This window comes from Xiphophorus maculatus, chromosome 12, assembly GCF_002775205.1.
Source record: "Xiphophorus maculatus strain JP 163 A chromosome 12, X_maculatus-5.0-male, whole genome shotgun sequence".
Taxonomy (NCBI): Eukaryota; Metazoa; Chordata; class Actinopteri; order Cyprinodontiformes; family Poeciliidae; genus Xiphophorus; species Xiphophorus maculatus.
In genome coordinates this window covers 17,039,319-17,268,190 of record NC_036454.1, presented here as the reverse complement: position 1 = coordinate 17,268,190, position 228,872 = coordinate 17,039,319, and the positions used below count along the sequence as shown (strand labels likewise).

At 39.5% G+C, this 228,872-nt stretch overlaps 14 protein-coding genes and 1 long non-coding RNA gene across 23 annotated transcripts; 7 read left to right on the top strand and 8 right to left on the bottom strand.

Annotated features, from left to right (window-relative positions):
- Positions 1–447: 447 nt before the first annotated feature.
- LOC102234923 (inositol polyphosphate 5-phosphatase K-like) lies at positions 448–20,205 on the bottom strand. Its single transcript, XM_005794973.2, has 13 exons — positions 19,603–20,205; positions 13,558–14,137; positions 12,346–12,453; positions 11,378–11,486; positions 8,769–8,885; positions 7,446–7,621; positions 6,538–6,649; positions 6,115–6,224; positions 5,720–5,921; positions 3,917–4,054; positions 3,711–3,794; positions 3,525–3,629; positions 448–3,413 (listed from the first exon to the last, which is right to left on the bottom strand). The coding sequence occupies exons 2-13, from the start codon at positions 14,133–14,135 to the stop codon at positions 2,931–2,933; spliced, it is 2,322 nt and encodes a 773-aa protein (XP_005795030.1). The 5' UTR covers positions 14,136–14,137; positions 19,603–20,205; the 3' UTR covers positions 448–2,930.
- A 1,994-nt stretch (positions 20,206–22,199) lies between these two features.
- selenom (selenoprotein M) lies at positions 22,200–28,601 on the top strand. The gene is made up of 5 exons (XM_014468721.2): positions 22,200–22,450; positions 23,197–23,232; positions 23,406–23,440; positions 23,520–23,598; positions 27,941–28,601. Exons 1-5 carry the CDS (start codon positions 22,355–22,357, stop codon positions 28,169–28,171), a joined length of 477 nt encoding a protein of 158 aa, XP_014324207.1. The 5' UTR covers positions 22,200–22,354; the 3' UTR covers positions 28,172–28,601.
- A 383-nt stretch (positions 28,602–28,984) lies between these two features.
- On the bottom strand, positions 28,985–81,842 carry LOC102220920 (smoothelin-like). 5 transcript variants are annotated; one of them, XM_023343675.1, is made up of 21 exons: positions 81,512–81,842; positions 66,070–66,227; positions 64,661–64,739; positions 64,491–64,569; positions 63,384–63,463; positions 58,070–58,157; positions 52,127–52,830; positions 50,769–50,820; positions 49,159–49,752; positions 46,849–46,922; positions 37,747–37,932; positions 37,535–37,610; positions 37,325–37,366; positions 35,858–36,037; positions 35,671–35,733; positions 35,519–35,591; positions 35,267–35,443; positions 35,056–35,182; positions 34,797–34,948; positions 32,248–32,425; positions 30,213–30,301 (listed from the first exon to the last, which is right to left on the bottom strand). In XM_023343675.1, the coding sequence occupies exons 1-20, from the start codon at positions 81,560–81,562 to the stop codon at positions 32,278–32,280; spliced, it is 3,183 nt and encodes a 1,060-aa protein (XP_023199443.1). In that variant the 5' UTR covers positions 81,563–81,842; the 3' UTR covers positions 30,213–30,301; positions 32,248–32,277. The 5 variants fall into 5 exon arrangements, with proteins under 5 accessions (XP_023199442.1, XP_023199444.1, XP_023199445.1 ...); XM_023343674.1 differs by lacking the exon at positions 32,248–32,425 and having other exon boundaries at positions 28,985–30,301; XM_023343676.1 differs by lacking the exon at positions 32,248–32,425 and having other exon boundaries at positions 28,985–30,301; positions 37,334–37,366; positions 81,512–81,841.
- A 1,688-nt stretch (positions 81,843–83,530) lies between these two features.
- trafd1 (TRAF-type zinc finger domain containing 1) lies at positions 83,531–90,643 on the bottom strand. The gene is made up of 12 exons (XM_005795086.3): positions 90,328–90,643; positions 89,829–89,878; positions 89,619–89,754; positions 89,245–89,298; positions 88,544–88,982; positions 88,147–88,422; positions 88,011–88,075; positions 86,778–87,041; positions 86,194–86,320; positions 85,812–85,947; positions 85,651–85,696; positions 83,531–84,369 (listed from the first exon to the last, which is right to left on the bottom strand). Exons 2-12 carry the CDS (start codon positions 89,861–89,863, stop codon positions 84,340–84,342), a joined length of 1,608 nt encoding a protein of 535 aa, XP_005795143.1. The 5' UTR covers positions 89,864–89,878; positions 90,328–90,643; the 3' UTR covers positions 83,531–84,339.
- Positions 90,644–91,142: 499 nt separating this feature from the next.
- On the bottom strand, positions 91,143–100,605 carry LOC102234237 (MOB kinase activator 1A). The gene is made up of 6 exons (XM_005794971.3): positions 100,440–100,605; positions 98,538–98,704; positions 95,359–95,452; positions 94,399–94,532; positions 94,032–94,195; positions 91,143–92,796 (listed from the first exon to the last, which is right to left on the bottom strand). Exons 1-6 carry the CDS (start codon positions 100,451–100,453, stop codon positions 92,719–92,721), a joined length of 651 nt encoding a protein of 216 aa, XP_005795028.1. The 5' UTR covers positions 100,454–100,605; the 3' UTR covers positions 91,143–92,718.
- Positions 100,606–101,945: 1,340 nt separating this feature from the next.
- Positions 101,946–108,026, top strand: LOC102233976 (bifunctional methylenetetrahydrofolate dehydrogenase/cyclohydrolase, mitochondrial). Its single transcript, XM_005794970.3, has 9 exons — positions 101,946–102,046; positions 102,628–102,807; positions 105,202–105,386; positions 106,150–106,272; positions 106,418–106,570; positions 106,668–106,775; positions 107,018–107,110; positions 107,196–107,321; positions 107,408–108,026. Exons 1-9 carry the CDS (start codon positions 102,036–102,038, stop codon positions 107,554–107,556), a joined length of 1,128 nt encoding a protein of 375 aa, XP_005795027.2. The 5' UTR covers positions 101,946–102,035; the 3' UTR covers positions 107,557–108,026.
- A 1,031-nt stretch (positions 108,027–109,057) lies between these two features.
- Positions 109,058–110,863, top strand: arl6ip4 (ADP ribosylation factor like GTPase 6 interacting protein 4). Its single transcript, XM_005794969.3, has 5 exons — positions 109,058–109,314; positions 109,389–109,709; positions 109,935–110,052; positions 110,136–110,205; positions 110,289–110,863. The coding sequence occupies exons 1-5, from the start codon at positions 109,158–109,160 to the stop codon at positions 110,343–110,345; spliced, it is 723 nt and encodes a 240-aa protein (XP_005795026.1). The 5' UTR covers positions 109,058–109,157; the 3' UTR covers positions 110,346–110,863.
- Positions 110,864–111,600: 737 nt separating this feature from the next.
- Positions 111,601–167,327, bottom strand: pitpnm2 (phosphatidylinositol transfer protein membrane associated 2). Of its 4 annotated transcripts, XM_023343003.1 has the most exons (26): positions 166,656–167,327; positions 145,047–145,299; positions 139,247–139,461; positions 138,671–138,792; positions 137,249–137,482; positions 136,825–137,157; positions 134,310–134,405; positions 130,911–131,015; positions 130,767–130,828; positions 129,157–129,401; positions 128,800–128,989; positions 127,444–127,563; positions 127,098–127,312; positions 126,097–126,272; positions 125,759–125,929; positions 124,133–124,285; positions 120,940–121,104; positions 119,365–119,637; positions 118,739–118,887; positions 118,523–118,639; positions 117,959–118,075; positions 117,723–117,871; positions 117,417–117,566; positions 117,133–117,313; positions 116,881–117,009; positions 111,601–116,160 (listed from the first exon to the last, which is right to left on the bottom strand). In XM_023343003.1, the coding sequence occupies exons 2-26, from the start codon at positions 145,122–145,124 to the stop codon at positions 115,777–115,779; spliced, it is 4,329 nt and encodes a 1,442-aa protein (XP_023198771.1). In that variant the 5' UTR covers positions 145,125–145,299; positions 166,656–167,327; the 3' UTR covers positions 111,601–115,776. The 4 variants fall into 4 exon arrangements, with proteins under 4 accessions (XP_023198771.1, XP_014324571.1, XP_023198772.1 ...); XM_014469085.2 differs by lacking the exon at positions 119,365–119,637 and having other exon boundaries at positions 166,656–167,326; XM_023343004.1 differs by lacking the exon at positions 124,133–124,285 and having other exon boundaries at positions 166,656–167,326.
- A 2,264-nt stretch (positions 167,328–169,591) lies between these two features.
- On the top strand, positions 169,592–171,735 carry c12h12orf65 (chromosome 12 C12orf65 homolog). Its single transcript, XM_023343992.1, has 2 exons — positions 169,592–169,984; positions 170,838–171,735. Exons 1-2 carry the CDS (start codon positions 169,706–169,708, stop codon positions 171,066–171,068), a joined length of 510 nt encoding a protein of 169 aa, XP_023199760.1. The 5' UTR covers positions 169,592–169,705; the 3' UTR covers positions 171,069–171,735.
- Positions 171,736–171,823: 88 nt separating this feature from the next.
- Positions 171,824–175,649, top strand: LOC102233201 (N-lysine methyltransferase KMT5A-like). Its single transcript, XM_005794967.3, has 8 exons — positions 171,824–172,160; positions 172,394–172,497; positions 173,450–173,597; positions 173,827–174,025; positions 174,111–174,198; positions 174,302–174,361; positions 174,491–174,681; positions 174,763–175,649. The coding sequence occupies exons 1-8, from the start codon at positions 172,151–172,153 to the stop codon at positions 174,971–174,973; spliced, it is 1,011 nt and encodes a 336-aa protein (XP_005795024.2). The 5' UTR covers positions 171,824–172,150; the 3' UTR covers positions 174,974–175,649.
- A 93-nt stretch (positions 175,650–175,742) lies between these two features.
- rilpl2 (Rab interacting lysosomal protein like 2) lies at positions 175,743–179,997 on the bottom strand. 2 transcript variants are annotated; one of them, XM_023344290.1, is made up of 4 exons: positions 179,368–179,997; positions 179,137–179,291; positions 177,586–177,696; positions 175,743–176,395 (listed from the first exon to the last, which is right to left on the bottom strand). In XM_023344290.1, the coding sequence occupies exons 1-4, from the start codon at positions 179,665–179,667 to the stop codon at positions 176,374–176,376; spliced, it is 588 nt and encodes a 195-aa protein (XP_023200058.1). In that variant the 5' UTR covers positions 179,668–179,997; the 3' UTR covers positions 175,743–176,373. The 2 variants fall into 2 exon arrangements, with proteins under 2 accessions (XP_023200058.1, XP_023200059.1); XM_023344291.1 differs by having other exon boundaries at positions 179,137–179,288; positions 179,368–179,992.
- A 3,592-nt stretch (positions 179,998–183,589) lies between these two features.
- On the bottom strand, positions 183,590–188,961 carry LOC102220135 (Rab interacting lysosomal protein like 1). Its single transcript, XM_023343165.1, has 8 exons — positions 188,493–188,961; positions 187,580–187,730; positions 186,330–186,451; positions 185,973–186,248; positions 184,974–185,159; positions 184,507–184,649; positions 184,326–184,424; positions 183,590–184,143 (listed from the first exon to the last, which is right to left on the bottom strand). The coding sequence occupies exons 1-8, from the start codon at positions 188,766–188,768 to the stop codon at positions 184,050–184,052; spliced, it is 1,347 nt and encodes a 448-aa protein (XP_023198933.1). The 5' UTR covers positions 188,769–188,961; the 3' UTR covers positions 183,590–184,049.
- A 1,037-nt stretch (positions 188,962–189,998) lies between these two features.
- hip1r (huntingtin interacting protein 1 related) lies at positions 189,999–216,705 on the bottom strand. Its single transcript, XM_005794966.3, has 32 exons — positions 216,421–216,705; positions 206,444–206,507; positions 205,211–205,353; positions 204,958–205,014; positions 204,790–204,870; positions 204,580–204,656; positions 204,386–204,447; positions 202,499–202,639; positions 202,365–202,422; positions 201,707–201,782; positions 201,411–201,572; positions 201,271–201,323; positions 201,119–201,191; positions 199,430–199,613; positions 199,256–199,344; positions 199,046–199,162; positions 198,195–198,296; positions 197,816–198,010; positions 196,280–196,427; positions 196,057–196,143; positions 195,857–195,964; positions 195,567–195,703; positions 194,392–194,502; positions 194,234–194,292; positions 194,082–194,112; positions 193,903–193,965; positions 193,678–193,778; positions 193,469–193,574; positions 191,779–191,902; positions 191,637–191,698; positions 191,162–191,401; positions 189,999–191,081 (listed from the first exon to the last, which is right to left on the bottom strand). The coding sequence occupies exons 1-32, from the start codon at positions 216,499–216,501 to the stop codon at positions 191,073–191,075; spliced, it is 3,201 nt and encodes a 1,066-aa protein (XP_005795023.1). The 5' UTR covers positions 216,502–216,705; the 3' UTR covers positions 189,999–191,072.
- On the top strand, positions 208,733–210,427 carry LOC111610324. Its single transcript, XR_002753603.1, has 3 exons — positions 208,733–208,928; positions 209,783–209,879; positions 210,147–210,427. It is a non-coding gene; the product is annotated as an uncharacterized LOC111610324 (long non-coding RNA).
- A 9,081-nt stretch (positions 216,706–225,786) lies between the features above and the next one.
- LOC102219872 (hydroxycarboxylic acid receptor 2-like) lies at positions 225,787–227,337 on the top strand. Its single transcript, XM_005795084.2, has one exon. The coding sequence runs from the start codon at positions 225,792–225,794 to the stop codon at positions 226,743–226,745; it is 954 nt and encodes a 317-aa protein (XP_005795141.1). The 5' UTR covers positions 225,787–225,791; the 3' UTR covers positions 226,746–227,337.
- Positions 227,338–228,872: the final 1,535 nt, after the last annotated feature.

The following is a 228,872-nucleotide window of genomic DNA, read 5'->3' as shown; positions in this document are numbered from 1 at the left end:
GTAACTATAAAACACCACGACTGAGACTACGGTTGTCACCATCTTATTAATAGGATCAAAGGGGGAAAGATCTGCGCAAGAAAGAAAAAAGCTTTAGCTATATACTGTATATATATATTAAAAAAAAGTTTTCATATTTTCAAAAATTAAAACATTCAGCAAGGAAAGTTTATTTACTCTACTGTACTCCCACTGTCATGTTAATCTACAGTTAAGCATTTCATCTTTGCTTGATGGGACTTCAAGGTACATAAGAATCTCTCTAGCAGGTCAATCCAGCAAATTTCCTGCCCACTTTTGTAAAATTAGTCCAGATTGAACTTCAGAGTTTGAGCAAAAACATGATTTAAATATTTCTTATTTTAACATAGACTTAAAATCCAATTAAAACAATGCAATTTTGTTCTCTTAAAAAAGCTTTTAAAACAAATCCTATGAAGTTCAGGGGGGGGAGGGTGTGTGTGTGTGTGTGTGTGTGTGTGTGTGTGTGTGTGTGTGTGTGTGCATAAATGCGTCGCACTGGATCAGCTCAGGTATTGCTGCAGTTATCACCTCTGTAGTTCAGGCCTGGTCAGTCGTTACTCAATCAGTTCTGGTGGGACAGCTGTGCTGTGACACCCAACACCTCTGTCCACACCCGCAGCATCCTGCTATTGACTGTACAGCCATCTATTTAAGGGCGCTCACACTCTTACTCTTTAGACTAGAATGTGTTGTGCATCTGAGAGCTTCCTGGATCACTGCCTCTGATCCACTTTCTCTGATTTAATGCACCCAGGAAGAATGCATCTCTTCTAAAAGAAGTGCTCCCTGCATATTTTATGACTGATGGGTCAAAATATGGACCACAAGGCAAGTGTGATAGAAATTGTGTATGTTTCTCTATGCAAAAATAAGTGGCACCAGTCAATAGTATGACACGCTGACCTTTTAACATGTTGGATAACTAAGTGAATTGTGATTTCATAAGTGCGATAACGTGCTCAGAGAGTGCAAACACAGAGTTGATACACTCTTTAATTTGTGTTGTGAGGCCAGACAGAATTGAGTTTTAATCAAAGGGGTACCGAGTTTCAAAAGTGATTTAATGTGTGTTGAGGATTGTGTGATTTTGTGGGTGTGTGTAGAAAACTGTTAAAAGACTGTGTGAATCTTCAGAGTAGTGCACAGAGTACACAGGGATCTGATGTGCTGTTCTTGCTGCAGAAAGCAATAAAGCTCACTACTCAGAAGAACCATCTCAACCGTCTGTGTTGAACATTTTTCCATTTTATCCAAGTCATGCAGCTTTGGCAGCTTGCAGACACTAGTACTATGGGTGATGTATGCTGGCAATGAGATTAGTGTCTTGCAAAAGTATTAATATCCCTTTAACTATTTCACATTTAGTTTTAAACGCAAATTTAAGGTATTTTATTGGGACATTTCATGATACACAAAGACGAGCTGGGAGGGAGATTATAGCCTCAGAGGCTCACTAGAGAAAGTTGATGGAACATCATGAAAACCCGAACATCATAGACAGGTCAGAGGTAAGGTTATGGTGAAGTTTTGGTCATTTCAAAAAGTACTGTTTAAAACATGTACAACAAAGAATAGCAAAACTGTACTTCAACCAAGTTGAAGCCATCCACCGAGTAACAGGTCTGATATGGAGGACATTAATCAGAGAAGCAGCCAAGAGGCCTATGGTAACTGTGGACGAGATCCACCGTTCAGATGGGCAAATCTGTTGACAGAAAAACTATTAGATGTGGATTCCACAGATCTGGACCAAGTCAAAAAGCAGTAAGAAAATAAATAAAGACATTATTTAAAGTAGCCCAAAGACATAAGTAGTTTGCCAAAATTAATGTCTGGAACACAGAAAACATGTGAAAGATGGTGCTCTGGTCAAATCAGACCAAAAGTTCAAGTTTTTTGTTCCTGAAAAAAACTTGAGACTGGGGCAGAGGCTCACCTTCCAGCATTTCAATCCACGCTGGATTAGGATTAAGGCGTCGCCTAAGCCTCCAAGTTTTGTTAAAAGACAGATGTGATGAGGCAAGTGAGGCAGTCACAGACTTGTATTAACTGACTTGCATAGGGACAAGCCAGGTTCGCAGGTCAATGGAGAGATGCAGCGATGACGTATAGTTTATGCAACCAGCCAGAAGCAGGACTTACAACCAGACTCGGAAATCATTTCATAACTAGGTGTGATATACGATTCATATGTGGATAATTTCCCCAGCTATCAACAGAAACTCTAAACTAAATTTTTTCACCACTACTGTTGCAGGTGTAATTACATGGAAAAGTGGTTTGTGAAAAATAAAGTATTGGGGAATGGTAATAAAAAACAGTATTTGTAAAAAATAACATATCAAATAAATAACATAGCAAACTGCCATAAGTAAATGGCAGTTTGCAGCTGTAATGTGATAAAATGTGTAAAAGTTCAGGAAGTACAGATACTTGTATAATGCACTGCTAACAAGTTAGATTTGCTTCAGGACTTAAGGTCAATAATTAAATTACTTTTTATCTATTTCTGTTGCTGATTTGAACTTTTCTGACCCAACGACTTGGCAGATCAACTATTGTTGTGAAAAGTGATGATGGAGTGTGTGTCACTTTATAACTGAGAATCTGTGAGAAAATCTAAATGCAAGTTGTCAGTTCCCTGTACTGTCCACACCTGAGAACGGACAAAGGTAGAGAAAACACCGGACAGAGTGAAAGATATACAAAAAAAAACAACAATATGCCAAGTGCACAACTCAACAGCAAGTAGAAACATTTTAACCAACCAGATGACTATTTCTGAAAAGGATGGCGTTATAAACTGTATATTTTCCTCACAGAAAACATACAGAGCAGTGACTGTATGAAATAAAGACACAACAGTTGGTTATATAACCTGTAAAAGCAGCCGGGCTTTTGTTGCATCACATTCCTGAACACTCCTTGTTTTTGTCTGTTGCCCCGTGACTGTGGCTGCCGTCTGCTGAGTGTCCCGTAGGCTCGCTCCCTGCAGCGGTGCCATCAGTGAGACCGAGCTCCTTCATCCTGAGCTCTGTAGGGCTGCTAGGGCGGGTGCTGGGGCGGCTGCCAGGGTGGCTGGCAGGCTGGTTGACAGGGTGGCTGGCAGGCTGGTTGCCAGGCTGGTTGCCAGGAAGGCTGCTCAAAAGGTTGCCAGCGAGGTTGCTCAAAAAGTTGCCAGCGATATTCCCGGGACGGCCTCCGCTATGGCTACGGCTACGGCTGCGGCTTTGGCTTTGCCTGCGGCTGAGGCTGCGGCTGCGGCTGTGTTTGCGCTGTACACTTGGACTGCGGGACAACAACTTCATGACAACAGTGCTGTCATTTTCTGAGCTGGCGTCAGAGCTGTCTGAAGAGCTGCCTGAATCGTCCACAGTGGGCAGCCAGATCTGAGGATTGATGGAAAAGTGTTAAAAAAGCTGCAAAATGCCAGTGAACTGTGAAGATGAAGACAACAGCTTTTTATTAGCACCAAGTTAAAAACAATGCGTTATGATTACCTGAAATGGCTCTGTTACACCCACAATGGTGTTCATGTTGTTGCTATAGTAACCCAAGATAAAATCCCCTGAGAATTTGGGTAATTCCTCCTCTGTAAAGTTTATCTGGAGAAAAGATTTTCAAATATTTATCGAATGTGACAGAAATACTCTCTAAGAGGAGAATCCAACGTGTCTATTGATTACCTGATGTTCCTGGGTGTAAACATTTGCGTCCTCATTCTTAGCCCACATGTATCCCACGTAATCTTTGTGGTGCTTGAAACCCACCTGTTGGTGCAACAACAAGATTACAACATGTAATTATTTCACTCCAAATTCTTGAAATTATGTCTGCAGGTGTGTTTGCTGACAATGACTCTTAACGGGGAAGTAGCAGTAGGACAAGTTACCTTATACAATCCAATCCAGTCCCAACTGCTTCGAGAGTAGTTGGGCATCAGTTTGTATATCACCTTTGCATCTTCTACACTCTTCCACTCATCCTCCACTATGAGAGTGACCAGAGGAATATCCACCCTGTATGGAAACTGAAAAGATTGAGCATAAGTCTGTTGATATTTAAGAGCTGTGGCTTTGGACGCCAATGTGGGTCACGAAATACTGTATGGGGCTGTGAGATGGGATCCACAGATTAAAATAGAAGGAAAAAATATCAAAAATTAACTGCTAAAATTATATGTCTTAATTGTTGTGAGAGACAGAAATACTCCAGCAGCTGAGACAAATTAGGACAGTGACACAATTTTTTTTTTTTCCTTAGTAACTTTACAGTTACAGTCTTGCTAAACCTTCTCCTGGGATGTTGTGATGGTACAAAGACATTCAATAATAAACAACTCATAAGCTAAAGGCTTGTATTTAGTAATATGTCCACATATCATATGTGTTGATCTTTCATTTTCAAAATGTCTGTAATTGGCTCTGGTGAACTTGTTATCAGCTTCTAGCGAAACCCTAACTTATGGTGACCCACACCTGCTTTTTCGGGGCTTGAAAGTTGTCAGTTCATTATTATTTTTGTTTTTTTTATTAACTATTTAAATATAAACCACAGTAATTTGATGGGATTAAGATTTTGGGAGGTTTTCTATATGGCCATGGTCCCAGAAATGATTGTCTTGCTCCTTACAGCTGCTTTGTCACCCCTTCCGCATCGCAATGGGAAGAAAGCAAGCAGTTAAGGCATGTAAGACATTCTGTTAAGACATTGTTTAACAGAAGTAAAAATTATGATCAAAGATCCCAGTGCCACCTATGAGAGAATTGGCTTCTATGGTGCCCTTCTTGACACCAGTGTCCAAATGCACACTCACATCTGTCCGCTGCTGTTCCTGAACAAGCTCTGCCTCGGTGGCAACCCAGCTGAACCCTCTACAGCAGACAATCCCTGCACTTGTAAGACTTTCTTGGACATCCTGAGGATTTCTAAGCAACAGATGAACTGCTCTACTCAAATTTCTTGATGAACTTGAGCTGTTTTAATACAAACAGAAGATGATAGCATGCATTTCCTTGGAGGTAACCACAGTTTAGAAAAGAAGAACAATTTTAATTGCATCCCTCTTTTAAAAGAAACATCCCTGCTTTTTAAATTCAGATAGATTAAACAAGTGATTGCTGCCCTGTCCTCTTGACATTTTCTCTGGAGCCAAGGGAAACTAACAGGTCATTGTGCTTAGCTGAAAGCAGATAATGAAAATAAATGCACCTTAGACTCAATGCAAACAACCACAAAAAACAAAGCAGTAAAGTGTGCAAAAAATATATTTCTGTCAATCTAAACTTTTGGCCATGACTCTAATTGTAAATACATAAAAGTAGGACTAAAGTTGCTAAAGCTGTTGGGTTGTCAGTGTTCTCATGCTTAAGTGACCAATTAGCAACATTTGTATACTTTAGCTACCCTTAGGTCACAAGTCCTTGCTGCTATTTTTTTGTATGAAAGGGCTTTTAAATCTTGGTTACCAATTATGCAGGAAGTAATCTGAATATAAACCCTCAATATTCAGATTATAGGTAAAAAAGAGTATGCACATATGCACTGATTTGAGTGAAGACTGTTCATTTACTGGGTAAAAAGTTTGAGTCCAGATAACCTTCTTTGAATGAACTTGTTGTTAGAACTGGTATTTCAACGTTTCAAAGATCCTAATGGTAACACCATCTTTATAATGTCTCCCACGCTGTCTCACCTCCAGGGTAAAGATGGACGACACCGGCTTGTGGTCACTGACTAAGTACTCCATGTGGCTTCGGTAGCAGTGCTGCGTCACTCTGATCCCTCTGGTCAACCCTGACACTGAAACACGCCTCTCCGCTGTCTGAGCAGCTGGTGCCGTGGCCCTCAGGCGCCACAAGATGCGGTCAGTCCAAGCTGGTGTACGCTTCTTCCCACTGGAATGATTTTGAGATGAAGATTGAACAAGACTGAGAAACTGATTTTTAAAACAAAGAATGTGCATTTTCATGACCCCTTCAGGGTAGTGAGGATCTTTCAGACATCAGAGTGTAATAACTGTTTCTTTGCTCGACTCTGATCTCTGATCAGTGGCCTAGAATCTGAAATACTCCCCCTGGCCTCACCAACCTTGTATCGTATGTGTTCGTTCCAACGTCAAACTTATAGGTGGGAGGAAATCTCAGCGGCCCCTCCTCGAATCCCTCCAACACTGTCTCACTGTCTTTGATCATGTTTAGCTGCAGAAAATTACAATAAATAAACCGCACGCCTTCTCACAAATTAATAAGTGCTTACAGAATTGTGAGTGTCTCCATTTCCCTCTAGTGGCAGAATGAAGGAATTGAAAATAAATAAAGCATTATGAGATCATGCTTCATTTTGATTTAAAAGTCATAATGAAAATAATTTTTGGGTTTATATAGAGTTTTTGTTTTCTAAAAATGCAAATGAAAGCAAACAGAAACCACATATTGTATTAAGTACTTTTAATGAGCAGCAGTTGAATAGTTTTACAGTCCTCTAGTAAAACACACAAACCCCTTTTTTTACCTGATCCTTCTCCCACAACATGGCGTATCTGTTGTTCTCGATCGCTGATTTCACAGTTTGGATATCCAGATTTTCAATGCGGAAATTAAGATCCCCAAACCAGAACAGAAGACTGAAAGGAAAGAAAAGATTTGATGAGAATGTATCATTTTAAAAACTGAAGAATTATAAAAGATTTGTGTTAATGGATGTTGACAGCAGACACAGAATTGCATCTCAGTAATTCACAATAAGATTGTTTATTTTGGTCATTTAATTTAAAATGTGAAATACATTTATATATCAATATAAAACAGAGCAACATCTGTCTCTAAGGCATTGATTTCTGTTAATTTTAATAAATCCAAAATGCATCTTCTGAGAAAATTAGAATATTTAATGCAAAAAACAACAACCATAAATTAAACTCTAAAGTGACTCAGTAAATATAGTGTAGAGTCTGGATATATTAGTCAAAGTAAAACACATCTGTTTTGTTTTTCTTTATATAAATGTAGATTTTATCATTTTGATAACACATGAAGGAGTACAGTCTGGAAACTCAGAATACTACTATACTAAATGTCTTTCTTTTCTATATTTTTTCTCATTAAATTAAATAATTAAAAAAAAATTTATTGTTACCACATATCTTCCTACTATTGTTTGAGCTTCAACAGTGAGCCATTGGCTCATTCATCCCTCTGTCGTCTTGTTTGGTAATGAAAAAATATAAATCTTTCACTATGCCACTTTCACCTGTTTCAACAGTAGATACCATTTAATGAACACAAACACAAGTCTGCCGTTATTCACTCTACATTTAAATATTCCAGTGGTTTCATCTGATGTTTGCAAAGCTTACAAAAACCAATATGAATCATAACTAATAGATGTGTGAACCTGTGGTTGTATGTGCAGAGACTTACTCATGATCCAGAACACCAGTGGGCCCCTGGATATCAAACTGCTGCTGCTGCAAGATGCTCTCGAAGTCATCCATACGCTCGTCCTGGTTTTCCATGTGAGCAGGCAGGTGGCAATTGAGGAAGCAGATGCTGTGGCCAAACACGGTCATTCGGGCACTAATGCCGCCTTTATTCCCCTGCAGAATGGGCATAGCGAAAGTTTTTAACTGAGGGTTTCTTAAAAGTCTAAGAGCAACATACAAAAGAAAAAGTATTAGCAGTTATCGGTTTTACATGTTCTTGGATAAAAATTTAATAATTACTGAATGTATGATTGATTGAGTAATTATAATAAACCTCCTCAAACAGTAAGTAGCATGGTGAGTGTCGACTGTACGGGTATGCTTCACAGCGAAACAGGAAGCGCCCTCATTAAAGAGCAGACAGCATCAATATTTGATGCAGAGAGTCAAGTGCACACCGGGGGGAGAAATGATTCAGTGGATTCTCTGCTATCTGTGACTCATTAAAACAATGCTCCAGAAGAAAATCTGCATATCTTGGCAAACACGGCAAAAATTGATCTAAAGGTTCATAATAATGAAATTCAATGGTTCTTTAGTTGTGGTACAAGTACCCCTGCTGATACTGGGGTTGATTTTAGTGGTACACTGAAGATATTCTGTACATTGATCTTTGCTTTAGACAGAAATGAGTCAAAAGCGAGGGACTGTGGAGAATAATTAAAGAACTTCCAGAATGAGCTGAAGCAGATAACAGTTGACCAGAAATAGCTGGAAATCACATCAAACCCATCTTAGCTATATTCCGGTGACAAGATGGAAAATATTGTGCTGTTTGGTAGCAATACAAGACAATAAAAAAGTTTTTTGGGATTTAATTTATTTAAACATTAAAGAAGCAGGTTCACTGACAAATGTTGCAAAGTATTGAGTGTGTGTATGTGTGTGGGTGTGTATGTACGTGCGCATGCCTGTGTGTGTGTGTCTTAATGAAACATACCCAAAAAGGAATTTTATTTTAGGAGCTATAACAATGGTTTTTGTCGTATTAAATTTTGAGATCAGGGCTCAGGACTAATGAGACTCACTGACACTGTTGATTCTAACTGACTTTCCATGCATTGAGAGAGCTTGTTTGTTAGATTATAACATGTATCATTTTAGCATCATAACTAAACGACACAGCATTTGACTAACAAATTATAAGAAGTGATAGGACACACTCTTTCCTGCTTATGTCTATATCAATGCATCAATAACTGGGATGCATGCCTTCAGCCGCAGTGGGTGCGTTTTCTCTAACCCTTTGCAGCCATCTTACCCAATAACCCCCCATTCCTGTGCGGGTGGTCTCTGTCAGGACTCCACGGAGGAAAGGCAGATGGAAGTATTTCGCAAAGACCAGCAGTATCAGGCCCTGCATTCGCTCGGATGTTATCTGAGGGACAGAAATGTAAAGCTGGGTAAGGCTAGGAGCATCAAAAGGCAGGAGAGATATGATGAGCAACTTTGCATGAGTCGCACAAAAGCACACCCATAGAAATGCAAAACATCATGACCCTTCGTCAAAGTGCCTGCGGCCTTGCTGTGCAGCTCCTGAACACAATGCAGTGTACATAGAGGACGGAACAGCATCTAGTTCATCCAAACATAGGAAGAAAGGTGACATTAGCACTCTTTATCCTCCAACCTCCAGTCTTGTGTTGTGTTGCATTATAATATGCATATCATGACATTTGTGTTCCTCTGACATTAAACAACACTGGAGGTATTGTTGCAGCGTTAAACACACCAAACCGTCACGTACGGGAACAGAAATTTGCATGATATGTCAAACCTGTTCCCACATTTGTACACATGTTCCCCCCTCCCTCACCCTCTGTCAAGTCGTTCACAGACCCCAACCCCCAACCACAGTCTGAAGAAGCACAATCACACCCGGGCTGAAATCCCTCACAGGCAAACATCCCCACGTGACCAGCCTCTCTTTTCCTGCATACTAACAGCCTATTTGAACAACTTTGTTGCGTAAGAGGTTCAGCGCAACTATAAAGACCATCCAACATAATGCTGCCTGCCTATGCTGCGACTAAAAAGAATCTCCAATCAATATCTGTCCCACTCGTCCCACTTGTTTTGCTCAGAACAGATAAGTTATTTAGACCCAAAGACAAGTGACCGAGCCAGATGTGTACATTTGACTTTATGCAACAATGTCCATGCCAAAGGAAATGAACTATGAGTAACAAATAGTGACGTCAGCAGGGAAGCTTGTTAATTTGAAGTAACAGTTTCTTCATCCCGGTCTCCAACACAGATGACAACAGAAACATCACAATCCTCCTCCACACTTCCATTATTTAGAGCAATAACCACGCTTCATTAAAATTATGTAAATTATGTTTATTGTTCTTCGTATGAAACAACTTGATTTCCCAAACTTACTGGATTGTGCCATGCTACTGTTAGATAGTGTAAACTCTAGCTTACAAACACAGAAATGATAGAGACAATCAGCAGAAAGTTTGTGGTGAATCACCAGTAAATAAAAATGCCCCGTAAGCTCTGCACTACTGCAGTGAAGGGCTGATTCCTGTGCTTGCAGTAACCTGTAAACAAGACTTAGAGAGCAGAGAGCAAGGCAGATGAGCTCTTTTGTTACTGTGTCTTTTCACCACTGATGCCCCTTTATATTTTTCACACTTCGCCATATTACAGCCACACTTCAATGTATTTCCTCTGGATTTGAAGAAATAAACCAACACAAATTGGTGCATAATTTGACTTGAAAGGAAAAGGATGCACATTGTCTGGTATGTATTTAGCATTTCTTTACTAAGTAATATCCAGTGTTCTTTTGCTCTGGTGTGAGAGAGTTTTGACCGACAGAACGGCCCACCAGGTCATATCTGCACTTTTGCAGTTAACAGTAGTCAATCACTGTTACCAACTAGCAACGTTCTTGGGGCTCTAGACAAAAAAAAAAACCTGTTTGGGTTTGCACAGCATATCCTTTGCATTTTTTAGTAAAAACTTTGAGACCCATATATAATTTCTTCCACTTGATAATTGTACACCACTTTGAGTTGGTGGATAACATAAAATCCCATTGACATACATTAAAGCCTCGGGTGCACAGTAAACAATTAGTGAGGGGTATTATCACTTTCGTAAGGCGTTGTAACTTCCTATTGAGGAACACTTGCTTTAAAAAAATCCTGTGTTTTAAAACTCCTGACCTACTGTTGAAATATTCACTGGAAGCAGACACACAAAGATGAATTTGAAGAGGTTCAAACCAAGTTAGTAAGCCATGAAATAGCTGGGGGACAGCATCAATTTCACTGTCAGAGGCCCATCCACACAGACAACATGATCCAAAAATAAAACTGCACCCTGGGAGACATTTGTCCAACACTTTTTTGCTTGACAGCTCATTCATACGCACTCTGGCTCAACACAGCAACTGTGCCACGCTTTGTTCCAGAAGCAGCCAGTGCAACACCAACCACAGCTGCAATGTGTGCTTTGATATGAAAACTGCAAACACAACAAGAGAATTTACTGCTTTTTTTTTTTGTAAATGTCTTATGTAAATTTTTTGGGAAGCAGGTGTACTAATCTGAGTATCACCACAATTTCTTGGTATATGGTATATGGAACCTTTCAGGCATAAATTATAGAGCTACAAAGTTACAGTGAGGAACACTCAGTGAGAGCTCAGCAGACAGCAGAGGATAATAGATCCAACGACATAGATGCCTGTTTTAAATCATCACCTCATCCGTTGCTGAGGGAACAAAATAAGCCTGAACAGCAAGAAGCTGAGATCTCCTCAGTGATAATGCAACATGCACAAAGATGAGCTGTTTAGCATTTTATTCTGAGAGTGAGCATTATTATTTACAACAAAAACAAACCATTACTGACCAGCACATAACCAAAGGGGCTCAGTCTCTCCATGCAGACGTCGCTCCACTGGTCTGTGAAGAGGACATCTTTCAGCCTTTTGTTAATCATGGAGTTCACCTCCTGCAACCTTGGAAAGAAAATGACACAAAAAATAAATTTCCAGAGAATTTCCAGTTGGACACATTTAAATCTCAACCCGATACTTTATTACCAGCACCGTCGTCACTGGTCACACAGTGCTCTGAAAATATTTTCTCAGAGCATTGTGAGAAGTGCTCTGAGAAAGGGGACTGTAAGCAGTCCCCTTTGCAGACTGCTTATACTCTGCTTTTTTGTCACATTGAAATTTTTCAGAGCAACAAATTTAAATAAATACAATATGCAGTTTTAAGATGATAATTTAATTACTTAAGGGGAAAAGAGCTACTTTAAATACCAGCCTGGTCCCATGCAGCAACATTACCACCACCACTGTTGTTAAATCGAGAAATAACAGTAGTGATTAATCACATTTATTTGGTTTGGTTTGAATGGGCTGTCCATTAGAATCAAGACATCACTGAAACGGAACCTCTTTGACAACAAGAAATAGGCAGAAATGTCTCAAAGAGCAACACATTTTCCATGAACCACTCCTCCACATGATCTAAAAGTGATGCCTGTTATCAAAAGCAGTGTAGCAGCTGTCACTGTCAACCAGTTATTAGGTCTTGAAGGCCACTACTTTACCACACAGAGCCAGGTTTGCTTGGAGAGCTATTTTCTAAATAAAAGGAAACCATCATTTAAAAACTACATATTGTATTTATTCAGGCTATCTTAGTCTCCTATTGAATTTTGTTTGATAATCTAAAACATAAAAAACAGCTGAAGCAGGAGAAATCCACAAGGAGGCAAATACTTTTTCCTCAGCATAATATGCAGGACAAGCCATCATAAAGTGACCAGTGAGGAACCCACTGACGTGTCCCCCACAGGACACTCACCCGATGATGTACATGTCTGTGTTTCCGTCTCCCACGTTCAGTCCAAGCAGAGTGGTGATGTCTTCAGGTGGCGTGGCACAGCCCACATTCCAGGTGATGATGTGCACCCTGTCAGGAAAGGGTGGTACATAAGCTCCCACTGCCACTCATCGCCTACAGATGTGACTCACAGCTCACAGATTGAATGAGACAGCAACCTCTGCACCAACATCTCATTGTGTCTTGCCTTTCCCTTCCTTTACTTTCACGCCATAGCAGGAGACATTTAAATATTCTTGTTAAGTCTAGTGTTTGAATTTTGATCAGTTTTTGTATATTGCATTGCTGGGTGGTCAGTTTGGCCCATCAGGCAACAGGATTCAGTACATCTTATACTGTCTGAAGATCAAGATTTCAGACTCTGACATGACCTTTGTTTGTTTAAGTACATATGTTTCTGTTGAAACCAGAAAGTCTGTGAGCAGATGACAGCACGGCACTGCAAAAGCAGAGATTTCTTCGCCACAGTCAACATTTATCTCCATGAGGAGGAAGAGAAAAGTTGTTGTGCACATGAGCAATCTACAAACCTTGCTGGAAGAATTATCAAACATATTATCAAACATAATACTACTTTTAAGCCTTAATCCTCTCAGCACATTAAATTGTGTGAAAAGATGGACGATGTGCTAAAGCTGAACCATTATAATGTCCCATCAGTGCAGAAGTATTTTTTTTTTAATTAATATCATGTCTAACAACCCTTTTACTTCAGTTAGAGAAACTCAGTGAAGCTGGAGGAATCCCTCAGTAGATGGGGACATTGTGGCCAAAAAGGAATAGATGCAGTCAGCAACAATACTCAACTGGGCTGATTCTCAGGGGTTCAGTGTGTGTCAAGAAAACGCCATGTGATTGGCTGATTTATTATTTGCGTTGACAAAGAATTGAACAGATACAGAGAGCAGTCAGCAAGTTTAGACTGTTTTAATTTGTGAAAAGAATATATTATTTATTTAAAAAGCATATAAATTAGCCTAGAACGTTAAAAAAATTATAGAGTAGGCTATTACTAAATGCTAATACGATACAGCATAGCTAGCTAAGCCTCAGTGCATAAAAATAACTGGTATGTGTACTGAAGCAACTGCCTTAGCTGTCTGTGAATGGGAGGCCAAATAAAACATTCAGGAACACGAATGCCGGGACAAACAAAGAGACAGAGGAACCAACCTGAACTCCTCCTGAACCTGAGGCAGAGTATCAGCGGTGCCCGCCAAGGACATGGCTCTCTGCGCATGCGGGTTCAGGTGAGAGGGCACAGGTCTGCTAGGAGGTGGTTGGGGCACAGATGCAGCTCTGACCGGGTGGTGACCTGGACCTTTAGGACCCGCCTTGACACTCAGCCCAGTTTGCTCTTCGGTCTGGGGAGAGGGTTTGGGCTGGCTTACCACACTGCCGTCAGGAGTGGTCTCATTCTGGTTAGTTTGTGAAGCAGGTTCGGTTTTGGGTTCAGTTTTGGTTTCAACTCTGGATTCAGTTTTGGGTTCAGCTTTGGGTTCAGTTTTGGGTGCAGCTTTGGGCTCAACTCTGGGTTCAGTTGGTTCTGAAATATCTACAGATGCCTCAATCCTAGGACTTCTCTGGGGCCGCGGAGGCCTGGAGGGAACCGGACGCTGACTGGTGCTGGGATTGTTGGGTCTATCTGAGGCTGCAGCTTGAGCTGCAGTTGAAGCTGGGGCTGAAGCCTCTGCTCTGCTTCGTGACTCCTGTTTTTGTCTCTTGCTTTGCCTCACGTTATGTTGGTCCATTTCTGGGAAATAAAAAGATAAATATTAAACTTGCATGATTTCTATTTTGTTTACATTTTAGCAATATACAGTACGTTGTAGAAATATTTTCACACTCAAGAAACCACACTTTCATCTATCTTATTGTGATTTTATGTTAAACTAAAAGTAGTGCCTAACCTAAAACTAAGAGGTAGAGAATATATGTTTTTTCTATTTTTGACAAAAAACATAACCAATCTGGTGTGCATGTGTATTAAGCACCGATATTCTGATAAGACTTGGAAACTGAAGTTCTTCATCAAATTTGATCGAGCCTAGGCTGTTTTACAAAAAATAAATGAATAAAAATGTCGTTCTCTAAATTTGCAAAGGTTTAAGCAGCATGCCTGATAAGACCTGATGTCGTAATTATTCTTAATACCTGATGAATATTGACTGTGAGACAGCTAAATCAAGAGTATTTAATACTAAATTGTATCTAAAAAATATATTGAAAACCATTGATCCCTTTTCCTCTTCACAATTAAAATCCAAATCAAGTTTATTTGCATAGAACATTTCAGCAGCAAGGCGGTTCAAGGTGCTTTACATAATAAAAACAGAAAATTACAACATCATAAAGAAAACACAATACAGTCAACAACTGAACAAACATTACATTTTGATGTTATGTTAAATAAATTACACTTTGCAAGGCAATGTAAAAATGTCTGGCAATCTGACAGTTAAATTTACAGATCATATTTTCAAAGGGTAAAGGAAATAAAGTAAACCTTGTTCAATACACGGGTCAATTAAGTTGATGACTGTAAGACTGTCCTGGTGTCAGATTGACCCAGAATTACAACAGAGTCATTCCTGAGTCAAATTGTTGTCGCTGTTCAATTACCTGCTTCCTCAAGGTATCGGAAACAGCTGAACACAGCTGAGTGTATTGATTTCAAACAAATGAAAGAATAAATGTGAGAACTAACAGGAGAGAAGAAAGACATGAGAAGAGACATCTCATTGTCCTAACCTGAACATAATTTACTATTGTCTCCACTCCTGCAGCAGCAGGCCAATGGTTTTCAAGCAACAGAGCTGTTGAAAATTTGCTTAAAACTAGCAGCGAAAAAACAGCGTGGTCCAAAACCTTGCAAATCACAAGCATGGATTACAATGAAAAAAAGAGAGAGGAAGCTGCACAGACAGACAGAATGAAACGGAAGACAAAGAGGCAGAAATAAAGGAGGAATTTAGGCCAAACGATTTGGGTAACAATCCATTTAGTCGTTAATGACTAAATAAATCCCTTATTTGCTTTTCTGAGCTTCCTCACATGCCAAGCAACGGTACTGAATAAGAAGTGCTTTTACAATTTGCAGTCTAGTGGGTAATATATTGAAGTAATGACAAGGCCCACTTAACCAATATTATCACAAATAATAAAAATTTATAAAAAATAATTTTTTCCCCCCCATTATTCTTGTAAATGAAATATTGAAAGATTTTGTAAAGCCCTGACCCCCCAATACTCATTCAGATTCATCATCAACAGCTATAAAACAACAGCAAAATGCACTCTTTCTGGACAAATTGGCTATTTAACTGTCCACACAGTTAAATGATTTAGGAAGCCTTCATTTATTAAGAACAATTTCTATGGCCAGACATTAATTATTTAGTGAGAGAGAAGTTAAATGTGAATTCAATACTTCAATTTTAAGCAACTCCAGCCTTGAATCCTCCACCCACGGTAACTATTTTGACACCAAAGAGTGTTGTCTGTAGCAAATGGTACCTCTCCAATGTAAGTACCGTACATAAGAACAGGATGTTAAATCCTTTCAGCAATCAAAATATCATGTAGTTAGGAACAATCCCCCGTATGCATGTAAGGATAAAAAAGCTGATGACCCCAATCCTTCAGTTAGTGATGGCTGAGACATTCATCATAAAGACAGGAACAAAAATGCCAGAGTCAGATTTTTGTTGAGACTGAGAACCTTTCAGCAGCAAAGTGATGTTAATGGCTACTACATCCCATTCCCCACATGGCTGGAACTGCATCTTTGCATTGTGTGCACAGTTTGGGTCAGTAGGGAGAGAGAGAGAGAAAAAGAGAGAGAGACAGCTTCCTGCTCAGGGACAAAGAAACAACAGCGCTCTCGTCTGATTATTCACACGACCTTGAGCAGACAGAGGCCCCCCGACTGTCATGCTGTGATGAGAACCACCTCAGTATTTCACATGTACTCAGAAACACGCTGCTTGTCCAGTCCTTGATAACCTGGAAACTGACTGGACATGGTGTACTCCTGAGGTCTATGCACTGCATTGAGTGAGGGGTTGGGTAGAGGGGGTGCGTTGGAGCGAGCAGGGTAAGTGGGCACACGTGGATGTGGGTGGATGCAAAACGAGGTAAGGGAACGGGAGGGAGAGCAAACCAAGACAGCCCCCTTCAGTGGCACCACTGTCTTTCTGCGGAATGTCTCTCAACTGATCCCCTCACACTTCCCTTTGGCGTTGACTGTTTATCCAGCCTCTAATCCTTCTTCTCCGGCTCTCTTATCGCCCCATTTTTCCAATCCTTTCTGTCCCCACTTCTTCGCACAGGCCCATTGTTCCATCTTACCCACCTTCATCATCACCATCCTGTAATTTTTCTTCTCACAAGGAGATGAAAACCTAAAACATTGATCACAATGACTCCCATTCCCTCGCTTACTTATCCCCTCCGGACGAGCATCCATGTTCTGTGACATGCACTGCATTGTTTTCCCTCAGCCAACCGCCCCACCATCAGTGACGTCAACCAGCCACAATCCGAACATCCACTGTCACAACAAACATCATTAAATAATAAAAGAGAACGAGCCAAACATTAGCTTTTCTGGGAACGATTACCACTTCCATGCCCACTCACGTTCACCGAGGCAGGAATGAAATGATTGGATAATAACAATCCTGTCACAGTGTTTACATGCTCCTTCCTTCAGGCTCGAGAGCTGAGAGCCAGGAAGCATGCAGTCAGTGCAACCCAAACAGCAGCCTCCAGCCGGCCTTCTTGGCTCCTCTGGCAGGATTAATTGACAACAAAGATAGCTTTAGATGGATGAGTCAGACAAATAGCGAGGAGCCAATTTGCTTTAGATACTAAGGGTAAAAAACAAATCAGCTGTGTGCTTGCGCTGATTATTCTTATCTAAAATTGCTGGCTTTGCATGGCTGCATCGTGTTTATTCCCGACAGATTCTGATCTCTTTGGTGTTTAGTGTTGAAATTAAAGCCATGCAGCGTGCTGGTGATGAATGCCTCCAGAGTCGTACGCCCCTGTGACAAGGATACTAATGATGACCCAGACAGCGATGAAACCAGCAGCTGCTGCCACAGCTCTAAATGGCTCCTTCCAGGTCCTAACGCCAATGTGCATTACACCCCCATCTTTCTAGGGGGCGCCGTTTCTTTGATCAAGTCAAAATGATTCTCCTTTCAATTTTTAATAAGAGAGATACAGCGATCAATCAGCCATCGATTGGAATCTGACGGTTTTCCCTTGATCGACTCTGATCAGTCATGTGCAGGTCAAACACTGAAAGATCAGAATTTTTCCTCTATTTACATAAATGCATCAAAACTTAGAGCACCTATGTTTGGCCTATAACTGCATCAACCAACAGCATGGAGTTTGTTGCAGTAAGGGATTCGTGACTAGATTAATCTCTACAACCTATAGCTCCTGTCACCGTGTATCCTGTCTTGTCATCTGGATATTGAAAACAATGGGTCATGTGGGTCTAAATATGAGGGAACGAAGGAGAACATTGTGGAACACGGAGTCCTGTTACACCACTCATACATAACCGTACTCAATAGTGTGTATGCTCATCATTTCTGACATCGTAATCAGAAATGATGTGTTACTTTTGCACAAATATCACATTCCCAAGTTCTTCTTGATATTTAAGGGTCAACTGACATTATTGAAATGAAATTTAATTTATTTTGCGAGTTAATCTTAAATCACTGCACACAGCATTACTTAATGCTATGACTGGGACACTGCTGCAGTAACCAAGTCGCAGCTGTGTTGAACTGGTGTAAACATATGTTACATGACAGCAGTGGCTCACACAATTTTCTGACATGCCCAACAAATCTACAGAAGGTGATAAAATCGTTTATGCTGTAGCATTAAGGAGCATTTCCTTACTCCACCACTGAAATGGAAGGCTTATAGGCAAAAGTGTAACAAGGATATTAACAACTAATTTATTCTTTTCACTAAGGGCTTACAATATTACATGAACATATTGCAGCTTCAATGCCAGTTATACTGTTATTCCCCCTATTCTTCTCTTCTCTTTTTTTCAATCAGCTGTAGGCAGGAAGCCCAAGTTATTGTCAACTCTAACTGATAATGTCTGTAAGCCCCCAAAACTGTCGCACTGTGAATTTGAGTCTGATAGCACTGTCGGGATTGATGTTTTTGCTATTTGAATGATTTCTTTCAATTGAAATTCAAACTGTGATCCATCAATTAAAAATGGTGCAAAGCAACCCAATGGAAACGTTATGCTTCAGTTTTCTCTAATTAAAAATATCATACATGTATGATGCAAATCATTTTGAACTGTCAATTAATCTTGTGGTCAAAAAGAAAATTCAAAGACAAACTAATGAAACACAATCCCCCTGCATGCAAATGTCTAGCTCTCTTACTGAGAGGTCGGTTCATTGGCCACAGACCCTTCCTGGAACAGCAGCTTCACGGCTCACTGACTGTTCTTCCAGCAAATACCAAAACTTGAGCAAGGCTGGCTGCATTAGAATTGCATGCACTGATTTAAACTCTAGCATTGCCACAGGTGATTCTGCTTGCAACTACAATTTTCATTTAATCTACAAACTACATGCATGGCTTAGTGCTTATATCTGTCTCGCCCTCTCACTGAATATTAAACTACATGTAATGATTTTTTGTGACAGTTCAGCATGCAGAGCATGCAGCAGTACATTGAAAACATGGAAAACACTGGAACACATACAATAATAGTGTATGCAGTACATTTATGCTCAGAAACAGTGTTCAGATACTGGGACAGAAAGGAGCGCTGTCTCATCTGGAATGGAGCATGAGGTAATTTGGCCTAATAAACACTCAGACATCAAGGACAGCTTTTGTAGCCAGAAAAGAGCATGAAGGTCATTTTAACGGTGTCAGTGTTTTGCATTAAAACATGATCTCAGGCATGTGGGTGCCAGAATGTGTAACTGTGCGCATGCATTTAAGATAAGGGATGAAAATATAAAAGTGATTCATCAGCAGGTGGGAGAAAGGTGAGCAGTTTTTCTCTCCTTCAACATGACTTATAAACAAGAACATTCTGACACAAGCAACCAAAAATAACAATACACAGACTGAAGTAATGGCTGCTGGAAACACCAAGACTCTCTACAGAAATATTTTTAAGCTCATGAGTCTATTACTGAACACCTTTACCTGTTCGGGTTTTTCTGTGCGAAGGTCCGTGGCAGTTCTGCTGGGTACACCCTGTGTGCAGGTACGGGTCGTTCAGTCCGAGGTCTGGGTGGAAAATGTACAAGACTCACTCCCTGTTACAGAGAAACACAGTGAACTTTCCTGTGCTGCCACCTCCGAGTCACCATCGGCATCTCTTCTCACTCCTCCTTTTCTTCCTTCTTTCCTTCCTCAGTCGGTGGATTGGTGGAGAGGAGGCGCAGGCAGGTAGGTGGGCTTAAAGCGATGCTGACCACAGGTTTATCACCAGGCAGGCTACATCTCCCAGAGCCGTGCGTCTAACCGAGGACATACATAGGCTGAAGCTGCAGCCTGCTGACATGCCCTTCAAACTACAAAAAGACGCCCCGGACGACGTGCGCCTGCAGTTTCCGTAAACGAGCAGCCGCTGAGTGAAGGAGCTGCGTGGGGTTGATAATTGCACAGTGCATCCGACAGGAAGGCACACACAGAGCTACAGCACCTAGAACAGATTTGTAGGAGCAAACTGTAGCCTCAACGAGAGGGCCCGGTTGGCAACCAGCAACACATCCGTTCCCCGATTCCCCTCTGGTTTCTATGGAAATAAACGAACTGTTGTCGGTTTAAACCGCAACCTGCGTCGATTCCAACGGTAGGTGCTATTCTACGTAACACCACTCTATATTGGCACCAGAGTGCCACCTAGTGGTCTGTATTATGAAGTCCAGGTTATAAAGATACAAGATAATGTTCTTTAATCTATAAAAAAGGGTAATGTTCTATAATGTCTGCGTCCCCAGAACCAGAACCAAACGAGGAGAAGCAGCTTTCAGCATCTGTGCACCACAAATTTGGAACAAACTCCCAGAAAACTGTAAAACAGCTGAAACACTGACTTCTTATAAATCTAAACTAAAAACCCACCTGTTTAGAATTGTATTTGAAATGTAATCAATTACAAATTTATTGATGTTACTTGACTTAATGATTGATTCTATATTGCATTGTGTTTCTGTGTTTGTAATGATGTAAAGCACTTTGAAATGCCTTGCTGCTGAAATGTGCTATACAAATAAAATTTGATTGATTGATTTGATTGAATGTTCCAAATCTGTTATCATTTACAAAAAATATTTAAAAAATTACTTTATGTAAACTACAGCTGTAGATAAAAAAGAGGATTTGATGATTTCCAGCGCCCACAGCAGGTCAACTAATATAGATCTCCTTCATGTCATCCATGTTTAGAGATTTGTTTTGCATTGTACGTAATGTATTTATGGCTAACAACATAGGGCACAATGTATTACATTAATTTACCATGCGCAGAACATCTGTTTCCTGTCACAGTCAATGTATTTTTTTTCTCATTGTCTGACATTAAATTAGACTAAGCGAAATTACATGTTTTAACTAAATACCAGAATAGTGAGATAAGGGGTAGGATTATGCAACCATTCATTTCTTCCTACTTCTTTTCAAACAGGATAGTAGTGGCAGGTTAATTATTTAACATTAATAGCAATTTACTGGATGATGCTACAGATGTAGGGTATAAAAATAAGTTCTAACCACTCCTTTGAACTTGTAAATATACTTTGCTACTGTTTCTTCTTTTGTTTTGTTAGCCTTTCTTTTAAATTTATTTTGTGTGTATAACTTTGTTTATTCTTTTATTACACCATGTCCAAACCAAATAAATAAAGCCAAACCAAAACAATTTCATTCTTGCTTGTATGCACGTTTTCTGTTGTCCCACTGATTACTTGTTTTTTATTTATTTATTTATTTATTTAAAAAAACAGTTTGAAATAAATGAATAACATAAATAAACGAGCAGCATCTTTTTTTTTACTTTCTTCAGATTTATATACAATAAGACTACAATAGCTTTAAGCGTTTTCAGAAAGTTCAGATGCCGATGAAATGAGGTTGTAATTCTAATGGGTTCATTCACAACAATTGAGTTGTTGATTAAGTTATTGATTACAGTTAAAGTGAAACGCCATGTGGTGGCCTGCACGCGTCTTTTCTATTATAACGTCTTTCTTTAAAACAGATAAATCGGGGCGTGTTAGCGCGACCCGTATTTGGAGGCCTTCAGTCCTCGACGCGGCCGTCGCGGGTTCGATTCCCTGACCCGACGACATTTGCCGCATGTCTTCCCCCCTCTCCTTCCCCGTTTCCTGTCAGCCCACTATCATATAAGGGACACTAGAGCCCACAAAAAAGACCCCCTGAAGGGGTACAAAAAACAAACAAACAAACAGATAAATCAAGAGTCAAAGCATGTTATGAAAAGAAAAACCTATACTAATAAAATGTGTGGATTTTGTTTGTTTGTTACGTTATACTTGCTTGTGTATATTAACGCGTAATCACCATGCTATAAAAACTTAAAGATTTGTAATAATATAATATTTCATTGCATATTCTGCCATATTAAATCTCCATCTTGTTTTTTTATGTTTTTGGGGGGTTTTTTTAGATTACTGATATCCTGCATTAGTAAAGAATTGGACTGATATATTCTGGCTTAGACGCCTCATGTAGCCAATGAGAGTCCTCTCCACGCCTCCCTCTCTGTTCTGGGAGAAATATTTGACGTGGCAAGAAGTCCGGTAGTGACACAGCTGCTCGTCATCGCTTCTCCTCCTCCTGGGCTCAGTGGTATTCAAACCTCCGCAGGTAGCCACCGGTCAGACAGAGGAACCCGCTGCTGCTCACGGCGGCCTGTCCCGGGAGAAGAAGAATGTGGCTGATCGTGCTGGCCTCCTTCCTTCACTGTGCCTCGGGCTATGATGTGGATCTACAGAAGCTGGACGGGCTGGCCAAAGCCAGGGTGGAGGTACAGCAAGCCTTCTGCACAGAGGGGGGAAGCAGCATAAAGCAGTTGTTTAATAGCGACTGGAAACATAGAGCGGGTATCATGAATCGGTTTTGTTACGTGGAGATGGATGATCTCTTCTTTGTGTTTTTCAAAGCGCATGCGTCAAGAGTGTTGTTTAGATGAGTACTTGCAGGAAATCGGATAATTATCTGTTCATATTGTGGTGAAATTAGGAACAGAGGCAGTGTTTCATATTTAATCGCTGCAAATGAATGTAAAATGTGAAACAGTTTGACTTTCCAGTTGCTGCTGGAGTGTGAGAGGGTTCTCAGGCTACATAATGGCATCTGATGAACAAAAGCTTATGAAAGTAAAGTATTTTCACCCCAGGATGTTACTTTATCACCAGCCTGCCAGCTTCAGAGACAAAAGACATGATCTGATGCTGTTGTTGTCTTGGTCACATTTGACCTCATACCTTTGGCTCAGATATCCAACAAAAATAGGCCAGACAACCTCCCCAGGGCCTCACTGAGTCTGAGTGCTGAACAAAAGGTAAATCTGCACCGATTCCAAACCCTGCTGGCAGAGAAGGTCTATCAAGGTGTTTTTTTTCTCCTTCCAGATTTTGGAAAAAAAGAAAAATATGCAGTGTCACATATTTGAGCTACAAGTTTTCATTGTTAAGGAACAACATGTCTCACTTGCTTAACACAAGTGCTGTTTGTGAGTTTTTCCTCCAATCTAATTTTGTCTCTTTGCAGACATGTGGTGGATGACAACTGAATAGACTCAGAGAGGTAAGTTTTGTTGTTGCAATACTATACAGCTAGAGGCAGTAGAAAATAGATTACTACTTAAAAATCTTCTGTGAGAAATGATTCACATTTTATGACCTGAGTTTCAGATAATCCCAATAAATCTATTTTAGAATAATACACACACACACATTAATTCTCCCCTCTGTCTGCAGGTCAAAGCCTTTGTGATGCAGGATATTCCTCTTTAGTATCCTTTCACTCAGCTTGAACACTGAAAGCATACTCATTGTTTTAAGTCTAAAAAGCCTTGACTGATCCCACCACAGCCATAACCTGGTGATGAAGCACATTCCTGGGGCTGATCCTGAGCTTGTCCTCCTGAACCACTACTATGAAGAACTAGATGTAAGTGTCATACTTTTTTTTTTCTTTTTTGAAAAATCTGTTTATTGTCTTTTATATTTCAAAAGAGACACACAGACAAGTAACTCGCAAATGCACAAAACATCAAACAAAACCAAAAGAAAACACTTGAACAACTTAAACATTCAAGGTGACAAACATAAGTTGATTGCAGTGAGACAGAGTCCTTTAAGTTTGTTATCTCAGGGGTGTAAGTTGAGACTTAGTCCAAGAGATTTAATCACAGTCCACAAGGTATGAGGTGATGGCATCGTCCTCCCTGGTTCTAGGCATCCAGACATCAGTGGTTCAGTTTTGTACATTTTTTCTAGCAAGTGAGAACATTTGGAATTAACATGAAGATAACAGACTTACAGCCACTATAAGAATAAAAACATAAGCAAAATTAGCTAGAGTACATTCAGTCAATCATCATTATGGGTATTTATATTTTCCAATAATAGCAAAAACTTTTTCCATATCTTTTTGAACACACAATATTTACCCTTAATCGTAAAGGTGAGTTTCTCCAAGGCGAGAGAGCTTGATAATGTAGACATCCAGGTTTTTAATTGGGGTCTGGTTATAGATTTCCGGGACCTGGCTATACTATATTTAGCCTGCACCAAACAGTAAATTATGGACTTTTGGTCACCCTTGCTTATATGAGTTTGAGTGGGAAAAATTTCTAAGATACACAACCAGGACAGGGATTGAGTTTAGTACCGACGATAAGTGAAATTTTATCCAAAACCTCCTTCCAAAAATTCTGAATCTCAGGACATTCCCAAAGGCAGTGAATCAAATTGCCTTTATCTCCACATTTAGCACATATATCTGGAATGTTGGAATTAAATTTATTTAGTAATGTTGGAGTAACACATGTTCTCATCAACCATTTGTATTGGATTAACTTAAATTGAGTATTAATAGATTGTGTCTGTGCCTTCAGACAGGCCCTCTGCCATTCCTCTACTGTTATATTACATTTCAAGTCTTCACACCAGGCCAGTCTTTTGTGTTGTGAGGATGTCTGGGATTCTGTCTTTGGTGATGCTATAAAAGCGGGATATTTTTAGACCCTTCCTCAAATGGTAATTTGTTGCCAGTTCTTCTGTAGAAGTAAGAGTAGGTAATGTTAGAGACTTTTCAGTACCCAAAACAAAACTTCTGATTTGCATAAACGTTAAAAAAAATGTTTAGTTGGAATGTCAAATTTCTGTTTCAAATCATCAAAACTCATCATAATCCCTTTATCAAATAAATCTGAAATTTTGCATAAACCTTTAGCATACCATGTTTTAAAACCCATGTATTTCCTACTGGTTCAAATGTTATATTGCCCCAGATCGGGGAGAACTGGGATAGTGTTGGTATTACATTTTTTAATTTATGGACATGATACCATACTCAGATTGTGTTTTTAAAAAATGGGTTTGAAGTATTATTTAATAAAGTGTCATACATTTTTAATAATTACTAATGATAGAAAATTGTGTATTCAAGCAGTTACAGTGGTTCTAACTATAAACTTCTAAAATGGCAGGTTTTTGCAATGTAAAAAATAGATACTATATAATTGTTTTTAGGGCTTGAAGGCAGAATATGGCTCAGTTATAGACCAGTGAAAAAGATTTGACACAAATCATCAGATGGAATAAAATTATACAGCATAAAATAACAGATTGCATAACTATTCACTTTCTTTTAAAGTGGCTGACCTAATTCGATAGAGGTCCAGCCAATTGGTGCAATAATGAGTGGAATGGAGAGCACCTGAGGATAGTGAGTGTGTCTCAAGTGATTGCAGTATAAATACACCTGTGTGGTGATTAATTACTATTCCTGGCTACAATTATAGCATGCTTGAAGCAAATCAGAGAAAATGTTGACAGATTCTGCAGAAAACAACAGTAGCTCAGTCAAAGCTTTATGTGAGAGTGGCATTGAGAAAGCCAGTGGAGAAGAAAACCCATGTCAAGGTTCAATAAGAGTTTGCCAAAACTCTATGGTGAAGTGGAAGAAAGTTCTTTGTTCAAAATGGAGCCTTTCACATCAGACAAGACACCAAACACTGAACATCACCACAAGCACACCATCCCCACCGTGAAGCACCGTGGTGGCAGCATTATGCTGACCTGTTGCTAATGTGCAACAGGTTAGGGAAGGCTTGTAATGGTAGAAGGTAAAATGAATTAAAGGGAAATCCCAGAGGACAATTTGTTTTCATCTGCAAGAGAACTACGGCTTCAGAGAACATTTGTTTCCGGAAAGATGGCGACTCCAAGCATCCAGGTGAATCCACACAGAAATGGTTTGAAGACAAGAAGGTGGATGTTCTGGATTGGCCTAGTCAGAGACCAGATCTCAATCCCATATAATTTGTGATTGTTCATAGCTGAGCATATCTGTCAGAGCTGGAATAGTGCCCAGATGTGCAGCCTGACATCTAATGGAAATTTCATGTGGTTCTTATTTAGCATGCATTATCCAGGGGGTTGCCATTTATCTATGAGAGCAGTTAAGCTAGAGAAAATATTAACACAGGGATTATCAGGCATAGTCACAATAAAGGCACCGGGCAAGGACAGAGATCTGGATTAAACCAAAAACAAAGAGTCTTATCTGAAAAGATTGGGTTGAAATATCCTGGACTCTACTGATTAGTGAGTGTGGCAAAACATCTTATTTTCCATTATCACCCACATTCTGAAGATCTGAAATGTGACAAAATTAGATTTCTAAAGGTCTTTTCTTTACAGTATTTAGTTTAGAATTGTTTTTTGTGTGCAGTATTATAATAAATTGAAATTTTGCTTAGCATCAGCTATAAATCATAATTGTATAAATCAAATAAAAAAAAGAAAGACATCAGTGTTATTTCTGTTCTTTTTTTGTGATGCACCTGTGCATCTCAGTGTAGCTCCTGTTCGAGAGAAGACCAGATGTGAGTTTGATATGTCGGAAAAGGATATAACCTTATTGAAATCTATTCACTCTCTTCCTCACATTAGTGAAAGTTTAAGGTCTGAATGAGGTTGTAAGTTGCGCTCAGCCTCAGCTGAATGTTGCAGCCAATATTCTCATTAAGCAGAAATTGGAGCAAATGAAGCATTAATCTGGAGTCAGGATAATAGTTCTATTTTGGTCTGAACCAGCTCCTCCGGGTAAAACGTGGCTCTTCAGATCGAGCTACAGTTCCCACTTGCTTGTTGAACACTTCCTCAGGATGTTTACAGGAGCTTCCTCACTGTGTCACATTTGGTTAAAACTGAACTGAATGCTTCAAATGCCGGCTGCAGATTTAAAGAGATTAGACAACGTGATGAAAAATGTGTTACTGTGTTAGGAGTAAGAGACTGCCCCTGTTGAGGCTGAATAATATAATGTTTAATAAAATATCAAATGTACTGCCCTAATATACAGTTGTGGAAAAAAATAGGACACTTAAATATTCAGTTTTCTAACCAATAAGTGTTCACATATCTGTCTAATCTGTTTTTGTACTGGAAAAATCAACTATTTGCACAGAAAAGAAAGACTAACTTTGTTTTACTTAAAAAAAACAAATGTATTTTCTAGCTGAGGGCAAAAGTTAGGACACGCTTCTTTCTGCTACTGCTTGGTTGAAATAACTTCAGTGTTCTGGTAGTAATCCACCAATCAATCCCTGATGCTGGTCTGGATGGATGTTTGTATTTCTTGCATGAGCAGCCAGTTTTAAGTCGCCTGGCAGCATCTGAATGAGTTATCGTCAAACATGTCCTCTTTTTCTTGCATCCAGATAATTCAGGTAAATGAGAATTCCTGTTTTTTCCTCTCTGGTTTTTTTTCTGAGAATCTATAATCCGGGCCTACATGTGTTTCTCAGAGAGAAAACAATTACTTTTCGAACACCTTCCATGAAGGTTAAACTTGCGCAGCGTCTTTTTGATTGTACAAAAATGTTCCTTCATATCAGCCGTACCAGCTGCCTGCTGCAGGTCCTGTAATTTGTGGAGGATTTGCATCTTGTGGTCTGCTTTCAGAATGAACTTGTTTGGCCGGCCACATTTGCATGTTGGCAGTTTAATAATCAGACTCACGAGCTGCAAAAAAAACACCCCAAAAAAAACAAAAAGAAAAGAAATCAGAAGATGCTTTGATCTTCACTGACATCGATCAGGAAACAGGGCAAACCTCTACTAAAAAGCTGAATATTGGTATTCTTTTCTTCAGTTTTTGTCTATTTATATTGTTTGATTCGGTGTCCTAATTTGTTTTTCATAAGATAACATGTTGGTGCTTGACAGAGTATTATGTCTGGATGTCAAATAATCATTTAACCAATGTGTTCTCGTCACAGCGGATAGCTCTGTCTGACATGACCCGCTCTGAGATTAACGAGCTGCTGGAGAAACTGGGTTTCTACAAGAAAGCTCAACCAGAAGACGAGGTGCCGGAGGAGTTACGTTTCGCTCCCGCCAAAGACAGCCCGTTCAAAGACGACCGCCCGCTCAAATCATCTATGTCCACTGTAGACACAGAGAACGCCTCCTCAGAGTCTAATCCAGAGGTCAAGCACACAGACCTATAACCGTCAAGAATTGGCAAAAGTAGAAACGGTCCCTCCGGACCGCTCCACAACCAGCAGATTATCGTAGTTCACTCTTGGGGAAAGAACAAGGGAAACAACCACACAAGCTCTTTATAGTTGAGACATTTTTTTTTCTATCCCTCGTTTCTTTCTTTTTTGTTGTTTTAGAACATAACTATAAATGTAGTTTTGTACTGGAAGTGTTTCATGTTCAATCATCTCTTCACTATCCCCTGAATTTCCATCTCATTTGAGTAATTTCGTGCTTCCTCCTCCCTGCTGTGAACCTGAATGAAGCCTCAGGTGAAAAGTCGTCTGACGGGCCTGAGGCTGATGCTGCTTGTTCTTGGTGGGCTTGGTGGACGCACGTAAAGACTCAAGTGGAAAAGTTGTGAATGAAATAAAATAAAATAAAAATTGCCTTTAATGATTTGTGTAAAAGTTTCAACCCATTCTTCAGGTCAAATTCAGTCCTTCTGAGTTTAAGTCAGTCCACATTTCTGACAGGCTTGATAGTACCGTCACATCACAAGCTTGGATGCATTTTGTTGGGATTTTATTTATTAGACTGCCAAAAAACAGCACATACCTGCAATGGTTTAAATTACTTTTAATATAGAATCTAGAAGAAAAAAAAAATCTATGGAAAAGAACTGATGATGGAAGTTTGGGACTATAAGACAAAGAATTAGGACTAAAAATACTTTTCCATATTTCTCCAGGTACATATAGAGCTGAGATATCAACCGGGAATTTCAGTGAAGTTGGCTGAAACAGTGAAAAAGATAAAGCAATTACCACCTTCATACAGACTTCATTTCTCAAATTGGTTTAATTGGTTATTTACATTTTACTGCAGTGCACAGAAAACATGAAATTATACAATGTGTGTAAGCATTCACTTATATACACAAACCCACTCAATGCTCACTGTTTTGTGGAGGTTTTTTTTTTTTTTCACCAAAAAACAAGCTTGGAAACAAGTTTTCATAATTTTCTTTTAAAAGAACCTTAGAATAAAAATCCTCAATACAAATCTTCTCTTACCTTTATGTAAAGTTTTCAGCATTAGTGTCCATGCTGGGCAGAGAAGCAAGCCCAGGTCATTACAGAAGAAAATAAGAACTTCAGCTTATTAAAATACTTAAGATAACGGCCTAATGGCTTCAAGCACAAACTAAAACACTGGCATTAAAACCAGTTTGAGCATAAATAAACTAATTGACAGACTTGAGCAGGACGTCGTCATCGACAGTGTGGTCGTTTTTCTTTAAATACGCCATCAGCGAGCCGTCAGAATTTATTTCAGTCAGCTGCAAGATATCAGGCTCCAACTTCCCCATTTTAATGATTTCAGAACGACAACTTTATCAGCAGCTCTGTGCAGGAAAGTTTTTTTTTCTTTTTTAGCACAGGATTCCTCTGACAATGATGAATTCATTTAAATAAGCAAAAATTAACACTTCTGTACTTGTTAATTAAAACTCATTATGCTTATCAACTAAAAAATAATAATTTAAAAAATAATTAAAGCAACCAGAGTTTGGTTAGAAATGGGGGGTGGGGGGGAAGTATCAGGAAAGAAAGAAAACGATATTGCTGTTTCAATGGATTTACCAGCAGAACGGCAGAAAAAATTACAGCGGAAAAAAATATGGGTATAGTTATATTAAAAGAGGAGATATCATATAAACAATTCTTTTTTGTGGGGGTGTGAGAGTGTTAACGCCAGCGAAATGACAGCTGAAATCTGCAGTGAGCTCAGTCTGAACACAGAAAATAAAATTAAAAACCTTGAAAGATTTTTAACATGTAGGCATCCTCTCTCTGTTAAAGAGGTAGACTTTGTGTCAGCAAAGATTGTTTTAAGAAGGAACAATGAAGCATCGCCAACACATGTTAGAAGCAAAACGGCACTAACACACAGAAAATCCCCGACGTGTTCGTCAGGGATGTGAAGGACCGCTGGCCACAGGTCAGAGGTCACAGGGGCGGCCCATGGACATCTCGTATCTGCGAAGGTGGTTCACCAGAGACTGCACGTAGGTGAAGACGCATTTGGAGTCCGGTTTGTTACCCATGATCATCATGTCCTCCACTTCTAGCAAAGGCATGCAGTTGGCACAGGTCCTGAAAGAGACAGACGGGTCAGGACAAGGCTGGACGTCAGACGACAAAGTCGAGGACGGGCGACCCGTTTCCTAAACTACATGCTACGTCATGATTATTGCATAACGGTTCCTACACAGGCTTGAAGAAGATCCTGAAAAGTTTGGGATTTTATTATTTTCCAAGTTTGGATATGAACAGGTACATCTAAATAAATTAAGATTTAATGTATTTCAGTCATTCTCAGTTCAAAAAGTGAAACTGATCTACAGAATCTTACTGATTTAATCAGGGAAGCTAAGCAATCTTTATTCTCGTACTGCCTCCAGTTTGCAACTAATATAAAGCAGAAAAATGGCTAAAGAATCTGTATTTGGTGTAGGAAAAATCTAGTACAGATTTTATAAATCTAAGGTGATATATTCTAAAAACAAAACTGATATAAGTTGATACAGATGCTACTGTACTGAAACAAAAGCAAAGTTCAGGGGCTGAGATGCTCTAACCAAACTGGGTCATTGTTTCGTACTAAAATGTCCAAAATGTTATAAAAACAGCTGGAAACATCTAGAAATTCAACCCCAGACATTTTTTTTAAATGAAAAAAGTATAAAAACCCTGTTTATTATTAAGTATTTCTTATAACCACCTAAACTATTTGTTATTAAGTGCAACACTTTAAAAGTTCTCAATAAGTAATATTTAGTAAGGCCTTTCATGATGAGTGTTTGCAGAAAATGGCCACAAGGTGGCGTTTGACTCCGCAAACCTTTAGACATGTCACAGCAGAAAGTAAAGAATATTGGAAACATAAACAACAAATGTCTCTCAAGAGAGAAGAAACGTCACCGCGAGTAAAGTTTTCTTATTTAAGGATCTACAGACACATTGCTGTGTGTTTCAAGTTAAAGTATCTTTAAAAGGCTTTATAAGCGAATAGCATAAACACTTGTAATCTTAAACTCGATCAGATGAGGAGCGGGACAACAAAGCGGTTCTCTTCTCTGCTTTGTTTCTCAACTTGGACAGCAATACAGCAACTCCTTTTAAAGTGCTGCAGTCGGCCCTGGCTCTCTGCCGGCCGAAGACACAGAGCGCAGAGATGCACACATTCACATATACCATGTTTGGTGCCGTAGACCACAGAAGCTTTATATTAGCATGACAGATCAAATGTAAAAAGCAGACATTAATGTTTATCTATTCATAGTTTTTGCCCTACACTGGTCATTTTTTTGCATCCCTTGAAGTTTTCCACATTATGTTACAACCACAAACTACAATTCACTGTGTTGGGATTTACCGGTATACACAGAGAAAATGTAGAATCGTTGTTAAATGGAGGAAAACTGATTAAATGTAATTTGATTTCACTGAAATTACAGCCACAAGTCTTTTAATGTTGGCAGTATGATGGTCTTAGTGACCACTCAATCTTGTAGACTGAGTAAGTTCAAAACAAAAATCTAACTGCAAAATAATTGTATTTTTCTACAGATCATTTTTAAATGTAAAAGAAGAATCCCTGTTTTTAGATTCTCTATAGTTGTCCCTACTAAATACAGTTAATCTCACAGAACGATGCTAACAGCACAATGTCTCCTGTGTTTCTATCAAAATATCACCTATAAAAAAACAGTTCTTTCTATAATGTGTTGATTTAAATTCTTCTAGTTGAAATCATCACAGGTGGCCTCTTGCGGACTTTGATAACTGCGTCCATTTTGTTAACGCTGGATTTCATTTAGGGGTATCAGAGTAAAAAGGACTGAAAACAAATGCAAACACAAATGGAGAGTTTTGTAAAGATCTCGCAGTTATACGCTCTTGTGTTGGTTATCATATGTTGAAGTTTGTCGTCGTTATGTGGCAAAACGTGAAAAAATTCAAGGGATATGAATAATTTGCAAACCACTAAAAGTCAGAACCAAAGCCAGGCCCCCTTAGAAGCTCGTCCCCCGTCTCACCATAGGTTTAGTTTTAGTTGAGGAGCAACTCTAGGAGGAATTTTTGGTTTTAACCAGGCCCTTCGTCACCAGGCCCCTGTAGAACTCCTGCAGGTACGTGTACACACACTTCCAATCCGGCTCGCGCATCTTCACCATGTCGTCCACATCCAACAGCTGGGGGCAGTCCACTAGTTTCCTGCGCCCGCGCCCGAAGGTGAGGGTTGTCAGAGGAGAGGACGAACACAGGGGAAGCGGAGGACAGGAAATGCAGAGGATGAAGGACAGATGCAGAGAGAAAACAGGGGAAGGGAGGAAAAAACAAACAGAGCAGTGAGCAGCCAAAAAATAAAGGATTCAGTGAGAGAACGAAGAGACAAAAAAAAAGAACACAAAAATAAACATTACATTCAGTGTCGATAAATACATCCATGAGTCAACATGCTTCATGAACTTTGCAACGTCCAACATGTGGCGTACACACACAGGACAAAACACAGTGTCAAATGAGCATCAGCTGATGCCCATTCAGCCCTTAATAGGGTTGTTTTTTTCTGTGGTTAACTTTTAATGAGGCATGGGCTGAGAACGGCTAAGGAGGCACACAGAGTTACCTTTTCAAAGCTTAAAAACGTTTATATCATATTGTTCTGAACAGTTTAGGGGCATTAATGACAATAGAGACAATGTTGGCGTGACCAGCTGCTCCTTGGCAGCAGTAGAAATCATTCTCACTATTTTGTTTTTAATAAACGTATAATTTCATACAATAATTACTTGAAAAATAAACAAAATTCTTTTAAATAAAAATATACTATATTTCTAATCAAACCATGTTAAAAAAGCTTTAATTTAATTAAAAATGATTGTATTAAATGTTTAAATAAGTTATCAGTAAATGAACAATAAAATGATTTAGTCATTTTATAGATTTTGTTTATCAGTTGGATAAATAGTGGGATAGCATGACACTGTATTTTTGGTCGATGTCATCACTCTGTGAGAATCTCATAAAGGCCCATGCCTACTTTAGACTTGAATATTACAACAAAACACAGGAAAAAACAATGATTTAACAAAATAATAGAATAAAAACATTCAGCTATGGAGTGACTATAAACACACTTGTGCACAGATGTACATTCGGGGAGTGTGTTGCGTGGATCTTCTGTGACTGGAGATACGAGTGAGGATGCAACACAAAGTGTAAAAGATGAGCCACTGAGGCTGATGACAATACGGACATTATTCTACCTGCGACTTGTGAGAGCATACACACACACACACAGAACAGGTGGGTGGGTCAAAAAAAAGTCATACTGAGATGCAAAACAGATGAGGGGAGAAAAAGACGAGAGAAATATGAAGGACAAGGCTCAGATGGGAGGTGGAGGATTTTTTTCAAACCATAGTCAGAGCCGCTGTTCCCTTGAAGGGACGTTTGGAGGCAGAGTTAATGCAGAACAAGAGGTTTACTCAGCCTCGATAGACGCTTTATATACCTGGGAGAGACGGTTAACATATTTAGACTGTAGTAGATGGTGGCATGTGACTTGAAGAGTTAAGTTCACAGAAAGAGTGGGATGGAAGAATCTGCTAAATGAAAAGAAAGGAAATATATCTGAGGGAGCCCTGCTGCTTGTGCTGGACTGGGTTCCTGAGCAATAACTCCTTCAGCTGACTCCTTATGTTAATTTTACACTTTCACTATCGGAAAAAAACAAATTCTGCATAAACAGCTGCATAAAAGGTTTCTCTATTAGTGATGTGTAGCTGTTATGGAAAAGGTATTCCCTAGGGTTCAGTCCTTGTTATAAATTAATTATTTATTAAGCAACACTTCATCACTCAATCTAAAAAAATTCAAGAAAAAGTGAGAAAAAGTTATTGACATCTGTCAGTCTATGCGAGGTTGCCAAGCCATTTCCAAGACTTGGGACTCCAGTAAAGCACAGAAAGAGCCGTTATCCACAAAACGAGAAAAAAAAAAAAAAAACATGGAGCAGTGGGGAACCTTTCCAGAAGTGGACAACTGACTAAAATTTCTCCAAAGGTGGGTCAACGACTCATTAATGAGGTCACTAACGAGCCCAGAACAGCATTTAAAAAAACTTCAGGCATCATCTTCCTCAGTTAAGGTCTCTGTTCTTGATTTCCACGGTGAAAACCACTGCTAACCAAAAGAGCACCGATATCCGTCTAACGTCAGCACAAAAAAGTGTCGCTTGTGTAGAGTATGTGTCTCATTACATTTACTGCAAAATAAAAAAAACAACATATTTCTGACAGATATGGTGGAGGTTACACAATAGTCAGAAGATCCTAAAGAAGAAAGCCCAGACATCGATTTGTGACCTTAATCACAAACGTGTTGTGCAGCAGGACAGGTAGTTTGGAAAGCTTTGTATAGAATTGAAATTAGTTTGATGATCTGAAACATTTAAGTGTGACAAAAAAAAAAAAAAAACGTGTCAAGAGGCAAATTATTTTTTACTGCACTGTATAATAACACTCCAAATCTAAATGGATCTTTTTTTGGTTAGAAATACAACAATGTTCCGATTACTCACTCTGCGGCGCTGAAGGCCACCTCGAAGTTTTGCCTCCGGTTGCTGGGGCTCAGGGAGTCGTAGTCAAAGGCGTCAGGGAAGAAATTGTGCACCAGGGCACAAAACGCCATACCGTTACTCCAGCTGGAAGAAAAGTTCTGGATGTCCACATGCTGAGGGAGAGGACAAACTGATTATCAGTGAGAGATAAGACAACTTTTATGAAGAAGAAGAAAAAAAAACTTAATCTCAGGCCCGGTTTAGCTCCTGCCCCGCTCACCTCATAGGAGCGCGTCTTGGCACGACACCAGTCGAGCAGCATCTGCTTGATGGTGTTTGCGTTTGGTACACCAAAGCTGGTGGAGCGCTGCACCTTGTTTATCTTGGCTACTGCCTGGTTTCCAGGGCTGAAAGAAAAGCCATAGTTGCTTTAGTAAATACACACGCTCCGACCTCAATCTTTCTCATTCCACCTCTCAGTTTCTGCTCACCCTCCGCCCTCCTTCTCCAGCTTCTCTATCATGGCTTTCCGAGTCTGCATGGCGGACGTCTTGGGCATTGTCTGGGCCCTCATCAGCTCCTTGCGCCTCTCTGCCTGCCGTCGATCGATGGCAGACAAACCGCCGCTGCCGCCTCGAGGAGACGTGTCGTCCTCGCGATCAAAAACACTGAAGCAGAGATTTGGAAAAGTGTTAGAAAGTGGAAAGGTTGAATCATTTCTGCACCACCGCCTCCAGACCCACCTGCCAACTTTTTTGCTTGTGTTTGAGGATGAGGATGAGGTGAAGCTGTATGATTTTGACTGGACTGTCCCCCCTGAAAGCACAAACAAATTTAATATAAAAAGGAAAAAAACAAAAAAGGTACATAACACTGTGTAAAACTAGCATCTTACTGTCTGTTTTCTGCACAAAACTGGTCTCTACAACCGTGCTGCGTGTTGATTTGCTCCCATCGTCTAAAAGAAAGTGAATCATTTATATGCTTGGTGTGTTTTTCAATACATTTTATCTTTTTATGCTCTACAACTTTGGAACAAAAAGAGGCTTGATGGAAGTTTCAAGAAAAATAAAGAAAATTACCAGACTGAGCAAAACGGTTTGTCTTAGTCACTTGGCTGAGGGTTGAACCATCGGCTGACTTTTCCATCTTTCTCATCACCACCTCCCCAGCTCCGGGTCCAGCACGACCTTTCTGTCCCCTCTCGTCTCTCTGCAGTCGCAGCTCCTGCAGACGAGTGTCACGCTCCTTCTCTCTTTGGTCTGGTGAGGGAGGAGGCGAGGGACAAATGATGTCAGTGGAAAAAAAAAAGAAAGAGAGAGGTAAGTGAAGGAGGATAAGAAATCCTAAACAAGCTGACAGCACCTCATTTGACAGCTGAGGAGATGGATGAAAACAAGGCTTCCTGATTTGAGAGCTAGATTTTTCACAAGTCTTTCCACAGCGCTTTAAAATGTCTCCGACACACAAACACCCACGGATGGGAGGTTCAGCAGTTGTCAAATAACATGTCCTGCACAAACAGCCCAGAACAAAGAGAAAAAAAGCACGGCACAGGACTGCTCTAAATTTAGCAGCATCCACAGCACTGATACCTTCCCTGGGACTATCAGCTTATACCTAAATTGGTGTTTATGAGAACCGTTAAGTGTTGCTCAGATTTCAATCATGCTTCTTCCATTTTTTCACATTTAGTCACTTTGCAAACAGGTTTCTTATACATTTTAATGTGATTGATCAATTCATAGTATCTCCGAAGTGATACCAGGAGGACACTTTTCTTCACAATTACAATCAAATAAGTGCGGCATGCTTACGTTTGCAGCAACGCAATTATTGCTGCGCTGCTGCAAGTCTTTTGCATTATTCTTCAATTTTTTTAGTCTTTATTAGTCTTCAACATCTAGAAATGGGAACTTTCGCCTAATCCTTCCTCGCAAAATTGCTCTCCCTCTGGCAGACTGTCTGTGAACACAGATTTTTAAGTCTTGACAAAGATTCTCGATTTAATTGTTATTTGGCCTCTCAGGAGGGGCTTGAGTCTTGGTCTTCATGTTATGATGCCGTTTATTTCTCTAACAAATACCTTCGCAGAACAGCTGGATTTATATTAACATCAAGTTACACACAGGTGGACTCTACTTAGTAACCATGCGACTTCTGAAGTCAGCTGGAATTTACTTAAGGGCATCAGAGTAAAAGGGGTGAAACGTAAAAACAATCATTGAACCAGAGATCATTTTCTTTCCACTTCACAATCATGCATTCCTTTGTGTTGATCAGATACATAAAATCCCAGTAAAGCTCTAAAGCTCCATGTCGCTGAGTGAAAATGTCATTCACAGACCAGAGAACTCAACAGCAAAACCACAAGCCTGATGCAACCAAAAAAAACAAACTAAAAAGTAAAGTGCTCATTGAAAACACAAGTGGAGAGATTCACTTCCATGCATTTTATCAACCACTACTTCTGAGTTAAAAACTGTAGCGGCTGATAACAAAAAGCAAACCCAGGCAGAACTCATTTATTAATGGGCACTGCAGACCACCTGTCATACCCATTTCCTCCTGGCTACATCCCAGCATGGCCTCTAGGGGCAGAAAAGTCATTTTTTAACATGTTAGGAATTGAAAAATGCTACAAGCACATGAACATTTTATTACAGTAAAGGCAGCCCCTGATTTTGTTTATTCAGAAAAGACACAAAGAAAATGAACCAGTTGATTTTACTAGTAAAGACACCTCCACATGCAGCTACCTCTCTTTCTCTTGCGAAGATCTCTCATGGCGGCACGGATCATCTTCCTCTCCTCGAAATCTTTGGACTCATCGAGCTGAGAGAGACAAAAAAACGAGAACAACAAAGAAGTTCATGAAATAAACAAAAAATGGGGCAGATTGATTTTTTAAACATGCAACATTTACTTAAAAAAAAAACAACTTGAGTTTTATTTCAAACTTGTGATGTACCATCTTGTCCAGGAGCTCCTCATCCTCGATGGCGGCGAGCTTTTCGGCCGTCAGTTTTCCAGAGCTCTCTACAAGTTTCGTCTGAGTGCTGGAGCCATTGGGGATGGCGGGGACTTGACGCGCAACTATCAGGGACGGTCCGGCCGAAAACATCGGCTCCGAGGCAACGACAGGTTCAGTCTCCATCTGAGTAAAACAGAGAGAAAGGACGAGTTAAATATTGAGAAATAAATATCCATGAGTCAATTCAGGTTGAAGGGTGGGAATCAGTTAAAATTGGGGCAATGAAGGAAAGATGAGTACTCAATAGTTTAACAAAATATGAATGAAAACAAATGTTGGTAAAAACACGCATGGTCACAGTATTTCTCTGCATCATGAAGCGTTATGAGACGACTGAAAAGACGCCAAGTAATAAAGGACTGAGCTTTTAAAAAGCCAGACTGATCTTCTAAAATAGGTTTTAAAACATTTCTGGACATTTACTACTGAACTGATAAAGCTCATCTTCCATGAATCACTTGTTTCACAAAAGACTGGCCTTTCACCATCTCCCCTCCGTCTTCATGCCCTTCCACAGAGACTGACATTAAGCACATGAGCGGGAGGGAAAGCCTGCCAAGTCACTGTTGGCTCGGATCAGCGTGTGACCGAGTGTCTTTATAATAACCGAGCTCCTGCCAGCCTGCAGCTTGTGACCGTATCACCATTGTCAGGACGATGTACCAACACGTATTATTTCTAAGCAAATGGAAAAAACTCTTTGTTATGTACACTAGAGGAGAAACAGAGCTCCATAAGAACAAACATCAGATATTTGTTACATAAACCTGACAATGTACCTGTCATATTCTAAGTGACCATCATATTTTAAAACATACATCTTGAATTTATACATAGCATTAAATAGCTGAAGCAGAGTGTAGTTCTCTAGCTTTAATGCTTTTTAAAACAACAGAGTCCAGGTTCAGATATAGCTCAGTCCACAGCTGCTCTCAGGGTCCCAGAGGGACCATGTCTCACTAGGGGGGGACAGCTACAGAGCTGTGCAAACAAGGGTGGCCCCTTGTTTGTCAGACTTTTCTGGACACAGAGTTTTGAACCCCTGGGACAGGCTGCACTGAGAGGCTCTTGACCGATAAAGAATGCTTTGGGACGCGACCCAGCCAAACATGGACTCTGAGGCTTACAACCACGCAAAACGACTCAAAGGAACCATGTTCGAACTTCAGTTTCCACCCCAATCAGCACAAAATATACATTTAGTTTTTCCTACAGCAACCTTTGCTAACCCTTCTCTCTTCCAGGCAAAGACACCAACAGAGCTACCATAGAGAGCTCCTGTGCTTTATTTGTTCCTCAGTGTGCTCTCCATCCTCTTCATCCCCAGTTGGTTTCAATAGACAAACTAGTGATGGTCTCATACAAAGCCTGGTTCTGCTGGAGGATTCCTCCTGCTAAAAGGGAGTTATTCTCTTCCACTGTTACCACACACTAGCTAAGAATGCAGAATGCTGTCTAATAAGATAACCCTTAATCATTGACTTTGTTCTTTAGATCAACCAACTTTATAACCATTCATCCATTCATCCTCCACTCCAGGCAGGAAGATATCAGGTGCAACTTTGAGCTGCACTCTGGCTGCCCTGGTGTCTCTTGTGTCTGTTTTTATTCAGTGTCCATTGATTGGGTTTATCACAGTTCCACACAAGACAAGTTGACTACAAGACAAAGTTTGAGTACACAGAGGGAACCGACATATGTTTTGGGAGAACATGCTAATCCTACGGAGAAAAGTCCTTTGCCTGGAACCTCTTGCTCCAAAGCAACAATGCTAACAACCGAACCACTGTGTCTTTTCACCAAATGGCCTTTAATGATGAACTAAATGTACATTAATACAGTTAGTATTAAATTGGACTGCATGCACTTTAGACTGACATATGCTGGAAAAAAATTCATTTGATTAAATTTCATATAATTAAATATGAACTGAAGTCATTTATCCTGTAAAGAGAATTAAGATGACATTTGTTGCAATCTGGTGGTATTTTAAGAAAGTGAGTTTTACTAAATTTGGAAAACATAATGAGGTCGGTGTCCATTATTACATCAGAGAGAAACGGTGAAACAACTTTCACTGCAGGAGCTGATAAGCAGACTGAGATGTCAAGCGCGATCTTAGAAATGTTGCGAATGTTAAATGTCAAGAGTAAAAGGAATATTTTTAAAATGAAACAATGTACATAGAGAATGTGTTGCTCTCTGTGTACATCTACAAAAGAAGCTTTGAGATAAAGAGCCAGATTGTTATTGGAGGCAGATAAACTGAGGTTTAATTAGCGACAGACAAACCCAGTTTATTGAAAGACTGATAAACAAACGGTGTTGGTTTTGTCGTCATCATTTCTTTGCACCTTTCTGTGTACATTATGACATTGCAACAACTATCAAAACAAAAAAAAAAAACAACCATCGCAACTGAAATTAAAGAGTGTTGATGACTGGACGGTTTTCATCTCAATCTGACCCTTTTCTGATCAGCATTGCCAACCGGTTCACTCTGATAACCACTGTTTTCAATAAGTTGAATTCATAAACTTTTCTCAGTTTCAGTAATGTTTTTAAAATCAAGTGAGAGGAAACACTGAGATTTAGGAAGCTCTGATAGGTTAAACATGTTTCCGGGTTTTTTCAGACAATAAGAACGAAAGAAAAGCACAAAATCCAGCAAGTAACGGGAAGGCTAAATAAAAAACAGCAAAGTTGTCATTTTATCCTTTTAAACAGAGGTGCCCATAGTGAGGCTCACCTGCTGTTTGTGGCCTTTGAGATGACCAAACCCCAAGCCTCTGGCAAATTAAGAACTCATGTTCTGGAAAACACAAAGTACTCATCTTTCAATAACTGTGTTATTTACTTCTATATAACCGTCATAGTAAACAGAACAAAAATGCAGCAATAACCCTAAAATTAAAATCCCACCTCCGTTAGGTTGTGTTAGTTTCACAATATTAAGAATGCAGCTCCAATTTCTTTTTATGTTATGCCTGTGAAAGAGAAATCAGAATAGAAAACAAAGACAGCTTCAGATTGGTGTACTTCAAACTAAAATATATTTTTGCTTCCCACCAAACAGCAAACAGAAAGCCGTGCCCACACAGACACACACACTAAGGAACTATCTGCCCAAACTGACTGACAGCTGAGATGTTTTTCAGTTGAAGTGAGGACATGATGAGGGATTAAGTGACCAGAGGGGAAGTGTAGGTCAACAAGAACACGTACAGAACAAAAGGCAGCAACACTTGGATGCCACCAACGAGTCGAGGAAAGCTGATCCACGGCTAGATTGTGGATCAACTGGAACAAAAGCATACCCATTGTTCACATGGCTTATTTAAATTAAAAGGTGTCATGACCAGAAGGATTTACAAAGAGTAGTACCGTGTTGCTGTCAGGAGACATCGTTGATATCACAGATGGTGCAGAGAGCGAACGGCGGGTCACAGAAGTTGATGAGGGCTCTGACGAGTCCAGTGGGCTTGAAACAAAATCCTGGGCGACAGTTTGATCTGACAGTCCCAAGATATCAGATGCTTCCTGGAGCACGCCGGATGGAGAATCTCTGGACATGCAGGTCGAATCACTGCATGAAAATTCAACTGTGCTCTTGTTGAGTGTGCATGGAGGGCCATCGTCGTTGGATGAAGTTTTGGTTTCATGTGGGATAGAGCAGACTTCCTGCAGGATTCGATCAGGCAGTCCAGTTACTTGACAGAGGGCCTCCACATGCCTCACCATCCGTTCCTGCTCAGCTTTAAGCTGGAGGTTCTCCTCCTGCAGTCTGGAAATGGCTTCCAGTAAACCAGTCATATGGACCGCTGCCTCCTCCAACTGGACATCCACTTTCTTCCCAAAAGCCTGCAGGTCACTGTGGATCTCCTTCACAGCACATCGCAGCATTAACTCAAGCTTCTTCTCGCTAAACTGCACCTCCTCTTTGTTGTCCTCTTCCTTGGTTTCCTCCGGGGCAAGCAGATCACCGATCACCTCCTCCAGGCCAGACTCGGCACAAGCACTTTCTGGAGAGCCCAAAGACTCTGCAGGCTGCGAAGCTGGAAGGAAGTCCAGGTTCACCCCAGGCATAGTGACGGAAAATGCGTTCTCTCACAAATCTCCTCAAAACTGCAGCTTTCTTGGCGAATTACCCGAGAACAAAGTGGTTATTACCTCTCACAGAGCAGCAGAAGCGCTTCTCTCAAACTACGCCTGTTCTTTATACCCTCAACCAGCAGACCCTCTTCACAGGGAGCCAAATAAAAGCCAATGAGCGCGCAGCGACTCTCGTTTCCCAGGCAGCACCCACCCACTTATTTCTTGGGTGCAACGGACAGTATATTTATCTTCTGCCCTGCGGTTATTCCACTAAGCCGGTCACTCTTTGAGGGTGGGGTGGGGGAGAAAAGAGAAAACAATTTGAAACACTCACCCCTCCCACATCAACCTTCCTTTTATTTTGGGCACGTCCTTCACACCTCGACTGGAAGGCAAACAGTGGTTTAGACATTGCCACAGGCCATGGCTCTGTTTCACTCCTCCTAAAACTGCTTTCTAATAAAATATGACTGAGTTCCAGACTGATCAGCTCTTTTGAACAAGAACGACTGAAAGCAGAGCCCCACAATTAATACCAAAGCATGAAGGGCTGATCTCTTCCACAGTTTTGGTTTAGACCCCTTAGTAATTAAGAAAGACTCCAGCTGCTGCTCACATGGAAACTTTAAGTGCTGTTAAAGTCAGAGTGCTGACAGACTTGTGTGTGTGTGTGTCATCTTGTTTGATGTTCAAACTTTCCTATTAAATGTAGACTGTGGATATACTGCCACGTTGAACTCCTTGTATTGGAGGCATCTGTAACGTGCAAAGAATGCAGAAAGTGAAACTCTTGATTCCTAACTACAAGCACTTCCCAAACATCAATGCAAAAAAAAAAAAAAATTGTCAAGTACTTATTCCTTTTTTAAGTATTCACACCCGTTTTTCTACATTTTATTATGCTAGGATACGAGTAATAATCTGCAGTGTTTTGTGTACACCTATAAACCTTCCTGATAATCATTTGCAGATCCTCTTTTTGCTGCAGGTCTTTCAGAATATTTCTCTACCAGCTGCACATCTAGATTTCAGCTCATTCTTTGTGCAAGAGCTCAAGCTCAGTCAGACTGGATGGAGAGGATCTGTGAACTTCAGTTTTCAAGTCTTGCAATAGATTCTCAGCTGGATTCAAGTCTGTACTTTGACTATGCCATTCTAACTCAGAAATGCGCTTTATTCTGAACAATGTGGCTGTTTGGTTTGGATTAAAACTATGCAAATATCACCATGTTTTGTAGTGCGAGTAGCATCAAGAACTGTTCTGCATATCGCCTACATGTCTTCTGGCAAACCTGACTTCTTTCTGGATTTCTTTGAACACTTATTTTCTTCTTCTTCTTCTGAACAATTATTTCTGGGTGCTACTCTTCCACCCAGGCCAGATCCTTGGAGAGCATAACTAAGTTCCCCATCTGAGCTGAGGATCTCTGAACTCCTCTAGAGTTACTGTGAGCCTTAAAGGTGCTTTCTCTCTTAACCCTGTAACTAAACTATTACTGAAACTCAGAGGGGAAGTCAAAGTCAAAGGGCAGCAGTTGTCTCTGACCTTTGCACGTTAGCAAAACACTTCACTGGAAGTATTTAGCTCCAAGGGAAATGAATAGAGAAATGCTGAGCAGCAGTAATGAAAAACAGCTTTTACCCACTGAGGACATTTCATCTAGTTGTTTATCTGCAACAAGATAACTCAAAATATCAAAACCAGAAGGAGGAACATGCAAACCTTAAAACTGGATTTCTGATTAAAGTGAAACTGGCGGTAATTTGATAAACTCATTATGTCTAAATATAAAGAAAAAAAACTATTTGAACTCAAGATGCTTTAAAACAATGCAGCGATTGTAGACAAAAAGAGCAGCTAGACATTACATTTTCTCTGTGACACATGTGAGTCTGTGGTATAATTCATAACCATGTGTTGCAGATCACCAGGTTCTTGTCCTCTGGTGGCAAAGTGAGACAATCAGCCACCAGGTTGCTGGTTAGGGGTGTCTGCGTCCCAGATAACGCTGCAGGTCTAAACCAGACTCAGCAAAGCTGGAGTGGTCCGTCACCATACTGAGAATTTATAACATTTCTCTCTCAGAGTCTGATTTACACTTCGTTCCTCTGAAAAACCAGAGCAATCAGCATCAACAAGTTTTATTGGGATTAAAATGATTGGAGCAAGTAAATAACAGAGGAGGGGAGCTGTGAGGTTAGACCACCAAGGAGAAGTCCGGACCACCCAAACGGATCAGGGCTTCCAACAGGAACCATGATGGTCAATAAACACCAGCAAACAGGAAGAACTTGCTCAACTCACATTACCCTAAAGTCTTCATATCACTCCCCTTTCTAACTGTAATGGCCATTTTTCCCACCAGACCGCCACCTTTCTAACAGCCATGAACTTTGACAAGGCAAGGTCTGAAACAGAAGAGCTCTGAAAGCATCTACCTCTGGCTAGCACTGCTGCGCCCCATGTTGATGTCAACCATCAGTGTTGGCTGCTGTTTTTACAATCTCATTAGCCAAGTCAGCCTAAGTCTGTCTGGTAAAACTTGAGAAAATCCAGGCACATGGAGCTGATACATCGGCTTATCCAACCGATGACAGGAGAGAAAGACTTACTGCGGCTTATCGCCGGAGGATTTCATGTTAGGCTGCTTATACGACGGCACGACGTTACGTGAAGCAGCTTAATGTTACAATCTCTTCTTCTAATTTACATAAAATAAAATGCACATTTATGGCAATCCTTGCATGATGAGTGGGTCTGGCTGAAGAACAAAATTGCTTTCTTCCTGGAGATGTTCACTTTAAGGTGATAAAGCAAGACATCAGAAGTCGGTGTGCTGTAAACTTCTCCAAATGTTTATTCCTGACGTGCCAGGTGTGCTCACTGTTCTCCAACAAACCACTCAGGCCTTCACAGGACAACTGTATTTACATTAAACAAAGTAAATCTTACTTTTTTTCTCAGTAAGTTTTTATTCTAATGATATTTCATAAATGAAACAACCCAGGTAATCACAGAAATCAAAACAAATAAATTCTTAAATTAAGTTAGATGTAGAAGTGGAATAAGTTGAATAAGCATTAAACACATAAATAAAGGAAGCAGAAAAAATACATAAAAATCAACTACAGCGAACCCTCGCTGTATCGCGGTTCACCTTTCACGGTCTCGCTGCTTCACGGATTTGCATCGTGAATTGTGTTCTGCATTCTGATTGGCTAAACAGTCTCTCCGCTTCTTCTCTACCTGTGTGTCAACAACGTTGCGGTTTAATAAGTGCACGTACGTAAAACAGATTGCCAATTTCAAGAATGTTTTTGCCCAGAAGAAAAAAGAGCGACAACAGCTACCGATAACTATGTTCTATGATAAAACACACCTGCACCGCGGGCTTTAGAGGAAAAAAATCGCTACAGAGCGGAGTCAGGGTGCAGCGGCTCAGTCAGAAGAGCAGTGAAATACACGTGAGTCACTATTTGTCCTACTGTACTTTGTATTTTTTTTCATAATCATTTTTCATTTTCTCCCGTTCTAATCCAATGACTCGGGTCGCGGTGGGGCGGTGCTGATCTCCGCAATTTGAAGCCTTCAGTTCGTATTGATGATTAAAATTATTATTTTACAGTACAGTAGTTATTTGTAAAAAAAAAAAAACAACAAAAAAAACGTTTATACAGTACTTTTATTTGTTAAACAAATGTTTGGGCCTGTAAAAAGGTTTTGTTCTTTGGTTTCAATGTATTATGGAATATTTCATTGTATAATTGTAAAAAAAATAAAGGTTACTACTTCACAGATTTCGCCTATCACAGGTTCTTTTTGGAACGTAACCCCCGCGAAAAACGAGGGTATATCTAAAATTAGTACTCAGGAAGTAATCCTGTCTCTGTCAGAGCCAATTAATATCAGCTGGTGTAGTTTCTCAAGAAGGTATTGCACAAGAATTACATCATGGTGGGTAAAAGCAAAGAGCTCTAAAGACCTTTATAACGCTATTGTTGGAAAACATACTGATGAAATCGAAATAAATTTCTGAATGAGTTAAAATATAGAGTATTTAACATTTTAACATTTTGTGCTAAAATGTCCAGGAATAGTTGGGGTCTGTTTCCCAACCAGTGTTGGCGTCTCATCAAGAGCCTAACTCAGGAAAACCGTTTTAACCAGACACCTTCGACCCTCGCTGCAGCCATGCAGAGGCTTTCCTTCACAGGCCTCCAGGGCAGAGCCCTAATTAACCAGCTTTTTGATTCCATAACCAGATTACGGCCGCGCTCCAAATGCAGTCGTTAAATTAAAAACGTAAACAGGACATAACTCCGCTCAATCCCTCACTCTCAATTCACAAAGAAGCTTCCTTTCAGGGAGTGAGAAGTTTTAAAGAATGATGCAAATGGGAATGTTAAGAATCGGCCTTAACCTCCCAGGTCACGTGAGGTAGGAGGGGATTTGTTTGTGCTTTCTGCTAATTCTCACACCAGACGTCTTCCAGCTAATAGGAACATGTGCAAGAGATGCTTCTCTGAGAGACAAAGCAAGTGATGAACTCGCTGCAGCGTAAACTCCACAGACGGATACAGACAGGTGTGATTTAGGGAAATGGTTGCCAGATAAAACCCTGCAGAGAGAAAAGCAAGAACACCTCCCTTCTCCCCTCTGTCTTCTTCACATACCATACAAGGACAGATATGACTGGTGGCCCTTCTCTGTGTTTGATAAACACCGTTCCTTTCTGCTCTACCTCCTTTCTCCTCACTCTGTTCTGTTCTCCTGCTTCTGCTGGAGGACCTTCCCAGACCTTTAGAGGTGATTTCTAAGCGTGAGTTGTGGCTGAAACGCCAGAGGACTCACACAGAGTTCAAATTTAGAACATCATCTGGGAACTTTTGTTTCCAAGTATTTTTGGCAAAGCTTTTACGAAACACGTCCTAAAAATATCCTACCTTGATGGAGGATCCGCTGGAGAAGGTAGACGAGGAGATCTTGAATGGCGCTGCTCTTAGGCCAAGGGTCAGCTCTGAAAGGCATGCACAAAGCAGGAACTTAAACATGTATAACTTTGGAGTTGTTTAAAGACTGGAGATGTGTGCAGGATTTTCCACTCTGCTGGTGTGACTCAGTCAGCTGCTGAAGCTTTCAGAATAAACATTCATCCAATTTAAAAAAAAAAAAAAAGAGGAGAAAATACAGATTTTTTAGCCTGAACAGTTTTCCTCATTAGGCTCCCGGAGCACGCGTTTGAGTTTCCTTGGGATTCATTGCTTCCCTCATCCAAACACACACACACACACACACACACACGGAACAGCTGGATCACAAACCACAGGAGTGATGCACCTCAGCATGACGCACAGCACATTTACAAGCTTTTACGGTGCCTTTGAGGGAAACCTGAAACGCAGTTGCAAACTACCTTCACTCAAACCCGGACAGGCGGATTCCAAAAAAGGAGTTTTAAAACTATTAAAGCAAATTGGGCTGAAAAACAGCTCATAAGGAAGCCCCCGCAGGGCCCAGAGTGCATCATCAGGGAGGGGAGGGAGACGAGGAGAAGGAAGAGACAAAGAGCTTTCGGGTTGCACAGGTTCTGCTTTCATTTTAAACAAACTGTTTAGGTTGAGGATTACGGTTGCTGACAATCTGAGAAACACCAGATGCTTTAAATGGGCTCAGAGATAACAAATAAACTGTCTTTAAGTCACTTTTTTAGTAAGAGATCTTGATGGTTGATAAAATTTAATAAAACATATTTGAAGCTAAATTAGTTTTTTTTTTTTTTTTTTTTACACCTTTTAACCAAAGTAGATCAATTTCACAAACACACACAGACAAGTTGGGCTCAATACACTGCAATTGAAGATACATTCCTAAACATAATAATTTCCATTTCAGCACTAATATTATAAAATTGTACCAGTTTTTCCTCTTGCCATGTTACCATTTTTATAAAATAAAAAAAATATAAAAAACAAGCTGAACGAAATCACAAAAACTCACATTTGGGATTTTATATTTGATTATATTTTGACAGATATGCAACAGCCCTACATTTTCTTTAATCTTCTCCCTCATATCTCCAGCACCCTCTGTTAGCTTATGGATCTGAGTCTCCAAAGTCTTCATTAATTATGTGCCTCCATACATCCAACTAGTCAAATATACAGTACTATCAGCATCAGGTGTATGTTAAAATTAACTAGGCAACCCTCTGCTGGTAGATCATATTTATCTGAGTCGTTTTATAACATTTTCATAGAGTAAGCCATGAGACGTGAAATTCAAATCATTTTAATTTAGCAGGATATGAAACAATCCCCTCCCTGGTGTGAACTAAAGCACCGTTTCTAGAAAACGTCTTGCGGCAGACGGGTTCTTTGTAAAACAACCAAACCTGCAACAAGAGAAAATAAGGCGGGAAAATATCCAGCATCCTCTTACATTTCCCTGCTTATAACGAATTTAAAATCGTAATAATATTTGAAATATTAAAATAAATCAGCTGGGAAATCAGAAGGGTTTAGGTGAAAAAGTGGGACAGAAAAAGTAGGTGCTTAAAATTGCAATTACTTTCTCCTTTTAGCAGTACACAACGTCGCAACTGTGATTGTTAGACTTTTACTCTAAACAATTTACATTAGATCTGAGCATTGAGGTCAAATACATAATCAATATTCAGGGAATAAACACATGAAACTTGAAATTTCCCATCCAATCAAATGAAGCATCCATGCAGTTCTTTATGATTCCAAAATAACACAGACTCAGAGTGATGACAACTTTGATATACTGTGCAACTTTCACCTCTTGCTAGGCAAATTCACAAAGAAAGAAGATGTAACAGGAACATTTTTCTCATTATAGTTAAAATTCAGATGAATTACAGACAGCCTGTCTAGTTTTAGATAAATATGTACTGAACAACACAAAGTAGCGCTCTGTGTGGGAAGACAAGACTGTTCATTCTCCCTGTAACAATAAAACCATTGAGTTTGAGCTCAGACAGCTTGTTGTTTCTGCATTTGTTTGAAATCTGCTCTCTGTTGTTGACCGGTGACCTCACCGCCCCCCATCAGGGCTGAGAAACGTGCCCACTCTGTAACAAATGCTCTGCTTATTATTCAGCCCTTATATCTCTCTGGATCACCTCGCATGTTTTGCTTGCTTAGTCTCACAAAAATCCCACTTTGAGTCAACTGACCAGGATTCCAGCTACTCTACTAGAAATTGAAAGTGTGTTTCCACAAAGCTGTTACCTGGCCTCTGTCCCAGAGTGGTGATGCGCGGCGTCATGTTGGTGATGGGCATCATGTTGCCTCTCTGCGTTGACGAGGATGATGATGATGATGTGGATGTGGTGGTGCGGCCATCCTTGATCTCAATCGTGAGGAAAGTCTTCATGTCGGGGTCTTCCTCTCCCTCAGGGACCTGCGTCTCAGCTGCTCTCCCTGGGGTCCGCTCTTCCTCTGGCTCAGCCGAGGTAGGCATATCTTTCTCAAGCCTCGTCCCGCCCAGGGAGCCCTGCGATTGGCCGGTTGAAGACAGAGGTCTATCAGCCACTCCTTTGAGGGGCTGAGGTGCAGCTGGGCTCTGGGACGCAGCGGTGTTGGACACTGAGCCTACACGTGGCCTGGCTGGCGTGTCTCCAGACATGCCGGGGGATGCTGATGTTTGTGCAAACAGCTCTGCAGCTCTGGAGAGATTCGTCAGGCCAGAGATGGTCCCGTTTCTCAGAGGGGTCTTCTTCAGCGCGGGGGGATTTTGGCTGGCTTCTGTGAACTTGCGCATTCTGTCTCGAACAGAGTTGGTGCGGCTGAGCTGCTCCAATGTAAAGTCTTTCTTTTCAGGTGCTGCAGAAAAAGAAACTGATCTTAGAGAGTAATGAAATGCAGAGAAGGAAGGACTAAATTAGTCCTAATTATTTCTTATACCTTTTACAATAACTGTATTGTAGTTTATTTTGTGTGTGTAGTTAAGTCATTTTAATTTCGTTTTGTATAATTTTTTGTTTTTAAGCAAAACAAATGACTCATTGTCCAGGGACAACAAATGAAATTAGCCTTTTGGCTATTTCTGGGGCATTTTCTGAGGCAATATTAATTAATGTGCATTGTCCTAACATTTCATATTTTGCATCGTAAAAGGCACTTTCACTACATCCAGGTTCAAAGTTTGGACAGTTAATTTATTTTGATCACTTTATCATAAAACCTGAAAGCCCCAACAGATCCCATCATTCCTTTGCTTCTTCTTGGGTTGTTTTTCCAACTTTTTTGACTTTATTTTTGTCATAGCTGCAAAGAAATATATCATCTTAAGTAGACAAAAAGGGAGCACCCACTGTTAAGTTCAGACTTTTACAAATGTAAAATTTACTAAAATAACTTCAGACTTTCAGGTCACGCTTATCGGTTTAATTTTCTGAATCACGTTTATTATGCCTGTGCTTAAAACAGGAAGAACCCAAACTGCACATAAAAACCCAGTCAGATATGGTTCAACTACTCATAAAGCCAGCAGAGTTGAATGACGAGTTTTTATGTGCCTTTGAGTCAGAAACTCCAAAATAAAAATATTGATGGCTGAAATGCCAACGTTTGGTCTGGAAAATTGTTTTAAAACCAGAGAAATCCACAAGAAATCTTCTGCATTTAGACAATTTTCATCTGGACTGGAAATGACTACTACTATCATTAACGTTATTTATTTTGCTTTCTGAAGATGATCTCAAAGCCCTTCACTTTCAGATTTGTGAACCCGGACATCGTGGCATAAAAGAAACTGATTTAAATTCCTAACATGATGCGTTTCCAGAAAAAATATGATCCTGCTGGATGTTGAGTGTTGAGCTCAACTGGAGTCTTACCAGTTTCCTTGGTCTTTCCATGACTAAATGTCAGATTTCCATTAGCTGTTATCTAAAAAGGAAGAAAGACAAACAAAGATACATGACAATCAGACAGAGGAAGCACCAGAGATTAAAGGTCAACATGCTCTGCTGGCAACCACAGAGCGCCAACATTGAGCTGCAGTGCAGATTCACGAGGAACTGGAATCTGCATATTGGGACATACGCACGCACGCACACACAGATGATGCTAAATTCAGCACCAGCTGCTTTGGTTTCATTGTGTAACATACTTGGTGTCGATATGGGCCTCTGTTCTTTTCCTGGCACGGCAGCCACAGCTGGAGCCTGCGGTGTTTACATTACTCTCAGGAGACCGGCTCCACATCGGCCCATTTTAGAGCGAACAATAAAAGAAATCCGGGGCCAGCTTTGGGTGGACGTGTTTAGAGAAATGACACGATGCCTCCAACACGATGGGAAATGTTCTTCAACAGCAACCAGTCGGCACAGAAACAGAAACTCAGACTGTTTTTGTTTTCCAAGAGCTCCAGGACGAAGAACGAGAGGAAAATATCCCTCCCTGACAGCAGGTGAGACTGACATGCCGCTGAGCTGAAGCAGAGACAGTCAGGTGCACCGTTTGTTTGTGTAACCAAGTAACAAAAACCAAACAGCATCCACCAGAAGCTCGGCTTGTTGGGTTTTTGGATGACGACTGGATGCTGAAGAATGGGGCCATGGAGTTCATCAGGTATGATTAAATGGAAACCCTGGAAGGTCAACGATCCTGGAGGTTAATGTGCAGCTTAGCGCCACCTTCTGGTGGTACGACTGTAATAAATGCTAGTTATTTACCTTATTATTGATTGTTTATTACAAGAATAAATGAACTTTTAGATGATATTGTGTTTTTTTTAGATGCACCCATGGAGCATGCATGCTACCGGGAAGATAATGGTATGCAATAGTAAATGTTTATGCCCAAGATCTGTGAAGATGTACTAGGGCATCGAGAAAGTTCATATGAGAGCATGAAGTTCCTGACTTCCTGTCTGTAATGCGTTTCCTGTCAGTTCTGGGTGATTTTATTTCATTTCTTTGTCATCTTGCACAATGGATTCCCTCGACTAATGATTTGACTAAACAAATAAAGAACAATAATTCCTCTAGTGCAGGATTTTAAGATTTCCGTCCTTCTGCTTAGGCCACAACTTGGTCTCTCCTTTAGTTTTAAGTCAGCTTGTTTGCTTAGCTGCAGTACTCTGACACCTAGTGGTTTTCTGAGGGCCCACATTGGATATTTTACCTTTAATATGCCTGAATAATTTTCAGATATTTAAGAACCATGTTAATAAGTTGATGTATTCACTAACCTTTTGAATCTTGAAGTTCAACTTTCCCTGAGAGTGCCCATTAAGGAGCCCGTTTGCAGGATCTCTTCGAGATAAAACGGCCCCATCCGGTTGGTCCTGGTCATGACTGCGGTCCTGGTCGCTCTGAGTCTGGATGTTGGTTGGACTTGTTTCAGATTCTGAGTCAGTGCTGCTAACAGAACCACTCACTGGTCTCTCTACATCCTCCGTTGGAGCTTTGACCTCAGAAGACAAACTCATGCTGAGGTTGGAGGTCACAGAGTCCATCCGTTGTCTAGATAACGCGCCCGTGCCGTCTTTGTTCCCGGACCCCAGACGGGGTCTGACACATGAATCCGAGACATCCGATCCCAGCCTCTGCCTGGCAGACGACAGGGAGCTGATGCTGCGCTCCGAGGCAGCGGAGTCGAGGCGACCGCGCTGCGATGAACTCTGGCTCCTGTCTGAGGCTCCAGAGTCCAGCCGGGATCGCTGGTTGGAGCCCAGACTCCTCTCCGAGGCAACAGAATCCTGATTGGACATGGAGTGCACAGAAGTCCCGCTACGGTCCGAAGCCGTGGAGTTCGACCTTGTCCGGTCGGACAGTAACGAGTCAGACTCTGGAGTCATAGCTTCTCTCTGAGGCTGGATCAACATAGGCCCAGAAGTGTCATCTTTTCCCAAATGATCAAGAACCAAAACCATGCCTGAGTCTGAGTCTTTGCCTGAAATAGATAAGACAAAAAGATTAAAATTAGACAAATCTGCAAATTTTCTCTTACAGGTCAAAGGCTGGAAAATATTAAGTCGTCCCACATTTTTTAAAGTTCTTTATTGCACCATATACCAACATATTTTTGTATGTAGTGCTTAGAAAACTGAAGTTTTATGGCAATACACATTTTGCTTTAATGAGTGCGTTTTCCCCTTAACTATTCACCCTTTATAATGACTGAAAGTGTTTTGGCTGCAGCTCAGTGTCTGCCTTTATTGGGTGACCTGGTCTGTGCTCAGATGTCAAGCCCCATTTATTTATACACAGCATGTGCTATGTTTTATGTTATATAACATCATCATCAAAATCCTTAAGAATGATCTCCACAGACAGTCGAGCACAGAGTAGCTGCAACACTAGTTAATATTTTCAGTCTTCAAAACAACGCCTTGGTTTTATGAAGAAGGAGAAAAACCTTTTCTGCAAATTTTGTCCAGAAACAATTCAAACCAGATGACGGATTATCAAATGGTAATATATACAAAAGGAAATGAACATGCTAATTATGGTCTAGCATTAAAATGCAGCCAGCATGTTGTCCACATCGGTAGAGCCGTGATGTTGATGTTACTGTAGGTGAGTCACTTTTGAACTAAAGCTCCTGTTCCCTGAGAGACATCAGTTTAGTAAATGAAGGAGACACATGGAGTCTTAAGGGGATGTAGAGGTTTCCTGTCCCTCAGTTACTGACTGACGTCTGGGGAGAAAAACAAAACATCTTGCGACCATAGTCTGAGAGAAACAAGAAACTGGAGAAAAAGTGGAAGCAAAAATGAGAGTAGAGATAAGCATTTCCCTTCTCTGTCTCCTTCTCTGATCAGGAAACCGCACTCCAAACAACAGAGGTGCCCACATCCTCCCCTTGTGATGGTTTCTACCTCCAAAACTCTGTGGTATGCTACATCCTGGGATACTTGAAGGTGTTCATCTGCCACAGATGGAGAAACCATGTTGTTTCCTTCTTATGTGTAAAAAAACACTTCTCAATGACCTTCGTTTGGCCCAGCTTTGCAACAAACTGGGTTTCTCTGCCTGTGTATGCCTTTAATTCAGAAAAGCCGAATCAAAGAAGGACTCTGACAGGAGGCAGCCAGCTCTCTTTCTGAACTTTCTGACCAAACTCCAGGTCTGAGTTTAGCTTTTTTCTTTCTGTATGGAATGTAAAGTATTCCAGCAAAGCCGTTTACCTACCTCTTGCTGCACATTGCTGGTCAGCTGACTGAAAAATAAAACTGCAACACTTCCCCCTGACATTTTTCCAGTCACATGAAGCATTACTCATCAAAATGATCAAATATCCCAGGTACTCCTACTACATTTTTGCCTATGTTATAAAAATAATTAAAAAAAATACCATAGATTAATCTCACTGTGATGACTGATAAAAAAAAAAATACAGCAATTAGATTCTGATTTTTATTAGAATTTTTTATGAAGCTAAGTTACACAAAAGGAATCGCTTTCTAACTAATTGAAATAATCTGATTGGTATTTATTAATTTCACTGCATCCCCGAAAACCAAAGTTGCCATGTAGGATATATTTCTCATCTTCTGACAGATAAGAAATAAAACTATCAAACTACTGTTGTATAATTAAAATGAGATTATTATGTAATAGGATCTGGATAGGAAATGTGATTATGGTACACAATTAGTACAACATTTGCTGCCATGAGTCTAAATCTAATGATGTTCTCGTCTAAAACCCAATTATGATTAAAGCAAGAGCCGAAGCACGTTGCCTCTTCAACACACTCTCACGTTATTGTTCATGAGTTAAACTCTGGGAAGCTGTCATTTCAGTTCTTCTACATTTTCTGGGAAAAACCCCAATGGCTGCATAATGAAAGGCTTTTTATGTATGAAAATAGCAACAAAGGCTGCAGTTGGGTTTTTTTTGCCAGCAAACAAGAATATAGCAGAAACAAAGAACAACCAGGAGTTATTTCTGGTGCCTTCAGGGTGAACATCTGACCAGAGAATCCATGTTATGGAGAGGTCAACACGAGTGCTTTGTGTTTTTATTCTTCGCTCAACAGCTCAGGACAACCGCCAATAATATTCAAACTTAACTTGATAAACCATTTTATTTATGAAACAAGATTCTCGTCAAGTCTTCAAATCCAGAAATGTTGAGGCAAAGAAATTTTAACATTTATCGAGGGGACATAATCACGTTTTTAAGCAGTTATTTTAAAACCTTAGAGGTCAGATGTTATACAAAATGATGATTTCTTACAGTTCAGTACCAGTTATTGGGTTGGGCACCTAACCATGGTAATCTTACATCACAGGTCCTGGCTCAACTCAACTCTAGATGCCTGCTGCTCGTCTGTTGTCTGTGATTTAGTCAGCTGCAAATCGTGCATCCAACTAAAAATAAACTTTTTTGTTGATTTGTAAGACCTGGGTCCATTTCTGAAAATCTGTGTTAATTTTCACAGTGATGACAGGCCGTGTTGGCTGCTGCGTGTATCTGGTCTGTGAACCTCAAACTATCAACAAATCCTATCAAAACAAAGAATAAAAATGAGTCATTTTAGCAAATCATCTATAAAAACAAGGTCAGATGAAGCAACTTTCCCTGAGCGTCCCTGAGGAAAGTTTGAGGATTGTAGCCGTCTACGACAAATAATTTATTTAGCTTAAACAAATGTTTTAACACTGCGATGGACTGGCGACCTGTAGCCAGTCCATCGCAGTAGGTTTGAGCATGTTGGCTAATGGATGAATGGAAATGTTTTAACAGACATTTTCTTCTGCATTTTGGTTAATTTATGGTTTCCAGTCGTATTTGTTGGGTCCAATGAGGATGTTGTTCAAAGTGTGGCATTACAAAGCAAACTGTGGTGTGGTGCAATCTGAACAGATGGAGGAAAACCAGTTCACCAGCTACACAAGTCACTCAACTTCTTAGTACAAAGAAAAAGCACCATGATTTATTTGGACACCTGGACAAAACTCCTGCATTTTTTGTGGCATTTCAATAAAAGAACCTTAAATCAAAAGAACTGTTAGACTGAAACAGATGAGACTACAGCTTGTTAATGAATTTGGCATCACTTGATGCTGCTAACCAGTCCATGGCTGTTCCACAGTGATTTATTTAAAGCAGAACAAAAGCTTCTAAAAATGTGTGCATTGTGGCCCAACCTCTGTTCCCTCGCTGCGTTTCTATGTGAAACTGTAATAAGTGTGTTTCAGTCTCTTTTGGGATCTTAAAATGCAAGGTCAAGTCCACTGAGAGTCTCTGAAAACATTTCATTTCCTAAATCATAGACTTACACGGAGCAGTTTCTGCTGCAGTCCAGTGCAGCTGGACATTTGCTGCTTTAAGGCAAGAGTCTAAATAAATGCTTTTTTTTAGGTCAGGAAGGAAGCTATGTATTTCAAAAAGAAATAGATTGTCTTTTTGCCACTTTCACTCAGACAGTTCAACAGTTTCAGTCCCACCCTGACCACAGTCCACTGATTTTGTTGACATGTCCCTTTAAAGTATACCTTCTCCCTTTGCTTTTCTATGGTGGTCATCTCCGGCTGATCCTAGTTTCACCCCGACTTAAATTGTACGGTACGGATAAATCGAGAACTAGGGAGTTTTTCTGCCACGTTGGGACAGCCCACGTTTTGTTTTGGTATTGGATTTATTTAGCAGAGGTGTGGCTGTTGGGTTTTCGCCATGTTCCTCCCCACAACCCCACACTACCAAGCCCTGGTCACTGTGAAGGACAGAGAGCCCCGCCCAGGCCAGACCACACAGAAAGACATTTATTACGACCTTCGCCCTGAGCAGAAGCTTAGATAAACAACAGAAATACACTTAGAGGATGAAAAGCATCTCCTCTGGCCAATAAAGAGAAATGTCTAAACATTTTAAACTGTTTTATTGCTTGTAAAAACAGATCATTGTTTCTTTACATTAATATCTATGTAGATTCAACGATTCGGGTGAACGAAATGCATTCATTCCTCTCTGAAAGTACGCATTCATTTCACTTCATGTCAATTGATGGGAGGATTAACAGCTTAATAAATTTACTACAAACCCACGCTTCAAAAATCAGACTGTGACGAACTCTAAACACTTAATAAAGTCGGATGAATAAGCTTAATGTTCCTAAACTAATATGACCTCCTGACCGGCAGAAGAACGGCTCCTTCAGCAAAGAGGAAAAAGCTCCTATAGGTACGCGGAACAAAGGCGGTCAGTGTGGATTTAGTGATTCAACGGATTTTTACCCACAGTTGACCTTCAGGTGGATGTTTACAGTTTATACACTTCGCTTCTTGTATTTCACCGATGTCCAGAGTGTGATATGTAAATATGATGAAAGCGTGGAGGTAAGGGCGACAGTCAACACGCAGAGAAAAAGCTGCTTTCTCCAACACTAAAGGACATTTTAAGCTGAGCAGCAGCGCTTTGGGGAAACGCTTATAATAGTGAAAAGATTGATCTAGCAAATAAAATAAAGAATAAAATCAAAGGACATTTAAAATGCTTGGTGTTTATCCAATTTTCAGCAACATTACAATTAAATATTCTGCTTATATGGTGCAGCGGTATTTAAATGCCACTTGCAGCTCAAAATCCGTAGATCAGAGCTCTCAAAAACAAAGGATGTGAGAATTGGCGGTAAAATCTCCAACTGGTGGGTCTTTAATCCTTTCAGATCGAACATGTCGTCAACAATCCAGCCAAATTTGCAGTTCCGTAATTCCGTCACACTTTGCACTATGGGAAAAACTCCAACTGTTTCTAAAAGGAGAGACGTTGCGCTTTCCAGCCAATTTCGGGTTATTATGGTAATTTCACCCCCGCAGTAGCAGAGGGTAAAATTAATCACTCTTTTAGTAGACGGTAAATTGCAAAAATAACTCGCTACATATTTGAAAGTTCCAGTTATTATGGATAAATGGGCAAATATATTTACTCACAGGACATTTAAAGAACTGCGTACGACTAAAATAAGCAAACGTATCCAGGCCCAGATTTCAAACTTAAGTCTTAAAGGTTTAAATAAAACTACTTGTTTCAAAAATATGATTCAGACAACAAAAACCCACAGACAATACAATCCTTTGATAAAATCTTACTTTCATATGTTTTCTTTTTTAAATAAACAGAAGATTTTTTTTAAATGGGTTTTAGTATTTTTGAGCATATTAAATTAAAATTTGCACCCCTACCTTTCCTCTGCAGCTCTCTGTTGTGTTGCGCCCGCTGGCTGTGTAACTCCTGGATCGGGGCACAGAGATCACTGCGACTCTCTGACTCCTGTGGAAAAAACAAAAGAAAATCTTCACTACAGCTGTGAAAGCATTATTCTTCTTCGCTCTTCTTTTTTTTTTCAGAAACTTAATGCATGCACCACTTTCACAAAGCAAACCCACATAAGTTTAAAGATTTTCCAATATATATATTTTTTGCTGCAATTAATGGTCAAAAACTTTAGAATTAGAGGGCAGGACTGCATCCAGCGTGACTGCAACAAAATGCTGCAGCTTTCTGACTTTCCACTGGGGAGAGGCAGAAGTGATTTAGCATATGGAAAAGAGATGGGTAAGGTGTGGAAGAGGAAATCTACTGACAGGACTGTCTGACCTCGATGACCTCGAGCTCCTCCTCAGGAGAATCAGCTGCACAAACAAGAAATACATGCATACACACTTGTATCTACACTCTTAAATCACAACTACACACTTTGGCGTGCAGACACTAAGTAATTTACAAAATTAATGAATAAAAAGTTTAAAAAGGTTTGGGTGCATCCTGATCTCAAAATGTACTTTTTACTCCATATCTGAGGTGTAAGAATAAATTATTTTAAAATTTTTTGTAATGTGGATGACATAAACTCTTATTTAGGGGCATCTAAGTAAAAGGCATGCAGTGCATAGTTATGCCAACCACTTCGGATTACTATTTGTTCAAAGCAAAAAATGAAAAACCTTCTAATTTACAATTATACTCTACTTTGCGTTAAAAGGAATGCAAATACGTTTGTAAGGCAAGTTACTTGTGCAACATTTTGCTTGAGTTTTCAAGTGGAAATCAGAGTTTAGTCGTCCGAAAATTGAAAACCAAAGAGTGCATAAAAGATGATCTAAAGTAGTTTCTCTATAAAAACCCAGACTTCATTCTGGTGAGCCAAATTATGTCGTTGACCTCCTAAGACTCTAGTAAGGTCAGAGACACCACAGTGGGAAGCAGTAATCTAGCTGAACGCTCCCTTAATGAGCCCTTAACGTGTTTGATGAGTTTAGAGGACAAACACCATTCAATAATTCACCATAATTCAAGATGACTAACAAAGGCCACTGTTCTCCACAATAAAGCATTCAATCAAAACTCACGGGAGGTGAGGGAGATAACTGTCCCTGAGCCACCAACTCAATTAAAGAGTGCGAGTCCCCCCTCCCTCCAACTCTGCCCTGCTCCAACCAGCGGTCAGACAGACATCTTTTCAAAGCTCCCAGTAAAACCACAGGGAACGGGTTTCTCACAGACGGTGAGGCAGGGTGAAAAAAGATAGAGTGGAAATAAAAACAAAGTGCAGACCTGTTGCCAGCCACCATGCTGTCATTAGCGGCTTCCCTCCGGCACCAAAGGCCAGGACCCGACTGAGCTGCACCGACGCAGACCCACAATGCAACAAACCGCCCTGGCCCCGTCTCAGCCGGCCCCGGGTCGGTTTGTGTCAAACTCATAAACGAAAAACAACCGTCCCTTCTGGTCACCGCAGGAAGGCGTGGGACAAGAGAGTCCTCTGAGGTCAGCAAAAAATTTTTAAATAAATAGTAAAAACGACAGAGAGAGAAACACACCTCCTTCAGCAGCCGGTGCAAGAAGCTGCAATTTTCCATTAGACCCAAGTGAGCTCATGGCAGTGGAGGGCTCCTCTGTGTCTTCACGTGGAGGAGAAATATAGAAACCTGGCAGCTCACTTTCCATTACTGCAGCCGGACGAACCGCACACTTGGCTTGGCTCCAGTGACTTCACTACAGTGGCAATCATCTGAGGAAACCACCACAAGTCCTCGGCTCAGAGTCTCTGCATACCAGCATGATCTACCTTTGAGATTTTTTTCCCCCTTTTATCAAATTTCTTTTCTCTTCTCATCTCCAAACACAACTAAATCCCTCGCTATTGCAAGCGCCGGATTTGGTTTCAAAGAATTAAGCTCCTGTTTCTTCAGGTCTCTTCTTGCAAAAATGCTTACAGGACAGACAAGAACAAGCAAGACCGTCTGGAACCAAACAGCTGCCTACCTGGACTCACCTAAACAGCCGGCGGACCGCATCCAGTTTCAGATGAAATACAGTAAATATAAAAAAATATAAAAATAAATAACGATTTTCCCCCTGCAACGTCTACTCAATATTATTTGATTCTATAATGACTTTCAAGCCATAAATAATTGATGTAGTGATGAGATCAACCTGTTGCCAAACAGATCTGTATGTACCGACCTGAAATGTAAACACAGAGCCAGGCACGTCCCACTGTCCAATCAGATAGCAACAGCCTCGGACTGATTAAGGAAACCCTTCTTGATTAGGCTTTAGAGGAGAAACCAGAAAGGTTCAGAAAGTCAGACGAGCGTTTGATCTGGAGAGCCGGTCCAGCTGGAAGAAAATCTGAGTCACGTTTACCTCCTTTTCCTCAGACCTACTGCCCCAGTTCCAGTCTCTTCCAGTCTCTCTCAGCAGTAACCTGTTTGGAGTCAGGATGTCCGCTACTCTGCCGCTCTGCTCCCTCCGCCACATCACACACACACCCACACCCCCCCTCACGCCACCACAAACACACACAATACCAACAAGCCACTCCCTTGACTTCCCCTCCCTCCCAAGCTGTCTCCTTAGGGAAGTGACCCCCACCACACACACGCACACATTACGTCTTTCTGTCTTCACAAGGACTTTGTATTCACTTTTATTCATTCATTTCTTGAGCTTAACCCTAAACCTAAACATTACCAGTACATCCCTAACCCTGGAGCAACACTTCAATACTGTCCTCACAACGGGGTTTTTTTGAGAAAAAAAAGGGCCTTGCAAGGTGAGAACTGCTAAAACACACACACACACGCACACACACACACACCCCTCCCATACAGGTTAGAGCTGCCTGGTTGACACATTAACGTCTGACACTCTGCCTTTGCTTTGACCTCCTCCTTTCTATAATCCTTCATTTTTTATAGAAATCAACTTCACCTCGATAACTTCATGTTTGTGGCATTTCACAACATAATAAACTTTATAGTCTTAAACCAAATTATCTTTGCCATACAAACAACTTTTTAAAAAGCTAATGAAATAAAAAGAAGCTTTGACTTTATCTTATTTATCCTTGCATGTCATCAATAACCAACTAAGTAACAAATGAATGGTGGTAAACTAGAGATTTAAAAGCAACTTTCCTCTGGTAGTAAAGTGAGAGCCCAGATCAGAGGCAGCCATCACGCTGCCTCTGATTGCGTGCGACCGTCTACCGCTGGGGCGTATCTTGGACCACCATCTTCCACGACACAATTGCGAAGAGCTCAAAGAGATTGGCGGCTGTGATGTGAGTGGAGGAGCCCAGCTGCTGCTGGCTGGAGTTGTTTTTGGCCACATCCTCACTCTGGTGAAGACTAAACTGCTAGGTCACAGCTGGAGGCCTCGTCTTCTCCCAGACCAAAGTAAAAAAACAAAACAAAACAAAAAAAAACACATTCCACTTATTCATCTCTACAACCGACTCAACTTGTCACCGGCGCCTCCGTTCAGCTGTCCGACAGGAAGTAAGGTACAAGAATTAGACGTTAGCGCATCCTGTTAGCTCTGACATCCTGCTATCTGAGAGGGGGACCCACAGACACGGACTGGCTGCAGAAAACAATGCAGTGAAGCATTTTAGTGCATCACTGTGGTGCCCATTTTAAAACGAACTAACAGAACTTTGCTAACGCGTCGATGCAGAACATATTTTTACCTCAAGTCCTGAAAATTGCAGCAATCAAAGCTGTTAATGAGGACTAGGGCAGAACACGACATCAGGTAATCATACAACTATAATATTATTCTTAAATATTCCACTAATTATATACCTTTACATACATAGTCCCAAAGGGACGAGCCCCGACATCAGCAATCAGAGAGCAATGAGGCCTGAGCATTTAAGAAAAATAGGTGCATCTAGAATTAATTTCTTATCATAAACGTTTATAATTAAATCAGCCAACTACTCTCTTAAATGTAGCATCAGAACAAATGGCTTCCAGTCAATACATGACAAACTGGTTCTTCTGTTCATTTCCAGTTAGACATTTGTAATGGGGTCCTTCTGGAAGCTGCCGGACATCCAAAAATACTTCTGCAAAAGTCCTGACCAATACCAGAAAAATGGGTCCCATCATTCCTTAAAATTACTCAGCTGTCTCTATGATAAATACATGAGTTTAAAGTCGTGATATTGACTACAAGGCAATACGTTGTAGATCAAGTATGAACCTGGTTTTCAGTTTTAAGTTTCTAATCTTTTTGCTCTGGAAAAAATAAAACTCCCTGAGATCTACAGAAACCATCAGGACTGAAAACATTCCTGTTAACCACAACTCTCCTACAAAAAAGGTCAAAGATTATTTTATCAGTTACTTTTTTCTCATGTTTCAGCAAATTACTCATCTTACATCGACATCTGTTTGTTTATTTTCATTTTAATTCATTTATGAGATTTTCTTTTACTCCAGTTCATTTTGTTTTCCACAAAGGGCTTAGAATGGCCTTTTGAATGAAGGGTTCTGTGCAAGCAGTCACTTTGCCTCATTGAAAGCCTTAGTTCTGCCTGAAATGTGTGTATATGATAAAATGCAACTTTCCTCCACAGAGCTTTTATCAGGATCAGCAGTCAAGATAAAATCTAGACCCTTGTAAGAGCCTCAGGTCTTCACGTTTCAAAGCTTTGTCATTACAGTGAGAGAAATCTGAAGAAATCCTCTAAAGGAGAATTCAAACAGGTGCAAGATTTTACTTTGAGGTTATGAATGGCTGCACAGTTAAAAACAAGGAAGCTGCTGACTGCTAGAGAAAAATGTATGGCCTGGAGTAAACAGCAAAGTCAAGGCGAACTGCATCCTCCTCTTCAACCTCAGCCAGATCTTGCTAGGAGGATTTTTTGAAAACAAAACACATTCCTGAGTCCGTGGCGGCTGAGCCATGTGTTTTCTGAGTGTTTGTGCACGCGCCTGCTGTGGCCGCAGCCGTAACTCAAGTGACAATGCCCCTTCTTGTTGTTCATTGCTGCATTCTTCACTGGGTCCGCAGAAAAGAAAAAGAAAAACCCTCAGTGGTCACGGTTGTCATGCAAAACAAACTCTGCCTCCGCACACTGGTCCACGCTCAGATCATTTCAGTCACTGGAGGCTGACAATGGATCCTCCATATCTTACCCAACAGATGCGCCGGGATGTCTTTCTCAATTAAACCCTGATTGCTTCATTAGCATGTACTCACCGCAGCTCCCACAATGCTCTGGGGCGCAGCGCTTTCCGGCTCCAGGCGGCAGACGGAAACTTTGCTTTTCTCCACAGACTCTGGAAACACACAACGGTAGAACTCAGACAATTCAAAAGAAACACGTGAGAATGCGTGTAATCTGACTTCGACACTGATGAGATAAGTCATTCTGACATGACCTGACAAGGTGGGAGCTGCTTTGTTTTCATTGTTCTTAAAGTTTGCTCAAGGGTTAAGGCAGAGCGAGGCCCGACAGCTCTAAGCAATGAGAGGAATTGTTCTACCAGGAATCATACAGCAGACGGATCTGAATCATTTACATGTTTATGTAGAACAATGATATCTTTTCCTTGTGTTTAATCTAGCAGGGGGGTGAGAAGAGTTTTACCTTTAGGTTAACGCCCTCATCAGGCCAAACTCTGTCATCGCTCAACTCCTTGTTAGGCAACAAAAATGATGATGCACAGACTAGTTCATTTATATTTTCCAATGGGATTTAACATTTCAACTTTGATTTTTTTTTTAAAACTAAGAAAAAAGTTTAATTGTTCATGTAGGTTTTGTACACCGTTCAATGTCAAAATTCCAGGCTTCTCCAGGACCTTTTGTCCAGGATAAAAAGGTTTCCCAGAACCTTTTTAACCAATTTCTGAAGTACAAATACAAAATGTTTACAATTAATCTATTGTTGATATTACTACAACAATCCCACTTTAAATATTGAAGCTGCAAACGGTTCTATCCATCTTTCATCAGTTCAGAAGACTGCTGGAGAGATGGATGAAAGGAGGATGGATGGACAGAGAAATGGATTTAGATGGATAGACAAAACTAAACAATGGACGGACGGGGAACAAAAGTTAAAAAATGGAATCAGGAATGAAGTTTTAAAAAAAAAAAAATAATATATATATATATATATATATATATATACACACACACATACTCGTTTCCATGCTCTAATCTCTTCCTATACTTATCGAGCTGTGGAAAATACTTTCATTCCAGGTCTTTCCAGTCCATCGCTGCTTTTAATCCATAAACGGGTCCCAAGAATTAACCTTCATTGGAAAATGTTTCCCAGACGATCATATCTCGGCTCACCTTGCAGTTGCTCATCCCTGACCCGTCGGATCGCTGCTCGGATCATCTTCCTCTCCTCGTACTCGGCTGCAGCACGAAGCTGCAGGACAATAAATGCTTAGTGGATCCATGACACCAAAATATAGCAACAACATCAGAATCAACAAGACAGACTGATTTGTAAATGTCACCATTTTTGTGAGCTCGTCAACGTCCTGGATCGACTGAAGCTTTTGTGAAAGAACGTCCAAGTCGTTGCTGGATTCTGATCTGAGAAAAAAAATAATAAAGCAGTTAATTTATTATTAAAGGACAGCACACAGTTTTTACAGCCTGAAGAAATAAACTCAGAAATGCAAAGCGTGGACATAACGAGCAACAACCCAAACTGTGTGCAGTCGTCTGCTGGCCTCAGACTACTCCACTTCTTTCTGACTCAGTTCTCTCTTCCCTCATTATCCTCATTTTCCCCCCACCATTCCCAGCTATTGAATAATGTGCTGCTTGCTGGAGTTTAAATATTTCACATTCCACATACGAGAGGTGCGAGAATAGCTGTTATTTTTTTATTTTATTTTTTTGTGAGCCCACGTGAAGGGGTGTGCGACAGCAGGTAGGATTTCTCCAGCAGCCTCTGCGAGGCACCTCTGTTATTTTTGCAACTCGAATCCTCTGAGTGCCGACGTGAATGGGAATGATTACCTCTGTTAAGAGGATTTAGTGACGGAAAAGGGGGATAAAAAAACCCGACACTGTAGAGTGCTCAGTCTACGCCTGACATCAAATAGTGTTAAAGTGTTTCTTGGTCCAAACCACATGCTGCGACAATAATGCAGCCTTGACCTTAAACTCACTCAGGATTCAACGATTTCAACCAGCCAAACTAGACATGCACAATTAATTAATCTGCAACTGACTTTCAATGTTTTGTGTTGTTAAAAGATAAAGAGCAAAGAAGAACATGGAATAAAAGCATTTCAAAGTTTTGCTTGACAAATACATTTATTTCACTTTTTTTTTTTTGCATTGCCATCAACACACAAACGGACACGATCAAAGTAAAATAAAAAATAAAAAAGCACACCACATTTAAGTATTAAGAGACTTAAAAAGATGTTATCACTGCAAATAAATTTACAGCAGCAGTGTTATTTTTTTATTTAAAATTAGTATACATTTTAAGAAAACAAATAACCACAGTCATGCAGAAATGTGATGGAAAACCTCTGGCCTGTTTGTTGTTGGATTTGACGGGCAGAAACATGTTTACAGAGAAGATGAAGAGGTAGAGAAGTGTTACTGCTGACTTATCGGTTCATCTACATTCCTCTGCAGCGTGACAGCTGCTGGGATCAGTTCACTTATGCTCTGGAAAAACACTGAGTTGGTCAAAAAAGGGAAATTAATGGAACTGTAAGCAGGGACCTCATATGTGAGCACTAAAAAGTGGAAAAAGGAAAAATTTACTACAGCTGCAGTTTTCCGTCTCTTGTGAGTTTTTTCCCTAATGGTCGAGGAGTTCCACATCTGGTTTTATAATCTTCGGTTTCACCTGGTTTGAGGTATTTCTCATTTGGGATGAGTGGGAGTGGGAACTCACCTGTGCTGGTTCTCCTTGTCCTCCTGCTGATTCAGGTGCGTTGGTCTGAATCTCTTGCTCGCCAGAGCGGCCTCCATGTCCTCGATCTCCCTCCTCCTCAGCTCCCGGATGGCTGAACGGATGAGGCGTCTCTCGTCCAGATCCAGGGTTCTGTCCAGCTGCAAGAAGACGACGAGCATGACAACGGATCCCAGAGCAAAACGGTGCCGACAGAGATGGCAAATATTTGACTTGCAAAAAGAGATGACTTTTCACTTGTGCTGCATATTTGCATGACTTAATTACGAGTTTTTGCTAGACATGAAGACGTGACTGAGCACAATTTCAGTGCCTTGCAAAAAGTGTCAGTCATCGATTTCTGATATAACTTTAAATGGAATGTAATTTTAAGTATTAAAAAAATTTCTTGCAAATATTTCTGAAGTAGCACAACAAAATCTGCGCTTTTGATTGCAAAAAAGAAAAAGTCAAAATCCTGGAGTTTTGCTGGGCAGTGACTGTAGTTACAGGGTGGTAAATGTGATACCAGCAGAGCTAGCAGCTATGTGCAATTTCAGCCTTAACTTGCAGGACTTTACTGCGAGTCTCTCTGTATGTAATTATTTTTTAGCTTTCAAACTATGAGCACCTTTCAGACTTTTAACCAGATCAGATTCTAGGCTGGAGGCGTGACGCCCTGAATGAACCCAGACTTATATCTGATGTGTGGGGGTAAAGTTAAAGGGCCAGAGTCGAGTTCTGACTCCACTAATGAGACGAGACAGGTCGACGTGGGGAGGGAGCCGAGGATGAGAAACAGAACCATCGACAGCTGTGCCTCAGCTTTACAAACACAAGAGCGTTCGGCTCCGCAGGTCAACCTGTCATCCAGGTGTTTCCCTCTCCAATGCCGTCGGCAGACCCCACAGATTCAGCTGTGTGACACTCTGCGAGTCATTTCATCACTGTGAGTGCGTATTAGTGAAAATGTCTCCTTTTCAAACAGAAGAGGGGTAATTAAGGAGTTTATAAAAGCACACCCGAGGACAGCTGCACCGCCCCTCGACAAGCTGGATGCTTTCATCTTATCAAGAAAGAAGCAAAGAGTTTGGTGTGGAGGGGGCTCCCTCTGTGGGTCTGCAGCAGGAACCTGTCTGCACATGCAGAGCTGAGGAGCTCCTTGGCATGTTTTTTTTTTTTTTATAAAACCTGCGATCACTTTAAAAAAAAAAAAAAAAAAAAAAAAAAAGCACCCAATGGACCAAGTTAGGACAGAAACCTTTGTTTGCCCAGAGTTACTAAAGGCTGCGGTTGTTGAGCTCAGCTCAACATGCTGATCCGCTGAAACGAGAGCCGGCATGCCCCCGGCCAGGCCCAAAGACAGAAGAAGAAGAAGAAGAAGAGGAGGAGGAAGAGGGTCGTCTCAGTGATGAAGATGGCCGGCAGTTTTGAGGTCTCGCTGCGGTTTGACAAAATATGCACTGGCTCAGAGAAGCCTTCTTTATATACTGTAATTTGTGGAAATTTAAAGTGCTGAGCGGACGAAAAAGACGGCTGGAGAGTAGAAGAAAGAAGGAAACAGAGGAATAAGAGCTTTGAGGATGACAATGTGGGGGGAAAGAACGGAAAAAAGGGGAGGAAGCACTTGGGCATGCCTAAAAATGGGCAAATGAAAGCTGGGTGGGAAACGTGCAGGTCATTCCTCACATTCCTGCTGACTCACAAGAAAAAAAAAAAAGGCGGTAATGAGAAGTACTGTAGCAGTCAGAAACTGGTTTTTTTGGTTCCAGTCCAGCAGCGAGATGATATGAGAAACTAGAAATAACAATGCTTGATAAGGAAGAAGGGAAAATAATCAGACAGAACAAAAAGACGCAGGGAGCGTCTGTTTCACATGCCCACACAGGCAGACACTCACACACTAACCAAACACTGAGGGAGCCGTCTGTTACCACGCTGTCCAGATCGCTGCTGAGTAAATGTCATGATGGGATTAAATAGTTTGTGCAATGGCTGCCAAGTTTTAGAGCAGACCAATTCATTTTTCATCACTAGGATATAAAAACTGCCTCAACTTCAGGCTTCTACACCAAACCTCACGATAACAGGCAGCAATTCTGTCCTGGGTAGATCAGGACTGGACGTAAATCTGAGTGTAACAAAGCGTACATCTTGGATGTTAACTTTAATTATGCTGTTGGATTTTCATTTAGTGTGACAGCATCCTTCTGCTGCACATCTGTGGACTGTACACTGATTACAACAGGAGATCTTTTCTCATATTGTTGGAACATCCTGATATGTGAACAGAACTGTGAAATAATTGACACACGTGTCTTAAATATTGCAGCAATGACGACAAAAAATATTTATATTCAGAGAAGTGGGGAAAAACTCCTCATCCCGACTCCGATACACATGCACTATTCACACTTCCTTCAAAGAGTGGGAGGACTTGATGTTTCACAAAAATCTCCTTTGTTTCCCCTGTGTGCCACACGTGTCGAACGTAAGGTCCGGGGGCCAGATCCAGCCCGCCATGAGTTTTTATAAGGCCCTCTAGACTCTAGTGAACTTTCAAGATAACTGTGTGCTTAAATATTATTTTATCAATCAAATCAAAGCAGTTCTTTCTGAATTCTGCCAAATTATATCAATGTTCAACATTTAATTTCAAGACTCGTCAAATGCAGAGAGCTATTTATTAATATTTTAGTAGTTTGTTCATTCTGATATGGCCGAGAATGAGTTTGACACCCCTGGTGTACCACTTACACACACACACTACAATACATCACTACACATGTCAACATGGGAAACACTGGCCTTCACAAAATATTTTCATCATAAATCCAAAAGACAAGCCGCCTCCGATTTCCCTGCAGTTACTCCTAAATCACAGTCTGTTCACTGGAGCTGCTGTCAGCTGCTGGGAAAGTTGACAGATCAGAAATGTGGCCTCGAAACAAAGCTCGTCATGGTAAGCAATAAATCAATTAACTGCATGACAAATTAAAACGAGCTCAATAATTCTGCATGATTGTTTTCCTCTCACTCTCTCTGTCATCCAGTCCAGACACTGGATGACAAATATCATTCAGACTGCTTGTTTGGTTTCAATTAGCCTCTTTATTGAAGGAGTTAATTTTATTTGTTGTTTCAATTGTTCTGTTTATTTATTTTGGATATTTTAAATATCGTCCAGTTCTAGTGTTAAAAATTAAAATTAATTATTCTCCAATAGGGTGTACTTGCAAATGACATCACCATTACTTTAAAATGGTTTCAAAACAACAATATTATTGTTTATCATAATGACTTTTAGGGCAATTTGTCATCCAGCAAAATCTGTTGACGGGTCAACTCAAAACTTTAGCCTAATATTGTCTACATCTTAGGTTATTGTTTTATTGTTACAATGCAGAAAAAGGTCATAAAATACAAATTTCGTTTTGGAAACCAAAAAGCTCCTTTAGCCAGTTTTAGTGACTGAAGCTTTGAGTATTTGTTCTTTGTCCGTTTTGTATTTTTTAGTTAAAGAACTTGATTGTTAACTTTATTGATTACCATCTCTCAATCCTTTATCTTGATAATCTCATTCTTGTCATTTTATTTTCAAATCACGTATGAAATTTCATTCTTTTAATTAAATTCAGAATCACAAATTACGTTCAGAGATGATCTTATGCTACTTTTACTGTTTAAAAGTCTAACTGGAAAGGAAAAGAATCTTCTCCTCAGACTGATTTTGATAGATTATGAAAGTGATTTATTACAATCAACATAATTTGACGCAGATTAATCCTCACTACAGTCACAACAAAGAAAATGAACCAGCGCTCCTGAACTGGGAGCACAAACCATCTGTTAATGTTTTCAAAGCTAAGCACAAGAGTCAAGATGTGATAAGAGGTAAAAAACGATTACCGGTCACGTCAGCACTTCAACTTGACCCGCTCTTTATCTCAAACGTCAGCCTATGACCTTTCCCTCAAAGGTTTAAATGAACCAACCAGAGAGACGCGGAGATGTTTTTCTGTTCGGATTGGTCGAAACACATAAATGCTGAATTCAAACTGGTGCAGAGTCAGAAAGAAAAGAGGAAAATAAAAGTCAACCAATAACACTGCTCAGGAAACTAATATGGAGCAACCCAGACAAACAGAACACACCTTGAAGCTGGACGCCGGCCAACTTAAACAGAATAACCGTTAAAGAGGGAGCGAGACGGAAACATGTGCTGCTGCAGACACAGAGTCCATTTGACAAAAATCGCCAGATGACCATGACCTCAGGGAAAGCTGAAAAGGAAAGAAAGGGAACATTACAAACACCACCTTTAACCAGCGGCTGTCCCAAACGGCAACTTTCAAACGGAAACTTAGAAACTGTCATCGTATGTCGAAATAACATCATGACCCAGATAGAAAACTTTCCAGAAACCCCCTGCTGTTTGCAAAATAAGAGTCAAAAATCTAATTCAGTAAATTCCTAGAGACTAATAGTTTGCATTCAATTTGATGTAGAGGTTTCAGATTGAAAGGGTCTAGATAGAAGAAAGAACTGTGCAACACAATTCTTAGATTTTTGTTTTCAAAGATTTATGAAAAACTTGTTGGAATCAAACAAGTAAAAGAGTACGTTTTGAAGTCGCTGTCCCCGATGTTGGTTTGTGGTGCTCAGTCGAAGAATCACAGAGCTTTCAGACAGCACACCTGCTCGCAGATGAGTGAGTCAAACAAAAATCAAACATCAATACGTCTTTTCAAGAGGGAGGAGCAGTCGTTGAGACGTCGCCGAGCTGTCAGCAACTTTAACAATGTCCGGAGGACAGTCATCATACCGTCTGGAGCGCAACACTCATCTCCTCACACCTGAAGTCACACCTGTTAGACGCGGCGGGGATCTCCACCTGGTACATTGTGTTCAAAGAAACAGAACGGATCAGGTGGCGACTAAAGACCGAAACGAAAACGAATCTGTCAGCTTCTCTGACTCAAACAGACACATGACTGTAAATACAGTCATACCTCTTATACCGAAAGTCAGGGAGAAAGTTTTGAAAATTAAGCAGGGTTACACAATAAAACTATGAGAAGCTTTAATTGTCTCACTGAGCTCTTTTCGTTTAAAGGCGATGCAGGGGACACAGCAAACATCATGTGGAAGGAGGAGCTCTGGTCAGATGAGACCAGTGTTAAAGTTTTGCCTCAGATGCAAATTTCTATATGGGATGGAAAATGAACACTACAGATCATCCTGAACTCACCAACCCAAATCAGAAAATGCTCAGAACTAATAAATCATGGACGGAGATAAATAAAGGCCGATATTCGAAGAAAGTGTGTTATGAAGCTACAAAGGGCTTGAACATAGAGTGGAAAATGAGCCTCCAACATGCAGCCAGATGCACAATGGAAGGCTTTAGATCAGAGCATATCCAGGCATTAGGATGGTCCAAGTCCTATTGAGAGTCTGAGGCCATGACTGATACTCTCAGAAGCTCTTGATCCAATCTGACTGACAAAATTAACAACAATTTCAGTTTCTACATCTGGAAAGCTGGAAAAGACAAACCCCAAAAGGATGCAGCTGCAGGGAAAGGTGCTTCTACAAACCAAGTATCGATGATTACTAATATGCTCAACAATTTTCAGATTTTTATTTGTAAAACATTTAAGTAGCACCATTTATTCTTTTCCTTCTGCTTAACAATCAGACACTGATTTTTGTTGATCTCTCATAAACTCAGGTTTGTGGCTGTAACGTGACCAAATGTGTTAAGTGGTATGAATACGTTCACAAAGCACTTCACACACACACACAAAATTATTAATGAGGTGTAACACTGACGCAAAAGTGAGAGACAAACAATATTTCACAAGCAGGCTCTTGCATGCTTTAAGACACTTCCTGCTGAAGGGCAGCCTAGTGGGAAGTGAAACCTCAAGACCTCCAGAGGTATTCATGTGACGCAACTCGAATCAATCAATCAGAGCCAATTAGAGAGCACTCTGGGTTACCAGTAATCCCAGCCAGCTGGAGGCGTGCTCCCAGTGACAGCGGCAGCCTGGTGTAGCTTTACATGCGACTCTGAGCTGAAGAGGTTGGTTTATTTCATCAGAAGCAGCAGGGAGGGGGAGCGTGAAGAAGAGTCTTCAGGTGGTCAAAACACGCCGAGGTTAAACCGTGCAAACAGAGCGCTGAGCCGCATCGCCGTGAAAGCAGATGGCAAAGAGTGAACAAGTTCAGATGAGTTTTAATTACAGGGCTCTGGCTAACTCTTGTCATTAGAGCATCTATTCATAGGTACAGAGAGAGCAGCTTCAGCCTCTCAACGCCTGAGACTGATTAATCGAAAGAAAACACTCCTCGTACAACAACTCTGTCAAACTGTAAGCAACGTCTGTCAGTGCACTCAGCTACACCTGCAGCGCCCTGGAAAACTACTTTTGTATGTGATAAAACAGCACAAAGCACTGGATCATTATTGTGAAGTGGACATAAAGTCATACATGGTTTTGCAGTTGCAAGTGTCTGGTTACATCTGGTGTTAAAACCAAAACAGCATTAAGGAAGAAACAAAAAAAAGTCAAACATGGTGGTGGTAGTGTGATTGTGTGGGGTTGCTCTGAGGTCTCAGTTTGTGACCTTTAGCTCAAACAAACGTGGGCTGAGCAGCAGCAAGCGAATTCATCTGTGCATGGCTAAATAAAAATAAAAAAACAGAAGTTTTGAAGTGGCCTATTCAAAGTGTGAACATAAATGTAGTTGCTGCAACGTGGCCTTAAAAGAAATTTCATGCTTGGACGCACTCCATTGTTGCTGAATTAAAACAACTGCAAACCAAAAGTCAAGTCAAAATTCCTCCACTTCCATGGTAAATACTTCTCGCAAAGTATCTGCTGCTGCTAAGAACCATTTAGTTTTCCACAAAGGGCCGGGTTGTTTTAGTTAACTTCTTTCACTAAATAAATGAAATGGCCTCCTGCAAAGCTGAAACAGAAGTATCAGAGCTACTCAACGTATGGTCAACAAAAACTGAAACCCACAGACCAGAGTATTTGTCTCCCTCCTGCTGTGCAGTCTGCAGGTCACAGAGGTCGGGTCAAACGTCACAGCTTGATGTGTGGAGGACTTCACCTTCCCACACACGCCCGCCTGGCATTCTCTGGGAGCATCATGACCTCCTCAGGCCGAACTCCGACCCTCTGACTCCTAGAGGACCTCTTTTTTATTTTTACTTGAAGATTTCAGCTGAGATGCAAAGATGTTTCTGCTTTCAAGTAATGCAAATATTTCTTTTGTTTTTTTAAATGTGTAACAGTAGGAGTTGCACAAGTTTTTTGAGGATGAACTAATCATCTCCACAGTGGTTTAAGGCTAAAGCAGATCGGATCAGTGTTCTCATGACTGTCCATATAAGGAGAGTCAGCACACTCCTCAGAGCAGAGCTGAAATAGATTAGCAGCTGTCTATGGAGACGCTGCAGTGCTACACACACAAAGATAAATAATCAGCCCTAAATCAAATCACTGCTTGTTAATTAGGAAGAAAGTCCAGGTTGCATCAGGTGCACGTGTATAATCATTTCTCAGTAGCTCATCATACCGCATCTGGCTGACGCACGCCTGTTGAAAAATGGAAACATAATCTGGATCCGTGAGAGGCCTGCAAGGCACGGAGCACCTGACTCCTCAGGAGGGAGTTTCGGATAAAAAATTAACAACAATATCTAATCACAGCCGAGGCTGAAACACGCTCCACCGCAGCAGACACTGAGAATCCTATGTCTGACCTGGAGAACCTGTGAAAGTGAGAAAGATCATCAGCTACAAATTTGGGCTGCACACCCGGTTTAATCACCTCTAATAAAGCGGGACGGAGCCACAGAGCAGACCTGGGAAAACCGTGTCCCCCTTTACAGTTGAGCTAGCACACATAAAAGAGCTGCTACATGGAGGAATGCTTACGGGTCAAAGGACAGGGGGGCTAATCATCATCGGTGTCCTATAGGGCCGTAATGATGCGCTGAAGACAGATCTGAGCTCAGACTGCAGAGTCCACATGCTGACAGGTTAACCAGCCGACTCTGCATATGCCGACCAAAAACAGGCTTCTGATGTTTGGAGCATTTTTACTGTAAAGGAACCGTTTGTCCTCTTATAGCTTCCTGCAGAGAAACAGCTGAACCACACAAGGAAGCTGGAATCATGACAGGTTTTAAATCAGCCAGAAGAACAAGGAAGCTGCCTCTGTGTTGATTTTATAAATAACCAGAGACTCACTGATAGTAGAAAAGCAATACATTTCACTTGGAGCGCAGCCAGCTACAGTGTCTGGCAATGTTCTCTCATTTTATCACATTGCAGCAACAAATTTGAATGCGTTTTACTTGGATTTTGTGTGTCAGGACAACACGTTGAAAAAAGTGCATGGTTAAAATGTTTACACATAAACATCCCTTCCTCTTTGCAAAAAACATCAAAATCAGTCAGATTGGATGAAAAGATCAAATTTCAGGCCTTGCCACTATTTCTCCGTTCTCTTTGGGTTTTGGTCTCTGATTGATGCTCTTCTTTCCCAGCCTGTCAGTTTGGGCGGACGCCATGTTTTGGCGGTCTTACAGCAGTGTCTTAGTCTTTCCATGTCCACATGATGGATTGATCAGCTCTCAATGGGATGTTTAAAGGCCGGGCTATTGCTTTACAACCCAACCCTAAAATTAATCCACAGCTTTATCGTGGTTGTTTCTGTGTCTTCATGAAGCCGTTTTCTCACTTTATTTTATGACAAAACGCTGAATTTATTCTGGGATTAAATTACACACGGACTCAGACTCCATGTTATATTTCGGCGACTACTGCAGGATGAAGAATTTTGTTTAGAGGTGCCTGAGCAAAGGAGACAAGCAAAATTTGGGGGAGGTGGGGATGAAACCATGCATCATTTTCCACCCATCAATAACCTGCCGCTGGGAGTTGAACTTTTTCCAAAGCGACATGTTTGATCCTGAAAAAGCAGAGCCCTTCCCCTCCACTGCGTCTTTGTCTTTATGTCTCTAAATAACTGTAAATCATCACAGCACGACAGCCATCTGCAGCTTTATCTCCCCTGGTTTTATGAGCAGAAAAATCTGTTACAGTATGACAGATTTCAGCAGGAGGGAGCCATGACAAATAAAAACGCTCTGAAAGACATGAAAGCTGCGATTCTGTTGGCCTGTCAGCAGACGCAGCAGGTGCTGGAGAAGGACGACTCCCCTCTACCCTTCTCAGGGGTCCTTCTGAAGCTCTGAGTGAAAACCTCCATGGACGGACAGAGGGACATGTCCAACAGGAAGTAAAAGGAGGGACTGTGGGAAACATGCAAAGTGTTTGATCTCCGCTTGGATCTGCAACCGCATGCGCTCCAACGCCAACAATCGGAGCCGCAGGCCCGACTGATGGAGCCAAACACAATTAAACAGATCTGCTGTGCAAATCTCCAGAACGTCACGAGATTAACAGGAGCAATCTGGAAAGCTAAACATCAACATCCGCCTGGTGATGTTAGGAGGACCTCAGGAAACGACTCCTTCCTGAGGGACACACAGAAAAAGCTCCAAGCACCAACTTTTTGACTTTTTTTTTTGACAGCATCCTGTCTGTTGTGTTCCTCTTTTAGCTTTTTTTAGTTTAACAGAGAATATTTTCTAACATGATATATTTACGGTTTAAATTCCACCTAGAACATTTCTGAATAACAAAACCAAATGCTGGAGTCGGTTATTTTCCTTCACAAACTAGGACAAAAATAAAGTTTTTTGCAAATAAATAATCAAACTGATGTTTGTATCCATTTTATCTCAAAGCAAATTAGGGTTAATTGTTTCCACCCCAGAGAGAAAACTCTATCTTGTAAAATCTTAGAGATTTTCCAGGCCTCAACTATCCTTTTCACTGGTGAACACTGACAGGAGAGCAATAAAGCTCCTCTTATTTAATTAGCACCTCATCTGAATTCAAAACAGGTTTTTAAAGTTAGAAACCAAAGTAAAAAGATTAAAGAAATAAACTCGGGGGGAAAGTGTTTATCTAAGAGACGCCTGGTGGCGTTCAGGGACACAAGAGGACGGAAGAGACACCTTCAATCCTTTATCCAGACCTTTTCCACTTGGCAGAATGACGAAGACAGACAGATCAGTTTCTGCTGGATCATTTAACTGCTCAGACGTGAAGAGCAGAGCAGCTGAGGGTCAGCCAGTCTGACTGCTTTTACAAAGACCGTTTGACCCTCAGCAGGCAGCGCCAGAATATACAGCTTTCATTTATTCAGACTTCACAAGCAGCCGCTTCCATCCGCTTTTCAGCTGGTTGTAACCGTTATACTTCCCCAAATATGACACAGGTTGGTTATTAAACTAAAAAAATAAACACATACTCTGCTCAATCTTTCACATAAACACACATTGTCCAGCTGATTATCAGCCTCTCGTAGACATTTCAAAGAAACAGAAATCCTCCAACAACAGCCAAAAATTAAGATTCTGCTTGTGTGTTTTATAATATCTAATTTTTTAAGATTTTCTCAACTCATACTTATTATTTTTGCCAAAGGAAAGAAAAATATCTAATGCATTTACTTTTACATAAAACTTTACAACAGTAAAGTTGTAAAGTTTACAGCAAAAACTATCAGGCATAAAGAGGCCGGAGTGAAACCCTCAGCAGACGCAGCGTTTAGCTTTCAGGTTCATTTGCTGGTCAAAGTCGATTTGCTGCCGATTCATTTAATGGCCAAGAATCTTTAGATGAAAAAACATTGATTAATAAAGCTGCGGTTTCAGAGATATAGCATTTATTTACACACAAAAAAATTTTAAATGCAAAAATAAAATCTAAATTATTTCATAAAACTGAAAAGCAAAATGTTTTGCTATTGCTGCTAAAAAAAATAATAAAAAGAAACTTAAAGTGCAGCTTAAAGTGTTCATTGCCCAGAAAATTGTAACACAACAAGCAGATATTAGCAGGTTAATGAGTTGAACTCTGTTAAGGTAACAGACCTTCAGCCTGAAGCCTAACAGGAGCTTAGGAAAGAACCTTGCAGGTTTAAAAAGGTGATTTACATCATGACTCTTCAGCAACCAGAAATATTTAAAAAGAGCAACGACTGTCTTTACTGTAAACTCTGGGAAATGTCGGTGTCGCTCCTGCAGCCAGATGACCAGCAGAGCACAGCAACAGGTAGGAGAGGGGAACCATAAAACACAGGAAAATATTAAAACACTCTCCTGCACTCTTATCAACAGAACATTAAATCATAGGGGGAAAAAATGATGGAACATGAAAACTTAACATTTTACATTTTGGCATTTTTTTGCACAGTTACAATATTTAAAGCTGATGATGTGATGATTCTCTAATGGATGATTAAGGCAAGGTAATAAAAAAAGGTTAAGACTCCAAAATATGCATTGTTCATGACTTTGTATGAGAGGAAAATCTTGAGATTTTCTATATATATAAAAGGTTTGATGACACCAAACTTCAAAAAGACAATGCAACAGAAAAACAATTGCAATAATCGTTTTAAATGAGCTCATACTGTTAGCAGTAGTGCAGCAGTAACCTCTCACGGTGCCACTTCTCTTATTGTTACTGTACTATTTTACAGTATTGTTAAATGAAAAAAAAAAAAACACTATTCATGTTTTCAACAAGCAGCCTTATTTTACAGTAAAAACATTATTTCACTTCCTTTCAGAGGCAAAATATGAGCAGATATTTATGGCAGAATCCAGAAACTAAAGCTCTCCGTTTGTCCAAAACACGGATGCAGCTTCTTATCTCTGTGGTCTTTTGTTTGGAAATTCACTGACAAGAAGCTGAAGTGTGCAGGCTGCAGCGCTGTAGATAACCCCTGGTGCGTCTGCGTCGGCTCAGGCAGGATGACTTTGCCAGAGGCTTCAGTTAAATTAATCATGAGGGGAAACAGAAAAGTGCAACTGGAATAAAAACCAGAAAGAAAAATATTTTCTCTTCTTCTTCTATAGGAAAAAGGCCTAGAGAGAAAACAATCAAGGCAATCATATTCATAAACAGCAACCACAGATTGCTATCAGAGCATTAATTATCAAGGCTTTGTGGAAGAAAGTTTGCTTCAATGGAAATCTGCTGCATGAAACAACATGTGCCTGATGTTCCATGGAAAATTTACGTCTAATTTACTTTAAGAAGGAAGAAGGAGTATTTATATTTTTTTTAAAAAAGGTTCCAGGTGACGGTTAAGCAATCATCTTTCCAACTTATTCCTTACAGATGATGAGTCCCGTCTCAACAGGGATTAAAGGTGAAGCTGGAGAGAACGCAAAGATCCTACAAAAATAAGAAAGCTCTTCCTTGCAGACTGTAACCATTGAGCTGTTGTCGATGCACAAAATGTTTTTAAAAAAATCATAAATTAAAGGCCCAAGGGTCTCGTTTATCAACCAGACTGGACCACCGAGTGAATCTGGCCTATTTTAAACATGTGTGAATGCCTCTGGCTCACCAGGGAGAAAGGACAGTCAAGACCTTGAAGGACTAGTCATAAATCATCATACGTGGGACCCATCCAGCATGCAAAATCAGCCGAACACGGAAACCAATCAGCGTTTATGTCAATCCACCTCAATACCGAGCGCTCAGGCTGATGATTATGTCACATTTGGACCTTTTTCTGCCTCCACCTGTGCAGCTCTGTGACATAATTAGAGGGAAGATCACAGAGCGGCTGACAAGATGCCAACGTCTGCGCTAAGTAGGGCTGTGCACCTGTGCTGCAGCCAGCAGACACCTGTGGACGCAACAGGTCCTGCAGGTTTAACACACTGACACGCAACAAACTAATGCCTAGCAGCAAAAATCAGGGCTGTGGCAGCTGATAACCATCACTCTGCAAAAAAACACTCCATCAAACTCTACACTACATCAAACTCCAGCAAAGGGACGTCGGTTTAAGTCGTTAGATTCAAGATAGCTTTATCCTCCGACTGACCTCGGCAGCGGCTTCTGTTCATCAGAAGATGAACCTTGACAAATACCTTCTCAGCTCGAGAACTGATTATTTTCATGAATGCATAAATAATCGCTCCTGCCAAGTGAAATGAGGAGGGGGAGAAAAAAAAAGAAGCTCCTTCTGGTTGCGTTAGCGAGGGATTAGATGAGCAACATAAAACGGCAGGTCGGGCTTTGAATAGAGGTGTAGCAATGGGATTAGCAGCGCTAAAAGAGACCGCCATATGACCTTCTGACTGCTAAGTTCGTTAAGAGCAACACAGGCCTGGAGTTTGTATCGTTATCCAACTGCAGTTTAATAGCAGAGGCTTTACAACCAGCTCAGACCAGCTTTAGTCCCAAAATGTCCATTATCTTTTACCAGGGTCCTAAAAACATAAGACAATAGATTCTGACCAATAAAACTATATAATAGGGTGTTAGATTTCCTAAAAAGCTCCAAAAATGAACTATATTTCATCCCAGCTGCTTGTGAACTTTCTGTTGCGGGTTTGTTTTGTTTTAAAAGTTCACTGCGGATGGAAAAGTCTGACACTGCGAACATCATTAGTGAAATTGTGGGATCGGAGTGACCTTAAAGCTGAGGGAAAGATGCTGCAGCAGAGGGGAAAGAGAGATGGGACATTTTCAATCCAGCTCCACACTGGGAAGCTGAAAAGACAAATGAAGAAGCTGCATGATGTGCATTTTATTCCGAGGCAGGTCCCAGGACAATGGCAGCGTTTACTGCAAGATCCTGCAGGATGCATTGTCCAAGCAAGACGAGCTCATTACATTTTCTCTGTCAGCTGACGTCAAATGTGAGGACAACATTAACAAAAGAAAACTCTAAAGGTTGGAAAAAAGACAATTACCGGTAAATAAAACATTTGAGGTTTTTAAAGCAATACTTTTTTTTTAGTACACCTCCTCATACTGCCCAGAGATTTCTTAAGAAAAAACTAATCAGATACACTGTGGCCATTCCACCAAGTAGATCTGGTCAATTGGTTGTCAACACAAATGCCAAACCAGCTGACTGTATGGGTAAAATGTAACAGACTTGTGGTAAAATGCGAGACACTGACTCCAGATTACAGTCGGATCATCCCAGACTTTAGCAGATCAGTGGATGCACTTTAAATAGGTCAACCAAACATGACATTTCTGCCCAGCTTGGCTCCAAAGCAAACATGTCGGTTTTATTGTGCTTCCAGCCCAGCTTTCTAAACATTCATTAATAGACCCTTATACTGGTAATAGATTCCTTAGAAGAAAGGCAGAAAAATCTATGCCGTCAAGTTAAATCGTTAAACTGGTAAAGCGCAAATATAATAATTAGCACATAAATAGGAGACATTAAACAAATTCCTAATGACTCTTTCTCTTTTTACAGTGTAAACCGATAATAAATAGCAGTAGTTTCCCCGTTTGTGTGTAATTCAAACCAACTCGCTGTAACAACGTCTGAACAGGATGACACACGTCTCCTTGTAAATGTGTCAGGTGCCATGATACACCGAACACACTACACCTTCCTCCGCCTTGGGAAGTAATCAGGACATGACGAAGCAGTGATAGTTACTACTTCCAGACATTCAATGCATGTGATACATTCTTCTTATCATAGCTGCACATGTGACATGATCTCTAATAGTTTCACAATAGTAAACACCTTCATCAGGTTCATTTATGTTGATATAATGGGCTGTTTGCCTTTTCTTTTCTTTTACATGAGTTAAATCTCTGTCTACTTTTTTATTTGCCATCTAGTGAATATTTATGTAACTAGATCTGAATTCTCAATTGTAATGAATTGAACTGTTTAAATGTCTTTATTTAGACTGATCCAGTTTCAAGGTGATCTGTTTTAAGAGGACACTCCTGTCATTTGGCACTACATAAATAAAGATAAGCTGATTATGAAGAAGTGCAACAATATTCCTTTGTAAATTTGAGATATTTTCCTTCCTCGCATCAGCAGTGCATATTTTTTAAATCAAATAAATGTTGTAAATTCTTTCATTTAAAAACTACAAATGTCTGAAGTGCTTTGGTAGCTTTGTTTATTACAAACAAATGTGATAAAGTTTTTTCCCTCGGTTTATAAGAGGAAAACTTGTAAAAGTACTTTTTCTTTGTTGAGAATTTGCTGTGAAGACAGAGGAAGTCTGCAGGAGGATTAGCAGCAACACTGAGTAGCCTACCTGCCTCTCAGGTGTGTTAATTAAAGGAGAAGCTCCCTGATAATTCAAGTCAAAAGTATTATTGCGCTACTTGGAAATTATTTTTGCAGTGTGCACACACCTTAAATCACAAAGCAGAGTAATTCAGCCTAGAGAAAGCACCCAGTGGAAATCTAAAAACTCAATGCTGCTTGTGCTAAATCCTTTTTTTTAATTTTTTTTAACAGACTTTTAGAGCATCTCCGGACTTTTACTCACCAAAGCTCGGAGAGAAGACTCGTCCAGCGCTGAATATGTCTCCAGTGACATCTCGATGAGTCCAGGTGAGACTGAAAGGTAAGAAATTAATGGATGGAGTCTCGCTGTGAAGATGATCCCCGGTCCACAACGTGACCACCTGCACGATTCGCGTTTTATTTCTTGACGCTCCTTTTCCTTCTGTTGACTTCTTCGGTGAAGGTTGTTGTTGGCTCAGCTAACAATAGAAAACTCTGGAGCCGCTCGCTAAAATCATATTTAAGCAGGAGTTTCTTGATCCCAATGAAAGCAGAAGCAACCAGACTCTCAGACGACAGGACAGCAGCAGCTTTTTGAACTGAGAATTCCCACTGAAAAGTTGTAACCCCGCCCCCGTCCGGACTCCGGCTCCTCCCGGCGTTCATTCGAAGCGCACCACCATGCGGGGAAAATGTGAAACAGCGTTTGTGTATGAGGGGCAATGAGTGCCACTCTTAGCTTCTTCAGTTCAAGATTCTGGAAGTGAGGTTCCAAGAACTGTGCTCTACTTAATTTGTGTAAAACCAGATTAACTGGTCCTGGAGATTAAAAGCGGCACTAAGACAAATGTATATTTTTACCATCGTAAAACAGTTCCTGTCTCAAAACACCATAGCACTTTATACAAACGTCATTTTATGAGACTTTTTTAGTATTGGATGGTTATTTACATTGAGGCCAATGGTTATATAGGAAATAAATGAAGGCTGGAGGCAGTGTGCCACCAAAATTGTTCCTATGTGAAACAAGCACTATGAAATAAATGTGTGTTTCTGGTCAGAATAGCCAGCTGATATATAAGTAAAGAGGTGCAAAACACAAAACTATTATTGCAATTTAACTTATGCTTATTTTGTTGAGTTTTACACTCCCTGACTATTCCAGATTTTTTTTTTTTTACTAAAATCTGTTCAAACAAAATCCCTATCCAACAAACTGTGGTGAGCATTGTTACTAGGAACTATTGTTACTAGGAACTATTCAGATATTATACACAATCACACATTGTGGCAATCACACATTTCAACAAAACTTTAAATCATAAAACTTGTCTGGTTTTCACTCTACAATTATGTTATATAATCTTATTTGTAAAATTTCAAAATAAAGACTATTTCACAAAGCAGAAACTAATGAACCATCATTGACTGTTTGGATACAGAGTAGGCTGTGCAAACATGATAGCATGCAGTGGCAAGCAGCCAGCTATGGCTCTCTCCCCAGGGTGGCATCTCTGACAGGGGTAAAAGGGAGGGTGCATTTGGGAGTTGCCAAACATGTTTTCTGTTTATTTTCCTCTTACAAAATGGCTATACAATGCAAATGCAGCTGGATAATTACACTAGAATCTTCTAATATCCAATTTTCAAACTCAATACTAAAATAAAGAACTATTTCACATTTTTTAGGACCAAAGATTATATTTGGTCATATAACATATAGCCTTTTCCACTAACATAAAACAGAAAGTAATTTGGTTACAGTAATTATCAAGTAATTTCTTTCAAATAGATGAAGAAATATTACTTATTTTGTTCCTCTAAAATATTTTTTAAACAATAAAAAATTCAATATATGGAAGTTATCTAATGTGTGTGCATATGTTCACTTTGTGCAGAAAGACTGAGGATCTCGGCCCAGTTTGCTGTATGTAAGCATTGTGTTATTCTTAAAGACGTCAATTTAAACAAATAAATTGACGTCTATAAATTTGTTTAAACAAATTTAAACAAAAAGTTTTATTCTCTCTTAAAGAGAGAATAAAACTTGAAATTGATGTGCTCCTAATTTACCTTAATTGTAAATGAAGGTAAATTATTTTACCTGCAGAAGGTGATTCTAACCTGCAGAATCACCTTCACACAAACTGTATTAAAAAAATCTGAATCAAAAAGGTATTGTGTTGCCCATCGCTCACGAAACTTCATATATGACAACAACAAGGTTCTGAAATGTATGAAATCAAATCACCAAGATGTTGAGAAAGTGATAAAACCATCATTATCCCTATTGAAATATTTAATCACAGCACAAGACAAAGAGTATTACATCATTTTTAACAGGAATATTCAGCTGTGTGCATTAAATCCGCAATGAAAGGTGTTGTCATGGATTGCAGCAGCTCTACTAACTAAACCTTTCTGGCTTCCTAATACATATTTCTATTGTGTTAAAGTCACAAAAACATCATAGCTTTTGAAGCTATCTCAGTATAATAAAACACGACTGTAAGTTAGAATTAAAAAAAAAAAATCATTGCTTAGTTACAGAAAACTACAAAAGACGCGTGTTAAACAGTATAAAGTGAGAATAATGCTTAGAAATGTCTACTTTCTTGGTCAGAGAAACATATTCTAACAAATTTAATCTGTTCCCAACATTGTCTTTTTAAAAAGTCCATCCTTTTTTTTTTTTGTTAAATAGATGAATACAGAAACAAAAAGCAGATGACACACAAGGATAAAAACAAAGATGTCTCCGGCAGCAGAAACAAGGTGCAGATTAACTTCAACTGGGTCTGTTTTAAATGAACCAGGCAATAAAAGCACTAATACAATGTTAATAAAATGCATTTCTCAATTCATCAGGCTTGACCACAAAACACAAAATTAAGCAGAAAATGCGAGAATTAAATCAACTCAGACGTTTGTAAAAATGAATAGAGTATAAACTGTAAGATACTTAGGTTTTCAAAGGCACTTGGGTTGTTATACCTTTATTGTTTAAATGTGTGCAAAAACGGGTGAAGCAGAGGAGGAGGTGCAGTCCTTTTTTTTTTTTTTATCCAGACGCTCCATCTCACATCCTTCCTACTGCTCCTCATTCTGCTTCTTGGGTGGCTAGAAAGAGACAGCAGTACAGCTAAAAATACTTTTACAGACCAAAACAAACAACAAAAACAAAACACACACGCCAGGAAATACTGAAGCATGAGAAATCTGATTCCTGCAGATTTATTTATTGCTTCTAACAGAATATTTGTTTTTAAAGGCTTCTAGTCCGATCACATAAAACTTCTTAGGAATATTACAGTTGTGAAAAACATGAACAGTCACGGCGTCGGAATGAAAGAACCGTCATCATGTCGTTTTCAAACGGAGGTGAAAAGGTCAAATATTCTGCACAATAAGCACGTCTGACACCCACAACTAAAGACTTTATATTTTTCATAGTATTATTGTACCTTTAATAGTCAACATGTTAGTTATGTTTGCAGTAGTACGAACAACTGTTGCTTTTCTGTTTTATGAAAGAAGGGATTAGAGGATTTTTACATTATATTTTGGAGAAAACATTGTGATATCATCGAACAGTCATGCAGTGAATATTTCATACTGGACGAGAAAATGTCTGGGATGTACTATACTGAGTAATTACTCAGAGTCTAAACTTGCTTCAGAACAATGTAACGCCCAGCGGATGTTGATACATGTTTCATCATGTGACTCATTGATGACTGGAGACATTTACGTTTGCAGCCTTATGGATGTGGAGGAAAAGAAGCTTCCTGACTCAAATCATTGCCACAGAAATAAAATAAGGAGAAAATCTGCAGTAGAGAGTTTTGAAGGAAAGGAAACAGTTTGGGAGAAGCTCCACTTCCTGGAATAGATCACATAAGACTTTGTCTTTCTCACTGTTGTGAGGTGAAATTTGGAAGAGTTTAGCTCAGACTGACGGACTCTCGGTGAAGACGTTTAAGGAGCTAATTTACTCTGAGGAGGTTTGTAATCAAATGCCTCCAAATATGGAGCTCCACCTCGCTGGTCTCTTCCTGTCGCATTTCCTCACCTTTATGAAATGCTGTTGAGTTTTAAAGCATAAATAACTATAAACACTAATCACTTGTTGAGACTTGAAACTGAAAGGTTTCAGCTGTTTTTACTAACAACTTATTGCCTTCATTCAAAGGCAATAACTCTTTGTGTGTCAAGAGTTTATTTAAATGTACGGTGACAGAAAAAAACATTTAGAAATAAGAACCTCTTTGGTTTAAACTTTTAACCAAATATTTTATATGGATATTGTCAATACTCCAACATTTGAAGTCATTTAACAGTAGGATTAAACAAAGGCAGAATAAACACCACAGAGTTTGAGAAAATAAAAGTAAAACATACCTTAGCTCTGTTGTCCGTCCCTTCTTTGTTTTCTGGCATATAAAATCTGATGGATACATTTACCAAAAAGAAGTACAAATTATTATGCATTTAACTCTTGCTTAAATATTTCTAAATTAAATGAAAAACATATTTCACTTATATTGTATTATTGTTTTTACCCCTGTATTGAAGCAGAACCGGGCGTGTCAGAGCCACAGTGAAAGAAATGAGCATCCTCTGGTTCCCTGACGTCACGGCTGGACGTCCTCATTTCCCATCCTCCAGACGTTTGTCCAGGTTTTGTGTCCCAAAAGTCTTCATCCGAAAAGTCAGATGTATACAGGAGCAAAGGTCATGAGTGTGTAAAAACAAAAGACAGCATCCAGAAATGCATCTACAGGACCATCCACATTTATTCTCACAATTGGTAGAAGTGTGTTTAAAACTGTGAAATAATAAAATATATATAACACTGAAGTATCTGTGAGAGCACCAACATTTTTTTTAAGTAGATTATAGTCTTAATCTTTATTAGTAACCGGAAGAAATATCCAACTTTACCTTGGTGCTTTATTCTTTGAAAATCTGCAGACGTCTGTCCAAAGGCATCTCCAGCAGGACCCAGAGGCTTCTGGATTGCTGTGTTATTCAGTTGGTGGCCAGCCTCGGTCCGCATGTCACATTTGTCCTTGGTTTCAGAAGAGAAACAACACAAAATTCAGATTATGCTAATGAAGTTTCTTCAAGATAAAACAAGTCCTGAAGGTGTTTGATTCTTACGTTTAGCTGAAAATAACGATGCAGTTTTATAACAATAAACCTGAAATAAATTAAAGTTTACTGCCTACTTTGCTCAGTGTTATAGACTAGGTATAATCCGAGAAGCAAATTGGATTAGCTCACAAAATCTTTATTAATTCCCTTAATGGATTTTTTTTTTTTAACAATCACACCATGTAAAGTCTGGGAAGAGACACTCAAGACAAAAACACTGTATACATACCATAATAAAAAAATAGAAGAATAGAGCCAGCAGCGGCTAAATACCAAGTTTTATGCATTATGCTGTACAAAACACACATTTAATTAAAACAGGAGAAGTAGCAATTTTTAAAAAAAAAAAAAGGAGGAAAGTGGAAAAATACCTGATGGTGAAAGAGAACAGCTTCCTCCAGAGCCACGCCACAGAATTCACATGGAATAACCACGTCGCCCTCTAGTGGACTGGCAGGAGGACTGTAAGAGGCTGGGGAGACTGACCGAGGGAAGGTGGGAATGTTGGAAGCAAGAGTGTTTGGAAAGCTCTGCATCAGCCCTGATGAAGCCTTCCTGCCCATCCTGTCATCTTTAGGAGGTGAAGACGGTTTCTTGCTAAAAGATGCAAACGCAGAGGCGGGACTGCATCCGGTCTGACACAAAGAAAAAAAAACAAAGATTAAAATCTTTGTTAAACGTGTTTTAGACGTCACATTACTTAAAGATGCAGATAAAATCTGCATCGTAAAGGGCTGGGCTAACTGGAACTGAACTGAAACAAAGAAAAGTACAGAGGTGTCTTTGAGGTCTAAATAAAATATATTTAGCATTGATTTACTAATTAAAAGGAATTAATTAATTACCTGACAACAGTCAAAACTCACCATGGAAAGCCAGTTTGTGTCATTGAAGGGAACTGAATGAATTCATTTCTGAACTATTATGTAATTATGTCATTTCATTAGAAATCATAGATCCAAATAGACAAGCTTTTTATTCAGCTTTCTGTGCGAAACATGCAGCCATTGTAAAAGGAAAGCACACCCTCTTCCAGCTCTACAATTTTACATATCAGGACATAAAGGGAGTGATCGGGTCTAAGATCATTTAACTCTAATCTCAAGCATACACACAACATGTTCCATGCTGCTAAACATGGAAGAATTAAGTACGCCTCATGATCATTTACTAGTAGTAAAAGTTGTTTTCTGTATGACTTTTAGGAGTCTGTGAGGAAAAAAATAAGCCCAGCCCACGTAAAATATTGCTTGTTACTTTCATGTTTCTGTTTGGACCGAGCTGTTCCTGTCAGACAGATGGTCTCACATCTGACTCTAGAATACTTTGGCTTGCCGAGGTTATAAAGCTGCAAAGCAAGTCAACCCATGAACCCTCCACCTTCCTGCTTGACAGCTGGAGTTTCCTCTGATATGAACTTTCTGAAATGTTTCCCATGTGGGAATAATCACATGGACTTCAATTTACCTGAAAATGGCCTCATAACTCATGTTTTTATAGATACAGTCACACTGATGATCACCTGACCATGAGCCTTAACTGCATCCGTGCTGCTTTGCTACTTCCTCACTTAGACCACAATGGATTCAAAAACATTCCCAAACCTCATGCAGAATAAGGTCCTCTTCTGGAAACAACTCCTCGCAAAACTCACAAGGCAGCATGGTATCTGTGAAAACAAAGTTAAACCATAAACCGAGTGCACACTCAGATGAATCAATGCAATCCTCCTAATTTTACCTGCGGACCCGGAGCCCTGAACTGCACTCGTCCCTTCAGGCGAGTTAGTGATTTTATTGTGGGCCAAAGGAAATGAGTTCACTGATGAGTTTGTCTTCTTGTCCTCGTGGTCCCAGATATTCCTCCACACGCTGTCCTCTGCTCCTCCACCTGCTGCCTCTCCATCACTCTGGAGGCTGAGGGCCAACATATAGTCGTAGTCGAGGCCTGACGACTCCTCATCAGGAGGGCGCACGCTGCTGCTGCCGCCATGAAGAAAATCACCTTGTCCAAGAACTTAAAACACAAACAATCACACAATTATTACAGAAAATATCAACCATAATACTCAATTACATGAAACCACATCACCTTTCTTGGGGTTCTGTATCTATAAGACAATTCAGAATCAACTCACAGAGGTTAGATGTTGTACTGTGAGATGTTGAACTCTTCCAGCTTCCCGCCTCCCGATCTCCACTTGAGCCGCTGTAAACTGAAGGCTCAAACGGCAGAAGAAAGTGAGGACGTTCCGCTGCGCTGATGTTATTGTTCTTAGGGGCTCCCTCCTGCGCTCTTAGGGGGTTTCTGATTGAGTGCGCCTCAAACCAGTCATCAGAAGACCGATTCTCTGTCTGACCGCAGCCCATCCTGTTGTTGTTCCTCTCTTGGGGTGGTGTTAGGCTTCCGCATAGGACTGGATGCACAGCTTTTTCACGCAGCATTACGTTGCACTTGCAGTTGGGGCAAGGTTCGGTGCGTGCACCACAATAATCCTCATGCTCCTTGGACTGGCTGAACACAAGCTCCAGCTCACAGTACGGGCATGGGACCAGCCGCTGAGAGCACTCAGAGCTCTGCAAGACACAACCATAAGGAACATTTAGTGGCCTTCATCCAGATTGTTAAATATTATAAGTCAAGAAATTTAAAGTCTACATACTATTTTGTACCAGTTGTACTGCTTCTCTAACTCTACATCAAATTAAATAAATTTACCCCTAAATAGGTGTCAGAATTTCCTACAGCGCAAAATCCTCTGACACTGATTCGAAAAGTATTTTTTTAGAGAAAGGATTCTGTTGGCAACATGCAATGTAAAGAAAAGTAAGGCAATACCTGATGAACTTCACTTTGATTCTTCTCAATCTTCAGTCCACACTTGCATGTAATCTGGAGAAACCAAAATAAAAGTAACAAAATATTTTTGGGACTGTAATTTGCTTTCTTGTTGACAGGCGACAAGTGGGATAAGTCTCACTTGAAAGATCATAATAAAGTTCAGTCAAAATGGAAATAGTGTCCATACTTAAAAATCAGAATTTTTTACATTTTTTTATTCTCCAAGATCAGTGGTTTTCTGGAGGTGCTCAAGATTTTAACCTGTAATATTCCACTTCAGTAAAAATACCCAACACGCTGAAAGGTACCTCTTTACGTTTTTTTCACAATATGGTTTATAAACATAAGTAATATTAAGCTGGGTATAATACCTGTGTGTGCTCTTGAATCTTGTGCTCCTGAAGCTCTGAGTGGGGCACTGGCTCCTGGCACACGTCACAGAGTCCAATGTTTCTTCTACAGTGGATCTCATGAGTGGTAAAATTGGCCTCTGGAATGTCGTGCTTGCTGAAAGCCAAAAATATTTAAGTTCAGACAATCGATCAAAAACATGAGTCGTGACGTAACTAGTTTATACGCACCAATTACCACAGAACTGTGTGTTTTCATCTGCCATGATGCCACTTGTGACCTAAAAGAAACATTACAGAAATTACACCAATCTGTCTGTGTTAAGGTGGCTGAAGTTCACTCAGTCAACTGTAGTGAGGAATTTGCTTAGTCGATTAAGTCAACAAATGAAACTAAACTTAGTTTAGCTCCATGAATCATCAGAACAACGGAGCTAACTTTACATCTTGAAATGAAACTAATCGGCAGCACTTTCGCTTTATTCGCTGTTTTTACGTAGCTTAATAATGTTAAGTACAAAAATAGCCCATATTTCAATATCAATACTCTTAGTCAACATTAGTAAACAAGTGACTTCACAGAGTTCTATTCTAAATATCAGTTGTACTTAGCAAACTACTTAGCTTAACCCCAAGTATCATTTTCTTCCCTTTATAAGGCATTTATAGCGTCACAAAGCCAACCTAGCCACAGATTTATTTTTTTGTTAAAGCTTTAATTCGAGTTTACCTTTGGTCCTTCGACGGTATTTAACCAAATAGCCAGATGACAAACTACTTCACGATGTTAGCTTAGAGAAACAGTTTGTTAATTCTCCGTCCCGATAGGTGGGAAATTCCTGCCCTGGGTAAAGTCTTTCAGGCGTGCTTACTTTGCGGCCATAAAACTAACTATTCACAACAATGGTGAACAGTTGAGTATATCTTACCAAGACAAAGATCCCATTTATCTTTACTGAAAAAAAGTACACTTGGTTTTGCTTACCAAAACTAATTAAGGTTTAAACAATTTTCCTACGAGTCTAAACGCAGAGCATAATGCGAAACAGTCTCAGCTCCGTTCTGATTGGTTCAGTAAAAAAAAAAAAACCCGAAAACGTGCACCGCAAGATGTGTCGGGTGATACAGATTGTTTCTAAATACGCGTTCCTACTTAGTTTAACTATGTACAATATAAATATTTCAGAAAAAACCCTGTAAAAAAATACTCTTACACATAGCTGTGGTAAAATAAAGAAAGACAACCAAATAACACCCCTTTCCACTCTTCTGGTTTAATGTTCATCAAGATTAATCTTACCCCTCATTACTATAATTTGATTAAGTTGCAGCCATTACACATCAGAGCCAACAAACAGACAAATGATACACAAGCTATAAATGTTGCATTCCTCAAGAAGACCTTAACAGTTCATGAAACGAATATCACACATATTTAATACTCTCCTTGGCATCACCATGTTGTGGCTTTTTAATATCACACTATTTTACTTAACATTAATCACAAAACAAATACTACTCCACAAGACAAAATAACTCACAGAATTGTCTTTAAGATGTTTATTGAATGTTTGATCCATCAATACTGTATTGAGACATTTTTATTGTAAGGCACAATTTTGTTGAGAAAAACACTGATTTGTTACAGTACATTTTTGAATGTGGTACATTTATCCCCAGAACTCCCACTTTATCCTAACAACCACCCAATAATTGGACCAAAACTGTGAAATATAAAAACCTTCAACTCCAACACCTGACATAGTAACTGTAACCAGGAGTTTAGAAATAAAATTATGAGCTGAAGCAAAAACATATAGTGGCAGAGTATACACTGAAAAATAATGAGTGGACACACCATTTCTGCACCTGTAAGAGGAAAATCTAGATTTGAAGGGATTTTAACAGGCTTTCATAAGCTTCATCATAGTGAGTTACAAGACTGATGCAAGTTTGGGTGAAATGTGAAGCCACGTAATAAATTCAATTTCATGATTAACATTTTGAAGACCAGACATCAGGATGAAAATTAGCTTCATCGGCTATATGGACAGAACCTGCTGCTGTAGCCAGAGTAAAGCCTAACAAATAACTCTGGTAATATCACAAGAAACAAAGACTAATGGAGTAAAAAACAGCAAAACTACAACCATCTCTGACATACAGATGAAAAAAGAATTACATAGCTTTCCGATCCAAGGAAAAATATACAAAATAAAAAAATTAAGTGGTTAGGGATTCAGCAAATACAAGTCAAACTAAAAGGTCACACAATGATCTTCTGTTATCATTTCTACAATAAGGCTCCTATTAATAGATTGACCCAAGGATTTATAGGCTCTTGACAAGAAAAATGTTCAAAATTACCTGTGAAAATTTCAGCACATTCACCGTATTCAGAAAGTGTGGAAAACACTGTATTGCTTAGGCAACATAAAATAGCTGCATGAAGATGGGCTTAATAAGGCATTATTGCAATAATCCATCTCTTTACATTAAACTGTGACTTAAAGATGCTCTGTACAGGAGCAATGTTACTAAAAATAACTGTGAGCTTTACACAAACACCTGTGCAAGTATGTGTCTACCTTCATTTGCTGTGTTGTAACAAGTGTAAAAGCCCACTAAAGACCTGGTTTATTACTCTATATTGTGCCTTCTGTTACTCTCCTCTGTTGACAAAGGAAAGACATAAAACAAACTTTTATATTTGGTCGATCATTGCAATTCTAATAAACCAGAGTTAAAAATTAATCAAGTGTTTAGACAAACCAAACACTCTGCAGCAACTCCTGAAAACGAGCAGCTGTTTTCACCTTGGTCCAATGGAAAAAATTTTTAAAAATATTCAGTAGATTGCTCCTACAGTCGGTAACCACAGTCCTGTGAAAAATATCTTTGCTTTACTACACCATTGTATACAAGCCCCAGAGGCTAAAAAGGCTCAAAATCTGTGTAGAACAGAAGGGGATAAAAGAAAATGTCCAATACAAATATTAAGTGTAAAGGCACAGATGTTCTTTACAAGTTGAGGCTAGAAATCAGAGGTAGAAGAAGAGGAAGGGCAAAGGAGGAAAAAAAAAACAGCTTTTAAAAAGGGAGGAAATGTGTGATGAAATTTCTATCTGTCCTTGGATCCAAGTTTCTCAATCAAGTCCTGCAGAGGAGCAAGCTCCCGCCTGTCAATAAGGTTGAACTCCTGCAAGAGGAAGGAGAATAAAAAAACATCAGACTAGGCCTGGCACGATAAACTTTGCTGGACAAAAATTGTCCCAGAGCTTATTGCGATAAAGTTGTTTTGAGACCATTTTCAAGTAATGCAATTGTAATTATGGCTTTAAAATGCAAGAAATCATTCTCAAAATCAATAGACTTTAATCCTAATGAACATTTAAACACTGGAACTGGAAGACATTTTGAATATCCAATATACAGAAACAATAAAATGAATTATGAAGTCTCTGTAAACAAAATTATCTTTCAAAAAAGGGATAGTTGAGACCAAAACACCAGACTGAAGAAATATCCTTCAGTTTTTGGTAAAGAGAAAGAAAAGGGAAAAACTACAAATCAAGCAAATAAAAATTCTGAGTTTATTTTATCATACAATTTATTGTTTTCTGTGACAGGCCTACATCAAACAAGAAATTCAAAATCAGCACTAAAATATTTTAGCCCCCAATAAAAACATTTATGCATTGTGGTTAAACATAGTACAACTGCATGAGCAATTTATGTTCCTAATCTTTCAGTTCTACTTTTTTTTAAGAAACTGTTGGGTTTTTTTAATTAATAACCATCATACGATACATTTAATGCTACTGATGGTAGAAAAATAACCCAAAAGAAACAATACTCATTTATTAATTTACTGGATTGATTTGGGCCAAGACAAATTTATTAGAAACATTATTAAGGTAATTTATAAAATTCTCCATATTTGGGGCAGTTCCAATATAAATAATTGTTTAGAGATTTCACTCCTATTTATTCACAGCTTTGTTGATCTTACCTACAAAATTTGCATCAAGGAAAAAAAAAAAAAAAAAAAGACCTTTCTATTAGCCTTTTAAATGGCAACATCACAACAGATGACTAATGTCATAATCAAAGACATTAAAAAACCTACAATATTTTGACAGCATGGTCTCTAAACAGTCATATTTTTGAAGTACTGGATGGGGTCATTACAGAGGTCAGAGCCATATCAGGTCATCACTTTACAGAGCTCCACATTAAACCTAATTATTCAGTGTAATATTGTGCAAAATGATTATCACTTTCTCAGTGATAATCAGGGTTTCTGCTCCTGATCCCAATGAGGCCCATAAAATACTTAAATCAAATTTCTGACCTTTTCCAGTCTGCATAAGAACTATGCTTAGATATTTCAGTCTTGCACAAAAATCCCCCATTCTAGTGTGATGACCTCACCTGGACGAAGAAAATGAAATGCTTGAAGGAGGTGTTGAGGTGAGCCTCCTCCTGCAGCTGTATCACAGAGTCAAAATGTTGATGGTAGATGTGAGCATAAACCCTGAACAGGCGCTTCAGGATGGTTTTGGCCACAGACATGAAATTCTTGGGGAAAGGAACTCCTGCAACACAAAAGATTATAGAAAAAAAAGGAGAAGTGGAGATGAAAATAAAATGTAATTTTTTAAGCATTTGTGACCTTTACACGTTCACTTTGAGCTCCGTCTACTTTTAAGGCTGAAGAAGTTTAAAAAGGTTTACAAAGAGGAAGTGCAAAACGACTAGAATCATTTAATTCTGTGTAAAACTAGAAATAAAAGCTCACCGATCTTGGAGGGAAAGAGCGTCTCATCATCCAGCTGGTCCTGCACCCAGGTCATCAGGTAGTCTATGTACTTGGGTGCAGAACACTTGATTGGCTTCTTAATGTTGGTCCCATCAGCCCAATGATACTCATACCTAAACAAAATAAAATGCAATCAGCAGGCACAGAAAAACGAATTTATTGATTCAAGTGCAGGTGAGATTAAATAAAATGACCAAAAGGAAATAAAAAAGGTAATTTGCATGATGTTCTTGGCAGAGGCTGTGTCAACAGGAAGCAAAACCACGTCTCTTCCTCCTGATTAGAAGCGGCGCACAGTCTTGGATGGACCGAGGATAGAGGAAGTGCCAAATCTAGATACTAAGCTCATTTCCTGTTTTCCTCATGTGACAGTCAAACCAATTGCCTCTGTCATTTTAGCTGAAAATAAAGTTTCACATTGTCCATTTTCTCAACATGAAATAATGACCCAGAAAAAAGGGATAAATTAGAGAGGGAGTTTCTGAGAGTGAAATTCACATGGTTTAAATTTGGTGGTCTCAACAGTTCTTTATTTAGGAGCTCAAATATTGAAAGTCATTTGTGATTCTTGTTTCCGTCTGAGTGCATCATGGCTGCCTTTGACCAAATTCAACATGGAGTCTGTTGTGACAGCCTCTTATTTACACACTGTGGCCACAGAATTAATAATGGCTGCCTTTAATTTTCCAAGTACTGAAGGTGATTTAAGGCTTTAATTAAATTGTCTTTTCACCATTATTAGAAAGGGAGGAATGCAAAGGGAGAACTAAAAATCTACAAAAAACGATGTTTCAAAAAACGATGGAATAACACTTTCTACCACCACATGTGAGGTTCTTCCTACGTATTGAAGGATTAGTAATATTTCCGAGTGCAACTTTGTTCAATTTGTCAAAAAAAAAAAAAAAAAAGGTTACATGTATTGAAAATGTTTGTTACCTTGGTCCTGCAGACATCACAGGGCAGCTGGTCTCAGTGCAGAACTCTGTGATGGTGCCGTACAGCATGTTGATCTGGTTGAAGAAGTCCACGGCTGAAGAAAACAGTAAAACATTAAGCACCAAGTAACACCTCTTAACAGAGGTGGACCTGTTATTACTTTAACAATGATTAGTATTAGTCTCAGTTTGAGTTTAATAGCATCTCGGCAACAATGGCCATGTCATAACAAGGTGTAATAAACAGATCTCTGTGAGCGAATATTTTTTTATTTTAAAGACTTTTTCTTAAATGACTACATCATAATTTTTTTTTAAAAAACTGATGTGACGATTCATAAACACTTTCGAGACTAACAAAAAAATCAGAATATTTATCAAACAGATTTATTTCAACCAAGCAAATGCACACATAAAATCTGATTTCTTTAATAAACATGCAAGAATAAATCTTAGAAAGGTATGTGTTGGTAAGTTTGGAGCCTACAATAAGTCTGAAATGACCGATGCGTCACCTCGAGTTTACTACCAAGTGATCCTTTTCATTATATCGCGCGTAAACAAACACAACTGGAGTATTGATATGCAAGCCAAAGTCAATCAAACTTGTGGTGCAACATCTTGACTAAGTGAGGCAAATGACAAATCTTATTGCCTATGACTAATAACAGGAAATGGTTGCCTCATCAACTGTGATGAAATGCATTAGCATTTTTCTTGGGATGAATGAGGTACTTGCATGCTCAGAAAAATAAAGATTCTAAAGTGAATCAGGAACATTTAATTGTGAAACAAAGCACAGGCCAACAGGTCATTTATTCATACAAACAGGAGTTAGGTTCCTCCCAGTTCTGTAGGCCCATCCACTCCTCATCTGTGTGAATTCCCGCTCACTTACTGACCACTACACAGTCCGTTTCTTTCCTTAGAAACGGCTGAGAGGAAGAATCAGTACAACCAGAAGACTTAATTTTACACCACTGACCAGCAAAACGTTGTTACATAATGCTGCTTACAGAGCAATGAGACAAAGTCACAGTTTGGCCAGGAATTGTTCAAGCCTTTGTCAGATTTAACTTTAAAGTAATTCTTTAATTCTACCAACACATTTCTTCTGACTGGACGTACATTCAGGTGACCAAACCAGAGTCCTGACCGAATCTGTGTGGGGAGCAGCAGATTAGAGCGAAGAGAAGCCGGGCTTCCAACCTCAAAGAATTCAAGATCAAAGATAAAATCAAGTGGACAGATTCAGAAAGATAAATAAAAGGGTTTGATCATTTTGATGCCAGATGTGTTATCTAGACTCTCAAACCAGATATGTTTTGTGATTTTATTTTTGGAGAAGTGATTCTTAACACTTTACTGTAAAGAACTGGATAAGTGAACTAATGAAGTATTGGCCAATAGAAGCCTTTACGCAATGGCTTCTGTGCAAGATTTTTCTTTTCTCAGCAGTTAATTTGCCTCACGGCTGGTGGCACAAACGCTTAGCTCAGAGCAGCCACAGTCTGAGGCTTGACGTTGGCCACTGAAGATCATCAAGTTCAGATCCCACCAGAGTTTTCAAAATAAGAGTGGCATTACCCTTGAAAACAAACCCTAAAGTTATTTCTACTTACACAAAGTTAAAAAAAACTATTCAAGTTAGAAAACGCCACCATAGCAATTACAAAGATATGAATCTACTCAGACCTCAGTGAGCTGAAGGCTAGATGAGCAATCTAACACTTTCTGTACATAGACGGATCTTCATACTGGATTTACTGAGCCTGGACATGGTAAATGTTTGAAAATCTAATCTACTTCATCATTAAACAGATGGCGCTGCAGGGGCGATGGTGGGTCTTACCAGAAAGTAAAAAAAAAAAAGAAATTGGATTTACCTCAACACTATAGTAACAACCAGGATTACATTTATGCATAAAGATGAATTAAGAAATTAGCTGATTTTCATCATGACAAGAGACAATAAATGTTTTTCTGATCAGTAGAAGCTCCACCTTTGTGCTACATCAGGTTGCACCAAGCTTCACAATTTGATGTAAAAGTTTTACTGCAGGAAGAAGAGAGCCATTTTGAATATTTGTGATTTGATCAAAATTTACTAAGAAGAAATAAGGGGAGCCCAATACATAGCAAATATATTGTCATTGCAATTTCAATATATCCAATGCAGTATTAATTTTGTATAGTCTGTTTGGATTGCATCACATGCTGGCAATTATATTCTAAGGACCAAGATTTGACCATTTTCATGGCTATAATGTGTTGTCACACAGCTGACAGCCACAGGGAAAGTTGGAAGCGTTGTAATGATTAATGGGAACCAGCTGAGTGAGGAAAAATTAGATTTTTCACGGCTGATGTCACAATGTTTTTCAATAACACCATCGCCTGATGTTGTGCAGCCTGGAACAAACAGACCTGACAAGCTTCTAGAATGGAAACTCCATTTCTACAGGAATGATGATGTTTCATTCAGGCAGCAGCAGCAGAGAGATGGACTTCAGCCATTTTCGTTGTTTTGCTGGATTTCTGTCCTTATTATAAATAATAATGGCAGCTAGAAAATAAAATTTATATTTTTGATGCTACTGAATAAGAAAATCTAAATTTGAATGTCAAAGTACTACAAAACCCAAGATTGGACATAAACCATAATCACCAGTCTTCTGCTCTCATGTCATAACAGCTTAGCAGTTTTATTTACCAGCCATGCAAGTGGAAGCTGCCTGTTCTCCACCTGGGATGACTAAAGCTATTCATTATCTCCAGAGCACATTTGCAATTTTACATCTGACTGGTCCTATTTTATTAAAGCTAACTTGGTGCCATTTGCCCATTTAGTGCAATGCACTTAAGCTGATCTGAGATCTGTTAATCTGCCTCCTAGTAAATATTTTTCTGTATAAGAAAAAAGAAAATCTGAATGCATTTTTTAACCCAATTACAAACTTTTGATTACATAAAACAATATTTTCTACTTTTGTAAATTATTGGCTGCAACATTAAGATTAAGTTTCTTAGTTGTGTGTTTGTATACATCCACTATTTACACACAAACCACTATTTTAAACCTGTGGTCATCAAAGATTCATCCCAACATTGGCCCGTAGTAGAAATTTAAATAGTTCCCTGTACACTAGGTGTGTTGATTCATTGTATTTGTTCACTCACTATTCACAGCGATCCATTCATTGAGATCCTCTCCCTCTGGTAGCATGACAGCCTGTCTCAGGTTCCCGCTGCCCAGCGTCGCCTCGGCGTGTTTGAGCAGCTCATACTGGTGAGAGCCTTCTGGGATGTTTTTCTTCGGCTTGAAGGTCTTAGATGAGCGACTGCCACTGCAAACAAGAGAACATAGAACTAAGCAACCGTGTGTAAACGTGTCATGGTTGTACAAGTGCCCCCAGGGAGTTGAGACATCACTTCGTATCCTCTTCAATATTTCATTAAGCAGTCTTCTTCTAACCAGCTCTGTTGCTCTGCAGTTCACACCACGTCTCATATTTGTTCTTGGAGAAAATCTGCCTGGGAATCTTTGAGCTGTAGCTGGAAAAACCCTCAAAGAAATGAGCCAGGATGCATTTTGATGGGCTCCATATCAGTTCTCCGTTTCATACTCCTAGTTTGCCATTCGGTCTCATCCCATTTTGCACAAACTCATACTTAAATCCTTATATTTCTCCAAGTAGTCAGGCATTTTCAAATAATTGTGGAGATGTGATACAAATGCTTGAATCTTAAATATTTTAAATTGTATATTGTTTTCTGAATACTTTGACAAGTTGTTTCTATTAATCTAGTTGTGAACGTTGTGTGAATTTAGTGATTTTTATTAAGTACACAAGATTAAGGCAAACTAAGACAACTGGGTAATTTCCTGCTGATATCTATTGCCACATCTCCTTTAACTTACCTATAAGGTAGATAGATTAGAGAAAAATACTTCTAGTCATCAGTTGTCAGATCTGGCACAAAATGTCTCTAAAGCAGACACAGCAGATTAACACATTTGGAACAGAAAATCCCATGCAAAGTGGCTCAATTTTGTTCCAGAAAGATTTGCATATAAAATGAGAAAAAAACAGCAAACACACCAACTCTTAACAGACGTAAAAGCTCAAAGTCGTCCTTATCAGATCCACCAATCATCTCAAAAGCTTCTTAAAGCAAAAGAGGTGCAGGACTTCTGAGCTCTTTGCATTTCATCCATTTCAGTTAAGCCATTTAAAAAAAAAAAAAGTGTAAAACTATTTTTACAACACTTTTCAGTTTTTTAAAATATCAATGTTTTTGATTAGATTTGAAGATGGCATGTTCAAAGGGTGCCCTCTACAAGGTCTTAAAGTTCAAGATTTAGCACGTCTGAATTAAGCAATTCATCGAAACTAGAAGTCTTTACAGTGAACACCTAGTCACTGTCACATTAGTTTCTAACTTTAAAAAAAAAACTGGGGTGGCTTGTTTTCAGTGAAACATTTAACCCAGCTGGTGCAACAGACAGGAAATGTACTTGTATGCCACTGTGACTGTAAACAGGGAAATTAATTAACATGATGGATGCTTGGAGGCCCCAAAATAGAAATTAAAGTTAAACAAAAGTCTGATTCAGAACTGTGAGCACCTTTAGTCTTGCTTAGAAATAAATAAAAATGAAATTAGGGGTTAGGCTTATTTACTCCCTCAGTTCTAAAGCTGAGCAGTTGTGAATAAAAGCAGTCTGCACATAATTAAATCCAGATTATTAACAACCTTACAGATTAGAAACGCGATTTTAAGCGAATCTGACCATATTTGGTCTTAAGAGTAATTTAGCTAATTACTTTTTTGTCTCATAACTCTGGTATTTCCCTTGATACGCAATTAGTCCAACCGTACATGTTTTAAAATGTACCTTTGGGTCATTTCAACGACGCTAACTTCACCTCAACATGTAACCTACCCGTGGTTGTTTTGAGATGCAGCTCACTAGTTTTCGGTCTCGGCTAACTTCCCTTGTGAACTTCGCAGAAGCGCAGCTAACCCTGACCGCAAAGCTCCGCTCTGACTCAGGAAGCAAACTGCAACTTTACTTACAACAGGAAGCTCATCTTGACGAAGACGTTGTTGAAGTGTCTTTGTGAAAACTACAAGTTGAGGTTTAGTACGTAGAAATGCGCTTTTAAATCTCTTTCTTAGCATGAAGAACTATCATCGACTTGGCGTCACGCGAAGATGAACTGCACCCACAGCGGCTCTTCCTCTGTTGGCCGTCTGTCAGCAGGCAGACTATCGCCACCTAAAGGCCACAGGTGGGTATGACCGCTTTCTGTTATAACTCAGTTAAAATTATATGATTGTTTCTGGATGGTCTTTGCTGAACTTCTGTGATATATTCTCTCTATTCTTTTTGGGGGGGGTTTAATGAAAAACAAAAAAGATGTTGTATTTACTGTTGAAAGCTACACCCCTGGCATACTTTATAATATATTGTGTTCTCTTTCTTTGTACTTGTAAACAAAGATGCTCATTAATTTAAAAAATTAATTGTGTCAAAATTGTTTAAGAAAATTTGAAAAATTTTCACATATTTAGTGATAAAATTATTACTCTAATTTTACAGACATGTTCATGCATATAGAATATTCAGTTCAAATCAGAGGTATGCAGACAGTGTGTCACAGACTCAATCCAGTTGGAAGTGACAGGTTTATAAATTGTAGACTGAATGTGTAATTAATGTTCAGAGCCAAACAAACCTTTGAGATGAGATGTGAAGCATCTTTTAGAAAAAAAGAGGGAAAGTCCTTACTGATGACTTGATAAGTCCTTGATCACTGAAACATCTACAACAGTGGTATCCAACCCTGGTCCTCAGGGCCCACTGCCCTGCATGTTTTAGGTGTTTCCCTGCTGCTGTTGCACACCTGGGTAAAATGAATAGGTGATTAACTGACTTCTATAGCAATTGCAGGAATCCAAAGGAGGTAATGCAATCATATGAATCAGCTGTGCTGGAGTCCGGACTCATCAAAAACCCTGGTCCCTGAGAACCAGGGTTGGGGACCACTGATCTACAGGATATATAACTCCACCAGATACCCGGCATTAAATCAGACAAAACTTTTTTTAGGTCAGTCATTATCACTAAAAGTATTTCTTTTATTTCAATGTATGTAACCTTCTGACTTTGAAAAAAGAATAAAAACATTGTCAAAAAAATTACCTCTCTCTGTGTTTTGGTTTTTAACAAATGAAATATTTTATGTCATCCTCAATGACATAAAACAGTAAAGGTTTTAAGGTTTCTTTGTCAGACAAAATGATCTGACTTTAAACAACAGAACAGTACTGTTCTTCTGATGTTGTAAATTTGCCAACTATACAGTCTCTTATTCTTATTTTTTCCCTGTGTTTATCTTAGTTGAAAATGCATGTCTCCATGTACCTTAATCCTGGAAAAGTTCATCACTGCATGTGGTGAAGTCCTCGACTTCCGGTTTGAGGTGTATGCTTTTATTTTAGAGCTTTCACTTCCTGTTTAGTGCTGTTGTGTAGCAGTTAGCTTGTTATGCTAAAAGCACGGCAGTTAAAGCAGTTTGTAAGACGAAGCTTCGCGTTATTACGGTAGTTTGCTTTTTTACTTTTACAGGATAAGCTTATTGTTTCACAGCGGCAGCCCCTCCGATCCGAATGGTCAAAAGGTAATTGTAAAAATGATTTACTACTAACGTGTACTTTGTCTGTTAGTAATATGTTTATTTGGCTTAAACTTAAAATAGCAATGGAAATGTAAAATGATTAATAGCACACATCTTGTATGTGTTTCAGCTCTTACGGTGGTGATATGTGGATTTTAATGCTAAAAATAATCCGCATATCAGTTAAGGTACTATATCAATTAATACCTTAATTCTAGAGGTATAACGATATTAATACCTTTATGAGGTTTTTAAATCTCATAAAACCATCAGTAAAACCTAATGCTGCAATTATAATTTATGTGTTCTCCAATGCAGAACTTATTTATTTATTTATGTATTTTTTTTAAATGGTCAGTCACATAAAATCGTAATAAATTAACATTTGTGGTTGTGACGCAATGTGAGAAAGAAAGTGCAGAGCAGAGAGGGTGTGAAAGCCTGAGCTTTGAACGGCTGAGGGGGCAGATAGCCTTGTGGGAAACCTATCGAGGGTGTGGGAGTGGGAGATAGAGGTGACGCGGGGACCGTGAGGGGAGGAGGCAGGGCTTTAAAGCCTCTCTGCTCCTCTTCCTCCCTCCCAGACGGTTCTCTGCCAGGCTCGGTGGGGGAGGAGGAGCTCTGAGTGAGTGTTTCGTAACCAGCCGGTGGTGGTGTGTCTCCTTCCTTCTCAGAAGATCAGAAATGGCAACGATCAGGACTCTCAGGAAACTGTGCCAGCACGTCCAGCATCAAGTCTGTAGCCTGCACACGTCCGCCTCCAGGTGAGCCGACATTTCCGCCGGGAAAAAAACCGAGGGAAAGTAGTAGCACATTCATTCAGGGCACACGAAACGCTGCGGTCGAGCACATTTTAAAAGCCGGACTCGATGTGCGTCCTAAGTTCTCCTCAGCACATCGCCTCTCTGTTACATTTAGTGCACACTGAGGATGAGCAGGTTGATTTTTACAAAGCGGTTTTCTGGGTTTCGCTGTACTAAATGTCCTCAGTTGTATTGGTTCTTCCCATACCGGTATACCGCCCCCAGCGGTATGCCGGTAACATTGCAGTTGGCTTGGCTGATGAAATCTGGAAGAGCGTTTGCAGGCTGGCGGTCTGAAGGAGACAAGTTTCAGCTGGGGACCGAGGTGTTGGGTTGCATTCGAGGAAAATCCATGCAGATGTTCGAGCACTTGAGTTGAATAAATATATTTAATAATAAATCCCAACAATAAAGAATGTATTATCTTTAATAATTTATTTAGTAAGTACATTTATTTTATATACATTTAGAAATGCATAAAGACTTGTAAACATGACTGTTTTCCATAATACTTAAAGTTAACAGAAGGAGCAACCATATATGTAATTAATATCACACGTGCATGAGAAACGTATCTGCACTGCAGTTTATCAAATGGATCCTAAAGTTTTCTTGGTCAAGTTCAGATCAGTTATGTTGCGTTCAGTTTGTGTGAGAAACAGTAGCTCAGCTCTGAGAATAACATAAATGTTCAAAGCCAAAACTTAATTTTAGTTCACAATGTTAAGTTTATACTAGAACAGTTTTGCTTATAGTAATCCATCCATTATTTTCTGCTTAATCTGGGTTGGTGTGTTGAAGCAGCAGCCTCGGTAGAGACCCAGACGTCCCTCTGTCGAGCCACTTGGGCCAGCTCCTCCAGGAGAATCCCAATTACAACCAGAACACACCCTTAAGCCATTAAACAGTAAACCTGAATAGTAACTATGTATACTTTTTGTACACAACTTTTTTTTTTTTTTTTTTATTGTTTGTGGACGCGTATAAAAAATTAATGAATGAATGGATGAGTATGTATTTTTCTGGTTTAACCAAAATAAATGATTTCCTTAGTAAGCTGTGGTACCTTTTTCTTGCTTTAGCATGACAATATTCAGTCTTGCATGGTAAAATGGGTCATGCTGTCTGTCATCGGTTTCATCACACAGATGGTAAAGTCACATTCTGTGAAGGAATTTAGTGGGAGTGTGCTGTGTGCAGCCTAACCCCATGTTAAGAAACCAAATCTTGTGAGTGCTGCACATGATCTGGATGATCACAAGATGGATAATGTCAAACCAATGGTGTGTTGGACACATGTTGCTCCTTAACATCCAAACGTTTCCAAATTTGTCAGCCTTGCATAAAAGCAATCACGTTAATATGCACGATAAGACGAGAGTTGAGGTGCACAGTATATTTGAATCACGACCGTCTCTACAACATCAGTGTGTGCAGGAAGAACTGCATGGAAGCAATGTTTGTTTGGGTGTAATATTTCAGGTGTCCTACATAAAGATGGTCCTTTCCCATAATATATTTGGCCAGCTGGATAGACTTTCACTGCCTCACATCTACTGTAACTTAGACCCTACATGCATACCAAGATCAAAAAGCTCATGGGAAATAATGGGAAAACAACCAGAGGGAGAAAATTGTGGATTAATCCTAATCAGTATCATCACTGCAGTAATTTTCTTTAATATGGCTACTAAAAAAAAAGGCTATTAAAACTTGAACAAATCCTGAACAAACTAAAAGTGTAGCTGGTGGATAAATGTCTCCCAAGTCTGACTCAGGATAGTTTATGAATGCATCTGAAAGAGGAGTAAAGTTTTAAATCTGGAGTGAGAATCCTCTTTGACATTTCGCTGCCCTGCAGTCTCTACTCATTTGCTCCTGGTTGTGCTATTTTTTTCCCCCAGTTTTAATTGGTTTTGGCAGAGCAACAGAGGTGGTTACATCACCGGTGATGGCTCATTACTCTCTAGTTATTAGCTATTTGGTTATGTTTGTTGTTATGTAATGTAGCTGAACCTTGCAGAATTGGGACAAAGTAGTGGGGCAGCAGTGCATAGACCTATAAATACTGCATGTTAACTTAAGTCAGTTGAAGAGTTGTAGTTGGTAAATTTGGGAGCTGGTGCATCTCCAGCTGAGTGGCGCTCAGGTGTTAAATGTCCTGGTAAATCAAGACCACTTACACTTCCAGAAAGTAAGGTTTAAACTGGCACTGAACAGATCAACAGTTGAGATGAAGTCACGCTCCCAGCTTATTTTCCATGACTTCATTACTAATAATAGAAAATAAATGGTGTACATTTCTCCCTCCTCTTTTTTTCCTGTGTAACACTTAACTGTGTTTCCCATTGTTAGGGCAGAGGCGGTGGTCATCTCAGGGAGGAAGCTGGCTCGTCAGATCCGGGAAGAAACCCGGGCCGATGTGGATCAGTGGGTCTTAGCCGGCAACAGGAGACCCCACCTGAGTGTCATTCTGGTTGGAGACAACCCAGCCAGTCACTCCTACGTTCTCAACAAGACTCGGGCTGCAGCCGACGTCGGTAAGCAGGGAGAACCATCTCCAAGTGTAAAAACAATTGGCACAATTTCAACTTTGACTCCTGGTGTAAAACCTCTTCAGTCACCAGGAGTTTATTTTTTAGCCTAATGGCCACAATTTGTTGCACTGTTAATAATTTAAATAAATAAATGTAAATAATATGTATATTATTCATCATTTTCTTATTTAAGTTGATAAGAGTGAGGAACTATCGTTTAGCAGTTTGTCACCTGCTGTTTCCCTGGGACATGCATGTCATGTAATACAGATGCCCTGTTTTTCTCAAAACAGGAAGGACAAAAGAACACTGTATTCATGTAGCACAGACGTGTATTCATCTTTATAAATCAAGAGATTTCTAGAAAGAAAGTAGATGTTTGCCTGATATTAATATCTGCAGCCTGAGCAATAAATAAAAAGTTTAATACAATTGGAACTGTGATTGACAGGAGGATGACGCCATAACTAGAGGGCCTCATAAAACTCTCCAAAGCTAATGTTTCTTTAGCAGGTTGAGAACAATATATGTGTGCATATGTTAAAGGAAAAAATATAAGTTAACTGCTATAATGGGAGTGGGTGAAACGCAACTGTCCTGAAGTTCATCTGAATCTGATATGAGGAATAAAATGCCACTGAGGCCTGTAGTATGACTCCTCGTTTCAGAACAAGTGCACCTAATCGGAATATTATTAAAAATGAATTTTTTAATACTCCGTTTTAGTTCACACGCTGCTCTGTCTTCTCATCTGTTACTCCCACAGGAATCTCAAGTGAGACAATTCTCAAACACTCAGAGATCAGCGAGGAGGAGTTACTGGATCTAATCTATAAACTCAACACAGACCCTGGTGTGGACGGCCTGCTGGTCCAGCTGCCTCTGCCAGGTATGCTAAGAACAGATCAGACCTGTGGCTATAAGGAGCCTCCTGAGTCAGATTATCTACTTTCCTATTAGCCAACATGAAGATGTTTGACATCGTAAGTGTCTTATATTTGTCCAAACTCTAACTTGTCACTATTTTCGCTCAGAGCACATTGACGAGCGCACGATCTGCAATGCAGTGGCTCCTAACAAGGATGTGGACGGCTTCCACGTAGTCAACGTTGGCCGAATGTGCCTGGATCAGTCCACCATGCTCCCTGCCACTCCCTGGGGAGTCTGGGAAATTATCAAACGCACAGGTAGCAGGACTGGCCCCTAGCTGTATGTGCTACAGTAATAATGGTGTTTTTTTAAGAAATGAAATAAAATGTACCTATCTATATTTACGTCTTCCAGGTATTCCTACCTTTGGGAAGAATGTTGTAGTTGCCGGACGCTCCAAGAATGTGGGCATGCCCATTGCCATGTTACTGCACACAGACGGGCAACATGAGAGGCCTGGAGGTCAGTTGTACATCATCTGTTTGGATTTTTAAATGTTTACAATTTGTAACATGTAAAAGTCTTCACAACCCTTAACTTTTTCCACATTAGAATAAGAGATTCCAATGTATTTGACTGGGATTTTATGTGATTAACAAGCAGTGAACAAAGTGTGATCGATGTTTTTCAGCGTTATGATCAAACTTTAGGCTCTGTATGATGCACAGATTTTAACACCCAGTCTCTCTTCTGAACTGCTGCAGGCGATGCCACAGTCACTATTTCTCACCGTTACACTCCAAAGGAACAGCTTTGCCAGCACACTAAAATAGCTGACATTGTTGTGGCTGCTGCAGGTTTGTCTCTGTTTACTTGCATCCCAAATCTTCCAGTTATTTTGATTTGCATGTCTCATCTAATGGCTCTCAACACGGTTTTTAGGAATTCCCAACCTGATCACAGCGGACATGATCAAAGAGGGAGCTGCTGTGATCGACGTTGGAATAAACAGAGTGCAGGACCCTGTCACTGGAAAGAGCAGGCTGGTTGGAGATGTGGATTTTGAAGGTATGGGAGATGAACTTCCATTGGATTTCTGCATGAACTCACTCCTCCTGTGCCTTTGTAATTAATTTTTTTCTGCCCACTTTCAGCTGTGAAGAAGAAGGCTGGGTTCGTCACCCCTGTTCCAGGAGGCGTCGGACCCATGACCGTGGCCATGCTCATGAAGAACACCGTCAAAGCTGCTAAAAGTGTCCTGCTGTTTCCCCCAGAGAGGATCCGTGTGGCTGCCGCATCCTAATGGAGCCACACGGTAAACCTGAGCAACATGGACACATTCCTCCCAGCACCACCCTCTTGATTTCTTACTTGGAGCGGCGCAGTGAGCTCTACGTTGCACACAGACTGGAAAGATGATCGCTCAGAGGCTTTTCTTTCTACGTGTCAAGTCCAACCATTTGCAGCCTGTTACACTAACTCATGCAGCTGCATGTGCTTTGTAACAGTATTTATAATTTTTAAATGTACGTCTTTGATGGTTTTAAAGAGATGTTTCTATTTATTGCTACAGAGACAATATTTTACACATGAATGCAGACTCGTGGCAGTGTGTGACTCTAAGCAGGTGAGCAGTGAAGCAGAGTTTTAGTTTAGCCTCACGCAAGTGTGTCAAGGGCTATCAGGAACAAGATTGTTAAAATACGAGCTTTAAAGATTCACTATTGCCTTGCAAAAAAAAACTATGGAATAAATGTTGCATTTTTCTTCTCACATCGCTTCTTCTTGTTGAAAAATATTTTAAGGGGGGGGGGACTGTATTAAATGGTAAATGGGACCTGAAATGCTGGACTCACCTGAGACAGAATATCAAACTATGCATCTGGAAATGAGTGAAGTATTCACACCATTTGAACTTTTCACAATTTATTTATTTTTTTTATGTTTAAAGACAAAATTGACTGGGTTTGAAATGCTCAACCAGCACAAAATGTTGAAAATAAATGTGCAACTTTTACATGAAAACATCGGCACAGGTCATAGAGAAAGTTGCAGAGAAGTTTAAAGTGGTGAAAAGATAACAAGTTTAGGAAATCTCAGTGCAATTTTTTTTAATCAATCCTTTGAAAATAAATACTAGCAACACATTGCTAACACATGGATCAGAGAAGCCAAAAGGCACATGGTATCTCTGGAAGAACTGCAAAGATCCCCAGCTCAGGTGGGAGAATCTGTTGACAGGACAACAGTTAGTCCAGTGTTACACAAATCTGGCCTTTATGTAAAAGTGACGAGAAGAAAGCTCCAAGAATTCTCATTTACCACAGGAAACGAGAAGACCAGAGTGATCAGATGACACAAACGTTCTTCTGCGGTGCCAACAGCTTCTCCAGCCGAAAGTAAAAATACAAGCAGTGGTAATAAATTAAATGAAAAGGCATGACTGGCACAAATATGTATACAACAACCGATTTTCAGGAATATATTATACCACAAAATACTCTTAAGAATTATGTCTTTAATAATTAAATATGCTTTCTTAGTTAATTATTTGAAGCGTATTGTCACACTAAAATAAACGTAATTTTAGACTATTAGCGCCTTCAGGCTTGATAATTTAAATAGTTACGCCAGATTACATGCGAAAAAAACATTAGGGTTACACCGTCAGTACTTTCTTGTCGTATTGCATTGCAAATATACTTTTAACAATTATATCTATTATTATCAAGTATTCTTAATTTAATTCCTTTAGGCAAGTTTTTGAGCTTTGTTGAAGGTTTTTGGACATTTAAGTAGGAACTAGGAACGTTTCTTGTGTCACGACGCTGAAATTACAGACGAACAAACTTCCGGACAACGTTTCCTGTAACTCAGCCTTTGTAAACAACTTGTGTTTCCGAAATGAATCGCACCAGATCATCTGACCGAGATACTAGGGAGAAGAAAACAGAGAAAAAGAAACGCGGGCGGTCTTCTTCTTCGTCGTCTTCCTCCTCCTCCTCTTCCAGCAGGAGCAGGTCGGCTAAGAAAATTTCTTCCACGAAGAAGAAGATGACAGGTTGGGACTGCTTTGTTCATTAAAAACCCACCAGAGAGGCTTATGAAGCATCCTGAACATGTGTTTCTCCTCAGATGGGAAAGAGCAACGAAAGAGGCGGAGGACGCGATCCTCATCTTCATCATCCACTTCCTCCTCTTCCTCTCCCTCTTCCTCCTCCTCAAGTGATGAGAAGAGAAAGAGGAAGAAGAGCAAAGCCAAGAAGAAGAAACTGAAGAAGCAGAAGGCCAAGCTGAAGAAACAGAGGAAAAAGGAGAAAAAGAAGTTGAAGAAGAAGGAGAAAAAGCTGAAAAAGGAGGTGGAGGCGATGCAGAGACCTCCAGAGAAACCTCCATCCTACCTGGAGGTGATGCAGAATGAAGAAGAGGAGGAGGATGAGGTGGAGCTGGGGCCAGGTGAGACCTCACACTATGGAGGGTAGAGAAATATCTGTAACATGTTCCACAAATCTAAAGCACATATTTGGGGAGATCAGTATGAACGTTTCTGAGTAAATAACATAATTTAAGAAGGTGTTCTTAATCTATTCGCTGTTTTCTGCCTGGCTCCACACTTTTCTCAAACCTGAGCTCCATGGAGTTGAACCGTTTAAACGTTTCTTGGTTTTTTGCGTTCCTCAGTCATGACTGACGAGCAGAAGGCCCGGCTCGCCACTAAGAGGCCTCTCACCAAGGAGGAGTACGAGGCCAGGCAGAGCGTGATCCGCAGAGTGGTGGACCCAGAAACAGGAAGAACCAGGTTTGACAAAGGATTAACTCTTATTCAACATTCGTAGGATAAAACTTTCCCGATTTTCAGATGTTTGATCTTCATCTGCTTAGGTTGGTGAGAGGAGAAGGAGAGATCATTGAGGAGATAGTGACCCGAGAGAAACACAAAGAGATCAACAAGGTAAACAGAGTGTCATCAGTTTTAGGTGAAGGACACGTAGCCGCTGTTAGCTGGATGACAAAAATCTCTGCTTTGTCTCTTAGCAAACTACAATGGGAGATGGGAATGCCTTCCAGAGAAAACTGGGAATGAACAGGTAGAAGAAGAACCTCCAGAAGAAAACACAAACTGTCTACTTCCTGCTTGTTTCTGAGTCATTCTGATTCTTTTGAATATGTTGTAGAGATTTTCACTGTTTGGGTTTAGGTTTATGCTTAGGTTGCAGACGGAGGTTTCTTTATTTTACAAAAACCCGAAAGCATAATATTATAAGTTATAACCAATATGAAACACAATAAATCACATTCAAATATTCCATGTACGTTTGTTACTGTACATCCATTTTACATACATATTTCTGTTTGATATGTGTTTTGTTTTTTAGATTTGGACCATTCTCTCAATTTTTCTAATTAGTTTTTGTTTTGTTTTATCAAAGGATCCTGAAACTTATATTTTTGAAGTGTTCTGAGTCTCATGTATTCAAGTTTTCTGCCTTGGACATATTTCAGGCTAATCACTCAACCTTTATCAAAATGTCTCTTTTAAGGCCACTAAACTCTGGCCTGGGAATTATTCAGGGTCTACTTTGGAAAATAAAGTTTGATTTTTCCAGGCATCATTCTTTTAGGCATAATATTGAAACTTGCACACTGGCAGGCTCTGTAAAAAAGCGTGAACGATGCTTTTTATAGAGCATCTTAAATTTAAAAATAATTATTTTATGGTCTATTGTGATTATATCAACACATAAACTTTTGCCTGGGTTGAGGTCAGGGTTATCCCAAAAGATTATTGTTATCCCACCTTATCTATATCCTTATTACTAGCTGGAAGATACTGGGACACCAGTGTGACTCTTTAAAGGGAGCCCAGTTTAACATCAACATGGATGGATTGTGAACGTGCAGCCATTAACCTGACAAGATGGACACCTTCTAGAACACAGGTGTCAAACTCCAGTCCTCGAGGGCCGCAGTCCTGCAGTTTTTAGATGTGCCACAGCTACAAAACACTGAAATGAAATGTCTTAATTACCTCCTCCTTGTGTAGATCAGTTCTCCCAGCCTTGCTAATGACCTAATTATTCTATTCAGGTGTGGTGCAGCAGAGGCACATCTAAAAGTTGCAGGACACTGGCCCTCGAGGACTGGAGTTTGACACCCCTGTTCTAGAATAACATTTTAAAATTGTACTAAGAGTTGAAGATGGTGGTGGTAGTATCATGCTGAGGGTCTGCTTCACTGCCTCTGGTCCTGGTGTGTCTTATAAAGTTTAAGGAGCCATTAGGAAGGACGACTACCTCAAAATAATCGTACCATTCGGAAAAAGAAGAGCTGAAGGATGAGGCATCTATCAGGCTCTAAGGATGTGACCTTTATTGAAACTCCCTAAAGCAGAAATATTTTATATAGTCCAGCACAATACGTGGAGTGGATGAAAATGAGTTAAAACAGCCCAGCATGGATAAAATAATAAATAAAATCTTGAAGGAATAAAATAACCACTGGTCAAAAAGCATTGCTCCTTCATAGCTTAAAGCTCAAAACAGTTCCAGACTTTTTCCACATTACATGTTGCTCCAATTCAGCCAGAGAGATGAAACTAGTTTGTTGCAAAAGTCACAAGTTAGAACAAGAAATTAGTCTTCACCGAACGTCCTTCATTTGACACATTTCTGTCTGATATTTTAAATAGAAAAAAAGGCCACCATTTGTCAGTGCTTTATATTTTCTTTATACACTCTTCATAAAATCACAAGGGAATGAATAGCATCAAATATAATCCTACAAGATATGTGATCTGTACAATTCTTACATTTGCCAGTTTATAAATAAGTATATACAGTTTAACTGTTGGTGAAACATAGTTAGTTTTGGACTGAGCCACGTCAAAGGTAGAGACAGATTTCCTAAAAATGAATAAATATGTCACATTAGGTAGTTTTAAGTAGTTCATCTTTAAGGATTGGTGTCCTGCATGTTTTACATGTTGCGCTGATTCAACCAGAGAGGATTTTTAATGTACAGTTGCCCGTGGCGGAATAAGAAAAAGTGGCTCAAGTACCAGAGTAAACTCCAGAACAGCATTTTATCCTGTTCCTGAAGCAGCCATCTATGAAGCTAGCAAACATTATTTCATTCATCTCAAATCAACTGTGTTGAACCAGGAGCACTTCTAAGAAATGCAGAACACTCATACAGCTGGACACCCTGAATTATCGTCCTCATGCTTTGGAAAAATAACATCTTTATCAGTTTCAGCATGAACAGCCTCCTTTATGGGGCTAAAACCGTCAGATAAAGGCAAAAAAAAAAAAAGACAAGCCAGGGTTCAGGTAGTCAGTCTGCCCACAGGTATAAAAACATCCATGATCTCTGCAGCACTTTCCCTGTACATTGTCTTCATAATGGGATTTCATCAAAGAAAATAACATGGCTGATCTTACTTGGGGCTGTTCATCTCTAGGGATGTTTGTCAGCTCTGTGTTGGATTATGTGTTACAAAAAGACCCAAATATGAGGATTAACTGGACACACGTTTTACTTTTCAGTATAATTTCAATCTAGATGAACCTGGGTCTAATCACAGACGTTTCATTAAACTACACCGCGCTCTGCTGTGCTGAGTGCAAATAGATGCCTCTGTGCTTGAATGACAAAAATCACAACAAAAACCACCCAACTGTGTCCGCAGAAAGAATCCAACCGTAATATTTGACACATTTATCAGGCCAGAGCCACTTTATTGTGAGAAGTCTCCACACTGTAAAATGTGCAACCTGTGCATTTCTGGCAGCGTGTTCACCTGGTGGGGGAAACCTTCTGCAGGTTGACGTCTGTAAAATATGTGCCGGGTGGAGGTCAGGGGGGTGACCGATTGTCAGTGCACTGTGGTGTCTGTTTGATCCAGTGGTGCTTCAGAGCAGCATTGCAAACTTTCCCTTACATTTGAGTCAACATTGGTCCACTGCACTCAGCTCTGAACACTGAGCCCCACACTTACTGCAGCCCCTGGTAGAGAGGTGTAAGGCTTTAATGTTATCACACCAATCTAACCTTTAATTTGAACACATTCGTTCATCGAAGGGGAAAATAAATCCGGTGTTGAGAAATATTGATGTTATACACTCATTGGTACTCAGCAAGTGAAGCAAAAGGAAGTTGTATTTTACCAACAGAACAGAACCGCTCATACCTTTTTAGAAGATTACTGCACACTAGTTTGGATGAGGTTTTTTGCTGGCACAGATATAGGCAATATTCAGATCTTTTGATGAATGGCACGTTCTCTTGTTTTTCCCATTCAGTAAAGCAGCTAAAAGAATTGGGCCTCAGTGTGAGATCTCCAACAAAACTGATCATCTTACAAAAGTGAACAATGAACTCTCATTAGGAATTGTTAAAGGTACAAATAATTGTAGGGGCAATAAATCGATTTTATTGATTAATAAAATCAATAAAATTTAGATTTTATTGATCAAAATAAAATCATAAAATGGTTATGATTTTATGATTTATAAAATGGGATCAATTCTATTGGGTCAAAACCCAATAGAATTTTTGGGTTTTGACAATTTAATTTGAGGAAAATCCGGATTTTTTTGTTTTCCACCAATACACTCCTTGGGTTTTGATAGTTGGAATGATATCAGCCGACCCAAAGCTGCCATCTTGTTTGACTGGCACGTTTTGCAGGTTCTAATTATTGGGCCTTTTTTACTCAGGTTAACTCACAGAAATAAAAGCCTTTTTTTTTGTCATTTGTAAAAAAAAAAGTGAGAAAAAAATTTCAAAATTGGAAATTGAAATTGGCATGAAAAAAATCTGACATTTTATTTTTAAATAAACATTTCTAAACATGAGATCTTCCCCAGCCCTCCCTAAACACTGAATAAATGCACTGAAAATACAAGTTGGAGTTTTCTCATTTTTCCAGGGTCAAATTATACTTCTGCAAGAAACAAGTTTGTTTTAAGTTTTGTTTCCTCCTTACACGTCTTTTCCAAAGGTGCCAATAAGTGTGGAGATAACTCAAGGACAAGAAATTATATTTCAAATAAAAAAAGGGCATGAAAATGTACTAAACTTTAGAAATAAATATTAAACATCATACAGCAGGTCTCGGCTCTGCATTTCTAGTTTCCACAACGTATCGTACAGAATTTACATCTGGAGCTCTGTCTTCCTCTACAGATGCAGCAGAGAACAGAGAGGGAGAGACGGCAACGCAGGGAGGGATATTTAAGAGCACATTCAATGCTTCATTTACAGCTCAGTAAAAACCAGGGAGGGAGAAATACAGCAGAAATTCCAAAATGGCCAAACATGGCTAATACCAAACATCCCATATATGACACAAGATATCAGTTCTGATGCAACCTTGGTGATCTGCAAGGTGAAATGATAAAAATACAATACTGTGCCAGGAAAGGATTTCTGCGTTTTTGGCAGCTGAAACTCAATTTTGAAGAAATAAAATACATAACATAGCAAAAACTTAACCTCAAAACACCTTTTTGTTCACAAAAATCATTTAATTTTAACATGGCTATATTATTAAATAGCACTGATTATCAATCATGTCACCCTCATAGTAAAGAAGACACTTTAAACTGGTCTTCAGTGGACCAGATGCCAGATCTGCACTGTGATGTAACAACTATGTGCAGGCCTCATTCAGGCGCTTAGCAATATACTTACACAATTTATTTCATGTTTTTATACACAGAAGACCTTTATGTGATCCTCTCTGCTCAGATAAAGCATATTGTTCTACACTGCTTATTTTGGCACCTTTGCTGTACAGTAGAGGTTTTTCCTAAAGTTGAGTCAAACATCAGGTGCAGTGGAGATCCGGCTTAAATCATATTTAAAGGGTCAGTTCAGAGTTTGCTCTGCGGGATTCTTTGAGTTGTGGTGTGAGGAAAACTGGAGTGTAAAACTTTTAGTCTTGGCCGTTTCAGGTGTCTGCTTAAATAATTTCTGTTTGGCTTAGATTCATTTTCATTAATTCTTGGTAAATAAGTAACACTTATTTATAAAAACGCCCAGTCCAGTGTTAATCAAGTCTCAGCTCTGCTTTCACAGATTTACAGAATAAAAGGGCTAATGCTTAAAATCTGCAGCACAGAAAGTGAGTCTCTGTTGCCGTTTCTGTGCTTGCTTTAGCCAAATCTGTCAGCTGCAGAGCAGAATCAGAGTAATTCCCTTATGTCGTGGAGGTGCTTCATTGTGTGTAGTCAAGTATAACAGCCTACCGGAGGAGTTCTGACCTTATATTCATGACCGAAAAATATTCACTGAACAGAAGAAACCATTTAAATTCATTTATGTTTGTGTAACATGTCGCTTCAGGAGGATTTGCCTGGTTTAAAACATCAACAACAAAACTGCCACAGTCTCCACTAAAATCATTTAATTTCTGATAAGTGGTCTGTAACACCAGATCCCCCCTCGGTGGTGTTTCACCCACTTGGTTCAAACCCACAGCGTTTCTGTCTCCGCGCTCGTTCTCCCAGAGCCTGTATTCTCATTTGGGGTTGAACGGGAACGGCTCCAGCTTGGTGCTGCCGCTGCGGCCCCAGCAGCTCGCCGTGATGCTCATGCTGCGCTGCGACGCCCCCGGGCCGTGGCTGTGGGTCCGCTCCAGCCGCTCCCGCTCCAGCCGCTCGCTGTCCGACTGGCTCTGCGTGCGCTCGGGCCTGTTGTGGAAGTTGCCCGTCGGGGAGCTGGGGGCCGGCTGGGAGGAGATGGTGCGCAGCAGGTGGTTCCTTTTCCTCAGGAAGTCGCTGTTGGCGCCCAGGCCAAAGCTTCCCTTACGCAGGACCATCCGCGCGCTGCTGGACTTGGCGGGCCGAGAGCGGTGGTTGTACTCCAGCTGGGACAAATGGGCCGCGTACCCCTCCGTGATGAACTGCGGAGGAGAGGAAAATTTGAGCTGAAGGGAAAGTTAACTGAATAAAAATGGCTTTAGGCATAAAATATTCTTTTATTGCAGGGCTGCGACCAACAACATTTTTGTAATCGATTCTTCAGATGATTAATCGGATTTTTAAAAATTGCCAAATTCTGCAGATTTTCAATTTAAACTTTTACAACTTTTTATGCAATGTTAGAGATACAGCAAAAAATGTAAAAGAACAAATAATTCAACAGCTATTTTAAAATAAGAAAATGAACATTTTATTGTCTAAAATGCAATAATAAAGTATTTCTTTAGTGGATTAACTGATTAATGACTGGATGGCAAAAGGTGCTTAAAGGGAGATTATTATTTTTATATTATTATAATTATTATAGAAATTGAAGCAGGTGATGGTAAAACTACACCACTTGAGGAGATTTGGGTAGAGCGTACTTGCAGACAAAGGTTTTATTTTTACCCTAAATGTAAATGTTTATATATTCTTTGTTCAGTTTTGGCTTAATTACTGCTTTTAGTGTGATGTTCTTTTAGCAAATGGCTTTTTTTCAGTCTGTATACTGTAGTTAACGATGAATCAGTTTCTAAATTAGTTGACACTTATTTCAACAACTGATTAATCACATTTAATCCAATTAATCACTTCAGCCCTAATTGGTAGCAGAAGGTGCCGTGTTGAATCAGTCTGTTTTAAGAGCCTCTGAGCGGCACCTGGCACTGGTTCTGCATCTTCTTCGAGGGTCTGCCGACGATGTAGATCTGAGAAGGAGGAATGCCGATGGAGGTGTAGACAGAGATGTCTTTGGTTGATCCATATCCAGCAAAGATCTTCATATTAGACTGAAATCAGCCAACAGGCAGGAGAGAAATTATTTTCTTTCTAAATTAAAAAAAAAAAATTGTCTGAAGATCCCCAACATATTTGTCTGCACCTGTTGATAACCTGAAGTACGTACAACTTACCTCTGTCAGTGTTTTGAGGAAGTTGGCCTTGTGCCTGAGCGGGTCGTGGACTAATCCGTCGCAGAAGGAGACGATGCCGTGTGGGAAGTTGTGCTGAGACAGCCAGGCCACCACCCGCTGCTTCTGCATGTCTGGACGCCCCGTCACATAGATGATCAAATAACCTAAATCCTGCCAGTGTCTGTGACGAGGTGAAGCAGCAGAGGACACAAAGTGATGTTTTTTTTATATTATTTAAGTGATATCTTGGAGCTACAGAAAGTTTTATGGGATGACTCGGATACCTGACGACGTCCACAGCTCCTGCCCTGACCTTCGGATCGCTACCCATGATTGAGACGCTGGCGGCGAATGACCCGTCGATGCTGAACACCACAAACTCTGTGCCACGTGGAACAACAGTCAGGTAGCTGTCTGCAAACGTGTGGTCGCCTCTGGGGAGGAAAAGCCAGAAGAGAATGAAAACTAAACCAAAGGACAGGATTATATCTAAAGATTCACATCAACAAGATGCACAGAAGGCAGGAATATTTCAATAAATCATGACACAGAGTCAGTTTGATGTTTAAAGGCTGAGAAGATGAAGTTACCTGACAACCATTTTTACAGGGTAGACTCCGATGCCCAGACGCTTCTCCTCTGGGATGTTAAACGACACGCGGCCGCTGCTTTGGGTCACTTGTGTGCTGAAGAACACCCACTCTCCTGACGGAGGCTGGGTCATGATGTGAAGGTCGACCTGTGCAAGAATTCAAGACTCAAACATGATGTTTGAAAACTAAAAGTTTTCAGACAGCCAGTTCTGCTGCCATGCGTGCATGATTACCTTCTCCCCAGCTAGAGTCACCATGTCCAGAGGGCCGTACATGAAGCGACCCGTGATGACCTGCTGGCTGTCTTCAGGGAACACGGCGTCATTCACTCGATGGTTGGCAGTCACGTTCTGCCATTGGAGTAAAAATAAACCAAGTTAGAAAGGGTGTTTTTTTAAAAACAAGGACAAAAAAAACATGTTTTCTCCTTAGAAATTTACATAGAAAAGTCAAAGTCAAGTGACCTACAGCTGCATGCAAAATGTACACTTTCAGTGCCAAATTCAATGTATTTTCTTTGGATTTTAAGAAAATCCCAAACAATAAGTATACTGCAGTGAAATGGTAATATGTCGGCACATTCTTCCATCTGCTTCATATTCAATCACTATTCTGCGTTTGCCAATTAATCTTAATAACATACTGTGAATTTTTCTGGTGTAAAGTTTGAGGGATGTGAATACTTTTCCCTACATTTGAATCCAAGATCTTGATAGCAAACTGAAAGCATTCCTCTGCAGCAGATTAATGTTCCTAAGTCGTCTCAAACTGGCCTGTTTTCTTGATTTCACACCCACCCGGATCTTGACGTGAGTCCTCTTCCGGAGCCACTTCTCCCGAGGCTTAGAGGGGGTAAACTCCGACACTTCCTTCCCATCCAGCTCCAGAATGCTGGAGTTTTCATGCCTCATGACCTAAGAGCAGAGATTTAACCGGTTCATCCGATGAATCCCTGAAAAAGTAGCTTTCCGTTAAACAACAGGATACAAAAAAAAATGGTTGGGGCAACTCACCTGCCTCAGGAGGAAAGATACAACATCTGTGGATTCCCAGTAGGAAGCGTGGAAGAGGTGCGGCAAAGCCACTGTGGGAAAGGCAGTCAGAGCATCGGGGCAGTACAGAGCAAAGTCCAGGCGCTTTGTGCCCCACCAGCGTGCTGCAACTGCAAATGGGAACGAGTTGAATAGAGTGCAGGTCCACAAGATGAAACTCTAGCAGAAAGTGCTGGCATAGAAAGGTGCATCACCCTTAAAACCCACAAAACAAATTTCCAAAAAATAAATTAATTAATTAATTAAAAAATCAGCTTCACTTCTTCAGCTGCAGGTGAGAAAGAAAGGTGTTTTTGATTATTGTAGTAAGAAATCATGCGCTGCATCAAAACGGAAAGAGACAGTTAGAACTGATGAGTAATTTCATGACCAGCTCCAAGAGTTTAATCATGTTAGTGAGGGCTATTATACCAAAGTGCAAAATTAAGATCTGAACATTGTTCCCGCTGAGTGAAAGTGCTTGTGGCTGTGTCCTTCAGAAGCCCATTTGGAAAGAATCCCAGGAAAAAGAAAAAAAAAGCTTTCTGCAGGAGCAGAATGAAGCTTTTGGATAATTGCTGTGATTTTTCCAACTTGAGAAAAAATACCTTCATCAGCTTCAGCTTGGGAGTCCAGCGACACCAGGTCACTTATAGCACAGTCCAGCCTGCATGATTCAATGCTGTCGTACTGGTAGATGGAACTTAGACTTTCGCCTGAATCTGTCTCTGTGTGAAAACTCAGATCTTCGTCAGTCAGGTCACCCTCGGCTTTTTTATAGGACTTCAGAGGATTTTTTATGGAGAACAAGTTTTGGGATGTTAGGGCAAGTTGGGAGAACAGACTGATCTTATTGGATTGGCTAATCTGCTCTGATTTGGCTACACAGGGAAAAAAAACAAACAGAAAACCATGTGATAAAATGGATGCATATATAACAGAAAAGACAGTTTAAAGTGTGACAAAGAGATGCATTCATTAGAGAGAGGCTCATTTACACAGAGTTGTGAATTTCTAAGCAGCTGTTAGTAAAGGTTAAAGCATCGTGGCAAGGTGATGCTGTTGAACACCTGATGTTGTAGTGGCAAAATGTATTTTTTTAAATTGTTCAAAATGTGCACCAAACCCATCTTAGGTTATAATGTGAGACAAAAAAAGAAAAGAAAGTAAAAATAGGGGTGAACTTTGGTTAACAGTAATACAAAGAGAAAACAGAATGCTGATTATCTCAGCGCACACCGCAGCAGGAGGTGGAAATGGCTTAGGGAGGGAGATTGGTGTCCACATGCACTGAAACATTAGATAAATGCAGTACTTGGTCATTGCATTTACATTTAGACAGTGGATAAAACTAAGACAGACAGTGAAAAGTGGCACTAAGCTTGCTCTTCTGGAGGACTCTGATCTTACTGGGTCTTTGTCAGAGAATATAGGGGGAAACGGTTCAATGACTGTCTGACAGTCAGAAAGAAGTGCAGGATTTGTGTTTACAGTTCCTTGCAAAATGTAAAAATTTACCCTTTAAACCTTTGCACATTTTGTCCCGTTACAACACAAACATTGTGTCTTATTGGGATTATATGTGATAGACCAAAAAAAGTAGTGCATAGATGCAAAGAAGAGTTGGTTGGTTTGGATGGAGGACACCAGGGAACAATAGCTGTTCAGTCTGGCTGCTCATTCTTAATTATTTGTTTAACAAATGGTGCAGAAAATAATGAAAATATTCCTGACAGTATGGAGAATTTTGTTATTTTAAAACATCATTAATTGAAATTCATTGTGACAACGGCGATGCAATAAATCCGCACCTCTACTTTATGTTATTTAAAATTATGGACTTCTTTGTTTCTATTGCATAAAATCCCAGTAAGACACAGCAAAGTTTGTGCTTGGAAGGAGAACAAGATGTGAGAAAATTCAAGAGGTATAAATACTTTTGCAAGAAGCTGCATCTGACCAACTAGTTAGCTCCAGATGGAGTGTAGGGTGTGTGTAGAGTCAGAGTACCAGGGTTGAGAGGAGGAGGATGTAGGAGAGCTAGAAGGAGAAACTAGTTGCGCAGAAATAGAGAAAAGTTGGCCTGAGAGCGAGAGAGAAGGAGTGGAACTAACTGGAGTCGTGTTTGTGTGAGTGGAAGAAAGAGAGAGAAAGAGAGACTGGTGGATGTTCAGAACACTTACTGTTGGCTATGTTGGTGGCAGTGAAACTGTCTGCCATTCCTGAGACCTGGCTGGCAATGCTGATCTCACTGGCCCTCCGTTGGCCCCTGGAGAAGGGGCCCATTATGGGGGATGAGGGGTACGAACTGTCCATGAAGACACCACCATGAGACTGAACAACATCCGCTATTGAGCCCAAACAAGGAGATCCCATTAGACAGAGACACAGGTAACACAGGTACCTCACAGTGATGGGGAGGGAGGCGAAACATGTGACTGCAGGGGGAAATGTGAAACCACAAGGAACCCACATGCTGGCCGGGGTTCTCCAGCCGACTGACATGTGAATACACAGACAGTAAAATGCTACAAATATTAAAATTAATGTCAGGGTGTAAGATTGTCCGCTAGGAAAGATTTAGATTAAACATCTAGTGAATTATTTGATAAATTATGCTGAGATTTTATAAAACTAAGACAACCCGTATCACCAATAGAAAACATAAGGCAGCATATTAAAAATGTAGATCATCAGAGCTTCATGTTGAGCAAACAAAGCACCACAAGCAGCACAGCGAGCATGATCGACTCTCCTGAAAGTCGACAGACGAATTAACCTCTAAACACAAAAAAACATCAAGAAACCTCAAATCACAGAGCTTGGCTTTAACAGCACAACACAAACACAAATGCGTACACCCTCCAAACACACCACAGCAGACGCTCTGTAGACAAACGTGAATGAGTGTTTCCATGGCTTGATGCATCCACTTGTAGGGATTTTTGTTTAAATTAAAGAGAACCTCAGTTCAAGCTACATGACCCGAACACAGTTACCATATTATTTCAGAGCTTTTAAAGATTCACTTTATGTAGTGCACAGGTTTGAATATATTGTGCGTTTCCTTGAGTCATATGTACACAAACAGGCTCAAAAATATCCATGTCCTCCTCATTAATATTTAGAGAAATGTTTCCTTAGCAAAATAAATAAGCCTCTGGTTGCATATTTTACACACTTGTCACAAAAGGAAGAAATGATTCGGATGTTCTCACAGACCACCTTTAAAGCATTTTCAAAGGGAAGAACGTCTGGCTGTTCTGGAAGAGTAAAAATCAGCCTGCTCCGTTTATTCTGAGACCAGGCTGGATGTGTTTTCAGATCGTTGCCCTTGTGTCCAGGTTTTAAGAAAATGGAGGAAGTCCACCTTCGTTAAGTGTTTTGGTTGCATTGAAACAGACCCTCACAGTGAGTGAGGAAATGAGTGATCCTACTCATTTTGAGTATGGTATGTTTTACTACCAGTGGTGGTAGTACTACCCTCAACATGATTCTCCCACCACCATGCTTGACAGTTATGCAATGTGTCTAATCCCAGCATGCTTCTCGTCAGTGTGGTCGTGTTGTGTTACTCGAGACAACTGCTGGTCTTAAGTTTTGTACTTTTTACATTTCAATGTTGCCACCAGGGCAGCTAAGAGCTGAAGATAAAACCAAAGGGAGAAACATTTTCCAGGGCAAACATGTTGATGCTTTTGTCTGTAAAACATGGGGAAAGAATGAATGAATCAGGTTCTCCAGTGCCACCTGCTGCCTGAAGTCACTCTGTCTGCAGTCAATGACGGCCCAGAAATATTTGCCTGGATTTATCACACCAGAGTTGTCATAAACTCTCAAGAGTTGTGTGATAAACACTGACTTGTCTGTTTAATTTGCTTAACTTATTGTTTTTGTATGTTTGACTGTTTTGATTTGGTTCACCTAAATGCTGTGGCAAGGCGGCGGCCTGAGTGAGTTAGGCAAACCAGTCCAACCAGTTAGTCCAGGGCCCTGTTAACAGTTAGATTATTAATGTTTCATTAACCATGTGATGCAACACATGCTATGGTTATGGCATAAGTGGTGACGATAGTCTCTCAATGGTTGGATGTTGGTCCTGGACTTGTTTGGGCTTGACTCGGTCTCAGGTTCGGTGTTTTTGACTGCAGCACTAATACGTGGCTTAATGTTTACTTCTTCTGACCTCCTTCTAACTTTCCCCAAAAGCATTTGGCTTCTCCATGGGACCAGCAGAAAAAAATTCAGTCAAGTTTGAAGGAGTCCATTTTGAAGCAGGGGAGTCTTTTTCAGTCAGCAGCCTCTAAATCCACATTAATGTTTAACTTAATTCACTGTGGATGAGGACACTGGTTTTTGAGCATCTTCCAGCTTAGGACAGGCTAGCACCTTGATGGATCCTGATGCTTCAAACCATCAATTTCTTTTAACCTGAGGGCCACAATAAAAACAATAATCCCAAACACACAGCAATACTGACTTTGCTCACTTTAAAGGGGAGGGTTATGTAAAAACGACTTTTTTGAGACAGAAACCCAATTTCAAGTCACCAAAATTGTGAAGTCATGTTTGGTATTTTTATAACAACCCAAGGTAATGTTGTTACCTTGGGTTGTTATTATTACAACAACCAAATGGTTATAAAATAGCACTTTATAGCCATTTGATTGTGCTGTAAAATGGCACTATAAATCCCACGCCTTTTACCATCTGGCATGGCTTTGGCAAAAGAAAAAAGTGTTAGTATTAGACTGTTAAGAAGAATATGTTAAATGTTAAACTATGCTAGGATGTAAACAACAGTTGTTCAGTTGCTGGGAGAAAGATCCAGTGTCCTTTCTCTTCTGTGTACACTTATGATGCAGAAGCCTGCCACAATAGGAGCTCCCCATTTCTTCAACACTGAAACCAATCAGTCAAAATGACCTCTACCCTTTTAGGTAAATGTCCAGCCAGGCAGATATCCAGGAAATTTCTCATTTAAACAAATAGTGTGCCATTTCTCTGAAACCTGGTAAGGGAAACTTAACTAAATTTTTGTTTCGGTGTATGTATATATTCAGAATTTTAAAATCCATATTAAATTTAAACTTGTGTACCCAATGAATGTTTTAAAACTCACTGAAAACGTTGCATGTTCATTCCAGTTTGGAAAAACAATTGATAAAGTGTGAGCAGTTACACGAGTCATATCTCATAACTCTTGCAACAACAGCAATGGAAACATTCAGACAATATCTAAAGCAAACGCATAATCAATCTGGATTTCAAAGCACATGACAGAAAGACGAGGATGTGAAGAGAACAAAGCACAAATGCAGGGAGTGAATGACTGAGGGTGGAGAAAGATGGAGGTGAACAGGAGAGGCTACACACACTCCAAGGTGGCGGGTGTGGCTTTCAGGGAGTTCTCCTGCCAGTTTAGCACAGGAACAGGAATGCAGGTCTCACTGATGGTCTCCTGACAGCGAAAGGACAGGGGGGGCCCGCTATCGAGTAGTAGCTGAGCGTTGCTCTGGACTGTCTCCACTACAGAGGGAGGTGGAGGAGCAGGAGGAAGGGCAGAGGTCGGGGGTGGTTTTTGAAGGGCCGGGTGTGCAGATATGGGAACAGGAGACCGAGAGAGGAGGAAGGAAAGGAGACAGGGAAGACACAAAAACATATGAAGCAAGAACAACTGGACATAAAACGAAAGGCAAGCCCTTAGTGGACCTCACTTCTAGACTACAACTGTTTTACAGTTTGAATGGTCATAATAACCAGTTTTACAACCACACATAAAAGACAAGAAGCTAGATAATGCTGATAATCACTGATAGATAAATACTGATAAAAGTATTACTGCAGCTCATTTCCGCCCAGACATTTGTTTTTACAGCCTCATTCCAAAAGTGATTAAATATCAATTTCTAAACATATTCTAAACACAAGATCTCATAATTACAAAGTAAAAATTTTTTTTTTTTTTTCATTTTTCAGCAAATTTATAAAAATGAAAATTAAAAATTATACGCACAAGGTTTTACTGCATTCTTCATGACATTCATGGCAACTTGCCTTCACTGATTATGCTTTCATTGAGGTTAAGATGACAGCAGCCAAAACTAAAAGAAACATCTCCAGAGTGCTGATGATCTCATCTTACAATACTCAGATAATAAAGGGGTGGCTTCAGGGGATCTCTGTGAATATCCTCCGGTGGCTCAGCCAGGACCTGGAGTTACAGTAAATTTAATTTAATATGTCTGGAAAAAATTTAAATGGCCATCTACCGACGCTGCCCATCCATCCTGACCGAGATTGAGAAGATCTGCAGAGAAAAATGGGCAAATATACACAAAACTATATATGTCAAGCTCATCAGCACTTAAAGAAGAACTGCTGCTAAAAATGCTGAGCAAAAGAAGTGAAATCTGATATACAGATGATTTTTGAGGAGTTGTTATTTCATAAATTAGCAAAAATTGCCATTTTTAAAAAATATATTTTGGAGTAAGGCTGTAAGATAAGAAATGTGGACAGCAGTGAATATTTTCTGATCACTAAGCCCTGGATCTTAGAAAATTTGAAACTTAAATCTGAGGATAAAACTTGTTTTAGTAACTAGTTGGTTCATTTAAACTAAACATCGACAGCCAAATAGGACTATTGGAGGTTCTAAAGGTTACTCTATTAAAATGAGCGTCCAAAACAGAAATCAAAATCAGGACTGTGACCACATTTAGATGAATAACCTGCTTCACAGAAGACAAACAGTAGAAAAATGTAGCATTTTTCTCTGAGACAGTGTCCTATGTGAGTGGACTCATGGTGTGCTACTAAGACATGTGCTGTGTGCGACGAACAGGACAGCTGCTTACAATGAAAATGTCTCCTTCAAAGGGAGAAATTAAAATAAATCTACTGTATGAAATTCTGCATTTGTGCTTGTGATGAACCCGGCAGGTCTCAATTGTTTCACTCAGTTTTTGCCTCCATTCATCGCTCCTGCAAGGAACTCACCCAGCAAGGCCGAGTTTCCGTCTCCAAGGGGGAAGCGTTGGTAACGGGGAACGCTAAAAGGAGGGAGGAGGTGAAATTTCCGCTCCAGCAGAGGCTCCAGGCGGGAGGCAGAGGGATCAGCCGGGTGGAACAAGTTATAGACCTGCTGACAGGCCGGCCTCAGCTGGGCCACTAGAGGGGGAAATCCAACCAAAGACATGGGAGGGAAGAGCAGACAAAATCAGATGAAAAAAAAAAAATTAAAGGCTGTCCAGCAGAGGCATCTTTAATATAAATTTTTATGCCCAAACACATTATTCACTTAAAACTACTGCATTCCTCTTAACGAAGAAGCTCACCATCCAGCATAGGGATCACAGTCTTCCTCAGGGCCAGCACCAAGCCCAGCGGAGAACCAAACAGGAAAAAGTCTGACACCTCAAAGTCAAACTTCCCCAGGGAGCTTCCGTCCAGCATGGTGCTGCTGCTCGACCTGCGGGACGCTGCGTCGCTCTTAAGGACGCTAGAGTGCAAGCTGGAAAAAAAAAATGTAATCACACAGCTGTTAGTCATTCAGGCACTTGCTGCCACATTCAAATGCCTTGAGTTACTTTCACTTTTTGTCATGTCACTACCATAAATCTTAGATCAACACAAAATAAATGCACAATGTGAAGTGGAAGGAAATGATACTTTCTTTTTAACATATAAAAACATCTAGAAGTGTGGAGTAAATTTGTATCAGACTCTAAATAAACTCCAGTGTATTTCTTTTGTCTCCTGAGCAGCAAAAAGTGTCCACCTGCACTTGGATCTAAAAGCCTCTGAGGTTTGATTTAAAAAACATTAGCTAACATCATGAAGACAATGAAACAAAGTATCCTGTATCCAATTCAGGGCAAGCCAAGAAGAAAACCATTTGGAGGCAGATCAATGCTTGAGATCAACATTCCAGCAGGCAACAATAAACTTCCAGTCAGAGCTATAATGGTTACGCTTTGACTAGAATGACTTAGTCAAAGTCCAGAGCCAAGTCCAATTGAAAATCTGTGGGAAGACTTAACAACTGACACTCAAAGATGATCTATGTTGTGTCCAAGTTATTCAGATGTGGAAAGTTGTTAAAAAGGACAAAATCCAAATGGGTGGCAGCTAGTACTTTATATAGGTTGGTCACCTAAAATCCTGGTAAAACAGGCAAAAGGTTGTGTTTGTAAGGTGGAAAAAATACTAAAATGTTCTAGGTTGTAAATACAGTTGAAAAAGCACGCTACTATCACAGCATATTCAGCAAACCTGGCATTAAGTAAGAACTGAAACGTGTCAGAAGGAAATAGTTCCTCAGGTAAGTGTCGCTCACCTGGACAGAAAAGCTTGGTGTTGTTTAATTGTGTCCAGTTCGTAGGTGGACGAGTCGCTTCTCTTACGGGGCAGCTGCCTCTTGGTGTCATCGCTTGAAGTGACACGAGGAATATCAATGTTACTGCGACTCAGGTGGCGGCTGCTCTCCAGTGTTGGGGATGATGACCCATGTCCGCTGTTGATGATGATGCCGGGAGAGAGAAGGTCCTGGTCCTACATGAGGAGGACGAATCACAATGACAGAAAGAAAACCTCAACAACTTACAGATGATAAATATGTCCATAAATTGATCAGTTAATAAAAAATGTGTTTGATGTGCCTTTAGGATGTGAACGTCTCCTACCTGCACGCTGATGACGCTGCCTCTGCGGCTGCTGTTCTGGCTTTCATTTACCGTGGGGGTGCTGTTACAGAGAGCATCAAACCCCAGGATTCCTCCCACACAGTCCCCAATGAGGCAAACCTGCACAGGTCAAACATCAGAAAGAAGGTTCACAAAATATCAAAAAGTAGAAATAGTATATTGTGCTGTCTAAAAGTCTTAAGTCATTACATTTTTTAAAAGATTTTCATCTAAGTAATCTATTAAAGTGGCCTTGATCAATAGACATTAAATGTTTCTGAAGGTTAATCAAAGAATATCTTTGGTCTTTGGCTGCTTTGTGAGTATTTTCTGGTTCAATATCTGATTACTGATTAACTGAAGGATGAGCCAGATTTGTATCTTGTTTTTTGAAGACAACTTTCAGATGTCCTTCATCTGCAAAAGTTTTTTGGATGCTAGATGCTTCTTCTTTTATTCTTCTCTTGCATTTATCTTTAAAGCACACCCGGCCCAAAAGGATCTGCTGTTCAGGTACACTGACTGGAAGAAAGGATTCAACTAGAGAACTCTAAAAAGTCTGCAGAACTACAAAGCAAGACCAAAAAGCAGAAGCTGCTATGTAACAGATCAAAACAAAGTCTTACATAATAGAAGTAGAACTAAAAGTAACGCATCGTTTTAAATTCCTTTAAAAATAAATATCTGCAAAAGGTTGTGTGCATTTGTATTTTGTCCCCTTTACTCTGATACCTCTAAACTTAATGACATGCTCTCAGATCTCACCTAATTTGCAAATAAAGTGCAACTGTGCACAATTTAATCTCAGTATAAAACCAGCTGCTCTGTGAAGACCTCAGAGGTTCATTAGACAACAAACAGCATCATGAAGACTAACACAGCAGATAGTTCAGGGATAAAGTGGCTCCAAAAGACTTGGACTGTGTAAAAAGTTTCCAATTGAGAAACTGTAGAAGTTTGAATTATTGTTCATATGCTTTCAATCAGATCTGACTAAGATTGTTCCATTTAGCAAAGAAAAATTGGCAAAGATTTCACTTTCTAGACGTGCAGAGCTGGTAGAGAGAGATACTCTGAAGCACTTGCAGCTGTAATTATAGCACAAGGTTGAATAAGGGGAACTGAATACAAATTCACATGTTAGGTTCAGATCTGTTTATCTTTACTTGTACAATTTTTAATCCACTCAACAATAATGTACCACTTTGTATTTGTCTACCACTTCCCACTAAAACATGCTAATGTATGTGGTTGTAAAATGTGAAGAGTCTATGAATAACTTTACCAGCAAAACTATCAATAAGAACCTAATCTGAGAAATGAACAGCCATGTCCCGGTTCTGAACACCATCTGACCTGGCCAGAGAAGGTCGCTCCATCCTGAGACTTAATAAACTCAGAATACACCTGGTTGGCGCGAACAATGACAGTGGCCAAGGCGTCCTGGTACTGTGGAGACGAGGTGGCCAGCAGAGGCAGAGCTGCGAGCGGGATGTGGTCCTGGCTGCTGGACAGATATCCCTCATCATAGCTGTAAGGGCTCAGGCTGCAAAAGAGGAAGGAGGAGCTTAAGTAAATAAACCAAGGAAGAGGAGATGACCTGAGTCATAAGCTGGACTTTTATGTAAGAGAAACAGCCAATGACAACAAACCCTCAGTCAAAACACTGCCTGGAGCCTGCAGATATAAATGTGTGCAAGTGTTTTCTCTTACTTAGAGACCAGAGAGAAGGCCTCGGCACAGATGGCGGGGCAGGGCACCAAGCGGATGGCGATGCGGCCGAGCGCAGCGGGGTAGTGAACACGCATGACTGTGTCAAACGCTGTGCTGATGGTGTTGACGTCGGCCTGCTTGCTGTTCTGGTCCCCTCCGCCCGTGTCCAGGATGTTCCCTCCGTGCAGAACCAGTATCAAGACATGGATCTTGGAAGCCTGCAGACTCTGCTGAGGCGAACTCTCCTAAGGGACGGCAGAATTGCGGTGAAGGTGATGCACGGAGAATGTTTTGATACTTTGCTTGGTTTATCATCATGACCAAAGACAGAGGGTTTTCCCCTTGCTAACAAAAACGTCCCTCAGTTATTGTAGATGACATTCTGCGTCAGGCTTTCCAAATGTACCACAGAGCAGACTTTTGTTCACAACCATAGAGGGGCAGAGGGCCATGAGAGGGGGAGACAGAGCAGAGCCACCCTCCACCTGTATGACAACAATCATGCTTCTGGAGGATGTCACAATAAACTGCATGGAGTAATGTGTAGTTTTGTCTTGTGTGTCCGATCCAAAACTTCACATTGTCAAAGAACCACCATAAACGCACAATCAATGCCACAACTGCAAGTACAAGCGAGTTGAACAGAGGGTGGTGGTGTCGAGGGGTACACATGGATCGGGGTTTGGGCAATGGTGACGGAAAAGGGAGGGGCAGTCAGTACTGGGTGGGGGTGGGGCTTCCTGTGGGACTTACTCTGCCCCAAAGTGCTATGGGGCCAAAATGTTTACTTACTGACTGGTGCCTCGTTACCGTGATGGTGGGGATAGGAGAGCTATCGGCGTGGCCGCTAAGAGAGTCACGCATCTGAACACAAGAGGACAGAAAGGCTCAGGGACAAACGGCCTTTCTCTTATCCTCCAAAGCGTAAAGTCTCATAAACCCAGCTGAGCTAAAGGTCATCGTTTCTATTTAATTTAGTTCTTAGGCTAAAAATGGACATTAGCAAGTTTGGGTTATGGGAACTTATTTTTTGGGGGTATTGTTATTCAGGAATAGAGCTGGGCCATATGACTGAAAAAAACATATTTTACATCAGTCAATATTGATTAGTTTCTTGTTTTAAATATCTTAACTACTGCCAAACTGGTGATGTGACATTTCCTGTTTTATTTGCAGTTTCCTCTCAAGCTGTTGTATTCATTTTATCCTTTCACTTCACTCTGTTTTTTTTTATTTTTAAGTGGTGAAACCTTAAACTGCTGCTGAGCAAGTTACTCAACAGGTTGTTGTTAGGTAACCACAAGTTGTTGCTCGGTAACAAAAGAGTGAGTGAGTTAGTTGATGCCACAAACGATGCTTAGCTGGCTGTGAGAGGTTGAGCAGCTAAACTGTTTCCACTGCCTACATCCCCCAGAATGCTGTGCGGTTCTGGATGGATGTTCCATGAAATTATTGGAAATTCTATTAGAACTTTTCTATTGATATTAATATCCATCACAATATATATTGTCATTAATTTATTGCCCAGCCCTATTCAGGAATGCTTAATATTTGACAGGGCAGCATCAGAAGAAGCTGCATTAGTTTCTTAAACATTTTCACACACGTACCTCATCCAGTCTGTCCTCACTCGAAGCTCTGTCATAATCGACGCTCATTTCCTTAAAGTTCTCTGAAAACACAGTTTTATACACACAGTTTTAGAGAAGAGTTCCTGTTGGGTATGAAGCTTCGGTCAGTGCTGCTCTTCGTACCAGGACTTTCCTCCGTGTCCACAGTTTCAATCTTGTCCATGAAGTCGTTGGAGTTCCACTTGGCAATTTCTTTTGGGAAAACCTCCTCACCATCCGAGAGATCCTCTGAAGACACAAAAACAGAAAATAGCGTGGGATTAAACAATAATTAGTTGCGACTCCATGAGGAGCTGGTTATTTTTTTTAATATAAATTTCCATTTCTCATTCAGTCACTGCTGTAGCTTTGGTCATTTAGTGCCTGGCTTTTTTTAGACTCAAAATAGAGTCATCTTGTATGGGACCTTTGTCTGATTTTTAAATTCCTAACATTTTTTAAAAGCTTGGCAACCAACAATTCAAAGAGATTTCTCATATTGCACTGCCAGTATACTAAAAAGACATAGCAACTCATATCTACCTTAGGATGTTCCTTTTGGGTTATACTGGTTTGATTAGAGTCATCTAACTCAAACAAGAATCAGAAATTGATTAGTAGAAATAAAGTGAAATCAGGACTTTAAAGAGATTAAACAAATAAATTCAATTATTTGACAGATTAAGGCATTTTATGACTTTTATTATTTACTTCATTTTTTTCCAGCTGCTATGCATTAAAACGCTGCTTTCCAATAATATAGTTCAGCACTTGCATGCTGAACAGCATAAAACAAAACGCTCAGAGAGGTGATGAAAGATGAACAAAGTTAAGAAGGAAAAAGTGGGTTGATTGTAATTTATATACAATCACAATATTTAGCAATAACATAACGTCCATGAACCGGTTTATTTATGGGTTAAAAAATTAAAATATGGTTATGCATTACCCTCTGCCAGTGTTTATAAATTTATTATTACCCCTGAAGTGCATGCCATTTCTTCAAGAAGTTTGACAAGTTTGTTAGCTTTTTCTTATTATTTGTACTTAGTATGCAGTACAGTAAAAAGAACAAGATAGAATAAACATCACTTTTAGCCACTTTATTTGAAGCACCACTCACTGTGAGGGCCATGAAGCGTATATAAGGACAAGCATTGTCAAGTGTGAAGTCGTAAATTTGTAGTCGCTCTGATGTCAAGTATAAACATTTCTTTTAAAGAGGATATATACTCGTTTTCCCCCCAATAAACTGCTGTTCTTACAGCACATTATTAAGGAAGCTGGAAGGTTTCAAATGGCCAAAAGTGTTATTAAATTACATTTATAATTTACTCTATGGGAACATTTCAGTAATGTGCTCCTTTTGTAACATATTAAGTTAATTTTGCTGCACCATAGCAAACTGAAATACAGTGCAAGGAATCAATTCACATTCCAGAAAACCCACAAGAAACACAAGAAAATTCATAAGAAATCCCTACAATCACAAACCTGCAGTTTTACAAGGTTCCCCAGAGAGTAAACACAAGCAGACAGGCAACACCCAGTAAAACAGTCTGGGACAAAAAGTGATTTCAAAGATGTTTGTGGTGTCATCCTGTCCAGGATCAAACAATGCTTTTATTCACTATGTGTTGTTTTTTTTTTTTGCAAGACTATAACATTGTGTTTAAGCAGAACACAGTACCTATTGTCATTTTTTACTGATATTTAACAAATATTAAGGCCAAGAATGCATATTAAACGTGATTAACATCAGATGTTCTTGAGCTGAAATTTCTTTCATCATTCTGCACAATAAATAAGGTTCCTTTCTCAAGTACGCCGACCTAGACTCACCTTTTAAAGTCTTATTTCTAGTAGCTTCTCTGACATTCTTGACATTTAAATAGCAAATGTTAATTAAAATTGCCTCTGCAAAACAACTGAAATTGGCTACTGATTTTGAAACAGAAATATTTTACAGTTTTTAGATCATCTGGACTAAAACATTAGCTCTATAACACACACATAATACAATAAATGCAGATTCTTTAAAGCAGCTTGTAATCTTTGATATTTTTACTTTGCCTGTATCAATTCCAACAGCAGCAGTTTTAATGCTTTGGGTCTTTATTCTAAATAGAGCCATTTAAAATAGTCAAGAGACCAGAGAATGAGTAAAAGATCCAGTCTCAGCTTTAAATGACAGCATTTCTGTATGAATGTAGGGAAAAATGATTGGGGCAGAACTGTGATCCATTACACAAAGCAAGGTCCACAAAGAAACAGATGACACTGGGTCATGTCCTCAACCTGACAGAAAAAACTTTGGGATGAACTGAACATGAGCCATAACTTTCTGTTTCAATTTGGGACAAATATATGAGATACAGCCTTAATTTTTCAAAATGGGGGAAGACAAAACGGCATGCCATCCCTGCAAGACAAATGTGTGTTTCACAAGTGAGGAAATATTCACTCACCTAAACGTGCAAATACACTATATTCAGAGCTGTGGTCAAAATAATATTCTTAAAAAAGTGGAACTTTGCCAAACAAAGCTGGTGGAGCAACTATGTAGCACCAAGCACAAAGAACAGGATGATAAGGGAAGTAAAATATCTCCAAAGCTTGTTACTGGAGATCTGCAGCAGAAAGTTGCACCTTGGGGGTCACCGAGTCTCCATAGCAACCATTTATTTTAAGACTTTAACACATTTTTCCAAGAAGAAATAACTGTACATGCTGCTGCAAATGAGCAAAACAGTCCCAATTATACTATAACTGCTAGCATCACAGTTACCACTAACACTAATTGTTGTGAATTTATAACTGTAATGAATACATTGTTTTGATAAAAAAAAAAAAAGCTAAAGTATTTGATATTAAAGATATTTGCTGCATCACTTAATCAGTTACTGTATGCCAGCAAAAAGTCAACATAGTTGCTGTTTTCCAGTCACAAGCATAAACAGGTTGAAGTTAGAGTTAGTGCTGCAACTAATGATTATTTTAGTAATCGATAAATCTAACAATTAGTCTGACAATCAATTAATCATATTTAAAAATTCTGTAGACTTTCAATTAACCACTATTAAAACAATACTAAAACAGTTTATTATTATTTCATTAACTGATGAAAATGATTAATCTTTTCTGCCCTACTTGGAATGAATGGAGATTATTGAGTTAGAAGAGTCAGAGTGAAAATAATAAAGATGTTTCCCATGACATCATCACACAAACGATGGCTTCCAGAGGGACGCGTATTGCTTGGATGTCTGTGTGCATTTAAAAGAGCCGAGTGTTTTGGTGAACTGATATCCGAGTTGGACATCAGGAGGAAAGACGTGGCCCCAAGTATCCAGCCACCTCTTCCTTCTTGGTAGCGCGTTTGCAGCACCACACCCTTCTATTGCAGCTGCAGACCCAAAGTATGCTGGGTATCTGGGAAGCTTAAAAACTGAGCTGCAGCTTTTAAGCTTGAGCAGTTGAAGAAGCTAGAAAGCAGGGGGGGAAAAGCAGTTTAAAGAATGTTTAGCTGAAAATATAATTTACCATGGGCATCAAAGAATTCCTCGTCCGAGCTGTCGTCTGAATCGCGCGCTATGCTCTGCATCCTCCACTCTGAGATGCTGTGACGTGACGGACTCACTGTAAAACCACAAGAGGCAAAATGATGCTGTTAATTGGGGACATGTGTTTTTTCAGCCTCTCTCTTTTCTTTCTTAACACATACAGAAATACACTTCAACAAGGCAATGTCGCACAAGCCCACGCCCTCCAAGCTCAGGCACAAACACAGTGTTACATAAACACGCTGAGAGTCTCTGTGGTGTGCTGCTGTCCTGCAGATGAGATGGGCTGCATGGTGGTCAGGGGTGATGTGAGAAAAGTGAGGCCCAGTGCAGGCGAAACACCCAAAACCGAGGGCGGTGAACACTTAGAGTCGGCCCTGTCTGTCACAAGCCTATAACCGACACCTCATGTATCATTAGAGCAGTGGAGGAGAGGGGGGCACAGCTGTGGCTGTCAGGACAGACAAAGCAGCAGCAGCGGAGGGGAGAGGGGGGCTCGCGTCTGCCTCCTCAGATCTGTGATGTCAGCACTGCTGCTAAAAATAGCTCCATGGAGAACCACGGGTGGCGATGGTGGTGATGGGGCTCATAGGGGGGTGAAACGCGGCATGCAGGAGTCACAAGAAAGACACAGCGAGTGCAACCTTAAAGAACGGACGGCACATGGGTGTGTTAGTTCACGTGATCTGTGATGTCAGAGGCGATGCTAAAAATAACACGGCTCTGAAGGAGAGAAACTGCTGAAGCTGGACAGTCAGTCAAAGGTGAGGGCACGAGGAAACACAGGCTGCTCTTCATCCGACTGTAACACCGCCTATAAAAGCCCGAGCAGCTGCACCTGCAATCCAGTTATTCAGTTACATTAAAGTTTGTTTTTTATATGTCGTTTTATTAAACTGTTCACATGGTGAGCCGGTCCAAGGGTTACAGATGCCACAACATGATAAAACAGTTTCCCTCCATATTTAAGGGAATCCCTGCTATGGATGTGAAAATGACCTGAAAATAAAATAATCACCAAAAGATCTTACTAAAGAAGATGATAAAAAAAAACTCTTTTGGTAAATGATACCATAATTTTGAGGGTGCATATAATTAAAGTAAAAATGTTTGGCATTGAAATTGAACGTACTGTTTTATAACTTCAATCTGAATCTACCTACATGACTTAATATTATAGGATCAATTTGACTATATATTTACAAAATATATAAAATCGATCTATTTATCTTTTATAGTGAAGATGACATTGGTTCATTTGTTCTATATAATTGAATTAAACAAAATTTATTTCAGTCAAAAACGTTTAATCTGAATTGAATTGTCAAAAATAAGACGGGCTAATAGTCCAATTTCGTCTACCCACCACAGGCAGTGAGAAAAATAGTAAAAGAAAATGTAGAGGGTAGGTAGAGGGTTTACTGTGTGAGACTATGCTGCTGTTATAAAAAAATATATTTTATGACTTTCTCCACATTCTTGCCCTTGTCAATAATTATAGGAGTTGGAGTACAAGTCAAGCTTAAGAGTGTAAATGTAAGAGCTGGTCCTGATGTAATTTGTGGGTTTTGTATTATTTCATATTAAATTATTAATTCTATATTTTTTAATGCCATCATGTAAAGCTTTGTTGGTTAATATCTAGGGTGGTTAATATCTCACACACTTCCAGTTTATCTCCAGAAAGACGTCAGATCTGTAAAGCATGTTTTAGGGAGAATTTATCACCAGAGCTGCCAGCAGGTTCACATTTCTGGGCTCCTACTTGATTCAGTCAGAGTTGGAGAAGAGGAGGTAGCTGCAGCAGCCGTGAAGTAGTTTTTCCACCTGAACGGTGCAGCTGCTTTGCAAATGCAACTCCAAACAGCTCCCATGGGATGGTCATGTGAAAAGTAACTAACACATAGGTGCAGAGCTCCAGAACGTCTCTGGTGTAGTAAGTATTTTTATTTTGCCTATTTCTTTGTTATTTGCAACCTTTATTTATATAAATATGGGAAATCCCATTCAGGGAAATCTGTTCCTTTTTCTTATAATAAAGGTCAGATATTTTTGTTTTGCTCTATAACCCAATTGTCATCAGATCACAGTTCTTAAAGTGTGTTGGTGTATAGCCAGGGTTTCTGCAGGTTTCACCAACTCAAATTTAAGACTTTTTAATATCATTATGAATGGAATTTAAGATCTATGTCTCCACAACTTTGTCTAGACATCTGAATTTTCACGTATCCATAGTAGATACAAAAAACTGGCTAGCTAGCAAGGGCATGTTAGCAGTGAGTTAGTGGTAGCCAACATTTTAAGGCCTGAATTTTAGATACATGAATTTGAGACTTTTAAAAACATTTTTAAGGATGTGTGTGCACCTTGACCATTTTATATAACTTTTTGAAGCACCATGTAGATTCTGTAGTTCTAGATCAGTTTTATTGATGAATGTACACAATGACCGATGTGTCAAAGATGGGGGCCACCACAGGTGAAGAGCCGTTCACCTCCTCTCTTAGATGAGCGGGAGGATCTGGATGAGGTGGACCACTGCTTGGTGAGGACGCCTCGTGGCTGCAGAGTCTCTACTGATCTGGTGGCCGTTTCCTCTGCCTCGATAGAGCTGATTGCCTCTTTGGCCTCCTGCTCTTTGTCTGGAGACACTGTGGTTCCGTAGGATTCGGTGAGCTCCTCGCCATGGAGGAACTTGGCCATCTTCCTGGCCAGGGCCAATTGGGTTTCCAGCTCCAACTGCCTGATGTCGTCCATGGTTAGGCCATACCACTCATCCTGCCAGCACCAGGCCTGCCGGTGGGCATGCACCATAACCTTTCTGAGCCCTAAAGGGAAACAACAGGCAGACCAACGTTTAAACAGGCTTGCAGACTCTGAAAACAGAAAACAGTGATAGAAATCCAAAGCTCTGCTCACCAACATCATGAATGAAGCGTTCAATCTTGGACTGCATGCCCCAGTAGCGAAACTCCACTTTGCAAAGTTTATAGGCACACATGATGGGAGTCTTCCCTGGGTTGTTGTTGTACTCCTCTATCCAGTCATCCTGCAGGGGCCCCCTCTGGGTCTTGGCTGACTTGTAAAGCTTCGGGTCCTCCTCTGAAATGTACTCATGTGGAGGGATGGGATCTGTCACTATGTCGATTACGTCTGCCAAAGAAAATCGGGTTTCAGGCACCAATAACTGATGGAGTCAGCTGTTTGGAATTACGACGGCTTTAGTGTGGTTTTGTAATCATGTCATAATGTGCACAGGAGGGCAGGAGCAGAACATCCAAAAGCCAGACTTAAAAACTAGCTTGCATTCTTTTCATAACCAACTTCCAGTCTGACTAATGGCATCAGTTACATAAGAAGCAGTGACTGACTAAAATCATTACAAATAACATCAGAACTAGGTCACCGTGTGCTCTACAAGCACTTATGTTTTTATTGTAGTGTGATGGGAAGGTTTTTCCAAACACAAAAATTATGCTGTGTCACTAAAGTGCCACAAGTGGGCTTCATCCACTGCTTATACAGAAAAACCTTCAGACAGGAAAAAACGACCAAACTAAAATTAATAATGTTGCACAAACCAGCATATGCCCGTCTCAAAAAACATAAATGTTTTTAAATATAGATTCCTTTCTATAAATTTGTTGAAAAAGTGAAAATAATCTGCTTCTAGCAATACATTTCAAGCAGTTATAACTGTTAAGTTTGATTATTGGGGTTAACCAAAGCTCAGTTTCTGTGAATATTACATAAGGGTTTTTTAATAGAAAACTGTTAAATCAGGACCTAGAAAAGGGGTGTAAAAAGTGAGGGCTCTACTTTGCTATATTAAAATAATGTATTTTTAACATATTGCTGAAGCAGATAAAAACTAAATGTTTCACACTAAAATTATTTAGCATCATTAAATAAAAGAAAGAAGAAATGGACCACAGTGCAAAATGTTCGGAGACCACTGGCCTAGAAAATCACGGCAAAGAATGCTGACATGACAGTCAGGATTTACTGTATCATTACCAATACATCCTGACTGTTCTATATTCAAGCATAATTCATTCAAAGTTAGGTGGAAGGAAAATTTTTGAATAGGTTTGACTTTACATCCTCTCAAAGTTGTGGTTATCCAAATGAATTGAATTTTGGATTTTCTTGAACTGTAAGCTATAATCACATAAATTAACAGCAGAAATATTCTCATATGTAATGAAGCTACATGACTCTCTTTTTTGGAATAAAATATTGAAATAACATTAACTAAGTTTCAGCTGTACAGGACAGCATTGTGTTATTGAAAATATAGCATATAAATCTTAAGCTTCTCCATCATAACAAGGTTCTCACCAATAGTTGTTTGCCTCTTGTCTGCTGCCGATAAGTTAAAGACATCAGCTTGGTTGCCTGTGTCAGGCTTATAGTAAGTCTCAATGTCGATGGAGAACTTCTCAACAAACGGACAGGTGTATCTGCAAGACATTATGTGACAAAATGCATCATAAAGGACATGAACCCATTCATGTAGTGCTGAATGGCTCAGGATTAGTCAAAGAGTGAGAACACATCCTCAGTGTGAACGAGGCTGTTCTGATGTTCTGTTGTGTCTGAGACCACTGCAGTAAAACTGTCGCTGGTTAAACAGATATGTCAGAAAGGACCACAGCACAGTCTTGGGTCAACCTCTGTCAGCACCTTCACATATCGGTTTATCAAATAGATAAATGGAGCAACGACCCCCAGAGAATGAGGGGTCATCATCAGCTTGCAGGACACTGAATCTGATGCTCTTACAATGTGATCGATAATATTCTGACAGCTTAATATGAGGTTTATATTCTCCCTTCAGAAAGACAGATTTTATAACATATATTTATATTACTTGGGGCATCACTCTCATGAATGTATGGTTGAAAGCGCACATACCTTGTTCGGGTGTAAGGGTAGGCATTCCAGGACTCCTCTTCAACCCTCAGAGCAGCTTTGGGCAGGATGGAGCGGAACCAGCCAGGAATGTGCATGCCTATGTGGTAGACCTTATGGGTGTACTGACCCACCCCACCTGGTCCATCTGTGTAGGGCTTATTCTCAAGGATCTCCACCCCACTTCCTTCACCACAGCTCTCTTCTCTGCTCTTTTTCTGCAAGTATAGCAAAAAAAAGGGAACTGTAATGACTTGGAACAGTGTTTACATTTACACTTTTTATATGGACCTGAAAAAGGTGATTAGGTGGGTAGCCCCGCGGCTTTCTTGAATGTAAACTTAAGTCGACTTCAACTTCCTTTTCTCCAGACCACATAAAAAAAAAAAGCTTAGATGGGCCTAGTCAAAGGACCTATGCAGGTGATGTACTGAGATCTTAAAAACATATGACCATGTCCATCACGTTTAGTTCGAGTATTGTCAGAACATGGTAAAGTTGTTCTTAAATGAATCATCTTATTTAACTCCAGAAAAAGTTGAGCAGCATTTAGCACCACATGTTAACCATGTTAGTAATTTATTCATCTAAACACTTTAGATTTTAAAGCCGAGATAAAAAAAGACATGATGTGCAATATTTGCTACTCGATAACGTCTGCACCAATAAACAACACAACAAATCTGATTTATGAGCAACTAACACAGAGTGACTGCAATTAATACATTATAGCTAAATATAAATATATCCACAGGATATCTTGTTATCTTAGTGCAGTAAAACATTAAAATGGTTGTACTCATTAGTTCCAACAATTCCAAATTTACTTTGCAATCTTGATTTTAATTTTTTTTTCAATTTTGAAAATTTATTCAGGTTTATTTCCTGTTAACATTTTGTTTTCAGAAAATCATAAAGAGTTGTTAGCTGTTTGTTTAATGACCGTCATTTGTTTATACAATATCCTGCGATTTAGAAAATACTTTCAATTAATTTAAAGCAAGACTCAACAAGAAGGTATCAGGGACAGTGTACTGTTTAGGGCCATTCACTGCTATATACTGTACAATACATTTCATTTATAAATCTTTGCATCAATTCTAAATAAATCTCATATCTTGAGAAATGTATAGAAACTTCATTTATTTTTACAATATGCACAAGAGATCCCTTGCTGGAAAGAAAGTTTTCACTTTTTCAGAAACGTTTTAAAGGAGTAATGAGTGTTTGATTTGTACACATTAAAACAGATAGTGTAGTTTCACTCTGCTACAAGTAGAAACACATAAAAATATCTGGAACAACAACCTACATGCTGTATTATTTCATCACAGATGGGCTGAGTCAGTTATTACAGTGACTAGTCTGACAACGCACTCCACAATTAATAGCTTCCTGAGCGCTATGCATCCTCTGAATTGCAAATGAGGAAGCCTAAAAGCAGGTGTATAAAACCACACCTTTCCCATATTTACATTCCAGGTGCAGAGCGGTGGAGCTGGGTGGAGACATGAGGTGCAGTTGCTCAGAGTTGCAGCTAGGCGAGACAAAGTTTCACAATCAAAGCGGTTCGGAGAAGAATGTGAGGCACGGGCAGAGCAAGGATCGTTGGGAAATCAGTGAAACGGGAAATCTGAACAGCTGAGCAGAGTCCAAATTCTGACGACAGTAGAGGAGGAAAAAAAGCGACTCAGGGATCATAAATGTCAAAGATCCAAAGTCTGCCTCTTTTCTCCAAATCTCCTTGCAAAAGTGGTTCTATTTTTCAGTCCATTTGCTTGATAACAGTGAGGAAGCTCTCTCCGGTTTGCCGGAGCAGTTGCGAGGAGGAAGGCATCCAGCACTCTGGACCTCATTACCTCTGACAGGTCATTCATTAGCCACTCGCTCTGCTCTCAACAGCTCAGATGCAGTTAGAAAGACAAAACACAGACGCCCCGGTACCGTTGAACCAGCCATACACAAAGCCACTGCCTGAATCCAAGCCTACTTTATCTGAGCTCAATACCGTAATTACAGACTAACATATGCACATAAAGATTATAAATATGGATGGGGCTTTAAGCCATAACAAAATCTGTGTTTAATAAAAATTAAAATGGGTCTGATCAGTAGAGAGATCCAAATGAATTAAATAAAACATGATCATTATGATCAAACAATGCATTATCGTATTCACATTTACTTTTCTCATATTTATTCATCCATATTTATATTCTTATTTCAAATCAGATGAGTCCTGACATGTGACTGTAATGTGTTAAACCAAGCGTTAATTTTGGTTTTCTCAATTAAGCAAGTTCAAAAGCAAAACATAAAAAAAAAGCGATGGTCAATGCTGATCTGCCTCACTCACTAGGCCACTAACACCTTTTGACAGATGCATAACTATAGTACAACAAACGAGTACAGTACAAAATGTTTATGTTCAGAAAATTGAGACTTTCTGCTGCTTCCACTCACTATCGCTTTGTTTTACACAACCACTCCATGGCTCACATGTATAAAGCAATCAGATAGCAGAGTTGCAGGGAGAAATGGCCCAGGTCCATACACATCAGAGTAGCAAAGCATGTCAGAACAGGAGCAGACTGTATCAGTGCTTTCAACAAAGTGTTACAGACTGATGATCAGGGTTGGTGGTCCGTACAACACACTGCAACGCTTCAGTAACTTTCAGCTGAGTTTTCAACTGCCTGGTGCTTGCCTGTATCAGAGTTTTGTATTTTTAGACATTTCTCAATTTTGGACATGAAAGTGAATATAACTCTGGTGCGTTGCAAGCCTGAACAGAGAAGACTAGGAAAACCTTCTTATTTCATCGGGCCAGGGAACACAATTAAAGTTTCTGTGTCAAAAGATACATTTTGTCAGACACAACTATATGTCTTGGTATTTGTGTTTCAAAAAGTGACTGAATATACACAATTGCCACCAAAAAAAACAACTATGTGTTTAGATACCTCTGCAGTGACAGGATGGGAGTCACATCCTGGTTCATTCTCACTGCTGTCGACTTACTGAGCCATGTTTCCTGTTAGAGATGCACTGAGCTCCAAAGACAAACAGAAGCTGCAAAGTCAAAACCTGAACATCCAGCGCAAACAGATGAGCCACAGTAGAATGGTCTAATATTTAATCCTGTCTTGATGCATTTTCTTTGCTCATTACTACAAATCCCTGCAGAGCAATGAAGAAATGATCGGCTGGCTATCAAATTAGAAAGTGGCAGAAGGGCAACGGAAATAAGTGGAGATGGAGTGGGCGTGCTGAGCGAGGTGCAGACATGGCTAAGATGTCCTAAGGCCCTGTCTTCATCCATGAGGTCTACAGTGGATTGGCGTCAGGCGGGCCTACGTGTGGCTGCTGCCCTGGTAACCTACGGCAGCGCAAGACAGGCAAGCGTTCTTCGTTTCTTCCCATTCTTTCCTCGCAGCCCTGTCTTTTTTACCCACCATTTCCTCTTTTCATTCACTCTCTCATGAGCAAAACCTGACCACCGGCATGCTGCTGATGTCACGGTTGCCATGGTGACAGAAGCCTTACAGCAGCGAAGCTGTGTAGAGATGGTGAGGTCAGTGAAAAAGGTAACCATGGGTCATCAATGTAACACGGTAAAACTGCCAGCCGACGCAGTCTGAGTCGCTTTTCCAAAGAGAAATTCAGCGTAAATCTGTTCACACGTTGTTTGTGTCGGGTTGCCCGTAGAGAGCCCGTCTGGGGACAAAGTGGATCAGAACTAAAATGTTTCACAGGATTAATACCCCACAACTACATTCACGCTTTTACAAAAATACTAAAGAAACAAGGGTTTAGTGTTTGAGCTCATATAAAATGTTCCCTCTCGTGTTTGTCGGAGTGGAAAGACACTTAAGTAAACTCATGCGAGAGTCTAAATGTTGCTTTGTGTTGACTAAAGGAGGAAGTTAATGTTGATTCACTTGATGCTGCTGTACATTTTCCTTCATTAAACATTTCGCTGGTTGTTGAGTTTTCTGACCGTCAACGCCTGATCAAACATGACTGTATCTGTCATGCATCATACGATATACATATTACCTAACCAGGTCAAGACTGCTGTGCCTCTTGTAAAAAACTCAACTACATGTAGGCATTCAGTGTTTCTAAACAAGATAAAATCCTTTTTTAATCACAATCTGAGTTACAAGCAGGGTCAAATAGCATATTGTAAAATAACCCAAGGTTAAATAAGTACAGCTTTATTTGCACAAGTAACAGGAATAATAATAAGTAAAATAACAATAATAATAAAATAAGGTTTTGAGCAGAATAACTAAAGCTTTACACAGTAATTTTTCTTTTCCCTTTTCACATTTTGCGATTTTACAACCCCAGAGAGGAATTTTACAACCTCTCTGTGTCTTTTATTGGGACTTTATTTAATACACCAACAAAAAGGAGTCCATATTGTGAAATAGATCTTTATTCTGCACTTCTACTCAATAGTTTATACAGATCCATTTTCCCTGCAATTACTACTTTGAGTTTTATGCAACATAAAATTTAGGTCTGGTCTTTGATTAGGCCATCCTAACACCTGATCTAAATCGTACCATTGTAGCTCTGGCCGTAAGTTCAGGGTCATCATCGGTAAACCTTCAATACAGTCTCAAATCTTTTAAAGTCACTCGCCGGTTTTCTTTTAGGACTTATCTGTATTTAGCTCCATCCACCGTACCGTCAGCTCTCACCAACTTTTCTGCATCTTCAAAGCATGATGCTCACGCCACCATGAGCCACCATACAGCATTTTGCATATAGGCCAAAAGGTTCAAGTTTGTTCTCATTTGATCTTCTTCCACATATTTGCTGTGAGCCATCAAACATGGCTGCTCCTCTGGTTTTAACAATGACTTTCTTCTTGCTACATCATTGTCTCATCAACAGATTTTTCCCAACTGAGCTTTGGATCTCTGCAGCTCCTCCAAATGAGCCTCTTGACTCCTTCTTTATTTCTTTCATGCTCCAGTTATTTACATTCTTGGATGATGGGTGGATCAGGCATCTGTGATACTTTAGCAGCTTGGAATATTGTTTTCTAACCTAACTACATAACTTTACTCCTGACCTGTCCACTCTGATCTTTATGATGCTGTTTGTTTTCTAACAAAACTCTGAGGTCTTTATGGAAAAGCTGTGTTTGTAGTGAAACTAAGTTACAAACCCATTTACTGAGGTAAATGACTACTGAAGACAAATGGGCTGTGATGGATTTTACTTAGGGGTATCAGAGTAAAGTGGGGTAAATAGAAACGCATATGCATGAAAAATATCTTCAAGCTTTCTTCCAGAAAACAGATGCACACTACTTAGTGCTCATTTAGCAGATAAAATCTCAATGATTTCTGTGGTTGACAAAATTTTAATTTTAGAATTTAGGGGGTGTGAATACTTTAGCAAAGCGCTGCAACTTTACACTGAAAATCTGGTCATCCATGTCAGTCTGAATCACAGCCATGTCTGGTAGGTAACAGCCACCCCCATGCACAAACATGCAGTCTATGTCAATTAAAACCAGCCAGTTTAGGAGGTTCAATTGGATAATCTATCAGCCTAAAAGCACTCTTTGTTCTTCTACTCTTTCTGCATCACACAACTTGTGACCAATCATTCTGTAATCGTGTGAGCTGTTGAAAAATTTCCCCTGCTGGCTTATCTTGTCCTCATTTGCTTCACTTGGCTCACCATTTTCTTTTTTTCCTACTTTCTCACGTCTGGTGGTTGGTTGGTGTGAGTGTGTAGGTGAAAATTAGGTGGGCCATGTGTTGTGCTGTTACCTCACCTGGATCATGTAGAGCTGGGCAATGCGGTACTCCTCCACACTCAGGGGCATGGGGATGCGATACTCCTTAATGAGCATGGTGAATCTTGGAGCGGGGGGGGGTAAGAGGGGAATCAGGAAGAAGAGTGACGAGGAAACGGGGAAAGGGGGAGGGAGGGGTGAGGGAAGGGATGGGGAGAGGGAAGAGGAGAGGCTCCGGTTACTCTTATATGTGACTCGTCAGATCACCGGCTGAAGTCTGCATGGATAGCTCCTGTAGATAGAAGGAAAACACAAACATTTCTTAAAGCTAAATTGAAAAAAAAACCCATTACTTTTCAAAATCAATCGTGTCAATCTGCATCTTAACACGCCTCTTGATACTTGAAATAAATTAAAGAAGAAAGCTGCAAACAAGAAAAAAAACATTTCAAAAGCACAAATGGTGAAGAAGAGGAGAGAGGAACAGGTATAGTTACTGCCTGTTTGGTCCAAGCCTTGGCATTGGCGGGAAGCTCTAGCATCTGAGGCATCGCATCTCTAAACACTGCCGTTACCTGGATAAAATCAGCGGCCACTGCCCAGTCCACCCCATCGCTCCGGCATCGTCACATGGAGTACCTCACTCGGCAACCGAGGGATTAGTTTAGTGAGGAACTTTACATAACTTTGCACAACCAAGGTTTCACAAATAGCTCCATCCGAGTTACACAAAGCTTTGCTTTCCAACCACTGGGGAGATAGAGGTAGGTGTGGGCTATACATGTGCAGCATGTGGGTGGCGTGAGTTGCAGAAGTCTGTTTTAACCAGTGCAGAAATACCAACTCTCCTAAGCTAAGTTAGTACAAATAAAGGCCGTATCTGTGCAGAGTCGTAGTGTACATAAGTTTATCTCAGTGAAGCCTCCTAAATGTCAGCCAAGGCAACAGATCAACTGAAGAGGAGTTGATGCAAAAAGAGCGATACCCATCAGAGGAAGGAACGGTGGCGACCAAATGAATAATGCTCGTACAAGGACACACTTTTTTAGCTCATAAAGGTGAAGCTACTGGCAGGAAAAACAGGCCAGGCCACAGTCACCTTTTATATTCTCCAACTTAGAAATAGAAGTTTGGATTTCATCACAAAGTTATTTCAGCAATTTCTTCAGAAAATGAGACTCGTACGTAGATTCATTATGCAGATTGAAATATTGGAAGCAGGTATTTCTGCTATTTTTGATTAATACAACTAATGAAATCCAAAATTTTGCTCATGAAAAACCAGAATGTAGCATAAACGTAATTAAAATGGGCTTTTTAACACTGACATGTTATAGTATAATCAAGAGGAGGACTGCTGAGTCAACATGTGTCAAGACGACACACCAACACTCTTCAAAAGGAGGGGAAGCCTGAAAAAGTCACTTTTATAGAAGCTGGTTGAGTGAGGAGTGTAGCTGAAGTCGAGAGCCACACAGCAGAGTATAGGGCATGGCACTCTGTGGCATTCCTCAGTCCAAACAAGTCCTGAACCTGAAACATCAGGAACATCTGGGCTAAAGAGAAAGTGGACTTGGATTTTTCTCAGCTCTCTTTTGGACTTTTTTTATGGCGAGAACTGCCCAAGAGTCGGATTGAAAAGTGGAGACAGACAGAATCCAAGCTGCTCAAGGTTCCTATTTTTTCATATTATTGCATTAGAAAATATTTTTTATTGGTCTTATGTAAATATCACATTTTCTGAGAAACTGAATTTGTGGTTTTTCATTATAAATTATCAAAAGTATGTGAAAAATGCTTTAAATATATCACTTTGTTCACATCCTTTAATATGCAAGTATGTGTTTTTTAAAGCAGGGGGTGTTATGTCAAATTGTCTTTTTTGAGCTGCAGTATCCAGGCTCAGCTCCACCAGACTAGTGGCAGCAGCAATTAGCAAACATCTGGTGGAACAGCACATCTCCAGACCTCATATTACAAAATATTTCTCAGTCCAACACTCTTAAGAACAGTTGTAAATGGCGCAATGGAGGAGCATCGTTGTGATGATGTGCTGAAGGTGGAATGTTTGGAAAAATAGGAGCTTCTTAAAACAGACAGAAGCCCATTTCGAAACATCAAATTGCATTGCATGTGCATGGAAAATACATAATGCCTTTTCTATAAACTAATTACTAAAATAAATTAGATTCTAATTTATTAAGATGTACATAATGCATTAAACAGAAGAGCTCCAGGAGTCACTCAAAAGAGCAAAAACTATGACTATGGTCAAGCTGAAAATAAACGAAAATTAACCAGAACTTCCATACAATGAAAGTTGAAGTAAATATCATGTCACAGCTTACATTTCAGTGGGAAAATTTGACAACACAGGCTTGAATGACCACAATCTTAACTAATATCTGACCTTTGGCAGCAGCTGGACAAAGCTCTGGAGCTTAGCCATTCGGTGTAATCACTCTAATTACACTAATATTCCCAGTGCGTCACTTACCCAGCAAGCAAAGAGCAGCTCCTGGTGTAACCAATATTCCTGTTCCTCCTCCTATTGACTGATAGCTCCTGCAACACCTCACTGAAAACAACATGAGCGAGCTAACAAGCTCATGTACCACAGCAATAAAAGCATGACAATTTCTCCACAGCGATCTGGTGAAAGGAGCATTAACATTTTGTTCTACTGTATGCATTTTTCATGTGGAGACCTCTTTGGTTTACATGCAGGAACAATGCAGCAGGAAAATCGGAGCAGAATGCCATGCTTTGCTGAAAATAACTGCACTCTTGGGAAACACTTGGAGAAAACTAGGCTAGCTGTGGAGGCCCTGAAGAAAAGCCTAACAGTCAGAAAGGTCTTCAGAAATGGGAACCAAGCTTAGGAGAGGAAGGTCAACACTTCAATCTTCACATGAAACTTAAAAATGTGTCAACAAATCCTGTGCATATTTGTATTCAGAGGCAAGATGAACACATTTGCACATCACTCAATGGAAAATGTCAAACGAAATGCTGCTACTGACGTCTAGTGTGCCAGAGCCTGGCCACAGGAAGCCCCAGTTCTAGTCAATGACAGGCAGCCGCCTAAAAGGAAGTGACACTAGGAATTTAGAAGAATAAAAATAGGAATAAAAGCAAATCTGGTCTCGATCTGTCCACCAGAAAACATCTGGGGTTCTAGTAAAGTCCACTGATTTGTAGAGATGCTGAAGCAGTTCAGTTAAAGTGAGCCTTTAATTATTCATTGAAGGCTCACTTTTGGTTAGACCTGAACAGAAACAATAAATCCAAAAAACCAACTTAAAACCACGACATGATCTTTCTAATAAAACATTTATTTGTTTATTATTGGGTGGAGGAAAGCTGAGACAGATGACCAGTCCATCACAGACAAGGAGACACACCGGGACAAACAACCAGACGAACACAGACACACCTGGGAGTGACTTAGAACCATAAAGAAGTGCACGGTGACTGTTGGAGTAAACAGAAGTGCCTGGAAAAAACCCTCACATGTGACATGAGAACATGCAAACCACACACAGAAAGGCTCCAACCCACAGCTGAATGATTAAGACATTTGCTGTGAGACAAGAGTGCAACAAGAATCCCTAAAAATAAGAAAAAAAACCCAGATTAAAGTGCAAGTGCAAATGCAGACTCAAAACAGGATGGCGCTCTGGGTAGAGAGCCATAATATGAACAGTTTTTAGTTAGACTAAACAAGATTCAATTTGATGTACTTATAAATATATGAAGTATTTTCTTACTGGATCAATAAAATACGTTTTTATTATTATATAATCCAAGTCTGGGCTCAGTTTTGTAAACTAATGGAAGCAACAAAACAGAACGGACAAAAAAAAAAACTACCTTTTACCTTTAGCTTTTTAAATAGCTGTATTTAAACACTTACAGTTTTTTAAGTTTCTTTTACTGATGTTGTTCAGATTAAAACCATCTCAGGATATAGTTAATTCTCCTCTTTGCACTAAGTTGTCTTTAAACAGCCTTTGCTCTTTCGGATGTGAACCTATTTACTTTCCCACTCTTACTTTGGAGTTCAACACCGATGCTGTGCACAGCACTGGATGTGCGCTGGTCTATCCACCAGCATCCTCCGGAGAGGACTGGCACCATGCTTGACCCAGAAAAAAAAGGCACTCACACACACAGCTTAAAAATAGCTCAGTCACAATAATCCAAGCATACGTAAGCAGAGTGCCTGACGTTCGTTCAGAGAATATGTTCATTCCCATCTAAAAATACAGTCTCTGCCCCCCTCTAGTCAGTGACGCAACAACGGCAAACGCCAATGCACAGGGCTCATCACAAAGCAGGCTGTAATGTTTCTGCTCCGATTTCAACAAACTGAAGCTAACCATAACTACCGCATACTTTGTAATAGTGTTTTATTCTTCTTCCCATCCTTGTTCCTGCAGGTCATTAAAAAGTGCAACCTGAGGCAGGACCAAGCACCAGAAGGTGCAGAAAACTACTGAAAATTGGGCACTAAAGATCACAAATAACTTTTTTTGAAGGAATTTGTCACAAATCGGAGGACATCTGCGGACAGGACTGGATTAAATATGTGGCAGCAAGAAATTTAAGTGACATAGAAGAGAAGCAGCTTTTTCAGAAAATGAAAAAGCCACATTTTCCATTACACAGAACTCTTTGCCCTTTCGGTCTGTCCTTTACCACAATGATGTCAAGTTGCATTAAAATATCTGTCTGCGAAGGCAGCATATGACATAAGACAGGGGGACTATATGCACAGCAGAGAGGGTGCATGCCCCAGGATAAAGAGCAACAGCTGGGCTTTGTCGTCAAAGGAAGAGCCTAAGACCTCTGTAGTACAGAGGGAGGTGGAGGAGCGAAGAGCTTGGTGAATCCTTCAGGAGTTAGAAGAGCAGGGGCTGCATGTAGGCTAAATTTCTTTAAAAGTGGAAACCGTAAGCAAATAGTCAGCCACTGCGTTGGCCTTAAAGTAAAGTACATTTCAGGCATTTCCAGCCCAAAGCAGCAGCTCTGACCTGCTGATTGAAATTATTAGGAGTTTCATATCCTATAAAACAGGAAGGAATTTCTTCTGCTTTTTGAGATTTTTGAGCATGACCGATCTGATTAAGGGAGACGTCACTGCATCTCCATCAGACTAAAATCTGACTTTGACTAGCCCACTCCAAAATCTTAATTTCATCAGCAAAGCAGCCCCAAACCATCATAGTATCAACACCATGTGTTAATATCAGTAAGAGTTTTTTTTTTTTTTTTTTTAATAACTTTGTGTTAGTTTTAAACCAGACATAAGGAGCTTTGGACAAACATCTTCCAAAAAATGGTAACTTTTGTCTCCTGATTCCTCAAACATTAGATCTGTTTCTATTTATTAATACATCGTGACCACAAACTTTTAATTCAGGGAAATAGAATAAATATATGAAATATTTTCTCACCTGTTCATAAATGTTTTTAGAAAAGGGCTTAATGTGTCGATTTTTCAGCCTACTTTATGTTGTCAGATATTTTTTATTCTACAGGTCAGGCAGTAATCAGGCCTTTCTTTGATATAAGCTCTAAATAACTTGAAGACCAATAATACCTAGAAAAAATGTTTGATTATATAAAACATGCAAATGTTCTAAAAAGCAAAAGAAGAAGAAGTGCGTAAGGAAACAAACTGTTTTTCAAAGCTTGTCCTGATCCATCACATAAATTTTATTAAATAAAACATTTATTCATAATAGTAAATACTGTTGCTATAAACCAAGACAAGTTTGAGTTCTAAGTTTTGATGGATTCAATATATAAGATTTTTTATTATTATTTAATTCACCAATTATCAACTGGAGATATTCAAGGGATAATTGGCCAGTTCCGATCTCTGTCTTATAAAATGGTGCATCTCAAGCCAAAAGAAAAGGTAAAAAGGGCAGTTTATATTTAATAAAATGTCTAACACATAAAAAAACTTTTGTTTGACATAGGACAGAACTGATTTACTTGAACTCTTTTCAGACACACTGGCTACTTTAATCTTTAAATATAAATCTATTAAAAACTTCATGTCATCAACATTTAAGTGGATCCTTTGATAAATCCAGAGAAAATAGGATTCTCTGGATTCCTAAATGAAGTAAATGATTTTACTTCATTTCAGAGTAAAATGAAGTCCACTCCAAGAGGAGTGGAAAAGAGTTAGGGTGGACAAAGACCAAATGTTCCTTTGTTTCACTTCAATAAAGCACAGAATAAGTGAGCAAACATTTCCCTTTTTATTCTGTTTAAGAGGCAGCCAGGATTCTTTGCTTGCAGCTGAAATCATAATCTATACAAACTGAGGTTTTAATACTCCTGAATGTCCTTTATATGCAATAAAGTGAGGCCTGAATGAAAAGCTTCAGTGACATGCAGCGGGAAACTATTAGTAAACTCTCATCTTGAGGAATTTACAGTAAACCTGTGAAGCTCCTCTAAACACCCTGTAAGTTGGTCACTGTCCCTCTTGTTCCCACGCCCTTCAGCAAGAATTGGATGCGCAATGTGCCCTTGTTCTTTACTTATCCTGGAAGTGCAAAGGGAAAGCTAAAAATACTTGATACCCTGTGTGCATCTCCTCCACCGTGTTCCTTCTCCTCATCCTCTCTTCCTCCCACAGTAACTCAGTGAGAGCTGCTTCTAGAAACGATCCAAAGATGGGGAGGAAATGAACGAAGAAACCACAGAAGAGAGAGAATCTAAACCTCAAGTACTAAAAGCAAACCAGTCTAACATATCAAATCAATCTCAACTTCTTATAACTTCTTTCTTTATGAAGATGACTTTTGAATATATGTCATTAATTTACATATAACTTGGGGAATATAAATGCAAGTCACAACTTGTCCCTTAGTATGGAGATGTCACATGATTACACAGGCAGATCTCAAAAACAGCAAATATCTGATGAATATAATCAACAGATATTGAATTAGAATCTTACATGACATAACATAATAGAGCCATATTATGTTATGGCCACACTGTGGTCTATATAACCACCATGAAGTCAGCTGATATTTGTCAGCTAATGGCATTACACATGGAAGGAAAACCAAAAAGCTCTTTGTTAAATTGTTTCAGAGAACTTTCAATTAAAAGCTTAGTGGAAGAAAGAAGTATGTTATAAAAGGTGCTTAAGCAACAGGGATAAGAATAGCTTTGAATGTATTGTGATGTTAAGCCCAAGGGGAAGATGAGACATCTCAACAGAGTAAAATGAAGTCCATGTCACTCCACATTGATGCAGTAACTCATGTCTAACACATTGACCAAGTGCATATAATTTATAGTACATTTCTGTATTGAAAATATATATATATATATATATATATATTTTTTTTTTTTTTTTTGCTGTAAACATGACATTTTCTTCAAATATTACATTTTGGATTTTATTAGTTGCAATCCATAAACCCCCTAAAATTACCAGAAACTACAGGGGTGAAATGTTTCAAGAATTAATCTCTCTTAAGGTTTTACTGTTCTTGAAAATCAGTATTACATGAGACTATGAGGAAAAGAATAATACAGAAATATTATCAAATGGCCTACACATCACTAGAAAGACTGCTGACTTGACAGTTGTCCAGCAGACAGTCACTGCCAGACTGCATAAGGAGAGTACAACACGACAGGACATTTGTGTCTTAAGACACTGGCTGTTCACAGATTGCTCCATCCAAACACAGGCTTCAAAAAAAAAGTGTTGTAGAAAAAGAAATTTGAGCAACAGACATGACCACAATACTGAGAGGATGTTATGGTTATAAAGACGTGCTGAAGGCGACTATTAACCTGGGATTTCCTGAAACCTGATTGCCTCTATCCCATGTTGAATTGATTCAGAAATTCATGCAAGAAAAGAGGAAAAAATACTGGGAATGTGTACTTTGAAGTAGACTCACATTTATTTATTTTTTTACATGTCCATGTGCAATTTTCAAATTTCCTACAAAGAAAACTGCACATTAAGCTTTTATTAAGTCTTAATCATTAAAATTATGTAAGTACACAGCATAAAAATTAATTTAAAAATGCTTAAAATGTCCCTCTGTGTGTGTGACGTATCTATGAGTTGAATAAAATTTGTAAAACAAATGAACTTTTCAATGATATTCTACTTCAATGAGATGCCCCTGTAAAAGCTGCAAATAAAACATACCTGTTGCAATGTCAGAAATAGTTTTAGAAAGTACCTGACAAAAAATAATAAGTGGGTATTTATTTCCTCAACGAACTGCAGAAGATATTTATGGTAAAGATGAGGCGACACAGGCCAGATGAGTGAATCTCAATGAGTCACACCGAAGCTCTGAGGGAGTGGAGAATATAACAAGTTTTAGATTGGATAACCCAGCAACCGTCTAATTAAATTCAGCACAAATAAAATCTGGTGCTTTCAAGTGACTACTGAAAACTTCAATCTGCTTAGAAAATTGGAGTAATTGTTTATTATCTGTCTCAGCGGCGCTCATCAGCCCAGCATTTCGCACCAACGCTGCCTCCAATAAACACAGTGCTTCGCTCTGACATCCAAAATTAGACAACCTGAGATGCAAATTATGCTTAGATTAATCAGTAATGTGCCCAGGTTAAACGAGGACTCCCTCCCCTCACTCTCGTTCTGAACAAGCACTCAGTCAGCCTAAATGAACTGCGCAGAGAGCGCTCTTACGTAACTGCAGCAGATACAGGAAAGGAAAGCATTTTGCCCATTCCATTAACTAATTCGTGCAGCCCACAGGCCCACGGGGCTGGAAACGCTTTTGTACTTTTAGGAAATATCTCTCAGACATCTCCATCAGATAAACTGGTAGCAACAGGATGCTGCTGACTCAAACTGAGGCTTTTCTTGCTAATGTGGAGATAATGGTGACTACATTCTCACCACTGACAACACAAAAAAAAGCATAGCATAATGACTTTGAAGTATAAAAGCAAACAGATCCCATGTCACTGGTGATCTCTTACAAGGACGTTAAGGAGCTCCGACTATAAGACACGTTGTACTGATGAAAGGCTTTTATTTGCATAGCACATTTTTCAGCAACAAATTCAAACAACTTGCTATCTCTGATGTGGCAGAGATACCAACTCAATATCATCACAGCAGTTAAACAAGCTGGAATTAAACAAAGAATAATTAACTTCTAATAAAAGCAGAACCGCTAAATGTTGGATGTTTATGAGTTCTGAGAGAATCCCATTTCCAACATAACCCTAAAAGGTAATAGGTTTGTGTAACAATACAGACACAAAAAGTAACAAGCAGTAGCCTTTAATGGATTTTCTTTAACAAACTCCCAATGGCACAAAAATCAGACCCTCTGCTGTCAGCAAGGCACTCATAAAGGCTCATCCCCACTAGGGCCAGCCCAACGTTAGAGAGGGACTTGAGCAGAATTAGATTTGAGGCCCCTCTTCCTTTTAGCATCACCACCATTCATAGCGCCTCAGCACTGATGTGGTACAGAAAAAAGCCTGCATCTTTCAAGAAGACCAAGAGGAACCAAAGCCAAATTCCTTGCTTGTGTGTACAAACAAGCAAGGTGAATAAAGCTGATCCTGATTATTTTTCTGCAGGAGTTTTTTTGCTGATGTATCAAAGTACCCCACTGCTAGCCACGCAGTGCAGGACTTTCAAGATGAAAGAATAAAGGCAGCTCAGTTTCTCACATTAACTAACCCTATTGAGAACTTGTGGGTCTGTCTTAAATGGGAGATTTTCCGTAAAGGAAAACAATCCACCCTTCAGAGCAGTGTCTGAGAGGCTGTGCTTGCTGCTGCACATAAAGTTGATCATCAGCAGATCAAGAAACTGACTGATTCCATAAATGGAAACCTTTTAAACCTTTGTAACTATTATACAAAGAGTCATTGCTGATGTTGATGGCTGGAGGCCACAAGGATCTCCTGTAGCAGTCTAAGTTACAGGAATCAAGAAGCCTCTGACTGATTATACTATTTGGTTGTAAGACAGTCTGTTGAAGAGGAAGCTCAGGAGTCAGGATTGTCCATTTATTTTATGAAGCATCCAGAGGCTCCGGGAAAGATCCAGTGTCCTTTATCAGCTTGTTGAGCTTTCTAAGTCACTGACTCTGAGGCTGCTACCCCCAACAGATGATGGCATGAGGAGACTGCACTCTCCAAAACAGACTTAGAGAAGATCTGAACCATCTGGTGCAGAACCACACAAAGCTGCTCAACGCAGGCCTTCAGGACTCTGGGCTTGACACCATCTTGTCTTGCCGTCTTGTTCTGGCTCAGTCTCTCCAGCTGTCTCTTCTCGTGACTTCTAGAAACTGACGGGTAGAAGGGGAAGTCGAAAGGAGCACCAGCATATCCTGATTTGGCTAAAAACAATGATGATGAAGCAGCAGGACACATGCCAGAGATGGAAGACAACAGATTTGAGGTGTGACAGGAAAGTTGTGGGTCAAGTGTGTGTGAGAAGTCTGCTTGGCTAAGGCCGAAGAAGAGAGTGCCGAGTTTCTTCCTGAAATGAACCTGTTGAAGAATGTCACATCATTGGCTCTATCCAGACTTCAGTTTCTCTGATCCTTATTTAGCTAGAAGCCTGTGGTGTCTTCATTATCACTGACCACACACATCTTAAATTGCTCTGCTGATGTTTGAACTTCAGCTACTGCCTGTAAGCCTTTTTTCTTATTCGGCCGGTCTTTCAGGTTACTGGTGACCCAGAGTTGGTCACTGATGAAGCATGTCACTGCTCTGTTGGGGATGGTGTTACCCACATAACGCGTTTGGCAGAGGGCATCCCAGTCTAGAGCCTCAAAACAACCCTGCAAAGCTTCTTTAACTTCCTGTGATCGTTTTCTCACAATTATTTTCATTACAACTTGCCTCTGAATGAGGAGTTTATACTATGAGCATGGAAAATAAAATCTAATTAGCCACGAGGAGGTCTTGCAACACAAGTGTATGTATTCCTGACATTTGCATAAAACAAATCCAACATTGTTTTCGCTGGTAGAGCAGTGTAGCAGAGACTGAGGCTTGGTTAAAATCTTCACATAATCCCACAAATGCATTAGGGTCTTGTGTCTGTAGCTAAGCAACAACTGACCTGGTGACAACACAAGTAGAGTTGGCAACAGCTAATTGTGCTAGTATAACACTGGTGAACTCCCTTTTTTAATAATACGGACAAAAAAACTTCCAATTGAATGTCCAGACTACATGAACAGCATAGCATGCCCTGGATTACACATCCAGTGTTGAAAAGTTGATCTGATGGAGGCAAAGATAGAGAAATGTTGGGATCAGGGATGCCATCCCTCAGCCAAGTCCTAGTAAAACATGTAAAACTTCATTCCTGATTCTCTGGTTGGATCCTTGTCATTGCATTTATTTTGTTTGCCAGATTTCACACAAATCTCATTTGAATAGAAGAGATGGTTTGATTCCCTATTTAACTCATTCAGGATTTTCAGTCGTTCAGGTATTATTTCAGTTTTTTGAAATGTTGAAAAGCTGCTCCTGGCTGTAAAAAGCTGTCTATTTGCTATCGCTGTGCATCAAAACAACTGTCCAAAAGTAAAAGAGCAACAGCAGTCTAGTCAAAGGAGGCCCTCATGTAACATGTAACCAAAATATGTTACATGTTTTTTTTGTTTACATTTATTTCAAAGGAATAGTTAAAAATCAATCATCAATAGGGGTACCAATAATTGTGCTCTTGGTCATTTTGTTAAAAACAATTATTTTTTAACTTATTTCTCAAATCAAAGAATGCGTTTTTCTAAAATAATGGGAAAAAAAGTAATACTGCAACAAAAAAGTAATTACACTACTACTACACTACTGATTTAAAGACATGTTACACAATTTTACCAGTGGTGCCAATAAATGTGTCTGACAACATATATATATAGTCATGAATCACCGAGCTCACTCTTAAATCAAAATTTAGTTTTTCAACTGACGGTTACACCCAGTAAAACTTGTAAAGAAATAATTTTGCCCATGGCCATATTGTATTCTGTTTCCTGTTGTTTTGTCCTCTCCATCATTGCTTCAATTGGGTTGGGGTTACCATGGAGACACAGTAGGCTCTTTATTGGCTGTCAGGACAAGAAAGTCCGAGTGACAGAGAAAGTAGAGACGAGAAGCTGCCAGGGCCCATACTTCTTTCTCCTGTTTCTCCTGTCTCCACTTTCACTTTTGTTGGTTTTCTGTTCCTCTCCCTCACAGCTCACTGCACCGCACTTTGCTTTCTGCCAAGTGAAACAATACAGTCCACTGAATTATTAATACACACATTTAAAACAGATATAATTAGGCAAACAAAAGAACCGACTATACAACTGACCTGGTGACAACACAAGCAGAGTTGGCAACAGCTAATTGTGCTAGTTAGCTGTTGCCAACTAGCACAATTAGTTGTGCTAGTTGGCATGTCAAAACATGTTGAGTTTTGCAAACTCAACATGTTAATTTCAAAGTACTGCTTTTACTTCTATAAGAATAATTTAGTTAATAGCAATGTCTAGCAAATGCCTTGTACATTTGTGAACCAGGTCCACTTCATGTTGTTTTGCATTAACTTCGTTTCTTACCAACTAAGCACAAGGGTGGTTACAAGCATCAAAGGTAGATATTGGTTTTTAAAACTTAGTTTCAAAACTGCAAAATATTTATGTTCATAAAGATTCTTTCATACCTATACTATCGAGAAATCATTTGTAGATAAATTTCACCTGAGCGGTGAGCGGCTGAGATTAAAGTGGACCGGAAGACTTTACTGAAAAGTGTGGGCAGATGATCTGAAAAACAAAACAAACAGGCCAAAACAACACAACAGTGTGTTTAAAAAAACTCATATGGTGGGTATTTATTAGACTCATAATTGGAAAAAAAAAAATTATTCCTTACAAGCACAGCGGTTTAGAACTAATCTGCTGGTCAACCAGCTGCAAAACGCTTTGATTTATAAAAAGGAGGTTTGTCTTTGAACTAAACACAAAAAAGCTGCAGCTGGTTCACCTTCTACTTTTCCATTATGCAACATCAGTCTCTAAAGCAAACCAAATCACTGAATCATCAACTCATTGAGCAGAGCTGATCATTCAGAGGACACGTTGAAACTCGGATAAAAGACAATCCATGATAGCAAAGCTTGTTCTGAAAAGCTGTCTGTTGCCCTTTGCTGGAATACCTTAAACCCATTTTGTACAGCCTTTCCAAAAAGCAAGCTGCCCACTGCCCAAAGAGTAGAGCTGTCCCTTAAGCTGACCATAAAAGGCCAATTTCAAATACGGGCCTGGCTAAATGGCTGTAGTTAACATTTCAGTGGGTTCTGAGGTCAGGTTTCAAGTATCGTGGTAATACTTTGGGATTTTCTCCTCAGTTCTGTATACATTAAAACCCAGAAACATTTAGACCTAGAAAAAATGTTTGCTGACGTCTTCCTCCCATAGAAATTCACAGAATAAATAAATTCTCGCCCGGTGGAACACAGAACTACATTTGGATGAAAAGAACATGCAGCATTTTACATGCTTAAATACATACAACCCCACTAACATTTGAATAAACACCCCCCAGCAAGTTCCACACATTTTGTTGCAGTCAAAAAGTTTCTGGCTTGGACATTTGACCTTTCTTCCCGACAGAAATAGCAGAGCTCATTAAAATTAGTTTGTTTCCTGACACAGGCATGGCTTTTAAGCATAAATTTTAATCAAGATGAGGTTGAGGCCATTACAGGCGGTTAATATTAGCCTGCTTTACCTCTTCCAAAACCAGTTTTGATGCATGTTCGGGACCACTGTCTTGCTGGAAAACCCAGCTGTGTAGCTGTGAGTTGAAAGGAGGTCAAAAAATGTGGCGGTGACCCTCTTAAATTAATATTCACACCAAAGCAACACTAGAACCTTTAGCAAAACATACATCCCCACAGCATGTTGCTCCAACCACGGTGCTTTATAGTTGGTTAAGTGTTCTCAATCTTCTAGTCATTAATATCAAATAGTTCAATGTGGAAATTAGTTTTATGGTCAGATAAGACAAACAGAGGGACATATTAACAAATTAATGAATTTGTTAATATAAAAAAATTAAATTTGATTCCTTAAATCAATATGGTGGCTACAAAAAATTGTGATGTCAGGTTGCAACTCTCCAGCGGTCATTTAACCTAAATTAGTCAGCTGTGTATATTTGTAGGATTGTGTGTATAATTATACACCAGTAAGTCAGTATAGAAAATCCTGCAGATATTTATTGCTAGACCAAAAAAAGGGAAAGAAATGATGGGAAGAGAGGAGGGGGAGTCAGCATCTACTCTATTTTTAGACTTAGAGAAATCAGGTGTCTGTGGCCTGTAAAAAAATAAAAAAGGATAGCGTGGGTAAAACGACATGAAGCTGTGTTGTCATTTTTATTTTACATGATCCATGACTCAGAGTGCTGCGAGAGCTTAAAGAGAAACACAGGGAGAGCAAAACACGAAAGAACAGCATGAAGCATGTTCCATACTGCAGACAACAGTGGAAATGAGAACGCAACCACAGAGGAAAAAACAGGCCTCTGATGGTCAGTGACTTTCCACAGCAAATGAGTTGAACAAACAGCATTTCTCACAGAAGACAATGCTCCTTGCAGATTAGATTAGCTTCTATTACATCGACTTTGCCTCACAGAAGCAGACCTTCCTGCTTAAGAGCAAAGAAGTTTTCTTGTGGAGTGTGTGTGTGTGTGTGTCAGACTTCCTCCATTTCGCTTCATCCACAAGCCTGGTGAACATCACCAGCGCATAAATGTCCTCCTTCCCTGACAGCACAAATTCAATTGACTTGATTGCTCTTTTATAAAATGAAACTCTGGTAAGGACACAGTGAGGGTGGACGGCTGCTATAAAAAGACCCCAGCTCTTCTTAGAGTCCACCCACCCACACCGCCAGAAACGGTGGTGTCCACGAAGAAGGGGGGGGCGTGGAAGAGAGCAGCACAAAGCATTTGTTTTATTTCCCAGACAACGCTTCGGTAGGACCATTAGCAATGACGTGCTATTCATCAGCAGGCTCATCAGGGATGCGCGGGGACAGGCTGTACCCCTTTCGTCCCTGTCAACAGCTCAGCCCAACCTAGCATCACCTGTTCGAGGGAGTCGAGGTGGGAGGGCGGGCGGTGGGGGGAGAAAGATGAGGTTTTTTGGGACTGAAGGCGCAGAGAAAACACAACGTTCTGTTTGGCGCCTGGCTGACGCCCAGGTACAAGATGGAGGCACAACTCGGGTTCTGTCAAGATGCCCGACAATCACAAATAATTACAGAAGATCAGACGCTGAGATACAGCAAAAATATACCATCATGAACAGTGACAGAGTTCTCTCTGTGCAAAGCTTAAAATCACAGCAACTCTGTAAACTGCTGAAATGGCCTGTGTGTGTGGGGGTGTGTAAGTGTGTGTGGGGGTGTGGGGGTGTGTGGGCGTGTAAGACGGTAATCGAATAAACAGGATGTGATGTTCTTCATCTATCAATCATCATTATCCAATTCAGAAGGGGATGTTAGGCTGATCGTCACAAGGTTTCAGCGCAGAGCTGAAGATCCAAACAGCATGGTGGGAAATTTATATGTAAACAATAATTTTAATATCAATACTCGTGACTTTTTAGTTTTTAAACCTGCAGAAGAAGACGTAGAAAAACAGTGCTTTGCAAAGTACTCGTGCTGCCTGAACATTTTCAAACAAACAATGTATTTTACTGGGATTTAACGAAACAATAAGTAGTGCACAATTGTGAAGTAAAAGGAAAGGCATAGATGTTAACCTTTTTTGTTTGTTTTTACAAATAAAAATCTGACTTTCACTTTTATTGAATATTTTAAAGAGCAACTTTTCACTTCAGTTACAGCTGCTAGTCATTTAGGCTATTTCTAAGCTATGCACATCTAGAGACTCAAGTTTTTTGCTCCAGTCCTCCTTGCAAAGCTGGTCAAACCAAAACATATAAAGTCAAGTTGTTGTATTTTTTTTTACCATAAAACAAGTTTTCATGAGTGCATATTTCTAAAACTTAAAAAACTATTTTTAATTTTAGCATTTTGCAGCTTTACAGGCTCTGGACAGTTTATTAAAAGCAAAATGTACTATAAAGGTTGCTGACCATGGCTCTCTATTTAGTCAGTACGAGTGCTTTGCTGTTACCAAATTAACAAGATACCACCTGAAACCCCTGAAAACCAATGAATAAAAGCCCATTGAGTATTTCAGAACACTTGCTTATAAGTAGATGTCTGCACAGATCAGCACTTCCCAAAAAGGGGAAAAAAATACCAGGTAAATTTCCCAAATAGGGTTTTATTTGTCAAACACAACTAATGCAATGAGAATATTTAATGTGAGAAAACAAATGTAACCCTATGATAGCTTAAATGAATACTCTTTGAATACTCTCAGCATCTTTTCATAGTTCAAACAATTTTAAGCAATTTTTAAAATTTCAAGTAAAGCAGTCACGCTAATCCAGCTAATATAAAGCATATGGATACTTCACCGCACAGAGATATGAGATTATAGTCTGTCTGCTTCGTCTGTTGACTCTAGCAGACCAGAATATCAAAGTAAGCAGTCATTTTAACAGTCGAGCAGCTGCTTCATCTCTGCCTCTATCTGCTGCATCTCGTCTGCTAGTCTTCAAGATTACAGCTTCTCCTGGGTCGGAGGGGAAGTAATTGTGTAACCTGGTGAGTGGGATGCTTGAAGCAATTCATAGTCTTTTAAAACATACCGAAGTTAAAGCCATGTAGGGAGTAAAGACTTCAATGCTGCAACAAACAGCACATTAAACATTTTCCGTAACAGACTAAAAAGAGATTTACAGTTTCCACCTGGTGCTCCTTTGCTCTTCCTGTGCAGCAGATCTGAGCTGATAAACAGTGCAGAAAGCCCCTGTTCTGAGCTCAAATATGTCAGCAGCTGCATACGTCACCCAAACTTTTACCGGCAGGAAGTGAGTCTCGACTCTCTTCTCTGACGAGCCATCACTCAAAGGCTTCACACTCACTTGTGTTCTGTGTTCTTCTTGGTTACAGAATTACATATTTGTGCTATTGGGGTGGGTCTGATAAGTTAAAGTGAGGGTTCCTGCAGGAAAACAGATCCGTCACTTGCGTGCTGCTATGAATACTCAAACGAGGCCGGGAGACATGCTCTAGAGCTGCGGGCTCCTCTGTCAGGAATTTTCCACTCCGCCGTCACAACACGCAGACGTACAGCATTTATTTACAGTGTTTTCCTCATGACCAGCAGCAGCTTGTCAGGCACTCCTGTAACTGTATATACCATTGCTGGAGTGGAGAGCAATTTTAGCCTCTGGAAGGAGATCAGTGCGACTCAGAAGAGCAAACATTAGCAGAGGATTTGCACAATTAGAAATTATAGCTCCCCATTCACCAGGAAGCACACTGTGGAGCATCACAACATCCAGTAACCAGGTTCACAGCAACCTGCGCTCCATCTTTTACTGGCACAGTTCATTTGTCTGATGTTAAAATTAAACATTTATCTCACGGATGCATGAAAAGCATACTTAATTTTTTTTTTCTTCTCTCATCTGTTATGAAAAATACAAAATACAAAAGTAAAGCCAGAAATATACATTCAAATCCGTGTTCAGAAATCCTTAAAAGACCAAAGGAATAAAAAAACACAATTCAACTCCCACATTAATTTTAAGTAAACCAAACCTAAATCTAGAAATCTTTTACAGCCAGAAAAACAATATGTGCTGAATTAATGTTTAATATGTGATAAATGAGAATCTGCTTTTCTGGATTAATTATTTCAAATTGAACTCTTCAACATTTAATTTGCTTATAAAAACAGCAGAATATAAAACAGTGTGCTGTCAGTCCCGTTTCTTACTTAACATTACAATATCATAAAAGCATCTTGTTTGAAAAAAAACAAACTTCTTTTGACGGGAGCTGAAAACTAAGATGAGAACATCGCGCACAGTCCTAATGTGTGTTTATAAAAGCCGCGAGGGCTAATGTGAAATCAGTGACCCCTGCATGAGGCTGTCTTTTATTCCCATCTGCACTTATTTTTTGAGTCAGCAATGCAGCAAGACTTCATAATATTCTGGTGGAATTATAAAAACATTTAGTTTAGAGCGCTTTGCAAAAGTGTTCATGCCCCTTGAACTTTGCTGCCTTGTTTCACCCACAAATTTTTATGTATTTTTATTGGTAAGGGGAACTGGAAGAAAATGAGAGACGATTTTCTAAATTTAAAAAAAGAGTTAAAAGTGTGGCAGTTAATTGTATAACTCGAGCCAATAGTTTGTAGAACCTCATTTTTGCTACAATCACCCAAAGTATTCTAGTGTATGTCTCAACCAGTTTTCATGTCTGTACTTTGACTAGGTCATTCTAACAAATGAATATTCTTTGATCTAAACAAAGTTTCTCAATTCTGGTGTGGAATGCCCATCATGTTTTGGGTGTTTCTCTTCTGCCGTACATCCAGCTTAAATGGATGTTAAACAGGCTTTATAAGCCTGGTTAACAGCCTTTTAAAGCATTTGAGACCAACTGGAGCAGAGACACATTTAAAACATGGAGGAATGTGGGCCCTGAGGACCAGGGTTTAGAAACACTGATCTAAACCAGCTCTATTGTCACTCTGGCTGTTTGCTTAATATTTCGTCCTCCTGGAAGATGAATCTTCATGCTACTCTCAAATCTTCTGCAGCCTCTGAAAGGTTTGAATCCAGAAATTAAGCTGGTTTCACCTCGGAGCAACTTTGCTGTCCTTCTTGCAGAACAAGAAGGACAGCATACCATGCTGCCCATACCATGATGCTACCACTACCATGTTTTACTGTGAGGATACTTAGTTCATAGTGAGGTGAATGTTAGTATTTCACCACACATGGTGTTCTGAATCTAGGTCATGTAGCTCACTAACTATATGACTGCTGAAGGGTAATGATTGTGCTGGGTTTTTAGAGTGTCTGAATGCAAAAACGCACAGCAAACCTTTTCAGGTTCCCTTATATAAAATTCTGCAAACCAATTAAATATTTCTACACAACAAAAATATTAAGTTAGTAATTGATTGGAAAATAGTGGCCAAACAAGGCAGAAACATTTCCCTAAAGATTTAAAACCACCCTGTAGGTGTTTAAATTTGCATTTGTAACAAAGCCTTTTCCCATTTAGGACATAGCGTACATTGTGCAAGTTTCTGCCGGGGGGAGGGAAGAATGTCCAAACCTCAAAAACTGGTTAGGTGTATGAAACAGGAATTGTTGCGTATGCAGCAGAGAAACCTCAGCATTATCTTAAACGGTCAAAACGACAGATTTAAGCTCATGTGCACACAAACAAATTTAAGAATCCGAAAATTCTTTGCTTCTTCTTGAAACAAGCAGCATGATCACAAACTTTTTCCTGAATCTTAAGTTATATTTTTTTTAAATGCATCTCATTGCAAGAGTACAAAAGTGCTGAAATGATATGGAGCTCAGAAAAGAGCTTGGTTTTTTTTTTTTGCTGATTGCTGTTGTATAATAATCAAAAGGAACAAAACCCAAAATATATGTAAAAAGCTAACAGCAGGACTTATGCTGTATATACACGTCTTAAAAACATCAAGCAGCCAGGACTCATGTTTTAACACGTCAAAGCAGAACTTACTTCAGCCGCAGCATTGCTGGCCCACAAAACTGCTTGTTTTTGTGTGTGTGCCCTGAATTTCTGCCTTCAACACATTTTATCTGCATGTTTCATCATGTTCTATTAGGTTCAAGCAACGGTTTCAGTTTCGTAACGTAGCTTTTACATTAAAACCCCACAAACTCACAATTTCCAATCTTAGTTGGAAGATCTGCTGAGGTGTTAAGCGGAAAGCAGAAGGTGAGAGCGGAGCGACAAAAGGTGCAGCCGCTCCTGCCCTCGTGGAACAGCGATCATCTGGACAACAGGCACCACAGCCTGCGAGTCAGCGATGCCTCAGTGACTCACACTGGCCCTGCTGAGTCAAGTGGAGGGACTCTTGATGCAGAGAATTACGGACTCACACTGGAACAAAAACAGGCCTCAGGTATGCAAGAAATTGCTGGCATGCAGGTTCTTGGTATACATAAACACGATTGACTGCTATTCCTCTGTTCCTCGAGAGGCTGCAGAGATAGAGACTCGTCAAGCATGCTGTTATTTAAAGCAGAGCAGGGTCTTACATAAAGTCTCACGCCTATGTGTCACTGTGTAGGCTCTCTGAGAAATGGACACACACAAAAAGGACAGGTCATGGCATGAAGTTGAGGAATACAATTAGTCTGGCACCATGTGCATCCGCACACTGTTCAAACAGCCGCCATGAAAAGACACAGAGTCGGTTCAAGGCTGTTTGTGGCCTTTCCACCACCATCAATATTCACAGATCTAATAATAGACCCTCTGTATCATCCATCTCAATGTTTATTATACACATAACCATTTTTACTGCAGTTTAGAAAGTAGTACCCTGTGGAAAGGTGCATCACATGTACCGGGAAGCTACTTTTATGACATTAAACTGTTCAGGAACAAAATATTAGAAATGCATGGGAAGGGGCTGAACATCACAACAACATGCCACTTGCTATATTGTTCTTGAATGTTGCAATGACGATATGATTTGGAATAAAAAAACAAATACTTAAATCTAGAGTGTTAATGTCTGTTTTCTCTGGTTGAACTGAAAACACAGGCAGAGAGTCGCAATGCCTTTATAAAATTAGATAATATCTATTGGACTGTATGAGGCCGAATGTGAAACTGTTTATATGATTGGTTTATTTCAAGCAAAACATTAAATTTTGATGGCCTACTATAGTCCTCCCACTCTCCTTCAGCTTGAACATTTTGATAGAGGCTTGACACACAGTGACAGTCCATCAAACTGGATGAATATATTATTTGCAAGCAGTTTGAAATATCCCCACCTGAAATTTTACAGCCAACCAAATATTGCATCAGAGTCAGTACAACTGCAACCATTGAAAAGGGATCACAATATTGATTTGATGTATTGTGCAGCTTTTAGTTTGATTCCATACTTTAACCATTTCTATACGTGAACTCGCCCAGTTTGTCTTGCAAAGTGCTCCACGACGATAGTTTTAAGTTGGTGCTATATAAAAAGCAGAATTGAAAACATGTGGTTTTCTTGAGTCTATTCAATGGCCATTTCTGCAGGGGAGGAGGGTAAGGCATCTGCTCCCAGGGGGCAGTTTTTCTGAAAAGCCCATATAAAAATCATATGCATGATAAGATCTGCCAATGTCACAGTCGGGGTATCAAAACACCTCCTCATCTGTTAATGCATTCCTCCCTGTGAGCTGCAACAGGGTTATGGATCACAGGAGTGCAGGACAATGCTCTGCATGCAAAGTTGGTCTAAACACGTCTGCTGGAGAGCGAGCACAGCACATGTTGAATGCACGGCTTGTAAGGAAAATAAGATTTATCGAAGGTGGCGTTACATCCCCGAGAAGATGAACTGAAGTAAACCCACCGTCTCTTAGTTACCTAGCAACATGGCAGCAGGGTAAAGGCAAACTGATGGCTGGCAATGCTGAAAACATACCTGAACCCGATGCACATCTGCCTTCAACACACTCCTCCTCCAGCAGCAGCAGCAGTCTGGGATTCAAAGTTCATCAGTCTCTCCTCTGGGTTTTATGGCCACCACCTTCTTCCAGTAACACAGATATCCCTTCAGCATGAGGCAGCCTCCGAGCTCAGCGATGCCATGGCCGAACGGAGCGCAACAAAAGTCAATGGCTGATTTCCGTTCACTGGCTCGTCCGTCTGTTTGTTTGTCTGTCTGTCCCCTCGGCAGAGGAAGGGATGCGGGTACGGCGTTTAAAAATGACACCCTTAGACACATCATCAGCCCCGGGGGTGGGCTACATGAAACCAACCGCAGGTTCTCCCCATGTTTACAAAATCTGGCAACATCATTGCGCGGGACAGCAACACGCTGGATTTCCTCAATCGACAGAAAAGGCCAAAAGCTGTGGAAACGTTAAAATGTCCTTGGAGTATCCGCACTACGATCCTGTGAGTTGGTGAGTGGGCTCGTCCTGCGGTGAGGAAAGCGCAGACAGGGCTGTGCTCAGGCCATTGGCTGCTCCTTCCGTCCACAGAACCGGGAAGGGCGACGAGAAGACGAACAGGGAGCTCTCACCATCATAACTTGCCAGTCCTCTCAAGACTGAACCGCTGTTTAGACTTCAGCCTTCCCAAGCGCGACGTGAATACAACGCGGGTAAGGAGAGCATCATACTTCCGGGAGTCCTTTCAAATTAACAGTCCAGAGTGACGTTGCATTCGTTTAAGACCCAAAGCGCCCTTCAGTTTTCACTAAAGTTTCCTTTTTGAATGTGCTACTTCAAATGCTAACGGACCACATCAATAGAACACAAGGAAAAATGACAAAAGAAAATTATTTTATTTTTATTTTGAAAGGATTACCAACGTAATTTTCGGCATTTGCCCTTCTACAACGCACACTTAACAATCTGCAAAGCGTTGAGCGTAGCGCTCCCCCTGGTGGCAATAAAATATTTTGGTCGAAACCAGACCACAAAGTTGACAGATGCACCACTAGACACACCTTGGGCACACCTTAAAATTCTACACGATTGAGATAATTGCATTTATCTCAATGTAATTATTTATTTATTTTACTTATTGTATATTTTTGACTTTTTGCACGGGAGTTGCAATAGAAATTTCGTTGAATCCTATTCAATGACAATAAATGCTATCTATCTATCTTATAAAGCTCAATCTCTACTGGTAGTCCACAAGAAAATTTTCACACTAAAAACTAAATGTATTCATTTCATAAAGATTCAATGAGCACCACTGTGAACATGAGTGCATCTGTTGGGGCAGCATCATCAGAGCCAGGGATCTAAAAAGGCTCAACAGACTGATAGAGAAGGCTGGTTCAGTTCTGGTTTTGTTCTAGGGCGAATGTGGAACCTCTGAAGATGATGATTCAAAGAAGGATTCTTCATAAAAATCAAGAAAATTATGGATAACCCAGGCCATCCTCTTCATGAGTCTGTCATGGGAAAACAGAGTATCTTCAGTCAGAAGCTTTTTCAGATTCACTGTAGTGCAGACCACTACAGGAAATCTTTCCTGCCAACAGCCATCACTATCTACAATAACTCTTTGAAAACTTTGAATTAATGAGTTACAACAACATTTAATTTTCCTGTGGGAATAATAAAGTACTTTTTGAATTGAAAGATTAGATGAAAATGTAAGTTTCCTTTCCACATGTTAGACAGATGTCGTCACAGGTCATCAGTAACAGATTGTCTTTTCCTGATGACCTGTTTCCTGATTTACTAATTTTAGTTACTGTCAGTGAGGAACAGGAAGCATTACATCACAGTCCATTAATGTGTATGTGGAAAAAAAATGAGAGCTATTTTTATCCAGGATGTATTTTCTGAATAGCAGTGTAAGTTTATTAGATTTTTTTTATCCTTTACATGTCTCATCATAAAATTACATGATACTACATAAACAACATAGTTTTAAATAACATATAACTACAGTCATTGTATAGATGTTTATATGTTTAAATTTGTTGTAAAAGACACTGTAGATGTCCTCCACCACAGGCTTGGTGTACCTTTGAGGTTCCAAGGACTGCTTTCCTCGGGACGTAGATGTCAGAGATTGTTACTTGAATCTGCAGAAACCACTCTCCCAGTATAGAGGTCACAGGTCAAAGTCCTCCAATGACCATTGCCACCACTGAGGCTTTGCCTTTCTTTCAATACCCTGGTTTATTCTTCTTTCAGCCCTTGGTTTTTCTCAAGCTTCTTATTCTCTCTTTTGTTGAGGTCTGTATTCCATAGAATCACAATACCTATCATTAATCCCCTCTTTTACCGTTTTTCTATCACCACAATGTCCAGTTGGACAGTAATCTCTGGTTTATAATCTGGATCCCAAAGTCTAGCAGGATCTTATCTCTGTCACCACTCTTGATGGAGTCTCCCATTTTGACTGTGGGACTTCAGGACCTTATTTGGTACATGAGTTCCTCTGCACTATTCCAGGCACTTGGTTTTGGCCTTCCATGATGTTCCAGGGGTGTCCAATTTGTCCTCAAAGGCCAGTGTCTTTCATCTGGGTTTTCCTAGGACAGTTTCTAAACTCTTCCCATGCGGACCAAAATGGCCAAAGTCAAAGTACTGCATTGTTTTAGAAATAGAAATGTATTGGTATGTGGACTTGACTTTGACTATTTTTAAATATAGTTCTACATAAACTACATTAAAAATTCATTGAAGAGAGATTTGCTATATATATATTATATATATTTGTGCCATATAAATAAACTGAACAAAATGTTTTGTTGTTTAATTGATTTTTTTTGTGTTGCAATTTTGATTTGTTCCACTGTTCAGCATACGGTGGTGCTATTGAGTCAGCAAAACCTTCATTGTCGCCTCGAAGAAAAAAAGCAAGCCTGCTGATTGGACCCCTATTAAAATAAACAAAGCGGAAGGTCGAGCTTCACAGTGAGGTTTTTAGGCTGCCCCCTCTTCGGTCTGGAAACTGGAAAGTTTTAGTTTTGCTGCTGATTGTGTAAATTGCAATGTGATGTCATCCCTTCTCCCGTTCACCAGCAGCTTACTGGGAGCATCCAGGCGGCTCATGTGGAAAAATACTCCTGGTCTCTCTGCGCTGCTCAGACTGACCCCGCCTGCACCCTCATGGGTTGCGGCTTTTGGTAAGAAGGACCTGCCGGATCTCCCAGTCCTGTTGGAGGAAGAGCTGGAAGAGCAGTTTGTGAGGGGATCCGGGCCAGGAGGACAAGCTACTAACAAAACCAGCAACTGTGTAGTGCTCAAACACATCCCCACCGGGATTGTAGTGAAGGTAGCTCTCCTATTTGTCCCATTTTTAAGGCTTAGCTGTTGTGCTTTCTGGTTGACAGAAAGCATACTTTCTCTGTCAATTAAATCCGCACTACTATTTTTGCCTGTGATAAACAGTGGATAATAGATTTCTGATTTTCACCGATATTTTAATATACGAGAGTACACATAAAACGTCTCTCTAAAAACTAGCATTTATTATAATTCCCATTTATAGTAAGTAAATGTACCCTTGCCTCGGATTATAATGCCTAAGAAGCTTAGGCTCATATTTATTCAGCACAGTTATTACATACAATCTCTTATTAATCCACTTGGATTAGGTTACATTAATTAATAATTTATAGAATCAATATATTTTATCTAAGCATTCAAACAGGTCCTACACCTTAAAATGCTAGACTTGTATTGTGAGGAAGCTCCTTAATATTACTTCAAAAACGCAGAAAGGTAAGTGTGAGCAGTGATGTATGTTTTTATGTTTTAGAGCTGAAGTTTCTAGTGCTGATTGGTCAGATTATATTACAACAGCCATGAATCCAAGTGGATCATTAAAAAAAAGAGGGTAGAGGGAGTCAGGAAAAGGACTGATTGTTTTGGGTTCCTAAAATTTAGAAAAATCCACAAATTCTCTCACTGTCATACAAAAAAAAATTTAGAAAGTTTTAAAGCAATCGGTTATTTTTGTCGGTCCTCTCCACTTTTTAATAACAAAAAGTACAACATTATATGTGAAATATTTAGAATATATTGCTGTGAAACATACGTACTTTAATACTTTAATTTGCTGGGAGCTAGAATTGGGAATTGTGTTTTATAACTTCTGTTTCTCTCTTATTCATCCCTTCCTGCAGTGTCATCAGACCAGATCTGTGGATATAAACCGAAAGCGTGCCCGGGATATAATGAGGGAGAAACTTGATGTGGCGTATAAGGGTGAACTCAGTGAGTTGGTGGTGAAGAAGAAAGAATCTGTGTTGAGGAAACAAGAAAAACGGAAGAGAGTGAATGAGAATTTGGAGAGGAAAAGACTTTTTAATGAAGCCTTGGCTGTAGACAATAAACCTGGAGATGACAACGCGTAAAATGTTTGTGGGGATAGTCCATTGTAGGGGTGCACCGATTTATTGGCAGCCGATTTATCGACCCCAAGCTTCTTAATTTTAGGAGATCTGTGATCGGCTGATATTGTATGTGAAGTCTGCCTTATCCACTGATCTTATTGGCCTCAGCAAATGTCCGAAAAGCAACTACTGTCATCTGTTGCTCTGATGTGAGAGAGGGTTGACTGATAGATCAGCCCACCAGGTCATTTCTGCATGTTTGCAGTTAAAAATAGTCAACCCACTGTTCCCACGTGAGTGACATTCTTCCTATATTTCCTATATCGGCCAGATCAGGCTTTTTAGAGATCAATAAACTGTGATCAGCCAGAAAACTCCAATCGGTGCACCCCTAGTCCATTGTAATCTTGAAATAAACAGTTTATTCTTTCTGAAAAATTTATTATAAATCCTGTGTTATTTTTATTCTCTTAGTTACTCAGGGTTATTGATCTAATGATTAGATTTTTTTTATCTATCACTAGTACTACTACTCCCATCTACTTCCACTAGGTGCCAGTAAAAGCCTATTCCCCAAAAATCTCATTAAAAATGTTAAGATTTCAGATGATCAACATTCTGTCATCACAGAATATAAATATTGGTTTATATTGTGTGATTTTTTTTTTCTTTTGTGGGAATTGTTTTAATTGTTTACATTTGTGGGCAAGAAAAAAGATTATTATTTTTAGTATTTTTATGTATTTTTCTCTTTGTATGTATTTATTTGACTTTTCATTCCTTCTTTTTGAAACGATATTTTTTATATCAGTAACATGCAATATAGCTTTGTGTATTGTAAAAATAATACAGATGTTTATATGTTGTAAAATAGACGTAGTAGAAGTTGCAACCAATGGGGAAGCTGCTCTGAAGCACGCGCTCCGCCTCTCTGATTAAATTACCCAATGGGAATCGCAAAAGGATTTTTAAATCCTCCATACCGACTGTGTAACGCGCTGTGGTTTGACATTTCTTCGACATTTAAGTTAAGTTAAACTCTCACAAGAACTCGGCGACACGGAGGACAACATTGTTTTTGGACGATATTCTAGGAACTGAGGATGGCAAAAGGTTAAGTTTATCATTACTTGTTTGTACAATGCAGCTGTGAAATTTTCTAGAAAGCGGATAAGAGGGGCTGTAAATATTGCCTTGTGTAGGTCATAGCAAATTATTTACTAAAACGAGAAACCCAATTTAACGCAGTTGTGTAAGAATTTACGGTCAAATTTACGACTGTTGTATATAGTTTTTCGAGAATTAAACTTGAATAGCTATTTTTGGATATCCTTGTGTTTATAAAGGGAAGAAAAAAGGACTAAAAACGGACAAAAAAACACGCGAGACTGCTGAACAAACAACTACCTCACAAGCGGAGACAAAGGAAAACAAGCCACAAATTAACAAGGTATGTTTCCTGCATGTTATGCTTTATACACCCCCCGTTTGTCAACTCGTATAGCAAGCAAATTAAACTTCAAAACGCATTCAAAATACTCGTATGCCACGTACTGGCATGGACAATATAAAGTTTACAAAATAAAGTGTGCATGTAGTCAGCAGGGTTCATGCTTAAGTTACTATGGCAACTTATCCTGTGCAACTAGCTTGCTCCAGACCAGGCTAACACAAGTTCACTTTGGTTTTCAGTCAAGATCTGTCATTATTTTAACATTATGTTTCTGAAGACTGCTGTTCTAAGTTGACAGAAAGGCCTTTAATAGATTTAGCATGTTTTGAGAGGATTCGAGAAATGGCATAAAAAGAAGCAAAGGTGTTCTAATCAAGCAGCATAGGGTATGGAAACCCAATTGCATTTCCAGACCTTGTTTCAAAACAGAAAGTTGTTTTTCCAAACCTGAACAACCAGTTTATTTTCTAATCTGTGGATTAATGTAAGTTGAATGCAAATTTTAATCTATCACACCGAGCGCCCTTTCCCCCCAATTGAGTTTAGAAATGTGTTTTTGATGTACTGAGAAAGGGTGGTCATAATTAAGATGAAGGGTTGAGTTTCATGGGGACTATTAATTTGTAATGTCTGTTTGCACATACATATAAGGCAGAAATGATGTACAGAGATCTAATAAAATTACTTGTAACAAATGGTGTAACATGGATGTTCAAATGGGACTCTGTGTCCTTTTTCTATCCATTCAATGGGGATTATATAAAATACACCCATTATGTAAATCAGATTGTTTAATTCGGTTGCAGAGGTGTGCTGTGGGGTTTCTGTTTAACCCAGCCAGCTACAAAGTTTTTTTTAACTGCCTTTCAAAGTACAATATTAAATTTCTTTTGCCCTACTGGGTCTTTATGGGTTTTTTTTCTGATGTCAAGAAAATTCACTTTTACAGGAATATGTTGGTAAAGCGCAGTCAGTTCTCCAGAGTCTGCGCAGTCCAGGAAAACCCAGGTCCCCGCTGAGCGACAGCTCCAGCATGCTCATCCTGGAGGGGAATGATTCTGACGCCACTGATCCTGGTCTGTCAAAGCTGAAGCAAGGCGAGTTTCCCAGAGGCAAATCAGAAATATTACCACTTTCAAAAAGACAAACTTATTTATAACTCTTGACCTTTTTTGCATTCTTTTTCTTTTTACAACAAAAGTATTTTTACACCAAAATTGTTCATTCATGTTTTTTCTCCCTTTTTTGTCTGTTTATTCTACAAATGAAAATTTTACAATGTTCTCTAAAGAAGCTTCTCTGAGCTTTCTTTCCTTCTCACATCAGACACAACCGACAAAGCAAAATCTAAGAGCTGTAGCTCCAAAGAGCAGAAACCGGACGGGCCGTGTCAAAGTGAGACAAAAAAGCAAATCTCTGGCAAACTAAAGCAAAAACAGCCCAGCGCAGAATCAGATGGTAGCCACGCAGTTCCATCAGCCACGCCTCAGAGTAAAGCCCACCGCCGCAAGCTCGGAGCAAAAAAGTGAGTTCATCATGTCCGCATTACTCGCCAAGATGCCGATGCACTTTCACAGCTGGCTGAACAATCACAATGTCTTTCTCTCAAGGATGGAGAACAAAGCTCTTCAAAACAGAAAAGTCACAGATTATTTTCCCATCAGGAGAAGTAACAGGAAAACTAAAATGGAGATAAAGGTTTGTATGTGGGAAAAAAAAAAGATTGCTTTTATTAAGTGATGGTGAGAAACTGTCACTTTGAAGTTTGTAGTTTTGAGTAAAACTTTGATCTGATTGTCAGAGTGAAGAACACAGACGCATTGATGACCTGTTAAAGAACAGGATTGAAGAAGGACTGGAGGTAACGTGACCCTTTTATTTCACAAAATACTATATTCAGATGTGTGTTTGGCAGAAACATTATTACATTCATACAGCGGTTTACCATTTCGCCAGACCAAATAAATGCCAGAGATTTGAATGTCATCAGGTCAAACACATAGAAGGAAAAGGAAGAGGAGTCTTTGCCGTGAAGAGTTTCAAAAAGGGAGATTTTGTTGTCGAGTACCATGGCGACCTGCTGGATCTGGCTGAGGCCAAAAAGAAAGAGGCCCAGTATTCTGAGGACCCTAAAACAGGCTGTTACATGTATTACTTCCGGTATCAAGCTAAAACCTACTGGTAGGTTGAAATAACACCAATATAACTAGAAGACTTACAGCCTATTGAAGCTTAAAACCTTTTGCTTTCTTTGCTTTACAGCATAGATGCTACCCAAGAAACTGACCGTCTTGGACGGCTGTTGAACCACAGTAAAAGTGGGAACTGCCAGACGAGGCTCCACCCCATCGATGGGACACCTCATCTGATCTTTGTGGCCTCCAGGGACATCAAGGCAGAGGAGGAGCTGCTCTACGACTACGGGGATCGGAGCAAAGAGTCCATCTCTGCGCACCCCTGGCTTAAATACTGAAAGGTTTAATATGCTGAACACCAGTTGTTCTCAGTCTTTATAAAAGTGAGCTGTACATAAAATGACACTCTTTGAAAATATGCCTGGAGTGAAGCTGTGAGCTTCAATACTTCAAGTGTTTTAGTTTTTTTTTATTTTTTATGTGCTTTTATTCTTTTAGTTTCTTTTTAGAAATGAATTGAATGCTATTTTGGCTACAGTAAAATACAGCGTGAGCTTGATATGAAGAATAAAATAGTTTTCATTCCAGCTGTAGCCTAATGAATGCTGGTTATAGAGTGAATGACATAAAGATCATTTATGATGCTCTGCAGGGTGTCATGCATGTTCTCTGCTGTCTTTATTTTCTTCATTACTATGTGGTTTCTCACGATGTTTGCTGTTTAGATATTCAGGTTCTGTACAGCTAAGATAAAAATTATTTATAGCTTCAATGTAATCTTTTGGTTTTAACCAACATGTTGGTGCATTAGGGTGATGGCAAAGAGGCCTTCCAGCCTCAAAGATTTTAAATAAAATACCAGTGGAAACATGAAATAAGCTACTCCAACAACTGGAAGTTTGATTGCTGATAAACTATTTACACTGATTATTGGTAAAGTTATACATTTTTTTACATTACACCCTTTCAAATGAAATTGTGAATAACCTTTTTTAGAATAAACTTTTGACAGCTGCATGTCTATTTTTTTTTTCCAGAAACAAACTTGTTGGTTGGATGAAAAAAAAATTACTTCTGTCAGATATATGAATATCATTATCCTGGATTATATGAACAACAAACCTCTGAGGCCTTCTTTAAACAATTGCATTTATATTGAGATTGACTGAATTGTACACAGGTGAATATTTAGTATTTTAACAGTACTATGGAGTATCAGAGTTAATAGATCATGGTACAAAAGCATGACCCATTCTGCAGATTTTATTTGTAAAAACAGAAAATCATATCACACATTATGCCTGAGTGGTATTTTTTTCCTAATTTCTTCATAACCTGCAACATTTACAACACTTCAATAGCAAATAGCCCCAAAATTCCAGGAATAAAAATAAAATCTGCATTGTTTTGTTAAGATTGACTGGATGGGACCATATTTGATCTATTTGTTTACTTCATGATTTAAGACCAAACTTAAATGAGCAAAAATACATTTTTAAAAAATGCGTGAACAGGGAATGACTCTAACTTAATACTTTCCAGTTACCTAAACATATTTATAGTTCAGCTTCTCCAGTATTGTAATACTAAAAATCATATTAGATTAAAAATGATACAAAATATTGTTAGACTTACTTGTGCAAACAACAATAATTAATTACAAAAGTGGTTAGAAATTGTGCAGATAAAGCTCATCCCATTTGCCTCTGAAACAGAGAGTTCGTCTTAAGGATTCCTTTCATTTTCTCCTGAATGAAAACCTAAAAACAGAAAGAGTCCAGAATCAGTTTAGTTTATCATGTGTCACCAGTCATGGTTCCTGTACAGTCAGGGAAAGTATCTAAGTTTTTTCTTCTGGTCTGAAAAAGCATAAACAACATTTTCATTTCCAGAATTTTTTCTCCATACTATTGTTTAAAAAATATAAATCCTTACATCAATCCATCATCCTTCCATCCATTCATCAATAAACAATCTGTGACATGTTTGATATATGATTATATCCTTTTCCCCCCCATCTGTAGCCATCACTTTTTGGCCTCTAGTATTTTGGATAAAGCTATTTGTGTCCGCTGCTGAGACTCTGACTAGCTGGCAAAATGTTACGTTGGCATGAAAAATGTAAGTTCATAACATTTGAAATATATTAGCCAACAGCGACTTTCCTCCAATCAGTCCTTTGCAATATAAACATTAAACACACTGATATTATGATGACAAAACATTTGTGACATGTTGTGCACCCCTATAAGTTGTATTTGAAAAGTGTTAAGGGCTCTATTTGCCCTTAATACTCACACAGGATCTACAATTTTAGAGATGCTAAAGCTCATACAGAGTGGTGAATGGTAAAGAAAGAATGTATTTAAGCTATGTGGGTCAGTCATATGATATTATTGCAGTTTTTGTCAGTAGTATCACAATTTAATATTTCCTGATATTGTCCTGTAGAAAAGCCTACAGTAAGGTCAGATAAGGACATACATTTATATTAAAGGCCCTTAAAGTCGATCCTAGAAACTGAGAGATCCAGGATTTTCATTTGGGAAAACTATGGAACGTTGATAGGAGAAATGTATAGTAGTCCCGTCACTGGAACGGTGGGTCAATGGCTGACAGGCGCTCTAATCCAAGTCAGAGTAGCTTGTAATTACTGACAACAGTTTAGAAGATGGACACATTTTCCAGCCTCACTCACTCCTCACACAAACATTCTCTGCATCAGCATGACTTCACCGGGTCACAAGTACAGCATTAGCGCACAGGAGAAGGGCTGTAAGGATAATCTGCCTGTTATCTTCACCTCAGCATCATGTGACTGAAGAAAAAAGCAACTTTGAATTCCTTGCATTTTACCTGTGATAGTAAAACTTGTTTTTGACAGTAAAAATATTTTTATTTTAGTTATTTTTTTATTACTATTATTTAGATCTAAATATTTGTAACTTACAGTTTTCCTATAGTTGTCTTCTCATTTATTGTGGATGAACTATCCTCTGTGGCTGCTGGCGTGCCCAGATCCACGTCAACCATGGCGGGTTCAGATTGAGGTAGAATCCCACTGCAGAAGAATTGGCAGGTTTATGGTCACTTGGAAAGATGGTGCCGCAATTTAGAATTAAAAATTGTTTTCAAAGTTGAGGAGCTTGAAACATTTCACACTATTCAGCAGAATTCAGTCTTTTTCTCTCATTTAAATAAAAAGGTTACAGCAGATATTTGCATTATGGTCAGACTTTAATTGCAAGACCTGCAAAAATGACAACATTTAGACAAACCCTAACCCTTTCTTTCCCTAAATTGCTATTTACCTTTTGCATACTTGTCCAGAATCACTAAATCAAGTTCAAAACTTTTCTGGAAAAATTATAGGAACCCTGTATATAGTAAAAGTGTTGGAAATTACAACTACAAGCGTGGCAGTTTTCCATCTAAAAGTTAAGAATGATTCTTAGTCATAAGTTTTAAAAAGTGTTCATTTTAGAAATGTGTGAGAATTAATATTAGAAAGTAAAGTTGGAAAGCTAAGATGCATGTCTGCTAAGTTGCTGACTGTTAGCTCTTCCTGTGCAGATAGTCTGACTGACTATTATATAAGATTATATACGTTTTTTAAATAGAAAAAAAGGACATTGCTCCTCTGTACAGCAAGTACTTTGAAACAAGCACCTGCGAAATTTGGACCCATGGTAACACTTTATTGGGACAACAATATCTGTAAAGAACATGCAAAAGTGATAATATGATATATATCTTTCAGACAAGTTTCTCTTTAAATCGTCATCTCCAGGATGTCCCAGCCTCTCTTCATGAGCTGTAGTCTTTATGTTCGTAAAGCTGCTGCCATAGAGGACAGAAAGAGTTGATGCAAATGGTCAAATGTATGTACATGCATATCTATATACATATACACACACATATACAGTATATATATATATATATATATATATATATATATATATATATATATATATATATATATATATATATATATATATATATATATATATATATATATATATATATATATATGCATGAGATGTTTTGTATATATATTTTTTATATATATGCATGAGATGTTTTGCAACATTCTACAAATTACACTGTTTCAGTATAACGAGCAGCTCTTTCATTACAGTGTAATAGCTGTAATAATACATCATTTATAAATGTTAGCAATTTTGAGCATAATTTGTAGCTTTTTTTTGCTCGAATTAAAGCATTTTTCTCGTTTAGGGTAGATTTTAGGGTAGATACACTTTAAAAGAGTTACTTCTTTTCAAGGTAATCATACAATGAGAATCTCATAGCAGTTCTTGCAGAGGGGTTGTTTTACAGAACTGTTGACAGTTGTGTCTCAGTTGATGCTCTGCGTGGGGTTACACCACATTAAAACTCTTTCTGGTGCTTCTAATGCAAATAATAAAAAAAAACTGATTAACATTTTTTGTGCATTAGTGGTGAAACGGTGCCAGCAGCTAGACGGATACATCAGGTTGACCTCTTGTACAGCTGAAGCTCCTCTTGGGCCACCATGAGCTGAGCCTTCAGCTGGTTCCTCTCCTGCAGAACCTCCTTCAGCTCCTGCATGGTGAAGCGCGGTCTGTTGGGGTCATTCAGGTCCACCACCAGTTGATTAGCTCCCACAGTTTGCTGCTGGGACAAGAAAGACATTGTTAAACGTCTCTACATTTCCCCCTGGCAAGAGCATGAGCCGGAGGATGAAGCTCACCCCGCTCTGTCCGGAGGAGGAAGAGCCCTCCCTGATGATCCTGTCCAGCTCTGCCTTCAGGTTGTCCCGCTCCATTTTCAGCTCCTCCACTGACAGATTGTACTTGTTCACCAGAGTTTCAAACATTTCCAGGACTCGGACTATCCTGAACTGTAAGTCCGACACTTCTTCACCGGTGCTGCTTATTTTTAACAAATCTCGGCCGATCACGTAGGAGATGTCATACACATCTTCGACAGTGAGCTCAAAAGCGTCCTTCTCGAAGGCCAGAGCAGGCGACGATTCTTCACCAAACTCCATCGCGACGCGGCTGGACTCCTTAAGATCACGGAATAAAGTCACTTTTGACACAACAGAGCACCTAAAAAGTTCCAAACACAGCGACTGCTCTCTGTTTTAGACTTGGATTTTCTAAACGAAGGTAACGAACTTCCAGCGGAGCAATACTTCCCCCATCACTCATCCTCCAATGGCGTGGCAGCAGAGGAGGGCAAAGTATCCTAGCGACAGGTGAGCTCAAAGATCGTCTACGGTTAGGACAGTTCACTCGGAGACCATCAAAGCGTAAACGGAGGTCGTCGATTTAAAGGAAAACCATAAAGCTCGTCCTGATCATCTGTTCCTCCGAATACCCAGGACTGTCAGGGTCAAGTGATAAATCACGTGATTAAATGTTTACGGCTTTTATTGCCTTCTCAGAGTGAAAAGATCCAGTCAGGAATTTCAAAAACAGATAATTATTTCTCCACGCTAAACACTGCTAGTCTGTGTAATACACAAACCATCAAGAGCGCCATGATCCTGTAGTGCTTTTCAGAATCAATATTCAATAGACACGCACATGCAAAATAGAAAAAATAAACTTTTATTACTTTAATCACAAGTAACATAATTTTACATATACTCCTCAGCAGACACAGGATGCTATCCACAGCAAATTTGTTACATACTCATTAATAATTATGGCTGTGGCTTCTCAGAGCAAAAACATCTTTCACATAGATTCATTTACACATTTTGACTTTGAAAACATAAATCTCCCTTAATGTCCAAGTAACTTGTTAAGGCACAGTTTGTTGCATAATTCAGATGATGCTGCAAAGCTAAAAAAGAAAAAACAACAACAACAACAAAAAAAACCCTATTCATTAATTCCCATTATTTTCAAAGAACTTCTCAGTTGTCCTGTATTTGGACTATTTGGATTCATTTAAAGCTCTTGCCAGACTGGCCATAAGTAAAACATATAAAAACAGACCCGTTAATTCACACTGATGTAAATGCATGAACTAGGCAGGGGCTGGTTATCAACATCAAGGCATCCAGAGATTTTAAAAACTCATAGTTTCAAATGTAGGAATATTTTTTGTCATTCCTCTTTGGGGCCTGCCCATAGCAAAGCATAAGGAGAGCAGTGATAATGCAGATAACTGATAACTATCTTCTAACTGCTTCTGATAATGCAGAATAATAGTATTCTGTATTATCTTTTTTTCTCAAAGCATTAGCCTTTTAGCTTCAATAAGCCATTAGCTATTTTTCTGACTTATTAGCCATGTTCAGTATTATGAATGGAGTAAGTCAAGTATAGACAACATGCTAGTGATGCCCCACATGCTACTGACAGCATTCAGGCTAACATGAGCATTTTGGCTAATCTTAGCTGATACACTTACTTCATCATACTGAATGGTGTAAGTGCATGTTAGTCAACATTCTTGTGATTCTCCTCATGGTATTGATTACATTGCAGCTTTCTTTAGCATTGATGCTAATTTTTAGCCTCAGAACGCTGGGTCCAAAGCGACGGGCACACTTTGGCAGGCCCCGGTTAAATTTCTTCAGGAATTTTCTATTTTAATTTTTGTTATTGTTGTTTTCTTAATGTGTTTATTGTTTATACTTATAGGAAAATAGTATTATTATTGAATATCTCCCTAAGTATATGCAAAAATATAAGTTTGAATACAATAACTTAAACTTACTACCTGTCTCTTGGTGTTTTATTCACACTCGGGCTCCTCAGCCGAACCTTTCTGACTGCCTATTACCATATTTGTAGTCAGGCACCTGGCCTTAGTTAGCGATACATGTGACTTTATCCACAACAACATAGAAGCACAATTTATGCTGTTATGAGAAGATTCTTACTTAATGAGCAGCTTCAGCTACTCACTGTACAATAAAAGCTAAATCATTGTTCTGCACAAATCAGTCCAATTTTGCACAACTGCACTGTGGTACACTTGCTGTACATATATTTACATATACATACTGTTTCTGCATTTTTGAATCTTTGCAAGGACTGCTCTAAGCTGCTTTTTATATTGACAGCATGTTATATTTTATTTTTATTTGATCTTGTCTACAATTGCAACTCAGTGGGGTTGTTGTGTGTCTTGTCTCTATGCTGCTGTAACTGCGAAATAATTTTCCTGCTGGGATGAATAAAGTAATTCTATTCTATTCTATTCAGAAGACAGTGGAGAGTCTGAAGGGGTACTGGAGCGACTGAACAGCACAGATGACGACCCAACAAATTGGCAGGTAGAAAATAACATACTCATAAATTCAAATGAGTGCTATAAAAAGCAAATTACTAAAATTAATTTGGAATTGGAGGAAGCGAGGACAACAATTTAAAAAATGCAATGTGATTACTGTAACATGCTACGATTAAATTTCATACTAGAACGGACGCAGGCTGTTTTGGCCACGGAAAAAAGATGTGGAAGAATCTTTAAAAGAAAAGTTCAAAAAACTGCTGTGGCTTGAAAGGGAGAACGAGGAACTGAATAAGGAAATTGTGACTCTTAAAATCAAGATGGACAGAATAAAATCCAGGGTGGAAAAAACCAAGGATAAGCCACAAATAGATGAAACCCAGGAGGAAGAAACGCCAAAACCAAACATATTCCAGAGAGTTGGGCGTGTTTTTATTCACATGTATGAACCGGGAACGCTGAGGTATTGGGTGCCACCCTGGATTTTTTAATTACTGAAAAGGAAACTTGGGGGTTTGCTGGTACCAGGATGTTTGGGGATAGCGGCAGCAGAGATTGTTTCCTCAAGCAATGCTTTACAAATGTCACAGTTAAGACTTTTAAGACATGCATATTAAATGTGCAGCTATTCACATAAAGTATTTAAAATAAGTTATGCTTTATGATATTTTCTTTGCAGACAAAGACAATAGAACAGTAGTTAATTGAGAACTTTCTAAGCTCTTCTGGATGCAGATCAGAGCATGTTTACTTAGGGAATATTAGAGCAGTTTACCATATATTTATTTCTCTGTTTTCTTAATTAACTAAGTGGGAGGAGACATTAGAGAATGAAAAGTGGAAAAGACAGAATTATTAAAGTAGAAGTTTAAAGTATACAGTTGTTTTCCCATTCACCCAGATTCCTTAGATCAGGGGTCACCAACCTTTTAGAGACTGGGGCTACTTCACGGGTCCAGAGTAACACGAAGGGCTACTTGTTTGATACAGACATACATTTTCTTGGCTCAGCCTTTATAACAAGAGTACGTACGTACATACACACACAATAGATACACACACACATATACAGTATATATACAGTATATATATATATGTGTGTGCACGTACGTACGTACGTACGTACGTACTCTTGTTATATATATATACACAGTACATATACATATATACTGTATGTGTATGTATACATACATATATATGCAAGACAGTCACTGCTCTCTTTATGCATTGCTATGGGCAGGCCCCAATTATTTCTCCACCTCTCTGTCTCACACACACGACAGTTAGCAGAGGATTGATAACCATAGCAACAGAACACAAGAGGAGATTGGCTGCTGGTTAGGACTACAAATACGCATCACTGTAGTTCTAATTAACACTCAGTTAAAACAGAGGGCTGAGCTGCCATTTAGAGCTACTGGCTGTTTTGGCCAGTAAATAACAGATTTAACCCAAACACTGTTAGACATTGGATTAGTGTGGCCATTTAATATGAAGCTTATGAGTTTGTTTTTTTTTTTCAAAATAAAAGCCTCAATATCAGGCTAGAACTACTAGTCAGAACTACAACATGGCAGAACTGTCAGTTACTACAGAGGAGGACTGAGCTGGCCTTTAGAACTACTTGTGTTTTGGGCATTATTGAACTGATTTAACCCAATCACTGTTACACATGAGATTAGTTTCGCCTTTTGAAATGAAGCCTACTGAACATTTCAAAATAAAAGCCTTGACAATTTCTACATCATGTAAATGCTCTTTTTGGCTTTATGTGACTGGTTTATCCAAAGCACTGGTACACATTGGATTGGTGTGGCCATTTGATATGAAGCTTACTGAAAATTTCAAAATTAAAGCTTCAATACTCCCACAAGTTAGTGCACCGTCATAGGCGGTGCAATAATATTAGCTTGCATTATCTTTTTCTCTCAGGTTAGGGAACTGCCTACCTGGCTATATTGCTTAAACAACAGTAGTAATACTTATTACTTTTCTGTTTAAAATCAAAGCAATCACAATATCGTTGACATTTCTGATTGTGCTTGATTATTACTATAATACAACAAGATTCTCTAACCGGTCCATGTCTAGTATGAACACAACAGGATTAGTTTAGAATCATTTCTGCTGTTAAATCAGTTTTTTGTGTCAAGATGAGCATTTCCTTTAAATGACAAGTCATACAAAGGAAACAAGTCTTCTTATTGGCAACAACGTGGGATCGTCTGTGATTAAACCGGCAGCCACCATTGGCATTATGGCAGTGAAGAGCCTGTCCAGATAGAAAATGGACAAAAGGTTGAGGAGTGTTGGAAAGAAAACACAATAATACATTGAAAGAGTTTCAGTGAGTTTTTATGGCTGCGTTACTATTTATTGCAAATGCCTTTGTTGATATTAGAAGCAAAAATGGGCATTAAAAACCTTGGATCAGGTACTGATCTCTTTACTTACAGCCGTCTTATTCCTGATTCAGGCTGATCGGCTGAAGTTAGCTGTGATGGGGTATTTGTGGCAGAGACACTAGGATTGGTGTCATCTTCCAAGTCCTCACTGAAGCAAAATGGAAGTTTCATTACATTTCAGTGCCAATGCCTTTTTAAGCCAGAGTGGGAGAATTCAAATCAAATCCTACCTTTTGTAATATGCCAACTCTTCCTGGAGCATGAACACCTGGGCTTTGAGTTCATTCTTCTCCTGCAGGACATCCTGCAGCTCCTGCAAGGTGAAACGAGGTTTGTCTGCCTCATCCTCAGACTCTGCAGCAGCTGACTGTGTCTGCAGTAAAAACACATATTCAGCGGTTCTCTTGCGTCAACAGCAGTAACAAAGCTGGTGGCTGAGTGGGTCTCTGGGCAGCCAAGCAGGAAAAATGATAACCTGGTTGTCACAGTGATGGCAAATGATTTGCTATGCTTAAAAGAAGGCCTATGTTGCTGAAAGCTAGTGATGGAAAAGGTAACTTGAGACAGCTCATTAGCAATAAATGAGTAAAACTGTTGCAAAATAAGCATTTTAAAATGATAATATGCTATATTCAATGACAGAGATGTAGAAATTATTTCTATCAACAACATGCAGTTTATTGAAACAAGCTCTTACCAGAACATGTGCTGCAGTGTTTTCTTCTTTAGTAAGGTCTCCCTCATTCTTTCCATTTGCTGTTATTAACAGAAGTGAGAGGCTCTTGTCACACTCGAGGCACTTTGCCATGAAGCCAGGATCCCCTCCACACTCCACCCACACAGAACGTGGTTTGACAGAGTCAGAAAGAATGGTTTCTGCAGCCTGGATGTGGGACAAAGAACAGCCAATTACAGCACTTTGCAAAATACAGTGGATGTTTTCACATTTGGTCTCATTTCAACCACAAACCTTCATGTATTTTGATCGTATTTTATGTGACAGGCTAACACAAAGTAGCGGAGTGGTAGGAAGATGGTACATGATTTTAAATAAAAACAGTGTTTTGTAGAACCACCTGTTGCTGCAAACTGCATGTCTGATGGTGTTTTACTTCAGCCAGTCTTGCTCATCGAGTGACTGAAATTTTGTTCATTCTTCTTTGTGCCAAAGCTCAAGCTGAATGTAGAGTGTAGACGTCTGAACTGCAGTTTTCAAAAGTTGCTACAGATTCTCAATTGCATTTAGATCTAGACTTTGACTGGGCCACTCAGCACACATTCAGCTTTGATTTGTTTTCTTTTCCCTGCTGAAGAAATGCTTCCCCACAGTGTAATGCTGCCACCACCATGTTTCACTGTGGTGATGTGTCCAGGGTAATGTGCTGTACAAGTTTTCCTCCGCATGGTGTTTTGCATGTAGGTCAGTAAGTGCAATTTTGGTCTCATTTGACTAAAGAATCTTTTCCCACTCTGTTCTGTACTTTTTATGTTGTGAGTAGCAGATCTGTGCAGTTCCTCCTGAGTTGCTATGGACCTATTGGATGCTTCTCCATTTTTTGCCTGGTCTGTTAGTTTAAGTGGACCTTAAGTGATTAGGAAATAATTTAGAAAATTGGTTAAATTTTTCCTCCCTCTTTACAGTTACTAGATGTTATTTTATCTTAGTGTATCACAAACAGTCCGACACGCTTCTTACCGTCACTGGTGCCGATGTTGGTGAAGAGTTCTCAGATCTTGTTCCCAGAGGGGATTCTATCTCTAGAAGTTCTCTTTCTAGTTCCTTCTCCTGGAGCTCCTTTGTCAGTCTCCTGATCTCCATCTGCAGCGCTGCGTACTCCTGCTGCTGTGCCTGGGCAGAGGCCTCCAGCTCAGCTCTCTGCTGGATCAGCGTCTTGCCCTGAGCCTCCATCAGTCCGGTCCTATGAAGAAGGTCCTGGTTGACTCTGATGAGCCGATGCTGCTGCAGCTGGAGCTATTTTTGAGAGAGTTAAAGCCACTTTAATTCATATCAAAGATGGCGTTGACATGTTTTGATTGCAGATCAAATCCTCACCGCTTCAACATCTTCGTTTCTTAGCGTTAGCTCGTGGTCTTTTGCACGGATTTCGTCTCTCTGTTTATCCACCAAGTCTTTTAGCTTCTGTATCACTTGGCTTTCTTTCTCAGACGTTTGTGCTAATAAGGAAAACATCATCAGTGATATGAGAGCCACAACAATAAATCCCCACAGAAAAATCTCTTATTTTTTACAATTGTGTTATCAGATAGACAGCATGTAATGTTCAAGTAGAGACAAACTTCCAAACGCTTATTTTCATGCAAGCAAGAAAGAACAGCAAACATTATAAGATGCTAAAATGCTTATTTACAATTTTAATATCCGATCTATTTAAGGCTTGCTTAGATTTTCTCGTACAATGATATCATTTCATACACCATTAAGAAAACTAATGCATCAGCGGGTACAGTAATCTAGTCATGCAGAACTAATTTACTGAAGTGCACAAATCCATTAGTGAGTGTGTGAGTTTGTGAGAAGGCTGCAGCTCAGACTGTAAGTACAGCTGCACTCACTAAGAGTCTCACACAAGAGATATATTTTGGTCTGCTTCAAAAATAGTCTCCTTCCCAAGCTCCCGACTGACCTACTTTGAGGTCAACTTATGAACGTGTATTTTTATGTAGTTTTCCGAAGACTTTTTAAAAGTCTTTTTCTAACTTTTTGCTTCTTCGCTAATTTTCAGTGTACTTTTTTAACCTTACCGTAACACTAAATTGTGTAGTGTTGTGACAGAAAAGTGGACAAATTGAGGGCAAATAAAAGGCTGAGTCAAAAAAAAAAACTACCTTAAACACACAAACTGTGTGTAAAAATTATGTTTTCAAGATAAAGGAAATAAAAATGTCCCAAGAGATGCATCACATTTTTGTTGTATACCAAGGCTTAGTTAAATTTGTTCCCCCTGTTGGTGTTAAATCCTATTTTCCGTCAGTCAAGCTGTGCAATGGTATTTTTCATATATTCAACAAAAAAATAGTAAGAAGCCATTTTTTGTAGCGGGATGTTTGTAATAAAGTTCCTAAGGATCCAGTATAACAGGTTCTATGCTGAGTTGTCTTTAAAGCGTAGATCCGACATTGGTTCATCCTTTGAGTTTGTTGGGCTTTTACGCCTGAGTGATTAACAGCAGGGAATTTGAGCTGATATCTAATATTATTTTTGTATTTGCATGAACATAATGAACTGCGTTTTCTCTGCACTGATTACAACATTGTAATAATCAATCAGGAAGACGCACCCACCTTCGTGTTTCTGTAGGTCCTCCTCCGTGACGGGGGACTCTTTCAGCGAGAGACTCACCAACAGCCTCTTGTTCTCTACCTGAAGCTGAGTAATTTGAGACAGCAGATCCTGGACTTCTCCCCTCCATACATCTTCCACCTGCTCTAATTCCTGAGCACAGACGATATGACAGCTGATTGAATTTGTTTAGCATGGCTTTGGTTTGCTGCCTTTCTTCAGAGCAGGATCTGAATCCAAGTCAGAAGTAAAAGAAACGTCCCATCTTTGTTTAAATGAAAATGTGAACATTTATCAAACAGCAGATTATATGTGTAAAAGTTTCATCATGAGGTGGGGGGGCTTTTCTTCACCAGAGGCAAAAGTACCCATCAGAGTTATTGTGAATATGAAAGAAGCTAAATACAGGCCATTGAGGTTCTTACACTGAACTGTGGCCAGAGTTGAATGGTTTAGTTTCAACTTGTATTCAATCAAAGTCCAAAATTAAATTTATGTTCAAAAACGCTCTTTGTTAAATTTAACAGAGCAATAGCTACTTGCAGTAATTATGAACAAAGATCAGTACCCAGATGTTCAAGCTGGACATGCCTGAAAAACACTTACAGCATTAAGGAGAGCAAGAGTGAGTTGATTCCTGGGGGCTGTATATTAATAGATGTCGAGCTTATCAGGTTTTCATTTGGTAAAAAAAATAAAATAAAAAAAATCAACAAACAAAAAACATTAAATTGATGATATTGTTTCCTTTTCACTTCACAATTATAAGTTATTTTAAGTGATTAAAATAACTTATAATTGTGAAGTGAAAAGTAATTAAAATAGAGATATAGAGATTTAGGTTGCTCTATTTCTGCAGAAAATGCACACGTCAAGTCGGGCTCCAGTCGATGCGGAGTCCCTGCACTGACCGACCTTCTGGTGCTTCTTCTCCTGCTCGTATCTGTCGCTCCGCTCCCGCTGCAGCCTGTCCAGCTCCCGGCGCAGCTCCTCTGCCTCCTGTCCAGCTGCTCCGCGGCCCACAAGTGCCTCCAGAAACTCCAGAACCCGCACCACTCGGGGAACCACCCCAACCAGGCACTCGCACCCGAACTTGTCTATGACCCGCTCAAACTCCTGGCCGAGCGCCGCGGCTATGTCGTACACATCCATGACGGTGAGCTCCGCCGCGGGTCTGTCCAGCGCTGACATAACGTGGGTCTCTGTCTGTCGCTGATTCTTTAATTACCAGCATATCTCTGCTAACTTTAAAAGCATTCAACAGGCTCACAGTAAGTTTACGGAAGCACGCTGAAGCGTGTTTGAACGCCGAGGGAACTTGTTGGAGTTTGTTGACGGTTTAAACCCGACCAACGTCTGCGGCGCTGCTCTGCCGCTGATGCTGCCTTCGGGTCAAACCGAAAACTCGGAAATTTAAGATTCCACCTATCAAAGTTCAGTGGTACAAACTTAAACGCCTTCTCAATTCAAAATAAGTCAATGGATAAAGGGAATTTGCATATATTTTATGACTCTTCTTATTCAATCAAGCTAAACGGCGAAGTTCTGTTTGTGCAAGTAATAATTTAATTTAAAAAACACCCACTTCACAAGGAAACAGTGGATTAGTATTACTATAAACAACATAATAAAACATCAAACTACAATATATTAAAGGTAATAACAGTGTGTGCATTCTCGATCACAAGCGCTGTGTACTTCATAGAAGTTATCGTTTTTCCAACCGCTTTTGAAGACACCATTCCCCCTTCAAAATTATATACGAAGCACTACTGCGCATGTCAAGACGTGGATATGTAACCTTCCATGCCCATCCATCACATGCGGATGATTTCGTGTGCAGTACGCAAAAATTACCATTTATAAAAAGTATTAAATCATCCAGTCAGTCAAATATAATGATTAAAGGATTTGTTTATAGCAGATTAAAAACAAAATAAAGAAATAAAGAGCACATATCCCAAAGAAAAAAAAAAGTTTAATAGATACTTTATGGAAGCCCAACAAATACGTCCTCCAGACGCAAAAGTTTATTTCAGTAATCCAACTCACTAAGTGAAGTACATTATTTAGGTTAATTCCACATGGGCTATTTTCAAGGTATTTTGGTTATTTATGATTTTCAACTTAAGCTAATGAAAACACAAAAATTAGAACATCAGACCAATAAAAAAAACAAACCGTTTTAATACAGAAATATAGACTTCTACTTTTTTCTTATTTTTACTTTTAATCTGACAAACAAACCTCAACGAAGCATATTCGAATTTATGGAATGCAGTTTATATTTTTTTGTTTATAAAGTTTATATTGATTTTTTAAAGCATATTTCCACTAAAACTTTTTACTAAATTATACCCCCCAAAAGCTTCCCAAGTTTGTAAAATGTATTTTTTTTTAATGAAGCAACACAAGACCAAATTAAATCAAACATTTATTGTTTATCTGAGTGACATTTACACTTCTTACAAGGAAAAAAAACACCAGTATCTTTACTAAAATATATATTAATAGATCTGAGTAAAAAGACATTCTTAAAGAGGAGAGGGCAGAACATAGAGGATGCATTTCAAGACCCTGCAGGAAACACTCAGAGACGCCTTAAAGTTGCTCATCAACTAACCCTAAATTTCTATATTCAGCCTACAAGAAGCGTTTGATAATTAAGGACATCTACAGCTGATACATAGTGTGCAAGCTTTAGGTCTATCAATGCTTTAACATAGTATCTCTGTTCTCCTCTTGTAAAGGGACATTCGTGAGATAAATGTAGTGTAAGTAGCAGTCTCTTGTACAGACTGCAAATCTTTACAGGCAACATTTAATGCATCTATGAAGTGTTATTCAAGGCCTCTGATACAATCTTGTTCAGTTCAGGAGGAGAAAAAACTGCAAATTTGCACATAAAGGCAAAGCTAGAGGTATATCATACTTCTGCAGCAACATGAACACACACCAAGTCATTCCCCAGTCTCCTTTCACCACTATCACAACATAAATAATACAGAACAGAGTATAGCAAAAAAAGAGAAAGATGTGATCTAAAAGTGTGCAATAAGGCTGCCATAAACATGATTACATTTGACTGTTCATCTACAGGATATGTGGCCAATTTGTGTTCTAGATAAAAGTTTACATTCCACAAAAAAGGGAGCAGTAGTTTTAATTTTTAAATTGTTAGCAATACAGAAATGTTTTGTAAAAAAAAAATGCCTAAAATAAAGTGTTCTTAATATCAAACATGGAAAATATAAAGGAAAAACAGGGCAGTCCCTATAAGCATTAAAGAGTAAAAAACAAGAAAATAGGCTGGAGGGCCATTTTGGCAAACAAGGAATGAAAGGTAAAATAAAAATAAAAAGGAAAAAGTTGAGAAGAAGGTTGACACTGGCTTGTCAGCATGCAACTAAAAAGAGCTGAATATTCACAAAAAAGGCCAAATATTTCTTCTCTAAATCCGGTTATCCTGCAGTGAAGCATTGCCATCCTCTGCATTTACTTGAACTGCAACATGAAAAAGAGGAAACGTTTAATTTCAAATCATGTTCTATTTTCTTATTTTGACAGATTTTAGTTTTTATTACCCCTGGTTTTGATGGTATGTTGGGTTTTTGAGAGAGCGTGGGTTTCCTCCCCAGGGGAGGCTTGCTGGGTTTGGGGGACATGTTGAGAGGACGGGGCTGCTGGACAGGTGACGGCGAGTCACCGTTTCGCTCAGAAACCTGCTCCATAGGAACTCCGGCTAAGTCGTAGTGTTTCTTCCTGAGCTCACCCAGACGTAAACGCTCGTTCTCCAGCTGAGTTTCCAGTTCCAGCACTTTCACCTAGAGAATCGAGACACACGCTGTTGTTCATAACTAAAGTTCGACACATTCAGTTTTTCTCTAAAAATTAAATCTGTATCTCAGCTTTTCATGTCTAATTTTATCAACAAATTATTGTGTTGGTTCATGGCTGAAATTTGGCACTGAAGTATTCAGTCAGAGTTTTCAATCATATATTCAATCACCTTCAATACAGTGTGTGGAGCAGTATGTCATGATGAGCAACACTGCTTACCTGTGACTCCATTTCTTCTTTTTTCAACTTGATAAGAGACATCCCGGAGAAGTCCATGGGATCTGTTCGATTGAAGCATAGTAAAGGTTAGAAATCAACCAATATGCTTGCTGGTCTTCTACACAAATAAATGTGCACCCACCTTTGTCTTCCAGGTTTTCCTGTCCCGTCTTTGTTGAGGCCACGACTTTAGCAGCCATCTCATTGACATGACGAGAGGCCTGCTGGAGAACGCCCAGCCTCTTACTGCTGCGGTCGGCCTTGACCTGAGAGAAAACAAGGAGATCAGCATGAACAGAGCAGGTTTAGAGAAATCTTTTGGGTTTTTTGATTTTAACAAAAATCATGTTTGATTATCTGGAAGCCGACCATGTTGTAAGGTTATTTTTTTTCCATGAACTCTATCGTAGAAAGGCAGCTTGTTGGGTTGAAAGCAGAAAATCCAATCTTACATTAAAACAGTGTGTAGACCTTACTTCTCTCTCACTACTTCTTAGATATGAGTTCACTACCCAAATTATTTTTATCAGGACATTTGATCAGATTGTCTGCTGACGCAGCCTTCAGCTAAGAATAAACATGAGTTTTCCTTTTCAGCACAAGTCCTGCACAATGAGCCAGCTGGCAGGCGGATTAGATTTTCCACTTAAAACTGTGACTTTGACAATAATCTGTCGAAAGTCAACAATCAGATTTCTATTTTTAAAAAAGTTTAATAGTTTTTTATTACAGATGTTGTAGAAGAAAATCATATCAGATTGAAGCTAAATTGTTTTTAAAACCAAAAGTTTTTTTTGCCGTACTAACATTTAGCAAATTTCGAATCAAATTACTATAAATTAAGTAGGCAAGAAAAAAATAAATGACCATTTATTTACCATTAAATACATTTATTTAAACTGTCATTGTTATGACTCTTAGCTGTAGCCACATATTTTTTTCTGTCTGAGCAAATTGGTGGAGAAAATTAACTGTAAATGAACTTAAACAGTTTGACAATGTGCATGAAATAACATTTGGTTGCTACATTACTGGAGTGGAGTTAAACAGTCATGAGTGAAACTTACTGGAGAAATGTTTGACCTGAACAGCCACATTGTCCTCTAATATAAAGCATTTTTTGCAACACGGTTGTTCAGAGGATTTGGAGTAATATTCACGCCATAAACTTAACAATGCTAGTCAAAACTCGAGCAGAAATTATAAGCTCAATCTGAATGTTGTCATTCCTGGATATCTTGGTGTTTTGAATCACGTTCTGGTCACAATTTGTTGCTCACTGCTGTTGTGAATTACAGAAAGACAAGACTCACCCTAAAGATCTGATAGGTCTGCCTGATACTGCTCTCCAACAACATTTCTCCTGACTTTCTCCTCATTGAATAAATCATCATATAGACCTCCAGCTTAAATTTGAGTTCATAAAGTGAAGACATTTGCATTACAACATTTTTCTTAGGCTGCAACTTATTAATGCTCCGACAGCCGAGTTCAGCAAACGTAACACCAATAGAAACTTTCAGCTACGATCTCAGCTGCCTTTTGCTCTCCTGTTTCTTTCCTCCTCTTTTAAATATTTACCCATGTCATGGGAATAAAACTATAATTTGTGAGCTACAAGTCTGGACATAACTGAGAAGGAAAAGTTGTAAAAATTGCCCTTTAATGAACAAGATAGAAGACTAATGTGACATACTGTATTTCCCAAACCTTCTGACCCATTTATAGATTTTTAAAAGTTATGAAGATTGGCTTTACATGGCGATGTTATTGTGGAGTAGTAACCTCCTGCCACTTTAAAACATGATACTTTTAAGACGTTAAATGATCACCTTTGAGGCAGCGACCAGCTGTGCTGTACTCGCAGCGATCTCATGCGAGCAGACTATCAGCTCCTCATATTTACCAGTGTGCAGCACCACCTTGTCAGCAGAATCTCTACAATTAGAAATACATGGAAATTACATCACCCCTTCAGCCACTTTTTTTGCTCACACAATTTAAAATAAGCAGCGAGACAAGACGGTAAACAGGAACTCACACCAACTCCGTGGCTCCCCATCCCACAGCCTTGGCAGCAGAAATGAGTCCCTCGGTCCAGCGAGAGTTTCTGGCATAGAATTCCCTTATGCTTGCTCCACCCTTACAGAGAATCGCATCAATACATTTAGAAGAGATTTCTGAATGAAACACCATAACTTGAATCTTAATCAGCGATGAATAAGCTGTCTACTTTGAGTAGGAAATTTAGAAAACAGTGACTCACCCTCCCACCCTCAACAATCTCCTTCTGCAAGTCTGTGGACGCTATGACCAGCATGCGGATGGCCTGGAGGAGGATAGGTGTGAAACACATATGTTCACATGAATCATGAACAAGAACATACACTAAGCTTGTTGGACTATGACATCTTTGAACATTGTTTAAAAGAAAAAAATCCTCACCTTCATCAGGTCAGTGCAGTTGTTGAGGATTCTGGAAAAAGACGTCAAAGTAGGATTTAACAAAAATGTACACAAGATTAAAAAAAACTATTAGAAACCAACGTCTGAGTGGTACAGATGAATTTAGATATGTGGAAGAAAAAAGAACAAACCTTTCATTGACCTCCAGTTTTACCCCTGATGTGTCTTTTCGTGCCTGATTCATCATTTCCTAAATTGAAATTCACACAGCACAATTATTATCTAAAGTCAAGACACAATTTAAAATAAATCTTTTGATCAGTGTGCACTACAGTACGTCATTGCTTACATCAATCCTGCGTACAGCCTCCTCAATAGCTGCTGATGTTGCTGCCATTTCCTTATCCACCAGATCGCCCAGCTCGTCCTGACGGATGTCCATTCCTTTCGGCCGTAGCTCCTAAATAGAAAATGCAGTCAAAACTATTTCAGTCTGGATTTAGGTGGAAAAAGAAAAAACTAAAAGCATGTTACAACAAAAACAAATGGAAAAAAAGCAAAGCAGAAGCATTAATCTCAAGCTGCATCTCTCAGAGCTCAGTCAGTTTCTCTGCGAGACGGTGCCAAACAGGTCTGTTGGCTACTGATGAAAATATAACTGAAAGATACAGTTTGCCCCCTGAACTGTTTCTTTACAAGACTGTGCAGTAGGGAAATCATTTCATCACAATGTATTTTCAACAGTAAAAATCAAAATTTTAAATCACAACTTTTCACTCTAACAAAAAAACATAACAGCATTTGGCCCAAATAACCGTTTGATCACAGCAATTTGCATTCAATTTGTGCCAAAAACAATTGAAACTGAACACTTAAAGTTAATTTAGAGTTCAGCCAGACTAAGCATCAGACACCACCACTTATCTAAAGTGCTAAAAAAACCGATTTGCAGAACTAAAGAAAGAGAAAGCTACTAAAAGAGTTCCATCTGCACAAGAGCATCCCAAAAATGTAAAATCTACCCAACAGGGAGATCATCAACATGTTCTCATCCTTCATTATGAACACAGTTACATTGCTGAAGCTGTTTTAACCCATCCTAAGACCACAGAACCGCTGTAACAATACTGAAAATGCACACAGGTGGAGTCCAATTACCAGGTATAGTGATTTCTCAAGGCCATTGGTTACCAGATTTATTTGAATATATATACATGCCACACCTTTCAGATTTTTATTTGTAAGAAAATAATTTTTGTCCACTATCACATAAAATCCCAATAAAAACACATGGAAGTTTATGTTTATAACTTTAAAAGAGAAATGTTTGAGCCAATGAAAAGTTGCACATTAGAGCAGGACATTTTTTATTTTCAGTAAATCAGCTCCATTGGTCATAATTAGCAAAACAATCTACAACTGTATTATTCTAAGCACTTTCATCTTGAAAATGTTTTGCAAAACAGCAAGGACAAAAAGTGTGATGCACAACATCTCTGCAGAAATCCTACTGTTTCCCCTCACCTGACCCAGGTGCAGGATCTTCTGCACAATCAGTCGAACAGAAGCTGGATCGGCCCTCTGCAGGGTGTTCTTGGATTTCAGCTCCTTTAGGTACTGCAGACTCTGAGTGGCACAGCCTCTGCAGTTCTCTGTCAGACCTGCAGGACATCAGAGTGCAAAGACGCACCGTCAGCAATATTTCTGCAAGGCTTGTTCTCCAAGAATAAACTCACTTTAAAATGAATGCTTCTGCAGACATATGCATGTAAGAAGGAAGTGTGACGTGTATCCAGTAGTTCAATGTTTCTTACGATCTGCTTGGTCAGTGGGTGCCATGTGTGCCGTAGCGCTGCCGTTAACAATCGTGTCCGCAGCCAAGTGGGAGAACTGGGTCAGAGACCTCAGCAGCCCACCAGCGTCTGGTTACAAGAACATAAAGTAGGGGAGCAGATGGTTACATCAGATAACCTTTGGAGCCGACCGCACTGCGTCATGAGGAGAAGGAACTCACCCTCCATGTTGCGCAGATAATCTCCATGTCCCTTTTTCATTTTGTCGATGGAGCTCAACGTGGCCTCCGCTCGATTTATGAGGTAATCTGTGTGTAGGAGAAACAGACACTGAATCAAAAATCTTTATACATGCAGTGCTGTATGTTAATATCAGGTTTGTACTAATAATGACAGATTTAGCTGCTCTTAATGTTAGGCATGTGGGTTTTGCAGCAGTCGGACCTGGAGAGCTGGTGCAGCGTATGTGCAGAGGATCATCCAGCTTGGCCACTGCATCTTGGATGATATTCTCAGCTTCTGCGATGGTGCCTTGGAGCAGAGCGAACTGCTCCTCCGAAAGCTTCTTCTTCATCTGTTCCTCCACACTGGTCTACAAATAAGCACACAAGAAAAGCACAAATGTAAGAACAATGATTAACGTGTACAGTGTGCATGCATCAGTACAAGTTATCCAACCCATCAGCAATGCATCAGTCTTTTTAAAGAGTTTAAAACATGAGACTATAAATCTATTTGCAGGTGTGATCAGTCACTGTAGCAGTTTATCATAATACAATGACTAATCTGCAGTGTTGCAATCACTCATCTTGGGCCTCCTTCTGGATCTCAGCTGAGCAAAGCTTCTGAATAGATCAGCAGACATAAGAAGCTGATGCTTTTGATAACATTGTTTTGAAAATATCACACCAGCCAGATCAGGGTGATGAGCAGGCTTCGAGTTCATCACTAGATAAATGTGCATAAAGCTGGTCAGCAGTTCTTAGAAGGGCTTGATTTTATTGTTGCCAATAAATATTTTTATGTCAATTTTTGAGCAGTGTACAGATAATTTTTTAAGAAGCCATTCTTTAAAAAGGTAATCAAAAAAAATCTACATGACACTCCTATGGTTTTTTGTCTTTTGATTGATATCTGGCTCCATTCTGATCACAAACAAACTTCTTAGTCAAAAGAAAATCATTTTAATCAAAATTTGACAGAGCTATAAATACATTTTGGCCTTACCGCTTTTAGGTAAAAACTGCTGAATAATTGGGATCTTACTTATGATGAAATTTAAAAGAAAGTAAAAACCATGATTATTAAAAGATGAACGCTGTCTTGTTCCTAACATTTTTTATTTTAACATTTCAATAATAATTAAAGAATGAATAGTTTCCACTCGCATCAATGGGCTGTGCTGCTTGAAGTTAAAATCTATCCAGAGTGATGAAGTCACAGTTCCTAGCAGCTAGTGAGGCAACACAGCAGGTTTTAATGGCTGCTGTTGAACGTTTTGTCTGAAGAGCGGCGCGTTTTACTGTCATGATAACGGAGAGACACAAAAACCCCCGACCTAAACAAAAAACTGTAAATTCAGCAATATCTTACTCAATGATGCTTGATATTAATTTGAATTCAGTTTTTCTTTTTCAGTCAATATCCACTGGTGTCTATATGAACCCTGGCTAAACTTCAGCTATTGATTGTCTTCTTTTCATAAGGTGCTTATAAACTGGACTTGAAGACATTCATCACTTGTTTAAAAGCAAAATATTAAGTTGTCACCGATTTGAGAATATTAGAAAAAGTAACCTTACACACACAATTTAGGTAACAGGACAACAGTTTTGACATCAAGAGCATATTTCTAGCTCCCATTCACATTCTGTGACAGGTCATTAATGGTCTATTTCACATTTACGATGATCATGCGTGCTTTTTATTATCTTTTTATTCTAAAATGTATCGCACTGGGTTTCCTGCGTCCTGACTGACCTTCTCCCTCAGCTTGCCCTGCAGCTCTCCCAGCTCCCTGCTGCTCCTCTCCCGCTCCTGCTGGAGCGACGACTGCTGCAGCTGCGCCTCCTGCCGCAGAGATGACAACTCTGCCTCCTTCTCCCTCACAGATCGCATCAGGCGCTCCTTCTCCGCCTGCAGAGCCGTCATGCTGCTGTTCATTTCCAACGATGTCTGGCGAGAAAAAAAAAGAAAAGACAGGGTGACGAGGAAAGCCAAAAGAGGCAGATGGCCGTGAGTGAAAAAGGAAAAAATTCCATGCGGAAAAGTCTTGCGCCTCGCCAGCAGAACTGGTGATAACTCTGAATGGAGCTGACTTAGCAGGACATCAGTGAAGTAAATGCAGACGCTCTCTCACCATCTCGCTGCTCTGCAGAGTCGCCTTCACCCGTGTCACCTCTGCCATTTTCTCTTCCAGCTCCCTCTTCAGTCGCTCCAGGTCAAATTTCTGCTCCTCCATCTGCAGAGACACCACCTCATGAGCACCACTGGGTTTTCTGAAGTATGTTTAAAATAACATAGTTAAAACTAATTTAGTTTTTAATCAGCAATTACAAACTCTATTTTAATAATCTTGGTATCAAAGTAAAGCTAACAGGAGGCTCCATCAGAACTAGAAGTGTCACAGCAGCTGCAACAGGGAAAATGAAATCAGGATTTTCTGTCCCTCACCAGAATTTTTTGGCCTTATGCAATACAGGAACCTTTTAGAAATATCATAATTAAGGCTACAAACTTTTGAAAACCATAGCTCCATGTGTGGACAAAGACTGATGCAGCTGAGATAAACTAAAGCAAATTTACAGAGGTTTGGCACAGGTAAGCCCCAGCTACAAAACTGGAAATTTCTTGTGTTTTTACTTGCTGAAATTATTTATACACGTTTACAGTTGCTTGTTTTTTATTTGTTTAAATATCCACATAAAATCTTTATCCATTTATAATAAAATAACAAGGAACTGCTATATTTGACTCTAATCAGAGTATAGTTTTTGGAAATTCATTGTAAAATAAAAAAAAGTAAGAATAACCAATTCAGGCCATTTAGACCACTCAAATGCTATTTTGGGATGCCACTGTGCTTCAATAAACAAACAATCTATCCTGCAAAATACAATAAATATCACATGCACAACCAGTTAGCAAAAGAAAGATTAATGTAATCACACACACATTTCTTGTGATCCAAGTTAAAGAACAAGCACCAACCTTCATATCTGCCTCCTGTTTGACTCGTTCCACCTCGAAGCTCAGCTGCTGCTTAGTCCTCTCCACTTCCTCCTGAGTCTGCTGGGTGGCCGACAGCATCTTCACAGTGTCTGCACTCTGTTTGCACATTAGCACACTCAGCGTTACAACACAAGGCCGGGTGGTGACAGTCTAGCTGAAAGCAAACATCTCTAAGTCTCTAGTCTGTACCTTGCGGAGCAGTTCAGCATGGCTGGCCACCAGCTCTGTGTGTTTCTCTTTCAGTTTATTGTATCGCTGCTCGGTCGATTGCGCCCTTCCTTCACAGACAGAGATGACCAGGTTGAATTATCTTGCTCATGCTTGCAGGAGATCCCAAACAAGTGATTCATTAACACATCTTACTCTCGGCCTCCAGGAAGGTGCCTTGTAAACTCTCGTGCTCTGCGTTCCGGCGCCGGGTTGCCTCCAGCTCCATGCGCAGCTGCTCGTTTTCCACCAGTGCCCGCTGTTTGTGCATGCGCTGCTCCTCCAGCTCTGCCTCCAAGCTGTTGATTTGGGACTTGAGTTGCGTGACATAGCGTTGAGCCTTCAGGAACAAAAAGTAGAAAAAGAGTTGAGAAAACCAGTTTTAGGTCAAACTCCAAAGGCTTGCAAAAGTTTTAACACCTCCCTGCAGCATTTTGTCAGATTTAAGTGACAGACCAACACAAACCAACATTTTTTTTTAAGATACAAGTCTTTTGGGGTATGCCTCTACCAGTTTTACAAATCTAAAGACAGAAAATGTTCCCTGTTCTTTGCAAAACAGCTTGAGGTCAGTCAGATTAAAGCCTGAACATCAGTGTTCAAGGATCACCACATCTGGATTTGGTCTGGACTTTGACTGGACCATCATGTCACATGAATACGCTTTGATCAAACTCTTCCAATTTAGCTCTGGCTGGATGTTTAGGTTTGTTGACCTGCTTGAAGGTGAATCTCCACTTAAGTCTCGACTCTCTTGCAGCCTTCAACAGTTTTTCATCCCAGGTTGTCTTATATTTAGCTTTATCCAATTTCCCCATCAACTCTTGATCAGTTTCCCTGTCCCTGCTGGAAAAAACATTCCCACAGCATGATGCAGGCACCACCATAATTCACAGAGGGGGTGGATGTTCATGAAGATGTGCAGTGTAGTTTCCATCACGCCTAGCATTTTGTATTTACCATAGGCCAAAAAAATAGCAAACACATGTTTGCTGCGTGTTCAACATGATTTTCTTTGTTATTACCCTTAATGTCTGTCCAATCCATCAACATGGTTGATCGTGCCTTGGTACCGTTGCAGCATTCTCTTTCCATTTTCAGATGATGGTTTGAATAGTGTTTTCTAAGATGCTTAAAGCTCAGGATATTGTTTTATACACAACTCTCCTTTAAACTTCTCCACAACATGTATATATATTCCTTTATTTAACCAGGCAAACCCCATTGAGATCTAGATCTCATTTTTAAGAGGGACCTGGGCAAAAAAAATTTGCAATGCATAGCAACCTGGTTACAATGTATGGTAAGTTCTATGCTTTTTATGATGTTCTTTCTTCTCAAATGTTCTCTTAAAAAACCCTCTGAGGCCTACATATTACATGCTAAACCTTAACATGTTTATTTGTAAAAAAAAAACAACACACACAAAAACAAAACAATTCATGTTTCATTTTCTTTCCTTTTTCTTACTTTTTACTGCTTTATGTAGCCTATTTTGCCTTTCATATACCCTCCTCCCCCAAGAAACAGCTCATTTCAGTTTGTGGTTGCAAAGCAACAAACTGTGGAGATGCTCAAGGGGTGTGAATACTTTTGCAAGGTATTCTAATATAAACGGAATCAATCTTTACACATCAACAATTCATCACAAGGTGACTTCGGTCAGCTGACATTCAGAGTCTGCTCGCCACATTCTTCACGTCAGGAGTGGCATTTGGCATTTGCATCCAAGAAATCACATGATCCGGATTCCTTTGCACATAGATAATTGTGCCTTTTTGCAGTCACACACAGAGAAAAAATGTATTCTTACATTGAAGCATTATGGTATTTAAGAATCCTCACCTCTGTTTTGACTTTCTCCAACTCTGCTCTTAGCAGCTCAAGTTCTGACTTCAGGCTTTCGATCTGGAGATCCCTGCCAGACAGAAACCACCACCAGTCACAATCTGTTGGTATTAAAATCATACTAATCAGTTCAAAAATTAAAAGCTCACCTCTCATCAAAGCCTCCATTTGGAGGTCCAAATGCCTGATCAAAAATGTCCACCTGTTGAATAAAACACAAACACCAAAGTGTTTAAACAACAGGTAGCAAACTGCATACATCTGTACACCTGTGACTAATGAAACACACCTGAGGCTGAGACTGCAGGCTGGGGGTCGGGGTATTGCTGACCTCGATGAGTGGCTCCGGGTCATCGTCATCGTCGTCTTGCTGATCATCGTCCTCAGGGATGACAACCACCGGCTTCACGTGTTTGGCCAGCGCTGCTGCATGCAGGAAGTTGGGTGGAGACTGGAAGAAAACACATTAATTTAAATGACGACAGCATGGGCAGCACAGAACCAGCATGTGACTTGCAGTGAAGTCTGTAACACCCAAAATGTGGCTGTGACTCAGCAGAAGTGCAGTCATTTTTCCTCTCTTACATCAGGCAGCCGGGGAATCTGGATCAGCCTCTTGAAATACACCATCTCTCTGGCTCTGTTAAAGAAGGTCTTTAGGCTGTGCAAACAAAAACAAACAATGCACAAATACATTACACACAGTATTATCCATCAGCAATTTAATTTCTAGTTGGCTTTCTATTATTGCATGGGGTAAACCATATCACAAAGTCAAATATGAACAAATCTGTGCAATCTGGCAAAGAGTAATGCCATAGAAAACCCATCTAGTCTGATACAAACACACAATGTGTGGGATATGGTCCATTGCAAAACTATTCTTTCATTTTCATATAGATTTAGCCACATTACAGCCTCACAATGGATTTTACTGGAGTTTCACAAACATTCTAAAACTAGACAATGGATTTTATTTGGGAGCATCAGACTACAGGGGGCTGAATACAAATGCACACCAAACTTTCCAAGTATTTTTGTATGCGAGCAAATTTTTAAAATCATGTTTCATTCTCCCTCAACTTCACAATTACGCACACAAAATCACAATAAAAAGATGAATGTTTTATTTACCGACAGTAGAGTTCAGTGTGTCTAATGATTTAAAGTAGTTTTAACTGGGTGGAGCTACAGATGGCCATTGAATAACAAAAAAAACAACAACTTTGATGTGTTCAATGACCTGTTGAATTGCTCACGGAAACGGTCACGGTGTCCTTGTAGGGTATCAGCAGGCAGACCTGGAATCATGATGCAGGTTTAGGCGCACATACAGATCAACTGCGTGTATTTTTCCAGAGCAGTCGGCGTTCTTACAGGCATGCAGCTTGAAAAGCAGCTTGACGTTGAAGTGGTAGAGCTGGCTGCAGTCCTGGACGACCTGGATGAGCGGAGCCAGGCGACACTGACCCGACGTGAGGCTGCTGACGGCGATGGAAGAGTTCAGCTGGCGCAACACTGCAGGAGAAAACAAAGACATTTAAGAATTAGTACTTTCCCAAACCCTTTTCTGTTTCACTACTTTAGGTCAGAATCTGAAGCATTGTTTGAAAAGTGAGCTAAATTAAAATAGAGTACCAAGAAGGTAACAATGTCAAAAGATTTAAATTGTATTTAACTGAAGTTATAAATACTATAAATGATTAAGAACTTAAATAATTGAATAGCAAAATAATGGTATGCATTATAAATCAATGTGCTCACAATTTTTGATTTGTACCTGATAATTATTACTAAATTATAATTATTACTAAATATACATAATTACAAAATTTCACATGTAATGATTTAGTTAAAATGTATGACACTTTAGTGGTTAAATATTAACCTTTGATATTCCAGTTTTAATTTTCAATGCAGGATTTGATTAATTCTATGAGAGCATAATTTACATACAGAGGAACAAAAGTGCCAAAAATGCAATAAATATTTATGTAATCAATTAATCAATATGAATAATTTAACTGTAACACTAATTACTAAAAACATAACTAAATGTAAATCTTTAACGATTTAAGTTTTTATATTTAAACATGATATTCTAGTAATCTAGTATTTATGTAATAATTTCATGGCTCCTGTGTCGGATTGCACCATTAAATAACACCATTATGTATGGCTGTTCATGCACAATGCCAGCATCAAACTCGTTAAGTCGCAGAGCAACTCCTCTTCAGACCAACAACAACAACCAGAGCAGTAACGGCTGCCATAGCAACCAACTCTTAAGGGTGAAGCTGGCAATTAATATTAATTATGTAATAATTAACACAACTGTTGTAAATGTTGTTTTTGCATTTTTAAGTAAAATAAATATTATAGATTTTTATTTATTTATCACCGTCACATTGAAAATGAGCTAATGACATATTTAAAAGAAGCCATTTAATCATTTATTTATTAAACTGGCACTTTTAGGCCTCCATATGCATAACCTTGATGGTGGCTGCTTGAGTTGCTTTTAACAGCACACAAAAAAATATACACACACATTTTTAAGAAATGATCCCACTCAGTTGCACATTCCTTTGGATTGAAATACATTATTTTTGAAACTATTCAGTATTTTATGGTGTCATTTTGACCTTACTCTACAGAACAGTATTCTTAATTTTGTTTTTTTAATATATTAGTAATACTTCTATCACTGTGTGAACCTACATATCTCAATCTTCTGTCACTGTTGCACCTAAAGTTCCCACTGAGGAACAATACATTTAAATCCTAGCTCCAGAAAACACGTGGCTATGCTCATACAGCCGACATGAAAACTTTATGAAGCTTGGAAACACTTTTAAATCCACACGATATCCCAAGCAGAGTTGCTAAATTTGTTCCTGGTGTTGTGATTCTGGGCCTCCGCCCTGCAAGCCTGGGAAGAACATGTCATTACTGCTAAACAGGAGGAAATCACTTTAATGAGCTCTGAGTGCAGGCACTTCCTCAGTGGTGAAACAACAAACAAGTACAGAGGAATTCTAGCTAAACTGAGTCGACTCAGTCACGTTTTGCATGGAGTTGTTCCCAGTCCATGTGAAGAGATGCAGCCCATCAGCTTCTTACTGTAACCTTTCTTGATAGAGGCCATTATTTGTGCATAAATAGATCATGTCTGCAGGCAGCAGTCCTCGGCTGCAGCTCAGGTTTCTCCTGCCTGAGAAAGCAGTTCAGAAAAAAAAAGGTAGGAGGAGTTTTAGCGATCACCTGTCTCGGCCAGCTTCAGCTCAGCGTCCATGTAATCGAACACCTCCACAGTGAGCTGGAACCTGCAGGACAGAAGGCGATATCTTTGTCACTCAGGATGGAGGCCCCACGATGGTACAATGGAGCTCTGACTCTGCAAGATATATGAAAGGGCTTACTTTCATCAGAGGTTAACCTTTTTTTTTGAAACTCACACATTATTAATGTCTGTCCCCGCAGCGCGCTCCAGCACTTCATCCTTCACCTCCAGGTTTGGAGGGATTTCCGTATGCTGCAAAGATGCAAAGTTTGAGGTTTAGCACTCTACAACCAAAACAACTTGTGCTTTTTATGAGTTATTCCGCGTAAGCGGAGCAGAACAATAAAGTTTCTGCCTTATGCAAGCGTGACAATGATGCATGTACCTTCACATGAAACTCCATCTTTGTGCAGAGGAGCTTGATATACAAAGCCACTAGCTGTCCATATTTGTCATGGAGGTGGCTCTGGAAACAAAACGAGTGGGAAACAATTATAGAACAAGAAAAAAACTTTAAAAACAAAGAGTTTTTAAAAAAGATACTAGAACTCACCCATAGTTTCCCATATTCAGCTAGAGAACCATGATGCCGCATGCAGTCCTGAAGAACCTGTGGAGGTAAAATACACAGCTTAACTAACGCCAGTCACATTCACCGAGACAGAGGACTGCTCCGGTTTTATTTTTCACAAAGCTTTGCATTTAAAAGAATTAAATCCATCAAAGAAGAAAGATGAGAATAAACAATGGCTTTGGCTTTACTACAAATAGTTTCCAATCAGGTAAAGCGGTGCGGGTCGCCTTACATTGTGGTGGCCATCTCGCAGGATTTTGTGCAGCACATGGCAGAACTTCCAGCACAGGATGGAGCTGGTGCCCAGAGGAAAGCCCTGAGAGTAGGACCAGAAGGTGTAGGCTCCTTTCTCCCTGTGAGTCCCCAAGATGATTCCTATTCACGCTGTTAAGGAAAATACAAACTACCACACTACTGCATTACAATTCTCAAAAATAACACATTTAATATGAAATTTAATTTTTTTGGGGGGGGGCATATTTGCGTTATATTTATCAACCCCATTGATCTTAGATGCATCCCTTTTCCAAAACACCTGAATCGAATGAACGGCTCCTTCAGAGATGAATGCTGTGCTGATGAGGGAGTTCATGTGTGTTACAGAAGAATAGTAGCTCAAGGACAAGACTTGGTTAATCCTGCTTACTAAAAACAAATAGTTTTTCAATCTGCACACTGTTTAACAAAACTGAAATCTGCTGCTTCGTTAAAATGTGTTTCATTGGTGATGACTGTGCTGGTATCGCCAAAACAATAAATGACCTGTGAGGCTCAGAAGAGAAAACACTGCTGTTGTATAAATATTGGACAACATTCATTGTCCAATATTTCTTCACAGATGACTACAGTGAGCTAATTCACACTTCAAGCTAGAGTTGGATGATGCAGACAAAACGATGTCATCCTATTACTCTGTGTTGTCCTATAATGAAAAATATTCTAAATATACAGCGCCTTTGGCAAAGACTGTATGTACTACCACAAGTATTCACTCTCTCATTCCAGTTCAGGTGCTCCAATCACATCCAGATGCATAAAATGCAGCAGTTAGACATGAAGAGTGTTGGATCCTACTGGATTTATAACTTCTAATTGAGAGCATCATCCACTTGGATGTGGTTTTACATTTAGATCCCAGTTCTAATTGAAGGCAGCATTACTCTGAAAAGGGTTAAAATGGATGCTGCAAAAATTTAAGAGACGTTCCAAGTTTAAGAGTCATGGTCTAAAAGAAACTAATAACATAGCAAATTGCAAACTTTGAGATTTCATTGACTGTACTGAACGGGTGCAAAACATGAGCATTACTGCTGGTACTGCTAAGAGACATCAGAACGAAAAATCAATTTCAAGACAAAAGGCAAAGATTAAACATGACCAAAGCCAAAAGACTGAGGTTTTTCTGAAGCTAACTATGTTTTGTTATCATGCAACCTTGATAAAAATGAAACCGTTTTAAGGATACGTCGTGCATGTTTCTCCTTCACAGGCGTCTCTGTGTTGTTGATGGCTTTGCTGATACTGCTGAGCTGAAAGGAGAGGAGTTAAATTAGATTAAATCTTGAACATCTTTATTCTTCACAAACATGCCACATAGTACGTTACACGTACTTTATTTTGCATCGGCTGCACTTTTTTTTTTTTGGTGAGTTTTTAAGGGCGTTTAAAAAAAAACCAGCGCCACTTAATACACACTGACAAGCACTATGCGTTTAGCCTTATTGTGTCTAATTAATATAAAATGCTTTTCATAAAACCAAACAAACAAGTTCTGACAAGTAAAAAAAAACCTGTTCAGACAAATATCTAAAAATAACTCAAGGAAGAAGTAAAATGTTATTCTTGCTGATTTTAATCAGCTAATCTTATGCTGACATTAATCTTACGCTGACCACAGCCAGAGGCAGCATATTCAGACCGCCTGTGTGAAACTCAACAGCTGTTGTGTTAAATATTCAAAGGAAACTCCTAATAAAAGAGACAAACCCTGAATCAACGGGTGGCGTCTGTAACTACAATGCTATTAATAAACTTGAGTGACTCGCTGTCACCAAAAGACAGAAGACGGGCGGCTCTGCAACCTGACCAGCAGGTAAAACTAGAACTGCTGAGACACGAGCAGGAAGGCAGGAACAGGAACACATCAGCGGGATCTGTGTGTCTTCTGGATTTAAATACAACCTGAGGTTCAGAAACTGGTTGTACTTTGTTCCTCTTGTTAAAGCCAAGAACGTTTCAATCAGAGTTTAGGAAGAACTCAAGCTGTTTATTCTATCATATTACCAATAAGTTTGATGATCCAATGTCCCCAAACAATCATTTAAAAATGCATCTTTGTTAGTAAAACTCTTGAAATGATTTAATTACAGTTTTGTTAATTAGAATGAATACTTGGCTAACAACAAAAAATACTCAGCTCTATGCAAAATATGCTGTGTACTTTTACACAAATTGTTTCAGAAGTCTAAAACACATAATTGTTCTCAAATGCTGCGTCATGGTGTGCTGTCACTTTAATATCATCATTAATAACATCATATTACTGAAAATAATGCAATTGGGAAAAGAAAATATAGACAAAATGTGCTGCAACAGATAAAGCTAAATACTAGAAAGTAGTTAAATAGAATAGTTTTTGGAATAAAGCTCAATAAATTAAGTTACTGTTTTTAATAAATGTATTAAAAACTGCTCTGGTGTTCTGAACCGTCTTATCTAAAAATCTGTGAAACAGACTGGATAGCAAAAAAAAAAGGCAGAACAACCATCCTGGACAAAAAGAAAAAGAAATACTGGGGTCCAAAATGTTCTCTTTAAGTGTCATACAAGATGTTTAAATCATAAATAACCACCTCCATCATGATGATAGTTGGCTGTCTCAAAGCTAATTCTTTACAGTCCTGCTTTAGTTCATATTTAACCTATGTTTTATGTCATCTTTATATCAGAGATTAGCAGTAATTCCCAGGAACATCCTGACCTCAAGCATGATCTCCAGACCTGTACTTCCTGACTAAATGACAGATACTTTTTGTTTGATGTGAATATACAATTTGAGCAGCTAGTTTATAGAAAAGTCGTTGACCGTCACATTCAGCAGAGAAGAGAGCAGATGAAACTCTAGTCAATAATCGCTTTAAAAACTCCTTTAATTTTTGTCTAAACAGTTATCTGAAACTTAAAACATGTTGAAATTAGAAATTAAGTCATCAGTATGGAGAAGAAATATGCTAATGTTAGCCTAACATCAAGCTGCTCATAATAAAAACAGTCAGCGGGGTCAGGAAGTCATGAAAGACTCTGCAAAGGCAGAGTCAGATATTCCTTGAGAAAGTAAGGCTAATTCTCTGTCTGTTGACAGAAAATTATGTTGGGACATTTTATGAGTTATAATAGGATGTCAAACATTTAATAACAATGATCTGACTGCGTTTCTCCTCTATTGGTCTAGCGCTTACATATTGGAAATCCTTATCTTTGCTAAACCTCATATCAGTGGTAGTAGCTGTAATTCAACATGTCTATAAAAGCCTTTTTAATGCATTAGAGACCTGGGAGTCCAACCCATGTAAACACAACCATTAACGGTCAGACAAGAGATAAGAGAGGAGGTACACTTTGGGCAAAACAAGACGCATCTGTTTATAAAGGACTCCATCCCAGCCCCCCGGCCTCTTTCTGACTCAAATGAACTGCGTGCCCCTTCATTTACACTGGGCAGGCGAAGGGTGCAAGCGTGGAAGTTTGTGTGACAATGAGGGGTCTGTTGGGGGAGGAAGGCCGACAGCCGGGGTAGAAGATTGGGTTGGATAGGGGGATGCGATCTGGCACACAGAGCCTGGCACAGAAACCTCAACAGATGGCTGCTGAGCAGCAAGGCTGCAGGGAAGCTCTCAGACTACTTTCGACAAAGAAAAGTGAGAACGGACAGAGGGAAAAGGACATCAAGTGTGAGTGAAAAGCTGAAAAGTGACTGAGTATACTGTACAATTAGGGGAACATTAGTATTTCTTTAATGGTTTGAACTCAACATTAGTTCTGTAATAATTAGGACAAAACGTTGCCAGAAACACGATGGTTTCTGAGAGGGCCGACATTTTCTCAAATCTGTTTTTTATTCTTCAGTGCACATGCAAATTATATACATTTTTAGAAAAGTGACTCAACTCGAGTCCAATATGCTTATTTCTAATAACTGTACAGTATTTTCTGTTATAGTCTTGTATGGGATATTATTAATCTTGTTTAGACCTTCTGATATCTGACATATAAAAGTGAAAAAGTAGATAAGTAAAGTTTTTTTTAAGCTAGTAGTTAAGAAATCAACTGAAAATAAATCGATATTAATATTTATGAATCAAAGCATACGTCTACAACCTTTACTTTTTATTGAATAAGTCAGAATAAGACCAGAAATGATGGGATGTCTTAGTATGTAATTAATTAATAGCAAAAAAATTAAATCAGATCTTTCAGTATTTGATCCACCAATCAGAACCGATCAAGTCAAATTTGGATGCTTTAAGAGATCAGGAGCTGCAGATGCTGGTACTGTAGACTGTGTAATGCTCACACACTTAATGCTGCATCTGGTTGAAGCGATGGTAAATCCCTCTTTAACCAGCAGAGACGAGACGTGACAGAGAGGGACAGCCTGGATAAATCCCAGGCCCGCCATAAGGTCCAATCCCAGCTAGCATTAGTGCAGGAACACAAACATGCACACACACGCTTCTGCACTCAAATATCGTAAGCTTCTTTAATGCAAGGCGTCTCTGCTTACCGAGTCATCTCTGCTTTTCAGCAGCGTCGCCATAAGTTGTGATGTGAAACACTGAGAGATGAAGTCAAAGCATCAGCGCTACACCTCCACTGCTTCTCTGCGAACATAATTCCCCGAGGTGAGGGCACTTACTGCAGGACTTTATCTGCTTAATTCAACAGTCAGCTGCAGAGGATCTGCCTGACAAGGTCGCAGACTTCAACAGCTATTAGCTCGGGTTAGAAAGAGCAACCTTTTAACTGGGTGGTGCAAAAAACAAATGGAAGGCTAGTCAATAAAGGAGCGGTACTGAAAAATTATATCTCCCTGAAGGTATTTCCTGTCAACCTAGAAACCCAATTTTCTTCATTAACTTTTAATAGTTTTGTCTCTCTCTCTCTTTCAGAGTTATGTCTACCTTCTCTGACTGAAGTGGTTCAACTTCTCCATCAACAGACAATGAGCCCAACCAAAGCCCAACAAAGCGAGTCTTGTTCTCCTCATGAGGTTTTACTCTACATTGTAGTGGAAACTGCCTGAACACCGGGCAGTGTGTTCAGGCAGTGTTTAGCCTGAACACCGGGCAGTGTTCAGGCTAAATGACCATTAAAGGTCATTTAGCGCACATTATTATTTCTGATAAGCCCTCGTTGAACTTCTGATGGCAATAAGTATGCAATAAATACAACTCAGGGACGTTGTAACCTTACATTTGTTCACACTAACTGTATTTAGACATTTAAGATGGGGTTTTCCATAAATCATAACTCTGATACTCTACACAGACAGGATGATATCTTATCTGGATAGAGTTTCCCTTTATATCTGAATAAATTAAGCATATTGCATTAAACTAGGGGTGACAGGATCCAATGGATGAACTGATTAATTTCAGATCAGCAATTGATTATCATTTCTCTTAAATAATTGTGATAATAGAGGCAAGTACAATGGGAGCATTAATTATTTACATTAGGGATAGATGCATAGTCTTCTCCTGTGAATGAACAATCACCAGAAAAACAAGGTTTCACTAATATTTCAAAACAAAAGACAAAATGATTAAGGAAGTGAGATTTTAAACTGCACAGTCTTTAGAGTCTTACCTGAACTTACATTTTCAAAAGGCTCCCTACATTTCCAAATCTAGCATTTAACTTAACAGAGTTTGAAAATTTGATTGGATAATACAAAGCTACTTTCTTGCACTTCCATCTGCTGAAAGTCTTGCTCTCTCTCGCTCTATTACAGCCTGAATGAACCACAGAGACGTTTCAAGCCATAGAAAACACTTCCCTACATCTTTGTGCGTTTTCTGACTTTATTTTCAAACAATTCACTGAGACCAAAACCAGCTAAATTTGGACTTTCTTCCATCATAACAACTCCAACACAGAAGAGTGTTATTGTCAGTGCTACCTGGTGCTTATACTGCATTTTAGGGACAACAAAGTCCATTTTCTTTCTGAAGCTCAACACTGAGCCACAGAAAAACTGTCCCCAACACAGGCTGGGCAGCTTCCAGACCACTGTATTGCTTTAGTAAATTAGCTAACGATGACGACCATGTGAAACTAATATAATAAATTCAATTACAGATTGCAGGGACAAAAGTAAGATCACACTGTATTTAGGATATGAACGTTGCTCTATTGTGAGTGAAAATAAAAAGACCAGTTGTGTCAATAGTGTGTTGTAATTGAAGACGAATTTAGTAGCAATGGTAAAACTATTTGACTATGACTTAGCTTCCTGTGGGTGTTTGGTTTTAGTTTTATGCACACAAAAAAAAACCTATGCTGCAGATTCCTTACATCGATAGAAAGCTAAAACAGGAGGATGACGAATGCTGACGAGACGTCTTAGAACAATCTATCCCTCCCATTAACCATTGTGCATTTCATTCAGCGTTGGCTCCCACTCAGTGGCTAAGTTTACCCTTCAGGACTCCCATCCCCCTCCTCCTGCTTTCCCACATGGGTGCTTGCTCAGGCAACAGCAGTGAGGGAAGGCAAACACTACAGTACAGATACACAAACAAGCAGGACTTTGTGAGAGACAGCTCACCTTGGTACTGAGGTCAAAATCAAAAGGAGACACGACAGGAGCGAGAGTAATGAGTGCGTAGGAGTTTCTGTGACTTCATTTTAATTTACATATGAGCTACAGGGTAAAATCAGAACAGTCTGGGGGTTTTAAACATTTGCTTGCTTCAAAGGTGAGTAATCTGATAAGTAATCAAGTCAGGGTATTATATAAGTGCTTCATTTTCCTGTTGCCCAGGAAATATATCCAAATGAAGTGACAATTAAACTTTAGTATTAGCTCAAAGCAATTCATTTCTCCTCTTTCTGCAACTGAAGACATTTCAAACAACATATTTACACACACAACATACCTTATGCAACATGTTACCACCATGGAAAACTACTTACTTATTTCTAGTCTACAACAGCTGTTTAAACTCAAGTTAAATGGATAATTTCAACAATCAAGTTCAATAATTACCAATTCAATGTTTAGATTTAAAGAAAATGGTGGACACGTCTTAGAACAAATATCATCTCTTCTCTACTGGAATAGGTCTAGTAATAATTTCCATTTTACTAACAGCTAAACTAAACTTTTCTGGCATTATCTCTAAATCATCTTCTCCATGTCAAATGGAAACAATTATTCAAGCATCATGTTTCCTTCTCTTCTTTACACTCAAAACTACTCTGTTTCTCCTCTAGGTGTCAACTTAGATGAGTAATTAAATCAACAGATTACCACAGAAGCTAATGACTCTCATTAGTTTCGTTTTGACGACCTCGCACGGTGCTGCAAGTTTCATCTGTTCCACCTCTGTGTCTCACAAGCTGGACCACCATTTGCAATAAGAACCAATCGGTTGTTGTGTGATCCATTGATACGCAGGAAGCACAAAGCAAAAATATCCTCCCATGTTTGCACAGAGAAGTTCAAAAGACCAAACATCCTGATAAAGAAGGCTGGTTCTGTTCTGGAGATTTCTCTGGAGATTACTGTGCAAAGCAGGATACCTTATCAAATCAAGAAAATTACAAACAACCCTGGGCAATCCCAGGGATTGCCCAGGAGACTGGGATCAGACGGTCAGAGGCTTCTTCAGTGCCAATGTAACACAGACCACTACAGGAGATCCTTCCTTCCCACAGCATCCACAACAACTCCTTAAGGAAATCTGTAAAATATAATGTAACATTTAATTCCCCTCTGGGATTAGAAAAGTGTTTTTGAATTGAACCTGAGGTTCTGATATGCTTCAAATATGAACTAAAGCGGTGAAGTCCAGTAATTGTCCTCAAAAGCTATTACTAAGCGACTTCTAGATGCATTCTTCTCCAACACATTTGATCATTCGAGTTAATTGACTACCTGCATGTAGACACTGGACCTGAAACATACAGCAGCTTTTAAAAAATATTCAAACCTCCATAAACTTTTTGCAAATAAAAAGGCTGTCAGCTTAAAGCATTTTTGCAGTGCTGTCACAGATTATCAATTGCAGCTCTGACTGTATATCAAGGATTGTTATCTTGCTGGAAAGCAAAAATCCACTTCTGTCTAAAGTTTAGAGCTCCAACCATCTAACGATCAACTCCAACCAGCTCCCCTGTTTCTCACAGCATGATGCAGTCACTACCATGTTTCACTGAGGGAGTGGCGTGTTCAAAGTGATTACAGGTAGGTCAAAGGGTTCACACGTCTACTGTGTCCCTTATGTGGCTTTCAGCCTTCATGAACTTGTTTGTTCATGGACATTGTCAAGGAGTCTTCTGATGCTGTACAACGGCAGCAGGATTTACAAGACACAAGTGGAACCTTTTAATGATTTTGGTGTTTTGATGTATTGAAATTTGTTGTTGTTTGTGATGAAATGTGGAAAAGAGGAGAAGCTTCAGAGGTACAAACAGATCCAATGCAAAGAAATCTCAAAAGGCAAACCTATGAGGGACTCCAAGAATTTTCTTGGGTTAAAATATGATTTAAAGAAGTGAGGCTCTTTTCTCATAAAGTGTTACGTCTTCATAATAACTAAATGGGATAAAAGGTGAGCCTTTTCCTGGACTCTGTTGCAAACTGGATGTGCACACCAATTTTCTGCAAAAATCACAAAAAATATTGACAACAAATAATCAAATAAGTGTTTAAATTTAGTCAGCTGAGTAGCAAAAGCTAAGAGTTACAACCACATCAGGACTAGATGGGACTCTTACATGGTGTAGCTACATTTTATCTGATGTAGCTAAAATGGCTTCATCAGGTAAAGGTGATGGGCAGAAAGAGGCAGATAACTGCTCCTCATCCATCTGTGCAACAAGTTTGAATCACTTTCACAATCTACATCTTTGATTACACAACAGACCGGCATTTACAACAGTCAAAAATACCAGCTGCAGGACTTTTGACTCTCAGTTTCGTTTTGACCAAAAACCTTTAGCAGTAAAAGTGCGATGCATGTTTAATGAGTTTATATTCATTTCCAGAGTCCAGACGTCTAACAGTTGAAACACCACGGCTCCACCCCTCTGGATGCACTTCACAGGCAAATAAAACACCGACAGTGGCGAACGCCTATCAAAGCAAAGTCTGTTTCAGATTCCAAAAGACTGGAGAATCTGAACACCCAGAGAGCTGCTTGTTTGGTTACTGATCCTCATCTGAATCTCATGTTTCTCTCACGCTGGGCAGTAAGATGTAGTGTAGCTTCCAGTATGACTTACTGGTTAAGTAATGTAACCATTCAAGATGGAGTTCAAGCAGAATACACCTGCTTTAATAGGAACATAACAATAATCCGTTCATGTAGACTTAATTTATTAATGGAAGAACAAAGGTTTAAAAAACGAGACAGACAGACAGACAGACAGACAGGGAGAGAGAGAGAGAGAGAGAGACAGAGAGGACAAAATGTTTGTAATGGAAGAAAGGTGGTCAAACTGGAAGGACTAGATTCAGAATGAATGGTGTGACTCCTCAGAACTGAGACTGGCTTTCAGTCTCTGATTTGAAGACAAAGTTGAAGTTAAATCACAAATATTGTCAAAACACAAATATCCAACACAGTTTAACAAATCTTGAACATGCTAGTTTTGTGGATTTATATGAAATGTTTTGACTTAATCTGTGTCAACAAACCAATGTGAATAAAACTGCATTGTGAAAATATTCTGTTAAAATACCTATAATATTAGCTCACATAGTGAACTTCTCCATATTACATCCTCATTGTGTATAGAAAATATTTATTTCACACATGTTATTTTTGGAACAAGAAACCTACAGCTAAAGATGTCGCAGCTAATTCCCATATTTATATTATTGGTTCCATTAAGCAAGCACTGAAACAAGCATATTCTTAATACAAGTACATAAATGTGTGTGCAGTCCCCTGTGATTATCTATTTAGTAATTTAATTAAATGTATCCGTTTTTAAAAGAATAATACTTCATTGTGTATTTTAATAGTAGGTTCAGCAAAATGTGTTTAAAATTACTTTCAGTCTTTGTTAAGATCTAAATTAAGATTAAATTATCAGACATCTCAGAGTCTGGACCATCTCCAGAGAGGTGGCCTGATGGGACCACTGATGACATTGGGCTTGTATAACAAAACCAAAATCCAGAAATCCATGATATTTCGGGAGTTTCATTATAAGCATAAAATTTCTGCTTTAAAATTCAGCGACTTATTAGATGCTTCTGACTAATTAGACATCTAAATATTTATAGTGATACATTACAACATTAATAAATATAATACTGTATGTTCATATCTAAAAAAAAAGTGCATCGTAAACTTTATTTGAGTATTTTTTTAAAATAAACTACAGTTTAAGAATCCACAATACTAATTTTTAGCACTAACCAACTAAAATATACATCTAGATATCTAGAGTTCTTAAGCTTTTTGCTTTTATAAACATTCCGAAAAGAAATTGGTAAAAAAGAAAAGAAAACAATAAAAAAAAAAATGTAAAAGATCTTCCACCAAATTACAAGTAAATGATTTCTTACAGCAGGTTCTTGAGGAAATTACCAAGTTTAATTTAAAAAAAGGAAGAGGTATCAAAAACAAACATTTACAAGTTAAAAATAGTATACTATGAAGAACAGAAAAAAAAATTACAGAAGGATAAATAAATATTGCACCTTTCTAAAACGTCAACTCTCCTTTTGTAAACCCATACTGGTAACATAATATGGTAAAGGTAATGAGTAATATGGTAATGAGCAAATGTATTGATGTGGAACATGCCTCCCTTCGGCCCCCCTTGGTGGCGCCACTGCACTGAACTCACTTTGTAGAGTTTTTTTTTCCTACTGAAACAAAATACATTTGGGCTAAATCCAGTGCTGGAAAGTGAATGACGACATCTCTAAATTGTTGCAGGTAATTTAGATTAAACAATAAAAGGTTGAAGTTTTGTGCTTCAGGCTTAAATGTGCGCGGTGAAGCTGAGAGGCCTTCGGTACACCTGGTTTTCTAATTAAAGCTTTATTTTCTGACTTAAATTGTTGGCTGTAAATGTGGCCTATGCGGTAAGTCACGCAGAAGGCCTTTTACATAAAGAAAAGAAAAGAAAAGCCCGCAGGTTTCCACTCCACGGCCTGATAAAAGCCCTGCACTCTCCGTGTGATTTTTTTATATTTACCTGCTGCTTGTCAAAGTGGTCCCTCTCCGCTCCGAGGTGATGCTCGGTCCTCCTGCTCTTCACCCGCGTGTGAATGTTCATCCTTCAGCCTGCACAAAGACGCTTTCACCGAGAAGAAGGGCCGTCCCTCCGCCGCTTTCCGAACCGTCCTGGGGAGCTCAAACTGCGGGGGTTTCCTCTCCTGTCCGCCGAGAGCGTCAGGGACATCTCCGAGCTGCGGCTCCCTTTTACTGCTGATGCGCCGCGGCTGAAGGAAGCAGGAAAAGCAAACGCGAGGGCGAGTTTAGCATTACGTGGATGGATCCACCCACAAACGGTGGGGGGAGGGGCGGAGGGAATCACCATCATCATCATCATCATCATCATCATCATCATCATCGTCATCGTGTCCTCTAGCGAGCACATCCACCTACAGGCAGGTTGTTTTCAGATCAGCTTCTTTCTTTATCCATCTATGTTTTTTCGTTTGTTCTGCCCTCTCACCTGTTTTCATGGGCGCCATTCAGATTAATCAAAATGCACCGGGATTATTATTATTATCATTGCGCGATTATTTCTCTAATCCTGAGGTTTCATCCGGTTAAAAAGAAACGAAAGAGAAAAAAAAAATCTACGAGTGACGACACAAACCAGGAAACGAGAAACAGATGATGTGGGTGGACTGACATGTAAGATTTCAATTATAACACATAATTACCACTTCAGATTAAATTAAGACCCAAATTAAATATTTTCATTCAGTGAACCCTCAAATAAAATCACATAGCCTCCATCTTTGATTCCCCCCACTCTTGTATGTATATTAGATTTAAGTTTAAACTCTGAAAATACCATTCTAATACATAGATATGCCTTGATCTAAACCATGTTCCTGTGGGGCTGCTTTATGTTTAAAGTTTCTTCCAGCCTCTAAGCATTTTTTCTTACTTAATTTAGCTCCATCCTTTTTCCATCAGCTTCCCTGAAGAAGATGATTCCCACAGCACGACTCCTTTGCTGAACAGCTTGGAGTGCAATAATTGTTTACTCCAAGAGTTATGAACGTGCATTTTTCCTGCTAATGTAATATTTCGTCATTTAGCCATTTGGACAGAGTTTCTGGACGGAGCAGCGGATGATAACACTGGATACAAATTACACCAGCCAAAATGCTAAAGGTCACAGAGTGATAGAAGCACAGATAGAGGAGCAGAGAAAAGGAGAAAACAGGCATACACCACCACTGAAGTCATCATTGCAATATTTACCAATGTCACTGTAAAATCTTCTAATACAATGCTCAAATTTTTTTTATTTTGGCTATAAGTTAGGGTGGAATTCATCCTAGTGTAGCATATTAGTTTTATTCTCTGCTGCTGTTTAGATTCATCTATACTTCCTCATTATTTTGTAACCTTTCCTTGGTTTGCTTTTTAATGGTTTACCACAGTGGGTTGTGTTTCTTGCTCTTTCATTTTCAAACCAGACGTGTGATGTGTGCAAAAAGTTGACTATGCGTACTGATCTTTGATCGACTTTTTACTGTCTGCAGAGTTTGGAGACAACACAAGCAAAACTGTACTTTTCATGTACATTGGTGTACATGAAAAATATTGCTTACAAGTTTGTCCGACTGGAATTTCTTGTTTAGTTTTTTTTGGGGGCTGGGTGGAGTTTCAACCGTGATGTTTTTGTTCACAGGTATGCAGGTGAAGGAAACACAATGGCTGGTGGGACAACAGGAGGTGGACATGACAGGAACATGTTGTCTGTCCTGCAGGCCAAACCGGCTCATTCAGATTTTTCCGCCCCTGTCTGAACTCTACGCAAACATTACAAAGCAGAATCCAATCCGGTGAGGCAGAAGCAGTAACATTCATGGATGAGCGGCTCAAAGAAATGCATGATTCATTCAAAGTATGTGGCTGACGTTACGCTGGGTGGATGAAGTCACGCAAGGACGGCTTTTCGTAAAGTGAACTGTAGAAAGGTGGAAAATTTACCTCTTTTCACTTTTTTATTCAAGTTTTTTGATGCAGTTGTGTTAAGTTCTTAGATATTTTAAAAGTCCCTTACTTCATTTTGAATCAAATGTAATATGTTTGTGCTTTCAATGTCCCTTTAAACTTAATAAATCAATCCGTCTTGTTTCTAAGTTGATCCCCATTACAATTTGATACTATTTCTTAGATTCAATTCTTTTTATTCTCTTTCTTAGTGTTGAAATTCTTTCAAAGTGGTATGCTTGTCTGCCGTCCACTAGGTGAAAATATTTTTTCATTTACTAAAAATCTGCCAATGTACATATTTGCGATGGAGGAAAAAAAATATATATACATTTTTCAAAGACTATTTAATGATTTTGGCCAAATTCTAAAAATGATTCAGTTTTAGTTTTGCTGCCAGTTTTTTACATTTGTATAACTTGGATTAAACAAATGGCATCAAATCTAAGCTCTTTTGTCAACTCTTCTCTAAATAATGGAATAACAAAAGTGAGGTAATTATTAGAATTGCCAAGTAGGGAAATATTTCAGAAAATAAATGTGTTTGCTATGGAAATAACTAAAATACAAATGATTAAATAAAAGTTAAATTGCTGAAATAGGCATTGATTGGCTGAAAATTCTTAAGTTTTATTAATATTGTTCAGGTTGCATTAATGATGAGATTTATAAAACAAAGGAAAACCTCGTAGATAGACAATATTTCTATCACAACGCTTAAGAGAGTTGCTCAGTACAAATTTGTTTAACAAATAAATTGATTACAAAGGTTAAAATGATTTCAAATGCTTTCTCCTTTTGTTTGACCCTCAGAAGTTACTTTAGAAAAATCTGCATTTTTAAGCTTTGTCCACTAGGTGGCAGTAGATACTTCTGTGGCAGCCTTTAGAAATCTGACCCTCAGATCATCTGAACGCATAAAGCTTTTAATTTATCTCCACCAGCAGGCAGTAAAACATGCTTTAATCTACCTCTACACTGATCTCGTGCTGCAAGCCACAAACGGAAGCAACGTTTTAATTAAGATTGGACAAATTCAATGACAAAGACTCTGCCGAGTGCCATAATGAAATGCTGAGCAATTACACGTCTCCTGAGATTCTCCAGTCTCCGATCTGGTTCAGTCAGCAGGTTTCTGGCTGCTCACAGGGATCGGATGTCATTCAATCAAAGGATCTTCATTAATTTGCTGTTTTTGTTACGTTGTTAGGAAGCTGTGCTTATTTGTGTCATAGATTAAGATACTGAAGCCCAAATCAAATCATTAAATTCACGTAGTGTATCAAATCACGGCTCTCTTTGTATTTAGACGTGTTTTTAGATAGCCCAACTTTGAAATGAACTTGCAGAAAAGACTGAATCGTGTTGGATACTGAATCCTAGAAACAATAACAAATATTTATATGTGTATAATTTCAATTAAAACTACATTCAAAAAAGAAAATTAATATTTATACAAATGATGCAGTAATCAGTTAAACACGCAAACAATTCAATGTGTAAACTATCAACTAAAATTAAAATCATGGTGAGTTACAGTTGCATATAACTTTTTTATTTCCTGTCTTAAAGTGCATCAGAAAGTAATTTACATTATGAACGTTCAAAACGTTTAACAGCAGACCAATCACTTTGTGTGCAACAGTGTTAGCCTTTGATTATACATTGCAACACTATGAGACAATTTAATAAATCATGTTATTGATTATCACTTTTCATAATTATCCTGAGGACATAATGTAAATCCAGAAACATGTGACGTCTACAGGTTTTGTTTCCAACATAAACAGAGCCTACAGTCTTCCACACAGTGTTCCCTGATTCGGTTCCCGGCCCGGGGACATTCACTGCATGTCGTCTCCTTCTCTCTCTGACCTCCTTCCTGTCAAGCTGCTGTTGAATAAAGGCCTTAAAAAATCTTAACGAAAAAGGTCTTAGCTAGTTTATATTAAAATTCTGATTTAAATGTAAATAAAAAGAAGAACCTCATGGCTTCCTGAAAATCTCAAACCGCACATTTAGCACTTTTTTCTATGTTGGTCTTCCTTGTGAAGTGCAGATTGCATTTCTGGAGCTCATTATCTCATCTGCAGGCATCAAAGCAACACCAAACACCAACATGCTGTGCAACTTCAGTGGACCGGTGCTGATCAGAGTTCTCCCTCCACTGCTGCAGAACAACCCAGTCAATGTTTTGTTGATGTTTAGCCCTGATCTCCGTCGTTTGGAGAAGTTGTGAAAAGGTGTGTGCGACTGAGCTGCACCAGTTCTGTCAGGAGGAACGGACCTGAAGTCCAGCAAACTACTGTGAGAAGCTTGAGGAAGGAAACACAAAACATTTGGCCTTAAATTTTTTAGCAAATATAAATAATTTTGCCATTTCCAACTGACCACAGTTTCCCATGACCAAAATCAAGAGAAGTTTGGTTTGATTTAATGCGAGACGGTGTGGAAAACAAATCTGTGTGTGTCGTTTTATTTGGTGTAGGGTGTGTTCAGAAGCAGACATGTAGTATTTTATAGCATATTTAAATTACTATGTTACCTTCAGTTGTCATAAATATACTGTTTACATCAAAACATGACTTCACAATTTAATGCCTTGAAATTGGCATCTGTCTCTTTAAGAAATTCCTCCATCTTCAGCATGGTTATTACAAAAACGCTTCTCCATTAAGCCTTTAACTACATTCTTGGGAGCGCTGCACCGAGAAGCAGTTTGTATGTTGATCTCAGCATACAAACACATGAAGTTCCACCATGTGTTTGCTAATTGCTGCTGCCGCTAGTCTGCAGGAGCCGAGTGAGGGAGTTGCATGAAAGAATTAAACTCCAGGAATGACATTATACCATGAAATAAAGCTAAAACAAAATTTCAACTTTACATAATTCTGCCCTGTTAAGTGCCAGCTTTCGTAGTGCAACCGCTGACAGATTGGCCACTGGGAACATTTGTCATTTTAACTGGCATGTCTGCCAATCTGGGAATCAGTATTTATCCCCATAGTGAGACACAAAACAAACACTATAAAAGAGAAGTTAATGTTGTGAATGTAACTCTGGTTCTCTAATTAGCATGAGGGAGTGTCTCACCAGACCACACTCCCTGCTGAGGAAGAGGTGAGTGTTTCTGAACGGTGACCGATGCGACGTCACCCTATTTATGGGTGGAGGTCTGCCGAAAGGATTTTAAATATTCTCACCCTTAACTCGATTCAATCGGATCTGCTTTATTAAGCAAAGACAAATCGCAAGGCAATATTCAAACACTAAATATAATGGATCACATAAATAAAAACATAAATCAGATTGTTCCTCTGAGTCTTCATGCCAAAAAGGTTTTTGACTGAGAGAAGTGGGAAATTTTGTTCAACGTTATTTGTGGATTAACTTTCCATTGAAACTTTGGTTACATTTTTAAACAAGATTGATTGACTCAGAGAAATTGAGATATTCAAATATCTTTGAATGATGCTTTCATACCCAAATTAGATATGAGATTTCTTGCATAGTGGGGCTTTGGTGTTATTGCTGTTAAGTTTTCAACATAAACTGTATTTTGTATTATCTCAACTGATCAGTGTCTCTTCTTCCACGTCTATTTTTAAGAAAAACTTTTTCAATAATTAGCTTTGTGGAATGCATAAATAATAGGTAACAGATTCTCCTCTTTCCGTTCTGATCGGTTTCCTGCTTGTCTTATCGGCTGTGCAGGTGGGCGGTAATTTCCTGGTAGGTTTCCTGTTGTGCATTTCAACTTTGCAGAATAGTTTAAATGCACACTGATCTAGTGATCAGTGTTTCAGATCATTAGACACTGGGGTACTCTATTAATTATATGAATATTGAAGATGATTGGACGCAGTAATTTTATTTGGAGGCATCAGAATAAAAGGGCTGAATGCACATCCATGCAACAATTTGCAGATTCTTGCATCTCTACTTTGTATTGGTCTCAATGAAACATACTGAGGTCTGTAACTAGACTGTGAGAAGAGGAATGGCTCTTGCAAAAATCTTGACTGCAAGATAAAATGAATAAATTAATGTCCATTAATTTTTTTAAAGACATTTTTAGGTTTATGAATTAGATAGAATGTTCTTTACTTATCCCAGAATTGGGGAAATGTTGAGCGGCAGCAGCATGGCATACAGAAAACAGTGAAATACAAAATAAAATGCTAATTTTTATATAGTAAAGTAGTGTTAACCACCAATGTATATACATAAAGCAGTGGCACTGACATTATTATACAGAAGATCAAGTGTTTTATTATCTTTGCTGGGCCAGTCGACTCGACATGCTGATGAACGTTTGGCAACAGGAAAGTGTTCAGTGAAGAACGGTTGAAATCCCCTTTATTGACCATGAATGCTTCTGGGTGTTTAGAAAGTAAAGTTGTGGTGGTGGAGCTCTAATTTATGTTTTTAAAATGTTTTTATTTGCATGTTTTAATGCAATTCTTGGTAGATGTATCAGATCAAAACACCTGTGTCTTGGTGGTTTTGTTTTTCTTCCAATATCTGCTCCAGTTATTTTAGCTTTGTTGATGACAAGAATTAAATGAGCTGGTTGATAATTACCACTGAGAGGTTGGTGAATGTTTAGAAAGGGATACACCCGACCCATGAACATACAGCTCAGTGTGGGAAAAGTTACAGACAGCCATCATGGAAAAAACTATTAATTTTCATTTCCTATTTCCCTCTGATCAGAAAATACTCAAACACACATTCAGCTGTTTATTGACTGTAGTTCAACGTACACCAAACACTTTCTGTAACTATCAAGAGATTTAAATTCAACACAATCCTGGTTGGATATTTTAACCTGTCTTTTTTACAAAGCTGGTAGAAGTTTCATTTCCAGAAGCTTAATGTCATCCTGATGCATGTTTAGTACTGGATCATTTAGTTTTGTCCAAACTCTCCCTCTCAGATGAAAGGAATTAACTTTTGGTGACAATGGTTGCTAACTGGAAACCAGATCAATAAAGAAAGTATCACACACTCTAATGTTCCTTTGTTCTAGGCTATAATTGAAACCAATCAGCCAAATGCTCATCATCACACCTTAGGTTTCACACTTTGGTTTTGCTTGCCACATGCATCTGCAAATAAAGACCACGAGGGCAAATGCACATTTCTAACACACCATGAGAAATTCCCGTCATACTTCACTTCATACTCTGAATAAAACCGAAACATTGTTGAGGATGTAGAAGTCTGGACACAACCTACCAATATCACTTCTCTTCTTCACATACTACAGTTCTTAGTAAGAATAATGTCAAACCTTCCTGGTTTTATGTAGAGAAAAGACTGACAGCAGTAAAACTCTCCTGTGGGTCGGTAGAAATTTATATTTAACCATTTCCAGTCAGAAAACATACACTGTGTTGTTTGTGATGTAAAAATAATATTTGATTACAAGGCTCTTGAAGTGGAAAATTACAATAAGGTCACATCTGCTAGTTGTATTGCTATATGTGTATTTTAAGTTCCTGTAAAGTCCTACCAAAATATAACTATTTGGGTTACATGTAGACGGTTGGGAGTTGTTTTCCACAGCTGCATTAGAACCAGTCTGTCTCGCCCCGTTTTGGGACCTTTATCCTTGGTATAAAACTCATGTGTTGTTTCTGCCTGGCAGAGTTTTTCATCCAGTTTTGCTTCATTATCGATTGTCCTACGAGCTCTCTGAGTTGTGCACAAGTCATAAATAAACCTGATTGAGTGATTTTACCTGTACAGTGTTTGGTAATAGTTTTTTCCACAACACTCTGTAAGCTGACCCCTAACTAACCTAAAACACAAACTTCAATGTATTCCACTGGAATTTTACAAAGAGGCCAACAATGTGAAGAGCTGAACAGTGAATTTCTGAGACATGATGAACACAGCATTGTATGCTGAGATCAACATACAAACTGCTTCTCAGTGCAGTGCTCCTAAGAATGTAGTTAAAGGCTTAATGGAGAAGCGTTTTTGTAATAACCATGCTGAAGGCAGAGTATCTCTGGACCAAGTTTGTAAAAATAGCTTAAGGTAAGCCAGATCAGATGAAGAGCATCTTAGAAGATCAACTTTAAATTCTTGCCTCAGATTCTTAATTGGAAATAAGTCTGGACTTTGATTAGGCTGCCCAACTTTCGTGTTGTAGGAAAGCATTCCCTCGACATGATGCTGCCGTTACCATGGATGATGAGTTCAGGTTGGGTGTGGCTCACCTTCTTCCACATGTTTGTTACATCCCCTACTAGACCTGCAGCAGACTTCTTTTACCGTTCATAATTTCCATACGGGTAAAATTTGCAGCATGCATGGCAAATAGTTGTCCATCTGTGGATCTCTGCAGCTCCTCCAGAGTTACCACGTGCCTCTAATTATTCTCTGGGGAATACTCTCCTCTTTCGTAATGTAACCCTTCTTTAACCCCGTCTGCTGTGTTCCTTCATGATGCCGTTTGTTCTCAAACAAACCCCTCTGTATTTAAAGTGAGATCAAATGGATGCCAGTGGACACCATTTACTGATGAGGTGACTCCTGAAGGCTGTTGGTTGTTCATACATGGGTGCAAAAGGAGCTGAATGTTCACCACACTTTACAAACATTGCTTTGTGAAAAACTGTTATATGAATTATTTTGGTCTACGTAAAATCCAAATAAAATGCATTAAAATTGGTGGATGTAATGTGTAATGATCCAAGAGATATGGACACTTTTCCAACGTGCTGTAGCATGTTGCTTTGGGGATATGCTGGTTTGTAATCAAAGTCAGCTTTTGTTATTTCAAACTGAGGGGAGGGTTTATTCTTCATACAAATGTTTCTTTTTAAGGAGATCCGTTTCTCAGTCGTGCAACAATAAACCTGTTAGACTTGACTTTTACATGTGTGGGACTTTGTGTTCATCGTGTCTCAACTCTGGTTTCTCAGAAGGGAAATTAATAGCCGCTGCTGAAAGGAGAAGTGCTGCCACTGAGTAATAGGTGTTTATTCTCTATGAAATATAGTTGAAGTATTGCTTCGAGGTATTTCCATTCAGTTTAGAAGCTTTTACTTCAGTTTGGTCAATAGATTTGACTCAGCTTGACTGTGGTTGCAATCACCTGAAACATGATGGTGAATAAAATGCATCTTGCATGTAAGCAGATGGCTATGTACTGAAAAGAACATGTGTGCAACTTTCTAAACGATGAGAAAATCTTTGAAAAAATCTGAATTAAAAGTAAACAAAAGAAGAACTTTGTGGCTTCCTGGAAAACTCAAGCCACACAACTAGCACTTTTTTTTTTCTGCGTTGAGGTTTCCCTTTTAAGGGAGGACGGCCTTTCTGGGGCTCATTCTCTCATCTGCAGGCATCAAAGCAACGCCAAACGCCGACATGCTGTGCAACTTCAGTGGACCCGTGCTGATCAGAGTGCTCCCTCCGCTGCTGGTCACAGAGTTTGTTCTGGGTCTCGCTGGAAACGGTTTTGCTCTTTTCATCTTCTGCTTCCACTTGAGGCCCTGGAAAAGCAGCACGGTGCTACTCTTCAACCTGGCAGTGGCTGACTTCATGCTCATCATGGCTCTGCCCCTCCGAGCCAGCTACTACCTGTCAGGGATCCGCTGGATTTTCGGTGAGACGATCTGTAACGTCTGCCTCTTCATGCTGGCGATGAACCGCAGCGGGAGCACTTTCTTCCTGATGGTCATCGCCCTGGACAGGTACATGCGTGTGGTGCATCCCCACCATCCCGTTAACTCCCTGAGCGTGGGCAAGGCCATGTTGGGCGCTCTGGTGCTGTGGCTGGTCCCCATTACAATGACCGCCCATGTCTTCTTTCTGCATCACATCAACACAACCTACTGCGAAAGCTTCATGGTGGACACGACCTCCAGAAGAAACCTGTCCTGGCACAAATTCACATTTCTCTTCTCTTTCTACATGCCTCTGCTGGTGATCCTCTACTGCACCTTCCAAATCATCAGCCACCTAAGGAGGAGACAGCTGACCAACCAGACCAAGTTCAAAAAGGCTCTGTACTTCATCGTGGTGGTGGTGGTGCTCTTCATCGTCTGCTTCCTCCCCAGCAACATCACTCTGCTGACCATGTGGATCAAGATGCTCCCAGGATTCGTCTGTGACGACGTGGAGCAGCTCACCACCGTGTTCTACATCACCATCAGTTTGACTTATCTCAACAGCGTGCTGGACCCCGTGGTCTACTACTTCTCCAGCCCGGCCTTCAAGAACATCTGCAGGAGAACGCTGCATCTGCCTCAGTCAGAGACTTGTGAGAGCACGGAAAAGAGAACACGTGAGACGGCGTCCCAGTCGCACAGCCAGCTGTGATCCGCAAACTCAGAGTTAACATCTGATTAAACCGCATCAAGTTTGAGCAAGATGATGCTGTTCTCACTTCCCTTATAGCCGTTGAAAATGCGTTAACTGTACTTTTCTTGCACAAGCATGTCTATGTATCACCATGAATGCAATTTTTTATATAATTTCTTTTGTTGTGCATTTTATGTGAAAGTTTTGCACTTTTTGTTCACTTTTCTGGTGAACATCACTTTAATGATTGTTTTTTCTTCTCATGACCTTATATGGAAACAAACGTTGTCAATGAACAGGCATTGAATGCAAATTAAGGTAATCTGATATTTTTGTACATATGTCATCAAATGTGTGACATTTGCTGTCTAAAACCAAACAACTGTGACTACTTAAAGAACTACACTGAATAAGTAGTACAAGTACCTACAGGACATTGCATCAAAAGGTTTGGTTTCATTAAAACGGTCTGTTTCTTGTAGGGTTTTTGCAACCAAATTATGTGTCATCTTTAAGTTTGCTGAACCATAGATTAGTTTAAATACTTTGGTGGATGGATGATAGTATGGATTGTATTTCAGAATTTAGCTTGTCTTGTACCAGTCATCAAATGTGCAATAAATAAAGCTTACTTGACAATTTTTAAATGATGAGTCTCTTTGTGAACACAAATGCAAAAAATCCTCCATGTCAACTTTCAGAAAGACTTTAAATATGTTTCTGAGTAATTTCAAATCAATGCAGAAAGCTAAATATTAACCACAGGCATCTCTTCACTTTGACGTATTTGGTGATAGTCATTAAGTAGATGTCAATGTGAAAGCTCCACACTTTCCAATATTAAACTTTTCTAGCTTCATGTATTTCTACAGTAACAATGTTCCTCAGTCACAAAATGACAAGCTGATTAGGAGCAATGGAGCTCGTCTTTAAAAATATTGTTCAACATTTGGTGAGAGATCAAATCACCCATTTTTAATTAGATTAACATTTTTTCAGTCAGTCTATTTTTACTTGTGTATCCCAACTAATGTATTTTTTTTATAGCACCAGATTCTTCTGGGTCACTTGTCTACTTTTTCAGTGAATACTTTAATAAATTACAAAGGTCTTAAAATGCATGAATCTCACATATTATTTAGTTTGACTGTATGCTGTATGTAAATGTTGATACATCTGAGCTTCCTGCATGTTTTGCATATGAAAACTACATATTTCCCCCCCATCACTATTTATAACATTCCAGGCATTGGAGAACAAATTTAGCTGTATTGCAAAAAATTATTATTTCAAAATACAGGCTCTGTAAAACAAAGTTTGTAAATAAAGATGTACCTAGCAAACCCTTCATGGCTGATATACTGTAGATGTCTGGTTTCCTTTGAGGTCTGGCCAGCTAACTGTCTGTCACAGCTGCTGCTGAGCTGTGACCACCTGATCATCATCGCCCTGATCTCCAGCTGCTGAAATATAAGGACAGATCTTCCTCCTACCCCGCTTCAGATTGTTGTGAAACCCAAAGCAGTAAGACCTTCAGGCCTTCTACAAACACTAGAGCGATTTGTCCAGCGACTAACCTGTCTGTCTCCCCCCCCCCCCCCCCCCCGTCCTAACCTACCCCACCGGATTTTTATTTGCTCATTGTTCTGAATTCACTGCATCAGTCCGTGCCTGAAGTGTGTCGCTTTCTTTATTGTATACGGATCAGTTCATGTAAAGGAGAAAAAAGCATGTTGCAGATTCTAAAGAGAAGTATAAGATTTAAATCTCCAATCCACAAAGACACTATTCAGTGCTTATGCATTATAAACTTCCAGAAGCTAAAGACGCGTCAATGTTTTGTCAAAGCTCGAAAATTCAACAACATGCAAACAGTGAGACTTCTCAAGCGGTCCCTTAAAAAAAAAAAAAGAAAGCTTTTGTGCTCCATCAGCCTTGCTATCCATCTCCTGTTCTGTTTTGTAATCTGATTTCCAGAGATTTCATCAAAATCTCTCTTTTTGTTAACAGCTGCATCAGCCACAGACAGAGATAAAGCTCTGCACAGCGTTTGCTTCACAGAGAGCGGAGCTCTGACTCAAAAGACGTTGTGCCAATGTTTCCCATCCTCGGGAGAAATAGACGGGACTGAGGTAGTGAAACACA

What these genes read in the sequence shown, in the direction of transcription:
- LOC102234923 (XM_005794973.2), bottom strand. Translation starts at nt 14,135, where the DNA reads ATGGACCAACATAACGTGAGGCAAAGCAAGAGACAAAAACAGGAGTCA. An exon ending in CAGGAATGGGGGGTTATTGG is followed by an intron (nt 7,622 to 8,768) that starts GTAAGATGGCTG and finishes CCCATTCTGCAG; the next exon opens with GGGAATAAAGGCGGCATTAG. An exon ending in ACTGGATTGGATTGTATAAG is followed by an intron (nt 3,795 to 3,916) that starts GTAACTTGTCCT and finishes TTGCACCAACAG; the next exon opens with GTGGGTTTCAAGCACCACAA.
- LOC102220920 (XM_023343674.1), bottom strand. Translation starts at nt 81,562, where the DNA reads ATGTCACTGGAGACATATTCAGCGCTGGACGAGTCTTCTCTCCGAGCT. An exon ending in TTGACGAGCTCACAAAAATG is followed by an intron (nt 64,570 to 64,660) that starts GTGACATTTACA and finishes ATTGTCCTGCAG; the next exon opens with CTTCGTGCTGCAGCCGAGTA. An exon ending in CCAGCGGATCCTCCATCAAG is followed by an intron (nt 37,933 to 46,848) that starts GTAGGATATTTT and finishes TGTTTTACTCAG; the next exon opens with ATGGAGACTGAACCTGTCGT.
- trafd1 (XM_005795086.3), bottom strand. Translation starts at nt 89,863, where the DNA reads ATGGCAGATGAAAACACACAGTTCTGTGGTAATTG. An exon ending in AGATTCAAGAGCACACACAG is followed by an intron (nt 89,299 to 89,618) that starts GTATTATACCCA and finishes TGGTTTCTCCAG; the next exon opens with ATTACATGCAAGTGTGGACT. An exon ending in AGGACCTTATTCTGCATGAG is followed by an intron (nt 87,042 to 88,010) that starts GTTTGGGAATGT and finishes TCTTTGTGTCAG; the next exon opens with ACCGGATGCAGTCCCGCCTC.
- LOC102234237 (XM_005794971.3), bottom strand. An exon ending in GTGATGTCTGCAGGACCAAG is followed by an intron (nt 94,533 to 95,358) that starts GTAACAAACATT and finishes TATTTTGTTTAG; the next exon opens with GTATGAGTATCATTGGGCTG. An exon ending in ATTTCATTTTCTTCGTCCAG is followed by an intron (nt 92,797 to 94,031) that starts GTGAGGTCATCA and finishes TTCCTCTTGCAG; the next exon opens with GAGTTCAACCTTATTGACAG.
- LOC102233976 (XM_005794970.3), top strand. An exon ending in GGTCCAGCTGCCTCTGCCAG is followed by an intron (nt 106,273 to 106,417) that starts GTATGCTAAGAA and finishes ATTTTCGCTCAG; the next exon opens with AGCACATTGACGAGCGCACG. An exon ending in TGGAGATGTGGATTTTGAAG is followed by an intron (nt 107,322 to 107,407) that starts GTATGGGAGATG and finishes GCCCACTTTCAG; the next exon opens with CTGTGAAGAAGAAGGCTGGG.
- arl6ip4 (XM_005794969.3), top strand. Translation starts at nt 109,158, where the DNA reads ATGAATCGCACCAGATCATCTGACCGAGATACTAGGGAGAAGAAAACA. An exon ending in CCAGAAACAGGAAGAACCAG is followed by an intron (nt 110,053 to 110,135) that starts GTTTGACAAAGG and finishes TCATCTGCTTAG; the next exon opens with GTTGGTGAGAGGAGAAGGAG. An exon ending in AACACAAAGAGATCAACAAG is followed by an intron (nt 110,206 to 110,288) that starts GTAAACAGAGTG and finishes TTTGTCTCTTAG; the next exon opens with CAAACTACAATGGGAGATGG.
- pitpnm2 (XM_023343003.1), bottom strand. Translation starts at nt 145,124, where the DNA reads ATGCTCATTAAGGAGTATCGCATCCCCATGCCCCTGAGTGTGGAGGAG. An exon ending in TGCCACCAACATAGCCAACA is followed by an intron (nt 119,638 to 120,939) that starts GTAAGTGTTCTG and finishes TTCCCTGTGTAG; the next exon opens with CCAAATCAGAGCAGATTAGC. An exon ending in GGACTCACGTCAAGATCCGG is followed by an intron (nt 118,076 to 118,522) that starts GTGGGTGTGAAA and finishes CTCCAATGGCAG; the next exon opens with AACGTGACTGCCAACCATCG.
- c12h12orf65 (XM_023343992.1), top strand. Translation starts at nt 169,706, where the DNA reads ATGTCATCCCTTCTCCCGTTCACCAGCAGCTTACTGGGAGCATCCAGG. An exon ending in CCACCGGGATTGTAGTGAAG is followed by an intron (nt 169,985 to 170,837) that starts GTAGCTCTCCTA and finishes CCCTTCCTGCAG; the next exon opens with TGTCATCAGACCAGATCTGT.
- LOC102233201 (XM_005794967.3), top strand. An exon ending in CGCAAGCTCGGAGCAAAAAA is followed by an intron (nt 174,026 to 174,110) that starts GTGAGTTCATCA and finishes CTTTCTCTCAAG; the next exon opens with GATGGAGAACAAAGCTCTTC. An exon ending in AAACTAAAATGGAGATAAAG is followed by an intron (nt 174,199 to 174,301) that starts GTTTGTATGTGG and finishes TCTGATTGTCAG; the next exon opens with AGTGAAGAACACAGACGCAT.
- rilpl2 (XM_023344290.1), bottom strand. Translation starts at nt 179,667, where the DNA reads ATGGAGTTTGGTGAAGAATCGTCGCCTGCTCTGGCCTTCGAGAAGGAC. An exon ending in CCTCCTCCGGACAGAGCGGG is followed by an intron (nt 179,292 to 179,367) that starts GTGAGCTTCATC and finishes TTCTTGTCCCAG; the next exon opens with CAGCAAACTGTGGGAGCTAA. An exon ending in GAGCTTCAGCTGTACAAGAG is followed by an intron (nt 177,697 to 179,136) that starts GTCAACCTGATG and finishes ATTCTTCTGCAG; the next exon opens with TGGGATTCTACCTCAATCTG.
- LOC102220135 (XM_023343165.1), bottom strand. Translation starts at nt 188,768, where the DNA reads ATGTCAGCGCTGGACAGACCCGCGGCGGAGCTCACCGTCATGGATGTG. An exon ending in CAACATCGGCACCAGTGACG is followed by an intron (nt 185,160 to 185,972) that starts GTAAGAAGCGTG and finishes TCCCACATCCAG; the next exon opens with GCTGCAGAAACCATTCTTTC. An exon ending in GAATCAGGAATAAGACGGCT is followed by an intron (nt 184,144 to 184,325) that starts GTAAGTAAAGAG and finishes CTATCTGGACAG; the next exon opens with GCTCTTCACTGCCATAATGC.
- hip1r (XM_005794966.3), bottom strand. Translation starts at nt 216,501, where the DNA reads ATGAACATTCACACGCGGGTGAAGAGCAGGAGGACCGAGCATCACCTC. An exon ending in TGGAGAAAGTCAAAACAGAG is followed by an intron (nt 199,614 to 201,118) that starts GTGAGGATTCTT and finishes TTGTTCCTGAAG; the next exon opens with GCTCAACGCTATGTCACGCA. An exon ending in AGCTGGTCGCTGCCTCAAAG is followed by an intron (nt 191,903 to 193,468) that starts GTGATCATTTAA and finishes GTTTTCTCTCAG; the next exon opens with GTCAAGGCCGACCGCAGCAG.
- LOC102219872 (XM_005795084.2), top strand. Translation starts at nt 225,792, where the DNA reads ATGCTGTGCAACTTCAGTGGACCCGTGCTGATCAGAGTGCTCCCTCCG.